At 43.6% G+C, this 288,358-nt stretch overlaps 1 protein-coding gene across 1 annotated transcript; it reads left to right on the forward strand.

Moving 5' to 3' along the window:
* Positions 1 to 104,825: 104,825 nt before the first annotated feature.
* Positions 104,826 to 222,954, forward strand: NMUR1 (neuromedin U receptor 1). Its single transcript, XM_063441100.1, has 3 exons — positions 104,826 to 104,894; positions 153,577 to 154,523; positions 222,184 to 222,954. The coding sequence occupies exons 2-3, from the start codon at positions 153,608 to 153,610 to the stop codon at positions 222,573 to 222,575; spliced, it is 1,308 nt and encodes a 435-aa protein (XP_063297170.1). The 5' UTR covers positions 104,826 to 104,894; positions 153,577 to 153,607; the 3' UTR covers positions 222,576 to 222,954.
* Positions 222,955 to 288,358: the final 65,404 nt, after the last annotated feature.

The raw sequence follows: 288,358 nt of genomic DNA on the forward strand, positions 1-288,358 counted from the left end.
GAGGCGGTTCAGCGTCAGATAATGGACCAAAAGTCAGTTTGGATTCCGGAAGCTGGGCTTCGCTGGGGGGGGGGGGGGGGAGGGCAGAGGGGGCCATGCCCCCCCCCCCTCCCCACATCATGCAGTGCCCCACCCCAATTGAAAGTGAAATCGGGAGTCTCCCTTCACAAGCTGCAGCATCACTGTTATTGTGGAACTATGTTCCACCTTTTTCTCAACATGCGGCCAAAGGGGTAACTGTGCTGGAAGAACTCCCTCCTGGGTTACAGAGAGCAGCTCTGCACAGAGGCATCTAAGCAGCTGCTGGTAAGTGTGAGTCAGTCAGTGTCTGTATGGTTCAGACTGTGTGTGTGTGTGGTGTGGGGGGGTTAAGTCTGTGTGTTTGGGGCTCAGTCTGTGTGTGGGTCAGTCTGTGTTTTTCGGGGGGCTCAGTCTGTGTGGGGTGGGTCAGTCTGTGTGTGGGGGGGTCAGTCTGTGTGTGTATGGGTCAGTCTGTGTGTGGGGGGGTTAGTCTGTGTATGTGTATGGGTGGTGGCATGCACACAATCTATGGGGTCCTGGTGCGAAATTGATCCATGCCCGCCCCCCTCCTTCGCCCGCTCCCCTCTCCCCCTTTCCTCCCCCTCCTTTCCCCCCTTCTCGCCCCCAACAGACACACACACATACATACAGACACACATACAGAGACACATACATACAGAGACACATACATACACACAGACAGACACATACAGACATACAGACACATACAGACACATGCAAACAGACAGACAGACACACATACACATACAGACAGGCAAACGTACATACAGACAGACAGACACACACACATACAGACACACACAGACTCCCTCCTCTGTTTCCTCCCGCGTGGGCTCTGTGTATGCTGGGAGGAGTGATCAGGACAGTCACTTCCTCCCAGCGTGTGATGTCATCACAGGGGGCCCGGCCGCGCTGTTAAGGTGCTGCGGCGCTGACCAGGCCCCCTGAAAATCCGTAGCCATCGGGTGGCCCTAACAGCATGGGCGGCTGGCACCCGGTCACAGGGGTCCACAGGGTGGCCGGGTCCCCTGGAGTGACGGGCCCGGTCGCAGCTGTGACCCCTGCGACCCCTATATGTATGACACTGTGTATGGGTCAGTCTGTGTGCGTGTATGGGTCAGTCTTTGTGTGGGGGCAATCTGTGTGTGTGTGTGTATGGGTTTGTATGTGTATGTGTATGGGTCAGTCTTTGGGTTTGTATGGGTCAGTCTGTGCTTGAGTGCTTGAGCTCCAAGAGAGATAGCTCTCATCTCGTGACCTACACTGTGCCCGAAGGATAGGCAGCCTTCTCAACCACCACGGATCTGATGGTGCCACCCCCACCCTGCAAGATAAGATCAGGGAAAGGGGAATTTTTTTTTAATTGTAAAGCTCTTCCATATCCCACTCTCTACACCCCCCTGAACACAGTACACCCTAAAAGACAGTGAACCTCCCACATACAGTACACTCCCACCAGTACAACTTTGCATACACACATAGTGCACCCCTCACACACATCATCTCTTCACACACATACACACTTCTTTCCCACATACCTACACCCCCACAAACACATACATACTTCATCCCATTACACACCAAAACTCTCTCTCTCTCTCTCTCTCTATATATATATATATATATATATATACACACTACAGCTCCTTGATAAACACACAATGCAACCCCAATATACATACACTCACACTGTAGTCCCTAGATGCACATGCACACACTTCACAGGCCCTCTCAGCACACACACAATCTCAAAGGCTCCTATACGTGAGCATGTGCTCACACTACAGCCCCTAGTTACACATAGTACACCATAAACAGACTCCTATATACACACACTTCACCACAGCACCTTCTAAACACCATGGAAAATACATGCCGACCCCCACATATAGACTCTACGTATATATTTATGTAATATTTTTACAGAATTAAGTAATTTTTTATTTGACAACTCAGGCAGAAAGTCCAGAGAAGTTAATTTGCTAGCACTATATTTAACCATAAAACCTGTACATGGGGAGTACAGTTTTACTCTGGAGACTTCGCTGAATACAAATATTAGTGTTTCAAAACAATAAAATGTATTACAACAATGATATCAGTTAAAATGCAGTTTCTTTGCATTTTTCACACACAAACGGCACTTACACTAATGATATAAATGTTGTGATACGTTTTTTGTTGTGATACACTAATATTCGTGTTCAGCGAAGTCTTCAAAGTATAACAGTACCCCTCATGTATGTTTTATGACGTTTTCAAATGTTACAGAGTCAAATATAAGGCTTGCTTTTCATTTTTTTCACATTGAAATTTGGCAGATTGGTTAAGTTGCCTTTGTGATCATATGGTTATATATCTAATTATATTGTCCATGTAAATGCCATTTGTGTGTGAAAAATGCAAAAATTTCACTTTTACTGACAATATCGTCATTGTAATACATTTTACGGTTTTGAAACACTAATATTTGTGTTCAGCGAAGTCTTCTGAGTAAAACAGTACCCCCCATGTACAGGTTTTGGGGTGTCTTGGAAAGTTACAGGGTTAAATATAGTGTCTGGCTGACCCCGGGTGCCGATGCATGCTGTCTGACTGTGCCACTAGCTCCTTGCGACGACCACCTCCTGCTTCCAACTCGTCTCCTCCTCCTCTCTGTCTCCCCATCTGAACTTCCCCCTGTTCTTCTTCTCTTCTAGCGGGCACCCATGTGACATCCACGGACGCATCGTTGTCATCAACCACTTCACTTGTATCTGACAACTCAACAAAGGAAGCAGCAGCGGGTACAACATCATCATCATCACACCGTACGTCCATGTGTGTAATGCTGCCTGACTGAGACATATCCCTGTTATCTACATCCTCTGGCAATAATGGTTGTGCATCACTCATTTCTTCCAACTGATGTGTAAATAACTCCTCTGACAGATCAAGTGAAGCGGCTGTGGTGCTAGTGTTGGTGGTGGCGGCAGGCGGGCGAGTGGTAACTTGAGAGGTGCCCGAAGCTAAGCTGGAGGAGGATGGTGCGTCAAGGTTCCGAGCGGAAGCTGTAGAAGATTGGGTGTCCTGTGTTAGCCAGTCAACTATGTCCTCAGAACTTTTCGAGTTCCGGGTACGTGGCCTCTGAACACTGGGCATTATTCTAGGGCCAAAGGGAATCACAGCACCACGACCACGACGGCCCCTGCGGGGTGGCATTTTTTTTTCGATTAGTGGTACTATGCGTGCATGCTACTCTGACAACAGATATGAATGGCACTGTGCACTGGCAGAAGTTGGAAGAGTAGACGCTGTAGGCCTGACACACACGCTTGCAGACAACTAACTGCTATTCAATCTCTTACAGTCAAAATTTTTTTTTATTTTAAATGTACACTACTGTTACACCAGATATGAGTTGCACTGGTGTGACACTGTGCCCTGGCAGGCCCTGAAATGCACACGTGTGAAGGAAACTGACTGCTATTATATTACAGTCAAAAAAGTTTTTTGTTTTTTTTAAATGCAAGCTATTGTGACACCAGATATGAGTGGTGGCACTGGGCAAGTGGGCACAGTATACGCTGTGAGCCTGACACACACGCTGGCAGGCAGGCAGGCAACTGCAATTAGATTACACAAAACAAAAAAAGCAGACTGATGTTCTAGCCCTAAAAAGGGCTTTTTGGGGTGCTGTCCTTACAGCAGAGATCAGATGAGTCCTTCAGGACTGTAGTGGGCACTGAATACACAAGCCTAGCTATCAATTTCCCTATTAAATCGGCAGCAGCTACACTGTCCCTCCTCTCACTAAGAATGCAGCTTCCGGGGGGCGGGGCCTAGCTGTCATGGAGGAAAGACACACTTTGTGTGAGCTCCCTCAATATCTCACTTTAAGCAGCTATCAACAAGCAAATTTCACCCCAGAAGGGGATGACCCAGCAATGTTGCTCCTACCTGACCGACCCAACATGCTTAATAGCGGTCAGCAACTCGACAGAGTCTTACTTACCTCCGCGTGGCAAGTGTGGCCTGGTGCTCACCGGGCGGGAGAGGTGGCCGATCTCCCGATCCTGGGATGCCCAGGAGCAGCTACTTCCCGGCAGGAGCTCCGTTACCCCCGCCCTCGGACCGGTGGGGGTTATCCCGGTCCACCCCTGAGAGGCTGTCTGAAGCTAATGGACGCACAGAGCACAGCCGCCAAGTCTGACATACTCATCTGCGACTCTCCCAATATGGCGGCAGCCGCGTATCCTCCTGGTACCAGCAAAGCATGGCAGGATATTGAGTCTAAGCTGGACAGACTCTTTAATCAATTTTGGAAGCAAATAACAAGCAGGAAGCCCCAACAAGCTCCACCACAGCCCCAACAAGCTCCACCACAGCTAAGCGAAGCAGTCCCCATTAAAATCCACCAACGCAAAAGGCGTCGAAGACGGGACCGGAGGCACAAACAGAAATGCAGAGCCTGCCCCACGTCAAGCACTCGCCTCCACCTTAAGCCACCACAATCCCGCACCAGACGTGAAGCACCACCGGGAAAGATCCGACCACCCGACAAAACAAGCTTCCACCACCTCAAGCCGCGAACCCGGCACTCAGCCAGAGACTTGCCTTTGTTGTTCCAGGTATCAGGGACTCCCAGGGTCTGCACCTGGTGCCCAGAAGGGATCGGATGAGCACAAGCAGTAAACAGCAGCCTGCCAAGCATGTCCCACTATAGCTGATCCTCCACACCATGCCTTTGATCACATGAACTGCTCTCTGCACATTAACTAATCGTAAAGTAGCAAGAGTTTAAACATGTCATTATTTCACCTCCTAAAGAGTTTATTGTCGTAGTTCCTTACATGCCTTTACCTTAACCGTTCATGTATTATGTTATTCACTAGTCTCATCTCATGGGGCGACTCACACTTGATTTATAACTAGTGGTGGAGCTGCTGATATAAATACACAGTTGATAACGTGCAAGCGACACCCTAAACATGACAGCCATCTTTCACAACAATGTACTGCTATATACTCATACCCTCAGTGCAACTAGCCATGATATACGCACGTTCAGCCTAGCATGCTCAAATATAACACACTTATGTCTTAAAAAAAAAATAATAATAAAAAAAAAGATTGCAGCTTCCGAATGAATCTAAAATGGATGCTGTCCAGGAGGTGGGAGGGTCTGGGAGGGAGGGTCTGCTGCTGATTGACTGGAATGTGTCTGCTGACTGTGAGGTTCAGGGTCAAAGTTTACTCAATAATGACGAATAGGGGCGGACCGAACATCACATATGTTCGCCATCCGCGGCGAACGTGAACAAGCTATGTTCGCCAGGAACTATTCGCCAGCGAACTATTCGGGACATCTCTAATGGTATTACAATTTGAATATGTAATACAGATGTAACTGTTGTAATATAAAAGTAGTTTCATTTCCAATCACATGTTAATTTGTTTTATAATGTGTTATCTCCTGCTCTGTAAATTGAACTTTAATCCCACACAGGAGGCTCTCGCAAGGTCTAGCAAGATAAAAACAGTGCAAGAAATAAGAAATTCTAAATTAAACATAATTTGCAATAAGGGAAGTGTAAACATTAGATGTCCTTACTGTAAGTGTTTAGGAATCTGTGTACATTAGTTGCAGGGAGGTTTGACTAGAACTGCATAAACAGAGTGATTTAACTGCTAAATGGCAGAGAATTCAGCAATGAGACTACAGAGGGATGATCTATACAACAAAACTGTTTCATTAAGCTAAAGTTGCTTTGTTGACAATAGTGTCCCTTTTAATAAAACAGTCTCATAAAGAAACAAGAATATGGCCTTGCTTTTTCACAAAAGACCAGTAATTAGGTATGCATTGATTATACCATAAATTGTACGATCATTATACCTCCCTAACACTTTCATCTAGTTTTCATTAGTTATCAAAAATGTTATTCATTTTCATTATAGTTTTTAATAAACACTTTGTTTTTATTTAGTTATGGTATAGTTTCTGTCACTGAAAACATGGCTGTGACAAAAACAATAACTTTTTTGTCAAGCAAATTAACACATGGAATGTGAGTGAACAAGCATTTCTGAATATGAACAAACATCAATGTATCAGTGAAAATGGGAGCAAGCCATCGTCAGAGAGAGAGCTTAGCCACCGTTCTTAGCTCCATGTTATATGTTCTAGAGCAGTGGTTCCCAAACCAGTCCTCATGGCCCACCAAAATTCCAGGATATTTGAATTTCCTTGTTTTATTCCAATGGAGACACTGACAAAACCTGGACTGTTGGTGGCTCTTGAAGACTGGTTTGGGAAACACTATTCTGGAGCTGTATCTGTCCAATGTCCTGAGTACATGTCATGACGCAGATTGATATTGACCCTGTTAATACAGCATGCACCCTATAAACTATTCACATGCAAGACCTCTGCTTGTGGGCATTTGTCCTGACTGGTTAAAAATATATTTTAATAGGTATGTCTTAAAACTCTTGCCTGTATACGTAATGACAGAAACACTCTCCAGAACAGTGCACTCATAAATCTACACACAAAGAATTTATATAGATATATATATTGAGAGAGAACAGAAATATAAATACAAATCGTACAATATGTGTTTATGGTGTATATACATTTATATACTATCATATAGGGCATTGTTTGTAAAATGCAATTATATTGTACCACCTTTAAATTGACAACCAAAACTTTAAGGTAATTAAAGAATTAAAAAAATGTTTTCACAAGGAATGCAACCTTTTTTAAATTATTTTTTTCTCATTCCTTTTTGGTAACCCATCTACTTGGATTCTTCGGTGTGTAACAGTAATTTAAAAAGCACAGTGAAGTCTCAGTAAAGTAGTTATGGTTCCAGCATTCCTGTTAACTCATCGTAACTGATATATTTTGCTTTCTTCCCGAATCTGTTTTTTATATATATATTTTCAATATTTTTTTTTTACTGTATTATCTTTTATTAGCCCATTTCCAGAACACTTTCACATAATTTCATGATGCCTTCTAAATTGACCAGAAAAGCAAAATGCATTTTTTTTTCCAGTGCTAGGAGACTGAACCATTTAAACAGATTTTGTGATGTAGGTATGAAAATAATATTTAGTTTTTTCTCCCCTTTCTTGTTTTCTTTAAACCAACTGTCCCTTTCTGGGCAATTGTCATTCTCTGGAAATTACATTGGATAAAATACTGAAAATCATATATGACTTGTGTTAACCTTTTTTCATGTAATTTTTTTCATGTAATTTTTGTTTAAATTTATATTAAAATTAATTGTGTATATGTTTACTCTCATCTCAGTTAACAACCACAGGATTCTCTATGGACGTGCATACTAGTTCACCGTGTATTCAGTTTGTTAATCACACTGTCTTCCTTATTACAATGTTTTTTGCATTCACCATTTTAGCACCACTTTACAGAGATCTCCTTTGGACAGTTCTGGCTACCACCACGACAACACTTAAAATCGTATTCACACACATCTACATAGTAGAATTCATGAGACAGGTATTACAATCAGTCAAGGAATATGTTAGGCCATTAAAGTTGCCTATGAAAATCACTATTTAGATTCAGTTGACAGGTGGCATTTCCTTGACATGTGCACAGTCGTCCTTGTCGGCATATGCACAAAACCCCCCACCACATACTTAATTATAATAATGACACTGACACCTGGGTTTTGGCAAAAGTATATCACAGCTTTTATTTATTATTAACATAGAATTATAAAGGTCATTGTCACACAACAGGCCCACGTTGGCCTGCACAGTTTACCACATTATTTTACAATTTAACCCCTTGACAATGACCCACCCCAACGTAACATCATAACATAATACACCAACATTGTAACATATTAGCTTAACCTGAAACATGACCATTGCCACCGAAGGGCATCAACCATTGCCACCAAGGGCACCATCCATTGCCACCAAAGGGCACCACCAGTGTAGGGGCATACCGAGACACCCCTACACACCCTGGTTCGGAGCTACCTACGAGATCGAACCTACCAAACCAGTCCAAAGGCCTACCTATTAGCCCTGAACTCCGAACTGTCCCCCCTCTCACTCTTTTCTCCCCCCAACTTTACTCTCCATCCCCCGCCACAGCTCAGAGCTCGACTCCTCGAGTTCCTGAGCGACACCCCCCCCCCCAGGGAAAAGATTGCCCGCTGGAGGCCCTCCTGGAAACCTAGCAGGAGAAAATCTAAGCCCACGTCTGAGAGGTGAACCCCATCCCGCCTGAAATAGCCTGGCAGCATATCCTCCAACTCTCTGTGCCTAATTACAACCCCCCCCACTCGCCTCACATACGCCGCCATGATTTTGTTGACCTTACCCTTAATTTTCGCCACCGCGGAGGGGTTCCGCGCGTGCCGCCAATAAAACCTCGGAACCATTTCCGACCACACCATTATAACCCCTGGCACTAACTCCTGCAACTTGTCCACATCCCTCTTCATACTTTCGATCAAAACCTTCTGCGGCAATGACCCCACATCATTGCCTCCTGCATGCAGCACCACAATGTCCGGGACCTGGCCCAACAAAATTTTACGAAATACCTCCCCACAAATAGCATTCCAACCCCAACCCCGGTATCCAAACCACCGAAGCTGCACCACGGAACTTGGAAAGCCCAGCTGTAGACCCCGATGTCGACCTGCAGCTCTCCGATGCGCCCAGTAAATATATGAGTGGCCAACCACCCATGCCGTCCAACCTGTAAAACATAAAACACAATTCCAACCATGACACAACAGTAACATAACAAACCCCTCTGAACCACCCATAGGCCTCACACCAACTTGTCTGGCCTAACGTACGACCTGAACCGCAGGGACTCCCACCTGCCGATCCTTTTCACCCGATCATCACCCAACCCCAACCTCTCCGCTTCCGTAGCCGCACCAATCCTGAAGGAATGGGTCCCAAACTGCCTTGGGTCCACTCCCAACTTGTCCAAAACCTTCCGCATCACCTTGAGGAACTGGAACTTCGACAGTGAAGAACCATCCTCGTGTCGAAAATATGAACCTCCGGCCGCCGCCCGGACTCCGTGGAAGGCCGTGGCGCACTTGACCGGGCACGTGCCCCCACCTGGGAGCTCCCTCAGCGTAACCAAGGTCCCCTTCCCCATCATGTCCATTTTGGACCGCCTCAAATTGATCACCACCTTGTCACTCCACACCTCCACATCCGCTGCCTGAAGCCCCCCCGCCCCTTGGCGGTTGCTGCTGACCAGCTCGCTGATCCGAAACGCCCCGAAAAAGGCGAAACTAAAAACCACAGAGAACAACTGAACTTCGTAACTCGAAAAACACACACCGGGCAAGGCCCCCACAATCCGTTGCAGCAACTCAAACGACACCGGCCTCCTGGAGTCCACCGACACTTTCCCCCTCCTTAGCCCTTTCAGCGCCTGCCTCACCAGAAAGTGTTTCGTGGCGTCCTCCCAACCATTGAATTTAAACAAGAAAGCTAGCGCTGCCAGCTTTCGCCCTATCACCGCTGCTGAAGACCCTTTGGTAACCTATCTACACACGAGCCACAACAGCGTGTCCAACCGGCCCTCCTGCGAGGGCTGGCCCCCCGACTGTTGCACTAATTCCTCCCATTCCCCCCACACCTTACTGTAAGCCGTCCATGTAGCGGGGGCCAGGGAGTCCCTTATCAGTCCACCAAGCATGATGTCCCGAGCCGCCACATCTCTTCCGGGCAAGACATCCCCTCCTCCTGCGCGCCCGGTGCCGCCTGCCGAAACCTCTCCCACTGCGAACGAGATAACGCATCGGCAATCACATTCAACAGACCAGGCACATGCCGGGCCCTAAAAACAATATTAAAACGCATACACAACAATACAAAACGGCGGAGAAGCCGAACCACCGGGATAGAGGACGCTGACAGCCCATTCACTGCGTCAACCACTGCCATATTGTCCGAAAAGAAAACAACCTTCTTGTCCCTCAACTGCGGACCCCACAGTGACAGTGCTACGACTAGCGGGAATAACTCGAGGAACGCCAAGTTGCGGATCAGCGGGCTGACCCTCCACTCCGTTGGCCAAATCCCCGCGCACCATTGCCCGGAGAAGTAGGCCCCAAACCCAACGCTACCTGAAGCGTCCGTGAAAAGCTCCAGTTCCTGAGACGAAGCCACCGGCTCCCGAAAAAACACCTTCCCATTAAACTCCCGCAAGAATTCTCCCCAGACCTCCAGGTCGGCCTTCATGGCCGCCGAGACCCGAATAAGGTGGTGCGGGAACCCCATCCCCGCTGTCGCCCGGGCTAGGAACCTGTTAAATACCCTGCCGACTGGGATCACCCGACAGGCGAAGTTAAGCCGGCCTAGCAGCGACTGGAGCACCCGGAGCGTGACCTTCTTCGCTCCTCGTACCTCCGCCACTGCCTGCCGCAGCGCCACCAACTTATCCTGCGGCAGCCTACACTCCCCTTTGATCGAGTCGATCTCCAAGCCCAAGAAGCTCAAGCACGTCGTAGGACCCACCGTCTTGTCACCCGCCAGGGGGACTCCAATAACATGCGCCACCCATTCCAAAGTCCTCAATCCCCTCCTGCACTCCTCCGAACCGGGAGGCCCGACGCGCAGGAAGTCATCCAGGTAATGGACTACCATCCTAGTGCCCGCTTCCAACTTCACCACCCATTCCAGGAACGTGCTAAACTTCTCAAAGTATGCGCACGATATCGAGCACCCCATGGGTAAACATAAGTCCACATAGTATGCCCCCTCAAAATGACAACCCAGCAGGTGATGGCACTGCGGATGGATTGGTAAAAGGCGAAAAGCCGCCTCAATGTCCGCCTTAGCCAACAACGCCCCCCGTCCCGCTCGCTGCACCAGACTCACCGCCTGGTCGAACGAAGCATACGAAACCGAACAGAGGGCCTTGTCGATGTCGTCGTTGACCGACGACCCCTTGGGGTAGGACAGGTGATGTATCAAGCGGTACTTGCCGGGCTCCTTCTTAGGAACCACCCCCAACGGTGAAACCCTCAGGTTAGGTAAGGGGGGCTCACTGAACGGCCCCGCTACCCTGCCCAACTGCACCTCCTTAAGCAACTTTTCCCTAACCACCCGCGGAAATTCCCCGGCCGACTTCAGATTGCGAAGCCGCGACACCCCGACCCGGTCCCGGAACGGTATTACAAACCCCTTGGAAAACCCCTCTTCCAACAACCCAGCATCCGCCCTGTTAGCGTATTGCGTTAGCCAGGGCAGCATCGCGCCGACTTTCACTGGCGTTGCTCCCAGTGGCAGGGGACGCGGCCGAACCTCCGCCCGCTGCGGGGGCTGACTTCCCCTTCTTAAAGCATCTGTGGAGGCCGTGAGTTCCTCCGCACACTGAGCACTCGTGCTTAAAGCGACAGGTGGCCCCCCACTTGCACTGCCCCTCATTGAATGACCAACAGTAGCCCCGTTTCTGGTTGGCCGACACGGCGGTAGAAGCGCCCGTGCCGGCCCTGGACTGAAAGGGGGACGCTTTTTGCGCCATCATCAATTTTATCCAGAGCGGTAGGTCCATCTGGTCCCACCGCATCCCCGGATTAGCGGCCAGACGCTGACGAAATTGCTCGTCGTACCGCCACCATGCTAGGCCCCCGTACGTCCTATATGCTTCCCAAACCCCGTCCAGGTAACAGAAGAGCTGCGAACAGCGCTCCGCCGCCTTCTCGCCCATCACGCTGGCCAAGATGCAAAAAGCTCTGAGCCAGTTCCCAAACGTTTTGGGAATCTTCCTGTACCTCCGTTTCTTTTCCTCCTCCTCCTTTTTTGCGTCTTTTTTATCCTCCTCCTTGAGGTCAATGTATTCCTCAAGGGGGAGAAGCGAAAAGAGCTCCACAAATTCACCTTTCCAGATCCTCTCCTTCACCTCGGGCTTGAGGTGACAGCCTAAAGGTCCTGCAAACGAAACGTGGACGTTCTGTCTCGCCGCCTCCGGGACCCCCCCAAGCAAATTCTCACCCTCGGTCCCTACACCGGAAGCCTCCGCCGCGGGAGTCGCGCCCCCGCCTCCGTCTACACCGCCCCCGGCCCCGAAAACCCCCACTGGACTAGACCCGATGACCTTCCCTTGCGGAGCCCAAACCTGACTACAATCCCCTTCCTTCCTTTTCCCCTCACCCCAGGAATCAATCAACTGTCTAATGCCCGCTAACAGCTCCCCCGACTGCTGAAATGACAGTGCCTCACCTTCCGAACCCCTTGCCGCCGAAGGCCGTGGAGTTGTCATCCGGCTCTGTGCGACCTGCCCCAAGCGTTCAGCTGCTCCGGGCCGTGGGCCTGTGGCACTGGGTCTCACCCGGTCCGCGGGCGACCTTGACGACTCCTGTCCCGCTGCCCGGTCCGCCTCGCCCGCCGGCGACCGTCTGGAAGTCCTCGCCGCGGGTGACCGTCTGCGAGACCTGCAAGGAGAAGAAGACATCTTGGGTAGGCTGGTCGTAGAAACCCTGCCCTGTCCTCCCTCCTCCTGGGACCAGTCACCCAACTCCCTTTTATTCGTCTGCCTGCGAGGGGTAAGAGCCTGCGCCGCAGTCCGCAATCCCTCCGAGGAACTCCCACTCCTGGAACTATCGTCCCGCAGCGTCCGTCCCCTATGCCTGGCGGGGGGCAACCTACGCCACCCCCGGGTGTGGACCTCCCCGCAGGGGCCCCTGCCGTCCGACTCCGTTCCCCTCCGGTGATCGCTCCGCGACCTGTGTCTCCTATCTGCTTGCGCTCCAGCCCCGCGGGCCTGCCCCTTAGCGGGCGCCGATCTCCAGCGCTGTCCCTCGCTGGCGCTACCGTCAGACAAGTCTCTGACTTCCCGACCAGCCTGTCTACGCCCCCGGCCTAGCCGCACGGGAGACCCTGGTGAAGCGCTGCGCTCCCGCCCGCTGACTGGGGACCCTCCATGGCGTCTCGCAGTGCTGAATCTGTCCTGTTCCCTCCGAGCCCTAGCAGTCCCCTGCTTACCACCTGCCACCCTACCGTCACCAACCATGCCAGTACCGGGACCCACCCCCGGGGTAGCCCGTGGGCTAGCAACTGAGGGGGCAGTAGCGTTGGAGGGCGACTCACCCGGGCGATTCGCAACCGTGGCTCCTGCTCCTCCAACAGCACTTCCAGCACACCCAGAACCTGCTGCCAAGCCTGCCGTACCGCTCCTCTTCCGTCCGCTGGCCTGCGCCTGCAATGGCCACTTCCTCGAACTCCTGGCACCATCAGAAACTTCTCCTTCCCTTCCTGTAAAAGAGGACACAAAAACCGAACGTTCGGCAGTTTTGCTGCTTCCACATTCGGCAGCCGAACGGCCGGCAGTAGAGCTACCTCCACGCTCAACTCCCGAACGTTCGTCAGTAGTCTTGCCTCCCCGTTCGGGAAACGAATGTTCGGCAGTAGTAGCACCTCCACCTTCGTCTCCCGAACGTTCGGCAGTTTCGGCCCATTCGCCAGATCTCCTACCTCCACGTTCATCTCCCGAACGTTCGGCAGTTTCCGTCCGAACAGCGATACTCCTACCTCCACGTTCGCTCCCTGAACGTTCGGCAGTTTCCGACTCGGTTCCTGAACCCGCGGCCTGCGACTCCGGCCTCGCCTGACGGCCGTTTCGTGCGGCCACACCGCGACGACGCCCGCGGCCAGTTCCACCTGCGGCCTGCCCGCCAACAGCCTCACTGCCGCCCCGACGACCTCTGGAGGGGCTCCTCGGACGCCGGGAAGCTGGAACCACGCTGGGGCTCAGTCTCTGCAGGGGCCTCGTCCTCCTCACCGGCCTCTGACCCTGGGAGCTTCCAGATCCAGACGGCAGAGCATCTCCAAGACGGTCCCTCAGCCACTCGAGACCCCTCTCCTGCACAGCAGCCCTGACTCCTTCCAGCCAATCTTCCATCTTCCTGACAACCTGCAGAGGAGACAAAAGAAAACAAAGCCACACAAATCCTGCTACAACGAACAGGTAAGTGTAACTTTGAATTAAAAGTGCTGTTAGACCTAAGATGGCCGCTACTTATACCCCCCTAGTAACTCCTCCCTACTCCATGTCCTTAAACCAGCCCCCAACTACTGACAACTAGCTGCCTGCCTCCTGGCAATGTCAAGGCCCATTCCCCTTAGCTGCGCTGCTCCATGGGCTTCATTTTGCCTTTCAGCAGGCCAACCTTTTGTCAGTTTTGGCAGACCACAACCTATTTGCATTTAATAATAACAAAGTATTTAACCAAGAAAGGTACATTCAGATTACTCTGGTTTTCAAGTACATCCTGGGGACGTTACTTAGTCTAACATTCAGGGGTTGTTACTATTACCCAATTTAATAGTACTCAATGGTATACATGTATTTCTCAAACCATATTACTTATATATGACTTTGTTCTGAGACCACAAACATAATACAGAAAATAAGCAATCACAATATTAAAAATCCTGGTTATTATATTTTCCCTTTAATGAATGTGACTTTTTTGACTTACTGGACCAGTAGAAATCTTAGCCTGTTGTCTGCACATTAACTTTAGAGTTTAAAGGGACACTATAGTCACCAGAACAACTACAGCTTATTGCATTTGTTCTGGTGAGTAGAATCATTACCTTCAGGCTTTTTGCTGTAAACACTGTCTTTTCATAGAAAATGCAGTGTTTACATTACAGCCTAGTGATAACTTCACTGGCCACTCCTCAGATGGCTTTTAGAGATCCTTCCTGGGTCATTGCTGCCTAAAATGCATCTAAACATTCAGTGTCTCCTCCATCTGCAGGCAGACACTGAACTTTCCTCATAGAGATTCATTGATTCACTTCATCTCTATGAGGAGATGCTGATTGGCCAGGGCTGTATTTGAATCATGCTGGCTCTGCTCCTGACCTGCCACTTTGTCAATCTCAGCCAATCCTATGGGGAAGCATTGTGATTGGATCAGGCTACCACCTCTGATGATGTCAGCAGGCGGTGGGCAGGTCAAAAGGAAACAGTGACAAAGCAAGCAGCTGCAGACTTGAATACAAGTAAGAATTTACTATATTTAGGGAGGCATGAGGGGACCAGGGTGGCTAGATGGTGGTTTTAACCCTATAGGGTCAGGAATACATGTTTGTGTTCCTGACCATATGGTGCTCCTTAAAACTCTGAAACAATACTTCCTAATTTAAAAAAGGTGTTTTAAAAAAAAGTGTTTATCTCTTAATTCTGAGAATAACCTATTAATGATAATATGCATTGAGTGCTTTACAAGCCAGGCATTTGTAGCATGGGATGAATTAATTGCTGGAAACCTGGATCAAATAAACAATTTGCACTACATAAGTAATGTGTTAAAGTTGGATAACAATAAGACAGACAACAAAATGCCAACAGTGCAACAGTAGTACAACTTTGTGTGTTATTGCTTTTATAAAAATGTGCGTAGATTTAATATTTGAGAAATTTGTCTCTGGGCTATACCAGACAGAGACAGAACCCATTCTAAAAGGAACACTTTAAACACATCAAGTGACAAACTCAGCGTATACAAAAATAGCATACTTTTATAGCCTGATTAATCTTTAGAAATTCTTGGCGAACTCTGTTAATCCACAGTTTCATCACTCCTAGCAACGCTAAGAAGGTGTCAGCTTGTGAAAAGGCATTGCTGCATCTGTCGTTCTAGATACCCTTACTCATTTGCTGCTGACGAATTCAGTAAATACATTTATAATTGTTGATTGGTTGATGTCATTAACTATGTTCATCAAAATCCACTGATCTGAAAACTTATAAATAAAAATTGTGGTTACCAAAACTATTTTGTGTTTTTAATCTCTTAGCGGTCATTCTAAAAATGTTTTTAAAAGGTATATATGATAAAAACTCAGTCTATCTTAAATTGAACCTGTAATGACACATTCACTTTAACCCCTTCACTACCAAGCACTTTTTTTTATTGAAAAATTATTAGCATACCAATTATTTGAAGCAAGGGATGCATAGCTACCATATAAATACATCATAACACAGCAATTATGTGTATAGATTGCTCTCCAGACAAACTGAAAAATATGTAAATTTTACACCATTTTTATTTTTCAATCCTTTGGAAAAAATATTTGAGAAATGAAAAGCTTTGTCAATGATTGTGTAATATTTCACACAGGGCCTGAAATGTTAGGACAAAATAAAAAAATCAATTTTTCTTTATTTATGTATTTAAATAAAAATGGTTGAAAACCTTGCTTATAAGTATATGTAAGAATCCTGAAAACATTATTAGCAGTATAGCTTAGTAAACTTTGCAACAGAATGTAAAAATAATGTCTACATGTCTAAAATAAAGGTACTTTAAACTGCTATAGCAATCTTTATTAATTTTAGGAATGCTAATGTAATGCTGGCAGTGAAATGGTAAAAAAAAAAAATACAGTTGAAGGAACAGTGCATACACATAAACAAAATATACAGTTTGAAATTTTACAAGGCTACTTAAAATCTTAGCAAACAAATATGGGGATTCAATTACACCATATGGCCATATTGTGTTAAGCCCACCACTAGATCACAGTACCCCAATATCGATGGATCATACACTAACTTTAACATGGGAGATTTACATGTAACTTGCAATACTTACTTGCAACTTCTAGAGACTCCTTAATTTATGCTTTCCTGTGGACAGTGAAATAGTTGTAGCGGTACTTACCTTATCCGGGGGTCGGCCGCGGTCCTCTCTTCAAGCCGCGCGCGGTCCTGCGGCTGCACGAGCCGCGCGCGGCTCATCCGACTGCTCAAACAGGAAGGCGGGCAGTGACCGCGAGAAGCGGTCACGTGTCCCGCCTGCAGCTAAGAGCGCGCCGCGAATCTCGGGCGCGCTCTTAAAGAGACAGTGGGAGCCTAAATTGCAAAAAGGCTCCCATTGGCTCCTGTCACGCCAATCACCCCATACACTTACCTGTTGGGGGAGTGGAAGAGACAGGAGCCAATCACGTTAGTTTGAAGGCTACTTATACTTACCCTTTTCCCTTAGTTCCTTGCCCTATCGTGGTTTCTGCTACAGTTCCCTTTAGTGCTTGTTGTATTCAGTTGTGTTTCTCCGTATTTGACCTTGGCTTTGTATTCTGACTTCGTTTTCGCTTTATCCTTGTCTGTACTGTTTGCCGGCTTGCTGATTCCTGTGTACCAGACCCCGGCTAGTTCTCGTTTACGCTGTCTCTTTGTGCCCTTGACCTCGGATCGCTCCTGACTCTGTACTTCTCCTTTACGTCGAGTCCGGCCACTCTAAGGTCCGGTAGACGTATCTCTCCTCTGTGCTGTCTTCTGTTTTGCTGGATCCTGCGTGTAGGGGTATATACACGTTACATTACGATAGGGCCATGGACCCCGCAGATTTAGCTCAACAGATGGCGACCCATGAGGCTAGATTTGTAGAGCAGGATCACCGTATGGATCAAATAGCTCAGGCTCTCCAGACGCTCTTAGCTAGAACCATTCCAGCAACCGCACCTAACCCTCCTGCACCCCTGCTTCCTGAAGTATCGACTATGCCTAACGCTACAGCACATTTAACGCCTCCTCCTAGGTATGGAGGGGATTCTAAGACATGCAGAGGGTTCATTAACCAAATAGAGTTTCATTTTGAAATGTATCCACGTTCATTTCCCACAGAGAGGTCTAAAGTTGGGTTCTTTATGCACCAACTTACCGACAAAGCACTTGAATGGGCAAACCCTATTTGGGAGGCTAATGGACCTATGGTGCATAACTTTCACAGTTTCCTAACAGCTTTTCGTAGAACTTTTGATACTATGAAAAGGTCTAAGAATGCCGCTAGAGCATTAATGAGGGTTAAACAGGGTTCTAGGTCTGTGGCTGATTACGCTATACAGTTTCGTACCCTTGCCTCACAGGTCGATTGGACCAATAATGGGTTAACTACGGCCTTCATGGAAGGTTTATCAGACTCTATATTGGATGAGGTAGCAGCTAAGGAGCTTCCTATTGCCTTAGAGGACCTTATTGACTACCTCATCGATATAGATAATAGGATTCGTGACAGGCTCTATACTAAGAACAGGAATAGACGTTTTGTTACACCTATTCAACCCAGAGTTAATATACCGGAGAGTGTTAAAGTACCTGAAGAGGAACCTATGCAATTAGGGGTTGCCAAACTCTCAGATACTGAGAAATTACATAGGAGAAGGGAGGGACTCTGCCTATATTGTGGTAAGAGAGACCATATGGTAAAGGAGTGTCCTCTGCTCCCGGAAAACTCTCGCACCTAAGACCTTATAGGGGACTGGCCTTGGGTGTGATTTCTAAGTCTCCTACTTTGCCTCCTAACCGACTGCTTCTCCCTGTTTCTTTACATATGGGAGAGAGTTGTATAGTTGAAAACATAGACGCCCTGGTTGATTCTGGGGCAGCTGAGAATTTTATAGACTCTGGTTTTGTAAAGAAAAACAATATTCCCATCAGGGAGAAGGAGATACCCTTGGCCGTTGAGGCCATAGATGGTAGACCATTGATATCTCCAGTTGTTACTCACGAGACTGCACCGCTACACATGTACACAGGGGTTCTACACTATGAAACCATTCGGTTCCAGGTCATCACCTCTCCCTCTTCACAGTTGGTATTAGGGTATCCATGGTTACGTGCCCACAATCCCATTTTTGACTGGGAGACAGGGCAGATAAAATCATGGAGTGAAGCCTGCCATGAGTCATGTACTATTGAAGTCACGCCTGTGAATTCTATTAACGTTCCTACTGTTCCTCCTTTATCTACGGCTATACCCTCTCAGTATTTAACTTTAAAGACTGTCTTTGATAAAAGAGAGGCTGACAAATTACCGCCTCACAGACCCTACGATTGTGCTATTGATTTGTTGCCTGGTACTATACCTCCCAAGGGCAGGGTGTACCCCCTATCGGTTCAAGAAAACCGTGTCATGGAGGAGTACATTAAAGAATCATTAGAAAAGGGATTTATTAGGAGATCCTCTTCTCCGGCTGGAGCGGGGTTCTTCTTTGTATCGAAGAAAGAAGGTGATTTAAGACCTTGCATTGATTATAGAGGTCTTAATAAAATCACCATCAAAAATGCTTACCCTATACCGTTAATAACAGAATTGTTTGACAGGCTCAAACATGCTACGGTATTCACCAAATTAGATCTTAGAGGAGCATACAATTTGATACGTATAAAAAAGGACCACGAATGGAAAACAGCCTTTAACACTCGGTCAGGTCATTATGAGTATACCGTCATGCCATTTGGGCTTTGCAATGCCCCAGCAGTGTTCCAAGAATTTATTAATGATGTCTTAAGGGACTTTATTCACTCATTTGTTATTGTGTACTTGGATGACATTTTAATATATTCTACAGACATTCACACTCATCACAGACATGTTACGACAGTTCTGAAGACCCTTCTTGCTAATGGTCTTTATTGCAAATTAGAAAAATGTCTATTCGACCAATCCGAGGTCCAGTTTTTAGGGTATTTGATTTCCGCTGAGGGTTTTCGGATGGATCCCCAGAAGCTCGCTGCGGTCATAGAATGGCCTCTGCCACAAGGTCTGAAAGCCATCCAGCGTTTTCTGGGTTTCTCTAATTATTATAGACGTTTTATCAAAGGTTTTTCGTCTATAGTAGCGCCTATTACTCGTATGACTAAAAAGGATGGCAATACACGTGTCTGGTCTACTGAGGCACTTCAGGCTTTTGACTTTCTTAAGACTACGTTCGCCTCTGCCCCTATTTTACAGCATCCTGTCCCCTCATTGCCATATATACTTGAGGTTGATGCTTCCGATATAGGGGTAGGTGCTGTCTTATCCCAAAGAGAGTCTCCTGACAAGCCATTGCATCCTTGTGGCTTCTTTTCTAAACAAATGTCCAAAGCAGAAAGGAATTATGATGTGGGTAATCGCGAACTCCTTGCTATCATTTTAGCACTTAAAGAATGGAGACATTTGTTAGAAGGCACTAAGGATCCCATCCTCATATTTACGGATCATAAGAACCTGTCCTACCTTAGCGAAGCTAAAAGATTGTCTTCCAGGCAGGCTAGGTGGTCACTGTTCTTGTCTCATTTTAATTATATAATAACCTATAGGCCAGGCGACCGGAACACTAAAGCGGACGCTCTGTCCAGACAATTCGAGACTATTGACAAACAGGAGATTGATGTCACTCCTGTCATTCCCCCAGACAGGATAATAGCAACTACTATATTGTCTATTTCCTCGTCCCTCTTGCAGGCCATACAAGCGAAACAGAGCATGGCACCTGGCGAGAGGCCTAATGATAAATTGTTCGTTGACGTTCCCGAGAGACGGGATATTCTGTCACTGTATCACGATACTAAGACTGCTGGACATCCTGGTATTTCCAAAACAGTGTCAGCCGTTTCTCGGTATTTCTGGTGGGATACCTTACGTAAGGATGTTACTGACTATATAAGTGCTTGTTCTACTTGTGCATGTATGAAAACCTCTCGTAGAGTTCCTTGTGGGCTGTTGCATCCGTTACCCGTTCCCGAGAGACCTTGGTCTAATCTATCAATGGATTTTATTGTTGAATTACCCCCTTCGAATGGTAACACAGTCATCCTAATGATAGTAGATCGGTTTTCCAAAATGGCTCACTTTGTGTCTCTTCGCAAGTTGCCCACTTCCAAGGAACTGGCTCTTATCTTCGCTAAAGAAGTGTTTCGATTACATGGTATTCCCTTATCTATTGTATCCGATAGGGGTAGCCAATTTATTTCCAGGTTCTGGAAAGCCTTTTGTTCGGAGATGGGTATTTCCCTCTCATTTTCTTCCGCTTACCATCCCCAGTCTAATGGAGCTGCTGAACGTGCCAACCAGTCTCTGGAGCAGTACCTCCGTTGTTTTGTGTCTCACCATCAGGACAATTGGTCTGACCTGCTTCCTTGGGCTGAATTTGCTCGGAATAACGCCACTCATGATTCTTCCGGCAAAAGCCCTTTTTACGTTGTCTATGGCCAGCATCCCGTTGTTCTTCCGGCTGCATTCTCCTCACAGGGCATGCCAGTTCTGGATGAGCATTTGGCTGGTTTGCGTAATACTTGGGAGCAGGTTCAGCGTTCTTTGGTGGACTCTGCTGCCCGCCAGAAGGCTCAGGCTGACAAGCATCGCAGAGCGGCTCCTTCCTATGTTGTGGGGGACAGGGTTTTGCTTTCCACACGGAATATTCGCCTCCGGGTGCCTTCTATGAAATTGGCTCCCCGCTTCATTGGTCCTTATCGCATTATACATAAGGTTAATCCCGTTTCTTATGCCTTGGGTCTGCCTAAAAATCTGCGTATACCCAATGTATTTCACACCTCGTTGTTGAAGCCTTACGTACGCAACCGCTATACCCGGAGTACACCCCCTCCCCCTCCTGTCTCTGTGGAGGGTCATGAGGAGTTCGAAGTGTCTGCTGTTATTGACTCTCGTTTCCTCAGGGGTCGGCTTCAGTACTTGGTACATTGGAAGGGTTATGGGCCTGAGGAGCGCAGTTGGATTTCTGCGGATGCTGTTCATGCTCCCCGCCTTGTACGTTCTTTCCATTCGCGTTTTCCTGCCAGACCTGGTCCTGCCCGCCCGGAGGGCGTGTCCTCAGGGGGGGGTACTGTAGCGGTACTTACCTTATCCGGGGGTCGGCCGCGGTCCTCTCTTCAAGCCGCGCGCGGTCCTGCGGCTGCACGAGCCGCGCGCGGCTCATCCGACTGCTCAAACAGGAAGGCGGGCAGTGACCGCGAGAAGCGGTCACGTGTCCCGCCTGCAGCTAAGAGCGCGCCGCGAATCTCGGGCGCGCTCTTAAAGAGACAGTGGGAGCCTAAATTGCAAAAAGGCTCCCATTGGCTCCTGTCACGCCAATCACCCCATACACTTACCTGTTGGGGGAGTGGAAGAGACAGGAGCCAATCACGTTAGTTTGAAGGCTACTTATACTTACCCTTTTCCCTTAGTTCCTTGCCCTATCGTGGTTTCTGCTACAGTTCCCTTTAGTGCTTGTTGTATTCAGTTGTGTTTCTCCGTATTTGACCTTGGCTTTGTATTCTGACTTCGTTTTCGCTTTATCCTTGTCTGTACTGTTTGCCGGCTTGCTGATTCCTGTGTACCAGACCCCGGCTAGTTCTCGTTTACGCTGTCTCTTTGTGCCCTTGACCTCGGATCGCTCCTGACTCTGTACTTCTCCTTTACGTCGAGTCCGGCCACTCTAAGGTCCGGTAGACGTATCTCTCCTCTGTGCTGTCTTCTGTTTTGCTGGATCCTGCGTGTAGGGGTATATACACGTTACAATAGTACAGTCTATTCACTCATCCCTCTCCCTGACTAGAAGAATGCTATTACCCATTAAAACTGTATTATTTGAATGCAGAAATGAGTTACATTTTCAACAAATTTACTTTGTCATCTCAGTGACTGGTTGCTTGTGGCACAGACATGTATTCCTCTACCGGCTGGTAATCATGACAGGCGCACAGTCGGATTTGCCGGCATATGCGCTAACCTTATCCAACCCCCATAAAGACACGGACACAAGTTATACTGTTGGAGATATTAGTCCACAGCTTTATTGAATTATAAATAAATAAATTAAAGGACACTCTAGTGCCAGGAAAACATACTTGTTTTCCTGGCACTAGAGTGCCCTGAGGGTGCCCCCTCTTCCGCCCGGCTCTGGAAAGGGGAAAAGGGTTAAAACTTACCTTTTTCCAGCGCTGGGCGGGGAGCTCTCCTCCTCCTCTCCGCCTCCGTTCTGCCCCGTCGGCTGAATGCGCACGCGCGGCAAGAGCTGCGCGCGCATTTAGCCGGTCGCATAGGAAAGCATTTTCAATGCTTTCCTATGGACCCTTGCGTGCTCTCACTGTGATTTTCACAGTGAGAATCACGCAAGCGCCTCTAGCGGCTGTCGGTGAGACAGCCACTAGAGGATTAGGGGGAAGGCTTAACCCATTAATAAACATAGCAGTTTCTCTGAAACTGATATGTTTATAAAAAAAATGGGTTAACCCTAGCTGGACCTGGCACCCAGACCACTTCATTAAGCTGAAGTGGTCTGGGTGCCTAGAGTGGTCCTTTAAGGAATAACAAATGGGGTCATTGCCAACAGAACTTATTATAATTAACATCCACCAAGTACATAACATCTCCCTAGCAATGACCCCCCAATAATAACAATAGATAACAATCCAAATAACATGTTAATACAGAAACTGGCCGCCCAATATGGCCACGTTTCCACCAGGTTAAATTGTAGGAGTGTACAGAGACACCGCTACCCAACTTATCGATTGTAGGGGTGTACCAAGACACCTCTACCCACCATATCAATTGTAGGGGTGTACCAAGACACCACTCTCCACCAGTTCCAGTGTAGTGTGTACCAAGACACTGCTACACCCGCAGGTTCGGAGCCACTGACGAGCTCGAACCTACCAACCACGTGCAACACTGCCCAATCCACAGGATGGCCACTTTCTCCTCCATCTGCCCTCCGGTTTAACCAGGCCATTCCCCGCCACAGCTCAGGACTTGACACCTAAAGCTCCTGAGCGACCCCCACCACCGGAATAAGGCTTGTGGAATGCCTTATTGAAGGCCCAATTTAACTGATCATCCCATACATCTGAAACGTACCCCATCCACCATGGAGTACCCAGGGAACTTGCCTCCCCCTCTGTTGTGTCTCTCTGTTACACCGCCCCCACTTCCAATAAAAAACGCCACCAATTGTAACCGAGGAACCACTCGGGCCATACCACCTCCACCTGTGGCCAACTTCCGTAGCTGATCTACCACCCTCAGCCACCTCCTGACCAATTCCTTTTCGGGACCATGCCCTATCCTTTCCGCCCATGCGGAATACCCAAATGCCTAGAACCATACCCGATGTTACGTTTTTCCACCAGAAACCCCCGAAAAAACCAACCACTCCAGCTCTCCCACTTTCAGAGGATAGCCCCTTTGCGCATCAAGACCCGTGCCGCGGCTCCTTCTGCGCCAGATGTGCGAGTGGGCCATCTCCCATGCCACCGGAACGAAAGTAATTAGCGATCAAGCATAACACAAAACAACCCTTACGTTCCGACCATGAACCCAATAGTAAACAAGCAGTAAACAGGAATTAACCATACTGTCTTCCACCCGCCTGAACGGATCCTGATATCCTCACTTAAAACCCAGACGGGACGCCTCTGTCACCGCCAATATCCGAGAAGAATCTTCCCCAGAGTGCCCGGGATCCAAACCCAATGCCGTCAGACCCATTCGAACAAACCCCTGCCGAATCGGAATCGTGACAGCGCCGATCTGTCCCCTCTTACCCATAAGCCACCCGGGATGTCCGGGTGAATCTCCACTTAGTGTGATGCGTTTGAGAAAACCGGGCATACCTTGGACCCCGGCAGGGAATATAGCGTCACCAAACCTCCTTTCCCAGACACATCCATTCTTGTACAACCCCACCGAATCCTTACCCCAACCGACTGAAGTTCGACCACCACGTGAGGAACCCCCCAACACCAGCCCGAAAGGCACTCACCGGCTCCCCTAACTGAATTGTCCCAAGCCCACGGGAAGGCCCCCAAAACAAACTCACCTCAAAATTAGAGTAACACACCACTGTCCGCACGCCTACCCGGCGTTGCGTTATCCAAGGAAACCAGTCACCTGGCACCGACATAACCATAATCCTTCGCAAGACCCGCGATGCCTGACGTTCGTAACAACGTTCCAACACTTCTCCCCAATCGCTCCGTTCGAACCTTAACACCGAAGTCCATGCACCTGCCTGTCGCCCATGTAGCCAACGCTGAATGTATCAAAGTCTAAGGAACCACCGCAAGGTAACCCTTCGCCCCACTTTTAAATGGGACCCACCCGTGAAAGCAACCGCCTCGTCTCACATAGACCAAGCCTTCCCATAGCAATCCCCGTGCCCGGTGCCATACGATCCAGTATCAATCCTCCAAGCGTGGAGACCCGAGTTGCCACATGTTCCTCAAACCGGCCTGCCCTTCCTCCTGTGCCCCCGGGGCCGCCATATGCAGCTTGTAACCCTGTACACGAACCCCGGAATCAGCCCCCACCATCCGCCAACAAGGCATGTGCCGTGCCCACACCCGATATTAAAATGACCTGCACCGTGATAGAAATCGCCGCAATCGTCATACTTCCAGCCCGAGGACCCAGCTTGATGGACAACCACATTACCCCCGTATTGTCCATGCTTTACGACTTTCCGTCCCTTACTCTTACACCAATACCACAAAAGATGCCAACTTCGAATGAGAGGACTTACCTGTCATGCATCCCGCCACCGATCCGTGCACCACCTGTCCTCCCGGTATGCCCCGGAACCCATGTTCCCAGCAACCGTGACCAACTCCATGCCACCCGCAAAGGCTCCACAAGTAGCCTCCCCCACGTGACGGCAAAAGACCCACCCCCGTGACTCACCCGACATGCGGATTAGATCCTGCCATATGCACCACCGCAATTTCTCAGCGTGACCGTTTTGGACCTGCAAAAACTTCGCCCTGCCTCCCCCGCGCCTTCGACTGCCCCTGGGCAATCGCCACTCTCTTACCACCGAAAGAGTTACCCACCCCCGCAACCGAAATGTAAGTCCACAACGGCCCGGCCCAACTGAGCCCACTCAGCCAGCTCCCCTCCAGATACTGTACTACTGAACCCTTTTCTGAATCCCTTTTCACCACCCACAGCCATACAAACCAACCTCTAACGTAGGAACATGACCTGGAATCGCCCCTTGGCAAGCAGAGTTTACCATCAGGCACCTGCAAACATGCTACCCTAACGATGGAAGGGTCGCCAATAACCGAACGCGTCCCGCTCCCCTGAACCAACTCGACAGCAAGGCCGAATGATGCCTGAGATACAGAACCGGGCTGCGTTGATGCCTCAGTTACCGATGCCCCCTTTCGGGCGTGATAAGTTTTTTGTAGCTACAGAATTTGCCCGCCTCTTTCTCGCGGTCCACCTCCTACGGTGACACCCACCGACCCGCTACTGGCGGGGCGACACGAGCCCGCCATCCCCCCAATTGAGTTTCCCTGCGTGACTCCTCACCACCAATCCCAGCTGTTTCCCCACGCACTCGATACTCGCCTACCACCGTTCCCAGTCCCTCAACTTGGAATGGAATAGGAGAAACCCCCCCAACAATCCCAGCCATAAAATCAGTGCCTGTCTATGAGGCGTACCACCTTAGCCACGGCATCAACGCACTGAGCGTCACCGGTGCCACCCCGATCGGCAAACGCGGTGCTGAAGCCCCAGCGAGTACCCTTTCTGCCTTAGGTGTTCCTTTTTTGCCGCGTCAATTGACACCGTGACCCTCCCACATCCAGAACACTCGTATCCAGGCCTACCCGACCGTCCCCAGTTGCATCAACCCTCCTAATGAATCCAGCAAAACCTTTCTACTGGACGGCCAGCACCTCGCCACCCAGGATCAAGCCGCCCGCCCCTGGAAAGAGCGCTTTTCCTGCACCTTCATGAGGAACTGGGCACCAATCCAAATTTTCTTTTACCCCCTTTCTCCAAATGATCCCCCAAAAGGCCCCGCACAGGACATGCGCACGTTTTGCCGCGCCAGGACAGTAACTCGCCACTCACTACTGACTGCTCCCCTGCCCCGTCCGCCGTCTCCGTCACCAGCGTCACTTCCTTCGGCTCACCGCCTCTCACCCTGCGCGTGGACGCCTCCCCTGACCCATACTCTAACTCCCTACCCCCTGTGGGGACAAAACCCTTCTGAACCGCTGCGATGAAACCCCTTCTCCCGACCATGACTCTAAATTGAAGTTAATGAACCCAGTAAATTCCAAGTGTGTGGTGCAATTCTTGACTCACCGCCGGGTCCCCATCTGCTGCAGTCGCAGGGGGTGCTGTCCTACCGTCCGTCTTGTCAGGCTCCGGAGACTCCTGTGGACGCAGCTGCAACACTCCTCGACCTCTTCGCCGACCTCTTGAACTCCTGTTGGATGAAACTGAAGCGCTGCGTTGTTACCTCTTCTTCCTGTCTCTGGAGCTGGACCTGTGCCTCCACCACCGGCTCCTAGCTAGGTTCCTACCCCTGCTTCACCACCTCTCTGCTGCCTCCTTGGATGCTGCACCGCTCACCACTCTCATCCCGCCTCCTGCCACTGTTCCAGTCCTGCAGACCCTGGAAGCAACCCCTAGGGGCCTCCCGCTCTCCTCCATCTCCCAGCCATGCTCCCCCCTCCATGGTCCCTATAGCTGTTTGCCCGCTGACTCATAAACATCCTGGCCACCTTGTCTGTTCCTGTGACACTAGATCCTCACATCAGCCGCGACTCTGCCTTCCTTCCCGGCCGCCGTCCTGTTAAACCGGATCCAGCCGCTTGCCGTGCCTTCCTGCCCGTGGCCATGTGGCTGGGCGCATTCTTTGTGCTGGGCCTCCGCGCCCGACCTGCGCCGGCCGTACTCCCACATCCAAGGCCCGTCCTTCTGCCTGGGCCACAGTTCCTCTGCCGCTCCTGTGACACTAGATCCCTCCTGGGGGCCCAGATTCACCTCCCCCGCTGTTCTGCCTAGGCCTGTAAAAACACTGCGCCTGCAGCGCCCTCCGTCCTCTTCCCCGCCTCTGCTCTGGGCCTATGCCCCTCCAGGGGTAGACCCATATTCTACCCGCCGTCCTGACCCCCCACCCCCTGTCAGCAGAGGGGTCGCTTGTGCCGAGCTGCTCCCTTCTACTCAACCCCCCTGTCCCTCCGTATCGCCACCAGTGGCGGACTCACCGGGACGCCACATCAGCCGCGACTGGTTAAGCTAAAGTTGTTCAGGTGACTAGTGTCCCTTTAATATGTCAATGTAGTGGAACTGAAACATTAGTTATATGCAAATGCATGTCTAGTTAAAATAAAGTCGCTCTTTTATTTACTTCTAAGCTCTATGAGCCTGAGGACGTCCAGTGTCAGTTAGGCAACTTTTGTTATACTGTACTTTTTTTTAAACTGAATTTTTTTTATTTTTTTTTTGCACCCACATAAACTTAAACCTTGTTTATTTGGCCTGTGTTAGCTTTTGAGTTTGACATACTTGCTCTACAGCACTCACCCAGTAAGCACCTCTAGTGGCAATCTGAGGCGTGGCCACTAGAGGTGTTCCTAGACTGTAATGTAAACACTGCCTTGTCTCAGAAAATGCATTGTTTACATTAAAAAGTCTGCAGGGACAGGTGATAGACATCAGAAGAACAATATTAAGCTGTAGTTGTTCTGGTGACTATAGTGTTCCTTTAAGGTAAAATGTGGGAAGGCTTATCAAGAATATTGTTGGGCTGAAGCCTTTGGTCCTATGAACTCCTAAATCAGAGTAAAATGTTAGGGCGACTCTCTTCTAACATATGAAGGTAGCAATTTGAATATTCAAAGGAACTATTCACTTTTAATCATGTATCCATGTTTTAAACATTGATGAAAATCAGCCAGCCCTGGCAGAATTTTTTGGCATTTTGTTCCTTGTGTAGAAATGTGCCAATCCATACAGAAAATATGGAACAATCTAGTTCAATATGAGGTCATAGAGGGGCCAGTACCATGGATCCACTGCTGCATTTTCCAGCTGCACCAAAGGCATTTGAAAAAATCTGAGTGTTTGTGTGAGTGGGAAAAACGCCAAAGATTGTGGCTTCAATAAATGCAGGGACATTGGTTTGCGACTCTGCCTTCCTTCCCGGCCGCCGTCCAGTTAAACCGGATCCAGCCGCTTGCCGTGCCTTCCTGCCCGCGGCCATTTGGCTTTGCGCATTCCGTGTGCTGGGCCTCCGCGCCCGACCTGCGCCGGCCGTACTCCCACATCCAAGGCCCGTCCTTCTGCCTGGGCCACAGTTCCTCTGCCGCTAGTCGCCGTACTCCACTGCCTCCTTCCCGCCGACGCCGCTCCCAAGCTGATACGTTGGGGCAGTCGCGCCCGTCTCCTTGGCCTCCGTTCCCTCACCGAGGGGGGGGAGCAGACGTGCTCGAACCCCCAGCTGGTCCTGCCGCCATGCCATCCTCTTCTCCTTCCTGTCAGTCACAAGTCTGCCCGGATTACTTCAGCTGACGCCATACCAGCAAGAAGAAAGGTACAAAACACGCCGACCTGTACAACTGACAGGTAAGCTTAATTTCATTTACAAGGGCCACTTCATAAAATGGCTGGTATAAATACACCCCTTATGGCTCCGCCCCACCCAGCATGCTAGCTGACACTAACTTCCTGTGGCTGCTATGCCTACCTCCTGGCTCTGTCAAGGCCTATTCCTCTTAGCTGCGCTGATCCATGGGCTACATAACTAAAGTATAAATAAGGGTGAGTAGACTTTATAGGCTAGTTTTCATACTGTAAAATATATGAAAATAAAAAAGTGCATACTCGATTTCTATATTGAAGTGGTTAATTTACTTTTCAAAATAAATATATTATTTTTACTTTCAAACAATTTTCATTGAGGTATTTGCAGTACACAGGGTAATGGCATTAAAGCGGCACTATCATGGTAAACCTACCTTTCCCTAATCACTTCCTCCTCTCTCAGGATCTGTTCTTTTTTTCCTATCTAATCTAGTTTTCTTTAAAACATAAGACAAAGTAGGGACTACTTTGTCTTATCTATATTTCCTACGCTTGACCAGCTCTGACTCACTTCCTGTGGGTCAAATACATTTCCCCACAATACTTATCCTTTCCTCAGTGATCTTGCGATGCCTGCTTTCAGTATTCCAGAACGTCCTGTCATATAGACAGGACGCCGGCGAAAATACAGAATTACGTTCTAATAGAATGAGAACAGTTTGTCTATTCGTGTTAGGATGACATTCGGTAGTTTTAGGTTGTTTAGAAATTTCATTGGAATGAATGAAATTCTGATCCGTGATGCCGCTGCCGCTCATGGGTGGGGGCCGGGGAGACAATAGGCCCCCCCCCATTGTCTTTTAGGGCCCCCACTTGCCGCTCATTGGAGGGGGCAGGGGATGACAATAGGTCCTCCACCCCATTATCTTTTAGGGCCAGCACCCGCCGCTCATGGGCTTACCTTGAAAGGTGATTTACTCACCTTTTACTAAGCAAATCACAATGCTTTCCAATAGGAAAGCATTAGATTGGCTGAAATTGTCAATTCTGATGATCTCAGCCAAGGATGCAGGACGGGGGCGGAGGCAAATGCCACCGTTTCCAATCAGTATCTCCTCAATGCATCTGTATGGGGAAAGTTCAGTGTCTCCATGCAGAGCGTGGAGACGCTAATCATTAGTGCTGCACACTGTACAGCAAGCATGTCAAACTTGCGCCCCACAATTAATATATTTGCGTCTCACTTGCCTTGGGGCCGCTTTGTGATGTGGCTGTGACCAGCCGCAAAACAGGAAAGATCTTTCATGTCTGATTCTTGTCTTCCCTCCCATGGGCAATAGCGTGTTCCTGCAGCCCAATGGCGCAGAGTGTCTCTCTGTTTGCAGAGCAGGCCAGCCACTCCCCCTTCCCTCCTGCTCGCAGTGCCAGAGGAGTGTCTGGCCTGCTTGCAGAAAAGAGGTGGAACGGGATGACAGGCGGCTCATCTAAAGGTAGGAGAAGAGGGGCTTAAGGGACCTTCCTGAGAGGGAGGGGGCTAGTGTATTAAATTGGGGGAGGGCTGGGGCAGTGTATTAGAGTGGTGGAAGGGGGGCAGTGTGTTAAACTGGGGGGAGGGCAATGTATTCATTTGAGGAGGGAGGAAATCAGTGTATTAAATTGGGGGAGAGAGTGGGCAGAGCATTAATTTGAGGGATGGAGGGGGCACTGTATTAATTTGGATGAGAGAGGGGGCCAGTGTATTAAATTGGGGAGGGGATGCAATGTATTAATTTGAGAGAGGGAGGGGCAGTTATTTAATTTAGGCGAGGGAGGGGCCAGTGTATTAAATTGGGGAGGCAGTGTATTAATTTAAGGGAGGGGGCAGTGTATTAAATTGAGGGTGGCACTGGGGCAGTGTATTAGAGTGATGGGAGGGGCTGTGTATTAAATTGGAAGAGGGAGTGGGCAGTGAATTAATTTGAGGGATGGAGGGGGCACTGTATTAATTTGGATTAGGGAGGGAGCCAGTGTATTAGATTTGGTGAAGGGGGCAGTGTATATGAGTGGAGGGAGTGGGGTCAGTGTATTGGATTTTGGGGCATGCAATGGATTTAGGGGCAGTGTATTAGATGGGGGGCTGTGTGTTTGATTGGGTCTACATGGAGGCACTGAATGCTCCCCATGGAGATGCTGATTGGCCGCTCAGCTTTTTGACACACATGCACAATAGCCTCCCAATGCTTTCCTATGGGAAAGCATTGGATTGGCTGAGATCATCAAGTTTGATGATCTAAGTCAAAGTAAAGAACACACAAATAGGACTTAAAAATCAACAAGATAACATAATTTGTTTTTTTACAGCTGTACAACAGCATACATTCACCATTTCAGTCCCATTACCAAACGTTTCTTAAAGGAACACTATTGTCACCTAAATTACTTTAGCTAAATAAAGCAGTTTTAGTGTATAGATCATTCCCCTGCAATTTCACTGCTCAATTCACTGTCATTTAGGAGTTAAATCACTTTTTTTGTTTATGCAGCCCTAGCCACACCTCCCCTGGCTATGATTGACAGAGCCTGCATGAAAAAAAAAGCTGATTTCACTTTCAAACAGATGTAATTTACCTTAAATAATTGTATCTCAATCTCTAAATTGAACTTTAATCACATACAGGAGGCTCTTGCAGGGTCTAGCAAGCTTTTAACATAGCAGAAAATCTGAATTAAACAGAACTTGCATTAAAGAAAGCCTAAATAGGGCTCTCTTTACAGGAAGCGTTTATGGAAGGCTGTGCAAGTCACATGCAGGGAGGTGTGACTAGGGTTCATAAACATAGTGATTTAACTCCTAAATGGCAGAGGATTGAGCAGTGAGGCTGCAGAGGCATGTTCTATACACCAAAACTGCTTCATTAAGCTAAAGTTGTTCAGGTGACTATAGTGTCCCTTTAATATGTCAATGTAGTTGGACTGAAACATTAGTTATATGCAAATGCTAGTTAAAATAAAGTTGCTCTTTTATTTACGTCTAAGCTCTATGAGCCTGAGGACGTCCAGTGTCAGTTAGGCAACTTTTGTTATACTGTACTTTTCAAATTAAACCTACATTTCTATGAAAACTGAATTTTTTTTATTTTTTTTTGCACCCACATAAACTTAAACCTTGTTTATTTGGCCTGTGTTAGCTTTTGAGTTTGACATACTTGCTCTACAGCACTCACCCAGTAAGCACCTCTAGTGGCAATCTGAGGCGTGGCCACTAGAGGTGTTCCTAGACTGTAATGTAAACACTGCCTTGTCTCAGAAAATGCATTGTTTACATTAAAAAGTCTGCAGGGACAGGTGATAGACATCAGAAGAACAATATTAAGCTGTAGTTGTTCTGGTGACTATAGTGTTCCTTTAAGGTAAAATGTGGGAAGGCTTATCAAGAATATTGTTGGGCTGAAGCCTTTGGTCCTATGAACTCCTAAATCAGAGTAAAATGTTAGGGCGACTCTCTTCTAACATATGAAGGTAGCAATTTGAATATTCAAAGGAACTATTCACTTTTAATCATGTATCCATGTTTTGAGCATTGATGAAAATCAGCCAGCCCTGGCAGAATTTTTTGGCATTTTGTTCCTTGTGTAGAAATGTGCCAATCCATACAGAAAATATGGAACAATCTAGTTCAATATGAGGTCATAGAGGGGCCAGTACCATGGATCCACTGCTGCATTTTCCAGCTGCACCAAAGGCATTTGAAAAAATCTGAGTGTTTGTGTGAGTGGGAAAAACGCCAAAGATTGTGGCTTCAATAAATGCAGGGACATTGGTTTGCGACTCTGCCTTCCTTCCCGGCCGCCGTCCAGTTAAACCGGATCCAGCCGCTTGCCGTGCCTTCCTGCCCGCGGCCATTTGGCTTTGCGCATTCCGTGTGCTGGGCCTCCGCGCCCGACCTGCGCCGGCCGTACTCCCACATCCAAGGCCCGTCCTTCTGCCTGGGCCACAGTTCCTCTGCCGCTAGTCGCCGTACTCCACTGCCTCCTTCCCGCCGACGCCGCTCCCAAGCTGATACGTTGGGGCAGTCGCGCCCGTCTCCTTGGCCTCCGTTCCCTCACCGAGGGGGGGAGCAGACGTGCTCGAACCCCCAGCTGGTCCTGCCGCCATGCCATCCTCTTCTCCTTCCTGTCAGTCACAAGTCTGCCCGGATTACTTCAGCTGACGCCATACCAGCAAGAAAAAAGGTACAAAACACGCCGACCTGTACAACTGACAGGTAAGCTTAATTTCATTTACAATGGCCACTTCATAAAATGGCTGGTATAAATACACCCCTTATGGCTCCGCCCCACCCAGCATGCTAGCTGACACTAACTTCCTGTGGCTGCTATGCCTACCTCCTGGCTCTGTCAAGGCCTATTCCTCTTAGCTGCGCTGATCCATGGGCTACATAACTAAAGTATAAATAAGGGTGAGTAGACTTTATAGGCTAGTTTTCATACTGCAAAATATATGAAAATAAAAAAGTGCATACTCGATTTCTATATTGAAGTGGTTAATTTACTTTTCAAAATAAATATATTATTTTTACTTTCAAACAATTTTCATTGAGGTATTTGCAGTACACAGGGGAATGGCATTAAAGCAGCACTATCATGGTAAACCTACCTTTCCCTAATCACTTCCTCCTCTCTCAGGATCTGTTCTTTTTTTCCTATCTAATCTAGTTTTCTTTAAAACATAAGACAAAGTAGGGACTACTTTGTCTTATCTATATTTCCTACGCTTGACCAGCTCTGACTCACTTCCTGTGGGTCAAATACATTTCCCCACAATACTTATCCATACCTCAGTAATCTTGCGATGCCTGCTTTCAGTATTCCAGAACGTCCTGTCATATAGTCAGGACGCCGATGAAAATACAGAATTACGTTCTAATAGAATGAGAACAGTTTGTCCATTCGTGTTAGGATGACATTCGGTAGTTTTAGGTTGTTTAGAAATTTCATTGGAATGAATGAAATTCTGATCCGTGATGCTGCTGCCGCTCATGGGTGGGGGCCGGGGAGACAATAGGCCCCCCTATTGTCTTTTAGGGCCCCCACTTGCCGCTCATTGGAGGGGGCAGGGGATGACAATAGGTCCTCCACCCCATTATCTTTTAGGGCCAGCACCCGCCGCTCATGGGCTTACCTTGAAAGGTGATTTACTCACCTTTTACTCAGCAAATCACAATGCTTTCCAATAGGAAAGCATTAGATTGGCTGAAATCGTCAATTCTGATGATCTCAGCCAAGGATGCAGGACGGGGGCGGAGGCAAATGCCACCGTTGCCAATCAGTATCTGTCAGGATCGGGACAGGGATCCAACACGCAGAGTACAAACAGTAGCCAGATACGTATACCGGACCTTAGAATGGCCGGACTAACGTAAGTAGTACAGTATAGAATGGTCAAAGACAAGCCGAGGTCGAGGGTAACAGAAGACAGGTAAGCGAGAGACAAGCCGAATCAAGGGTAACAGAGATAAGCAGAGTAAGGTAAACAAGCCAGGTCAAAACCAAAAGGGATAATAGAATACACAAGCACTGAGTGACTAGAACAAGCTAGAACCACGACAGGGCAATGAGCTAATGAAAGAAGCTCTGTTAAATACCCTGTTCAGAGCAGTAACCACGCCTCCGAGGCGTCCTGATTGGTCCTGCAGCAATTGAGTGACAGGTCGTTCCGGAGGAGTGTCCTGATGACAACTTCCTGCCTAGATGCTGTAAAAGGCAGTCACTCCCTCGCGGCCGGCCTTGCATGCCCGGATAGACCGTGGGAAAGGGAGCCATCAGGCCGTCTGGATGGAGGAACAGCTAAGTCTCTACCTCTTTCGGAGGTAGAGACCGCAGGTACCCTGACAGTATCTCCTCAATGCATCTGTATGGGGAAAGTTCAGTGTCTCCATGCAGAGCGTGGAGACGCTAAGCATTAGTGCTGCACACTGTACAGCAAGCATGTCAAACTTGCGGCCCACAATTAATATATTTGCGTCTCACTTGCCTTGGGGCCGCTTTGTGATGTGGCTGTGACCAGCCGCAAAACAGGAAAGATCTTTCATGTCTGATTCTTGTCTTCCCTCCCATGGGCAATAGCGTGTTCCTGCAGCCCAATGGCGCAGAGTGTCTCTCTGTTTGCAGAGCAGGCCAGCCACTCCCCCTTCCCTCCTGCTCGCAGTGCCAGAGGAGTGTCTGGCCTGCTTGCAGAAAAGAGGTGGAACGGGATGACAGGCGGCTCATCTAAAGGTAGGAGAAGAGGGGCTTAAGGGACCTTCCTGAGAGGGAGGGGGCTAGTGTATTAAATTGGGGGAGGGCTGGGGCAGTGTATTAGAGTGGTGGAAGGGGGGCAGTGTGTTAAACTGGGGGGAGGGCAATGTATTCATTTGAGGAGGGAGGAAATCAGTGTATTAAATTGGGGGAGAGAGTGGGCAGAGCATTAATTTGAGGGATGGAGGGGGCACTGTATTAATTTGGATGAGAGAGGGGGCCAGTGTATTAAATTGGGGAGGGGATGCAATGTATTAATTTGAGAGAGGGAGGGGCAGTTATTTAATTTAGGCGAGGGAGGGGCCAGTGTATTAAATTGGGGAGGCAGTGTATTAATTTAAGGGAGGGGGCAGTGTATTAAATTGAGGGTGGCACTGGGGCAGTGTATTAGAGTGATGGGAGGGGCTGTGTATTAAATTGGAAGAGGGAGTGGGCAGTGAATTAATTTGAGGGATGGAGGGGGCACTGTATTAATTTGGATTAGGGAGGGAGCCAGTGTATTAGATTTGGTGAAGGGGGCAGTGTATATGAGTGGAGGGAGTGGGGTCAGTGTATTGGATTTTGGGGCATGCAATGGATTTAGGGGCAGTGTATTAGATGGGGGGCTGTGTGTTTGATTGGGTCTACATGGAGGCACTGAATGCTCCCCATGGAGATGCTGATTGGCCGCTCAGCTTTTTGACACACATGCACAATAGCCTCCCAATGCTTTCCTATGGGAAAGCATTGGATTGGCTGAGATCATCAAGTTTGATGATCTAAGTCAAAGTAAAGAACACACAAATAGGACTTAAAAATCAACAAGATAACATAATTTGTTTTTTTACAGCTGTACAACAGCATACATTCACCATTTCAGTCCCATTACCAAACGTTTCTTAAAGGAACACTATTGTCACCTAAATTACTTTAGCTAAATAAAGCAGTTTTAGTGTATAGATCATTCCCCTGCAATTTCACTGCTCAATTCACTGTCATTTAGGAGTTAAATCACTTTGTTTCTGTTTATGCAGCCCTAGCCACACCTCCCCTGGCTATGATTGACAGAGCCTGCATGAAAAAAAAAGCTGATTTCACTTTCAAACAGATGTAATTTACCTTAAATAATTGTATCTCAATCTCTAAATTGAACTTTAATCACATACAGGAGGCTCTTGCAGGGTCTAGCAAGCTTTTAACATAGCAGAAAATCTGAATTAAACAGAACTTGCATTAAAGAAAGCCTAAATAGGGCTCTCTTTACAGGAAGCGTTTATGGAAGGCTGTGCAAGTCACATGCAGGGAGGTGTGACTAGGGTTCATAAACATAGTGATTTAACTCCTAAATGGCAGAGGATTGAGCAGTGAGGCTGCAGAGGCATGTTCTATACACCAAAACTGCTTCATTAAGCTAAAGTTGTTCAGGTGACTATAGTGTCCCTTTAATATGTCAATGTAGTTGGACTGAAACATTAGTTATATGCAAATGCTAGTTAAAATAAAGTTGCTCTTTTATTTACGTCTAAGCTCTATGAGCCTGAGGACGTCCAGTGTCAGTTAGACAACTTTTGTTATACTGTACTTTTCAAATTAAACCTACGTTTCTATGAAAACTGAAGTTTTTTTTTTTTTTTTTTTTGCACCCACATAAACTTAAATCTTGTTTATTTGGCCTGTGTTAGCTTTTGAGTTTGACATACTTGCTCTACAGCACTCACCCAGTAAGCACCTCTAGAGGCAATCTGAGGCGTGGCCACTAGAGGTTTTCCTAGACTGTAATGTAAACACTGCCTTGTCTCAGAAAATGCATTGTTTACATTAAAAAGTCTGCAGGGACAGGTGATAGACATCAGAAGAACAATATTAAGCTGTAGTTGTTCTGGTGACTATAGTGTTCCTTTAAGGTAAAATGTGGGAAGGCTTATCAAGAATATTGTTGGGCTGAAGCCTTTGGTCCTATGAACTCCTAAATCAGAGTAAAATGTTAGGGCGACTCTCTTCTAACATATGAAGGTAGCAATTTGAATATTCAAAGGAACTATTCACTTTTAATCATGTATCCATGTTTTGAGCATTGATGAAAATCAGCCAGCCCTGGCAGAATTTTTTGGCATTTTGTTCCTTGTGTAGAAATGTGCCAATCCATACAGAAAATATGGAACAATCTAGTTCAATATGAGGTCATAGAGGGGCCAGTACCATGGATCCACTGCTGCATTTTCCAGCTGCACCAAAGGCATTTGAAAAAATCTGAGTGTTTGTGTGAGTGGGAAAAACGCCAAAGATTGTGGCTTCAATAAATGCAGGGACATTGGTTTGCGCTAACAACATAAAGAAGCACAAATCAGCAGTTAAAAATTAACCTTTAGCAGAATGATTAAAACCAATAATAAAAAGTGGGTGTACCATGAACCTACCACACAGAGAGTGAAAGACATCAAAGACGTGTAATGAAATCTCCTTTTTAACAAACAGCTAAAATGTAGAATAGACAGATAGTGTGTATCCTAATTAGGAAATATAATTGAGAAATTAGTCAACTCAGTAATAGCCCTTGAGCAAAATCCAAGAGGTACAGGCTCTTATTAGCAGAGTAAGTCTATCTGGTTTTGGTTTCGCTCCCGCCTGTGCTGTGATTTGAATTGCCCTGCTTGGGGACACTACAAGAATGCTAGATTAAATATAACCCCAACTAATAAATGCATGAACACACTTAAGCCTAAGTGTGTACACTGCATCATAGGATGATGATATTGCCTTGAAGACTAACATGTTCCAGAGGTTTCTTTTATAATTACCCCTGCTGCCCTACTTATACCAGTAAAAACTTCAATAGTGTTGACCGGGGTAAAGGGACACTTCATGCACCATAACAACTGTAATTACGTTGTTATGGTGCAAGTAGGTCCTGGGCCAGACCTTTGATAGTCCAACGATCCAATAAGAAAGCCTGTGACAGGGCACTGCTGATAACAAGCTCTGCCTCTCTGATCAGTCGCTCACCATTCCATAAATCGAGTGAAAAAGATAGGTACCGTTTTCTAAATGGGGTGCTAGTGATAGGTTGAAGGCGTCAGTCGATGTCTGTTAAAGAATTCTTGATTAAAGCCTTGCATCATCAGAGGAAGTGGAGAGGCACAGGGCTCGGACGTCGTCCAAAGTTTTGGGGTTATCCTTGCACCCTAACAATTTCATTACAATGAAGTTCATATGGTGCCAGGAGTGGTCCTTTAAGGATTGGGTAACTCTCACTTTCAGAGATGTGTCCATATTAATCCCACAGATATTTCTTCTTTATCTATGGCTATGTCAAATACATTTATTTTCCCAAATGTCAAAGGGTTGACTCATATCTGGCAAAATTAAGGTCGGAAGCAGAAGCAATGGATTGGCTTATAAGGTAATTAGGATGGACAATTACCTGCTATCATTTCTTCTATTAGTTTAGCAAGATACAGCCTTATCCCTGACAATATCCCGCCCTGCTCCCCCCTCCCCCCCAACACACATTGTTCTTTCTGTCATCTTCTTATACATTACCTCTTGTAGTGTGTAAGCCGGTTTAAGCAGAGCTCTCATTAACCCCTTGTTTCGGTGATCATTTGTGACATATGGTCTCCACTATGCCAATTTTTGTTTTTTGTAAAATTGTAAAGTGCTGCTGAATATGTTGGAACTAAAAACATAATAATGATAGTAATAATAATAATAATAATAAATTAAACATATCCGTTTTTGTCTACACAGATGCAGTATCTATTCATATTCTGAAGTTAGGAATCCAAACAGTATGCAGAAGACAATCAATCTGTATAAATGCAGGCACAATTATTTCATAGAGGGTAAATGAGGGGTTAAAGGTTACATGCATTTAAAGCAGAGATATCTATCTACTGCCAAATGCAGTACCAAACAATCAATCAGTAATACTAATGTCGAAAAGCAGAAACAAGCAGTCACTCAAAGTCACAGGCAGACTTATGTAACTTGTCTACTAAGGTATCAGTGGATGCAGCTATTAATTCCTTGGAGTAGAGACAGTTCATGAAGCATAAGCATAAGATGCCATTTAATCAGCCACTGAGATTTATAGTGGATATGTTCTAGTAATAAAATAAATAGTAATCAATATTACACACTAAAGTGATAGTAGTAATGGTGTTGTGTTAACAAATAGAATAGAAACAAAAAAAAGGAACAAATCAATAGTGCAAGGGTAATTACTGCAAACATTTAGCATGCTAAGGACCCTTCCTGAGTCATGATTTAACAAATTAAGTTGGAATAACATGGTAATTATATACACAGCAAAAGACATACATTTTAGGAAAATGTCTGAACAAAAAAAAAAAGCATGTGAAGGGAGAGATTGACCGGGGTAATAATTATTAAATATTAAACTTGCCTTTTTTTCAGTAAACCAATCAATGGTATTTATCGAAGTTTCACTGACACTTTTGGGTCTAATTTTCAGTGGAATTAACTATATCTGTTGAAGTTTTGGCACAATTTATTATATCTGTTGGATTTTTTCATCTGTTGCTTTTTTTTTGCACCCTAGCCTTCATTTTCACGGACACAATAGTTTTATGAATTTTTCAGACAATTTTTCCAACAGAATATTGGTGGAACTTTGACCTTCATCGTTAATTGCATGGTCTTTTGAATTAGAAAATTCTATTTAAACTGTCCAAATTACCTTAAAGAAAGTCCCGTTATAATAAAGACGATCACAGTTTGATAAATATGCCCCACTTTCTAAGGAGTTTTACATGCATCAGTATCATGCCACACTCCAGCCACAGCTAGAGTTCCACCAATGGAGAAACAAAAATACACTTTATAAATAGTAAAGGAAAAGATTAGTGGGCTACCGCAGGTGATGCAATGTAAAATTGAATTATTAGGATGCACATGGCCCCCAAAACACTGTTTTTAGTTTCTCAGGAAACATGATATATATAGGCTTGGGTTCTCTTGTGCTAAAAACTTCAATATTGTTTACAGCAGGCTTCCCCAAACTCCAGCCCTCCAGATGTTGCTGAACTACATAGTTACATAGTTACATAGTTACATAGCTGAAAAGAGACTTGCGTCCATCAAGTTCAGCCTTCCTCACATATGCTTTTGCTGTTGATCCAAAAGAAGGCAAAAAACCCAGTCTGAAGCGTTCCAATTTTGCAACAAACTAGGAAAAAATTTCTTCTTGACCCCAAAATAGCAGTCAGATGTCTCCTTGGATCAAGCAGCTATTACCCCACTAATTAGAAATTATATCCCTGTACGTTATGTTTTTGCAAGTATTTATCCAATTGCAGTTTAAACATCTGTATAGACTCTGACAAAACCACCTCTTCAAGCAATGAATTCCGTTTCCTTATTGCTCTTACTGTAAAAAAAAACTTTTCTTTGCCTTAGATGAAATCTCCTTTCTTCAAGCCTAAATGTGTGACCTCGTGTCCTATGTATAGCTCTGTTTATGAATAGATTTCCAGATAATGGTTTGTACTGGCCCGAATATATTTGTATAATGCCATCATATCCCCTCTCAGGCGCCGTTTTTCCAAACTGAAGAGATTTAAATTTTTTAACCTTTCTTCATAACTAAAATGTTCCATTCCTTTTATCAATTTTGTAGCTCGTCTCTGCACTTTTTCTAGTGCCATGATATCTTTCTTTAGAACAGGTGCCCAAAATTGCACAGCATTTTCAAGGTGTGGTCTTACCAGCGATTTATAAAGAGGCAAAATTATATTTTCATCTCGAGAATTTATGCCCCTATTTATACATGACAAAACCTTACTGGCCTTAGCAACGGCAGATTGACATTGCATATTGCTACCCAATTTGTTGTCTATAACAATTCCCAAATCCTTCTCGTGTGTGGTTATCCCTAGTTCACTACCATTTAGGGTGTAAATTGCTTGTGCATTCTTAACCCCAAAGTGCATAACTGCATTTTTCTACGTTAAATTTCATCTGCCATTTTAGTGCCCAGTCCCCCAATCTATCCAAATCCCTCTGCAGCAAGGCAATATCCTGCTCACATTTTATTACTTTACAAAGTTTTGTGTCATCTGCAAACACTGATACATGGCTTTCAATGCCCATTTCAAGATCATTTATAAATATGTTAAATAGAAGCGGTCCCAAAACAGAACCCTGAGGGACACCACTTACCACTTTTGTCCAGCTTGAAAATTTACCATTTATGACAACTCGCTGTACTCTATCCTTAAGCCAATGTTCTACCCAAGAACAAGAATATTCATCTAGACCAATTTCTTTTAGTTTGAAGACTAACCTATTGTGAGGAACCGTATCAAATGCCTTGGCAAAATCCAAGTAGATCACATCCACTGCAACACCCTGATCTATATTTCTACTTACTACGTAGAATGCAATTAGGTTAGTTTGACATGACCTATGTTTCATAAAACCATGCTGATTATTGCTAATAACACAGTTCTTCCCAATGAATTCCTGAATATTATCCCTTAATAGCCGTTCAAATAATTTCCCAGTCACAGAAGTTAAGCTCACAGGTCTATAATTTCCAGGCAAGGATTTTGAACCCTTTTTAAATATAGGAACAACATCTGCCTTCCTCCAATACTCCGGTACAATACCTGAAACAAAAGAATCTTGAAAAATTAAATACAGAGGTTCACTTATTTCCCAACTTAGCTCCTTAAGTGGGGAAATAAGCGAACCTCTGTATTTAATCTTTCAAGATTTTTTTTCAAGATTTTTTCAAGATTCATTTGTTTCAGGTACAACTCCAATGATTCTGTGAATAAAATAGATAGGCTGAGAATCATGGGAGTTGTAGTTCAGAGGCCTGGAGTTTGGGGAAGCCTGTTTTACAGCAATGTAAAATGCATATGAATACAGAGAGCATGTGCTTGCTACATATACCTTATACCTTATCACATAGCATAGCACTTACTATATTTGCAATGTTTTTAGATTGAACTGTATGAGCACAGAAATACGTTTCTCATCATTTTGATCTAAATTGTCTTTTACAGGGTTTGGTATATTTACAGGTTTTCCCTTTTATGTTTTTCCTCTTGCACCCTCCTCCTCTTCGCAGTCCCTCCTTCTCCTTATCGGGTGTGAGTGATTTAGAAAGTGACTACAGGCATACCCCGCTTTACATACACTCACTTTAAGTACACTCTTGTATCTGCGAGTGAACAAAATATGGAAGGTTCTATTCTCACCCGGAGCAGTTCAGTTCAGTGTCATTGGGGCAAGAACTTTTCACACTTTCTGACAAGGCACAGGTCAATCATCTCAAATTTATAATGTTTACTCCTAGCTGAACATATATTTTTTTTGTGCCCATACATTGTCCATATTCTGCAATCGGCTGCCATCCAGTGAAAGGGTTTACCCTGCCATTTTCTATAACTATGACTTAGCAGCTTAGCTGCATTAGCCACAATTCAGGCCCTGGGGAGATAGCGCAGCTAAGCGGACAAGGGCACATGTAGGAGTGTGGGGATAGATTCATGGGATTAGTTGGGAAAGAGTGTGTGGGTGGGATTAAGTTCTGTGTAAGTTAGTGTGGGGGAGGTCTTACCTCAGTGCCACTTGGGACGAGGGCCAGCAAACAGCTTCCCTCCCGCCCACCCTATTGGTATATTTAGTCACAGCTAGCCGGGGGTATGTCCTTGCCAATTGAGTTTGAGGGGTTACGTTTAAGTATATGGAATGAGATGAACAAGTTTTTTAAGGTTTCAACCTCCCCCATTAGGTTGCCTGAGGTCTTGTGCCCAACGAGCCCAATGGCGGGCATTGGAGATATGATTTTTATGACGAGGGGGGAGGTGAGAGGAAGTGGTGATTAGGAACCACTCTATGTTTATTGGCAAGGGCGGTTGGGTCACTGTATAACATTATGTGTGGAGTTATATATGTATATATGTTAATTTATGCTTATTTATGTCTAATGTTTTGGTTACAGAAAAAGAAGAGATTTAATAAATAAAGTTATGGATGTCTTATGCAGTAATTTAGTTTGTGATAATAAATGCTGTGGCTTGTTTCATCCATACTAAGTGGTCTGTCGTTATTGGGGGGTTGAATGGGGTTAGATTTTGTTCTAGGCTCAGGGGCGGACTGACCACTCGGGCACATCGGTCATGGACCGAGGGCCCGAGACAGCCAGGGGCCCGGCCGCACAGCCATGCTCTAGCTGGAGAGATCAGAGATCTCTCCAACTGGAACGGCAAGAAATAAAATAAAAAATAATTTCCTTTAATAGGTTGCTGGGGCCCCTGATGCAGCGCAGGGCCCCAGCAACCTACCGCTCTTAAAATCCCCCCCCCTTACCCTCACATGAGACCTGGCAGCTTCACCAGCTCTCTGCCAGGTCTCCTTCTCCGTGTCCCGTGCGGCTCTGTATGATGAGGAGAGGCGGGGCCAGGAAGTGACCTCACTTCCTGTATTCTCCTCTCACACAGAGCCCGATCAGCAGGGGAAGGAGCAGCAGCCAGGGAGACCAGAGGGAGCAGAAAGAAAGGTAGGCACTACATACCCCCCTTACCTCCCCCCCACTGTGTCACTACTCACCCTCCCTCTCTCTGTCAATGTGTCACCCCCCTCCCACTGTCACCCCCTCCCACTGTCACCCCCTCCCACTGTCACCCCCTCCCATTGTCACTGTCACCCCCTCCCACTGTCACCCCCCTCTCTCTGTCAATGTGTCACCCCCTCCCCCTGTCACTGTCAGCCCCCTCCCACTGTCACCACCTCCCACTGCCACCCCCCTCCCTCTGTCACTGTCACCCCCTCCCACTGTCACCCCCCTCCCTCTCTCTGTCACTGTCACCACCCTCCCCCTGTCACTGCAACCCCCCTCCCTCTGTCACTGTCACCCCCTCCCTCTGTCACTGTCACCCCCTCCTTCTGTTACTGTCACCACCCTCTTTCTGTCACTGTCACCACCCTCCCTCTGTCACTGTCACCCCCTCCCTCTGTCACTGTCACCCCCTCCCTCTGTCACTGTCACCACCCTCTCTCTGTCACTGTCACCCCCCTCCCTCTGTCACTGTCACCCCCCTCCCTCTGTCACTGTCACCAACTCCCTCTGTCACTGTCAACCCCTCCCTCTGTCACTGTCACCCCCTCCCTCTGTCACTGTCACCACCCTCCCTCTGTCACTGTCACCCCCTCCCTCTGTCACTGTCACCACCCTCCCTCTGTCACTGTCACCACCCTCCCTCTGTCACTGTCACCACCCTCCCTCTGTCACTGTCACCACCCTCCCTCTGTCACTGTCACCCCCTCCCTCTGTCACTGTCACCACCCTCTCTCTGTCACTGTCACCCCCTCCCTCTGTCACTGTCACCACCCTCCCTCTGTCACTGTCACCCCCATCCCTCTGTCACTGTCACCCCCTCCCACTGTCACCACCCTCTCTTTGTCACTGTCACCACCCTCCCTCTGTCACTAGTCACCCCCTCCCTCTGTCACTAGTCACCCCCACCCTCTGTCAATGTGTCACCCCCTGTCACTGTCACACCCTCCCTCTGTCAATGTGTCTGTCACCCCCTCCCTCTGCCACTAGTCACCACCTCCCTCTGCCACTAGTCACACCCTCCCTCTGTCAATGTGTCACCCCTCCCTCTGTCACTGTCACCCCCTCTCTCTGTCACTGTCACCCCTCCCTCCCTCTGTCACTAGTCACCCCCCCACTCTGTCACTACTCACCCCCTTTCTCTGTCACTAGTCAACCCCTCCCTCTGTCACTAGTCACCCCTCCCTCTGTCACTAGTCACCCCTCCCTCCCTCTGTCACTGTGTCACCCCCTCCCTCTGTCACTAGTCACCCCCTCCCTCTGTCACCCCCTCCCTCTGTCACTGTCACCAACCTCTCTTTGTCACTGTCACCCCCTCCCTCTGTCAATGTGTCACCCCCTCCCTCTGTCACCCCCTCCCTCTGCAACTAGTCACCCCCTCCCTCTGCCACTAGTCACCCCCCTCCCTCTGTAAATGTGTCACCCCCTCCCTCTGTCAATGTGTCACCACCTCCCTCTGTCAATGTGTCACCCCCTGTCACTGTCACCCCCCTCCCTCTGTCAATGTGTCTGTCACCCCCTCCCTCTGCCACTAGTCACCCCCTCCCTCTGCCACTAGTCACCCCCTCCCTCTGTCAATGTGTCACCCCCTCCCTCTGTCACTGTCACCCCCTCTCTCTGTCACTGTCACCCCTCCCTCCCTCTGTCACTAGTCACCCCCCACTCTGTCAGTACTCACCCCCTTTATCTGTCACTAGTCACCCCCTCCCTCTGTCACTAGTCACCCCTCCCTCTGTCACTAGTCACCCCTCCCTCCCTCTGTCACTGTGTCACCCCCTCCCTCTGTCACTAGTCACCCCCTCCCTCTGCCGCCCCCTCCCTCTGTCACTGTCACCAACCTCTCTTTGTCACTGTCACCCCCCTCCCTCTGTCAATGTGTCACCCCCTCCCTCTGTCACCCCTCCCTCTATCAATGTCTGTCACCCCCTCCCTCTGCCACTAGTCACCCCCTCCCTCTGCCACTAGTCACCCCCCTCCCTCTGTAAATGTGTCACCCCCCTCCCTCTGTCAATGTGTCACCACCTCCCTCTGTCAATGTGTCACCCCCTCCCTCTGTCACTGTCACCCCCTCCCTCTGTCACTGTCACCCCCTCCCTCTGTCACTAGTCAACCCCTCTCTCTGTCACTGTCACCCCTCCCTCCCTCTGTCACTAGTCACGCCCCCACTGTGTCACTACTCACCCCCTTTCTCTATCACTAGTCACCCCTACCTCTGTCACTGTGTCACCCCCTCCCTCTGTCACTGTGTCACCCCCTCCCTCTGTCACTAATCATCCCCTCCTTCCCTCTGTCACTGTGTCACTAGTCACCCCTCCTTGTGTCACTAGTCACCCCCTCCCTGTGTCACTAGTCACCCCCTCCCTCTGTCACTGTGTCACCCCCACCCTCCCTCTCTCACTAGTCACTGTCACTAGTCAGCCCTCCCTCCCTCTGTCACTAGTCACCCCCTCTCTCTGTCACTGTCACCCCTCCCTCCCTCTGTCACTAGTCACCCCCTCCCTCTGTCACCCCTCCCTCTGTCACTGTGTCACCCCCTCCCTCTGTCACTAGTCACCCCCTCCCTCTGTAACTAGTCACCCCTTCTCTCTGTCACCCCTCCCTCCCTCTGTCACTAGTCACCCCTCCCTCCCTCTGTCACTAGTCACCCCCTCCCTCTGTCACTAGTCACCCGTCACTGTGTCACCCCCTCCCTCACTGCCACTAGTCACCCCTCCCTCTGTCACTAGTCAACCCCTCCCTCCGTCACTGTGTCACTAATCACTCACTGTGTCACTGTGTCACCCCCACCCTCCCTCTGTCACTGTGTCACTAGTCACCCTTCCCTGTGTCACCCCCTCCCTCCCTCTGTCATTGTGTCAACCCCTCCCTCTGTAATTGTGTTACCCCCTCCCTCTGTCATTAGTCACCCCTCCCTCCCTCTGTCACTAGTCACCCCATCCCTCCCTCTGTCACTAGTCACCCCATCCCTCCCTCTGTCACTGTGCCACCCCCTCCCTCACTCTGTCACTAGTCACCCCCTCACTCTAGTGACAGAGTGAGGGAGGGGGTGACTAGTGACAGAGAGAGGGAGGATGTGACTAGCCACAGGAGGGGGACCCTGAGGGTGGGGGCACCCTTAGGGCACTATAGTGTCAGGAAAACCGCTTTGTTTTCCTGCCACTATAGTGATCCTTTAACATTTATTTAATGCACATATATTTGTGCATTCAAAGGGTCTGGGATCTAATTTTGCCCGGGGGCCCCAAAGGCTCTCAGTCCGCCCCTGTCTAGGCTGCATTGCGATTCCCCACTACGTACATACATGATGATTCAAAGTTAAACCATAAATGCTTAAAGTGATGAAGAGGTGTTTCTAAACAAAGTGTACAACTAAGCTGCTAACAAATACAAAGGTTGTTTAAGGTTGTCAGATGAGTAAAACATTAAAGAGAAATGGTACAATCTGGAATTAGATTTTTTTTTTTTTACTGTTTGTTTTAACTGAATAAAAGCCCACTGGAAATCACTAAATAAATCACTGGAAATAAAATCACTGGAAATCCGCAGTTGCAGTATCAGTTATGCCTATAAATTACTATTGCAATGCAGTACATGCATTGGGAAGTGGAAAAAAGGTATTGCTTCACTTTAAGTACATTTTTGTTTTACATACATGCTCTGGTCCCATTGTGTACTTATAAACATACCAATTAAGTGGAGACTACTCCTGCGATAATTAAAGAGACAAAAGCCGGATATAACCTTTATTCAAAAAAACGCACTTACAAAAATTGTCTAACATTAAAATTATGGATGGAATATTATGGATGAGATAGGGATGAAATAGTGCTGCATTAGAAATGTCTACTCCAGCCAACGAGCTTCCAGGGTGACACAGAGAGAAGAGTCATAGTAGTCTCTGGGACAATCTAGAGTAAGTTGTATCATCTAAACAATGTTTACGCCCCAAGCACTCCAGAGTGGGTATCCTGGCACGACCTGGAGGCTCTTGTTACTTCCCTACATTGGGAATACTACAGTTACAGCTCGGGCAGCACACAAGCTTCAAAAGGCTCTTCGTAAAGATAAGATGCAGCATAAGTCGAACCCCATCCCCAGTAGGTTGGAAAAACTCTAGCACTATAGCATTTAATGATAGGGGAGCTTTAGACAAGGTAGCCAGAAAAATTAAAAACGTATTTTTTAGGAGAAGTCCAAAATCTAAAATGGACTTGCTCCTTGCAAGAGCATTAAAAAAACATAGATTTATTCTCTAGTTCTTCTCTAATGACTTTACAATAATTCCTGTCAAGCACAAACTTATCATACCACCGGAATGCTAAAAAGAGGATTGGTCTTTTTCACTTAGATTTTCATTATTTAGCCACTCAATTAACCCAGGTAATGATGTGGAATTTCCCCCTTGATATGCATAGGTGGGTAGACCTAGAATCCCTACTAATGGGCTTTGACTTACCTCAGTTTTGGATCTGGGTCCCTTAATTGGATAGACCACTTATTCGCAACCAATGCCCTGCAATATTAATATTTAAAATTATAACAAACATGCCCAGCCACCTTTCCTGTTTTTTCTATCCTTCGTAAATAATGTGTAACCATTTAAGTTAACTGCCCAGTCATGTGTCTTATCCCACCATGTTTCTATTATGCATATTCTGTCATATTGCATAGTGTATGCTATTGCCTCTAGTTCCCTCATTGTGTTATTTAGGCTCCTTCATTAGTAAGAATACATTTAATATTATCATATGTCACTGTTACTTTATGTGAATTGTTATTATTATTATTACTTACTGTATGGATGGCCTGATTGTAGCAGAGCCCTAGTCCTGGCAGGGACTTTCCTCCGCTGGATCACCAAGAGTAGAATCAGGAACAAGAAAATACCAAGTAAATAGCTCACCTCCTCCCCAGCAACTGGACGACACAGAGTTCTGGGAGTACAACTGATTTTATTTCTGCCACACACAGCTTTAATGCATTGCCCCTAGCATGGGGTTTCCACGTCATGAATACAAGGTTTACTTTCCCAAGAGCCTCTCTGTTTGAGAGCTAATTGAGCTCCAATCAGTATAACTCAATTACCTCTCAAATACAGAAACTTAAAGATATTTTTAATATACCCCAAAAATAAATGAAAACATGAAAGGAACCCCACTGAGCGCACAACATATCTAAAAAGCGCTCAGATCGATTTGGTAGAATGAAAGTTATCGTCGAACACAGTTTTGACCGACCGGGCACGAGGTGATAGCCCAAAATGGTTCCAGGGAATTTGGCAGGGTAGCCAAACGGCTTTCGGGGGTTCCTGTGCAAACACCGATGAACGCTCACCCTGGCTGCTATGGAGCAAATGCTAGTGGTTGGGAAGTGGGATGGGCAGCGGTACCATCTTTGCCCGGGTTCGCGGAAACATGAGGCCGAAAACAGTTCCAGGCATTCAACGACCAAGTACTGCTGCCTGTGTTCGGGAGACAAAATGCACTCAAAAAGCACTCAAGCAAAGGTGTTAAGTTGTTAATCTGTGGTCAACAGCCATGGGAGGTCAGTGTTCACTGGGGCATAACAAGGGACCACACACAAGTCTTTTGGGAGACAATCAAGGGAATGGAGTCTGCTACACTGATCCCCCTGATTTGTTTTGTGCGAGCTGCAAGTTCTCAGTGCCATTTTGGTGCTACCTCATGGTGTTTTGTCTGGCTGAGAGAATGGATGCTATGAGATACTGTTTGCAATGTATTTTGTAGGTTAATTAAGTTAAATTCTGTATTGTAAATGACTACCTGATGTTGGAGCCAACAAACCTACACTTGTAATTGCACGTTATCTACTTCAGCAAAGGGCTCTGTTAATGCAATCAGAGATTGCTCTGAATCAACAGTTGTTCCAGGTATCTATCTGGCCAATCAAGCTAGCCTTTTTTGTCAGGACGGACTTGCATGGGTGGGGGGGGGGGGGGGGGGGAGCGGGGGTGAACTAATGTAATGAATCACTTTGAAACCAGTTATTTACTTTGTGTTCTATTTGCACAGTCCTTTATTCCCATTGGTGTAAATATATGTACAATATATGAAAAGAAATAGGAGTGGCCAATCGATAATACGGACAGAGCAGGGGGTAACCCTAATAGTAAATTGGAACAAAAAAGAGAGAAATCTGTCCTATAGGATATAGATCGCAGCGTATGCAATAGGTAATGAACAGTTAAAATACCCTTTAATAGAATGGGGTAAATATAGTGAAAACTAATATAACGAAAAAGGTAAAGAGGAGAGTGCAGAGACACACACGGAAAGGAAAGATTAGTGTGTCAAAAAAACAACTAAATAATACATGTAACTACTATAGGTGCCCTAAGTTTGCCTAGTTTTATGACATTAGGGCACCTATAGTAGTTACATGTATTATTTAGTTGTTTTTTGACACACTAATCTTTCCTTTCCGTGTGTGTCTCTGCACTCTCCTCTTTACCTTTTTCGTTATATTAGTTTTCACTATATTTACCCCATTCTATTAAAGGGTATTTTAACTGTTCATTACCTATTGCATACGCTGCGATCTATATCCTATAGGACAGATTTCTCTCTTTTTTGTTCCTATATGTACAATATGTTTTACTGTATGCTATTATCTATATATGCTGGCTGTTTCTACAATAAACTGTCTATCCATCTATCCTTTTTTTATCCTTCATAAATAACGTGTATCTATTTAAGTTAACTGCCCAATAATCTGTCTCATTCCACCATGTTTCTGTTATGTCTATTATGCCATATTGCTTATTGTATGCTATTACCGATAGTTCCCCCATGAGTGCCTTTGAATAGCCAAGAAGATGCTTGTTTGTCTCTTCCTTGAGGTCTCACAGGTATATTGCTATTTATTGTCCTCTATATACTAGTTACTCATAGAGTATTGCCAGAGGACAAGATATTATATCCTATAGTAACCAGATACAAGTGCAGTATATCCTGCATCGACAGTGGATACACTACCAAAGCTGAGTCCTAGCATTTAGTGGAGCAGTTACTGGTGCAGTTTAGGTAAATGAAATCCACGGAGGATAGCATGCCTGAGCTGGTACACCTTCAGTGCCAGAGACGCCGGGGCCCTATTGTCACACATACATGCTCTGTTCTAATCTTGCCCCTCTCCCCATCTTCTGTTTCCCTCCCCCTCTACCACAAGTTTAAAATCTCAAGCAACCTGCTAGCCATACTGTTTCCCCGCCCAGCAGACCCTCTTCCGTTTACTTGCAATCCATCACGTCTATAAATTGTACTCGAGGGCAAATTCAGTCCATTGCTTTAAAAAGCCAAAACCCTCCTTCCTACACCATTACTTTAGCCATGCATTAACCTCCCTAAACCACCCGCTGCCTTTCTTCACAGCACTGGTAGTATTTCTGAAAATACTATCTTGGAGGTTCTTTTTTCAGTTTACTTCCAAATTCCATCAACTCATTTTTTAGGACTTTCCATTTTCCTCTGACTTTGTCATTGGTACTAATTTGGATCATGAAAGCTGGGTCATCCCCCACCCCACACAATAATCCATCCACTCCCGGGTGGCAGCAAACTGTTCTGTTGAGACGATCAGAGTGGCAGATTAACTTATCTACTCTCATATTTAGGTGGTATATCACTCCTGTCAAACAGTTCCATAAAACAGTTCCATACACTTCAGATATATGTTGGAGGGGCAGCAGGTTAACGAGAACCATGTCCACATGTTAAATATTGGGAGTTGGTTAAAGACCTCCTGGTAGAGATATTTCATAGGCCTATAGACATGGATCCTTGGTCCTTTTTATTAGCGTGGTCAATTAATTGAGAGGTTTTACATCTCACATGCAAAAACTATTTAATAAAATTACCCTAACTGCAAGGAGGATACTGGCATAGGTGTGACTGTGTATGGTTATTTCTAATAAAGACAAAGTTGCACTTAAAATCAAGACCCCAGGGAGAGTGCGCAGCTTAGCGGACAGGGGCACATGTATGAGTGTGGGATGGATAAAGCATGATTGGCTATATGCTACATGTGGGAGTGTGAGATGTGAGGAAGTGGGTGGTGACAGATTAGACTGACCTCAGTGCCACTTAGGAGCCGGGCCAGCAACAAGTTTCCTGCCTCCTCCTGTTGCTGGGCCTGCTAGATTTTCTGCCTGGGGCCCTGGATGCTGGATCCTGTTTTTACAGCCATCCTGTCTGCTCTCAGGGCTGGAACTGCTGCTGCAGATGGTGGTCTCCTCCTTCCCCAGCAGCCTGGCGGTGAGGTTCCCCTCCCTAGCGGTCTGGCTCCTCATGGGCACCCTCCATGGGCACCCTGGGCTCCCTGCCTGTGTCTCCCCTCCCAGTGGCTCCCTCCATGGGCATACACCCTGGGCACCCTCCCTGTGTCTCCCCTCCCTGTGTCTCCCTCCCTGTGTCTCCCTCCCTGGGCTCCATTGGCACCCTCCCTGTGTCTCCCTCCCTAGGCTCCATGGGCACCCTGCCTGTGTCTCCCTCCCTGGACTCCTTACCAGTGGCTCCCTCTCTGGGCTCCCTCCATGGGCTCTGTGTGCCCCAACTCTCCTCCTCGGGCAGAATCTGCAGCCCGAGTCTTCAACTGGGCCACACGGCGCGCGGCCTGCTCCGCGCCCGGTCCTTCCGCCGCCCATGCTGTCCGGGCGGCGGCATCTGATGGGGTCCGCGCCCCCCCTGGAGGTAATGGGGGGGCAGAAGCTCGGCAATCGACCGGGGCGGCGTGTGGGATGCCGCCCGGGGTCCTCCCCTCTCGGCCGGCAGTGGTGAGTAGGGCCCCCTGTGGGGCACACGGGGTGGCTCTCAGCCACTGCCGCTGGGTGGTTAGGGGTCCTGTATCCCCCTCAGGGGCTCTGCTTGCTCCCTGCCCCTCCCCTCCCTCGGGGTCTGCGGGCGGTGTGTGCTCCCTGCCCCTCCATCCCCCTCCCCTCTATTACTGTGCCCCCTCCCCTCTATTCTTACTGTCCTCCCCTTTATTATTAGTGTGTCCCCCTCCCCCTCTATTACTATGTCCCTCTCCCCTCTATTACTGTGTCCCTCTCCCCTCTATTACTGTGTCCCTCTCCCCTCTATTACTGTGTCCCCCTCTATTACTGTGCCCCCTCCCCTTTATTATTAGTGTGTCCCCCTCCCCTCTTCTTTATTGCCTCCCCCATTTTTTCGTTGTTGTTCCCCCCCCTATTATTGTCCCCCCTCCTCCTTGCTGACCTTCTTCCCCCACCCCTCTCTGCACCCCCACCCCTCTCTGCACCCCCACCCCCCTCTCCTTACCTGTCTCGGCAGCCTCCTGTCCTGGAGCGTTGGCTCTCCATCTCTCCACTGCTGCTTCAGGCTTTGGGTGCAGTTGCCGATCCGTCCAGCAGGTGGCGTCTGAAGCTCCAGTTGCCATGGGAACTGCGCTGTAGGTGATGGACTCTTCTTTTCAAGTTGCTGTCTCTTCTATGGTGCCGCCAGCGGTTCCTGGGGTGCCGTCACGTGAGTAATGTTTTCCTGCGCTGGCTGGGGCGCCTGCGCTAGGCGGGTTCGTGTTGGGTTTATTTATAAAAATAAATAAATAATAATAATTTTCTAAAACCTAAACCCCCCAATAAAAAAAAAAAAAAAAAAATTATCAGCGAGTAACGGTCAGCCACGCTCAGTGTAGTACTCTCCTGGTGCGACGGTGCGTCCACCGGTGGGTTGGGGAGCAGTGCGCTCGGTCCTCAGTGCGGCTATTGGGGGGGATTTGGGCCTCTTCCTCATTGGGGGCTGCGCCCCCTCCCCTGCGCACTCGTGCATGATATTTCTCTTGGGCGGGATGCTCTTCCCTTGGGGCACAAGGGGGGTTTGGACTCGGGCGGCGATGATGTATAGTTCCGTTATGGGAAATTCCTAATTCATTGGGAATTGGGTTTGGGGTTCGCTATTTTGGGGAGCGGGCTGCGCGGCGTGGCGCTGTTTTGTTACCAGGACACCACTTGGGCTGCATGTCATACTTATGGTGGCCTGGGTTGGTGGCGCTATGAAAAACATTTCATCAGCGCCTCGCAGTTTTGACCTCTGTGGCGTGGGATCAGATGGACTTCGGCCCCTGGCTCTCCATCGTAACCCGCCCGGCAGTGCGTAAAGGGGGTTTGTCCTCCTTTCCTGGGGGGCGGCTCCGCCCCAGCTGCCTTGCAGCAACGGCCAGGTTGTTGCAGGGAGTTGAACGTCGGCCGATGTAAGTGGGGTGGGTCATGCTGTTTTAAGCTCAAATTCTCCCATCGTGGTGGGGGCTCACTCTGCCTCCTGCTGTTTCAAGAGGGGTAAGTACGAAAAAAAAAAAAAAAAGAGACGTGGGGGCGCAGGGCGACGACGCCAGTGCTCGTAAGCGCGATGCGCCCATGGCTCAACCGCTGCTGGAATTGGCAGGCCATGGAGCTCCTGCTGGAGGGGGTCACTCGAGGCTTCAGGATCCCTTTCTCAGAGCGCCCAGCTTCGGGGCGGTGTGGACCTTGACGGAAAGGTTAAATGAACTTTGTAAGTATAGATTGGTGAAAGTTGGGACAGGGGATATATGTTAGACGATTTAAATACTTAAAGGGAATCATTACAGTAGGGAGGAGTCTATGTTTAACAGAAGTAAAACTTCCGCAATAAGAATACATAGTCTTAAATTAGAGGGGCGAAGGTTTCACAATCATACCCGGATGTTTTACGTTAACCGAAGGGTAGTGAATGCGTGGACTAGCCTTTCGGCTGAAGTAGTAGGGGAGTCTAAGTGGGTGTGGGAAATGCGTAGGGAGGCAGGGGATTTTCTTCTGTTCATTGTTTGCCCTGCCCTCATGGGGTATTGGTGATAGATGTCGGGCGTCCTAGGCATCCTTCGATGCTGTGGTACGCATGGTCGGGGCAGTGGGCCCTTGCTAACGAAGGCCAATGTCGGGGCCGCGTTTTGCTTGTTGACAGTTCATATGGTGGGTTTGTGGTCGGTATTATGTGGATACGTGCTTCCTGATGGGTTGTTCATATCCTGCTTTTATGATGAGTGGGTGGTGCGGCAGGAGGCAAGGATTGGCTCGTTGCTGCGTTACCTTGATGGCTTTTGTCTGTGGGCCTTCGCTGACTTGTCGACTCTTGCTCGACTCGGTGGAACGTGGCGGTCCTCTTGGAGCATGATAAGACAGTGGGGCCCAGTGATGTGCCTTAGCTCCTTTCGACATTGACTCTGTGGCCATGGAGTTCTGGCTGCTGCGGGATGAGGTTGAGAGGGTGTGGCGATGGCCAGCGGTCTTAGGAGGATGCAGCGGTGCAAGCTGCAGTCTCTGTTAGGGAGGTTGATCTTCCACTGCCGGTCAGGCCCATGGGGCAATTGTCCCGCAGGCGCCTGGTGGCCGCTACTACTGGGACCGCAGTATTTTACAAACTTAACAAACTACAAACTTAACTAAGCTTCCTCTACAATATCGGGATTTTGCAGATGTCTGTGAAGAATGCTGATCAGCTTCCACCTCACAGGCCTTATGATTGCCCCATAGAGCTGCTACCTGGAGCTGCTATCCCATTTGGCCATATATACTCCCTTTCTGAGCCTGAATTGAAAGCACTTCGTGAATACATACAAGAAAATCTTGCCAAAGGCTTTATTCGACCATCTACTTCTCCAGCAGGAGCTCCTATATTCTTTGTAGAAAAGAAAGATGGCAATCTACAGCCATGTGTCGATTACAGGGACATTAATAAAATCACTGTTAAAAACCGCTATTCCTTGCCTCTCATTCCTGAACTTCTGGAGAGATTTCGCTCAGCTAAAATATTTACGAAGCTTGATCTACGGGGGGCATATAATCTGGTTCGCATAAGACCAAATGATGAATGGAAAACAGCTTTCAGAACCAGGTACGGACATTACGAATATCTAGTAATGCCATTTGGGCTTTGTAATGCCCCTGCAACTTTTCAGCAGCTAATCAATGATGTACTACAGGATCTCCTGGATCAGTTTGTTGTGGCATATTTGGATGATATCCTGATATTTTCTGATAATCTTGAAAATCACAGAAAACAGGTCTGCATTGTTCTTGAGCGCCTTCGTACCCACCACCTATACATTAAACTGGAAAAATGTGAGTTTGAACAAACAGAAATTAAATTCCTGGGATATGTAATAACTCCTAAAGGTTTAAGTATGGACGCAAGTAAAATTAAAGCTGTGCTGGACTGGCCCATCCCCAAGAATGAAAAAGATATTCAGAGATTTGTGGGGTTTGCCAATTTTTACAGGCGTTTCATTAAGAATTTCTCTGCCGTTATTACACCGATCACTGAACTTACACGTAAAGGGACTCCTTTTCAGTGGTCCAATAAGGCTGACACTGCATTTTCCAGATTAAAGACTCTGTTTACATCTGCCCCTATCCTGGTACATCCTCAGCCAGAATTGCCATTTACTGTAGAGGTAGATGCTTCTGATTCAGCTGTTGGGGCTATACTGTCTCAAAGGACTGGACCTAAGATGTTGTTACATCCATGTGCCTTCTATTCCCGCCAGATGTTACCAGCAGAAAGAAATTATGACATCGGGAATAAAGAACTTTTGGCTATAAAAGCTGCCTTTGCCGAATGGAGACATCTCTTGAAGGGAGCCACCCATCCAATTACTGTCCTCACAGATCACAAAAATCTGGAATGTATTCAATCAGCTAAGAGACTGTCACGCTGAGCACGCTGGTCCCTATTTTTCTCAAGGTTTAATTAATTGATTTCATACCGCCCTGGTTCCAGAAATGGCAAGGCAGATGCCTTGTCTAGGATAGCTGACCCCCTTCATACTTCAATAACCAAAGCCACCATCTTGCCTGAGAGTAGATTTTTAGGAGTTACCTTTCCTTCTGATCTAATGTCTCACATTAAAAAGGGCTACGCTGATGATCCAGTTTTCCGTGATCCTCCTCGTGATCTTTATATGACCATGCTTAATGGGTTTTGGATTTTTCAACAACGTCTGTTTGTTCCAGACTCAGTGCGACTGGACATTTTACGTCTCTACCATGACTCAAAACCAGCAGGTCATCCAGGAATCCAAAAGACCCAAGAACTACTTACCCGATCCTTTTGGTGGCCTAAACATTATGAGGATGTTAAGAAGTATGTGTCCTCTTGTGATGTATGTGCCAGACATAAGACTCCTCGCTCATCCCCTGTTGGCATGCTTCAGCCTCTTCCTATTCCTCATCGTCCCTGGGGATCTATATCCATGGACTTTATTGTGGAACTACCTCCCTCTAAGGAACACACTACCATTCTTGTTGTTGTGGACCGGTTAACTAAGATGAGTCATTTCATACCAGCTCGTGGTCTCCCTTCAGCTAAACAGACTGCTGACCTAGTTATTCGGGAAATATTTCGCTTGCATGGAGTGCCTGATGAAGTAATTTCTGACAGGGGAGTGCAGTTTACATCTCATTTTTGGAAATATTTTTGTTCTATTCTAGGTATTAATGTAAATCTGTCGTCAGCTTTTCATCCACAAAGTAATGGACAGACTGAGCGAACCAACCAGACTTTAGAACAATATTTGCGGTGCTATATTAGTTACCTGCAGGATAATTGGCTGGATTTTCTACCCACGGCGGAATTTGCCTATAACAATGCCCAACACTGCTCCACTTCTCTGAGCCCATTTTTTGCTAATTATGGTTACCATCCAACCTTTCTAGTGAGTCTCCCAATTACTACTTCCATTCCTGCAGTCACTGATCGGCTAACCGCCTTACGAGATTCCCAAGAACTGTTGAAGAAGACTCTTTCGGAGGCTCAGGAATGTTACAAAAGAGCTGCTGAGAGGCATAGAAAGGAGGCCCCAGTTTATTGTGTTGGTGACAAGGTTTGGCTGTCAACAAAGAATCTTAAGCTTAGTATTCCTTCTCATAAATTGGGTCAAAAGTTCATGGGACCTTTTGAGATCATCGCTCAGATCAATGCTGTCACCTTCCGTCTGCAACTTCCAGATTCCATGAAAATACATCCGGTGTTTCACGTTGCACTGCTTAAACCTTTTCATGAAAATACTTTCCCTGGTCGAGCCCTGCCTGCCCCACCACCAGTCCTCGTGGATGGTGAAGATGAATACGAGGTGGAAAAAAATCTTGACTCCAGGATATTCCGCAACAAACTTCAATATTTGGTTCATTGGAAAGGCTATGGTGAAGAGGATAGATCGTGGGAACCAGTGGACAATATTCATGCTCCTGATCTTCTTCAGTCTTTCCATGCACAGTACCCTGCTAAACCAGGAAGTAGGGCATCCAGAGGCTGCGCCTGTAGAGGTGGGAGTAATGTGAGGAACTGACTCTGCTGGGTTTCAAACCCTGGTTTACATGCTGCTAAACCTCTTCCTTACCAGTACACCAGCCTGCCTTTTGCAAATGTACCTGAGATCTGGTAACCTTGACTCTACAAGCATTGGTATCAGTGACAAGTCTCTTCAGCTGTGTCTGGTCATGTGTCTGGTTCTTGGCCTATAAAGCCACTTCCTGTCTCTGTACCTTTGCCAGATTATGTTGGTTCCTGTACTCTCTAATCAAGCTTGTTCCTGTTTCTCCTACCTGTTGCTGATTTTGGACCGTTTTGACTTTGCTGCTTCTCCTTCCCACTGACCTCGGCTTGCCTCACTACGATTATCATCTCTCTGTTCCAGTCTCCCATCTCTGCTTAAGACCAGAAGGCCACTCAAGGCTCAGGGGCTCAACCACCTGGGTAACAAGTGGCTACCTCTGGCAGAAAACATTGTTGATCTGGCTACTGGACTCCAAAACTTTGTAACATCAATATCATTACACATGGTCGGCGGTGTGGTCCGCCTTTGACTTGACCAGGAACCTTGCCTTCCTGGAGCTTATCCATTGTGGTGGTATTGGATTTGTGGGGTCGGGAGCTGCAGGACCGTCGGGTCGTTATTCACCATGCCAACCTCGGGGTTGTCCAGGTGATTAGCCAGCTCTCGGCCCCCCCTTTTCTCTTTTGGCACTTACCCAGCTCCAGCGTCTGGTGCTCCGGTGCCCGTGTCTTCATGTGTCGTGTAGTTCTGGTTCCTCTTGGGCCGCAGTACTCCAAGGTATGGGTGGAATGGCAGGAGCGTTGGGTTTCGGCGGATATGTCGTCCTCTGGGGTGTCCTTGCGCATGTCCAGTTTGGTTTTCTGGTTAAGTCCCAGGGATGGGTGGCTGTCGCCACGGGGTTTCTGGTATGGCATGCGGTGTAGGGCCCGTGCAGGGGTCGGTTTCTGTGGATCGAAAGAGGCCGGTTTTGGGGGCCCTATGGGCACATTTGTGCCAGGTGCTCCCGGAGGTATGCCTCGTCGTTCTTTATTTCTTTGGGGCCATGAGGATTGGGGTATTGGTGGGTCCGAACTGGTCAGCCGGTAGGGGAGGATTCTGTTTGCGGATGTCCGGGATGGTCAGGACCTGGTGTCCTTCAAGACTCGTCCATACAAGACCGACATCCTTTGCAGGGGCAGGTGGGTCCCGCTGGCAGCGGTCCCGGGATTGGACGCCTGTCTCGTCTGGGTGCTCAGGGAGTCCGTGGTGCGGCCGTACCTGGCTGGCCCAATCGTGGTATACGAGGAGGGGAACTTCCTCTCCCATTTCAATTTGTTTGGCGGTCATTTTTTCTGCATTGGCGCTGCGACGGAGGCCTCTCGGCTGGGTATGCTGAATCGGGATGTGCGGAGGATAGGAAGGTGGGACTCTAGGACATTTGTTCCGGTGTGCGGGGCGCTGTTTTGCTCCGTTGATAGTTTTTTCCTTCTCGGGCGGATGATTGAGCACTCGACGAGGAACTATTGGTGGCAAGCATACATCTGGAGTGCGTTGGAGTGCTGCCGTGAAGGGTTCATCCGTTGGGTTTCACGGTTCGTTATAGGGGTTTTGGGAGATGCCCATTTCATCAGGTTTTGAGAAGGAGGCGGCAGATTGGTTACGGCTGGATGGGGTTCATTTGTCTGGGGTCGGGCTCGACCGTTTTAATCTGGCCATTCGAGAACAGGCCATGGATGGTTTGTTTGGGGTCCGCCGCTGATTTTAGGCTTAAAACAGTGGGATTGTGGCGGGGGTGTGTCCTTGCCAAATAAGGGATGGTTTGGTAGATTAGATGAAAAGGGGGGATAATGGCCGGGTCTCATCCTCCCCCTGTCTCTTATGGTGAACCTGGAGGAGGTACCAGGTTGGACATGTCCCCACTGGGTTGTAAGTCGACCAGTGGGGAGCATTATGGTTGGGCCCCACCGAGTGGGTGGGGAGCCCTGAAAAGGAAGATGTTTTTATTATGCCGAGGGGGAGAGGTGAGAGCCTTGGCGAAGTTAGATTGGCAAGGACGGTTTCTTTGGTTACTGTATGACTATATGCAAATTGTTTATGTTAATTTATGATTATTATTTTGTTATATGTTAAAAGGAGTTATACAGTATTTGGTTGTGTTAATAAATGCTGTGGCCTGTTTTCTCCAAGAAGTTGTCTGTCGTTATTTGAAGGGGTAAATTATGGTTTTATGGGGGATGAAGGGAATGCTATCCAATGCCCACTACGTACATACAAGGCCCCAGGGAGAGTGCGCAGCTTAGCGGACAGGGGCACATGTATGCGTGTGGGATGGATAAAGCATCATTGGCTATATGCTACATGTGGGAGTGTGAGATTTGAGAAAGTGGGTGGTGACAGATTAGACTGACCTCAGTGCCACTTAGGAGCCGGGCCAGCAACAAGTTTCCCGCCCACCCTCCCTTTGCTGCTTTGGGCCTGGGGTGTTGTCACAGCGAGGCGGGGGGGGGGGGGGGGGGGTCCTTGCAAATAAGGGATGGTTTGGTAGATTAGATGAAAAAGGGGGATAATGGCCGGGTCTCATCCTCCCCCTGTCTCTTATGGTGAACCTGGAGGAGGTACCAGGTTGGACGTGTCCCCACTGGGTTGTAAGTCGACCAGTGGGGAGCATTACGGTTGGGCCCCAACAAGTGGGTGGGGAGCCCTGAAAAGGAAGATGTTTTTATTATGCCGAGGGGGGGAGGTGAGAGCCTTGGGGAAGTTAGATGGGCAAGGACGGTTTCTTTGGTTACTGTATGACTAAATGCAAATTGTTTGTTAATTTATGATAATTATTATTTCGTTATATGTTAAAAGCAGTTATACAGTATTTGGTTGTGTTAATAAATGCTGTGGCCTGTTTTCTCCAAGAAGTTGTCTGTCGTTATTTGAAGGGGTAAATTATGGTTTTATGGGGGTCGAAGGGAATGCTATCCAATGTCCACTACGTACATACAAGGATAACTTCCTGAATGAATATGTGCTCATGACTCACAACACAATGGCAGCTTTTAAAAAAGTGTGGCAACCATAGGAAGAATACAGTTCCCCCTCACACTTCCCCCTCCTTTTCCCACTTTCTTTTTGTTTTGTTTGCACTCTTCATGGTTGTAGATACAATAAACAGTGATGGGATATTTAAATGTTAAAACTTAGATGAAGGAAGAAGATGAAAAGAAAAATTGCCTTTATTGCAATTTCATTGTATTGATCTGCTTCTGACATGACTTTTAGGCTGTACCATGACAATTCACATTATACTGTCTGTATGCTAACTATCTTCCTGTTCTTTTAAGTAATTAAATAAATAAAGTGTCTGAAATGTTGACATTAATGTACTGGGATACCTTAACGTGAATATGAGGAAATAATGCTAATAGGACTGTGCGTATATATCTACAAATATTTGTATTTAAGATCATTGTCTAGCACCCAGCACAGTTATTTAAAATTTGGCAAGATTTGTTTATATATATGATCCTAGTGTACATAGTTATATGTATATCTAAATCTTTAATAAAGTTATTAAAAATAAAATTAGCAATTAGACTTTTTGTGTCCTGCTATTATTCATATGAGTGTTAAATAAATATTCCTTATGGAATCCAATGACATCTAATATTGCTCACCAACAATACCAACACAATCTATCACTGCAGGAAGCTTCATCAAGGAGGATCATGGGTAGACCACATTTCCCTAGGATAATAGACACATAGGGGATATCTTTCCCTCTTGGACTTGTTGATTTTTAATAATTTAAGTGTTCTTTCCCTTTTGAATTTTTTAAAGGACTGCAGAATATGTTGGTGATATATAAATGGTAATCAATAAAATCCAAGATTTGATTGTCCCTTACCTGTATTTTATATATATTGTGGTCCTTATAGCAGCCCCAATTAGTGCCCCTAATTCCCATTTTTTTATTTTTATTTTTTTTAGCAATGGTAGGTACAGCAGGTGCATTACAGGTTCATAACCTGTCAAAAAGGCACAGTAATTCTGCTGGGTCAGTCTATGCCATCAGGCCATTAATCTGAACTTTTGTCTTCCATTGCTTGAGAAGGGTATGTAAAGGGAATGCAGATTGTGGTAGGCTAAGAAGACACCTCTGACACGACAAGGGGTTTTACAAATATTTGACAAACTGGCAGTCCATCCACTGTATCGAGAGCCTAATCTTCGGATGGAGAAGAAAGATCATACATCTCCTGTGCCATATTGGGATGATGCTCCTTCATTGCCTGTTGAACAAGGGACCAATATCAAAGTTATCAAATTCCTCTGCTTCTTATATCTTTAGCCCAAGCAACACAAGATAAACCAGTTGACAATGAAATGGTGAAACGGTGAGGTAGACACACAATAAAGGAACACTAAACTGTTAAAAATGCACATTTAAAAAAAGGGTAAAACACATTTTTCCAGCACAGAGATTCACTCAGTGCCATCTCCTGCTCTTATCATTCTTACTGTCTAGCTAGTGGTGGTATTTCCAGCCTATTTTAAGCTACTTTCTCTCTAACGTGTAATCCAGGAAATGGGAGTAGGGAATGTTCAACCAGCTTTGACATTTAATCAATTAATTACAAGGATAAAGTTGACAGTTTCTCTGAATATTTTGCCCACAGGGAAATTTGTTTCTTCATGTTTCAGAACCAAGAATTAGAGATGTCCCAATAGTTCGCTGGCGAATAGTTCCTGGAGAACATAGCTTGTTCGCGTTCGCCTTGGACGGCGAACATATGCAATGTTCGGTCCGCCCCCTATTCGTCATCATTGAGTAAACTTTGACCCTGTACCTCACAGTCAGCAGACACATTCCAGCCAATCAGCAGCAGACCCTCCCTACTAGACCCTCCCACCTCCTCGACAGCATCCATTTTAGATTCATTCGGAAGCTGCATTCTTTTTTTTTTATTTTTTTTAGAAGTGTGTTATATTTGAGCATGCTAGGCTGAACGTGCGTATATCATGGCTAGTTGCACTGAGGATATGAGTATATAGCAGTACATTGTTGTGAAAGATGGCTGTCATGTTTAGGGTGTAGCTTGCACGTTATCAACTGTGTATTTATATCAGCAGTTCCACCACTAGTAATAAATCAAGTGTGAGTCGCCCCATGAGATGAGACTAGTGAATAACATAATACATGAACGGTTAAGGTAAAGGCATGTAAGGAACTACGACAATAAACTCTTTAGGAGATGAAATAATGACATGTTTAAACGCTTGCTACTTTACGATTAGTTAATGTGCAGAGAGCAGTTCATGTGATCAAAGGCATGGTGTGGAGGATCGGCTATAGTGGGACATGCTTGGCAGGCTGCTGTTTACTGCTTGTGCTCATCCGATCCCTTCTGGGCGCCAGGTGCAGACCCTGTGAGTCCCTGATACCTGGAACAACAAAGGCAAGTGTAACGGAGCTCCGTGTACTCCGACCGAGTACCCTCCGTTGATGGATGCTCCTAGCGCTTCCAGAGGACTCCAAGCACTGCAGTCGACACCACAACCACCGCAGGCTCCACAACCGCCGTAGCTTAACTGGAACCTCGCCGTCTTCCTTCCACCCTGGATCAGATTCTGTCCTCCAGGACCGTGTGGAGAAGACCTCTCCTCCAGGAGAGCGTATCTGGAACAGGCTCTTAGAAGAGCTAAGTGATTAAGCTCAGGGGAATATGCAGAGCATAGCAATCCCCAGTGTGATATAGCAGTTCGCTCCAATAACGAGACAAGGCTACGTTTTGAGGGTCAGAAGAGGTCTGAGGTCTGGAACACCCAGCCTGCTTTTTATTACAGTTGTGCACATACAGGACACACCCAGGGCGAGGCATAAAACAACCAATCAAGTAACAGTACAACCCACACATCCCCTCCCCTCAGATAATTAACATAATTATTACATACAGTAAAAATACAGTTTCCACACATACTCTGTAACTTTAAAACCATACATCACATTCACATAAAAATACATATCCACAATCAATCCATTCAGGGGAACAACATATTAAAAAAATCAGACATGGCATGAATCAGACCAGGGGTTTAAAAGTTAGTAAAGTATCTTTTAAAACCCCTGTCAGCATGGCTTTCCAGTTTAGACCGGTTTTACAGAGTCTTCTCTCCTGGAGACACAATGGAGAAGTAATCCAATTACCTCCCAGTACAGAGACAGACTCCATTGAGCACATGGGGAAACAAAGACAGTAAAACACTTTAAAATACATAAAGTCCCCTTTTACACATAACACACAGACATTTCACATATCCCCAGATAGCTGGGATCGGAGCGCACAAAACTACCGAATAGCGCGCAGATCCTATTCACACAGTTCAATTGCCATGGAGCCGAAGTCTTTAACTACACGAATGGGCTCCATGGCATAGCTATCTGCGTTAACACATTCCCATAAAGTCTGGTCCATAGTCCAAAGGCAGCCCCCTCCAAGGACACGTGGCGAGGTCGGTTTCGCCACACCCAAATGTAAGTTTTACAGGGCAATACAGTCCAGGGCCATAGTCACAGGGGAGGAGGCAGGCAAGCAGGCCTCTTAAGGACAAAGTGGCGAAGGGCACTTCGTCACACATCTCCCCTTTGGGGGGAAGACTAACCAGGCACGTGACCTTCTGACGGTCAGTGCCTCCGTTAGTCGATCCACCAACCCACAATAAACAGATGCAAGAGTAGCCCCCCCACAACAACAAAGTACAAGAGCAGCCCACCCACAACAAACAGTTACTGCACCTGGGTATTTTGCTGTGGTGATGGGGCAACACGCTGAGGGGACTGGAAGGGCAGAGGCCAGCGGCGCTCTGCCCTGATGCCAGCTCTTCTGCTGGGATAGCCTGCAGGACATCAGGATCTGGACCAGGGACAAAGGTAGGACAGAGGCCAACTGCACTCTGCCCAGCTGCCAGCTGCCAATGATGTTTTTAATGAACTAGAAGAAATGAATACCAATGAGCCCTTAATTGTCTTCGATAACCTACCAGAATTACTAAAAGAATTAGAATTTTCTTTGACAAAAGAAATGAAATTAAGGTGGGAGATTGCAACACTAACTAAATATGTAGAGGAAAAAATAACCCCTAGAGGTCTCAGGTTGTTTAAAATGCCCACCTCAGATACTGAAAACGAAACATTTATGGAAGAATGGTATAACCATTTAGAATATTGTACATTTGGACTAATGAAAAGTCTCATCAAAGTTAAAAATGAGAAGTTATCAGTAATAGATAAAAAAATGAACACATTGCGAGAACAACTAATTCCTTTTGGAGACACCGAAGAGTACTATAATGCATCCCAAAAAATCAAAAAAACTGTAGAAAAAATTGAAATTGATACAAAAAAGATAAAAATTCAGAAATATAACCGAGATAAATACGATTACGCCCAAAAACAGGTTCGTACATACAACATAAAAAAACCCAATATTCAGAATCGATGGAGAAATGGGGTAACTCACTATAACTCAAACACACAAGGAGGTCATCAGTTTAGACATAAAAGGTTACAAAGTAAAGAATTTCACGAAAAGAGACACTTTCACAATAATCGTCAAAAATCACCGGATAGATCTCCAAGGTACAACACAAGAAATGAGAGACACAACAAAGGATATGACAAATTTAATATTAGACATCAACAAAATACTCACTATTCAAACACTCGCTTCCACAACAAACCCTCCAACTCACATTATTTAGAAAAAACTGAAGATCACAATAAACACAAATATCACACACATCACGGTGCTCAAGAATCACCCCTTGTCGTAAGACCTAAAACTCACAGATACACATTTATGCCAGACTCCCCCAAACACAAACAAAGAAACAGAAAGTACTCTTGGGAAATCCCAAAGAAAACTTATAAGAGACTAGATGAAAACAAACCACCATCACCACAAGATCTAACCAAGAACAATAAATACCATGTCTTATCTTTTTGCGACCAATTCGATGAGACATCTTTTTTAGAGATCCCTTCCAACAGAGAGAGACAAACTCACCAACTCAACATTTCACCTATAAAAAGCCGCAAGAGATGCCTAGAGGGAGGAGATCAGGTAGAAGATATCAAAAAAGGAAGGCTAGAGAGCTTTTAGACCATAAAACACAGGAGACACCTACTGGTATATTCAACCTATCTGATAAAATTCTGAGTACAACAGAAACAAATATTTTAAAACGAGGCTTAAAATTTGCTCCTACAAAGTCATATAATTCTTTCTTAGCTTACATAGACGTGAATAAATTTGTTAGAAATGCAACCTTAAAACGCTTTTTTGTTGACAAAGGGAATGCTAATCAAACAGCTAATACAGCGAATACGAATACTAAAGCTTATAAAAATAGTGAATTAATAAATAGATCCACTTTTTACCCTGCACATTTCAAATCAAGTGCTTTAGATATATTCGAAAAGAAAGTTTGCAAGGATTTAAAAACCCTAGACACTAAAAAAATAAAAGACAGACCAAATATGAACAGAAAAGAAATAAAAATATTAAAAGAGTTATATGACGACACCTCAATGGTAATCAAACCAGCCGATAAAGGCGGAGGCCTCGTCATCTTATCTAAAGAAAAATACGAAACAGAAGCTTATAGACAGCTCAATGATCACAACACTTACATTAAATTGGACAGTGACCCAATAGGAGATATAAAATCTAAGTTTTACGACTATTTAAATAGAGGAAAATAAATTGGAATTTTAAATGAGAAGGAGTATAACTATATAAAAATTCAATTCCCCAAAACCCCAGTGATATACTTTCTACCAAAAATTCATAAAAGCTTAAATAATCCACCGGGACGTCCTATTGTGTCGGGAATAGGATCCCTTCTCTCCAATCTATCTGAGTACATCGATATAATGCTGCAACCATACGTTAAACAAACAAGATCTTACTTAAAAGACACAATAGATCTTTTTAAAAAATTGGAAACTATAGCCTGGAAAAATTATTACATACTTATTACTTGTGATGTGCAGTCATTATACACGATTATTCAGCATAATAAAGGATGCCAAGCAATAAGATCTGTTTTAGAACGAGATGACTCTATGCCCCAAGAACACACTGATTTTATTATTGAAGGCATAGATCTAATTTTAAAATATAATTATTTCTGGTTCAAAGACAGCTTTTTTATGCAAAAAACTGGAACAGCTATGGGTACCAGGTTTGCACCCAGTTATGCCAACCTCTATATGGCGGAGTGGGAGGGCCGGGCCGTTTGGAGGGGGCATGACTGGGTGGAAAGCCTGGTATCCTATTCCCGATATATAGATGACCTCCTGTTCATCTGGAGGGGCTCTGTTAGTTCGGCCAAGGATTTTATCTCATTTTTAAACGAAAACGAAGAAGGAATAGTTTTAACAGCGGATTTTAGTAGTACCATGGTGACCTATCTAGATTTAAATATATACATTAAAGACAATCAAATACAAACAAAAACACACTTCAAAGAGGTAAATGTGAATAACTATATAAGCACTGAAAGTTGTCACAATAAAATATGGCTGGACAATATACCCAAAAGCCAAATGATGCGTTTAAAAAGAAATTGTTCAGATAAATCCGTGTTTTTAGAGCAAGCAAATACATTGAAGAGAAGTTTTATACAAAAAGGTTATAACGGTAATCACATTGATTCAACTATCAATCAAATTGCTACAACCAACAGGAATCAACTTATACATAAGGTTAAAACTCCAGTGAATCAGAACAATCGAGATTTTACTCTACCAATCGTATTAGATTATAACAATAAAAACAGACAATTAAAGAAAATTTTAATAAAACATTGGCACTTATTGAAGGAAGACGAGATTTTAGGTAAATTAATCCCTGACAAACCAAAAATAATATTCAGAGGAGCTCCTAACCTTAAAATGCACTTAACAAAAAATTTCACAAAAAATAGCCCCAATAAGATAAATAATTTTATGGACAAAAAAGGTTTTTACAAATGTAACTGCTGCATGGCATGTAAGAAAACAAAAATTACTAAAAGAAATATCACTGAGTTTAAATCAAATAATACAAATAAAATATATAACATAAAAGAAGTTATTTCATGCAATAGCAAAAACTTTATCTATCTACTAGAATGTTCGTGCGGCCTTCAATATGTGGGCAGAACGATTAGACCATTAAAAACCAGAATTGCAGAACATTGCAGGAATATAGAAAAGGGCGTACAAAACCACTCAATACCAACACACTTCTGCATGCATAATAATGACCCTAAACATCTTACTTTTATTGGAATTAAAATAGTGAAAAACCACTGGAGAGGGGGGGATATTATAAGAAAGATTGGACAAACTGAAATGCAATGGGTATACCAACTAGATACCCTACACCCCCAAAGGGCTGAATGTTGACTTCGATCTGTTTAATTTTTTATAAAATCTTTTTACAATTTCTTATTATTCTATTCTTAATAAATATTTTTATTTATCATTTTTTACCAGATATAGTGTTTTATTCTGATATCTTCACATCTCCCTATTTTTTAAAATATATCTTTTTATATATTTTTAATATATATTTTTTATACTATTTTTTATACTATATTTTTTATCTATAAGATTATATTATATATTTTTTTGAACTCCATTCAACCATTCTTGTCCATCCTTTCTCAAAATATGCCCTAATATCCATAAATTGGGTGCACTTATTCTTAATATCTATATTCAGAGAACTGTGTATGATTATCAGTCTTATCTCTATAAGCTATTGTCACTAATCCATCTCTGAGATATTCACTATTTAGTGATGCTGCCCCTTTATTTCAGTTTTGAATTTTGGCTGCTATAATATGATCTTTATATTTATTACTGTTATTGTATATTATTATATTGTTATTATACAGTTCACCTTCCCTGTATATAATGTTTGTATCACAATTATCACCTAACACTGTGTTTTTTTATTTTCACGGACTATTGCCCTTATCAAATATGGCCGCCACGCCATATTCCCATTACAATAGCCCATACTCTTTTTAGACTGGACTTTGTGGCGAGCGACGTCTGGAACACTACGCACACCATTTCCTGGTAATGCGTGCGTCCCAAAAGCGTCACGATATCACACTCCCCCTATGTAAACGCTGCGGCCATTCCCGGCCTGAATGAGAGCATCGCGTCACTTCCGGTGCGACGCGGATGCCGCGTCATTTCCGGTTTGACGCATGCGTGTCATCACCAAGCCGAAACCCGGAAGTTATCTCACCAGGAAATCATCTACTCATCAAGGAAGATATATAAACGGACTTTTTGAACATCACACCACACTTCTGAAGAAGCTATTAGGCGAAACGCGTTAAGTGGGACTATATTTTATATCTATATTTTATATTTCATTGTTTAGTTTGTTTATATTAAAGTATACTTTTAAGTTACTTTTTAGACTTATAATCTTCATTTCCTGGTATCCTGTATATCCTTGGTGGGGATCATACCACCTAAGCTGTTTACACTAGAGCAGGTTACATGCTCTGGAAAGTGTAAGTACATTACTATTTATTATCTATTTTTCCATTTGGACTTACTTCACCATATTGCTGCTATCTTTTCTTTTATACCAACTACACACATGGCACCTTGAAAACATCTACGGCAACTACTACTAATCCAAAGACGGGGATTGTACCGTCCAAGCGCTGCACAGTAGAGCTCTGTTATAGCTCATTTTCATGTGAGTGGACTGTACATAGTTATTAACCACCTATTTTCAAGACAAAATTTGCTGTATTGCGCTATTACCGTATATACTCGAGTATAAGCCGAGTTTTTCAGCACATTTTTTGTGCTGAAAACCCCCAACTCGGCTTATACTCGAGTCAATTGTCTGTATTATGGCAATTTACATTGCCATAATACAGACAGGGGCTGTGGGGGCTGTGAGAGATCGTTACTTACCTCTCCTGCAGCTCCTGTCAGCTCTCTCCTCCTCTGCGCCGTCCGTTCAGCACCTCGGTCAGCTCCCAGTGTAAGTCTCGCGAGAGCCGCGGCTCTCGCGAGACTTACAGTGTGAGCTGACAGAAGAGCTGACCGGACGGCGCGGAGGAGGAGAGAGCTGACAGGAGCTGCAGGAGAGGTAAGTAACATCTCTCACAGCCCCCACAGCCCCCACTGAACTGCCAATGCTGGACCACCAGGTGTCAGGGTACCTGAGGCCTCTACCTCTAAGGGAGGTGGAGACTTGGTGGTGTATCCGTCCAGGCGAGCTGTCTCCTCCGTTCCTCGCGGTTCATCCAGTCACTTAAACACCGGCCGCGAGGAATCCACGTCCTTTTCTAGCAGGACGCTCAATACGTGACGTCATGACGCTAGCACGAGCAATCTGTCACTCAAGTGTCCGATATCCAATCGGCACTTGTCAGAGGCGTGATTTCCATCCAGAACCAGGGTATTTAAGCTTACTCCTTACTTCAGCTCATTGCCCTGTCGTGGTTCTAGCTTGTCTAGTCACTCAGTGCTCTGGTATTCTAGTTTGCTCTATTGGTTTTGACTCGGCTCGTTGTACTACCCTGTTTCTCTGTTATCCCTTTACCCGGCTTGTCTCTCGCTTATCTGTCTTCTCGTTCCCTCGACCTCGGCTTGCCTCTGACTATTCTTTACTCTCGGTACGTTAGTCCGGCCATTCTAAGGCCCGGTATACGTACCTTTCCACTCTTTGTACTCTGCGTGTTGGATCCCTGTCCCGATCCTGACATTACGACAGGGCCAATGGATCCTGCAGGTACAAACAGTCTGCTTGGTTCTTCGGATCCCAGGTTTGACGCCATGGAACATAGGATGGATCAGATGGCTTTGGCACTACAGGCACTTTTGTCTCGTGCTAGTAATCCACCTGAGGAGACACGTACTCCTTCTATCTCTCCTGCAGTCTCAGGTCTAGAGGTAGCCACTGTAGGTGCTTCTTCCCGTATTACCCCACCAGTACGTTATGGCGGGTCACCGGAGAAGTGTCGTGGCTTTCTAAACCAGATTAGCATCCATTTCGAACTACAACCCCGCTCTTATCCTACAGATAGAGCAAAGGTTGGATTTATTATTACTCTGCTCATTGAAAAAGCTTTGAGATGGGCCAATCCTTTATGGGAGAATGATAATCCACTCGTCTATAATTATAATGCCTTTGTAGCTGCGTTTAGAAGAACTTTTGACCCTCCTGGCAGAAAGGTCAATGCAGCTAGATTAATGTTGCGCCTTAAACAGGACAATCGAACACTTGTGGATTATGCACTAGAGTTCAGATCCTTGGCGGCAGAAGTTAAGTGGAACGAACAGGCTTATATAGATGTGTTTCTGAATGGGTTATCAGATGTAATTCTTGACGAGGTCGCTACTAGAGAACTCCCTGAAAATTTGGAGGATTTAATTTCTTTTATATCTCGTATTGATGAACGCTTAAGAGAGAGGCAGAACACTCGAGATAGGACCCGTAGACCCTCCTTTAAACTAGCGCCTACCTTTCAAATCTCTGAGTTCGAAGACTTACGTATTCCTGAACCTATGCAGATAGGCAGTACTCATCTCACTGAAAGGGAGAGACAGTACAGGAGAAGGGAGGGTTTATGTATGTATTGTGGAGTCAGGGGTCATTTACGCCTAAATTGTCCCAATCGTTCGGGAAACGCTCGCACCTAAGTTCCTCTAGAGGACAGGCCTTGGGTGTTTCTACTTTGTCCTCTATTCACAACTACAAGGAGCTCAGGCTTGTGTTACCCGTTTCTTTAAAGTGGGAGAAGGGAGTAGTTAAGACTATGGCACTAATCGATTCTGGAGCTGCTGAGAGCTTTATAGATCAGGGTTTTGCTGCCAAGCATGCTATTCCATCCCAGTTAAAAGAGACACCTCTGGCTGTTGAGGCCATCGATGGTAGACCGTTACTTGAGCCTGTTATTTTTCATGAGACCATACCGATTAACTTGACTGTTGGCATCCTGCATAAAGAGGATATATCCTTGATGCTCATTTCTTCTCCGTCTATTCCCATAGTTCTGGGGTACTCCTGGCTGAGGAGACACAACCCTATTATTAATTGGGAATCAGGGGAGATAGTTTCGTGGGGAGAGAATTGTCAAGAAAAATGCTTGCGGAAGGTCTTACCTCTTGGATTAACTAATACATCGAATACCTCTGACAATCCTACAGAGACACAAATTCCGCCTCAGTATCTAGATTTAAAGGCAGTATTTGACAAAAAGAAAGCCGATACCTTACCCCCACACAGGTCCTTTGATTGCAAAATTAACCTACTCCCTGGTACCATGCCTCCCAGAGGTCATGTATACCCATTATCTATAAAGGAGAACTCAGTCCTAGAGGAATATATTCACGAGAATTTAGACAAGGGATTCATCAGGAGGTCCTCCTCTCCTGCCGGGGCTGGATTTTTTTTTGTTAAAAAGAAAGATGGTTCTTTGAGACCTTGTATTGATTATCGAGGCTTGAATAAGATAACCATTAAAAATGCCTACCCGATTCCCTTGATCACCGAACTCTTCGATCGTTTGAAGGGCTCTACAATTTTCACCAAGTTAGACCTCAGAGGGGCATATAACTTGGTGAGAATCCAGCAGGGACATGAGTGGATGACGGCATTCAATACTCGATATGGCCACTATGAATATACTGTCATGCCTTTTGGGTTATGCAATGCACCAGCAGTATTCCAAGATCTGATTAATGAGGTTCTTAGGGAATTTCAGCAAGAGTGCGTCATTGTATACCTAGATGATATACTCATTCATTCTAGTGACATTGAGATTCATCACAAACAAGTCAGGAGGGTTTTGCACAAGCTTCTCCAGCATGGCTTGTACTGCAAGTTGGAGAAATGTAGCTTTGATCAAACCCAGGTAACCTTTCTCGGCTATGTGATCTCTGGGGAGGGATTTAAGATGGATCCGGATAAGCTCCAATCCATTCTAGAGTGGCCTTTACCCACAGGTCTTAAAGCCATACAGAGATTTATTGGTTTTTCCAATTATTATAGGCGCTTTATTAAGGGCTATTCTTCCATTATTGCACCTATCACTAACATGACCAAACAGGGGGCTGACACTAAGAATTGGACTACTGAAGCTCTCCTTGCGTTCAAGACTCTCAAGGAGCTTTTCGCTTCCGCTCCAATTTTAGTTCACCCTGACACTTCTCTGCCATTTTTGCTCGAGGTAGACGCATCAGAGACTGGTTTAGGTGCTGTTCTATCTCAAAGGTTGGGTGTTGATAAACCATTACATCCATGTGGATTTTTCTCTAAAAAATTGACCGGTACTGAAAGCAGGTATGACATTGGTGACAGAGAATTACTAGCGGTTATCAAGGCTTTGAAAGAATGGAGACATTTATTGGAAGGTACATTACATCCTGTTACCATCCTGACAGACCACAAAAACTTGTCTTATATCGGAGAGGCCAAGCGTCTGTCCTCCAGGCAGGCTCGTTGGTCGTTGTTTCTTACCCATTTCAATTACGTTCTGACTTACAGACCTGGGTCAAAGAATTCTAAAGCCGATGCACTATCTCGCCAATATGAACCCTCTGCTTCAGTTGAACCACTTTTGTCTTCCATTGTACCCAAATGCAATATTATTGCTAATACCAGTCTCAAAATTCATTCCCCGCTACTTGACCAGATCTTGAAGTCACAACATCTAGCTCCCGGAAACACTCCTGAGGGAAGAAACTTTGTTCCTCCTGAACTTCAACTGGAGCTCTTACAATGTTTTCATGAAAGTAAAATAGCTGGTCATCCTGGTATTCGCAAGACGTACTCTCTGATATCCAAGGATTTCTGGTGGCCTTCACTTCGTAAGGATATTGAGGAGTTCGTCGCAGCTTGTGAGACTTGTGCCAAGACTAAACTATCTCATGCATCCCCATGTGGCCTGTTACACCCCTTGGACATTCCTGAGAAACCTTGGTCCTGTTTGTCCATTGACTTTATCGTTGATTTGCCTGCTTCCAAAAGACAGACTGTTATTCTCACGGTGGTGGATAGATTTACCAAGATGGCCCATTTCGTGCCATTACCTAAACTTCCGACTTCCCCTGAATTGGCGGAGATTTTTGCGAGAGAAGTTTTTCGCCTACATGGGATCCCTTCAGAGATTGTTTCTGATAGAGGTTCTCAATTTGTCTCACGTTTCTGGAGATCCTTTTGTTCTCAAATGGGCATCAAATTGAACTTTTCCTCTGCCTATCACCCTCAGTCTAACGGAGCTGCTGAACGTACTAATCAAAAGATCGAACAGTATCTGCGTTGCTTTGTTTCCGAACACCAGGACGATTGGGTCGGTCTGATTCCTTGGGCGGAGTTCGCACACAATAACCTTGTTTGCGATTCAACTCGCTCTAGCCCTTTCTTCATGAACTATGGCTTTCATCCTTCGATTTTTCCTTCGGTTTCCTCTTCTCAGGGGATACCGTCGGTTGATGATCATGTCGCCAACCTGAAGAAATTATGGGATCAGACTCGACAAATTCTATTACATAGTTCCTCGCTGTTCAAGAAACACGCTGACAAACATAGAAGAGCGGCTCCTGTTTTTGTTCCTGGGGATAGGGTATGGTTGAGTACTAAGAATATTCGCCTAAAAGTTCCGTCCATGAAATTTGCTCCTCGTTACATAGGTCCTTACAGGGTTCTCACTCGTATCAATCCGGTTGCGTATCGCCTTGCTCTGCCACCTGCCTTACGCATTCCTAACTCTTTTCATGTCTCCTTGTTGAAACCCCTCATTTGCAACAAATTCTCCTCTAAGGTCTCCTCGCCTCGTCCTGTTCAGGTGGAGGGTCGGGAGGAGTACGAGGTCAGCTCCATCATTGACTCCAGAATTTCAAGGGGAAAATTGCAATATCTGGTCAACTGGAGGGGATATGGTCCTGAGGAGAGGAGTTGGGTACCTCAGGAGGACGTCCATGCTTCTCGCCTTCGCAGAGCATTTCACCTTCGCTTCCCATCTCGCCCCGGTTCATTCCGCCCGGTGGGCGTATCTGAGAGGGGGGGTACTGTCAGGGTACCTGAGGCCTCTACCTCTAAGGGAGGTGGAGACTTGGTGGTGTATCCGTCCAGGCGAGCTGTCTCCTCCGTTCCTCGCGGTTCATCCAGTCACTTAAACACCGGCCGCGAGGAATCCACGTCCTTTTCTAGCAGGACGCTCAATACGTGACGTCATGACGCTAGCACGAGCAATCTGTCACTCAAGTGTCCGATATCCAATCGGCACTTGTCAGAGGCGTGATTTCCATCCAGAACCAGGGTATTTAAGCTTACTCCTTACTTCAGCTCATTGCCCTGTCGTGGTTCTAGCTTGTCTAGTCACTCAGTGCTCTGGTATTCTAGTTTGCTCTATTGGTTTTGACTCGGCTCGTTGTACTACCCTGTTTCTCTGTTATCCCTTTACCCGGCTTGTCTCTCGCTTATCTGTCTTCTCGTTCCCTCGACCTCGGCTTGCCTCTGACTATTCTTTACTCTCGGTACGTTAGTCCGGCCATTCTAAGGCCCGGTATACGTACCTTTCCACTCTTTGTACTCTGCGTGTTGGATCCCTGTCCCGATCCTGACACCAGGGAAGGAGAGCCCCCCTCCCTGCCATATATCAAGCAGGGAGGGGGGACGAAAAATATATATATTATTAATAATAATAATAATAATAATTGCATTAAATAATAATACAAAATAATAATAATGAAATTAAATAAAAATAATAATAAATAATAATAAAAAAATTGCCCACCCCCCACCAAGGCTCTGCACACACACACACACACACACACTGCACTCATACACACACACACTGCACTCATACACACACACACTGCACTCATACACACACACACTGCACTCATACACACACACACTGCCCTCATACACACACACTGCACTCATACACACACACACTGCACTCATACACACACACACTGCATTCACACACACACTGCATTCATACACACACACTGCATTCATACACACACACACTGCACTCATACACACACGCGACACTCATACACTCACACTGCATTCATACACTCACACTGCATTCATACACTCACACTGCATTCATACACACACACTGTATTCATTATACACACACTGTAAATAAATATTCAATTAATATATTTTTTTAGGATCTAATTTTATTTAGAAATTTACCAGTAGCTGCTGCATTTCCCACCCTAGTCTTATACTCGAGTCAATAAGTTTTCCCAGTTTTTGGGGGTAAAATTAGGGGCCTCGGCTTATATTCGGGTCGGCTTATACTCGAGTATATACGGTATCTTTTTTATTTTATTTCTCTTTGAGGTCACGATTAATTGGAATATCCAAGAACATATGTATGTATTTTTTGTATATTTTACATTTAAATCAATAAGCGCGGTATACGCCCTCTCTCTTTCTGCTTGTCTCTGCTCTCTGTAGGACACACTGCTGCTGGGGGGGAAGGGCGACACCTTCGGCCCCCTGTAACTTACACTGCCGCTGGGGAGGAAGGACGACACCTCCAGCTCCCTGTAACACACACTGCCGCTGGGGAGGAAGGACGACACCTTCAACTCCCTGGGGTTCACACTGCCGCTGGGGGGGAAGGACGACACCTTCGGCTCCCTGTAACACACACTGCCACTGGGGAGGAAGGACGACACCTTCAGCTCCCTGGGGTTCACACTGCCGCTGGGGGGGAAGGACGACACCTTTGGCCCCCTGGGGTTCACACTGCCGCTGGGGGGGGAAGGACGACCCCTTCGGCCCCCTGGGACTCCCACTGCCCTGCCGGTACCTCCAAAGTATACTGGGACTGACTGGAACTGAGTAGGTATTGGTACTCCTGCTCCAGTTCCTATTCCTGGATGGTCAATTCAAACAGGTCTGGCACTAGGTCTTCATCCATAGGGAGATCTAGTATGGGGGCTCTGGATTCATATTTGTCCCATAGTCGTGACTCTGCAGTGTCCCCGAAACTTGGTCCGGCACAGGCGTCCCATAATAGACTAGGGCCACTGTAATTCTCGCCCTCTGGTCTGTCGCACTTAGTCATCCCGGGAACACGCTGAACTGCATACCAATGTAGCGCCTGGTATGCGTCGTCGAGCCCCAGTTCCCTCCATGCCAGAGAATTAAGCTGCATTACCAACTCCCACCTGGGCTGTTCTCCCATCATAGGCATCCATAGGGTCACTCTGACCTGTAGTCGCTGCTCCTCGCTGGGGAGACGCTCACCTCGCCCGCGCTGGACACCCTCCAGGGGTTCGTCCCACATCTCTTTCCTGGCACTCTCTCTGCAGTCCAACTTGGTTGCCTCTGATACTGACCCACCCAATGGGGCCAAGAGGCTCTGTAACCTCCAGTTGAACTCATCCTCCACTTCCAGTGCTGTCCAGGGACTTGCTGGCTCCATGCTGCCGTAGGTAGGGACGCTGCACAATGGCTAGCGATGCCCTCAATTTGTAACTCCAAATGTTACCAGTGTCTCTGAGCTGCTTCTCCTCGCACTAGGACGCCATTCCACCGCTGCCACCACTGTAACGGAGCTCCGTGTACTCCGACCGAGTACCCTCCGTTGATGGATGCTCCTAGCGCTTCCAGAGGACTCCAAGCACTGCAAACGACACCACAACCACCGCAGGCTCCACAACCGCCGTAGCTTAACTGGAGCCTCGCCGTCTTCCTTCCACCCTGGATCAGATTCTGTCCTCCAGGACCGTGTGGAGAAGACCTCTCCTCTAGGAGAGCGTATCCGGAACAGGCTCTTAAAATAGCTAAGTGATTAAGCTCAGGGGAATATGCAGAGCATAGCAATCCCCAGTGTGATATAGCAGTTCCCTCCAATAATGAGACGAGGCTACGTATTGAGGGTCAGAAGAGGTCTGAGGTCTGGAACACCCAGCCTGCTTTTTATTACAGTTGTGCACATACAGGACACACCCAGGGGGAGGCATAAAACAATCAAGTAACAGTACAACCCACACATCCCCTCCCCTGAGATAAGCAATTAACATAATTATTACATACAGTAAAAATACAGTTTCCACACATACTCTGTAACTTTAAAACCATACATCACATTCACATAAAAATACATATCCACAATCAATCCATTCAGGGGAACAACATATTAAAAAAATGGCATGAATCAGACCAGGGGTTCAAAAGTTAGTAAAGTATCTTTTAAAACCCCTGTCAGCATGGCTTTCCAGTTTAGACCGGTTTAACAAAGTCTTCTCTCCTGGAGACACAATGGAGAAGTAATCCAATTACCTCCCAGTACAGAGACAGACTCCATTGAGCACATGGGGAAACAAAGACAGTAAAACACTTTAAAATACATAAAGTCCCCTTTTACACACAACACACATACATTTCACATATCCCCAGATAGCTGGGATCGGAGCGCACAAAACTACCGAATAGCGCGCAGATCCTATTCACACAGTTCAATTGCCATGGAGCCGAAGTCTTTAACTACCCGAATGGGCTCCATGGCATAGCTATCTGCGTTAACACATTCCCATAAAGTCTGGTCCATAGTCCAAAGGCAAGAGGCGGGCAATCAGCCCCCTCCAAGGACACGTGGCGAGGTCGGTTTCGCCACACCCAAATATAAGTTTTACAGGGCAATACAGTCCAAGGCCATAGTCACAGGGGAGGAGGCAGGCAAGCAGGCCTCTTAAGGACAAAGTGGCGAAGGGCACTTCGTCACAGCAAGTCTCTGGCTGAGTGCCGGGTTCGCGGCTTGAGGTGGTGGAAGCTTGTTTTGTCGGGTGGTCGGATCTGTCCCGGTGGTGCTTCACGTCCGGTGCGGGATTGTGGTGGCTTGAGGTGGAGGCAAGTGCTTGACGTGGGGCAGGCTCTGCATTTCTGTTTGTGCCTCCGGTCCCGTCTTCGACGCCTTTTGCGTTGGTGGATTTTAATAGGGACTGCTTCACTTAGTTGTGGTGGAGCTTGTTGGGGCTGTGGTGGAGCTTGTTGGGGCTTCCTGCTTGTTATTTGCTTCCAAAATTGATTAAAGAGTCTGTTCAGCTTAGACTCAATATCCTGGTACCTTTGCTTTGCTGGTACCAGGAGGACACGCGGCTGACGCCATATTGGGAGAGTCGTAGATGAGTATGTCAGCCTGGGCGGCTGTGCTCTGTGCGTCCATTAGCTCCAGACAGCCTCTCAGGGGTGGACCGGGATAACCGACACCGGTCCGAGGGGGGGGGGGTAATGGAGCTTCTGCCGGGAAGTAGCTGCTCCTGGGCATCCCAGGATCGGGAGATCGGCCGCCTCACCAGGCCACACTTGCCACGCGGACGTAAGTAAGACTCAGTTGAGTTGCTGACCGCTATTAAGCATGTCGGGTTGGTCAGGTAGGAGCAACATTGCTGGGTCATCCCCTTCTGGGGTGAAATACAATTTTGACTGTAATAGATTAAATAGCAGTTAGTTGTCTGCAAGCGTGTGTGTCAGGCCTACAGCGTGTACTCTGCCAACGTCTGCCAGTGCACAGTGCCACTCATATCTGTTGTCACAGTAGCTTCCACGCATAGTACCACTAATCGAAAAAAAATGACAGGCAGAGGCAGGCCACCCCGCAGGGGTCGTTGTGGTGCTGTGATTCCCTTTGGCCCTAAAATAATGCCCAGTGTTCAGAGGCCACGTACCCTGAACTCGAAAAGTTCTGAGGACATAGTTGACTGGCTAACACAGGACACCCAATCTTCTACAGCTTCCGCTCGGAACCTTGATGCACCATCCTCCTCCAGCTTAGCTTCGGGCACCTCTCAAGTTACCACTCGCCCGCCTGCCGCCACCACCAACACTAGCACCACAGCCGCTTCACTTGATCTGTCAGAGGAGTTATTTACACATCAGTTGGAAGAAATGATGCTCAACCATTATTGCCAGAGGATGTAGATAACAGGGTTATGTCTCAGTCAGGCAGCATTACACACATGGACGTACGGTGTGATGATGAAGATGCTGTACCCGCTGCTGCTTCCTTTGCTGAGTTGCAGATACAAGTGAAGCGGTTGATGATGACGATGCGTCCGTGGATGTCACGTGGGTGCCCGCTAGAAGAGAAGAAGAACAGGGGGAAAGTTCAGATGGGGAGACAGAGAGGAGGAGGAGGAGACGAGTTGGAAGCAGGGGGAGGTCATCGCAAGGAGCTAGTGGCACAGTCAGACAGCATGCATCGGCACCCGGGGTCAGCCAGACAGCACGCCAATCAACGCATGCTGTTGCCACCACCAGAATGCCGTCAGTGCAGAGCTCAGCAGTGTGGCATTTTTTTGGTGTGTCTGCCTCTGACAACAGCGATGCCATTTGCAACCTGTGCCAAAAGAAACTGAGTCGTGGGTGAAAGGCAACTTCTATCCTAAGTGACTCGGTCCAACTTAGGCGTTCTCTGGTCTCCGTTGCCGGCTGAATTCAGGGAAGAACGATGGAGCAAATAATGACACGTGCACACAGTTTGCTTTCCAAGGATCTTCAAATGTATTATGGAATGCTTGTCATATTTATACAGTATTGATTATGAACTTTGACATACAAAATATGCAATAAATGGTTACACAGGATACAGGTTTATGCTAAAAGCAGAAATAACTGATCTTGCACAAGAACTACATCTGCCTCGTGGTCAATCATGCTTTATCTTGCGTGATTCTTTCATAGGAATCAGCAAGTCAAACTTAGTTTGTGGATGTGTCTGTTAGGTCAAAAGCAGAATTTGTTAGGTCAAAAGCAGAAGTTATAAATCAAAAATAACCTGTGGTTAGTCTGGTTTTTAGCTCTTGTGTAAATCATAAGAAAGAGATTGTTTTATCTGAATTTGATAGATGAGATTATAGATGAGGTTCATTAACTCTTTCTATCCCTTCAGTGGGAAGTCCAACACCTACCTAGGTACAACTGCTTTGCGAAGGCACATGATCGCACATCACAAACACCTATGGGATCAACACATGAGTACAAGCAGCACACAAACTCAAAGCTGCCATCCTCCTCCTGGTCCAGCATCTTCAGCCACGTCAACCACTGCTGTCCTCCTTGCCCCCTCTCAACCATCCGCCACTCTGTCTCTCACCTTGAGCAGTTCCTGCTCATCTGCCCACAGTCAGGTGTCTGTCAAGGACATGTTTGAGCGTAAGAAGCCAATGTCACAAAGTCACCCCCTTGCCCGGCATCTGACAGCTGGCTTGTCTGAACTCTTAGCCCACCAGCTTTTACCATACAAGCTGGTGGAGTCTGAGGCGTTCCAAAAATTTGTAGCTATTGGGACACCGCAGTGGAAGGTACCCGGCCGAAATTTCTTTGCACAAAAGGCAATCCGCAACCTGTACTCGATTGTGCAAAAGGAAGTAATGGCATGTCTGGCACACAATGTTGGGGCAAGGGTCCATCTGACCACTGATACCTGGTCTGCAAAGCATGGTCAGGGCAGGTATATCACCTTCACTGCACATTGGGTAAACCTGCTGACGGCTGCCAAGCATGGAATGCGTGGCTCTGCAGAGGAGTTGGTGACACAACTTGCACAACTTGAAGGCAGGCCTGCTGCCACCTCCTCTACTCCTCCTACTCCATCCTCTTCCATAACCTCCTCGGCTGAGTCCTCTTCTGCTGCTGCATCTTGCTCCACATCAACGGCATCCCCCAGCTCCCCAGGTACTATTCCACATCCCGGATACGGCAGTGTCACGCTGTCAACCCTTGCCTGAAAGCAGAGAGTCACACCGGACCAGCACTCCTGTCCGCCCTGAACGCACAGGTGGATCAGTGGCTGACTCCGCACCAACTGGAGATTGGCAAAGTGGTTTGTGAAAACGGAAGAAATTTGTTGGCGGCATTGAATTTGGGCAAGTTGACACATGTGCCGTGCATGGCACATGTGTGTAATCTGATCGTACAACGCTTTTTCTGCATAAGTACCCAGGCTTACAGGACGTCCTGAAGCAGGCCAGGAAGGTGTGTGGCCATTTCAGGCGTTCCTACACGGCCATGGCGCACTTTTCAGATATCCAGCGGCGAAACAACATGCCAGTGAGGCGCTTGATTTGCGACAGCCCGACACGTTGGAATTCAACACTCCTAATGTTCGACCGCCTGCTCCAACAAGAAAAAGCCGTTAACGACTATTTGTATGACCGGGGTGCTGGGACAGTCTCTACGGAGCTGGGAATTTTTTTGCCACGTTACTGGACGCTCATGCGCAATGCCTGTAGGCTCATGCGTCCTTTTGAGGAGGTGACAAACCTAGTCAGTCGCACCAAAGGCACCATCAGCAACATCATACCATTTGTTTTCTTCCTGGAGTGTGCCCTGCGAAGAGTGCTGGATCAGGCCGTAAATGAGCGTGAAGAGGAAGAGGAAGAGTTGTGGTCACCATCATCACCAGAAACAGCCTTATCAGCATTGCTTGCTGGACCTGCGGCAACGCTGGAAGAGGATTGTGAGGAAGAGGAGTCAGAGGAGGAATGTGGCTTCGAGGAGGAGGAGGAAGACCAACCACATCAGGCATCCCAGGGTGCTCGTTGTCACCTATCTGGTACCCGTGGTGTTGTACGTGGCTGGGGGGAAGAACATACCTTCAGTGAGATCACTGAGGACGAGGAACGGGACATAAGTAGCTCCGCATTCAACCTTGTGCAAATGGGGTCTTTCATGCTGTCGTGCCTGTTGAGGGACCCTCGTATAAAAAGGCTGAAGGAGAACGACCTGTACTAGACCCCCGGTATAAGCAGAAAGTGCCTGAAATGTTTCCGAATTACCGCAAGTCGGAAAGGATGCAGCAGTTCCAAAATAAATTAAAAAGTATGCTTTACAAAGCGTATAAGGGTGATGTCACAGCACAACGGGAATCTAACAGGGGAAGAGGTGAAAGTAATCCTCCTCTTCCCACGACCACACCGGCAAGGACAAGATGCTTTACAGATGTGATGTTGATGGAGGACATGCGGAGCTTTTTAAGTCCTACGCATCGCCAGAGCCCTTCGGGGTCCACCCTCAGAGAACGACTCGACCGACAGGTAGCAGACTACATCGCCTTAACTGCAGATATCGACACTCTGAGGAGCGATAACCCCTTGACTACTGGGTGTGCAGGCTTGACCTGTGACCTGAGCTATCCCAATTTGCGATAGAACTTCTGGCCTGCCCCGCTTCAAGTGTCCTGTCAGAAAGGACCTTCGGTGCAGCAGGAGGAATTGTCACTGAGAAGAGAAGTCGCCTAGGTCAAAAAAGTCTAGATTACCTCACCTTTATTAAGATGAATGAGGGATGGATCCCGAAGGGACTGACACTGGGCGATACATTCGACTAAAAAAGGCCCGATGAGGGGGACGTAACAGGGATTACACTGATAAGAATAGTACTACTTAACACACCACTCCTATCTGGTGGCACATTAGATTGCACGCGCAGTGCCCCAAATTTGAAGTAGGAGGACCGACCAAGCATCTTTTTCCATCTCCCGGTTCCTAAAATCGATGCCATATACATGTCCCCTGATAGGGGACGTAACAGGGATTAAACTGGTAAGAATAGTACTACTTAACTCACCACTCCTATCTGGTGGCACATTAGATTACACACGCAGTGCCCCAAATTTGAAGTAGGAGGACCAACCAAGCATCTTTTTCCATCTCCCGGTTCCTAAAATTGATGCCATATACACGTCCCCTGATAGGGGACGTAACAGGGATTAAACTGATAAGAATAGTACTACTTAACACACCACTCCTATCTGGTGGCTTATTAGATTACACGCGCAGTGCCCCAAATTTGAAGTAGGAGGACCAACCAAGCATCTTTTTCCATCTCCCGGTTCCTAAAATCGATGCCATATACACGTCCCCTGATAGGGGACGTAACAGGGATTCAATTGATAAGAATAGTACTACTTAACACACTACTCCTATCTGGTGGCACATTAGATTGCATGCGCAGTGCCCCAAATTTGAAGTAGGAGGACCGACCAAGCATCTTTTTCCATCTCCCGCTTCCTAAAATCTATGCCATATACACGTCCCCTGATAGGGGACGTAACAGGGATTAAACTGATAGGAATAGTACTACTTAACATACCTTATAATAACGCAGAGAGAGGCAACGCAGAGAGAGGAGTCTGAAGAAGAGAAGTCAGGAGGAAGGTGGCTTTGAGGAGGTGGAAGACCAAACACATCAGTCATCCCAGGGGGCTTGTTGTCACCTTTCGGGGACCCTTGGTGTTGTACGTGGCCTTCAATGACATCAGTGAGGACAAGGAACGTGACATGGCTAGCTTGGTATCCAACCTTGTGCAAATGGACTGTTTGTGGTTGTTTGCGGTGCGCTAAACGAGGAGTTTGGTCTGTCACTGTGAAGCGGGCGTAACCCTTACACTACCTGATCGATACAACATCATACCTGATGTTTTAAAGCACGTTATTCCAAACAATTTAGGAATGTTAGGTGATTTATGCCCTTTATGGATTAAAACCAGACTCTGCATCAACTATGTAATTTTCCATGGGAGTTTTGCCATGGATCCCCCTCCGGCATGCCACAGTCCAGGTGTTAGTCCCCTTGAAACAACTTTTCCATCACTATTGTGGCCAGAAAGAGTCCCTGGGGTTTTTAAAATTCGCCTGCCTATTGAAGTCTATGGCGGTTCGCCGGTTCGCCCGCTCGCGAACATTTGCGGAAATTCACGTTCGCTGTTCGCGAATGGAAAATTTTATGTTCGCGACATCTCTACCAAGAATTATAAAGTTGTAGTACAGTATAAATACATTTGTAGAAAAAAAAAGCACAAATAAACATTACTATAATAAATTATATTGTAATGTGTTAACTAAATAAAGGATTATTTGTTATTATTTGGAGTTTCCAACCTCGAGCTACAAAGGTATTGATGTCACCCCAAGTGGGGTGTATTTTGGTTCAGAATAAGGTGAGCAAATTTCTGCTCAATTGATGTTCCTTTTTACTTGGAGTAACCAAAAGAGTATATGGAAGAGGGTAATGAACCACGTTAAGGGTACAGATGCAAATTACATTAGAGACAATGTCTTAAGGGCTCTGATGAATGTGAGTGTGAATATTGGTATTTATATTGAATTGTTTTTCATTTAAAAAAAAAATTGGGGGGGGGAAGTGGGTCAAGAGAACATTTGACACTCCTCATATGCAAGGGTACGTGCATATGTTATTGATTTTATGCTAGCGCTCCACTTTAATTATTAGAGCTATGCTTGTGGGATCTGTTTAGATCCCACAAGCCTAGATTCTGTTAATCTCATTTAACAATCGATACTGTAATTGTCCTAAATTGCGAAAATCCGTCACCTAATTTTAACTATTTCAATGCTACTGCATTGTAAGTAGTAACTGTTACACAATAGTCCACTGTTTTTTTTTTCATTGCACTTATGTTTAGTTAACATGTCCATATTAGTTACATTTAAGCACACTGATATACACATGTTGAAATATGCACTGTTGTCCTCTATATTTTGTCATATCGCCATAGTTACTCCCTTATGTCATGTTCTCAAATCATATCCTTATGTCAACACAATCATAAAATTTGTTTTGAGGCATAGCCTTGACAACCCTACTTTGTATGTAATGATACCTCTGGGTATATGCCCCTGTTCTACTAGCAGTGGATTTGCCAATAAAAACAACAGGGAATTAGATATTTATTTAGTGTGAACATTTAAATTGTCCATACTATGGGAATCTTCGAAGAAATGCCTAATATAACTGTAACATATGCAAATGTTCTGATTCCCACAGTGCAGCTAACCAATGAGGTTAATGATTGCCCAGTGTGTCATCTAAAATACCCATGCATCCCTTTGTCTGTTAATCAGGGTCTTCTTTATAATTATGATGTTCTTCACAACATTTTGATTTGGGCATCTAGTTGATCAAATCAGGTTATAGTGGTTAGTTTTGATTTAAAATTACATGAAGCATTTGTACTGAACAATTGAGGTCGGCTGAATAGTTGAATATGTATGGAAATAAGTGAAAGGGACACAGGTTTGGACCTTATACTTTTTTATTTATATGGTACTACAATTCACAAAATGGGTATGTGCACAGACATGAGAAAGGGTTAAGACTATTTGGGTGTGTATAATTTGAATAAACATTACATTATCTTATACAGCTATAGCTTTGCTTTTTTCGCTTTGTTATGTGTGCACGAATTACATATGTTAAATAGGACTTAACTCAATAAGTTACTAAGTAATAAAAACTAAGTCAATAATTTATGTGACCCAACATTTTGGTTATGTGCCGAAGTAAAATGTTGAATATTTCAAATCTGGGTTATTTTTCAATAAAACAATGAGGTACATGTAATAAAGTTTTGCCTACACCTTTACGTCTAATTTTCAGCAGTTTTATCTATTACATTTATTCTATCTGTCAAATTTATCAATTTGATACTTTTTTTGCACCTTAACCATCATTTTGCAATACACACAATTTTTTTTGACGGCGCAATAGTTTTATGAATTTTACATCACTTTTTTTTCCAACTGAAAAGTGTTCTGTTTCAGTTATCTTTCTCCCACAGCTCTAACTTTGGCAGTCTTATGAAATGAAAATTTCTGAGAAAACTAATGGAATTTGTTAAAAAGAAAACGGTCACCTTTTAGCACACTTTAATAAATACAAGCAAAAAATGATGGACTTTCACCATCTTTTTTCAAAACATTGATAAATATACCCCTATATGTCTATCTTATAAAATATATGTAGCAAAGAATTATGTTATTATTTACAACTAGATTGTTATGGGTTAAACTGTCAGTTAGAAGGCCTGAGAACAGTTAAGAATTAAATTGAAAGGAACACAGGTTTTTAGCAGTGCAATCTGGTGTGTGTGTGTGAGTATTGGCTGAGTGTTGTGTATTTGTAGGAGAGCTGTATGTGAGGGTAGGCTGAGTGTGGCTGAGTGTTGTGTCAGGTTTTAGTGTGTGTATAGCTGCCATAGTGTCTGCCTAGGGGATGTAGCAAATGTGTGTGTTTTATAGGGGCTGGATAATGCTATAAATAAATACATGTATTTATAATTTGAGAGTGTTCTTTTAATTTTTTTTTGCTTTAGATAATATATATATATTTAAGGCTGGGCCTGTAGTTGTGGGATGGGGCTTGGTTCCCATTTATAAGGGCATCCAATCCTCTCCCACTTCACTATGGTTGGTCTGTCGAGTTGCAGGCTGATGAGACTGTCTGATTCAGTACATAACCATCTACTTCCAGTTCAAAGGTCATCAACACAAACTGCCTCAACTCCAAACAAGTTGGTCTTGGCCAAGTGTAGCCCATGCAAGTATTTGTTTGCCTTACTCTAGTGAACAGCCGTCTCACTAGAAGCTCAGAGGGCACTGCCTACGTCCAGCCCAGCCTCGGCTTTTATAACTGTTGTTTTTACGACAAAACCGTACGTTTATTTGTTCAACCTTTTATATATAGGGTCCGTCCCGGGTGCCAAATGCTCCAGGTACACCCCTGTGTCCTGGGTATTTATGAACTTTTTGAGCCTTCATTGTTTAGTAATTATATGGCTGGGTGTTGCAACTGACTGTCTAAATTTATGTCAGGCCCAAACCTGGACCTATACATGTGGTAAAGGAAATAAAATATAAACTTGTATATACATTCGTTGTACAACTAAATGTAAAATTCCTTAATTTCTGTACAGTGGAATATCTTCTATTAAACAATGTAGTTTTATATCTGATGCTAATATTACTGAGAGATTCTAGCTTTATTCTAGCATTTCCTGTTGCTTTCAACTCAAACCTTCTATGCCAGCAGTGTATGCACAATTAGTTATCATCCTCCTAAGCATTCCAGGTGTAGGTCTTTCTAATGTATGCCTTATATCTCCTGTCTTTTCCTATGTGTTATGTACGACCTTTAGCCTGTTCAGCCACTGTGGCATTCTAGAGGCCTCTGTTCCCGTTTTGGTTCCATCTTCCAACACCTCGTTTTATTGGGCTCAGTGCATGTGTATTATGATGTTTTATAAATGTTTATATTCAGTTTCTGTTCTTTTCACTCACTTACCTGTATCCTCGTGGTCCAGTCTCCTGGCTTGCTGCCCGCTTTTCTTCACGTTTGCTGACCGCTGACCTTCTCCTCCCACATGGTTTCCCTGTACCCAGGCCTCACAGAGGTCCTACCGCTGCCGAGCACCTGTCTGTTCCACGAGGACTGCTCTGTATTTAGTGTGTTTGCCTGCTGGGTGCTTTTCGGCATGCCATCTGATCCAGGGGCCCAGGTCCCTTCAGCTCGCCTGGTACCTCTGTTCTTGGCTGCGCCTCTTTCCTGCAGCTGTGACTCTCCACACACCGGCGGTAAGTACCCACCGATTTGCTGAGCATGGCATGCCGGCTACTGTCGCCCGTGGCTCCTTGGGTCCACTACCTGCCTTGGCTGACCTCTGGCACCCTTGCTGGGATGTCTACCTCTCTCCTGGTGCTCTGCCTGCTGGTATGGTGTCTGCCACTCTCATGGTGCTCGGCCTGCTGGTATGGTGTCTGCCACTAGCATGGAACTCAGCTGGTATGCTGCTGGTAGGTTTGCCATCACCAGTCTGTTTATTGGTCGGACCTCTGGGGTGTTTGTTAAGTCATGCAGCCTGGGAATGGTATATACTTTAGTTCTGTGTATGTGATGTATTCTCATATGGTGTGTAATTGTTATTCCCTCATGATTTGTCTTCCGTTTTGATACAGGAATTGTGTATGAAGAAGAGGGGAAAAAAAAATGTTTGAAAATGTTTGAAAAAAAAAAAAAAAGGGCTGTTTGGTTTTGCTTGTTGTTTTTTTGTTTTTTTCCGGGGGCATTAGGTTTTCCCGTTTCACAATCCGGTTGTATCATGGGTGCTTAGTTCTTGCACATATTACATATATATCACTTACTGTACTGATAGCTGGTTGTCATTGTATTGCGGGAATGTGTGACTCGGCTGCGTGTATTTTGTTATTTCTAGTGACTTTCTGTAGGGTGTGATTGCCTGTTATGATTCTGCGTTTAGTTTTACTTTCTGGTGCGCCGCTGCTCGCTCGTCTGGTGTATGCCTGTCCCTTTCACTTATTTGGTGTTTTCGGCATTGAGGTTCGCTCTCTTGCGCCTCTAACGTGCTGGCTGGTATGCTCTTGTTACTGGGTCTCTGTCCCGCAAGGCCAACACCCATCCTCATATTCGGAAGTACCCCTCATACTCGGAGGGCGACGGCATCGGCCCAACGCATAGTTATTCGCCTCACATTGTTGCATAGGGAGGGCCTCACCTGTCACTCCCATTCTATCTTATGCTTTAGTAGTCACCGAGAGGCCATCACCCCGCCACTTACTTTTCGGTGGCCTCTACCTCCCCTCGGGCCAACACATAGACAGAGCCTCTCATGCCGCTTGGCAACTAGCAAGGCCTCACTTGTCACCCTCATTAGTTGAATTCTTGCCACTTGGCAATAGCTAGCCTGCCGGTACATTACAAGGATCATACTAATGGTTGCTTTGTATAAATCGTATGTCTCGAGTTCCCAAATCACTGGGGTACCATCTCTACCCAACACCTCTGCAGGTCTGGGCTCTATCTCGCCGAGTATACACAGATAGTCCAGCATCCCTTAGAGCCGGGACTACTTCACGAATCACAGCCGGGCATCATCCTCTTATACATTATTTATACCTGAACCGATTAGGGATTCATCAGGCATCTCGTGTCTTATCCAAGTAATATTGAGGTATTGTAGAATATGTATATATTTGTATAGTACACTTCTTTTTGCCCTCTTTTTTACAGGCGTACTGCATTGTCGGTTCCGGCACACCACAACCGACCGGTGCTATTGACTAAGATGTGTATTGCTAATTATGTGTTATCGAACCATTACAGCAATATTGCCCCGCTCACAAATTTAGGGGCTTGGTTCCCCTTTATAAGAGCATCCAATCCTCTCCCACTTCACTATGGTTGGTCTGGCGAGTTACCCCTCCCACCACTCCCTTTATTCACATCACCCTCTAAGGTGGGCCCTCTTTATTACAGGCCTACTGCATTGTCGGTTCCGGCACACCAAAACCGGCTGGTGCTATTGACTAAGATTTGTATTGCTAATTATGTGTTATCTAACCATAACGGCAATATTGCCCTGACCACATATATATATATCTTGTTATTATTTATAATGCGCCAACAAATTCCGTAGCACTGTACATTAGGTGGACTAACATGTTATGTAACAGACATATAATTGTAACAAGACGTCTTGGATGCACAGGAACAGAGCATAGAGTGTCCTGCTCTTTACATTCTAGAGGGAGTGGGGTACAGTGGCCAGGGCCGGCCTTAGGCCTTTGGGCGCCCTGTGCGAAAAATCTTCACAGCGCCCCCCACTTCCCACACACCCTGACACACACACACACACACACGCAGACAGCCACACAGACATAGAAACATAGAATGTGACAGCAGATAAGAACCATTCGGCCCAGCTAGTCTGCCCAGACAGTCACACATAGGCAGCCACACACACAGAGGCAGATCGCCACACACAGACAGCCACACACAAACACACGCAGCCAGCCACACACACACACGCACACACAGGCAGCCAGCCACACACACACACACACACAAACACATACGCAGACAGCCACACACACACACACACACACACACACACAAAGGCAGACATAGAAACATAGAATGTAATGGCAGATAAGAACCATTCGGCCCATCTAGTCTGCCCAGTCAGTCACACATAGGCAGTCACACACACACAGGCAGTCACACACACACACAGGCAGACAGTCAAACACAGACAGTCACACACACAGGCAGACAGTCACACAAACACACACACAAAAAAGGGCAGACAGTCACACACACACACACACACACACACAGACAGACAATCACAGATAGTTACCTCTGTTCCTTGTGGAGGCAGACAGGCAGTGCAGCTCCTGGATTCTGGTTGTTGGGGGAAGCATTGACTCCTTCCTGCTTCCCCTGCAGCAGTTACACGGCACTTTTAGCTCCGCCGCACGGTAAGCCCCGCCCCTGCCGCAAGGTAAGCCCCGCCCAGATTTTTTTTATCCTGGCCAGCATGTGTGAGCTGTGTTGGCCGCACGGCGTCTCCTGCTTCATGGCGCCTTGTGTGGCCGCACACCTCGCACACCCCTAAGGCCGGCCCTGACAGTGGCACAATTGGCACAAGGGTAGAATGCATTTTATGTAGGAAAAAAGTAAGTTACTGGAATAGATTAGAAGGGCTAGTTTTTTGGATGACATAGTTGCAGGAGAGGAAGCAAGGTGGGTTACCAAGGTGCAGGGAGGGAAAGCTGTTAACAGATTACTTGATATGCTTTCTTAGAGAAGTGAATTTTTCATATGCTTTTGAAGGAACTGAGACTGGGTGAGAGTCTAACGGAACAGGGTTTGATGAAGAGAATACTCCAGGTAAAAAATCCAGGTGAACCATGCAAGAAGCAGCAGAAAATATAACATATAATAAGGGGCAGGGCCGGCGCTACCTGTAAGGCAGACTAGGCAGCCGCCTAGGGTGCCTCTTGGGAAGGGGCGCCGGCCCCCCTCATGCTGCAGCAGCCCGAGCGCTCTGCAGAGAGCTTCAGGCGGCTGCAGCTTTGCCCGGGCTGGTGCGTCCATGTGGGCGCACCGCCCGGGAGCAGCATGAGGAGAGGGGCAGGAGGTAAGCACTCAGCGCTCCCTCCTGTCCCTCCCTCACTGTAGCGTGGCCGAGCCCTGTATGGTCCGCGGGTACAGGGAACATCTGTCTCCTGTACCCGGCCGGACTAACAGGAAGTGAACACTGAGTGTGCACTTCCTTTTAGTCCGGCCGGGTACAGGAAACAAAAGCTCCCTGTACCCGCGGACCATACAGGGCTCGGCCACGCTACAACATAGGTAGGGGAGGGTGGGGGGGAATAAATGGAAAGGGGGGTAATAAATGGACAGGGGGGGGTAATAAATGGACAGGGGGGTAATAAATGGACAGGGAGGGGGGTAATAAATTGACAGGGAGGGAGGGGGAATAAATGGATGGGGGGTAATGAATGGACAGGGAGGGGGGGAATAAATAGACAGGGAGGGGGGATAAGTTGACAGGGAGGGTGGGGGGAATAAATTGACAGGGAGGGAGGGGGAAGTAATAAATTGACAGGGAGGGAGGGGGAATAAATGGACAGGGGGGTAATAAATGTACGGGAGAGGGGGTAATAAATGGACAGGGAGGGGGTTAATAAATTGACAGGGGGGGTAATAAATTGACAGGGAGGGGGGTAATAAATGGACGGGGGGGGATAAATTGACAGGCAGGGTGGGGGGATAAATTGACAGGGAGGGTGGGGGGAATAAATTGACAGGGAGGGTGGTGGGAATAAATTGAAAGGGGGGGGAATAAATTGAAAGGGAGGGGAAAGAAATTGACAGGGAGGGGAATTGACGGGGTTGGGAGGGGAGAAGAGAGTGACAACGGGGGAGACGAGAGTGACAAGGGAGGGGGGAGAAGAGAGTGACAAGGGAGGGAGAGGGGGAGAATAGAGTGACAAGGGATGGGGGAGAGATTGACATCCATCACACACACACAATGCACCCCTTGCACACAGAAAAACACAATGCATTACACACACTCAATGCACCCCTTACAGACGCACACACTGCATCCCGTACATTCACAGAAACACACCTTGCAGCCCTTACACATACAAACACAGATTCACACAATGCATTCCTTACACACATCAGGACATCCCCTACTCCACCTCCTGTGAACAAACTAGTTGGTGGAACATGAAGGTGGACCCTGGGACCCAGACCTTGAGCTGTGTAAAGGGCGTTAAAAAAATTGAGCTGCTTCCCATTCTCCCAGAACATTGATTTTTGTGACCACAGTTACAAACAGCCTCCAGAGAGCCTGTTCTACACCAGACCAGTGGTGCCAGACTGCAGCTAGAGCCCATCATCATCCTCATCTGGTTGTAATTAGGCAATCTAATATATTATTCGTGGCACTAATCTTTAATTTACCTCACATTAACCCCTTCAGGACGGAGTCAATAGTGCACGTTCTGATCAAAACAAAACGTAAACAAAAACTGGAATTTGCGCTATATGTCTGTTCAACCGTAATTCACCTCTTTCATATTAAATGCACCCACACTTATTATATATCATTTTGTTCAGGAGAAACAGGGCTTTCATTTCATATAAAATATTTATATATGAAACAATTTATTATGAATAAAATAAAAAAAAACTGTAAGAAATTAGAAATTTTTTTTTTAATTTGTAGTTCCGCCTCACATTTTAGCTGTAAATGTCATAATACTGTTAGCTTTTACTGCAACAAAATGCACATATTTGTAATCAGCGATGTCTCACGAGTACAACAGTACCCCCCATTAACAGGTTTTATGGTGTTTTGGAAAGTTACAGGGTCAAATATAGAACGTTCCATTTTCAAATTGAAATTTGCCAGATTAGTAATGTTACCTTTGAGACGGTGTGGTAGCCCAGGAATGAGAATTACCCCCATAATGGCATACCATTTGAAAAAGTAGACAACCCAAGGTATTGAACGTGGGGTATGTTTAGTCTTTTTTAGTAGCCACTTAGTCACAAACACTGGCCAAAGTTAGCGTTCATATTTGTTTCTGTGTGAAAAAAGCAAAAAACTAATATTTGGCCAGTGTTTGTGACTAAGTGGCTACTAAAAATGACTGGACATACCCCATTTGCAATACCTTGGGTTGTCTACTTTTGCAAATGGTATGCCATCATGGGGGTAATTCTTATTCCTGGGCTACCATACGGTCTCAAAGGCAACATAACCAATCTGGCAAATTTCAATGTCAAAAAAATGAAATGCAAGCCTTATATGTGACTCCCTAACTTTCCAAAACACCATAAAACCTGTACATGGGGGGTACTGTTATTCTTGGGAGACTTCACTAAACACAAATATTAGTGTTTTAAAACAGTAAAACATATTACAACAATAATATAGTCCATAAAAGTGCCGTTTGTTTGTAAAAAATGCAAAAAACGTCACTTTTACTTAAAATATCATCGTTGTAATACAATTTACCAGTTTGAAACACTAATATTTGAGTTCAGCGAAGTCTCCCGAGTAAAACAGTACCCCTCATGTACAGGTTTTATGGTGTCTTGGAGAGTTACAGGGTCAAATATAGTGCTTGCGAATTAAATTCTCTGCACTTTCTCCCTGTGTTGTCAGGCATGTCAATCAAATTTTAATTAATTAAATGACATAATTATGTTAAAAAATTACTTAAATATACACGTAGAATTTTAATATATATGCATTTATAGGTATTTAAATTCTACGTGTATACTAATGTAATCTTTCATGTAATTATATGTATTTATCTATCTATATATATTTGCGGTTATTTGTATTTTATATATAGATAGATATATATAGAATGTCATTCTAAGTGTATTCTGTTTCCAATATATATATATTAATAACAAAATACAGTTAGAATGAAATTACATATGAATATATAATTTATTTTAAATTTTGTTTCAATATTTTATTTATTTATTTTATTATTTTATTTATTTATTATTGTAATTATACGTATATATATATATAATATATATATGTAGATCTATTATATATATAATATATATACATATTATATATGTAACATCATTCTAAGTGTATTTTAATACTAATATATATACTAATATTAGTATTAAAATACATTACGTATGACGTTACATATATATAATATGTATATATATTATATATATAATATATATACATATATTATATATATATAAATACTTGTATTTTATTTTAACATGTGTATTTAATTTTTTTTTTACACTACCTACCAGCAGGGGGACTCTCTAATATTTTAGACAGTCCCCCTGCTGGCATATCCATAGCCAGCTATAGGGGGCCATGTGATCGCTCTTTGAGAGCGATCACATGGCCCCCGGGGGCCTCATTTGCTGGAGGGGGGCTGCCTGGGCTCTCAGGCAGACCCCCAGAAGAGGATCGCGGCGGAGGTAAGTATAGCTTACCTCCTGGGGGCTTCAGCCGTTACGGCGTTCTATGCCGCCGCAACGGCTTTAAAGCCCTTTAAAGCCGCGACGGCATAGAACGCCGTAACGGCGTTAAGGGGTTAAAGAAACACTATAGTCCCCAGAACCACTTCAGCTCAATGTAGTGGTTCTGGTGTCTATAGCCTGTCCCTGCAGGCCTTTTAATGTAAACACGGCGGCACTGCAGCACTTGCGTTAGTTAACATGGCAGATCATATGGGTGGGGCATTGTGATGTCATTTGGGGGGGGGGGGAGCGTAAACTTTACTTTTGCCTAGGGCGGCAAAAATCCTTGCACCGGCCCTGATAAGGGGAGGGCTGGCAAGAGGACAGTTGGGCATTTGCTCCTCAGGTCCCTTGTGTAGAGAGGTTTTTGCGTGGTTGCCTTATATCATCAAAGCAAATAGATTATATAAGTACGTTCTTTTATTGTTACTGTATTCCAGTTATTGCAGTATTACCATCAAACATGTAATATAAAATTAAAAATGGAAGTAAAGTGTGATGTGACAATGTCCTCCACTTCCTCAGATCAAATGTAGCTAGATCTCCCTTGCATAAAATATTGGGCATCAATGTTGTAAAAATATAGCAAAATGCATTACATATTACATGCCCTCAGATATAGAAAATGCTGAAAGTGCGTAACTACACATTGACAGAGCACAATACATACAATAATGCTGGTCACATGGTATAATTAAAATATGTACATACCAGGTAGATAAGAAGCTCACAAGGGTGAGCAAAGTTCACCTATATCAAGGTGCACCTCCTATTGGATGTGCCTTAAAGCAAATATTCAATTAAAATATAAACGTCAACTTATATTTTTTCATTAAAGTGGCAGCGTTAGCACTACAACTACTAAAGCACACTGTAGTGGTTTTAATTCCAGGAATCTCTTGGCGCATTCCCACTGATTTCCTTCTGATTTTCTGTGACTTTTCTAAAGCAAACATCCCTATTCTGCTTTAATAATATAAATTTTGTCCCTATAAGTTATTATTAAATTATTTGCTGATTGCATCAGCTGACAATTGCAGTTAACTTACTAAGTCCAAATAAAGAAAAAAAATGATATTGTTAAATATAGATAACTTATGCTTTAGTAATATCACAGAATAATAGAAGGACCTCAGGCACCAGGGAACACAGGTACGTTCAAACAGTTTAAAACGGAATGCTGTATTGGTTATGGCACTTCTACTGCTCATTTAAAAAAACTTTCCTGTTTCTTATATTTAAGTTATATTTACAGGGGAATTATTACAGCTCTGAAAAATATCTCACTGAATTAAAAATGGAAAGTCCCCTATAACTTGCGTTATCTTTTTCATTTGAAGCTCTGTTTTCTTTTAAATATGTATTAAACATTTAGAAAGTGACGCCAGACCCAACTCAGTCAAGGCACAGCCAAGGTACACAATTTAAATAAAGAGGAGAAAAGAAGCATTGGCTTTGTTCCTCCTCTAACATTAACTATGTTCAGTAGAAAAAAAGACTACATTTATAATGATGATTTATTAAGAAACAAAAGATGGGGGCGTCGAGTTACAGGGTAGATGTAAATACAGCTGTGTGATTTTCAATTTTTTTTGCATCACAAATACATATTTTCTATAGTCTGGGGTTGCTGTATTGCGTGTGCAGAGTCTCCTTGGCGGCATTTTGGTTCTGGATTGTTCTTATGGGTGGGATTTGTCTGATATGTCTTGGAACTGGCGCTCTCTGTAATGGCACAAGTGAGCAAAAAATATTTTGTGATCTAAGAACTTGAGAGGGTATTTGGCGAAGGGAAAGCTACAGAGTTCTTCTAAGCTTTTGTCCGTTTTCATAGTTCTTATCATGGTCTCTGTTTTTGTTAACAATACCAGCCTGAGGAGGGTGCAATCGCACAAGGTGAACACTCGAATCAGAGGGAGGGCAGCAATGAGAGTACCGCTGTCACAGATTAACAGCTGATTCACCCTCATACACTGATGCTCAGTGTGTTGTACCATCACATGTGCATAAGGAATAAGTCTAAGAAGTGTAGGCATGGCATAAAAAGGCTATTTAAAAAGGCTATTTAATGTCATAACGTTAACGGGATGTGTATGTTAGTGATTGAGTAGTCACAGCTGCCCAATTTCTAGTCAATATATCCTCACACCCCCTCCAAATGCTAGGCACTATAAGGTTAAGTGGACCAGAAAAAGGTCCTTCCTTATTGTAATAATTATAATACCCCATTTGCTCAGGGGATGGGGTATTAACAATTGAGCAGCCACTTCCTACTCCCCTTTGAATGGAAATGCACCCATCTGCAATATATTTTTATCCTTCTAATAGTTATATTGGGATCATACACATGTTGTTTCACTTTTTACTGTGGTATCTGGCTAGCTGGTGCTGGGTAGCCACCATATAGTTACACTCAAAGGTTTTTAATGCTAGTGGACAAATATAGATTTTACCAGATTCTGTTCTGGATTTTCATAATCGGGTCCTGGATTTCTATCATTCGGTTCCAGGATTTAGTCTTTTGGTTGCATCTCGAGAAGTTGTAATCTATGCTTTATTCAACCTTATCCCAGGTTTGCTTTGCACAATGTGGACATTGACGAATCTTGTGAACAATGTTGGGAAATTGCAGTCAGAACGCCTCTGGACAGATCCAGTTTCCTTTTGCCAATACATATGGAACAGTCAGACTTTAGTGAATGACCCTGTCTGTATTAAACATTGAATTAGTATGGAGAGCTGGAATGTGAGAAGAGCCTTGTACATAGACTTGGTATGTGTGAGATAGCACATGACTGAGAAAGATGTGTGTGAGATAACTGTGTATATAACAGGAATTGTAATGTAGGGGATAGCTATGTATATTCGGAGAGACACTTTTAGGGATATGCTGTGTATCATCTTAAAGCGGTACTATCAGTTTGCAAAGACCCCCGATGGTGACATTGCCTCTCAGCCCTGGAGGCATTGTTTAAATGCATCTACCTGCTGTCACTCAGACAACCACTAGGTGTTTCCGCCAAAATAGCAGAATAAAACTCAACTATTTCAATTAAATGTGTCATACAGAGCATCTAATTGACACAACAAGGCGTATTGTCACACATGCGCACTAGCCTCCTAAGGCTTCCTTATAGCAAAGCATTGGTTTGGACACTGCGAGGAAGAAAACTGTTTTTTTCTCTCCACATTTGGGGGCCAGGGACCCAAATTGCCACCAGAACACTATACAATAAGGAATACACATTGATATTCCTAACGCTATAGTGTTCCTTTAAGTCCATCAGCTTATTCTTGATTCCAAAATGGATGACAAAAAAAATTATGTATAGCCCCCAAAATCTCATAATTTAAACCTCTACAATGAGCTGCTGGGATTATAGTGCGTCGAGTGCTTCTTTAATATACGTAATGGGAGTAGATCAGGTTTTGCAGGAACAACAACAACAACAACAACGACAAACAAAACAGTTTTAGAAAAAAATTCTTCAGATATTAATTTATCTTTCCTCCATCCATAGCCAACAGGAAACAAGCTGCTGAAAACAAGACAAATATGCTAGAGTTAAATTGAATAGTTACAGAACGTCATAAATTATATAAAACAAGTCTCTGAGGAAGTGCCTCGGATGGCATGAATGCGTTAGCATTTCCCTTCTTTGTGCCCCCCCTCCTACCCCACGAACACATTATGTCCAAATACTAGTTTGTTTTTCAATAAAGAACAATTTTAATCCATTTGATGGAGCATTTTTCCAAATACCTTTCACCATTACTTGGTCATACAGCAGCACTAGATGGCATATAAACGTTTTTTTTTTTTTTTAATTCTTTATTTATTGCGTGCAGGGAATTACAGAACATGCCCGGTGTGCCACAACAGCATATACCGGCTATTAAGATAGTTACAGTTTGTACATTTTCATGGCATTTGAAGAATACTGCACATTTTATATTTTATAGTAAGAGTAAACACGTTAAACCAAGCATTTTTCAGTTTTAAGTTATACCAATGCTAATACTGGGTCTGTCAGTTGGTTATGAGTTGGTCTGTAACTAAGTCAAATTAACAAGCTGTAAGTATGCTCATTCGTATTCTACACGTATACACATAGTTAGATAAAGATCAATAATGCTTTTAAGAATACAGTGAATGGCAGTTAGAAAAAAAAAAAAAAAAACAGAAACAGCGGATTCAAGATTTAGAACTAAAGTCACTTCGCTGGAAGGGGCGTAATGGCGCCCGGTGTGGTGAAATTGTCTAGTGTGGATTTGTCGGCCCCCATGGTGGTATTTCTTCAGGCTTCCCCCTGGTATGGCCTCACCATGGTTATTGCAGGGCAAGTATGCACATGGTAAGTCAGCTGCGCCCCTCTGGGTCTCCCCGGTTCCCCCGGTTGCGACAGGCCCTCTCCCTTTCCCACCCAAGGCATGCTTCTGGGTCTATTAGGGAGTACTACCTCGCTGTGGGCACTCAGAGACCGGAGCTGTCCGGCGGTCTCCCCCCCGTAGAGTCCGCGTGGTCCCCGTCTCCTGCACCTCCCCAGCCTCAGCAGGGCCTCCCTGGAGCTCCGGCCCAGTCTTGCCTCTCCCGCCTCCGGCCACTGACATGACGCCGGCACGTGCCCCCCGGCCACCGGTCCGCCAGAGGGCCTGCGCTTCTCAGCCCCACTGGGCTCACAGAATTGGGGGCATTTTCTTCCGGACCCCCTCCTAATCCGGGAATCTGGGCTGGCTCCTTACTGACCATTCCGCCGCCCGGGAGGATCCAGTTGTGGGTCCAGCCATCCCAGGGGTCTTGGTGCCCCAGCGTGGGTCTCTGCAGTGTGTGATAGTGTTTCTGTGCGGGTGTGGTTTGATTGTCGGCCATTTTAGCTCTGTACATAGAGGCGCCATGTTCCGGGCGCGCTTCCACCTCCAGCTTCTGAAGTTCTGACTTTTGGGCCGGGATCACCCCCCCCCGGCCGGGTGGGGGGGGAGCGGGGCCACCCCCTGTCTCCTGTGCCTTCTGTGTGCGCTGTGGATCCGCTCATGTTGCAGGTCTCAGGCCTCCGGGGTTCACCGTGTTCAATGTGTGCCGTGGGCTCAGCATGTGTCTCTACGCTTTTCTCCCCGGTTCCTCACTACCTGATCTTGCCTCTGGTTGCCGTTGTCAGCTTAAATCGTTGGTATTTTCTCATTTTTTCCCCGTTTTCTGCGGTTCGTAGCCGGAGCCGGCGTGGATAGCAGCCGCTCGGCTCGGCGGCCCGGCCCCGCCCCCCATATAAACGTTTTTTTTTTTTTTTTTTTACTTTTTAATACATACAGTCATGAGAAAAAGAAAGTACACCCCTAAATTCTATAGATTTACATATCAGGCCATGATAATAATCATCTCTTTCTTTGCAGATCTTAAAATTATGTAAATGCAACATCAAATGAACAACACATGACATAATACACTGTGTCATGAGTCATTTAACAAAAATAAACACAGAATGGAGAATCATTATGTAAAAAAGTAAACCTTATCATTCAAAAGCTACACCTTATCATTAAGTCTCTCACATCGTTGTGGAGGAATTTTGACCCACTCTTCTTTACAATATTGTTACAGTTCATAGAGGTTCGCTGGCATTTGTTTATGCACAGCTCTCTTAAGGTTCCACGGAGGACCGGAGCAGAGCAGAAACCTCCTTCCGTTGTAGTAGGTGCGAATGAGCAAAGAACAGTGGAGTGAGTGGGGTTGAGTGATGTATTGTAAGGGGAGGGAGAGAGGTTAGATATCTCTTCCCTGATTGTAGAAATCTTCTTAGTGAAGTACGTTGCAAAGTTTGAGGCGGACAGAGTGGTAGGAGGAGGGGGAGCAACAGGGTGAAGGAGAGCATTAAAATTGTGAAATAGGCATTTGGATTGGCAGGACAGGGTGCTTATGAGGGTGTTGAAGTAACTTACTATTGCAGAGGAAAGAGCCAGACTGTAGGAGCGCAGCATAAATTTATAGTGGAGGAAGTCAGGTGCAGAGTTAGACTTTCTCCAACAGCGTTCAGCAGTTCTGGAACATTTTGAGATATCGGGTCAGCTTGGTGTGCCAGGGTTGTAATTAGGAACGCTTGCTGTGTTTAAATGTAAGAGGTGCCATGATGTTTAGTTGAGAATAGAGAGTGGAGTTGTAGAGTGAGAATGCAGAGTTAGGGCAGGTGAGATTTGAAATGGGTAAAAAGGAGAGTTTGGAGTTGGGTGGAGAAATGCTAGAGAACAAGGCAGTGGAGGTTTCTGCAAGATTGGAGAGTTGAGGGTGGTGAAATTTGGGTACGGGGTATGCCGATGTCAAAGGTCAGCAGATGGTGGTTAGATAGAGGAAATTGAACATTGGAGAGATTAGAGGTAGTTCAGAGATTGGTGAAGATGAGGTCAAGAGTGTTTCCTGTTGCTGAAGTAGACCACTGTGTGAGGCCGAAGGAGGAGGTTACAGAGAGCAAACGGGAGGCATCAGGGCAGTTCAGGTTGTTGACTGGGATGTTAAAGTCCCCAAGTATGAGGGAAGGCGTGCTAGAGGAGAGAAAGGGGGGTAGCCAGGAAGAAAAGTGTTCAATGAGAGAGCTTTTCTCACTCTCTCACTGTACAATGATGGACTTTAAATAGTTTTGAATGACCTTATAACCCTTCCCAGTTTGAGGGGCAGCAACAATTGCTTCTCTAAGATTGCTGATGTCTTTCCTCCGCTAAATTTCAACACACCCTGCATTTTCTGGGATAATAAATGCCTTTTTGCACTTGTTTTTTAATTTCTGCACAATTTCCATATTGGTTTTAACAATAAACTAAGTTACTTAAGGGTTAACTGGTAGACTGGAATGGAATAATGGAAACTGTGCATTTGACTTCTTTTCCATGTCAACTTCCCCTTTCTGGGACTCGTCCTCTGTGGGATTTCACTTTATCACCCATGCAGGGAATGCCTCTTGGGTCTCCTTTCGCAGTACAGGAACATATTTTGGTACTCCTTCTTCTCTGCTAGTTCCTTTTAGCACAAACTTAACTGGCGAAAGTCAAAAAAGTCTGCTATCCAAGGTGCCTTAACAATTCCAGAAAGTATTTCATTCTTCTGCATTTGTTGCATGAAATCCTGTCTGTGTGCCATTAACCAACTTTCTTCTGACGTAATACTTCAGCAGCACAATAACTCCATTGTGTTCTTCAGAATCTCCAATAATGTTTATTTTGAGGCATAAGACATTTCTGTACAGCAAACAATAAAGATGGAATATAGCCTTTCTTGGCCAAATTACAATATTCTACAATAGGTGAAAGATAACATCAACATCAGCATATTTTATGTATTTTAACTAAACTAATTAACTTTGCATAATTTGTAATGCATTAAAATGTTGAGAGATAACAATAGCCAGGGGGCAATTAACTCTTTACTATTTTTGCATGAGTTGTAGCAAATTCATTGCTTGCAGGTTCCTTAAAGTCATGCAGTGTACCCTGCATGGAGATTAGGACAAACTGGGGAACTCAGCAGGCAGTAGATTTGTGCACGGCAAGAATATATGGCTCAGCCAAACTAATTTCCCCCCAAAAATAAACATTTTCAAATATTGGCTGAATATCAGTACGGCAGAATTTTGGTACTGAAAAGCTGATTTGGGAACCAGCTCAGACAAAGCAAAATAGCTCGAAAATAGGCCAATCAGTGTAATGCAAAATATATACATATGGTAATATACTAAGTTTGCCTTTTGCAGTAGATTGATTGGAGCATTTTCCTGCCATTTGGTTCACAGATCAGGTGATAAAAAGTAACCAATAAAGGAAAAAAGAGGAGAAGCAGTAAAAACAAAAAAATATACATTTATATATTATATATTATACATTTATTAAATATAGAATATTTAAATGAAGATTTTTTTTACAGCTCCTTTATATTTCCCTCTGTTACTCACTTCTTGCTTGATCTGTGAATAAAATCAGCATTTAGTGACTGACCCCTACCCATCAATGATGCCTTTTCTTGGCGCCAGGAGTGGTGATTTGGGTACATTTCGGCTCAGTGTTAAGGGATTTGACCGATCACACGATTGGCCCAAATGTGGACAAATTTCCAAGTCTAGGAAGCAATTGCAAATGAGACTTAGCTCATTTGAGCAGAGCTCTTATCTCCTCCTCTCATGAATGCCCAGTGTGCCTGCATTCATTTTTTTTCTCATTCACGATTCATTGTGCTTTATAAATTAAATAGTCAACCTGCATTTTATTTCCTGTTCTGCTATTTTAACCCAAATGTTCAAGGCACTTTTCATTTTAGTTATGTTTATTTACCAGGATCAAATTGTGCAGGGAATTTTTTTGCCAGCAATTATACATCCATCATCAGTAATAGCAGGATGACATGTACATTTCTGGGTGCACTATGGTCCCACCCTTGTACACCACACATTTATTCTTTTTAGGGTTATTTTGTACCATTCATTGCTAGCTGTGTTTTGTGCTTAATTTATTTACTATCTGACTGAGATCAGAAGAAACATATTTAACCCCTTAAGGACACATGACGTGTGACATGTCATGATTCCCTTTTATTCCAGAAGTTTGGTCCTTAAGGGGTTAAAGAGAAAGTGAATTAGGGTGTAAACACATCCCCTGTGCCAGCAATAAACAGCGTGTCATAACCCAGTCCTGTAGGAAAAAAGAAAATGGATCTTTTATTTTAATCTTTTCAGTGATATTGGATAGGAAAGTCAATGGAATATAATTAATCAAAACACCTACAGTTTTTCTTTTACTTCAGGTATTTGAAATGAAACATATACAAATCTTAATAAATAAAAGTGTGTATGTGTGTGTGTGTTTATAACTTTAAAATGGACAAAAATGGCGTGACATAAACTATCTCAATAATTCAGCAATATTAATAACAACCACTCACTAATATGGCTATTGTCATTTTGTGCCAAGATTACTTTTTCCTATTTGAGGCAAACTGAAGATCGTTTTTTTTTTTTTTTTTTTTCGTTCTTTTGGATCAATTGTAGCAACTGGTTGTTTAAAACAGTAAACTAGTTTTAAGAGTTGTCTTTTTTTTTTTTTCCAGCCTGTTTTACATTGTTTCCATGCAAAAGTTATTAATGTTGTCTTCGTCACTGAACAAAAGCCAACGCCTCTGCATATGGCAGTGCTTCAGGTGTGTGACTACTACCACAGGGATACAAGGTGCTCCGTGCGAGAACGCTGGGCTGGTCTCGCCTTAACATAAACGCCCCCTGGTGGAGCTTTATAAACGATGCAACCAGTGCATTCTTCTCGCAGTCAAATATGAACTGAAACGGAGCAGGTTTGTTCCATTCTGGTATATAGGCGACACTGATTGCAAACTGCCTGCAGCATGCTGTGGAACCTGGAGGAATATTTCCTATAACCACAGGACCAGGTATGTCTCCCCGGTAACAGATGAACCTATTGCAATGTTCTGGACATAGTGAAGACACAGGTCAGGCTGACTTAGACTGAGATTACTTTTTAAATACAGCTGTGAGATTTGGGGTTATTAGGCATTCTTAATGTACATTAATAAGTTTAAATGAAATTAAAGTGTATGCAGTTAGACATTAGATACACTCTTAACACAACACAAACAAATTCATCTCAAGACAGAGTTTCATTCCGTGTCTGAAATTAAACTTTGAATTCTGTATACCCTTTTACCTAGAGGGTTAATATGTATTTGGAAGAGGAAGTAATAATATTGTACAGATACCCCCCAGCTATGTTGAAATAACTTTTCCCAATATGAATATACATTGCAAACACTTAATTACATCCTCTGCACATAGTTATTAAGAACTCCTGTTTGAACACTGAATGATACACTTTTTTATATAGTATTATAGAGAATCATACTCCATACATGTTTTCAAGGAGAGCCTATATGACATTATTTTGGTTTTAAGTCGCTGAACACTGTGATCCTGCATTTTTCAGTTCCTTAGCAAGCGAAAGGCTTGGGTGTAAGATCTAATCTAGAGAGAATTGAGAATTCTATGCTTTACCAGGTCTTTTAGTAACTTCATGATGAGAGAAGAATATTTTACAGAGTGAAGAAGAAATAGATGGTTCATTGATCCCAAACAGTGAATGGAAAATTAGAAACGGAGTTCTAAATTATATCGAGCTGTGAAAAGAATTGGGAACTGACAATTTAGAAAAGCTCGCATTTGATCATAGATAGGATGTACTTCAATACAAGTAAAAAAATCAGTGTATTCATCCTAGCAAAAAAAAAAATCACCCGAACTTTATAAATATATAATAGAATGTTATCTGTCTGCAGTTTCATCCACTTCATGCATTTAAGGCAAGCTGTGTCCCATGTGAATACACCTGTGAGCTTTATATATCTCTGTAGGTAGAACTGGCAGCAAATCTTAGATTGCACTAATAGCTTATTTTCTCTAAGAATTTGAGGTTAGACAGCTGAGCACAGTCTTGAGAGGGTGGAGGGGGATCATGTATTTGCTATTTATATACACTCTTTTGTCCCTACCTAATTTTTTGTAAGACGAAGGTGCCTCTCTTTAATATATTTTACATTTTAAAGGTTCATAAGGTGGCTCACTGGACTATATGATATCATTATTATATTTCTTTTTATGTATTCATAATATAGATGACAGATATTTTCATACACGAAACATATGCCCGAATGAGTTTGCAATAACAAGTTAGAGTTAGAGTTATATTTAATGTGCCAAGCTACCTGCATATCATGCAATGCACAGAGCTATTTGCCATGCACATGGCTATGGCTATGCAATATCATACATAAAGTCCACATCCTATATTTAATATGCATAGTTTTATTTCATGTGTCTAATGAGCATTGCTATTTCCAGATTTTGGCTTCTATCTATCTATCTATCTATCTATCTATCTATCTATCTATCTATCTATCTATCTATCTATGTGTCTATTCATCCATCTATATATCATCTATTTGTCTGCCTGTCTATTCATCCGTCCATACATCCATCCATCCACCCACCCACCATCTGCCTGTCTATTCATCCGTCCACCCATCCATCCATCCATCCATCCATCCATCCATCCACCCACCATCTATCTGTCTGCCTGTCTATTCATCCATCCACCATCTATATGTCTGCCTGTCTATTCATCTGTCCATCCATCCATCCACCATCTATCTGTCTGCCTGTCTATTCATCCGTCCACCCATCCATCCACCATCTGTCTGTCTGCCTGTCTATTCATCTGTCCGTCTCCCCATCCATCCATCCATGTGTCTATCAATCCATCTATATATCATCTATTTGTCTGCCTGTCTATTCATCTGTCTATCTATCTATCTATCTATCTATCTATCTGTCTATTCATCCATCTGTCTGCCTGTCTATTCTTCCATCCATCCACCCACCCACCATCTATCTGTCTGCCTGTCTATTCAACCGTCTGCCCAACCATCCAGCCAACCATTCATCCATCTCCACCATTATATTAGCCTGCATAGCTATCACCTTTCAGAGTGCAATATTATATTTATTTTCCAAATCTCCATGGAGAGGATGATGGTCATGTTTAGTTCATAGATAGCATTAAGTATCTCGGCTTTTCCTATAATGCACATAGCTGTTTGTCTTCTATATAACCAAATATTTAGTTTATTTTGCTCTAAAGTCTTTTCTCTTTGTGAAATGTACCCATATAAACAACCTTCCCCATGTAATGAATGCCATCACCTATCTGCCCTTTGCATGAGATTATCGTCACAACTATCAGCCTGCTCTCCAGAGGGTAGAACTAACTCTCCAATATTTGCCTGTTCCACGGAATAAACAAGCCCTCTGTATGAAATATGCAATAATCCGTCTCCCTTGTGTAATGAACTATCTATATTTCATATTACCACAATACACAGAATATAATGTACAGGGATAAATGTAAAGTGCCTATAAAAAAATGTCTCAATGTCAATGATATACTAAAATCAACAACTAATAATTTAAATAATTAACCCATTATTGTTAATACTATTTTGAGCCAAACAAAAACAACCCCCAAAAAAGAAGTCTGGTTTTCTTGAAATTTATCAGACAGTTACAAAGGAAATGCAATATAATATGTCTGTTTGAACAGGAACCTACAAAGCACTATGATAATCTAGATAAAGATTTGTGGTTTATAATGGCCAATGTTATACTGTACTCTAGAGTGCAGGGGGCGATGGTAAACAGAACATATTTGAGCAAGCTACAAATCAGCTTCCAAGAGGCTGGGTGCTCCAAACTTCACTCCCATGTGTCAGCCCTCACTGGGCAATAACTGCTGGAGGATGCAAATTGAGTGGCTTTATTTATTGCAAATAGTAGAGTATGAAACAGTGGTTATTTCTTGCCTGGGCGAGTAGCTGGAAAAAAACTCCTTTAGTTAGTTTAAAAAGAATAAAATATATAAAATACAGTGAAAGTAAAGGAAACACATTTAAATCTGTGTCTAAACCATTCTCTCAGACCAGAGTGAGAGTCCAATTTTCCTTATTGTATTCTGGGTTTGAGTAAAACAGATTATTGGGGGCACAGGCGGAACATGCATTTTTATTTTTTGTAGTTTGGGTAGTCAGATCCTTTATAGTCTTATCCCTGCCCTGCACTCTCTTCTGCATGGATATATATATATATATATATATATATATATATATATATATATATATATATATATATATATATATATACACTCCATATACTACTTTATTTGGGGAAATACATTATAAAAATAATTTTTTTCTCCAAAAAAGAAAAGAAAAAGGTTTTACTACTCTTCTGTACTGTCTGTTGAGTTTTGGAAGAGCATTCTTGTAATGTTGTCCAGCATTTTACAGACAATACAAGCAGCAAGTGCGCACAGAACTCACACCAAGCAATGTAAAACATCTCACAAATACTCACGAACGTCATATATTATGCACTCCTTCATGCACATAAGTGGAATTTCAAGTCATTTTTTTTCCTAGAGTCTTTGAGAAGCAGGACAATGAGGGAATACATTGTAAAAGCCGACCTTTCCTGCTGGATACAGGACATTAAACTCATATGTATTATTTACAAAGGAGATAACTGTTTGCAACCCATAAATGATTGCTGAATGCATTATACATCAGGATGCATGATAAAACCTGTAAAATGTGTAAACACAGAAACACCCAAACTGTCCCAGTCCGGACACATTTAAATTCATGCTTCATATGGGGGCAATTACCAAGAACCAAAATAGTATCCTTTTACATAGGGAATCCAATGCAAGTACACAAGATTGCAATAAAGCCTGATAATTTAATAAAATAATATAAAAACAACCTACCTCTCAAGTATACCTCTTTAGTATAGTCATTAGCCAGTCCATTTTTTGGCACCCAAATTGGCTGACCCCTCTTTTCTACAATGCATTCTTTGTTTTTTTCAGTGAAGTCAGAATGGCTCATCTAAGTGTGATTATCATGGAGGAACAGTGCGTTAAAACTTAAAGTAATATCTGTTTAAATTGCAGCACATATGGTACAAAACATAATAGTGACTTATAATTTTCATGCTGCGTAAAAGGCTATCAGTAGTTTATGAAATTACCTAGCCATTGCCCTGAGTCCTGCAGGCTCACACTCTAAAGTACGTATCCATCTTTGGCTGTCTGAAATGTTGGGATATATACCTGTTCTGTATGCAGAGAGAAATGTGCATCTAACATATGTGTTTGTCAGCTGTGCTCTGTGAGGGTCACCAGCGCTCGTGCTGGCTGTGAAACAAGGATAGATTGTCTGCGTGTGCTGTTCTGATCCTGTAATTGCCTAAAACCAATAACTACAGGAATGAATGCTCATTCAATGCAATACCCACAACTTATGACTGTGCCTCAGTGTATGTATTGTAAACCATACGCATTAATCCTAAATAGGCTTGTTTTTCTTTACTTTTTTTATAATCAGTATGTTTTTATTAACAATGCCTATTACATTCAGTACAGAGATTTCAAGCCAGAATAATGCTTGCTATTATTAGTAATTTTGTCTAGGGTTAAGAAAGCCCCTTAGTAGATCAAAACAGACCTATTGACGTAAGATTTAACATATTGACATATTTCACATTTTATTTTAACTTTGCTTTTTGAAATGCACTAGCTGATTTGTGGACCTATTATAATTAGCATTTAATAAGTTACTGATGACATGCTGTAGCGTACACAACACACCCACCATTGTATCCAAACCAGCACTGTACCCTAAGACCTTAAGTAAGGAGCCAATAAAGCTGATTTGTATGCATAAGGAAAAAGCCACAGATTGTGTCTATTTTTGAATAAATAATTAATATTCAGAATAACAAAAATGTAAATACATAAACGAATAACAGTCAAACCAAAAAGTTGCAGAAAATCACAATATACAGTTGCAAGAAAAAGTATGTGAACCCTTTGGAATGATATGGATTTCTGCACAAATTAGTCATAAAATGTGATCTGATCATCATCTAAGTCACAACAATAGACAATCACAGTCTGCTTAAACTAATAACACACAAAGAATGAAATGTTGCCATGTTTTTATTGAACACACCATGAAAATATTCACAGTGCAGATGGAAAAAGTATGTGAACCCTTGGATTTAATAACTGGTTGAACCTCCTTTGGCAGCAATAACTTCAACCAAACGTTTCCTGTAGTTGCAGATCAGACGTGCACAACGGTCAGGAGTAATTCTTGACCATTCCTCTTTACAGAACTGTTTCAGTTCAGCAATATTCTTGGGATGTCTGGTGTGAATCGCTTTCTTGAGGTCATGCCACAGCATCTCAATTGGGTTGAGGTCAGGACTCTGACTGGGCCACTTCAGAAGGCGTATTTTCTTCTGTTTAAGCCATTCTGTTGTTGATTTACTTCTATGCTTTGGGTCATTGTCCTGTTGCAACACCCATCTTCTGTTGAGCTTCAGCTGGTAGACAGATGGCCTTAAGTTCTCCTGCAAAATGTTTTGATAAACTTGGGAATTAATTTTTCCTTCGATGATAGCAATCCGTCCAGGCCCTGATGCAGCAAAGTAGCCCCAAACCATGATGCCCCCACCACCACACTTCACAGTTGGGATGAGGTTTTGATGTTGGTGTGCTGTGCCTCTTTTTCGCCACACATAGTGTTGTGTGTTTCTTCCAAACAACTCAACTTTGGTTTCATCTGTCCACAGAATATTTTGCCAGTACTGCTGTGGAACATCCAGGTGCTCTTGTGCAAACTGTAAACATACAGCAATGTTTTGTTTGGACAGCAGTGGCTTCCTCTGTGGTATCCTCCCATGAAATCCATTCTTGTTTAGTGTTTTACGTATTGTAGATTCGCTAACAGGGATGTTAGCATTTGCAAGTGACTTTTGTAAGTCTTTAGCTGACACTCTAGGATTCTTCTTCACCTCATTGAGAAGTCTGCGCTGTGCTCTTGCAGTCATCTTTACAGGACGGCCACTCCTAGGGAGAGTAGCAGCAGTGCTAAACTTTCTCCATTTATAGACAATTTGTCTTACTGTGGACTGATGAACAGCAAGGCTTTTGGTTTGGAGATACTTTTAGAACCCTTTCCAGCTTTATGCAAGTCAACAATTCTTAATCATAGGTCTTCTGAGAGCTCTTTTGTGCGGGGACACATAATGTCAGCGCTCAAAGGCAAGACGCCATTCAAATTTGAAGAGTCCCTATTGACTTTCTACCAAGACCTAACAAAAGCTACTCTCCAATGGAGAAAAACCCTCAGCGATTTCACCGGCCAGTTACGCTCAGTGGGAATAACATATCGCTGGGGAAACCCACGCCACCTACTGGTCACGCATCAAGGGAACACATACAAAATAACCTCTGGCACAGACGCCACTACGATACTACCAAAGCTAGGTCTACCAACCACGGACAACCAGCCTGGGACCCAGCGACGATAGAGCCATTCACTCCGAGGACCCAGAGAATGGACACTCAGGCCACATGATGGGTAAGGGGGGAGAAGTCTCCCATCCCAACCTGTTCAAAGGCTAAAATCTGATAATTGTCTCAAGTTAATGTTTTACTAAATTTGAAGACACACAAATTAAGTCTGGCCCAAATGCCCCTCAAAGTGCTTACCAGAGAAGGCACAGGCAGCCTGGCACACTAAACATACGCACGACACAGAACGCTACTCCCCCCCCCCCGCCAGCCCCTAGGTTAGGGTCACTACCCTTCAAAAGCAGCTCCCACAGACCACGGAACAGACCTCCCCGTTGAGAGGAAACACTCACTGCTACACGTACAAACCGACGGCCCAATCTATTGGTAACCATTACAGATCCATGAAGGGGACCAACCGCACACACAACAACCACTCTATTACTATAAACACGAATACCCACGACAGATCGCACCACCAACATCCCCCCACGACCTAGGTTACGACAAGCACAACCACTTGACATACCCACAACAGATGCCACATAACCCACAGCCTAGGATTCCATAACCGTTTCACAAATATAAAAATTGTGCCTAACACAACATGTGTATTAACAATCTGATGTTGATTTCCACTCGAATGTTCGATTTTGCACATGGCCACTGTACTTCTTGTTACTCGGCACACAAAAATAAAGAATAAAAAAAAAAAAAAAGCAAGTTCTTTTATTGGAAAAGATAAAAATACAGCAAATATCGGCAGAAATTAGGGACAGAGATAAAATGTATTTCATGTTATCAAAGCGCTTTCTTAACAGTTTACACAAACTGACTAGTGCCAGCTGCCAAACACGAACAACCAAAACAATATTACCATAATAACATGTCATCAATCCCACTCATATTTGGATGGAAAACACTCAGACATTGAATTCTGCCCAAATAGGGCTACAATTTATATTTCTCATGTTGAAAGGGATTTTTTTTTTCTACCTGTATGTTTGTCTATCTAGTTACTGTATCCCATTAAAACCGTTAGTATAATGATGGATAAATACTGCTTAAAGCTCATTACTAACTTTTATAGACTTTATTTTGTGTGGTTGGGTGATAGTAGCACCATACGTAATTTTGAACCTTTTGTATATCTATTGTTTTATTACTATTTATAGTCACTAATTTAAAAGGTTATTTGAAGGTTGTTTAAATATGTCAATTGTTAATATGAGAAAAGTTTGGCAAAAGGATATGGAAAAAAGATTTGAAGTTAAGACTGGAAATCAAGAAAGGGGATTCTTTATAAGTGATAATCTCGATGTAATGTGCCAGCAATTAGAAATACGTCTGATACAGTACATATATTAAGTATTTCATAGTGTGCGGCTGGGACGGGGTGTAGGGAGGCAATCGCCCCCAATTTTAAAAACCGCTGCCTGCAGAGTCGACTCTCTAATTAAGCAGTTTAGGCGGCTGCCTAAGGCCTCGCAGCTGCTTAAACCGCCTTAGGGCAGACTGTGTCAGGTCCTCGGTCAGACCAAGGACCGCACCCTTGGCCGCTGGTCTGCAGTTCCGCAGTGTGCAGAGCTGCAGACCATGTGTCCCCACCTGACCACAAGGGAGCCCACTGGATTACCAGGGAAACCACACTGGACCACCAGGGAATGACAAGTATTTAGCCCCCCCTCCCTCACACCATCACCCACCTCCCAAACATTATTAACCCCCCTCACTCACACCAACACCCCCCTCCTTCACACTATCAACCCCCTCCCTCTCACCATCACCCCTCTCCCTCTCACCATCAGCCACCCCCCTCACTATCACCCCCCTTCCTCACATCAACACCCCTCCTCCTTCACATCATCACCCTCCTCCCTCACATCACCTCCCTCTCACCATCACCCCCATTCACACCATCACCCCCCTCCCTCACACCATCACCCCCTCCCTCACACCAACACCCCTTCATACTATCATCCCCCTCCTTCACGCCATAACACGCCTCCCTCTTACCATTCCCTCCTCCCTCTCACCATCATCCCCCTCCCTCTCACCATCACCCCCTTGCTCTCATCATCACCCCCCTCCTTCACACCAACACCCCCCGCACACCATCACCCCCCTCACACCATCACCCCTTTCAAACCATCACCCCCATCTCACATCACCCCCCTCCCTCTCACCGTCACCCCCCCTCTCAAATCACACCTACTTCACACTAATACCCCCTCCCTCTGACCTTAACCCCCCCTCCCTCACACCATAATCCTCCCTCCCTCACTCCATTATCCCACTCCATCACATCATCGCCCCCCTACCTCTCACCATCACCCCCACATAAACCCCACATAAACCACATTGTAACCACATTGTAACATATTTGTCTTGCTTCATAACATCCATATCCGTTATAAAAGCAGGAAGAGGTGGGTATGGATGGTGAGCTGATTCGGTGGTGCAATGGGCCACTTGACTGGATTTTACCCCCAGGCCTTGACTGGCGTACATATAGCGGTCACAGGGTTCGCAGTTGTGACCAGGCCTGTCACTGCAGGGGGCCCGGCCGCTCTGCAGACCTGTGACCCTGTGATGATATCATATGCTGGGAGGAAGTGACTCCCCGGTCACTCCTCCCAGCTATTACTGAGAGCCCACGCGGGAGGAAGCAGAGGGAGTCAGAGTGGGAACTCTGACTCCCATCAACCTGAGCCAACACTGGACCTCAGGGAAAGTCACCCTCCTGCACCTAAAAGGTAGGAAACAGGAGGGTGACTTAAATATTATGTGTGTGTGTGTGTTTGTTTGTATGTATGTGTGTCTTTGTATGTTTGTGTGTCTGTATATATGTGTGCCCATCTGTTTTTATGTATGTGTGTATGTCTGTCTGTCTGTATGTATGTGTGCCTGTCTGTCTGTTCGTATGTGTGTCTATCTGTCTGTATTTATGTATGTGTCTTTGTATGTATGTTTGTTGTGTGTGTCTGTATGTATGTATGTGTGCCTGTCTGTTTGTATGTATGTGTCTTTGTATGTATGTGTCGTGTATGTATCTGTCTGTGTGTGTCTGTCTGTCGAGGGGGGAAGAGGTAGGGAGCCCCATGGATCAATTTCGCACCGGGGCCCCATGGGTTGTGTGTACGCCACTGGCTGCCAGCTCTCCTCTAGTGTGCTCTCACCTTTTATTCTACTAACTTTTATACGCTTAAAGCTCATTGCCTACTAGATATCAGTGCAAATCTTTTGATCAGTATTGTCTGTATAATATCAGTTGAACAAATTGTAAACCATAGCAGGTGAGGATGAAATTGAAGTAAACCTGTTAAGAGAAAATCAATGTACCTGAAATCGCTACCATATACATTGAATACAAAATATTAAATGAAGATGGTGTATTCAATGTAAAATATAAAGATTTACTCGCTTTTCCAGCGCCATTTGGTGGGTGTTATTTTTTTGTGTAACACCCACCTTCTGGCTATCCACCATTCGGCCTCAGCACCTCCTGGTCTGTTCTTTAATTTACCTTGCTTGGGATGCACTCCAAGTAGGGCAAACCTCGACAGTAAAATTTGCTCGCTGGCTACATTGCAGCGTGCAGGTTTTTGAAAAGAGTGAAAAGAGTGACATCATGTCACTCCTTTTCCAGCTCTAGAAGCACCGGCTCGGGAGTTTCCAAAGCAACTGCAGCGCATGCTATGGTTGCTATGGTAGGAGAGCAAATGGACCTCTTTTCAGGCACATCAAGGCATTGACTGACAGCTGGGAGAATCTTTTTTTTAAACATTCTTTATTAATTGAATTTTGTATTTATAATTGACAGTATCGTCAAGAAAATAATGTGACGGAGTGTCTTGCACTCCGACCGAGTGCCTCCGCCAATCGATGCTCCTAGTGCTCACCGAGGATTCCAGCACTCCACCAGACACCATAAGAACTGCAGATCCCACTTCCAGCGATGCAGCTGCGCTGGGGTCTCGCCGTCCTTCACCCTCCCTGGACCCATGACCGGGTTTTCAGCTTCCTGTGGGCAGACCTCACCTACTACCAGAGAGCGTAGCAGGAACAGCTCTTATAAGAGCTAGTGATAATAATTCCTGGGGAGTATAGTGATATAGCAATCCCCAGAATAGATACAGCCATTTCCCCCCACACATGAGATGACACTCTATGTTGAGGGTAAGCAGGAACTCAATTTTAATGTTGGCACACTGGCCTTTTATGCAAGTTTCCCAACAAGGGCGACACCCAGGTGGACCTTGTTGGGCACAGGGACACAGAGGGAAACAGAGTTATACAGTGAGACACTCCCATACACAAACAATAGAATCCCTCCTCTGTGCTTGGAATAGAATTGAATCAGGAACTGTACTAATCTAACACAGTTATCTCCAAGCAGAGAAAACCCCAAAATGTACCTTAAAAACACATAAAACCCCATAAGTTACATCCCCTGATAGCCCCAATCTGGGTGAACAACATATCCAAAAATCACCCAGGTCGGTTCAGGGGTTCAGGAATTTCCTGGAAGTCATAGTTTTGACCGACCGTGCACATGGTCCTATGCCCAAAACAGTTTCAGGGCCCATAGTCTGTGGGCAGGAGGCTGGAAAGCAGGCCCCTCCAAGTACAAGTGGCGAGGTTACTTTTGCCACAAATAAGAATAGGAACATTTAGAACAAGTTGGCATTTCCATGAGGCATTTTGCGTTCAAGGCAGTCATTATACCAACAAAATAAAGTAAGAAAGGTACATAACAGAAACAATTTAACACAGTAGTTGTTCAGGTCGTTAGAGGTGGGTTGTTACAATTGGCTCCTATATGTCGTGCGAACAGTGATTGTTGGGTTTGGACTTTTAGAACGCGGCCCCGTTCAGTGTGTCCCAGGAGGGTTGGGTTATGTAGATAGTCTGGTGCATGTGGGCATGGTCCTTTTGGGGTGCCATTACTAAAATGCATGTTTATCACATTCACCTCGTAGTAGCTTGGCTCAGGTCATTGTCCAGAGTGGGAGGCACGGTGGAGACTGAGCCAACGAGGGGTGATCCTTGATCAGAAGTAGTAGAGGATGAGGGGATTAGAGGTGGGGGGAGAAGAAAAGAAAAGGAGACGAGGAAGGTGTGAAAAGACAACAAAAATAAGAGAACAGCCTCTCCCTCCTTTAAAGAGCGGGGCAGGTGTAAACGGGGGGAAGGTGGGTAGGAAGGGTTGGGTATGAGTAGGAACAGGGTAGAATATACCTAAACATATACAAAATAAAAGAAAACGCTCATAGGGGATTAACGTAAAACACACGGATGCCCCTTATATTTATGTCACACTCACGAGATATATGTGGTTTTCAGGTACATCAAATAGATGAATATTCTTAAGTCCCTCAGGGTCAAAGTAGTAGTTTGGACATGTAAAGAATAATAAAAATCGACATAGTTTAACGTTGTTATGTAAATAAAAATCACAGCTTTAATGGTAGCACTTACAGTGTAACACTTGTAAAAAGGCCCATCAGAACAAGTTTTTTTCTCCCATCAAAAGTGGAGCAAAACGTCCTTGTTGAAATTCTCAGGCAGGCAGTACACAATAGTAAAATAATAAAATAACAAATAGCAAACACTATTAGTCTCTACGCGTTTCGTCCGGTTCGCCGGACTTCCTCAGGAGTAGTGGAGTGCTTCAATCCTTCTGGGGCTTCCAATTCCTTTTAAATCTTCCCACCGACATTTTGATCCAAATTTTCAATTTCGAACAGCTGATCGTCAATCCGTTCATACGCTCCATATATGGAGTTCCGGCTCTCCTTCGTGGAACGCACGTGCGTTCCACAGACCCGGAAATACCCGCGTCGCTCTGGACTGAGCGGATGTGTGTCACTGGAACGCACGTGCGTTCCACTTCGTCCGGTCGTCAACGGCATTGGAAAAAACCCATACAAGGAAACAAGATAAAGAAATAAAACGACAATTAAGACATATTAGATATCCAATGTATCATGAAACACCAAAAGTGAATACAATGCGGATCAAATCTAAAATAAAACACCATTACACTTATAGGTCTAACAAGACCTTCCTAGCTATCTGTCAGCACTTTACTGTGTATAAAAAACACAAATCCAGACATATCTTACATAACCAATGTTACACAAAATGTTATAAAATCCAAACACATCTTACATATGTGACAATAAGTGGAGTTGTGAAGGAATATGTGGAATAAAGGGGAGGATTCTGGAGCCATCCGGCCAAAAATAAAATAAAATAGAATAGAATATAATAGAATGTAAACAAATCAGATAAAATTATAAAGAATGTATAATATTGTAATAAAATGTAAAAGATGTTAAAAATGTTGTAAAAATAAAAATAAAAATAAAAATAAAAATGAACGATAGTTATAAAAAACAAACTAAATCAAAATCCACATTCAGTCCTAGTGGATGTAATGTCTTTAGCCTATGGATCCAGAATCCTTCCCTTTGTCTGAGTTTGGTGATGATATCCCCTCCCCTTGCATCCAAATTCACCTGTTCAATAACAATCCAAGACAGGTTGGAGATTCTAAAGTCTGGGCACTTATTGCAGTGTGTGGGAACTGAGTGGTTCTGGACCCCCTTCCTTATGTTGTTCAAATGCTCCAGGAAGCGTATTTTAGCTTTCCGCCCTGTTCTTCCCACATACTGTGCCCCGCAACCACACATGAGTAAGTAGACTACATTATTGGATAGACAGGTTACATTTTTTAGAGAGGGTGCAAGACCAAATGGTCAGAAAAAAGGGTATAACCCAATACTTTGCTCCAAAGTCCCACAAGATAGACCTAACCAATCGTTTCACTCCATTAATGGATCAAGAAACCCCAGGGAAAAGGAGGAGGTTAAGCTCAGGGAAGGAAACATAGAAATAACACAACAGGAGAAGGAGGAAGCAATGGGTATATTTAACATTTCAAAAATTAAACTAACTGAAGAGGAATGCCTAATTTTGAAAAAAGGCCTTAAATATACACCAAATATTCCTCCGGATCCATTTCAGGTTTATATAGACCTCCAGAAGTTCATTAGAAAGTTGAGTATTAAGAGATTTTTTATCAAAAAAGAACTAGAAGACCCTTTGGGACAAAAAGAGGAATCCCAATATGGGACAGATGCCCTTATGAAATTTAGACCTAGGTCTACCTTTAATCCTCAAGAAAAAGGTAGTCAAATAGAGGTTTTCAACAAGATGGTCACTAAACATCTGGAAAAACTAACCAACAGAAAAGAGTTTTGTAATAATATGACTCAAAAAGAGATGAAAACTTTGGAGGATATGAGAAAAAGGGATGACATAGTCATTAAACATTCGGACAAAGGGGGAGGCATAGTGGTTATGTCAACAGACTTTTATCTGGGAGAGGCTGATAGACTGTTGGGAGATACCACTACTTACATTAGACTTCCGAATAACCCCAATATATTTTTTAGGGGCGAACTTAAATCTCTATTAGAAAAAGCACTTAATGATAACATAATCGACACCAACATTTATAGGTTTCTTTTTCAAGAACATCCCAGAATTCCCACCTTTTACTTTCTCCCGAAAGTCCATAAGTCCAAAACCCACCCGCCCGGAAGACCGATAATAAGCGGGATTGACTCGCTTACATCCAAATTGTCCCAATTTATAGACCATTCACTACAAAAATATGCCCAAGCAGCGAAATCCTATCTAAAAGATACAAAACATCTATTACAAGAGTTGGATTCAATTGAATGGAGTAAAGACTACATTTGGATTACACTGGATGTTAGTTCTTTATATTCAGTGATAGATCACAAGCAAGGACTAGAAGCTGTAAGAGAGAATCTTGAGGGAGATCAGACTGTGGACCCCAAGTTTAGGTTGTTCCTGCTTGAATCCATAGAGTTTATCTTGACGCATAATTTTTTTGTGTTCAATGATGATTTCTTTCTACAGGTCAAGGGTACGGCTATGGGCACCAGGTTTGCCCCCAGTTACGCAAACATCTTTATGGACTGTTGGGAGCGTTCATTCATTTGGTCAGACAGTCCTTTTGGGGCAAACCTGGTGCTCTGGCGTCGGTACATTGATGACATTCTTGTTATCTGGAAAGGGTCTGATGAACAACTTGATGACTTCTTCTCATATCTCAATGACAACAAGTTTTCGCTGGTGTTTACACCAGTCTTTAATCCTACCAGTATAGATTTTTTGGATCTAACGATTTACATCGAAGATTCAAAAATTAAAACAAAAACCTTCTTCAAGCCCACAGATGTAAATAGTTTTATCCAATCGGACAGTGGGCACCATCCCAAATGGCTCTCAGGGGTTCCCAAAAGCCAATTTACGAGGCTGAGGAGGAATTGCACTGATGAGAAGTCATATACAGAACAAGCAGATCTTCTTATTAAAAAATTCGTAGAGAAGGGATATAAAAAAGATCAACTACAGATGGAGGCAGTGAAAATTAGGAACACCAGTAGGGGGGACCTTTTGACGAATAGAGTTAAATCATCAACTAATATGAAAAATCCCTTTGAGTTTTCATTCAACACACAGTTTAACTCAAAGGCTTTTCATATTAATAAGATCTTTAAAAAACATTGGTCAATTCTCCAGCTTGATGAATTCCTGGGACGTAAATTGCCAGATATCCCTAAGGTCATATATAGAAAAGGGAGAAATCTCTCAACACATCTTACACCGAGTTTCTTTAAACCTATAAATACAACTGGAAGAAAAAAATGTAGAACAGGCTTTTATACATGTGGGCAATGTAAAGCCTGCAAACATAGACCAGGTCTTACACATACCTTTAGAAGCACAACTACGGGAGAAGAATTTAAAATTAAGGGAAATGTAACCTGTCTATCCAATAATGTAGTCTACTTACTCATGTGTGGTTGCGGGGCACAGTATGTGGGAAGAACAGGGCGGAAAGCTAAAATACGCTTCCTGGAGCATTTGAACAACACTCAGTTCCCACACACTGCAATAAGTGCCCAGACTTTAGAATCTCCAACCTGTCTTGGATTGTTATTGAACAGGTGAATTTGGATGCAAGGGGAGGGGATATCATCACCAAACTCAGACAAAGGGAAGGATTCTGGATCCATAGGCTAAAGACATTACATCCACTAGGACTGAATGTGGATTTTGATTTAGTTTGTTTTTTATAACTATCGTTCATTTTTATTTTTATTTTTATTTTTACAACATTTTTAACATCTTTTACATTTTTTACAATATTATACATTCTTTATAATTTTATCTGATTTGTTTACATTCTATTATATTCTATTCTATTTTATTTTATTTTTGGCCGGATGGCTCCAGAATCCTCCCCTTTATTCCACATATTCCTTCACAACTCCACTTATTGTCACATATGTAAGATGTGTTTGGATTTTTATAACATTTTGTGTAACATTGGTTATGTAAGATATGTCTGGATTTGTGTTTTTAATACACAGTAAAGTGCTAACAGATAGCTAGGAAGGTCTTGTTAGACCTATAAGTGTAATGGTGTTTTATTTTTGATTTGATCAGCATTGTATTCACTTTTGGTGTTTCATGATACATTGGATATCTAATATGTCTTAATTGTCGTTTTATTTCTTTATCTTGTTTCCTTGTATGGGTTTTTTCCAATGCCGTTGACGACCGGACGAAGTGGAACGCACGTGCGTTCCAGTGACACACATCCGCTCAGTCCAGAGCGACGCGGGTATTTCCGGGTCTGTGGAACGCACGTGCGTTCCACGAAGGAGAGCCGGAACTCCATATATGGAGCGTATGAACGGATTGACGATCAGCTGTTCGAAATTGAAAATTTGGATCAAAATGTCGGTGGGAAGATTTAAAAGGGATTGGAAGCCCCAGAAGGATTGAAGCACTCCACTACTCCTGAGGAAGTCCGGCGAACCGGACGAAACGCGTAGAGACTAATAGTGTTTGCTATTTGTTATTTTATTATTTTACTATTGTGTACTGCCTGCCTGAGAATTTCAACAAGGACGTTTTGCTCCACTTTTGATGGGAGAAAAAAACTTGTTCTGATGGGCCTTTTTACAAGTGTTACACTGTAAGTGCTACCATTAAAGCTGGGATTTTTATTTACATAACAACGTTACACTATGTCGATTTTTATTATTCTTTACATGTCCAAACTACTACTTTGACCCTGAGGGACTTAAGAATATTCATCTATTTGATGTGCCTGAAAACCACATATATCTCGTGAGTGTGACATAAATATAAGGGGCATCCGTGTGTTTTACGTTAATCCCCTATGAGCGTTTTCTTTTATTTTGTATATGTTTAGGTATATTCTACCCTGTTTCTATATTTGTGAGGATTAAGATCCTCTTGTTTTACCTGATTAAGAAAAGGGAAGTAACTATCCTTTTTTATTTATTTATTTTTTCACTGCACCTGGGTGGTCTGAATTTGTATTTGTGTATTGGGTATGAGTAGGGTCTGGCAGTCCTTATCTCCCATTGCTTTGGGTATTTAAGTGGGGAGGTTATATTCCAGAATCTATGGGTCCCAGATTTTACAAAAGTGTTTTGTGGTGTAGTGTACAATAGCTGAGAGTTTGTCCATATCTACTGCGTCTTCAATCTTGCCCTTTACCACCTCTAGTACAGGAATGCTAGGGTTTCCCCATCATTCTCCTAAGGCATTTTTAGATACCATTTTGTTTTGTGCTCTGGTAATGTCACTTTAGGGTTTGTAGAGTAGCCACACCCATGGGTCTAGAGGTATGTCAGTGTGTGGGAGCTGCAAGGTTAATTGGGATATTTCTCGCCATAACAGAGTTAACAATTTGTACTCCCACCATAGGTGGAGATAGGTTCCCTTTTGGCCACACCCTTTCCAGCATAGGTCTGAGTCTGAGTGACCGATTTGTTTGAGTCTAAGTGGGGTGAGGTACCAACGCAGCAGAGTTTTATAGGCCTGTTCCTTGTGATTTACACATATGGAGACTGAAGCCATTGCTTCTAATACGTATTTCCAGTCAGTGGGGTCCTCCGGGGGGCCCAGGTCCCTCTTCCAAGCCGACACGCCGGACAGTGCCCCAGGGACCACACCCATGGTGAGGTGCGAGTATATCATGCATATCTGTCCTTTTTGTATAGGGCATTGCATGCCGGATTTTTTGAAAGTTGTGAGGGCTGTTGGGCCTGCTTTGGTGTTGGAGGGGTTCTCCAGGAAGCTGCAGATTTGGAGGTAGCGGAAGTTGTCATAGGTGGTGAGGGGGGTGGCTTGGTGAAGTTCAGAGAATGGTAACAAAGTATTGTTTTTTAAAAAAATTATAAATTCTATTGAGGTTGTTGTGGTCGAATCGATGGAAGTCCTGAGGTGTCGGGTACATGCCGGGTACAAATGAAGTGTTCCTTAACACTGGTGTGATAGGGGAGGGGTCAGAGTTCAGGGAGTGCTTCAATGCCATTTTGTCCCATATTTTTATGGATGTTTTAAGGGCTGTGGTTGCTGGGGGCATGAAGGGTCTGTCGATTTTTGATAAATGGAGCCCTCTGTTTTCCCAGTGGTTATGGTGTTTCTCCTTTTCTGCAGTGGTTATAGTATTTCTCTTTTCTGTGTAATAATGGCCACTCTGCCCCTGGGTTATGGAGCCACTCTTTTACCTTGGAACTATGTCCCCTGTGACTTATTTGGTTCTAGGACATTATTTCTGCCTGCTGGGACTTTTACCAATACCACTTCGACTTGTCGAAGTAATTTGAAGTGGTACTTCGAACCAACGAACAGCCGAAGTACCGGACCACCCATAAAGTATGCTGCTTGTTAACCAGTTAAACCACTGGGTGATCGCCGTTCGTATAGCCGAACATGTGGCGGCGGCCATCTTGTTTAGTCGAACACAGCCAGCGGTGTTTTGTCGTCGAGTGCGTGGAACTAAAATCAGACACTCAACGGCATGAACACCGCTAGCTAGCTTCGACTAAATCCCCACGAACACAGTGCCGTTCGGTAAAAGTAATCTACCGAACACACTTCAACTCTGACTTTGTGCACTAACAGTCCCGTTCAAATATTCAAAGGGCATTTTAATCATTGGAAATAGACCGACCGCACAGCCTAATTCTCTGGAACTATTTTGGGCATGAAACCATGCGTGTGGTCGGTCAAAAGGGACTTTCAGGAATTTTCTGAACCCCTGCTCTGATCTGGGTGATTTTTGGATATGTTGGTCACCCAGATCAGGGCTATCAGGTTATATAACATTGGGGATATGTGATGTTTTGGGGTGTTTTCTGTACTTTGTGAATAATGTGTTTTTTTCTGTTTGGGGATAATTTAGTTAATTACAGTATCTTGTTCAATTATCTCCCAAGCAGAGGGGAGGGATTGTGTGCTGTATGTGGGAGTGTCAGACATTGTACATTGTTTTTATTGGTTTGTACATCTTGTAATTCGGTGCTCCATCAGATCCAGGGGGTGTTCCCCTGGCCTGAGGAATTGTATAAAAATCCAACCTGTGCCATTAAACTCTCAGATCTTCTTACCCTCAACTCGCAGCCTCATCTCGTGTTGTAGGGAAATGCTATACCTACTGTAATCACTAGCTCTTCTCAGAGCTCTAAGGAATCATATCATAGCAGTACACTAGGATGTCATATTGGGACTCCACAGCGCCCTTTCAGATTGGGGGAAAGGACATCTAGGCGGTAAATACCCCAACTACTCAGGGGTGACCGTCACAGTAACCATATGTACAAGAAAGGAAAGTTTTTGCCGAAGAGATCATGTTCCAGGTCTACCCATCTCTTAACCCCCGTGTGGGCGTGTTGGTTTTGGACCTGTACCAGTTGAGCAACATAGAAGGAAAAAAAATTATATATTTTTAAATACGTTTTTCTCCTAATCTATACATGCGCTAGCAAAACTGGTAACACAATGTATACATAAAATCTTATGCTCATCAGATTGAGCATTATTGGGGCTTGACAGGTGCCCCTTAGTTATTTGCCCAGTTTGATTAGAAATCTCTGACTATAGAAATCTTTACATTTGTATATAAAGTTGTAGAGGGTTGTGTATTTGTTTAGAGGGCTGTCACATCATCAGTGGTGGGAGTTGTTGGCCAATACAGCCTAAGCTCCTCAAGTCCCTTCCTCCAGTACACAGTAATCTCAGGAATATTAAAAACTCCTTTTGTATATAAATTCTCAAATAGCTTTTTCTGCATGGGGTAGCATCATATGGGTGAAGGAAATATGTGTTTCGTTACTTCTTTTTGGCAGTAGAAACAGCAATTCAAGTTTCACTTGTAGTAGTATTACACAACTGATGAGAGTCCAGGCAGATGAAGCAGACAGGAGCTGATCTTCCATGGCAGCAGCGATGATATCAGCACAGATGAAGAATAACTTTAGGTATGTATATCTCCTATCTTCTAATGTGCTAAAATGGAGTATTTCCAGAGGAAGATGAGTACAAGTTAATTGTTTTTTTTTCTAGATTTAGCAGCAAGTGGGAATTCTGGCACTTGTTCCTTATGTGTGCAGCAGCTAAAACTTTCCCAAACCAGAGTCTCTTCTTTCTGGTCGTTGATGCAAGTAAAACGGGGGATGTAGGGAAGCAGCGCTTAACATTTTGTTTTCTCCTTTATATTGGCTCCATTGGACCCCACACAAGGAATTCAATTGCTAAGCGCTACTTCCCTACATCCCCCGTTCTAATTGAATTTTTCTGCTCAAAGCACACAGATCTCTATGCATTATCCTACTTAAGTTGGACCATGCCGATGGAGGATGCTGGAGTTTCAAGTTATGACATCAAGTATTCTTGCAACCCCATTGTTATGACCTGCACACCATTACAGAGCATTCACTAAGGCAGATTCATACTCTGTACCAGCATGTGTTATGGAATGTCATGAGCACTGCCACGTGTAAACACCCCCGGGGGATGATCAGCCCCAGATACTGCTGTCCACGGGGTAATATCCCATTGTACCACCCAGGGCCGGACTGGGATAAAAATTCGGCCCGGGCATTTTTTTATCACAGCGGCCCACTAAGAAGGGGCGGTGCAGAGAGGACGTGTTTTGTCGTCACTAACGACAAACACGCCCCCTTCTCAAAGTGCAGGCCAGGGCAGACCATGCGCAGAGCTCTGCTAAAGAGCTCTAGCATGAGAAAAAAGCCCTGTATTTGTTCTGCACAGTGCAAGCAAATTTAATAACATGCTTGCACTGTGTTTCCTTGCAACTTGTCTCTGGTGTCTCTATAAATGGATACCAGGAGACAAAAATGCCAGGAAAGAGTATTGTGCTGTGTTTGGAGCCTGCTTGTGGGATTGTGTGTGTGTGTGTATAGAGTGAGCTGATTGTGGTGTGGTATTGTGTAATAAGGTCGGTTTTAGTCGTGTTGTGTTTGTGGTGTAATGTAATGCATATGTGGCTAGGGTCTGTAAAGAATGTGTGTATAGGGGATGTAGCAAGTGTGTGCATACAGGCTATAGTGTGTGTGTGTGTATATGTGATGTAGTGTTTGTAGAGAGTGTGTGTTTAGGGGTGTAGTATGTGTTTGCTTACAAGGAATCTAGTGTGTGTATAGGGTATCCAGAGTGTGTATGTCAGGAATGTAGTGTGTGTGTGTGCGTGTGTGTGTATATATATATATAATATATATATATATATTTGGAAGTATTGTGTATGTGTGTGTTGGGGAGGTTCGGTGTGTATGTGAGGGGTGCAGTATGTGTGTATGATGGATGCTGTGTGTGATGTGTGTGAGGGTGCTGTGTATGAGGCTGCTGTGTGTGATGTGTTTTGTGATAGTGCTGAGTGTGATGTGTGTGTGAGTCCTGAGTGTGATGTGTGTGAGAGTGCTGAGTGTGATAGTGCTGAGGGTGATGTGTGTGAGTGCTGAGGGTGATGTGTGTGAGAGTGCTGTGTGTGAGAGTGCCGAGTGTGATAGTGCTGTGGATGATGTGCGTGAGTGCTGAGTGTGATGTGTGTGAGAGTGCTGTGTATGATGTGTTTTGTGATAGTGCTGAGTGTGATGTGTGTGTGAGTCCTAAATGTGATGAGTGTGATAGTGCTGTGGATGATGTGTGTGAGTGCTGAGTGTGATGTGTGTGAGAGTTCTGTGTGTGATGGGTGTGAGAGTGCTGTGTGTGAAAGTGCTGTGATGGGTGTGAGAGTGTTGTGTGTGAAAGTGCTGTGATGGGTGTGAGACTGCTGTGTGTGATGGGTGTGAGAGTGATGGGTGTGAGAGTGCTGTGTGTGAAAGTGCTGTGATGGGTGTGAGAGTGCTGTGTGTGATGGGTGTGAGAGTGCTGTGTGTGATGGGAGTGAGAGTGCTGTGTGTGATGGGTGTGAGAGTGCTGTGTGTGATAGTGATGTGTGTGCTGTGTGTGATAGTGATGTGTGTGCTGTGTGTGATGGGAGTGAGAGTGCTGTGTATGATAGTGATGTGTGTGCTGTGTGTGAATGTTAGAAGGGATTGAGTGTTGGGGGGTAAAATAAATAAAAAAGTATGCATTATGTCCCCCCCTCCCTTCTTACCTTTAGCCTGGGAGGGGGGGACCGGCATGCTGGTGAGTGGGTGGGGGGGACCGGCACTCCGACACCATCCCTGGTGGTCCAGTGGTGAGTGAACTCTAGCCTGAGGGCTAGAGTTCACTCTCGCGAGATCCGGTCGTTGCCATGGCAACGCGCCGGATCTCGCGAGAGGAACCCGGCGGAGCTGCAAGATAGAGCTCCGCCGGGTCCTCTACCTCCCTCCCCAGCCGCAGGTCTCTCCAAGGGGGCCGGTGAGGGAGATCTATGATCTCCTCACCGGCCCTTCATTGAAAACAGCGGGGCCGGCGCTCGGATAGTGCCGGCCCTGCATAGACCGGCAGGGGAGATCCTGGGACCTTCCCCTGCCGGCCTCGGCCCATGGCCACCGCGGCCCACCGGGCATTTGCCCGGTGTGCCCGATGGCCAGTCCGGGCCTGGTACCACCCCAGGTCTGGAAAACATTAAGACTGTGACATTAAGACAAGTACAAACCCATACAAAGCGCTTGGAGCCTGGATCAATTTCTGCCTCCTGCTTAACTCCTGCAGTACTCTGCTAAAGACATCCCAGAACCCCTCCCCGTGCTTTATTCCACAGAAGAATAGTATTAGGCTGCAACACACAATTCCTGAATACTGGCATCCCAGGGGAAATTATATTTTTGTAAATTATATTTTTAATATCCATGAATAATCTGTTTTGCTAAAACGAAGCATCTTGTCTTTTGTACAGCACTGTTATTAAACATTTCCCTATAGACCATTTGGTAGAGGATGTGTACACATTTATATAAGGTTATCATGAAGTTGAGATGTTAAGAAACAATAATAGGATGTATCAGAAATATGACCAAAAATTAAACATGGAGGGGCGTGGCTTGGCCGAAACCGCTGATGGCCGCATAAGCCGAGAGCTACGATCGGGCACCCAACCTAAAGCACGCATAAACGCACCAGCACAACTACAAACCATACCTGGTAGCCCACTAACAGCCTGAAACCATGATGCACAGTCTAAAAAAAAGCACGGGAGACTGCTCTCACAACTTTCTTCTCGGCCAGTCAGAAACACGCTGAGACAAAAGATGGCGCCTCCAGCGGCACGCGCCAGATGCGGGAAGATAGGGAGGATGCAGCCTCAGATCCCTCAGCCTCTTGCTCAGAGGAAACGGCTCGCATACTCGCCCAGATGAAGGCAACCGGGACTTCCTTGCGGGGGAGATGGAGCGCAACTCCAGAGAGGTGAGACAGGTGAGATCTCTATCTCTCAACTTCTGTCCTTTGCCGCGGCCCGTGACCACCTCCACACGCTCAAGCGCACTCCCTTACCGCGACTACACCTCATGTATACCACCGCTACCTCTCATGAGACAACATGGGTACTAAAATAATTTCACTAAATGTCAAGGGATTAAATTCCCCCCAACAACGCAGACTATTGTTTAAAGAACTTAAGAGCCTCTGAGCTGACATAGCATTTATCCAGGAGACCCACCTTAACCACGTTCATTCCACCTTACTTAGAGATAAACACTATTGCAACGTATACCAACCCCCAGCCCAATGCAAACATAACAGGGTCACCATATTAATCCACACCCGCTGTCAATACACTGTCACAAACACGCTCTGCGACAACAAGGGGAGATACATTCTTGCCTCCGGTTCCATAGGCTCTTGTACCCTCCACCTCCTCAACATCTATGCTCCTAACACCGCTGACACCGGCTTCTGGGAGAAGCTGGGCGACATTATAGCCCCGCCTAAGATCTGACTTACTCTTACTGGGGGGGCGACTGTAATGCGGTCTCATGCCCGGCAGTGGACAGGAGTGCCATACCGGGCGGACAAAAATCACAGGGCAGGGGGAGACAAGACAAACGATTTAAAGCATTCATAGACTCTCATAGATTGATCGATGTGTGGAGAACGCACCACCCAAGCGAACAGGACTATACCTTCTATTCCACCCCAAATGGTTCTTACTCCAGGATAGACACGTTCTTAACTAACTTGAGGTTGCTCCCAAGTCTGTGCACAACCGCAATTAAAAATATCACCTGGTCCGACCACGTGGACATAGCAATATACCTTAGAGGCTTACTCCCCATGTCACCATGGTCCTGAAGACTGAACTCGTCTCTACTAAAGGAGAGGTAGCAATTGCCTTGACCCACTATTTTTCAGAAAATTCTACGCCTGATATAGACAATGTCACATTATGGGCCGCGCATAAACCAGTCAAAGGGTGCACTCTAATCCGGATGGCCTCATACCAGAAAAAGCTAAAAAACAAACCGCTTTTCTCCCTACAAAAATCCCTCAGGAAGTCCAGACACAAGGCCATCCCCTCGGAGGCAACATTGACTGTCATTCAAGACACTCAACACCACATTAAAAGAATACTGCTAGATGACGTCACCTGGCAAATGAAATGCTCCAGGAGCTACTATGAAAGAGCGAACAAAATAGACACCCCGCTGGCCCGATGCCTACGCCCAAGGCAATGCTCCAAACCCATTTCAGCCATCTGGACATCATCCGGGGCCGTCGTATCCTCCCCACCACACCTGAGGCAGGACAATACGGGGGAAGATAGCAAATTGAAGGACTTCCTTAGTGCACTTAAACTACCCCCCATCTCGCTGGAAATGAAGGCAGCATTAGCAGCAGAATATACAGAGGATGAGATTCGGGCGGCGGTGGCAAGCACCAGGGGGCTAAAGGCATTCGACAGAGTAAGCTGGCCATAACTATTTAACCTGATGCAGCATTGGTGATTTTCCCCAGCCATTGTGACCACGATTTGAGCTTTATACTCCAACCTCCAAGCACAGTTGGGACTACCGGGGGCCTGTGACCCCCCCCTTCCCTATCCGCAATGGCACACGACAGGGGTGCCCACTTTCGCCGACCCTTTTTGCCATCTCAATAGAACCACTCCAACATCTGATTCACAATCATAATCTATCCATGGCATAGACATAGGTTCAGAATGTTACAAAATGGCTGCCTATGCAGATGACTTTCTTATATCGATGCAAAACCCCTTGCTCTTGCTACCGCCCCTGCTCCGCCTATTACATGAATTCGGGGAGATATCGGGTTTTAAGGTCTACACTAAATCCTGCGCTATGGCATCCCACATACAAGACTCGGAAGCAGCCCAACTTACACTGATACATAGCATACCTCTAAAACAGTCCTTCAAATACCTAGGGATCACCTTAGGACAGACAAACTCCCAGCTATTTACATCCAACTACAAACCTCTCTTACGGATGCTGAAACTAGAGATAGAGAGCTGGCAGGAAAAGCCCATATTATGGATAGGGCGTATACACTGCATAAAGATAAACGTCCTGCCTAGGCTGCTGTTTCTATTCCAGGCACTACCCATTAAGATAACCAAAGAAGACCTAACTACCCTACAGTCTACAATAGACAACTTTATCTGGCAACGGAAATGACATAGAATAGCAAGACGCCTACTGTACCGCCCAAGAGACGGGGGTGGGGGAGCTGGGCCTACTGAATCTCCTACTGTACTACTGCGCTGCACAGCTGTCACAGTTCGTAATGTGGCATGCCCCTCTAGGTGAACATAGGTGGGCAGTAGTGATGTCGCGAACACAAATTTTTCGGTTCGCGAACGGCGAACGGGAACTAACGCAAACGTTCGCGAACCGGGCGAACCGCCATTGACTTCAATGGGCAGGCGAATTTTAAAACCCACAGGGACTCTTTCTGGCCACAAAAGTTATGGAAAGGTTGTTTCAAGGGGACTAACACCTGTACTGTGGCATGCCGGAGGGGGATCCATGGCAAAACTCCCATGGAAAATTACACAGTTGATGCAGAGTCTGGTTTTAATCCATAAAGGGCAGAAATCACCTAACGTTCCTAAATCACAATGAATATGGATTGACACCTGACATATGACATATTGACACCTTGACATATGGATTGACACCTGTCCTCAGAGCCCCTGATACACACTGACACAGAGCAGAATAGGAACTGTTCCCCCTACATAGGGTCACTTGGCAGATATGGATTGACACCTATCCTAAGGATCCCTGATACACACTGACACAGAGCAGAATAGGGACTGTTCCCCCTACATAGGGTCACTTGGCAGATATGGCATGGTCGTGGGAAGAGGAGGATGACATCACCCTTATACGCTGTGTAAAGCATACTTTTTAATTTATTTTGCAGATGCTGCATCCTTTCCGACTTGTAATTCGGTAACATTTCCGCCACTGTCTGCTTATACCGGGGGTCTAATAGCGTGGACACCCAGTACAGGTCGTTCTCCTTCAGCCTTTTTATACGAGGGTCCCTCAACAGGCACGACAGCATGAAAGACCCCATTTGCACAAGGATGGATGCCGAGCTACTCATTTCCCGTTCCTCCTCCTCACACAGAGCAGAATAGGGACTGTTCCCCCTACATAGGGTCACTTGGCAGATATGGATTGACACCTGTCCTCAGGGACCCTGAAACACACTGACACAGAGCAGAATAGAGACTGTTCCCCCTACATAGGGTCACTTGGCAGATATGGATTGACACCTATCCTAAGGATCCCTGATACACACTGACATAGAGCAGAATAGAGACTGTTCCCCCTACATAGGGTCACTTGGCAGATATGGATTGACACCTATCCTAAGGATCCCTGATACACACTGACACAGAGCAGAATAGAGACTGTTCCCCCTACATAGGGTCACTTGGCAGATATGGATTGACACCTATCCTAAGGATCCCTGATACACACTGACACAGAGCAGAATAGAGACTGTTCCCCCTACATAGGGTCACTTGGCAGATATTGATTGACACCTGTCGTCAGAGACCCTGATACACACTGACACAGAGCAGAATAGGGACTGTTCCTCCTACATAGGGTCACTTGGCAGATATGGATTGACACCTGTCCTCAGGGACCCTGATACACACTGACACAGAGCAGAATAGGGACTGTTCCTCCTACATAGGGTCACTTGGCAGATATGGATTGACACCTATCCTACGGATCCCTGATACACACTGACACAGAGCAGAATAGATACTGTTCCCCCTACATAGGGTCACTTGGCAGATATGGATTGACACCTATCCTAAGGATCCCTGAAACACACTGACACAGAGCAGAATAGAGACTGTTCCCCCTACATAGGGTCACTTGGCAGATATGGATTGACACCTATCCTAAGGATCCCTGATACACACTGACATAGAGCAGAATAGAGACTGTTCCCCCTACATAGGGTCACTTGGCAGATATGGATTGACACCTATCCTAAGGATCCCTGATACACACTGACACAGAGCAGAATATAGACTGTTCCCCCTACATAGGGTCACTTGGCAGATATGGATTGACACCTATCCTAAGGATCCCTGATACACACTGACACAGAGCAGATTAGAGACTGTTCCCCCTACATAGGGTCACTTGGCAGATATTGATTGACACCTGTCCTCAGAGACCATGATACACACTGACACAGAGCAGAATAGAGACTGTTCCCCCTACATAGGGTCACTTGGCAGATATGTTTTGACACATATCCTAAGGATCCATGAAACACACTGACATAGAGCAGAATAGAGACTGTTCCCCCTACATAGGGTCACTAGGCAGATATGGATTGACACCTATCCTAATGATCCCTGATACACACTGACACAGAGCAGAATAGGGACTGTTCCCCCTACATAGGGTCACTATGTGCCTTTTTTTTTGTTTGGTTTTTGAAGCCACAGTGCAGCACCAGAGGGCCGAAAAATTAGGCATGTACACATGCCTGAAAAATGAGGTATTGTTGCAGCCGCTGCTGTAGCAGCGGCCATAAAAGTTGTATGTTTGTTTTCAGGCAGAGAGTGCCCTAAAACATTGCGGCTTGAACCCTAGTTGGTGGCGGATAAGTCACGCAAGTCAACCGGCATTGAGCTAAAATACAGCAGCGTGTGGACCATTTTTAGCCCAAGGCAGCTCATCTCATCTGGCCTTTTTTAGTCGAATGTATCGCCCAGTGTCAGTCCCTTCGGGATCCATCCCTCATTCATCTTAATAAAGGTGAGGTAATCGAGACTTTTTTGACCTAGGCGACTTCTCTTCTCAGTGACAATACCTCCTGCTGCACTGAAGGTCCTTTCTGACAGGACACTTGAAGCGGGGCAGGCCAGAAGTTCTATCGCAAATTGGGATAGCTCAGGCCACTGGTCAAGCCTGCACACTCAGTAGTCAAGGGGTTCATCGCTCCTCAGAGTGTCGATATCTGCAGTTAAGGCGAGGTAGTCTGCTACCTGTCGGTCGAGTCGTTCTCTGAGGGTGGATCCCGAAGGGCTTTGGCGATGCGTAGGACTTAAAAAGCTCTGCATGTCCTCCATCAACAACACGTCTTTAAAGCGTCCTGTCCTTGCCAGCGTGGTCGTGGGAGGAGGAGGATGACTTCCACCTCTTCCCCTGTTGGATTCCCGTTGTGCTGTGACATCACCCTTATACGCTGTGTAAAGCATACTTTTTAATTTATTTTGCAAATGCTGCATCCTTTCCGACTTATTGTAATTCGGTAACATTTCCGCCACTTTCTGCTTATTCCGGGGGTCTAGTAGCATGGACACCCAGTATAGGTCGTTCTCCTTCAGCCTTTTTATACTGCCTGTCATTTTTTTTTTGGATTAGTGGTACTATGCGTGCAAGCTACTGTGAGACCAGATATGAGTGACACTGTGCAGTGGCAGAGGATGGCAGAGTACACGCTGTAGGCCTGACACCCGCTTGAAGACAACTAACTGCTATTCAATCTATAACAGTGAAAAACTTTTTTCTTTTTAAATGCACGCTATTGTGACACCAGATATGAGTGGCAATGTGCACTGGCAGAGGTTGGCAGAGTACACGCTGAAGGCCTGACACCCAGACGCTTGCAGACAACTAACTGCTATTAGCTTACAGTGAAAACGTTTTTTTTTTTTTTTTTTTTTAAAGGCACGCTATAGTCAACCCAGATATGAGTGGCAAAGTGGACTGGAAGAGGTTGGCAGAGTACACGCTGAACGTCTGACACCCAGACGCTTGCAGACCACTAACTGCTATTAGCTTACAGTGAAAAACATTTTTTGTTTTTAAAGGCACGCTATAGTCACACCAGATATGAATGGCAAAGTCGACTGGCAGAGGTTTGCAGAGTACACGCTGAAGGTCTGACACCCGCTTTAAGGACACTGACTGCTATTAGCTTACAGTGAAAAACTTTTTGTATTTTTAAAGGCACGCTATAGTCAACCCAGATATGAGTGGCAAAGTGCACTTGCAGAGGTTGGCAGAGTACACACTCAAGGCCTGACACCCAGACGCTTGCAGACAACTAACTGCTATTAGCTTACAGTGAAAAACTTTTTTTGTTTTTAAAGGCACGCTATAGTCACACCAGATATGAGTGTCAAAGTGCACTTGCTGAGGTTGGCAGAGTACACGCTGAAGGCCTGACACCCAGACGCTTGCAGACAACTAACTGCTATTAGCTTACAGTGAAAAACATTTTTTTGTTTTTAAAGGCACGCTATAGTCACACCAGATATGAGTGGCAAAGTGCACTTGCTGAGGTTGGCAGAGTACACGCTGAAGGCCTGACACCCGCTTGAAGACAACTAACTGCTATTCAATCTATAACAGTGAAAAACTTTTTTGTTTTTAAAGGCACGCTATAGTCACACCAGATATGAGTGGCAAATGCACTTGCTGAGGTTGGCAGAGTACACGCTGAAGGCCTGACACCCGCTTGAAGACAACTAACTGCTATTCAATCTATAACAGTGAAAAAAGTTTTTTGTTTTTAAATGTCAAGCTTAAGCTATTGTGACACCAGATATGAGTGGTGGCACTGGGCAAGTGGGCACAGTATCCACTGTGAGCCTGACACAGAAGCTGGCAGACAACTAATTGCTAGTGAATTTCTAGTGAAAAAAATATTTTTAAATGTCAAGCTTAAGCTGTTGTGACACCAGATATGAGTGGTGGCACTGGGCAAGTGGGCACAGTATCCACTGTGAGCCTGACACAGAAGCTGGCAGGCAGGCAACTGCAATTACATTACACAGAAAAAAAAAAAAAAAGCAGACTGATGTTCTAGCCCTAAAAAGGGCTTTTTGGGGTGCTGTTCTTACAGCAGAGATCAGATGAGTCCTTCAGGACTGTAGTGGACACTGAATACACTAGCCTAGCTATCAATTTCCCTATCTAAAGAGCAGCAGCTACACTTTCCCTCCTCTATCTAAGAATGCAGCTTCAGAATGAATCTAAAATGGATGCTGTACAGGAGGTGGGAGGGTCTGGAAGGGAGGGTCTGCTGCTAATTTGCTGGAATGTGTCTGCTGACCGTGAGGCACATGGTCAAAGTTTGCTCAATGATGACAAATAGGGGGCGGATTGAGCCGCGCATGTGTTCGCCTGCCGTGGCGAACGCGAACACGATATGTTCGCCCGGAACTATTCGCCAGCGAACAGTTCGGTAAATCACTAGTGGGCAGACATAGAGGCGCGATTAATGAAATGTGATATTACAGACCTATACATGTGACTGGACAGGCCCTCTCGATCTCTATTACGGACAGCATGCCCATCAATTCTCAATTCCCTAGACCTATGACCACATGAGGGAGAAATTTAATCTAGCAAACAATCCTTTCCCCATGACACCTGTATACCGCAATAGACAGTTTCTGCCGGGCATGAGACCACAGGAATTTTAAAATTTAGAAAGAGCAGGACTCCAGAGATACCACAACCTGTGGCAAGGGAACACTATACTAAGCTTCGAACGCTTAGGACAGGAGACCCCACTCACTTCCTCGGCAACAAGGACCCCTACCACTTTTGAACACCTTTGCAATGATGGAAAATACCGCAAAGGTCTTATCTCCCTTATATACATCCATCTCAGCGAACAATCCTCAGTCTGGGGAGACATGACCTATATAGACAAATGGGAAGCGGATATAGGAGAAACCCTAAAGGGCATATAATGGCAAGAAATCTGGGAAACCACATCCAAGGTCTCTGTATGCGTCCTATCACAAGAACAAATGTATAAGATGCTGTTCTGGTGGCATGTCACCCCAGTTTTCTTACACAGAGTAGGTCAAAACCCAACAGATTTATGCTGGAGAATGTGCAGCCAAAAGGGAGCTACTTCCACATGTGGTGGGACTGCCACATGCTGCACAGTTTCTGGAAGGGAATTAGGGACCTAACCTCCAAGGTCTTACAGATACCTATAACCTTGTCCACATGGACTTTCCTACTGTCGTGCCCCATTGAGGGTATCCCCAGACACACAAATAAACAACTGGCTATGAAAGCTCTGGCAGCACGGAGAGCACTAGCAGGGGCGTGGCTCAAAATTGAAGTGCCCTCCATACAAGAGATATCTGGGCGGGCATGGAAGTAGGAGAGAGAGAGACATAGATGGGGGAGGGGAGAAAGAGAAATGGAAGGGAGGGTAATAGACATTGACATGGGGGAGTGAGAGATATGGAAGGAGGGGGACATGAGAGACATGGAAGGAAGGAGGAGAGAAACATTAAAGCGGCACTGTCATGCCGAATCCCGTTTTTTTTAACCCCCCTCCCGCCTCCACTACATCCAATTGACCCCTAGTCACCCCCAAATGCCCCTTAGCCCCCCACATTACCTATTTATTATTCTTTATTTTCTGCCCCGATCTTTATTCAGGGCGCCGCCATCTTTGAGTAGGTAGATGAAGTCCCTGTGGGACACGTCATCTGCCCACACTAGATAGACTGTGAGATTCTCGTACATGCCCAGTGAAACACCTGGACATGCGAACGGGAATTTCACCTATTCATTCATTCATCAGACAGACGAATAAAGGAATAGAAAAAATCAAACGAACAAACAAACACTGAATTTCAGTGTTCGCTTGCTCGTTCGGTTTATTACAAGGAGGGAGCTACCGGCGTGCAGCTCCCTCCTTGTAATATGTAAAGACAGAAGCGGCAGGGAGCTGTGCTCCCCACCACTTCATAAGCCCCCCAGGTCCCCCCTCACTCTATGGGGGTCAATATGACCCCCATAATAGCATAAGGGAGATTAAAATCTCCCCAATGCCCCTACTCGCTATACCTTTAGTAGGGGCATGTCCACTAAACAGTGGTAATAAGGGGGGGGACCTACTGTCCTCCCCCCCGGTCCCCACCCCTGGGCGGTGGGTGGGGCCATAATAGTAATGAGGGGGGGGACCTACTGTCCTCCCCCCGGCCCCCACCCCTGGGCGGTGGGTGGGGGCCATAATGGTAATGAGGGGGGACCTACTGTCCTCCCCCCCCGGACCCACCCCTGGGCGGCGGGTGGGGGCCATAATGGTAATGGGGGGGGGGACCTACTGTCCTCCCCCCCCACCCCCACCCCTGGGCGGCGGGTGGGGGCCATAATGGTAATGAGGGGGGGACCTACTGTCCTCCCCCTGGCCCCCACCCCTGGGCGGCGGGTGGGGGTCATAATGGTAATGAGGGGGGGACCTACTGTCCTCCCCCCGGCCCCCACCCCTGGGCGGCGGGTGGGGGTCATAATGGTAATGAGGGGGGGGGACCTACTGTCCTCCCCCCCCGCCCCCACCCCTGGGCGGCGGGTGGGGGCCATAATGGTAATGAGGGGGGACCTACTGTCCTCTCCCCCGGCCCCCACCCCTGGGCGGCGGGTGGGGGTCATAATGGTAATGAGGGGGGGGACCTACTGTCCTCCCCCCCGGCCCCCACCCCTGGGCGGCGGGTGGGGGCCATAATGGTAATAAGGGGGGGCCTACTGTCCCCCCCCCCCGGCCCCCACGCTTGTAAAATGACACAGAGCACTGTGATTGGATGGTTTTCAAGCCATCCAATCACAGTGCTCTGTGTCATTTTACACAGCGTGGAAAAATTACAAAGAACTTTCCCACGCTGTGTAAAATGACACAGAGCACTGTGATTGGATGGATTTCAAGCCATCCAATCACAGTGCTCTGTGTCATTTTACAAGCGTGGGAAAATTCCAAAGAACTTTCCCACGCTTGTAAAATGACACAGAGCACTGTGATTGGATGGCTTGAAATCCATCCAATCACAGTGCTCTGTGTCATTTTACACAGCGTGGGAAAATTCAAAAGAACGTTCCCACGCTGTGTAAAATGACACAGAGCACTGTGATTGGATGGATTTCAGACAACTAGCCATCTGCCATGGTATATTCAGGATTGCTAGCCAATCCTGCATGTCTTTCATTATGTCTTCGGCCACTATTCCCATAGCATAGGACTAGGCATCTGACCAGTACCATAAACTTATAGATATGTATCAGCATGTTTACCATTGCTTTGGTTATGTGTATACATTTGGAGATACTCATCATAGCAAGCTGGGGATTTTACAGGAACAGTGTTGCGTGTATGTTTGTAAATGCAGAATACAATAATCTTGAAAATAGCATAAACAAGTAGAGCAAGGACCAGAACCATAACAATAATTATTGCAATATTCTTTAGCCAGTCTAGGATACTGTCAAACTTAAACATATCTGCCCATGGGTGATCAATACCTGAATTCCTCTTCATTTCTATGGACAGGTCTTCCAATTTCTTTATAGCTAGGGTTACTTTACCATTAGGGCCAGTGTTCTCTGGAATATAGGTACAACAAACACCGGAGTCAAGTAATTTACAGACTCCTCCCTTTTCTGCTAAAATCATATCAAGGGCCATTCTATTCTGGAAAGTCATTGGTGAGGTAGCCTGTAATTGTTCAGCAAGACCTTGTAATGCATCTCGTGTATAATTTACAAATCTTTGCTGATTATAATATATATAATTAATCCAGTTAACATTCTTGTTAGCTGTTATAATGGGAAAAATGTATTCAAATCCTGCTGCCACCTCGTCTCTAGCTTTAAATTCATTAGGGACCCCTCTTGGAATACCAATGGCATCTATATATAGATATATATATATATATATATATATATATATATATATATGGGTCGAAACTACCTTGTGGGGATTCCCCTTTCCTTCTTGTGTAATAAGTTACAACCTTAATTTCAGGGAGAGAGTCGCCAAATATATGGAGGGGCATGATTATTTTAGCTGGGGCACATTCTCTTCTCCAGGGGGTGGGGAGTCTAGAACGTATTGTCATATCTCCACATATCCAATAAACATCTCCCACAGATTGTGTTTGATTCACTAAGGTAATATTACTGTAGGCGGAGCAGAATCCTGAAGAGAAGTTATCAAATGGTTTACCTTACCATCATTATTTCCCTGAAAACAAGTATAATTACCAGGGTATTACCAGGGTATATTGAGACAGCATAATTTAATTTAAACTTGGGTTCACCAATAGGGTGATCCCTCTTCCATTCTCCACATCCTGTAGTATTAACAGTAGTACCTGTAAACAAGCTTAGGAAACATGCCCAGTACTCATCAGGGACATGTAAGGGTACGGTTCCTAGATGAGGTCTGGCACTACCACATACATAACAGTTTGACCTGTTATTGGAGTGGGCATTATATCTCATCCATTCTAGCCATAAGTTTGTATCTGTATACCCTGTTTCTAGCGCTATGGTATCTTCAAACGTGGGATCTGCTATGGCCATCATATCACCAAGGGTTTGAATGTGGGGCTTTAGAGGATTAACAAGGCTTTGTCTAGAGGTGAGGCTTTTCCATTCTGAGGAGTTCCATATATCTTTTAACTGGAATTTTCCTCGATTACCTCCAATACCTCCTCTTAGAAAGGTACTGAGAATATAAATACCTTGATCTCCAGGACTGGGGTGTTCAATATTTAAGGTAAATTTCATGGAGTGCCCAGTTTGCCCTATAGGGGTACATGTACCTGGCTTTGTTAGGGTCCGTCTAGTCAAGAGGGACTTCCCATTCTTATCTTTTTTATCTAATACATTGTGTGGCTTATAACCCCAATCTGTCCCGGTGTTCCATCTAACTGAGCCCCAATAATCACAATTGTTACCCCTCTTTGAGCAATATATTGCTCATATTATCGGTTAACATTCTCCCAAGACAGAAAAATTTCCACATTATGGCATTCCCAAGCAATCATGTGGTCTACAAGAAACAGAAACTCCGCAGGAAAAAAAAAGACACAATACTTTTGCAGACAGATATATAGAAAATGGATGTTTAAGACAGAATGGAACTTGGGCTTATAGCAAATATATTATTGCACAACCAGGACCTTGCGTCCTATATCTTTTAACCATTTCCCTTTTCCAAAAGTCCAGTCAAAACCAGTCATATCCTCACGCAGTTCCTCAAAACATGGGAATCCATCCTTGGCACACTCAACATATATCAAAAACACACATAGTACATCCATCCCTGGGTCAGGTAACACGTCCTCTCTCTCTGGCTAACTCTACAAAAATAAAAATAAAAATAGTTCAATAGTTCAGCATAGTTCAGAAAAATAGAATAAGTCTTTCACAAAGTATAAAGAAATCAGTTTAGACACCAGACATTTTGTTCCATAAAAATGGCTAAGGTTAGCAATATGGCTGACAACAAGACAATGTCAGCTTCCACATAGTTCTTCTTTTGTTTGCTGGATTTTCACCACAATGCTCTGTGCAACACCCCAATGGTTGAAAGTGTTATTACAGAACCAGCAGTATTAGACAGCACTGCACCTTCAAGACTTTCCATGTTCTTGACCAAACAGATGTAATTGCAAAATACTTATTGCATGGTCAGCCAGAGAGTTTGGTGTGTAGTCCCAGAAATCCGGCGGCACAAACACTCCAGGATGATCTCTACAATCATACAAATACAAGGATCAATACAACATTAATTCATTAATCACCTAGGCTAAAACTTAAATTAGAGATTAAGGTTAAACCCTTAATTTGTGTAACATGTACTTCTCTTATATTTGCTTATATTTTATGCAATCTGTCTTCTAGGAAGTTCCACATAATACCCCTTTGTACGGATGAGAGAAGCATTCACTCTATAGAAATGCTTGTTAGGATGAATATTAAAACACTAACATATACATATGGGGATAATTCCCAATAAAACTATGTTCCTAAACTGGAACCTTGATTTGATACTCAAAATTAATTACTTTAATAATCCTGAATAATTCAATACTCTTGGATTAACACCTAAAACTATATAAAATATTAAAAACATGAACCATCTGTGTATTAGGCTGGGGTTGTTGGGTGTGGGTATAGGTTGGAAGGTATGGTTGGTATTGAGGAATCTGTGGGGGTAGGTTTTTTCCAGTGACCCTGCTATCCACAATTAGAACAGTGTGTTCCACCAATGCTGAAGTTGTTACCTCTACAAAAGTTAGACCCTTTGACCAAATCCTCTACCTCTGCCTTTATTCCATATGCAGGATGGGATTACCTAACTCACACCCCCCTCTTTGTGTACCACACAGATATAATATTAATAAGCTTTTAAAGGTTTAATGGATAGTTAAATTGTGTATAAAGCCAGGTTGTCTAGGGGTATATACATCGACAATGAAAGCATAGCCTTCATATAGGGCTTGCAATACTGACAGTCTGTGTCATGAGTGTAATGCAGACATGCAGTTAGGTACTTTTCCATTGTTATAATATATTGAAAACACTAAGACCTTGCCAATTTTTAAAACGCATATTGCTTCCTATACCTGGTGCCGTGCAAGGATGTAGTTGGGACATATTTCAAATTGAGTTTAAAAAGTCTAACCACAAAACTAAATGTTATACGCTTATCAAGAAAACAAGTTTTAACCCGTTAGTGCATACTTTGGATAGCCTTTTTGCATAATTTGGCACCTAGTGAGATTATTATATTATTTATTAATCATCTTCTGGATCTGCAAAATGCTTTCAATTTACCCATACAAATATAATACAGTAGTTTAGGAGATTAAAATAACCTCACTTATACATTTCATAAATTGTCTAATCTCTATTAAAAATACCATGTTATTATTATCCCATAATCAATGAATCTTACTTTGACACAAACAATGCAATATACTTTAAAAGTAGAGTTAACTCTGAGCTGGACAATACTCCCCTATTAGAACTCCTTTATGAGGGAGAGACATCTTGTCCATTCAATCCTTTTTATCAGTAAAATAATGACTTTCAGGATTAATCAATTTGCAAATGGAAACGTGGACCCACGATTTGAACAGCAGAAGTTTGCAAGGCCCCTTTCACGTGGGATGTAACAAGCGCTTTTCTTGCTCCAGGAGCGATAGCATACAATTGTTTCATTCTAGCCGGCTGGACAGCATTTCACCTTTTGTAAAAACACTAAATGCTTACATTAATGATATGCAAATCACTCTGCTAGTTAAACTCCTACACAATGGATAATAAAATACATATAACACATAACACACCAATTAATTTCAAACCATATAACTCATACTCAGCATCCAATGTAATATTACATGTCATCTCACAAAACAGACATCTCACAAAACAGACATCTCACAAAGCAGACGTAGTAGAAACACATAATGGATACCCAGCAGATATGCCAATACAGAAAACACATTCATTGCACGCAACTAGACACTCTGTGTCCCTCCTAGGAAACACGGGTAGACACAATATGAAAGCAGTCTTAAACTAACACCTCCAAATCTCCATTCCCATATAGCTATATCAGACCACAACACAGAGCCTCTCTGAGCTGATAGAACTACTCCAACTCCAACTACTCTTGGCCAAACACTAGTATTCAACAGCTAATAAAACCGTTATTTGCTAGGTTATTTGGCTGGCATTCTTATCAGTATCACTAGACTGAGACAAACTGATTCAAATTATAATTTAAAACAATACAGCAACATATAAATTAAACCACTTTCCAGTTGAGCTGCACACTTCACACATTATCACAATCACCATTTACACAGAATAAACAGTTAACAGCTATATTCAGAACATATTATTGTAAGGTATACCAATTGTTTTTTTCTTAATTAACTTCATTACTTTAATCTACTATAGTATTGTATATAAAGAAAGGATCCATTTATATAGCGCGCTCATAACTAAAATATTTGTATGAAACTTCCATTAACTAATCTGAGATGATACTGCATCAACTTAAATCTAGAAATTGAGCAAACATCTGGACCAGATTATACAGACATGGTTTCACCCGAATCTTTCAGAACTCTCAGAGACTTAAAAATGTATACTAAACCATGTTTAAAAGGCATGGCAAACCTTAGACCGGTCAGTCTCCAAGACCCTTAGTAACACAGGTAGAAACCTTTGTCCATGATCTCTGATTCAGGCTATAAACCACAATTTAAAACAACACATATAATGTGAGACACAGAAGACACAAAACATATGCAGTAAGCATCTGTAGCAATAAAAAGGTTAGCTTACAGCACAAAATGAAGCATGTGTTGGACCACTGAAAATGTAAATGTTGCTCTCAAACAAAAATTGAAGATTATATTAGCTTTAGTGTACTAATAATCTTAATTTTAGTAATGACAGGAGGCGAATATTTGCATATCTTTCTTTACTGAAAACTCCAGCAGCATAGAAACAGTAACAACCAATCAGAGAAAAGATATGCTGCCCATAAAAGGGCCTGTCTATGACATCATTTCCTCTTTCTTTGAGGCGAAATAAAAAGTAACATTCATTATTTAAAAAACATAAATACAGATTAACAATTCAATCACATATAAGGATAATAAACTTCGGTAGATCCATGATGTGACGGAGTGGAAGACGATTCTTCGTCCCATAAAATGGATGTTCACGCTGAAAGAAAGAGAAAAAGGTGAAAGGTTTCTGGCGTGGCAACATGTCCGCATATCATAACCATAGTATATCTGAACAGTAATGTATAGTAAGATGCGTAGTCTCATACCTAAATATAGGGCATCAAAATCAGAACGTGAGAAACATAACAACCAAAATCAAAGGAAACTGATAATTATATAATCCATACATAATAACAAACAACGTATCAAAAAGCCAACGTATACAGCAAGAACCTGCATGCTTACCTGAGCACTAGGACTTACTCCTGAAAAACTAAATAACCTGGGGGGGAAGAAAACTCTAGGGCGGGAAATATTCGCCTCCTGTCATTACTAAAATTAAGATTATTAGTACACTAAAGCTAATATAATCTTCAATTTTACCACATGACAGGAGGCTTCATATTTGCATTTTTAAAGCTTAGGCCTAACCAGTGTGAAGGAAGCATGCGAAACCTGGCGGAAGTAGAAAGTCCGAAAAGTACTTTCCCTAGACCAGTCCGCACAACGCATAATGTCGGTTAGGGAGGCGCCTGCCAAGAACGCTTGGGATGCCGCCGCCCCTCTGACCGAATGCGCTCCAAAGCTAGATTCGATTCCTGCCAGCTGTAGTAACCAGCGAACCCATCTGGCCAAGGTGGTCGTAGACACTGGGCCGTGAGGCTTCATGTAGGAAATCAGCAGCAGACCCGTCGGGGAGCGCCGGAGGGTGGCTGTGATTTCTACGTATCTCCTAAGTGTCTTGACAACACATAGCTTTGAGTCTGATTCGAAATATGGGTAGGACACAGAGGACGTATCTGACTTAGTCCGTCTTGCAATGGAAAAATTGACTCCCTCTGGAGTGAGAGGGAAACCGTCCACGTCAAAGGCCCTAATGTCAGACACCCGTCGGAAAGAGACGAGGCATAGCAAAAGGGCCAGTTTTGCTGAGAGTTGCTTCAGAGATAGAAACGGGTTGTCCGGCCAACCTCGCAGGAAATCCAGCACTCCATTCACTTGCCAGAGGTTGGAGTATTTGGGTGCTGGGGTCTCGTCAGTCTGGCACCTCGCAGTAGACGACATACCAGTGGGTCTTGACCCACCGGTCTGCCTTGTACTGGGATGTGTGCCGCTGAGATGGCCGATCTGATCACGTTAAGGGATCTATACGATCTACCTGTCGAGAAGAGATGAGCAAGGTAATTGAGTATCAGCGGGACAGGGGCAGTAAAGGGATCGGAATCCCTTTCCACGCACCAATCACCGCAGGCTGACCATGCGGAGATGTAACATCTCCTGGTGCCCGGAGCCCATGAATCCCATAGGAGGTCTTTAGTAGATTGCGATAGGCCGTGGACCGACCAGGAACCCCTGAAATCGTCCAGGCCACTAGGTCCAGTTGTCCTTCCAGGACGAGAGGGTGAGGTTCCCCTCAAGGTCCCGACAGGAGGAGTGGGAAATTCGGAAGCAGAACGGGATTGTCGTGGGACATCTCCAGGAGGTCCGGGAACCACGCTTGACTCTGCCAGAGGGGCGTTATGAGCAGGAGCGAAGTCCTGTGGGTGCGTAAGTACCGTAGTACTCGTGGAATCATCGAGAATGGAGGGAAGGCGTAGGCTCCGTGTGAGGGCCAGTCCTGAAGGAATGCGTCCGCCGCTTCGCCCATCGGGTCCGGAAGCCATGGTTGGTCCTTGAGGCGAACAGATCTGTTGATAGCGCACCCATCCGTTGTCGTAGTGTCTGAAATACCTCCCTGTGGAGTGTCCAATCGCTGGTGTCTCTCCAGTGCCGGGAGAACCAGTCCGCCGTCAGGTTGGAGACCCTTGGGAGATATTCCGCCTGTATCGTGACCTGCAATAAACTTTGGGACATTGGTATGTACGGAAGGACTCACCATTATTGAAGCGGCCGCGTCCACGGCCTCTGAAACCTCTGGTCCTCTCTGCACCTCGGAACGTAGAGGGCCTTTGTGATGAGGACGGGAAGAAGGTTGAAGTCTGTGGAAACGACCTGGAACCTGAGGTCCAAAATCGGCTGGCGGCACGGTTCCGCTGTCGGCCAGCCCTTCCAAAAACACCTCTTGTGGGAGGAGTGTGGAACACCTGTCTGAGGGAGGTCTGAGCCTTGTTTAAGGTTGTGGACAAGTTCACATGTCGCTTTAGCTCTGTGATGAAGGCATCACCAAATAGTAGACCCTGGGCCTTCGGTCCAAATTCTTTGGCTCCCAGTTCCAGGAGCTTGCTGTCAATCCTGATCAGCGCCGATCTGCGTCTCTTGACGCAAAGTGCGGCGTTAGCGTTGCCCAGTAGACATATTGCGCGTTGGGCCCATTCGCGTATGACATGAGGGTCCAGTTGCGAGTCTTGGCTGAGGGCCAGGTCAGCGAAATACAGCATCATAGCTATGGGGCCCAGCAGATCCAGCACTTTGTCTTGTGCCGCCTTCATGCCCTTTTCCACCCCTTTGCGTGGGTCTCTGCCCGAGCGCGACATAAACACCATCATTGTGCAACTTTGTCGGGGTCAGCGGCCTGGGGCATTCGGCCCGGAGGCGCGTCCATACCTCTTTTTCCAATGGCTTGCGCAGCCAGATATGTATGAATTTCGCCAGATGCTCTGGCAGTGTCCATTCAGAGGAGCGAGGGTGTCGGGCGGTACGCGGGTCAAATAACAGCATCCCCTGGTCATCCATAAAGACACCATCTCCGGACGGACCGGTGGGGCGGTCGTCGTCGGCTTCTTTGCCTAAGAAGGTCTCCTTGACATAAGCCGAAGAAGTGGGTGGTAGGTCTTGCCACTCCTCGTCGTCCGAGGGTGAGCCGTCCCTTTGCCCTTCGTCCACCACATTCGGGGGGTGTGGGCCATAGGCTTCGTCCTCGTCCGAGGATAGGGGTGCGAAGGATGCGGGTTGTCGGTCCGCGCTCTTGACCCGTTTGACGGGCACCTTGCCCTTTGCCTTAGCGGAGGGGGGCTCGAAGCCTTTCTGAGCCTCTTGGCCTTGGACACCTCTGAGCCCGATGCCTCCATGCGTTCTGGAGGGCTAGTGATCAGAGGTATCGTTTGACCTTTGGGGCGAGAACAAGGTTCAGTGGAGAAAAACCGTGGTGGTTTATCGTATGCAAATAGACAATATATGTCGGGTCCCGCTACGACCGGGGTTACCCGGCGTAGGGGCTGTATGTATAGAAGGCTTTATGCACGTAATCTTATCCAGAGGGGCTAAATATTTCTAGAATTAGGTAAGCCCTCGTGCATATTCTCGGGGTTCACCCCGGGTGGTGTGCCGTGGAAACCAGAGGACACCCACATCAACCAAAAAAGTGGGCCGTATCGCCCTGCATGCGTATCTGGGGGGTCACCCCAGGTGGTGTGCCATGAAAAAATACCCAGAGGACACCCACATAGATTTCACCCTTGGGTGCAGTAGAGAGGTATGACCCTGTAAAGGGTAACCATAGAATATACCCTGGATGGGTAGAGTAATATCACGCAATCCCCTGAGGGAGGGAATATAAGGATATGTCCCTTTATAATGCTTGTATAATATCCAGTGATAACATGTATAATATTAAGCCTTCAAATACAAATGTAAATCTATATATATATGCATGCACTCCTCTTGCCTCACTGAGGCAGATATACATAAACGGAAGTATAAAACTTTTTTCACCCTTAGGGGTAGACTGCCAAAAATATATCTTTCCCCTGCACCAGAACGTAAGTGGTTAGGGGAGAGAGCGGGGAGTCACCCTGAGGGTAATCCCCGGTATCGTGGCGGCGGTCGGGTGATTACCGAGCCGCCGTGAAGGAAGATAGACGGCCGCCGCGGATCTCGCGATAACCGCGAGATCCAAGATGGCCGCCGGCCGCGTGGGGAAGGGGTTCCCGCTCGCGGCCACTAGCGAGGTGCAGATCGCGGCAAAACAAAGTAAGGCAGAAGTAAAATAACCCCGGCTACCCTCCACCCGTCCCCACCAGCCCCAGTGAAATAGCAGACAGGTTCGCGCGGTGAGCGAGGCACGGGAAGCCACGCCGCCCGCGGATCGTCTGGAAAGAGTGTGATATAAAACTCAGTGCACAGGGACAGTTAGAGAGGGGAAACAAACGGGTGCAAGTAGACAGGGTATAAAGAGTGTAAAATCAAAATAAAAGCAGTACACAATAAAGAATAACAGTAGATAATCAAGGGTATAAAGAGTGTAAAATCAGAATTAAAGCAGTACACAATAAAAAATAACAGTAGATAATCAAGGGTATAAAGAGTGTAAAATCAGAATTAAAGCAGTACACAATAAAGAATAACAGTAGATAATCAAGGGTATAAAGAGTGTAAAATCAGAATTAAAGCAGTACACAATAAAGAATAACAGTACATAATCAATATGAAGCACCAGGTAAAAAATACTCTGACCTGTTGATGGCTGGAGCAGCAAAGAAAGAGGAAATTATGTCATAGACAGGCCCTTTTATGGGCAGCATATCTTTTCTCTGATTGGTTGTTACTGTTTCTATGCTGCTGGAGTTTTCAGTAAAGAAAGATATGCAAATATGAAGCCTCCTGTCATGTGGTAAAATCATATTTACAGTATGGATCCTTTGCAACAAACACACAGGGCAGAGACGATGTGCTGATTGGTGTTCTATACAATTAATCCCATATGGTGAATTAACTTTCAAATACTAATGAAATGACTTTTTGTCTCAGTATAAAATACTGAGCTCATCATGCAAATACACTATCCCACTCTCATAGAAAATGTAGTGGGCTTATGGTATTAAAGTAACAATCCAGGGGTCAAGTCCTGGGTCAAAAAGGGCAGGAACTCACCCAAGATCCACTCCACGCTCCCTCCCCCCCTCCCCCCCTCACCCCAAAAAAAGATACGCTTGTATGCAGGGGCTGAGTAAGGGCACGGGGCTGAGGAGGGGACAGGAGCTGAGGAAGAGGGACAGGAGATTGGGGGGGGGGGGGGGGGGGGGCATGGGCTAAGGAAGGGGACATGGTCTGAGGTAAGGGACAGGAACTGAGGAAAGGGACAGGAACTGAGGGGCTGAGGAAAGGGACAGGAACTGAGGGGCTGAGGAGGGGGACAGGGGCTGAGGAAGGGGGCAGGGGCTGAGGAAGGGGGTCAGGGGCTGAGGAAGGGGGGCAGGGGCTGAGGAAGGGGGGCAGGGGCTGAGGAAGGGGGGCAGGGGCTGAGGAAGGGGGGGCAGGGGCTGAGTAAGGGGGGGCAGGGGCAGGGGCTGAGGAAGGGGGGCAGGGGCAGGGGCTGAGGAAGGGGGCAGGGGCTGAGGAAGGGGGGGCAGGGGTTGAGGAAGGGGGGGCAGGGGCTGAGGAAGGGGGCAGGGGCTGAGGAAGGGGGGCAGGGGCTGAGGAAGGGGGGGCAGGGGCTAAGGAAGGGGGGGCAGGGGCTGAGGAAGGGGGGGCAGGGGCAGGGGCTGAGGAAGGGGGGGCAGGGGCAGGGGCTGAGGAAGGGGGGCAGGGGCAGGGGCTGAGGAAGGGGGGCAGGGGCTGAGGAAGAGGGACAGGGGCTGAGGAAGAGGGACAGGGGCTGAGGAGTGGGACAGGGGCTGATGCTCGTATGCAGGGGCTGAGTAAGAGCACTGGGCTGAGTAAGGTGGACAGGGGCTGAGGAGGGGGACAGGGGCTAAGGAGGGGGACAGGGGCTGAGGAAGTGGGGCAGGGGCTGAGGAAGGGGGGGCAGGGGCTGAGTAAGGGGGGGCAGGGGCAGGGGCTGAGGAAGGGGGGGGTAGGGGCAGGGGCTGAGGAAGGGGGCAGGGGCTGAGGAAGGGGGGGCAGGGGTTGAGGAAGGGGGGGCAGGGGCAGGGGCTGAGGAAGGGGGGGCAGGGGCAGGGGCTGAGGAAGGGGGGCAGGGGCTGAGGAAGAGGGACAGGGGCTGAGGAAGAGGGACAGGGGCTGAGGAGTGGGACAGGGGCTGATGCTCGTATGCAGGGGCTGAGTAAGAGCACTGGGCTGAGTAAGGTGGACAGGGGCTGAGGAGGGGGACAGGGGCTAAGGAGGGGGACAGGGGCTAAGTAAGGTGACAGTGCTGTGGAAAAGGGACAGGAGCTTAGGAGGAGGGGGGGGCATGGGTTGAGGAAGGGGCCATGGGCTGAGTAAGGTGGCAGGGCTGAGGAAGGGGCCATGGGCTGAGGAGGGGAGCAGGGGCTGAGGAGGGGAGCAGGGGCTGAGGAGGGGAGCAGGGGCTGAGTAAGAAGACAGGGACTGAGGAGGGAGACAGGGACTGAGGAGGGAGACAGGGACTGAGTAAGGGGACAGGGCTTGAGGAGGGGGACAGAGACTGAGGAAAGGGACAGAGACTGAGGAAAGGGACAGAGACTGAGGAAAGGGACAGGGACTGAGGAGGGAGTCAGGGCTTGAGGAGGGAGGCAGGGACTGAGGAGGGGGGCAGGGACTGAGGAGGGGGGCAGGGACTGAGGAGGGGGGCAGGGCTTGAGGAGGGGGGCAGGGACTGAGGAAAGGGACAGGGACTGAGGAGGGAGACAGGGACTGAGTAACGGGACAGGGCCTTAAATAGGGGGACAGGGACTCGGGAAAGGGACTTAGGAGGGGGGCAGGAACTGAGGAGGGGGACAGGGACTGAGGAGGGGGGACAGGGACTGAGGAGGGGGGACAGGGACTGAGGAGGGGGACAGGGACTGAGGAGGGGGCAGGGACTGAGTAAGGGGACAGGGCTTGAGGAGGGAGACAGGGACTGAGGAGGGAGACAGGGACTGAGGAGGGAGACAGGGACTGAGGAGGGGGCAGGGACTGAGTAAGGGGACAGGGCTTGAGGAGGGAGACAGGGACTGAGGAGGGAGACAGGGACTGAGGAGGGAGACAGGGACTGAGGAGGGGGACAGGGACTGAGGAGGGGGCAGGGACTGAGTAAGGGGACAGGGCTTGAGGAGGGAGACAGGGACTGAGGAGGGAGACAGGGACTGAGGAGGGAGACAGGGACTGAGGAGGGAGACAGGGACTGAGGAGGGAGACAGGGACTGAGGAAAGGGACAGGGACTGAGGAAAGGGACAGGGACTGAGGAAGGGGGACAGGGACTGAGGAAGGGGGACAGGGACTGATGAAGGGGGGCAGGAACTGAGGAAGGGGAACAGGGCCTTAAATAGGGGGACAGGGACTCATGAAAGGGACAGGCCTGAGGATGGGGGCAGGGACTGAGGATGGGGGCAGGGACTGAGGAGGGGGACAGGGACTGAGTAAGGGGATAGGGCTTGAGGAGGGGGGACAGGGCCTTAAATAGGGGGACAAGGACTGAGGAGGGGGGCAGGAACTGAGGAGGGGGGACAGGGCCTTAAATAGGGGGACAGGGACTGAGGAGGGGGGGCAGGGTCTTAAATAGGGGGACAGGGAGTGAGGAGGGGGGCAGGAACTGAGGAGGGGGAACAGGGCCTTAAATAGGGGGACAGGGACTCTGGAAGGGGACAGGGACTCTGGAAAGGGACAGGCCTGAGGAGGGGGACAGGGACTGAGTAAGGGGATAGGGCTTGAGGAGGGGGACAGGGACTGGGGAAAGGGACTAAGGGGATAGGGCTTGAGGAGGGGGACAGGGACTGGGGAAAGGGAGCAGGAACTGAGGAGGGGGGACAGGGCCTTAAATAGGGGGACAGGGACTGAGGAGGGGGGACAGGGCCTTAAATAGGGGGACAGGGACTGAGGGAAGGGATAAAAAAAAAAAATAAACTAAAGTGCCTTCCCCCCTCCCTGAGGCTTACCTTGGGCCAGGAGGGCTGGGACAGGATGTGGAGCCTGCAGCCTGCAGTCAGTGGAGTAAGCCGGCCTCTCCTGATGATGTCAGGAGGAGGGGGCGTGACTTCCTCTGCTCCCCAGCGGTCCTGTGAGAAGAGCAGAGAAAGTCACGCCCCCTCCTACTGACATCATCAGGAGTGTCAGGAAGACTCCACTGACTGCAGGGGGAGAGGTGAGTTTAAAAATCCGAGTCCCCAGTCAGAGGCAGGGGATTCGGATTTGTCCTCCCCCCTGCTCTGGCAGCCGCTTGTGCCAGCCCTGGGTCCTGCAGGACTAGTAATGGGAACGGCGTTCCTGCTGTGGAAAAAGTGCAGGAACGCCGTTCCCACGCGTTCCTGCAGGACTCGAGCCCTGTAACAATCATACCAGGCACACAGATCCCATGTGGGATAACTTACAATAAAACAGAGTAATACGCTTATACTTCTATGTGACATAAAGAATAAAGCAAAAAGAGTTTAACTATTTCATATCCTTACAGTCAGCACTAATGATTATAAACCTTATCTAAGCATAAAATACATATGAACAAGAAAAGTTAACTACTTCATATTCTTACATGGTTATTTCCCATTCCTAGGACAAATCTTTCAAACACTTAGTCACACACACAATCACCACCAGACTTAACTAATGACAATTAGAGGGTGGACAAGGTGAAACTATTTATCTGTGTACACTTTTTCTTTATCCTAGTATATTCACTTATATACTACATCCTGTATCTATATCACTCATAGATACTTTAATCTAATCCTGTCTAGTTCCCTTACTAGACTTATCTAAATATATATATCCTGTCTAGTTCCCTTACTAGACTATTTACCGGGACCTTAGTCACATAAAACACATATACTAAATAACCTTTCCTAAAATGTTGTAGACTTACAAAACCATGGGGATCATAGATTCAGGGCGTCAAGATAGACACAAGGAATTACTACTCACCGCAATGGCTTGGCTACAATCCCACTTCTGACACCAAGCTGAAAGGTAAATCTGCTACTCTGGTGACTCGGTCCCTCTGGTCACTATTTTCCAACCCTCGATTGTCAGCTGAATATTCAGGGAAGATTTATGGAAGCGTATTAACCAGACACACACTCTTTGCTTTCCAAAATCTTCTAATCATTTATTCAAGATGCTCTATATTTATACTATACTTGTCACGAACATTGGTTACAAAAGGTTACAAAAAGGTTACACGAGATACATAAAAGAGGAAATAGTTTCTGCTGTTATGTTCAATATTCAATAATCTATTCTTACAAAATATCACATGTACATTGTGGTTAAGCATATTCTGTTACATAAAAACTGTTATAGCTTGTGACTTCCTTTCAGTTATGTTTTGTAAGCGGTTCTGCAAAAAGAGCTTGCTAATACATTTACAAAATAATTCAATTTATACAATACTGACAGATTAATGTTTAATATTCCTTCAGGTAGTACTAATGCGAGTGCGCCACGTGCAGAGCCTGACCCAGCGCCGAGGGACATCGTTAGTGACAAAAGGATTATTAACCCTTTACATGCGGGGGATGGGTGGAGGCGCAAGTGAGGGGCCATTTTAGGTCACTAAAGTGCTAAGAAAACAGCTTTGTTTTCCTAGCACTATAGTTTCCCTTTAAGAGTATACAACTGAATACTTTCCTCTCTTTTTACATCAACTCTTCTACAGCTCTTCAAAAGCCTTGCACACAGAATATCATATAAATAATTTGCTAATTTCTTTCATATTCTTCCTTAAATTTACATGTATGAAATCAGAATTGGAATCTGCATGGTATACAATATACATATAACGTGTGCTGTCCAAGTCCGTCTAATGTCACTAATACATTTTAAAGTCTTTTCTCTTAAATCACATTTTCTTACTTAAATGATCATATTGTTTTGGGTGGTTTAGGTGGGACTTCTGCCATGGATGAAAAATAACAATAATAATTTAATCTCCTAGTAACTGATTGTGAGTCCCATCTACCATAACAATCTAACTGGTGCTTTTCCTTATAGGTATTCGAACTTCATATCAACAGCGAAAGTGATGTCTATATTCCAAGAAAACTACTCAAGTCTGGAACTGTCTCAGTTTCAAAGGGATCTCCCTCACAATTTAGACCATGGAGAAACAAACAACCAAAACCATACCAACCATAACTTGACATTCTGTGATATTAACCCCATGGATTGCAACCTGACTTCAGAGGAGCTTCTGTTCAAGTACCTGGGCCCCCGTAGGTCTAATTATTTCATCCCTATTTGTGTGGTGTATCTGCTGATCTTTACAGTTGGTGTAGTAGGGAATACTCTGACTTGTATTGTGATTCTCAAACACAAGATCATGAGAACTCCTACCAACTACTATCTGTTTAGCCTTGCCATCTCCGACTTGCTTGTACTCCTCCTGGGAATGCCATTGGAGCTTTATGAGCTCTGGAGTAACTACCCATTCCTGTTTGGGAAAGGTGGCTGCTCCTTCAAGACATTACTGTTTGAAACGGTGTGCTTTGCGTCCATCTTGAATGTTACGGCTCTTAGTGTGGAGAGATTTATCGCTGTAGTGCATCCTCTTCGAGCAAAGTATGTGGTGACCAGGAATCATGCCAAGAGAGTAATAATAACTGTGTGGGTTATGTCTGTTTTATGCTCAATTCCAAACACCAGCCTTAATGGTATCACGCACCTGAATGTGGTGGGCCTTGGCACAATACCTGGCACTGCTGTCTGTACTGTGGTGCTGCCTCGATGGATTTACAACCTCGTCATCCAGATTACTACTATTGTCTTCTTCTTCCTGCCAATGGGGACTATTAGTGTTCTCTATCTTCTCATTGGCCTCCGGCTCAAAAGGGAAAAAATGCTCCAAGTTTTAGAGGCTAAATCTGGGGATGGAGATACTTACCAAAACGTGCGACTGCAGCAGGAAAAGATTCGGAGGAGACAGGTGACTAAAATGCTGTGTAAGTTTCACGCTAATAAGATTAAAATGTTACCAGATTTATAGAGCGTCACAAAGTACTTAAAAGGAAAATACACAATATTTTGCTAGAGAGGTAAATATATTACTCTGTTGATAGTTGGAGTAAGGTTCTTACAAAGTCTTCATGGCTTAAAAAAGAATAATTAACATAACCGTGTTATCCTTTTGGTAATAGAGCAGTTTTAGAACAAAGGCTTTTCCTTCATATTACAGGTAACAGTCTTTAGTAGTAAAATCAATAATGGAAGCAGGGTGCATGAAATGTTTAACCTAAAGTATAGAATTGAAACACTGACCTTTTTTATTTGAGTTTGTGAGTAGATTTCTACAAATGTATCCAAAGCTGCTTTCATCACCAATATTAGCGCAATCTCAAATTTTAATCTCTAATATAAATATATATAAAAGAAGAATTGGTGTGTTAAATATTTTCACTCAGGGGAAGAAGGTAGCTTATGTATGCAGTAATAGAACAACACCCCCAACCAAATTATAAAATGGGGTGATCTTTAACCAAAATATGATTATTATTTACATATTTTATTTATATAAAGAGGGAATTATGGAAGGAATTGAACTATATGCCGATATTTTACACAGTTTGTTTGGAATGTTAGTTTACATTGTGAAGGTATAGCATTCCTATGGGATTCACAATTGTTGTTCCAGTGACTAAAAGTATATTTATTTTACCACTAGGTTAACTCAGTAAACTAGGAATTATGGAGAATAGCACATATTACACCAAAATAGCCGAGCACAAAAAGTAACTGGAATCTACATGGGGAATCTAAGTCTGATGGCCAGAAATTACTTATCAAAAATCAATCAATAAATAAATCCGATAAAAATGGCAATTTACTGGTGTTGTCCAGGCCAGCTATTTGGCTCCTAATGTTTTTTTGATAGTAAAACTTGCAGCTGCATTTTACTATTTACTACTATTTACTGTTTGACAGGGGAAACACTGTAGCTGCTAAAACGAGTTACGCTTGGAAGTCATTGAAAACATCCGTGATATTTACTATCACAGCAAGAAGACATGCATGACATTTACTGTCACAGCTTGCAAACTCATTTATAAGCGTAATCCTAGTATAATAATTGGCATTATCCTTTAAATTATAGCTGCAAAGAGTGACAGTTTGGTGCTGTTTGCAGTTATTATTGTCTCGAAACAATAAAAACAATAACATAAAGGGACAAAGGACCAGGTTGTCCCAAATACTTTAAGCCTTTTTAATCTTATAGCCAGTGGAACCCCAATCACCTGTGTCTGTTTCCAATTCAGCTGGGAATCATCTGATCCTAAAAAAAGACTCTCTACCTCAGTGGTTACGGGTACCAAAGGAGTCCCTTCAAATGCCTAAAGGACATCTTACTGGCTGAAATTGAAGGCAACAGAGGCTTTTATATAAGCCCCTGCCATCTGGAATCGCGTCAGATTATAGTGATTGTTTGGTTTTGAAAACAGTACTACTCAAAGTACACTGAGGTACACTTTGCCTCATGTGAGTCTGGCTTGGCAAATTTAAAAAAAATAAAAACAGTTTTTTATCAACCATAAAAATATCAGATTTAAATATCATTGGCTGCATTTCAAGTGCAATTCTACCATATTGATTCCACCATCACCCAACAAACATTAGTATTATAGACCCTGGTGGATTTAACCCATTCACTACCTTTAATTTAATTTCACAGAAATATATCAAGTACAGGCAATTGTGGTGCCTTTTTTTTTTTTTTAGGAATTAGCAGTATAGGGCTCTGTTGTTTACTTTAATTACTTTCTCTACTATTTCTCTTTAAGATTTTCAAGAATCAATGTACAGAGTCATAAGACTATATTGTATATCAACAGCAACAAAACCAATGTTGATTATGCAAGCTTTAGTGTATCTATAATCTTAATTTGAATAACAAGGAGGTGAATGTTTTACTTTACATCGTTTGCTGTACTCCCAGCAACAAAGTATTTACTCAGTAACAAGAGAACAAATCAAAAAACAGTAAATCCCAACAAATAGGCATGCCCGCTGAAACTCCTCGTTTTTCTTTGTAGTGATGAGAACGAACTGTCCAAGTAAATAACCAAAGAAAATGATAACTTAATTGAAAACCAACTGACACATATAGCCTTGTAGAATAATAATCAGCCACACATATATACCAAAGCCATACCAAAAAAGATCTCACTGAAAAAGAAGAACAGAATCTGTGGAAAAGGATTAATAAATTGTTCTTTAAGGGCAATGTAAAACAAAACATAAACTGGTTTTAGAATAAATTCAAATATAGCATAAAGAACATATCAATAAAATAGCTAGTGTTGTGAAATAATAGAAAATTATATCACAGCAAACAGTCGCATATTATCTAGTATGAAACCTACGATAAAATAAGGGAAGGCTACGTGACAGGAGGCTTCATATTTTGCTTTGTTAATGCTTTGATAACAAAGAATAAGAAGCGTGAAAAACTAGATGAAAATAAAATGTCAGAGAAGTGTCTTCCCTGGACCAGAGCACAGACCTAAGAGTATCGTAAAGAGAGGCTCCTGAAATAAAGGCAGATGAAGGCCCCCCCCACAGCGCCCTAAGTGAGTGAAGAATCCATGCCGACTAAGAATAAAAGCCATGGAATCCAGCATGCTAGAGTTGTTGTAGAGACAGGTTTGACACAGGAAACGAGAAGTAAACAGGAGTTAGAAGGGCGGAGAAGTGCCGTAACCGAAGCATAAACGAGAGCCATAACAACGCAAATTTTAGGTTATCCCGAAAGAAAAAATGGTCAAGGAATCAGATTTAGTGCAACAAGAAATCCGAAATGCGCCTTTGGAGAGAAATGCATCAACATCTCTCAAAAGTCGGAGATCCAATGAAAGAGACTTAGCAAACAGAAGACATTTTATCAATAATTGTCATAGAGAAAGAGAATTGTGTCAGGCAAATTTCTCAGAAAACATAAGACTAGGTCATATTTGGAAATACTTAGGTAGTGGAGGACATGCTTAGCGGAAATCCCACATGAGTGTACAGCTGTTGAGATCACGGAGAGCATGACATTAATAGAAATGGTAAAGAAATGGTAAAGAGGAAAGAAAATTCTAAATGGACAGTATAGGAGCTGTAAAAAGATTTAGGTCCCATTCCAAACACACGATAGCCCAGGAATGGCAAGCTGAAAGGCAACATCATCTCGTACCTGGGACCCAGGAGTCCCACAATAATTCTCAATCTGGCTCAGATAGTTTGTCAACATTCCAGGATCGCTTTGAAAGTGTCCAAGCCACCAGATGTAGATTGTTAAGAAAGAGAATTGTGTCAGGCAAATTTATCAAAAAACATAGGACTAGGTCATATTTGGAAATATTTAGGTAGCGGAGGACATGCTTAGCGGACATCCCACATGAGTGTACAAACCAGAGAGCCATACCGAAAGGGATCCCAGAAATCAGAACATGAGCTGTTGAGATCACAGAGAGCATGACATTAATAGAACGGTAAGGACTATCCAAAGCAAATAAAGAGAAAAGAAAATTCTAAATGGACGGTATAGGAGCTGTAAAAAGATTTAGGTCCCATTCCAAACACACGTTAGCCCAGGAATGGCAAGCTGAAATGCAACATTGCCTGGTACCTGGGGTCCAACAATAATTCTCAAGCTGGCTCAGATAGTTTGTCAACATTCCAGGATCGCTTTAAAAGTGTCCCAGCCACCAGATGTAGATGGTCTTGGAGGCTAAGAGGGTGTGGATTCGTGAAGTTGATCCGAATCTAGGCAGGAGAAACCCACAATCATGCAGTAAGGCCCTCATGCGACCAGCAGGATGCCTGAGGGGAGATTCTAGAGTATTAAAAAAACATAAAATAAAAAAATTAATGGGCATAGAAATACAAAAGTATAGGGACATAATTAACCAAAACATGAATGGATGTATAAGAAACTAAAAATATTAATTTGTAACAGTAACTATAAAGTAATACATACAAGGATATTCTGATCTGTGTAGCTGTCTAGGAGCAGCATTGAAAGAGGAGGAGTTTCAGTGGGATTACTGATTTTTGACTGACTCTCTTGTTACTGAGTAAATACTTTGCTGCTCGGAGTACAATAAAGGAAGGAAAGAAAAATATGAAGCCTCCTGTAATGTAATCAAATTCAGCAATTCATTCCATAACTGAATAACACACGTGTAAGGTTGTACACAATAACATATTTGATTGAACATTTATTAATAAGATTCTGTACCATTAATTTATGATTATGTGGAATTAACATATTCAGGGTAGATGTTTTACATATTTTTGTGCAACTTTTCACCTAACCTAGCGTTCTTTGCTTGAGATATTACAAGATTGACAGACATCTTTTTACAACAAACAGTATCTGTCATTCAGGATTTGCACAACCTGACATGAGTAGATACAATGTGGTTTAAGATGCAGTATTGTACTGGGAAACCATGAACCCACCAACTAGAGAAGAGTAGCGTGACAAATGCCAAGTATGACTTTCCTTGTGTTGCAATTTACTAACCAGTTATAATCTAGATCCCGTAGAAGCAGCATCTGGCTAAGCAGGCTAGCAAATAAATTTTCACTTGAGATAGATATTTTCTATATATAAATGATTTGTAACTCCCCTGTCTTTGTCCTTCGCCCCAAACATTGTATATTTTACCACAAAAAACTTTCTTCTCGCTCTTCTCGACAAGCCAAGCACTTTTATTTCATGTCTCATCAGTTATAGACCAAGGTAAGGCAGTATAGTTATCAAATATATTTGCTTTCTTTGAGGCTCACATGTGAGCCTTTAACAGAAGCATTTAGCATGTAGAAAAAATATGTGTTACAGGAAAACTTGTAACAGTCATAGAGCTGAATTTGTACATACATAGAGATATACTGACAAACTGACAACAGAAACAGCTGGTCATATTCCGATTGTGGATTATATAAAAGCTAACTTATGCAATATCTGCCTCTATACTCAGATTTTTGTACATAAGTGGGATAAAACCTTTTCTTATACAGCTTTGATAGGAGTTATTTCCTGATGAGGAAGAGCCACTAATCAGGGAATTGAGGGAAACTTTGCAGGCGAGTAACTTTTTTGTTTTTTTACTTATTTATTTTTGTTTGGTTTTTTTGCATGATTTTCTAATTTTTCACAGTAGCCAACCATGCAATTCATGCAGGTGAGTGGGGATAGGGAACTCCAGTTTCAAGCAATATGTATGTAGCTGGAAGCTTGGCATTTTGTTCAGCTGTAGCCTTCCATAAGAAAGTATTTACAGAAAAAAATGGTTGGAGTACGAGAAACGATTTGCATTTCATACGGTATTCAGAACTGGAGACGGAATTAAAGTGTACTTGCCTTGGCGCCTGTAGCAGAGATCTCTGTGTAATGAATACTGGATCCGAACCTGCCACCTACCACAAAGGAAGAACTCTGTTACCGTATCTCTCAGAGGGGGTCCTAGTGACCACAATGCCTGAATAGCCCTGTTTTATATTTCCAGAGCTTTACAATTGTAAGCGTATTCTATCTGTATACTCACTTCTATCTTGTGTCATTTTTCACTATGGATTCTTTTTTTTTTAAACTTTTTTGAAGCCCATAAAGGTACCTGAAGATTATATCAAATAATATCACAGATTATATTACAGCTGTTCTCACTGGGTATTTTACCAATATCTTTATTACGTTCTGAGTACTATTCACAAACTGTTAATATATAAAAATTACCCAGCATATATTTTAGCTACAACACACCATTCTGTTGTTGTTATTATTGTATATATAACAGACTTTTCCAGAGTTAGCCTGGGTAATTGGCAAAGGCATTATTCTGGATTTAGTTTATTGCAATGCTTAGTGGCATTCTTTTTGATCTATCATCAACCAGAAAATAAGCTAAAACATACAAGCAAACAAACAAACATATAAAAACAAGTTTCACCACTGGGAGTCCTACTGCAACGTAAATGGTAATTCTATATAAAATAAACTTTTGGCAGTATCAGAATCCTCATTATGTGGGTTGTTTCCTCTTCACCTTCAAGAAAGCTTATGCCTTTGAACCAAAACTTTTCATATCAGCCAAGCTTTGGGAGTTGAATGAATTATTTAGTACTTGTCAATGAAGCAATAAACATCCCAGTGTGATGTTCCTGGCTTACCCGTATTTGATTTTAGTTAAAAGTACTAAACTTTGAAGCAGAGCATTTTTTGGTATTCATATCCTATATCCATTCACCTATAGCAGTGATAATAAACAAAGGGGTCAATTCTGCTGCTATTGAATACATGGAAAAAAATAAACTATTCAGTTTCCAATTAAAACTTGAAAATTAGCATGTGAGAAAATCTGCTTGGATGAAATTTATTGCACAGTAAATCTACTATAGAATTAAATAGAACCTGCGAGTATATTCACCATCCAAATGCCAAAAAAGCTATTAAACAAAAAATATTGCTGGTTCTTAGGGCAAATACATTACAGTTAGATGGCTAAGATAAATACTCAACTCTAAACCATGTATTACATGAGATAATCCTCGAAAAAAATGAGTCAACATGTGCCAAGTGAGTAGTAAATGGATTAGGATTACAATTAACCCTCTCACTGCACTGGGGAAAAAAAATAAGTATAATAAAAAATATAAAGCAACATAAACACTAATGCTAAATACCAGTTATATTCCAAGATACACAATTCAAGTTAAACATGCTAAATGATCGAAAGTGGCAAATCTTCCCTATAAGTAGTACTTGGACAGATATTGCGGTTTTAAAATAGAACACACAATTCAAGGATACCAACACACATGGCACCATGGTTGTCAGAGGCAATAAGCACATATGACATATGGTAGCTAAGATTGGCAACAAACATTATTAGCCTTGCACTTCCCACATGGCAGGGAGACCACACAAGGCTTCACTGCTGCTTTTGCCAGTTATCCCTTCTCCCAGAGCTATAAGCCATTTCCCGCGCTGACAGGTAAGGATTATGTGCAAAGACATAGGCCATTATCAATTTTACAGACAACATCAGACTTGACACCTTGAACAAGCAAGTTGTCCCTGCTTCCTGATGGGGTTCAGTACTCATCCATTTTCTCTAAACCATTTATTTTTTCTAAACTAGAATATACTTATCTACTCTACAAACTTCATATCTAATGCATTTCTTAATACACAGATAAGACTATATCAACTAAATGTGTACTAAAATGTGAAAGATAATCACTACTATAAGCTCTCACCTGCACTGACACATATCACACAAAGATGCTTATGTTTCCGGTGTATTACATTTGATTCTTCGTATTTTTTTTTTACTTTTTTTAATGTCATGTATAGTTTTGAGTGTCACTTCAAGTCTTAGGCTTGGGGGATTCAGTGACATGTTACTGTCAATTTAATGCAATAAACAGCTCATTTGGTTGGAGACTGTAATGATACTGTAAGTAGATTACCCCCCACTCCTTTTACGCTAAAGTGAAGCAAATCATTTATAAGGGCCTGAAATTAGTAATTGTAGAACACCAGCTACTCCAGTGTTTGCAATAATTCCTTTGATGGAAGCATTTTAGTGAAACAAACATAGCAGTAAGCAAGCACCAAGCAGGGCTAATGAAAGAAAAAAAAATTAAAGTCAGAATTTGCATATGTTTCATCCTGCAGGGACTTTATTTAACTCCCCTACGTGAAAAACAGTACCTTACAATAACATTTGGCATCATCACACACAGCAGGATCACGCCAAACGCTGTTAGTATTTCTCACAGAGAAGCATTGGATTTGATGCATCTCATTGAGAAGTTGTTGTTTGTTTGTTTTTGGCAGAATGCTGTGATTGACATGCATGCAGCATAGGTCTTCACAGCTTTTTTATGAGAAGAATTAAACTGGAACAAGTTCATCACAATTGATGATCTCAGAAGAGGCCGAACTGCTGCTGACAGAAGAGGACATAAAAGGAACACTCCACTGAAATTAATGTTTTTTTTTTTTCCTTTTAAAGTTTAGTAGATATATTTTTGTCTGCATGTTTTCTTTGGGGGTATATGAAAACACAGCTTGTAAATGCTGCACGCCTGTTGTCTGCATCCTTTCCAAACACTCCCTTTTTCCCTGGCACAGACTTTCAAGGACCAGTTTGGGCACCATAAAAACTCATGGTATAATATTATGGGGCCTGGCGCTGGCTCACCTTAAGGATATAAACTGTTCTCGAATTGCATAACTCCAAAGTCTGTGTTCCAGCTCCGAATCTCACTGCCCCTCTGTCCTTCCATGGAGAATAGAAGGACAATATAGTTAATCCAGAAGGCTCTTTCAGAATAGGGCAGCCACGCCTCTGAAAATATTTGTTCCTTTTCAAGCCAGTTTTATTAATGAGAAGTTACTGCTTGGCTGAGATTGTCAGTGCGCTGTGCTCCTGGCACCATAATAACTTAATTTAAATTATTTTTATGATACCCATAATCCCCAGTCTGTGCTGGGGATTACTCCAATCGGAGACTTTTCAGTGAGATCGAGGCTTTCTAATGCTTCTCAAGGAACTATAGTTCAGCTCTGTGGAGCTAAGGGAAGAGTAAGAAAATCTCCCTGGCTGAATGATTCTACTCCCTATTATAAAAGTAATGATTTCTTCAGAAATCAGCACTTTTAAAAACTGCCAAGAAAGAGGGCAGGCTGCAGACACATATAGCACTTCAAGAAACTGACGTGTGGAGTGTATACGTGTGGAGTGATACTTTAATGTAGTTGTTTTGGTGTGGAGATGCTGTGCTTTTTTCGAGCAATTGCAAAATTTACATTCGGCTGAAAACCCGCCTCTTGTAACTGTCCGACAGCAAAAATCAGTAAACTGAACTAGAGATCATGAAGCACAATGTTCTCAGGAAGGGAGGATCAGACTGCTGAGCAGAGACTTTGATGACGGTGGATTACAGGCAACTTTAATGTTTTTAAAACTTTAGAAAGAAGGGGTAGCCTAAATCTAAAAAAGAACTTCTATAACTTAAATATATTTATTATTAACGCTAGAGTGTTCCTTTAAAATAAAACTGGCAAAACTGTCATAAAAAGATAATTTAAGGGAAAAATCCACAGGCATATACTTCAAATGTTACATAAATTCCATATGACTCTCAGTATAACATGGAAATTTCATAAAGAAAACAAAAGTGTCATGTTTTTGTTGGAATTTATGCAATAAAATGTGGTGGTGAAAATGACCACAAATGTATCAGGAGTAGGCATCCATCTGCACTCCAGATGTTGCGGACTACATCTCCCATAATGCTCTTACAGCCATAATGCTGGCAAAGCATCAGGGGAAATGTAGTTAAAAACATCTGGAGTGCCAAAGGTTCCTTACCCATGTTAATGTTGTAGATCATACAAATTTATTTAAGAAGTATTTTCTCCAAAAGGCATTCACAAGTTATTGGTATTGCCTCCATTTAATAGCTTCACCTGAGATTGTTAGTATGTTCCACTGAGCATATTCTAATCATATTTGACATATGACACTGGTTTAAAAACAAGTGTCATGACATTACGTTAGATATATTATATCCGGGAATCTTTTACATTTCTCTCATTCAACATTCAAAATGTAAAGGACATTGCAGGTTTACAACTTTCAATAGCTTCTTGTGACATCTAAAGAAACATTCAACAAGTTACTTTTAAGGTTTGCAAACCCTTTATGCTGATATTTAAAATTTAAGAGCGATGATATGTAAAGAAATCTTTATAGACAATCAAGGCTTGGTTTCGGAGATAAAACAAATAGCAAAGAATGTGTCTTAATTGTGATGGTCTCCTGAAAATTCTCTGGTCACCTTGAATGTCAATTGCAGATTTTTCAAAGGCAATCAAATCTTGAGTCACAATTTTGGTTAAAGCCGCACTAAATGACTTCATAACTCTACAGGCTTGATCAATCCATTATAACAAGAGCACATGAGAATTCCTACATTCCTTCCCTAGATTATCTATATAAACACACATAAAGGAGTATTCACATAAACAAACAGTAGAGACACAGACAGAATAGACATTCCAAGTGGTAAGAAGTAATAAGACACATACCAGTGTTAAAAGCCTATAAACAGCAATTATGTGCATATTTTAGCCACAACTTACTATAAGCGATGAAACCAATACTATCATATAGTAAAATAATGTAAATGATTTAGAGAACGCATTTGTAGGACATTTATTGACTGTACAGATGAAGTTAAAATTAAGGAATTAGAGGAACAGAATACATTTTATAGCTATATGAAATAAAATAAGAATACAAGAAAATGGAAAGAAGAGATAGAAAGAAGTAATACACATAAACATGAATTTTAGAGACAGCAGTTTTTGCTGCTGAGAATATAACTGAGAAGTTAAGTTTAGCACAATTAACTTAAAATTGAAATTGTATTGCATTTGTTTTCATTTTTACTGCAGTTAGAATTTTAATGTTAAGGCACAAAATAACATTATGTTCATATACATATCTGAAAAAAATAAGAGACCACTCTTTTCTTAAATCAGCATCTCTACATGTATGGAAGTCATCAAGGGAGGGCTGGCAGCCTTAGGCCAGGGGGGCAAATCCAGTCAAGCGGCCCATTACACCAAGAGGAGAGTAAAAACACCTTTCCCATTGAAAGGGGGGGCAGTCACCTAAACAGACACTCTCACTGACACTGCACACGCACACACTCACGGACAGACAGACACATACTCACGGACACACGCACACACACAGACAGGGGCGTTTTAGCCGCAAGGCAAACAAGGCATTTGCCTTGGGCGGCATTTTCCAGGGGGCGGCAAAAAACGCCGCCCCCAAATGCCCAGGGCAAGTGCCTTGTTAGCCTTGCGGGGGGGGTGTCGCGGGGGGGGGGGGGGGAGTTGGGAGAGGGGCGCCTGAGTTTTGACGTCATCTTCCGGCTCCCAGACTCACTCTGCGGCGCGCGAGGGAGCTGAGCAGAGAGCTCAGAGGAAGAGCTCCCTCGCCAGCCGCCCGCCCAGCAACCAGCCCAGCAGCCCCACTAGACCCCAGGGAGATAGAGAAACCCCCCCCCCAGCATTCCCAAAGGTAAGGAGGCTGGGGGGTAGGTTAAATTAATTATATATATATATAATATATATATATATATATATATAAAATATATATATATTATATATATTATATATATTTATTATATATATTATTATATTATATATTAATTATATATATTATATATATTAAATATATATAATATAATAATATATAATATATATAATATAATATATCATATAATATAATAATATAATATATATATTAAATAAATATATATAATATATATAATAAATATTATATTATATATTATTATATTATATATATTATTATATTATATATAATATAATAATATATAATATAATATAATAATATATATAATATAATAATATATAATATAATATAATAATATATATAATATAATAATATATAATATATATAATAAATATATATAATATATATAATTATTATATTATATATATTATATATTATTATATTATATATTATATTATAATTATATATTATTATATCTTATATATTATATTATAATTATTATATTATATATATTATATATTATTATATTATATATATATTATATATATTATATATTATATTATAATTATATATTTTTATATATTATAACATATTATATATTATATTATATATTATAATATATTATATATTATATTATATATTATAATATATTATTATATTATAATATATTATTATATTATATATTATATTATATATTATTATATTATATATTATTATATTATATATTATTATATTATATATATTGTATTATATATTATATTATATATATTATATTACATTATATTATATATTTTATTATATATTATATTATAATATATTATATATCAGAGAGTGTGTGTGTCTGACAGTGAGTGTGTGTCTGTTAGTGAGGTGTGTGTCTGCTAGTGAGTGTGTGTGTCTGCTAGTGAGTGTGTGTGTGTCTGCTAGTGAGTGTGTGTGTGTGTGTCTGTTAGCTAGTGTATGCGTATCTGTCAGTGAATTTGTGTGTGTGTGTGTGTATTTAGAAGGCGGGACGGGGGGGGGGGAAGGGTTGGGTGGGGGTGTCGCGGGGGGGGGGGGGAGTTGGGAGAGGGGCGCCTGAGTTTTGTCCTGCCTAGGGCAGCAGAAAACCAGGATACACCACTGCACACAGATACATTGTTACAGGCATACTGACTCACACAGACAGACATACTGACACACACAGGCATGCTGGCTGGCACACACACACACACAGACATACTTGCACACACATAGACAGACATACTGGCCCACACACACACACACACACACACACACAGACACACTGGCACACAGAAAGTCACACTGGCACACACACAGACAGACGTACTGACACACAGACATACTGGCACACACACAGACATACTGACACACACACACACACACACATACAGACATACTGACACACACAGAGATATACTGACACACACATACATACTCATACACACACACACACACACACACACACACACACATTACACTTTTAAAGCCAGTAGACAGGGGCTGAGTAAGGGGACAGGGCTGTAGTAGGGGGCTAGGGGCTATAGTAGGGGGTATGACCTGTAATTGGAGGTTAGGAAATGTAGTGGAGGGACAGGGGCTGAAGTAGGTTGATGGCTACAATTTAGGAAAGGAGCTGCGGTGTGGGTGATATGGGTTGCAATTGGGGGAGAGGAGCTGTAGTGGGGATGTTACAGAAGCTGAGGGGGGGGGGCAGGAGCTGAGGGGGGGCTGGGTATGAGAGGGAGGGGACAGGTGCTGAGAGGGGGGACAGGAGCTGAGGGGGCAGAAGCTGAGAGTGGTGACAGGAGCTGAGAGTGGGGGACAGAAGCTGAGGGGGGGGGCAGAGGCTGAGGAGGGGAATAAAAAAACGAAAAAGAAAAACTAAAGTGTATTCCCTCCCTGAGCCTTACCTTAAGCCAGGGATGGGTGGGTAGGAGCAGGAGTAGGAGCCAGGAGCAAGAGCAGGAGTAGGAGCCAGCAGGTTTGCAAGAGCAGCAGTCAGTGGAGTCGGCCGGCCTCTCCTGATGATGTCAGTAGGAAGGGCCGTGACTTCCTCTGTTCTTCTCCCAGATTCCCCAGCGGTCCTGGGAGAAGAGCAGTGAAAATCACACCCCCTCCTCCTGACATCATCAGGAGAGGCCGGCCGACTCCACTGGCTGCAGGCTGCAGGGAGAGAGGTAAGTTGAAAAATCCAAGTCCCCAGCCAGAGGCAGGGGATTCTGATTTTTCTTTATTTTTGCTTGATGCGGACGGCCCTGGATTTAGGGTGGCCTGGGGGGTACTGCCTGCCTGCCCCCCTGTGACAAACTCCCCTTTTCAAGTGAGTTTGCCACAAGTTCTTGGAGGGGACTACTTGCTAGCCTTTTACCCTGTGACTATGGCCCCTGCAAAATATTGGTTAATATACTTCAAACAGGCTCTGTTCAGGCAATTGGGACTATATGGTTCGTATACCGAACAACCGCACGAACACTTGGACCACTTGGAACGTTTCTCACCGCAGTGTTCTAATTGTTCGTATGGGTGGCCACTATTCCTATGAACAACCAAGAACTGGCGGCCATCTTGTTCGCATGAATGCAGGCAGCGGTGTTTGGGCATGAAGCTCATGGAACTGAAATCGGATACAGAAACTCCTGAACACTGCTGAACTTTCATCATCGCCTGCATTCGTTTCTATTCAGCTTAGAAGGGCACTGTTTGGTGAGATCATTCGTCTGCATGAAGGGAACAAGCTCCAGGGTAAGACTATTGACTCAGTTCGGTAGTTTGTTCGTTTGTTTGCTCGTTTGCAAACTACCGAACTAGACCGGCCGCAAGCCCTGATTCTCTGGAACTGTTTTGGGCATGAAATCATGCGTGCGGTCGGTCAAAAGAGACTTCCAGGAATTTCCTGAACCCCTGCTCTGATCTGGGTGATTTTTGGATATGTTGTTCACCCAGATCAGGGCAATCAGGGGATGTAATATATATATATATGGGGATATGTTATGTTTATATGTGGATATGTTATGCTCCACTCATGGTCATCTAATGGTGGAGGTCTACAAACACAGTGTCTATCACCCACTATGAAATTTGGTGGATGATCGGTGATGATTTGGGGTGTTTCCGCATGGCTTGGCTAGCAAGGGTAGAATGATATTTGTGAAGTACACATGAATCAAGCCATACTCAAGGTTATCTTGGAAGAAAACATGCTCCTTTCTGCTTTGACAATGTTCCCCAACTTTGATGATTGTTTCTTACTGCATGACAATGCTCCATGCCACACAGCCAAATCAATCAAGGTGTGAATGGAGGACCTTCAGATGAAAACCCTGTCATGGCCAGCCCAATCTCCAGTACTGAACACCATTGAAAACCTCTGGAAGTTGATCAAGAGGAAGATAGATGGTCACAAGCCATCAAACAAAGCCAAGCTGCTTGAATTTTTGTACCAGGAGTACCCAACAGCAATGTAAAAGACTGGTGGGGAGTATGCCAAGATGCATGAAAGCTGTGATTAAAAATTTGCATTGCGTTTTTAAAAAATTAATATGAACATTCTTCCTTTGCATTATTAAAGGTCTGAAAACACTGCATCTTTTTTGTTAATTTGACCAGTTCTCATTTTCTGCAAAGAAATGCTCAAAATGACAATGTTTGTATTTGGAATTTCGGAGAAATGCTGACAGTAGTTTATAGAACAAAACAGAAATGTTCATTTTACTCAAACATATACCTATAAATAGTAAAACCAGAGAAACTAATCATTTTGCGGAGCTGTGTGTCTGCAAACATAGGTCTCATTCCATGCTCATCACATTGTGGTCATTACACTTGTTCATCATGAAATGTACAGCGCTACGGAATCTGATGGCGCATATAAATAATAAAAAAATAATAATGAAATCCATGAGTTAGAGAAACTCTCCAGTTTATAGTGACACCCTCCCATGTTGACAGCATTGTTTGGTAAATGATGACTCATGTTAATTTGGCCACATAGAAGAACAGCAGAACATGCATACTTACTCATATCATCTGCTGCAGTTGTAGCCACGTCACAGAGGGCTCCTTGCCCTTTTGTGGTTTTTGCAGACCGTAAGTGCATTTGATTATGGTTTTCTGATATTTAGATTTTCATTGATATCCACAATCTTGAGCCTATTAATTAGTACTTCTAATATTTTTGAAACCCTGACCCTGGCCAGTTATCTGATTCTGTGTATTTCTGGATCTCTGATCATGGCTGGCATTAGATTTATGTATTATGTTAACGCCAGCCTTTTTAATGTTCAGTAATGTGTATTTCTGTCTTTATTGTTGCAAACCTGTCCAGCTCGAGTAGAGTCTGCTCTACACCATATAAATTAGGGTCATTCCACATCTAACACTGAATATAAATGCAGTGTGTATCCCGGTTTGAGACCACCTTTTTAAAAGATTTAACAGCCAAGTGGTGTGTAATATAGAGCGACATAACTAATATATCAATATTTTTATAGGGTGTTAATGTAATCTTTCAGAACAATAGGTTCTGTCTTGAAGATCTTAAAATATTTTTTTTTTCCCATGGGCGGTATAACAAGTAATTGCTTGACTATGTCATGTAATAAAGTTGTGCAAGAGGTCAGAAGCCTCGTCCACTAATTATGTATTATCTGCCCACTTTTTTCACTTTCATCCCATCAACTGGACACTAACAAAATGTAGTCTGTGTCCCCTTCTTGAACCCATATAAACTAAGGTGAAACAGAGAGAGGTGCAGAAAGAAGCTATATGAAGCAGTCAAGTTAATCGAATTAGTTGATATGTTGTGATGCGATGAGATGCGTAGTGGCTTTATAGAGCTCTGGGGAATGTTGTTATGTATTGTATTATATGGAGTAATACAATGTGTCAGGTTGAGATGTATTACTAGTTAAAGTGACTATTTGCTTATCAGAGAGCTTGATATTAATGCATTATATATTTTTGATAAACTCTTTACAAGCTTGTTACACTCCTTATGGTGTATTACCTTTAACTGTGTCATGTAAGCTTTGTTTCTATAAAATGTGTATTATCTGTTGAGAAGAGGCATTCACTACCCAATCTCCCTGCAATAAATAAAAAAGTGAAATAGTACCTGTGGGGAATTTAGGAAGTGAGATCAAGTGGCAAATGCGTATTTTATCTTTAGTCTTGTCTTCTGTAGGGTGCAACAAGGTCACTGGATAACTGGATATTATACTGTCATACATAAATGCCAGATGCATTGTTATGGTGGAAAACTATAACGTATGACAGGATTAGTTTCATAGTTTTTGTTTTGTTATTATACTGACTCCTACTCCTATAAAAGAGATAATATATAAAACCTGGAGGTATTCTGCATGTAACAACATGTGAAAAAGAAGAAAGCATGCTACATTAATAGGAGGCATTTCAAAGACAAATCAAAATACATACCATATAAGGTGTTTCTGGAAGCTACGAGTAGAAATAGCTATATTAATTGGAATATCAAGAAAAGAACAAAACAGAAAAGTAAAGTTTAATGGAATGATTGCAATAATAGAGTTTCTAAAAGGCATATACCTATTCTTGACTTACGCATGTGTTTCCCTGTAAGGCTACTTATTAGTTTTTTTTTTTGTTTTTTTTTAATTCTTTATTTTGGTAGTGCGCATATGTATAACAAATAGGCATGAGGTGCCCCGTAAGCAATCCCCAAGCATTTTCCACGCTAAACATGCGGGATCAGTGATTAACAGGCACATTTTTTTGTTATAGTCAGCCTAAGGTCAGCTTTTACAACAGGTTCATACAGGCTACTTATTAGTTGATCAATGATCAAATTGAGTCAAATGGAACTATTACCTTTTGCACTTTTATGCAATCTAGTAAAGACTACTGAAAAAATATACTGGGGTGAGCTATGCAGTGGAGGTGAGTAAAAGTACTTTCTGAGATACCCCTCTTTTATGTGTTCACTAATCAGTTGCAGGTAATCGTAGGAACATTTGCATTGGATGCCAAACTCTGCCAGAACATCTATTCATTTTGTGCAAATGCCAATAAAATGCAGATATTTCTAAAAAATATAGCACACATTTATTTATTATATAGTTATCTCATAGGAGAGAAGTACTATTATAGACTCCTGCAACCATTCGTCTTGTCTAGGCCAAATGTAAGTCTACCTTCCTATAATGCCTGCAATGGAGTGTGCAGCAATCCAAAAGGTTCACATTCATATATTTAGTGAAAGCACCCTCCCCCCCCCCCCCCCCCCAATATAACAGATCGTCCATGGGCATGTAGAGCTTTATTCCAGTAATGCAGCTGGTTAATGTTGCATCAGCTTTAAATCCCCTCTGAGATGTGCCAAATCATCCACTGAAGTAGGTATTGTGGGTAGAGTGCATAATGTATAATGTCATAAATGTAACATGTCCATCCATGCCACATTGCCCACATTTTATTATACCCATCCATGCCGCAATACCCACATCATCATGCCACATTGACCACATTTTCTCTGGTAAGGCAGTGTTTACATTGAAATGCCTGCAGCAACGATGTGTATTGACTGAGATTGTCAATTCTGATGATCTCAGCAAAGGAGGTGGGGTGGGGGCGGAGGCAAACACAGAGCTGGCCAATCAGCATCTCCTCATAGACATGTATTAAATCAATGCATTTCTATGGGGAAAGTTCAGCGTCTGAATGACTGCCACTGGTGATGTCCCTAGGCAGCAATGTGAACACTCCGAAATAAAAGATAAAATAGGTTTCTAGTGCTTACAAAGTCCAAATGTGAATGGCAGCTGTTACCCCCAAACCAGAGTCTCTCTTGTCTAGTCGTTGATGTATAGTGGAGGAGATGAAAAATTGGGAGAAGCACCTTGGAGGGGTAGTTAAATTCCACTTGGAATTTGACGATCCCTCCAAGGCACTTCTCACAATTTTTCATCTCCCCTACTCCACAGCAACGTGAGCACTGTGTTTTATCTGACATTACATTGTTTATTTGAACATTATTGCAGGGACTGACTATACTCACCAGAACAACTACATTAAGCTGTAGTTTGTTGGATGACTATAGTGTCCCTTTAACCCCTTAAGGACCAAACTTCTGGAATAAAAGGGAATCATGACATGTCTCACACGTCATGTGTCCTTAAGGGGTTAAGCTTATTACTTTGCTCCTGCTCCTGTTTTTTTATTAATTTATTTGACTTTGATTTTTCCAGTATTCCCGGTGTATCAAACCCCGGGTATGATTGAACACAATTGTTCCTATTTCGTGTACTGGACCCAGGCGACGTTTGACATTGATTTTGTTCCTCTTGCTGTATGCCTTTTAGTCCTGGTTACTCTAAGGTCTGGTAATATGCCGAACTTTGCATTCTCACTTTGCTTTGTTAGGATTACTGCCTTGTATCTTGCCGAGGATTCCAACATATCGTGACCTACTGCATTATCTGGTCTCCACACTCTTGGCAGTGATCAGTGATGATGACTGGCAGTGGCTGGCTGTTTGCAGCACCGAGACTCTTGGCTAAGGTTGAGTCCTGTGGTGCAGTTTGATGATGACCTCCACTACATGCACCGTGAGGCTCTGTGACAGGGAAATCTTGCGGGAGAGTGGCCAGGTTACTGAGTTATGCAGCACTTAATGTACCAATGTAGGGTACTGTGCAGGTCCATCTAAGTATTTTTGTCGCCAAAATTGTTTAAGTTGTAAAAAATAATCCATAGCTTGCCCTCAAATCGAAAAATTTGTCCCTAAGACTGGTCCAACATCTATGGTTCTGATGAGCTCAGAAACTTTCTCAGATATGGAGTTAAGTGTAATTAAAATATATTTTAAGTAGAGTAATAAGTACAATGTGGTACAATTCAAGTTTTAACACCAAATAAGAGAACAAGGTATGCCATGCCCAGTGAGTATGGCTAATTAGAGCACTGGGCGGGTGAATTTGGTTGTATGGGAATGTACCATTCGAATTACAGGAAAAATTTGCCAAGTAAATTCTTCATTTGAAGCCAGGCAGCCAACTGTGTCCCTCTGCCCAGATGTGAAACTTTACCCCCAGAGGACATTTGTGTATTCCTCTTCCCAGACTGGGTGGCTACATACATATGTGCTTTTTGCTTAGCAGACCTTAGAACCTTTTGCTATGCTAAATGACAGTTAACAGTCAGGAAACAATTTCTGCTAAGTGTCATAACCAAAAAACATTTATAATAATTCAGATGTTGTTGATCGATATTATGCAAATATTATTAGACACATATATACCCTTCAAGACCCCAAACAGGCCTTTAAACCATGGTTTAAAATCGAATCGGATGTAGCTCACATCGATAAATTACAATATTCTATGTGGACAGTCACTAGGGATTCTCTTATTAATTCCTCCTTAACAAATCCAATGACTTTGACACAAACCCTGAAGGACTGGTTAGAAATTAAGTAAAAATTAGGGTTTAACAATCTTATCCCAAAGACTTGTAGACTGGATATAGTGGAAACCCTTATTCAAGACTTATCTTTAAAAAAACTGGCCCAATGTTGATAAATTAACAATTGCTGACATCATGCAGGGCGATAATATAGTGTCTTTTCAATACATCGCAGATAATTTTCATATTCCACGCAGATACATTTTTACCTATCTGCGGTTAAAAAATTGTATTCATAAAAATTTTATTAAATCTACTGCCTCATATGCAAAAGAAATGGAACTTATTTTTGGTTACCACTCTATTAATAAGGTTATATCTGCCGCTTCCTCTCTCTTAGATTGTTTTAAACCGCCTCCCTTTAGATTGATTAGGACTTGGAAACATGAATTGGAACTTGAAATTTCAGTAGACGACTGGCATTCTTCTCTAATTCAATTAAACAAGCATGTACATTGTGTAAATTTGATTGAATGCCACTTCAAGGTTCTGCATCAATGGTATTACACTCCAACCAGATTAGCTAAAATGTATGATTCCCATGATCCTACTTGCTGGAGATGTGGCAGTTATCAGGGTACATATATTCATATTTGGTGGTCATGCCCTGTAGTTAGACCATTGTGGACATGGGCATTTAACATCTTTACCACTATGACAGATCATCAAATTAACAAAATTGTTGTTTCTGCTCTTCTACACCTAAATTGGAACCTTAAATCACATAGAGATATTTGTTTTGCCACACATTGCCTAGTCGCTGTTAAAATTGTCATTGCGTGTCAGTGGAAATCCTCTATTCCGTTTCAAAAACGGTTATTGATTAATCAAATTATGTTTCAAATCAATATGGAATATTAACTCATAAATAATTTGACAATTTTGTCAAAAAAAAAAGTCTGGTTTTCCGATTGACTACAAAGACACCAACATATTTTTGGCTAGACTCAGCTTTAGACAATATCTCTGTTAATAATATATAATAAATCTTTAGTTTTTAATATACAAAATTGCTGCGGATGCCTATGACAAAATGTAAACTTTATTATAGTTAATACAATAGAGGTGGGAATGATTGTGTTAATTCAGAAACAGAAATACTGAAAATAATGTATTATTGTCAATTGTCATTTTTCTTTTTTTTTACGTTTATTTGCTTGCTCTGAATGGGGGTTGGTTTTCTCTTTTGTTTTCTTTGTCTTTGAATGTTGTATTTTATCTTTGTTATTGTTTGTTATTCTAGCCTTATGCCTCAAGTATATGCCATCTTAATGCAATATGTTATGATATGTAATTAATTATGTGATTATGCATATAACTTGAACCTGTGCATAGGCTATGGATTATTGTTATATATAAAATTATGTTTCAATAAAAATTGATTTAAAAAAAATAATAATAATAATAATTCAGAGGTGAATATTATTATTATTATGTTATTTATATAGCACCAATTCCGCATCGCTCTACAATGGGTGGACGAACAGACATGTAGTTGTAACCAGACAAGTTGGACACACAGGAACAGAGGGGTTGAGGGCCCTGCTCAGTGAGCTTACATGCTAGAGGGAGTGGGGTAAAGTGAGACAAAAAGGTAAGGATAGTATTAGACTAATGACAGTTGCAGAAGAGGAATCAGTCGGGAGCTATTAACAGTTTAATTGATACGCTTTTATCAAGAAGTGGGTTTTTAACAATTTTTTGAAGGAGTGGAGACTGGGTGAGCATCTAACGGAGGAGGGAATAATCATGCCTCTTAATATAGATATTCAGAACAGCGAGAGCATGCCCTGCAAAAGAAGTCCAAACCGGACTAGTGAACCTTGCACCATTTGGGGGAACTGGGGAAGTCCACTATATTAAATCATAGATGAGATTTGTAAGATGTCTGTGCAACTGCTAAATAGCAACAAATTCACATATGTAAGAATTTTATCTGCCCCAGACGTACAAAAATAAATACTTTTTTCTGTGTAGTTTGTTATTTAAAACCTCTAAAAAGGGGGGGCGGGGCCTGACAGCCAAGATGGCCGGTCGCACACTTCGAGAGCTCTCTCACTATGGAGCATAACCACGCTGATTTTGACCGACACGGTAACCACAGCGGCCCACGGTGCTCGAAAACGGACCCAGCGCAACCTCACGAACAAAACGATACCGGTCCGGCACCGGAGGGACACTGAAATGCCTACAACGGCCATGTGGCCTAAACAGGTGCGGAGCCTGAGGCCCGGGGGAGGCGGCCGATCCCCTGGCGCAGAATGCGCTCACGATCCAGACTTCACCTCAGCCCTGCTACCCCCCCCCCCTTTGGACCGGCGGGGGTCATCCCGGTCCTCGCAGGGGACGATCATCCCCACACAGCGGTCAGACCAAGCGACACCACCCACAACTAAGCGAGACCGACTAGGCCTCACTAGCCTGGAGGCACAGACGCAACCCAAGACCAAACACACACTCATTGAGCCACCCAGGGATGCCCTGGAGTTCCTCCACCAGCTAAGCACACGCCTGTGGAGGGGGCACAACACCCAGAGGCAGCCCTACAAGCGAGAGATAAGAGAGCTGGCGGCCTGGATCCGCCCAGCTACACGGCGCCGTATGTGGGTGATCCCCCCACGGAAAGCAAAGGCGGCCTCCCAACGGAAACATTGCCAAGCATTGTCTGGGCCCACGAGTTCACCGGAACCCGGCACTCACGTCCCCACACCCAAGAATAACCCCCGCCAGACTGTCCGACATGTCTGCCACCCGGCGGCACCAGCAGACCCTGGCAGAGTTCTACAGCTGGGTCCCACGTGGAGCCAAAGTGAGGCCTCACCAAGCCAGGTCGGAGAAAACGGGGCGGAGGCAGGACCCGACCCAAGCAAGCTCCGGAGCAGATCCCGGACAACCCGCCAAACGCACCTAGTCACCGAAGGGGCCACACGCTCTTCTTCCGAGCTGGGGGTTCGTCAAGAGGTAACCCTCCCTCGCCACCCATACACCCGAGGGGACAGCCGAGCACTGGCAACTCCTTGGGCCCATGACCCTGTTGATGGGGTCAATGGACATGTGGCTAGAACCCCTACTAAGGCCTCGGGCCGAAGACACACGGTCCCCAGACACCAAACACCCAGAAAAGGCTGGCGGAGAGTAGGGAATCAGGAGAATCCGGGCAGACACGATGCTGAGAGCACCGCGCCGGGCCACGGGGTGGCTTGCCTCCAGAAGGACCCTAGCGGTATCGGGTGAGGTGTCTCAACAACCCACACCCCAGCCACCAGCCTAGTCACCGAACTGGACTTGGAATGATTTAACGCTGTTGTACTTGTGTGGCCACCTAGAGTCTACTCTCCGCCAGCCTTTTCTGGGTGTTTGGTGTCTGGGGACCGTGTGTCTTCGGCCCGAGGCCTTAGTAGGGGTTCTAGTCACATGTCCATTGACCCCATCAACAGGGTCGTGGGCCCAAGGAGTTACCTTTAATCTGACTCAGTTTAATTCCTTACTTTGGTTTATGCCTATATTGTTTAGCTTGATTAGCTTGTCTAGCCTGTCATAATGGTACTACTGGGAACAATGTTGCTAGGGGTGAAACTACTGTTATTTCAGTGTGGTCCCACTCAACTGGGTTAAACGACCCTTCCCTGTTTAGCTTGCTTAGCTAGTTTAGACTGTGATAATAGTGTTCCTGGTAACGATGCTGCTAGTGCTCTAGTTCTACCGCCATGGCCACATTTAACTTACTCACACAAACCTTTATTGATTGGCTTGCCTAGCTGTCTGGCCTGTAATACTAATGCTACTGGTAATGAAAAGGCTTGTCATATTCTTACTGTTATATCAGCGAGGTCACATTTAACCTAGGCCAACATGCCTGTCTTGTTTAGCTGGTCTGACCTGTAATAATAACTCTCCTGGTAATGATGTTGCTAGGGATAACACTACTGACCTACCAGCGAATACTGCCAGCTCAGTTAATATCCATTTTTTACTGACCGTTTAACTTGTTATTATAATTGTACTTCACTCTATTAATATAAAATGAGACCGACGCTCGTAGGAGATGTTTTCTTATGATTTCTTGCTCCCACTCTGTACAAAACGCATTCTCCCTTCTTTATTCTGTACCCGGTAATCTTAATGTCTCAATAAAAGAAAGATTGACAAAAAAAAAAACCTCTAAAAAGTACAAAAAGTGAGAAGGGAGGTGTAGGCAGCCTAGAGTTCCTACAGTTACACCTACATTCTCACCTGTACTTCCTCAGAGGTAGCTCAGAAACTTGAGATGATGCAAAGAGTGTAACGTCCATTGAAGGCAAATGAGCTGCTCACTGGGATTCATATCTAATTTGATTAAGTAGTCAGTTTCTCTGTCGATACTAACCCGGACAGAAAATATAATTACTGTAACAGCAAAGGGAGTAATAAGGATTTTCTGTTAATTTTTCCTTTTAATTTTTAACTGCTGGTGTAAATAATTTGTTTGCCATCTATTGTTTGTGTATGCACTGTGACTATTTTTTGTACGTTATCAATATTCCTTTTTTAAGTTCTGCATTTGCCTGGTAAAGAATCATGCTACCTGACGAGACCTATTTAAAAGTATTTTCAATTGCATATACAGATATTGTGCTAGCTTGTGTTTGTGGGTTTTAATTTAATTTCCTCGTAGGAACCAAAAGCACCTAATTTATAAACTGCCTTGGTGGTGGCAGCTTTTGATACTAGAGTTAAGGGTGGATGGTGTTAAGGGGCATTATTTTCAGTCTAGTGCAGACAAATAGTAATTTGTAACCCTTCCACTTACAGAAACAAATTGCAGTCATGCTTGGAGTAGTGTGAGCTATGACAAGGTATATTGAAAAAAGAAGAGTTATAGGAGGCAAAAGAATGAAACCAGATAATCAGTAGACAAACAGAAGAAGAGCAGGAAGCATCATAGAACCAGAAGACTAGATTAATGAATCAACTGCATGGAAACATCTGTGGTGTTACACAGGGCAACATTAAGCAGTGCACATTGTGGGCCAACATCCAAAGTATGAGGTTTGAGGAGGAGGGGTTTGAGGAGTCGATAACTTTTTTAATAATGAACCAATTTCAATGATTTTACACAAAATTAATGCTTAACGCATGGAGACTGTTTGACTATGTACAGAAGTTACCATCTTTTGAATAAGCGCCATTTGCCAACTTGCAAAGTCAGGCTTTTCCGATTGCATTGTTAATAACATAAATGAATGTTTCAATCTCTAGCACAAAAAATTCTACACAGCTTTTCTCCTTGAGCTGCTTAAGTGTATGTGGTTTATTCATGTACACCTGCTCCTTCAGATGTCCCCACAGGATGTAATCAGGAGATGAAAGGTCAGGTGAACATGGTGGCCAATTAATCTGGGAATTTTTTGAAATTATACACTTGCCAAGCAGTTGTCCCAGAAGGTCCATTGTGGCCCTTGCTATATGGGCGGCAGCCACATCCTGTTCCAGGACAATTTTCCACTACAGGACGTAAAACTTTTTCAATCATATCCCGATATCTCACAACAATAATATTCCACAATTTGTACTTGTTCCTTTGTGAAATTACCCATGATGAATCTTCCAGGGCTCGTGTTATAATATATACCTGCAACAACAAAAAAATTTAACTACTAATAAATATGTTATTTACTTGTTAAATCCTACTCTGAATTTTGGCCCACCCTGTATACCCTAGTTTCTTGGGCCAGTATGATGGATATTTAAGAAATACAAGGGCTTTGACACATTAAAAGGTAACACTGATTATACACAAAAGGGAAGGCATAAGTAGGTTTACTAAGTACAGTTGTGTGTCTGTGTTTTAACACTTATTACTACCATAAATATATATAATGGTCACTGTTTGTTGTGCTAATTTATCAGCTAACTCAATCGATGCTTCTGGTACAGAGAGGGGGATTACTTAGTCCATGACAGACATACTACAAGGCTAAGGAAGGATGCATTAGAACATCAGTGTGACTTAATAAACTAGCAAGGAACATGGCAATAGTCAGTCAATTTGAACTTTGTACAGGTACATAGACACAATGGATGACAACATGGAATAGAAGAATATCGAACAGGTAGTTTAAAAAGGTTTGAACATGATGATGTGAAACCTGATTATAATAACATTAGGTTGTCTATGTGTCTTTTGTGGCCTTCCTGTAATGAAGAACATTACCATAACCCATCCTGGACAATCATTTTAGACTGAATCTTATGATATATTTCTCATGCACTTAGGCTTCTAATGTCTACATAGAAAAATCCATCTCCTAATAAATGGTTCCTGGGTTACTGTTAATAAATACAGGGCAGATTTAGCTCTGTTAATGGAAGCATCAATATGTCAATGGGAGTTCTTCCTGTGACATCTGTTTGCCTGGCTCTCTTTATCATTGAAAACCAATTGCTTTATTCATGACCATTCCTAGCCTCTGCAACAGCAATAAATCTACAGACAGCAAAGAAAATCGTAACTTTTTTTTTCTAATATGCACTTTGTCCCCCAGCCCCCCACTCCATCCCACCCCACCTGCTGTTTCTGTTAAATATCTATTTTGCACTGGAAGCCGTATAGATGTCTATCTGTATCTAAAATTAGTTTGCAATGACCCTTTTAATGTTGTTTCAAGGGCTGCATCAATTGCTCGTGATTTGTAAATGAGTGATTTACAGTCTGTGATTTATAATATTGGTAATATCTTATAATGATGCAGTACTATTTGTAGAAATAATAGTAAAACATAAAATAATAATAATAATAATAATAATAATAATAATAATAATAAAAACCTACCTGTCTAATAAGGTGCCCTTTAGGATTTCTTTATTCTATTCTTATTTTATGTGATTTATTACATGATCTAAAAGCTACTAGTGTAGTCCAGAATGCAGTTAGTGATTTTCATAGTTTCTTTACTTTATGAGACAGCATGCAAGGAAGATCTTTCTCACATCAGTGATTTCTAATGTTTACATGCATGAGTTTAAGACATGTGTTAATATGTAATAAATGTACTCTACTAATATGCTGCTCTGTCTGTTTTCACTAAGGAATATTTTTGTGCTTGAATTATTTTTTCATATTTTGACCATTGAGAATTATTATCTAGGTGGAGGAAACCAAAATCGCAATGGTGAGTGTAGGGATGGACACTAAACTCATTCAAGCCATCAGTGGTTATAATATACAGTGTGGTGTCTGTTTGGTTTGATTAAAAAAAACACAAAGCATAGTCTTTAAGTAACTATTTAGTAACGATAGTTTTGTACACTGAAATGTTTATATTTTCCACTTGTGGCACTAAAATAAAGGGACACTGATACCTGAGGATGGATATTTTTTTATGGGTGGACTAACAAACACGTAATTGTAACCAGACAAGTTGGACGGACAGGAACAGAGGGGGTGAGCACCCTGCTCAATGAGCTTACATGCTAGAAGGAGTAAAGTTCTGTCTGAAATTGCATTGTTCGCATATTGTCCAGTCGCCAAAAAAGAAAAACAATAGAGTATATATATATATATACTCAGGGCTGCCACCAGAAATTTTGGGGGCCCTGACAAAGCACAAGGTTTGAGAGTGTGTGTCAGTGTAATGAATGCAGAGTGTGTCAGCGTAGTGAGTGCAGAGTGTGTGTCAGTGTAGTGGATGCGGAGTGTGTGTCAGTGTAATTGATGCGGAGTGTGTGTCAGTGTAGTGGATGCAGAGTGTGTCAGTGTAGTGGATGCAGAGTGTGTGTCAGTGCAATGAATGCAGAGTGTGTGTCAGTGTAGTGAATGCAGAGTGTTTTTCAGTGTAGTGCATGCAGAGTGCGTGTCAGTGTAGTGGATGTGGAGCATGTGTCAGTGTAGTGGATGCAGAGCGTGTGTCAGTGTAGTGAATGCGGAGCATGTGTCAGTGTTGTGGATGCAGAGCGTGTGTCAGTGTAGTGAATGCGGAGCATGTGTCAGTGTTGTGGATGCGGAGTGTAGTTAGTGTAGTGAATGGAGAGTGTGTGTTAGTGTAGTGGATGCGGAGTGTGTGTCAGTAAAGTGAATGCAGAGTGTGTGTCAGTGTAGTGAATGCAGAGTGTGTGTTAGTGTAGTGGATGCAAAGTGTGTGTCAGTGCAGTGAATGCAGTGTGTGTTAGTGTAGTGAATGCAGAGTGTGTGTCAGTGTAGTGGATGCAGAGTGTGTGTCAGTGTAGTGAATGCAGAGTGTGTGTTAGTGTAGTGGATGCAGAGTGTGTGTCAGTATAATGAATGCAGAGTGTGTGTCAGTGTAGTGGATGCAGAGTGTGTGTTAGTGTAGTGAATGCAGAATGTGTGTCAGTAGTGAATGCGGAGTGTGTGTTAGTGTAGTGGATGCGGAGTGTGTGTCAGTGTAATGAATGCAGAGTGTGTGTCAGTGTATTGGATGCAGAGTGTGTGTTAGTGTAGTAAATGCAGAGAATGTGTCAGTGTAGTGGATGCAGAGTATGTGTCAGTGTAGTGAATGCAGAGTGTGTTAGTGTAGTGAATGCAGAGTGTGTGTTAGTGTAATGAATGCGGAGTGTGTGTTAGTGTAGTGGATGCAGAGTGTGTGTCAGTGTAGTGAATGCAGAGTGTGTGTTAGTGTAGTGGATGCAGAGTGTGTGTCAGTGTAATGAATTCAGAGTGTGTGTTAGTGTAGTGGATGCAGAGTGTGTGTTAGTGTAGTGAATGCAGAGTGTGTGTCAGTGTAGTGGATGCATAGTGTGTGTCAGTGTAGTGAATGCAGAGTGTGTGTTAGTGTAGTGGAGTCAGAGTGTGTGTCAGTGTAGTGAATGCATAGTGTGTGTCAGTGTAGTGGATGCAGAGTGTGTGTCAGTGTAGTGAATGCAGAGTGTGTGTCAGTATAGTGGATGCAGAGTGTGTGTTAGTGTAGTGAATGCAGAGTGTGTGTGTGTTTACTAGTGTATGCATGTAATGTAATAATGTAAATGTAATACACGTTACTCCCCCCTCCCTGCATCTTACCTGGTCCAGGAAGGGGGGAGATTCCATTGCTCGTGGTCCGTTGGCATTGTGGGGCCCCCCGGCTCCCTGTATTTGCAGAGTGGGCCCAGCAAACTGCATCTGTATGTTATAGCTTTTCCCTCTCTCCAACTCCCGCGAGCGTGGTGTGTGTGCCACGCAGAGCGTTGCCATGGTAACCCGTGGCAACACTCTGACGGCTGCACATCGCGGGAGTTAGAGAGAGGGGAGATCTGTACTGTGCTCCTGCAGTCTGCTGGGCCCCGTCTACAAATACAGGGAGACGGGGCCCGCGGCTGCACATATATATAGCGATCATCGCTATATATATATGCAGAGAGGGAATGGTTGTCACCCCCTGATGGCGGCCCTGTGTATACTATAGAGATGGATTAGTTCAAGTACCATTTTTAAGTATTATTTTTTAAGTGTCCAATAAAATAGTGCTTTACTGTGTAAAGCTATTGTGGATGAAGTTGATTGCAGTTATATTCAACATTAACTGTTTAGCAAGCAGTTAACTCATTATCCCATTACACTAGATTTATATTATATATATAACTCACACCATCCTCAGCCAGTATCTTACTGGGCAAGATAGGAGTCAGAGACCACAGTGGCAGTACCTAAATTCTAGCTCTCAGACTGATGGTACATCAGTTCCCAGTGAATCAGATCAGGGAAGTAGATAGTTAATTGCCTGGCTGCCAACAGCAGGAGCTTTGACACTGTGTGTGTAACTCTCCCAGCCATATGCAGCCTGTCAAATGTGTCTAGGATTAGCATGATGTATGTGCTAACACCCGAAGCAAAATATGTGCAAAATTGAGATTGCCAGCCAACAAGATCGAATTCCAGCTGTCTGATTGACAGCACAGGGAGGCTGCCTTAACCACAAAAAAAAGAATATATATATATATATATATATATATATATATATATATATTTGTGTTAGGTGCTTATGATAGTACAGTGTGAAATACCACAATTAAATGTAGGATAGTAAAAAGAGCAAGTCGGTTGCGGTGTGCCAGAACCGACGATGAGGTAGGCATGAGAAAGAAGAGGGCCTACCCAGGAAAAGAAATAGAAAGGAAATAAATGTTAAAATGTGGTGTGGTGGGAGGGTCATTCAACGCTGACCTTGGACGGTAAGGAGCAAGGTAAGGGGAGTGCCTTAAGTAGGCTAGGAGTGGAAACCAGCACCTCCCACAAATCGAGGCAAAATTGCCTTAATACTTGTGTTAGGTGCTTATGATAGTACAGTGTGAAATACCACAATTAAATGTAGGATAGTAAAAAGAGCAAGTCGGTTGTGGTGTGCCGGAACCGACGATGAGGTAGGCCTGAGAAAGAAGAGGGCAAAAATTAAGTAATCAACATTTATTACAGACAACCAATACAGATACATTTATCAACCAGACATGTTTTTGAAAGCATCCCTTAATTCTTGTACTGGGTTTTGTATATATCGTGAATAAGCGGGTGACTTCCAGCACCCCAGTGTTTTTATAACATGACTTGGAATGTTGAAACTGGAGGCTGTGGACGCTGCTCCTATACGAAAGGAGTGCCCTAAGTAGTTAGTTGTGTTGAGGCCCAGTTGAGTGAGCAAGGACCTTACGTAGGTCATGAAGGTTGTAGTGGTGAGTACTGAACCTTGTAACTGTAGTAATGGTTGTGAGGGTAGTAAGTTATGATGCTGTATGTATGCATCAAGAACCCTGATGGGACAGCATCTGTTGTGTGTGGGATAGTATGGAATGTTTACTGGTATGTGCTGACTGGTTTTGAAGTGAGGTAAAGTCAGGATGTAATGATCCATGTGTTTTGTTAAGTGGGAATAGAGGAGGATAGGAGTAGATGGGGTTGTGGTGGTTGTAGTGAACTCTCTAGGTCTTAGAAATCCATAGAAAGCTATGTATATTGCTGTTTTGATGATAGAATTTGTATTGGTGTCAAACGGTTTTAAATCAAGCAGGTTAGACAATGCTTGGAAGATATGGTTATCTATGGGTAGCCTCTGCGCTGTATGTGTGGGTTCTGATTTCTGAATGCCTCTGAGTATGGTCTTAATCTGGTGAGAGGCCATGAAACTATTGTTATTTGGGTGTAAGATTAGCATATGGTGTTGAATGCCAGTGAGATAGAGTTTGATGGTGTTATATGACATTTTAAGTTTAAGGTGGCAAAAAGAAGCAAAACCCCAAAAATAATCTTTTGAATAGTGTAAAAGCCTTGTTGTATGTTTTGTGTGTATTTTTTGATAGTGCTAATTGGGACAATGTCCTGCTATGCTGCATGATGGTTTCTAGTCCAGTATGAGTTTTTGAAATGTTGGAGTGGTGGTGGCTGTGGGCAGTGGTGTATCTTGGTTTTGTGCTGCCCTAGGCAGGACAAAACTCAGACACCCCCCTCCCCCGCGCGCGCGCCACCCCACCCAACCCTTCCCCCCTGCCCCGCCTTCTAAATACACACACATTCACTGACAGATACGCATACACTAGCTAACAGACACACACAGTCAGACACACACAGTCGGACACACACACACACTAACAAACACACACAGTCGGACACACACACTAACAAACACACACAGTCGGACACACACACACTAACAGACACACACAGTGAGACACACACACTAACAAACACACACAGTCGGACACACACACTAACAAACACACACAGTCGGACACACACACACTAACAAACACACACAGTCAGACACACACAGTCGGACACACACACACTAACAGACACACACAGTGAGACACACACACTAACAAACACACACATTCTGACACACACACTAACAAACACACACAGTCGGACACACACACACACTAACAGACACACACAGTGAGACACACACACTAACAAACACACACAGTTGGACACACACACACTAACAGACACACACACACACACTAACAGACACACACTGTCGGACACACAGTCAGACACACACAGTCAGACACACACACTAACAGACACACACACACTAACAGACACACACACACACTAACACACACAGTCACAGACACACACTAACACACACAGTCACAGACACACACTATCAGACACACACAGTCAGAGACACACACACACACACTCACATTAACACATTTTTTTTTAATTTACTCCCCCCCCCCTCCTCCCTACCTTTGGGAATGCTGGGGGTGGGGGGTTCTCCCATTCCCTGGTGGTCCAGTGGCTGCAGGACGGCACTGGCGGGCAGGCTGGGCGGCCGGCGAGGGAGCTCTTCCCCTGAGCTCTCTGCTCAGCTCGCTCGCGCGCCGCCCGCAGAGTGAGGCTGGGAGGCGGAGCCGGAATATGACGTCATATTCCGGCTCCCAGTCTCACTCTGCGGGCGGCGTGCGAGGTAGCTGAGCAAAGAGCTCAGGGGAAGAGCTCCCTCGCCGGCCGCCCAGCAACCAGCAACCAGCAACCAGCCCAGCATGTCTGTTAGCCGCAAGGCTAACAAGACATTTGCCTTGGGCATTTGGGGGCGGCGTTTTTTGCCGCCCCCTGGAAAATGCCGCCCAAGGCAAATGCCTTGTTTGCCTCGCGGCTAATACGCCCCTGGCTGTGGGCGCAGCTGACAGGAGTGCTTGATGAAAAGCCTGAAATTTAAAGCGAGACAAATTGTCAGCAGCTGTGTTACATATACCTGGAACATGGAAACAACATAGAAAGAAATTATTACAAGCTGCCAACCAAGTAAGTTTCCTCAGAAATCTCATGATCGTAAGGGATTTGGAACGACCTTTGTTGATGATGTGACAGGTTGCCTGGTTGTCTGAGTAACAACGAACTGGCATATTAGCCCATAAATGACCCCATGCTACGGCAGCCGCCACGATGGGATAGATCTCAAAAAGAGCTGAGGTAGTGGAAAAACCTTCCAAATCCTGAACTGCTGAAGGCCAGCTGCCTCAAAGCCATTCGTTCCCAAATTGCTGCAAAACCTGTGGTAGATGCCGCATCTGACCAAATGATAGGAGATGAGTCAGTCAATTGAGGGAGGAACATACTTTTACCATTCCAAGTGGTTAAAAATCTCTTCCACATGTTTAGATCTGCCGTAGCTTGGGTATCTAAGGACAACCTGTGTGTGTCATGTAGGAAAAGTGGAAAAAGATGCAATAGTCGTGATATAAAGAAGCGGCCTTGAGGTATGATGCGCATAGCAAAATTTAGTGATCCCAGCAGGGACTGTAGCTCTTTGCGGTTGCAAGTACCGAGCTGAAGGTATCTGTTGATGTAAGTAAGAATGTTCTCTATCTTGTCATTTGGTAGGCTCGCTTGCATTGTGGCTGAGTCTAATTGAATACCCAGAAAAGTGATAATCGTATCTGGCCCCTCTGTTTTCTTAGGGGAGATAGGTACACCTAGTTGCTCAAATAGCTTGGTGGTAGCTTTGAAACTACTTGGAGGGGAAGTATTCTCCTCGAACAGTAGGAAATCGTCCAGGTAATATAATACCGTAGGGCATCTGGCTATGTTCAATAGTAACCAGCACAATGCTTCGGCAAATGTGTTGAAAATAGCTGGGCTACTTTTGGACCCAAAAGTTAAACAGGAGAAAAAATAGTAGTACCCGGACCACTTGATGCCATGCAGGTGCCACAGTGTGGAATGGATTGGCAGTAATTTAAAGGCGTTAGTAATGTCGGTCTTACTAAGCCAGGCTCCATCCCCTGCTTGTATGATAGCGGTAATGGCGTGATCTATGGTGGTGTATTGCTCAAACTCAGGGATAGTCAGTTTTCTGTTTCTGTTCTGTTTATTTAATACTGCTTGTATCACACAAAAGAGCACAATTCAGAATTGTCTTAATAATATCCTAGTTAGCTAAGATGCAATAAGACTGATAATCAGTCTCGGCATATTAAGCCTAAGGGGGGTTGTGTTGTTGACTGTCTATACGAAAAATCTTTGCTAGAGGATTATGACAGTTTAATCCAGCCGCAGGGAGGTCTTAAATGATTGACAGCGGCGTCATCATATGACGCGATCAAACCACTCACCCATATGTGCCGTTTGCCCCCATGTGTGCACTCACCTAAAAGGGGAGGGCATATGGGAGGTCTTATTCTGATCGACAGTCGTGTTACCACATGACATGATCAGACCACTCCCCTACTGGCTCCCACGTGTGCACCCATTACTCTCCGGTCATATGGTCTGCAGAGCACTCCAATCAAAACCTCGACTGGTATCCTCTGACCAATCAACGGACGGTGGGATGCACACGTATGAGTGATACACAACGGTAAACTGTTTCAAGTTGATTGCTACAATCCCTATATAAACGAGCACAAAGCCATGCAGTGGCTTATCACTCCTGACGACGGCGTGTTAGCACGCTGAAACGCGCGTCGAGTTTTCATTTATTTAATTCTTTCTTTTTTGTGTTCACTTGGGTAGCACTTATGGATTAGTTTAAATTTAATTTAATTCGTTTTTAGCTACTTAGCCAGGAAGGTAGTAGGGTAAAAGGTAACAACCCTTCAGTTTGGAGGTGGTTGACCTTACTATATTAGGTTTAGAATCTCTCTGTTTAAGTGGTTGATTGGATCTGTATGTGTTTTTGACACAGCTAGTCCCTCTGCCCTATATTTCCTTCCTGTCTTTTTTTACTTACCTGTACCCTTAGGATTATTAAAGGTAGGGACTCCCTTTACATTCATAACTCTTCCACATAGGAACCTTTGGTTCCATACTTCTCTTCTTTTTTCTATGTGTTATCCGTGGGTTATTCCCCAATAGGGAAGAGTTATTAGGGCTTTTGCACTTCTTTATTTTTATCTATACAGGTGTTATGCACCATTTCTAGCCCTACACGTCTTTTTTCATAGAGAGTCAAGCTATTTGATTAACAAACCCCATTTTTTATCTATGGCGGGATTTCTTACAAATAAAGTAGATCATAAACAATGGTGCTTAGATGCAGAATCCGTTTTTTCCACTAGCTCTCCACCTAAAACATTACCCCCAGTTGACATACAGAGTGGCTTTAACAAATTAACCAAAGTCTTCAAACAGCAAATTAAAACCAGCTGGGAAATCTCTACCCTGGAGACATATATTGCTAAGAATATTATACCTAGAGGATTGAGGGTTCTTGTCCCACCCTCTAGGAATATCGAAATAGAGGGTTTCAACCAAGAATGGGAGAACGCAGCAGCTAAATGCTCAAACACTTTTATGTCGATTATATGTAAATATGAGACTTTACACCTAGCTAAAATTAAAAAAAATCTAGATGATGAAATTGAGAACATTCAAAGGTTTAAAGATGAACCCCAGTTCCAAAATCTAGAAGTTAAGTTGAAATCTAACTTGGATAAGTTCTCTTATCAAATTAAAATTAAAAAACATCATAAATTTGTAAGAGACACTTCAGATTTTGAAACAGGTAAAGTCTATCGTCAGACGAAAAGGAGAACTAGAATTGACTCAGTTCATTTCAGTACATCGGAATATGAGTCAACGGATAATGAAGGGGAAGGTGTAATTAGTAGTTCCCTACCAGCCGCACCAAAAAGCATACTAAGAAAAGGGGTTGATTTTTTAGGATTGAGACAGGCGGACGAAGTCCAACGCCCGAGAACGAGACAATCACAGAGAGGCAGGGGCCAGAGACAATACCGACGTTAGTGGGTGGCGACCTAAGGGTTATAAATTTATCTTCACTCACCCTAACAGACGTACAAACCAAAATACTCTCTAAAGGTTTATCTTTTGTACCGACCCCACTCTTTAATAAATTCACGTGGACGAAGGACTTGCATTTGTTTGCCCGCAAGTTAGCTCTACATAAGTATCATACACATAAAAAAGAAGTGCAAGCACAAAACCTAGGACTTACAATCACAGACATGGATTGCTTAGATACTTTGATTGAACTACTTGATTCTAATGACCCCATAAATAATATTCCAACCACGCATCTCGCACCCAAGAGCCGATTCACCCCCCATCTGAAAGACTACAAAAATATTGAAGTCTTTTTGGAGATGGTATGTAGAGATATCGAAAAGGCAGACTTGGGTGATCAGAATATCAAAATCTGTGGTAACCTCACTAGAATGGAAAAATTGGCATGCAAACAACTGAATGAGAATGTCGACTTGGTAATTAAACCATCCGATAAGGGTGGGAATATAGTGCTTATGGATCGTTCCAACTATATTCAAATGGCACAGTGTCTACTGGGTGATAGGGAAACCTATCAGATTCTTAGTCACGACCCCACTCCACAATACTCCGTTGAAATTAAAACTTTGCTGAACCAAGCCTTAGTAGACAAACTCATTACTAAGAATGAGTTTGACTTTATGCTGGTTAAACAGCCAGTACTGTCTACGTTCTATAGTTTACCTAAAGTTCACAAGTCTTTGGTTAATCCATCAGGTAGACCAATCGTGTCAGGATGTGGCAACCTGACTCAGAACTTGAGCATATACCTAGACAAAATTTTGTCCCCCATCGTGTCAAGATTACCCTCCCACATAAGGGATACCAAGCAAATGTTAAATTTTCTGAAGAACATATCCATACCAGAGCAAGCAGTGCTATGTAGTCTGGACGTGGAATCGCTGTATAGCTCTATACCACACTTGAAGGGCATTGATAATATCAAAGCAATTCTACAACAAGAGCTTCAGTCCTCAAACCTCTACATCAATTTCGTCTCGGATGTACTCAGAATGGTACTGACTAAATATGTTTTTCTGTTTAATGGCACCATCTACCAACGAATTAAAGGGACAGCCATGGGGACTTTGTGCGCCCCATCTTACGCTAACCTTTATTTGGGAACTTGGGAGAACCAAATCCTAAAGGCGCCACATCTACAGAAATATTCAGAGTCAATAGCATTCTGGAAAAGGTACATCGACGATGTCCTAATTGTGTGGACAGGGTCTACTAAGGATTTCGATGACTTTGTTAAAATCCTGAATACAAATGATTTCGACCTAAGATTTACTAGCGAGTTAGGTGGTAATCAAATTAACTTCCTAGATATTACTATCACGATTAAGGAAGGGGGACTGGTACAAACAACTCTGTTCAAAAAACAAACTGCTACGAACAGTTTCCTTAACTGGAATAGTTACCACCCAAAACCACTGGCATTCCAATCGGCCAGTACCTTCGATTAAGACGCAATTGCTCATCCACGGAAGACTTTAAGATTAAAGCTTGGGAATTAAGGCAAGCCTTTAAGAACAAGGGGTACCCAAATAGGGTCCTACGTAGAGCTTACGCTAGAGCCATCAAGACTGACAGAGATACACTTCTCATTGATGAGAAGGTACAACCAGTAGATGACAAGAAATTGATTAGATGTATCGCCACATTTGACGCTGGGTGGGATTATATGATGGATACACTCAAGCGTTACTGGCCGATCCTTAAGTCTGACCCACATCTGAAACATGTAATTGCCCCCTTCCCCTCAGTTACGGCAAGGAGGGGGAGAAATTTTAGAGACACCCTGGTACAGAGTCATCTGGCACCTAGGAAAAGGAGCCGTAGTAACTATCTACCGAAGGGGTCGTACAAATGCGGGCATTGCAGCGCATGTGAATTTATGGAAAGGAATTCCAAAGAATTCACTGACAGCAACAATACAGATGTGTTCCCTGTTCGGACATTCTTCAACTGCAGAACAGAAGGGGTAATTTACTTACTCACCTGTTCGTGCGGTATAAAGTATGTGGGGAAAACATTCAGACCTTTTAAAATGCAGATCAGGGAACACGTTAACTCAGTTAGGAGACCCTTAGAAACACCTATATCCCGTCACCTAAGAATACACCATTCAAATTCCTCTAAAAAACTGAGGTTCATGGGAATTGAGCACATCCCTCAGACTCAAAGGAAAGGTGATTGGGATACGAAATTGAGACAACGTGAGTCCTACTGGATCTACAGACTGAAGACTCTCTCTCCCGCTGGATTGAATGAGGGTTTTTCATTCACAGCTTTCTTGTGACTACTCTCTCCTTTAGATGTATATATAATTAAGGACATCTCTTACAAGTCCTATGTACATATAGGTTGGACACTTGTATATAGTCACTGTTTATTTAAATGTATGTTTTATCACTGAGGACTCTGGTGTGGGATTGAGTATAGGGAACCAGTAAATCTGACAGTCCCTTGTACCTACTTTATTAGGACTTTACCCATTAGTCTGTAAGGCAAGGAGACAAATAAAGTTGGTTCCTTACTATTAATATATTATATATTTTTTTCACCAGTTTCCCTCCTTATATTCTCTTGTTCGTATTAGGGTGCAATCTAATACTGCTTGTGTCACACAAAAGAGCACAATTCAGAATTGTCTTAATAATATCCTAGTTAGCTAAGATGCAATAAGACTGATAATCAGTCTCGGCATATTAAGCCTAAGGGGGGTTGTGTTGTTGACTGTCTATACGAAAAATCTTTGCTAGAGGATTATGACAGTTTAATCCAGCCGCAGGGAGGTCTTAAACGATTGACCATGGCGTCATCATATGACGCGATCAAACCACTCCCCCATATGTGCCGTTTGCCCCCATGTGTGCACTCACCTAAAAGGGGAGGGCATATGGGAGGTCTTATTCTGATCGACAGTCGTGTTACCACATGACATGATCAGACCACTCCCCTACTGGCTCCCACGTGTGCACCCATTACTCTCCGGTCATATGGTCTGCAGAGCACTCCAATCAAAACCTCGACTGGTATCCTCTGACCAATCAACGGACGGTGGGATGCACACGTATGAGTGATACACAACGTAAACTGTTTCAAGTTGTTTGCTACAATCCCTATATAAACGAGCACAAAGCCATGCAGTGGCTTATCACTCCTGACGACGGCGTGTTAGCACGCTGAAACGCGCGTTGAGTTTTCATTTATTTAATTCTTTCTTTTTTGTGTTCACTTGGGTAGCACTTATGGATTAGTTTAAATGTAATTTAATTCCTTTTTAGCTACTTAGCCAGGAAGGTAGTAGGGTAAAAGGTAACAACCCTTCAGTTTGGAGGTGGTTGACCTTACTATATTAGGTTTAGTATCTCTCTGTTTAAGTGGTTGATTGGATCTGTATGTGTTTTTGACACAGCTAGTCCCTCTGCCCTATATTTCCTTCCTGTCTTTTTTTACTTACCTGTACCCTTAGGATTATTAAAGGTAGGGACTCCCTTTACATTCATAACTCTTCCACATAGGAACCTTTGGTTCCATACTTCTCTACTTTTTTCTATGTGTTATCCGTGGGTTATTCCCCAATAGGGAAGAGTTATTAGGGCTTTTGCACTTCTTCAGTTTTCTGTTTAGGCGGGCATCCCTAGATCTGACAACAACTAAGCATAAGTCTTATTTTCCACAATATCCTGGGAGGCAATCAACAGGGAAGCCAGGTTGACGTCTTTACCTTCCAGGATATCTCTGTTTATGTGCTCAGGGATCATATGAGCAGGGCTAATTTCCTGGTCATCCAGGGTGATGGCTGGAGCAACTAATGTCAAGTCGGCTGGTGCTTGTGAAGCAGCAGCGGGTGGCCCTGCTAGCGTCAGGGCCGTGGTGACCGACTCAAGTTTCTCCAGCCTGGAGTTGACCTTGCTCATGGATGCCATGAGTGAAGACAACATAGAATGTATGTCTCCTGGGTTGGACTGGCTAGGTCCTTCCCCGGCATCCATGTTGTTAGTTGATGTACGTGGCAGTTTGAAAAGTTCTGCTTTCCTTGCTGTAGCGGGGTAGGGGGTTTGCCGTCTCCTCAATCCCGTGGTTATACGAAGAATCGTGCAGGATCTGATCGATGCTGGACTAGCCAGCTCTCCTCCTTGTGTGGGAGTGACAGCTCTAGCCGGGGTGCTAGGCAGGAAGAAATCCTCTACCCCTTCCTGAGACATACTACAAACAAAATAATTTATTAGTGTATGAAAACCACCAAACTGTACTGGCAGGCTAGCTAAGCCGGATGGTGAAACATTATACTTGTTTGGTGACAGGTGAGGCCTTACTAATTGCCAAGCGGCTAGAGAGGCTCTATCTATGCGTTGGCACGAGGGGATTTGAGGCCACTCGTCGTAGTGGCAGGAGTTTTAGGCCTCTCGGTGACTGTAAGACAGAAAAACAGGGGAAGGGAGTGACAGGTGAGGCCCTCTCTATGCAACATGCGAGGCGGCTAGCTAACGGGTGGCCCGATGGGTGTTTGCCTCTGAAACGTTGAGGCAGGGTGTTGGCCTCGCGGGACCACTAACTGATGGCGCCTGCCAAGAAGGGGTAAATACCTATTGGGAAGCCTATGACCCTATTGCCAGTACTCTAACCTAGGGGGGAAGAAATAAAATGTATGGTAGAATACCATATGAGCAGGTGTACGTACCTGGTAGTATGACAAATCTCACAGGAAAAAACGTGTGGTGCAAATATATTTAAGCTTGACAGCCTGAAACGGGTAAAAGAGAGTAATATGATGAGTGTGGATTGTTGGAAAGAAATGTGTGTTATAATAACAGTGTGTAAGGGAAACATAAAATTGATGTAAGTTATATATATATATATATATATATATACATATTACTGTGCAGTAAAAAGACGTATGATTGGTTGGATCAGTACGTGTGATTCAACCCGAGCATGCATGAAAAAGGAAACTATATCCGTATGTATGTGTCATAGTTAACCACAAAGAAATGAGGCCTGTAACGTAGGCTGAGTCAATTTTAATTGAAATGGATAACTTATGGAAAACTCCTGGAAGCGTGGGAGTCAAAATGATCCATACAGAAATGTTAGCTGGTTTCATGCACTTTGATAGCATAAGTGATACCTTTAAATAGAAATGAAAATAGTCTGTCTATTAAAACAAGCAACTATTTAACCGAATGTATATACATGAAATGATGAAATGTAACTCACGAAAAAGATCTATGCGTAATATATAGCAGAATAACCAAACCCAATATGAAGGGAACCAGAAGCTAGGACGAATAGTTTAAACGTATGCCTTTTTTATGCGAACAGCAAGCGTGCTTAAATATAACATAAATAAAGTGCCGAATGGAAAACACAACCGAAATGATAATTATTCATTGTAGCAAGGGAACAGTTTGTGCAAAATTATCACTTCACTTAATACGCCTGATTTGGCCGAACAACCGCACGAAATGAAGCCGCAAAACGGCTTGTGTAATTGCGACATAGCAGAGAAAAAAACGTAAAGCGAGGATCCGTGCTGTACCGTGCGCCGTGGGAACTGATCCTGGCGTGACAGGTAGGTCTGACTTACGGTTTAGGAGTCCCTGGGACGCGATCTACGACGAAGACCGGGGTAAGAAGCTGGACGGACGGAAAAGGCCTGCAACAGGATTCCTGGACACAGCTTGCCGCGGAGAAACTCATGGGTAAGAAAACCAAGATGGCGTCTGAGAGAACCCGGAAGTGGATCCTCATTCAACGCTGACCTCGAACGGTAAGGAGCAAGGTAAGGGGAGTGCCTTAAGTAGGCTAGGAGTAGAAACCAGCACCTCCCACAAATCCAGGCAAAATTGCCTTAATACATATATATATATCTGAAATGAAACATTTGTAAAAAGAAAGGCTGCAGGGACTGAATATTTACTCAATAATCACTTCAGTAAGATGAAGAGGTTATGGTGCTTAGTGTTACAATTTAAAAGATTGGTTCTCTTCTCATAAGTCTGTTTCCTTAAAAAATAGAGAAGTATACAAGTGAGTGACTGAGAATTTTTTTCTTTTTTTTTCTTTTATTGAGACAATGTGAGGTACGTTACAGAAAGAAAAAGACAAAATGGAAATAAAGCATGAAGTGATATGACAATGACAAAGGAAATATAAGAAAATCCGATTCATCTGTCTTTGCTGACCTAACGTGCTGACCTAACATTTCAGAGAAAACTTTACTATTACTCAATCTAAGTCTAGACATATCAATGTGCAGATCGGTAGTGATGAGGTTAAAACAACAATAAGATTAATAACCAATGCAATCTTACGCAAACTATGTTCAATTGAGGTGTGTTTTGTATGGGGGACACATAGTAGGGAAGAAACTTCCTCATATGATCCCATAATTATGATGAAAAACATGCATTATGAATGTATCTACACCTAGTGGGGAATACTCCCTTCTTCAGACTAGTTTCCCTTTTTCGATGGTGTGAAAGTCAGATGAAATATTTAAGAGTATGGATATCGTCTAATCCAAGAGAGCTTTATCAGCTAAAGTTACCCGTTCATCTCCTGGCAGGGTAGAGTGGCAGTTGTGAAAATGAATATTCTTCCCAGACTTTTGTTTTTATTTCAAACCATCCCTATAGTGGTTTTGATTACCCTTTTCTTTACTTTACGAACTATAATATTACGTTATGTTTGGAAAGGTGAAAGGCCCAGGCTGCAATATGTCATTTTGTCCCTACCAAAATCATGGGGATGCTTAGCACTTCCAGACTGCCGAAAGTATTACCAAGCTGCAGCTCTTCAAAGAATTAGCGACTGGCATAAGAAAACAACCCAAAAACTCTGGATCTTGCTGGATAAAACCAGTGAGGTAGCATCTTGACAGACAATAATCTCGCATTCTAGGACACACACAACTACCACTTTAAGTAGAGACTTACTGATCACTCAGACATTAGGTATCTGGGAGACAATATGCAATGCTGATCATATTTCATTCAAAACCAAGCCGTTTGATATCTCTGACATTCAATAGAGGTCTGGGGGCGGTATTCCTCTGAAAGCTTGGCTCTTCGCTGAAGCTGAGGAATTTATTCCAATTTTAAGGGTACTAGGCAAGGCAAGATTGAAAATTTTGAAAGAAATGGTAAGTGATGCCCTAAATCGACTATGCAGATTTTAAGAGATTCCCAGCTGCAATATTTCTATTTAAATCTCCCAAGTCGGTCAAAGATACATCAGGAACTAACAAGGTTTGAGGAACTCTGCATAGGTGTTCCAAGGATGGAGGGGACGATATCTGCAATATACAAGCATCTTGTTGTGGGATATTTGAAAGAAAAAAATGTATTCAGACGACAGTGGACAGAACTAAGGGGCAAAACATTTACTGATTCACACTGGGAAAAAAACATTTATTTTATGCCATAAAAGTTATGTCAGTTCTAGATATCAAAAACTAAATGATAAATTTCTCTCATTCTGATACAGAACACTGGTATTATTGCATAGAATATATCCCTCGGTATCGGATATGTGCTAGAGATGCAGTAAAGAAGTTGGTTCAGTAAGACACTTATGGTGGGATTGCCATCTTATCACACCATTTTGGGATGCGATTAGGGCTAAATTAGCTCATATCCTTGGAGAGCCACCCCCGTTCGAGATAAACTATGTCCTTTTACATGCAACACCATTATCGCTCTCCAAATACAAGAAGTCGATACTCCGGCATTTGATTAATGCAGAGAAATTCTTGATACCTGCCCTTTGGAAGCAAACAGCCACCCCGTGAATAGAACAATGTCTATCAAATGTGGAAGAGATCCAAGCCACTGAGGCACTACAGGCTGAACTATTGGGAGATAGAGATAAACATATTGAGATTTGGTACCCCTGGATGGTTTATTTGTCAAATAGGGATGTTAGAGCAGATCATTGAGTAAGGGCACAGAGATCAGACACGTGTGTCCAGATATGCAAATGTACACATTTTTTTTTTTTATATATATATTTTTTTTCTCTTCTTCTTTCTCTCTTTCTCTTTTTTTCCTTTTTCTCTACTTTTCTTTCTTTTTCTTTAATGTTTTTTATGATAGTCTTGTAAATAATAGATTAATGATTTATATTAGGATATCAAAAAATCTTTCATAATGCATTTAGTTTATGTTGGGATGGAGGGGAATGATAAATATATCGCCAAATTCTGGGTGAGGATTAGGGCGGCCTCTCGAGGCTATAAATTTAAATATTAAATATTTAATGGATCCGAGGATAGGATTTTATTAAAAAAAATTTTAAATGTTCTTTTTGTTTATAGTTATCTATATGTTTATTGTTTTGCTGGTTTTTGGACGTGGTGTAAGAGGGTGAAGATAAATGCTGGTATAGAAAAAAGGAAGCAAAATACTAAGGCTTGATACATATTTGAAATAATAGCCTACAAGGCTATATTTGCTTTTATTACACTTTTTCTTTTTTTCCTTTGGGTTTATTATTTTTACGATGTCCTGTCTACATATTGGGTCCTGTGCGACCATCAGATTCCTATGTTTATCTAGACCCTCGAACATTATCCTGTCTATTTTCGTAACATTTTTTTCTAATAAAATATTTACACTTAATAAAGTTCCATGAGAAAGCTGTAATCACCAAAATACCATCAAATACCATCAATGCCATATCATAAGACATGATATATAAGAAATATCTGAATAATGTATAGATTTGTAAATATGGTATAAGTGACATTAACCCATCAAATAGTATAACAAAAGGCAGGTTTATTAGCATGGGCATGCGCAGGAATTTTTCCAAGGGGCGGCAGGGGGAGCATAATTGTAATGTCATCCATGCTCGGTCCCTGCTGCAGGGCTGGACTGGGGATACAAAGCAGCCCTGGAAAAAAATTTATGCCAGCACCAGAAGTTATTGTGCCATGTAGTATGTGTGTGTGTATATATATTGTGAGAGAAAATGTGAAATGGTTGTTGAGGGAAAATATATTAGGCATGCTTTAATAAACAGCAGCCTGTGGTTTCTCAATTAAATGCCCCAGGGAGAGATGTTAGATTTGCAAAACTATTGCTCGTACTCTGCAACCCATGGTAAGGGTCCCAGCTGCGGAGCATTTGGAGAGCAGGGTGGGCCAGTGCTCCAATAGCACTAATTGCTATGTAACAGCCAGACCAGGACTTGTATTTACCTTAGAAGTTCCAGAGATGAGAACTAATTGATACTCACCTGTAGCTGGTCAATTAGCAAGCAGGCATTTAAAAGAAGGGATCAGCCTGCTGCAGAGTGAGGGAAAAGAACCAGAGGAATGGTGTGTCTTGCATGTCTATTTTTGTTATTGTAAATTGGTAAGTGGTAAGTGGGAAAGCTACTTGTTTAGTTTATTTTTATTTTGAAGCACCTGTATATTTTGCACCAAATAAATCCGGTTTATTACGGTTTACTGTAAGATCTGTGACAAAATCCTACCTGTAAGAGGTGGTTTGTTGCAGTATATATTGTTGGTATGTGGTATGTTTATTTATCTAATTCAAAATATTGGTATTGTCAGTGTAAAAAATGAAATTATAAAGTAAGCATACACACATGTAGACACAGCTCACTGACACAAGCTCATTGACACAAGCTGAGAGACAAACAAACAATCTCATTGATACACATAAGCTCATTGACAGACAAACTCACTAACACACACACAGACAAGCTTACTGGTACACACACACAAACTTAGTTTTTACTCTGACACTCACACAAGGTTACTTTAGACAAACTCATTGGTATACAAACACAAACTTACTACAGACAAGCGTACTGTCACATGCATGCTCCCTACAGACAAGCTCAGACACTCACACGCTCACTACAGAAAATCTCACAGACACACACAAGCTCACTGACAGACTAGCTCACTGACAGATATACACATGCTCACTACAGAAAAGCTAGCTGACACACACAAGCTTGCTTAGAAACATAGAAACATAGAATGTGATGGCAGATAAGAACCATTTGGCCCATCTAGTCTGCCCAGTTTTCTAAATACTTTCATTAGTCCCTGGCCTTATCTTATAGTTAGGATCGCCTTATGCCTATCCCACGCATGCTTAAACTTCTTTACTGTGTTAACCTCTACCACTTCAGCTGGAAAGCTATTCCATGCATCCACTACCCTCTCAGTAAAGTAATACTTCCTGATGTTATTTTTAAACCTTTGTCCCTCTAATTTAAGACTATGTCCTCTTGTTGTGGTAGTTTTTCTTCCTTTAAATATAGTCTCCTCCTTTACTGTGTTGATTCCCTTTATGTATTTAAATGTTTCTATTAAATCCCCCCTGTCTCGTCTTTCCTCCAAGCTATACATGTTAAGATCCTTTAACCTTTCCTGGTAAGTTTTATCCTGCAATCCATGAACCAGTTTGGCAGCCCTTCTCTGAACTCTCTCTAAGGTATCAATATCCTTCTGAAGATACGGTCTCCAGTACTGCGTACAATACTCCAAGTGAGGTCTCACCAGTGTTCTGTACAATGGCAATACCTCTCCCTATGCAACCAAGCATTCTGCTGCTCTATTACATTGTCTGCCTACCTTTAAGTCATCAGAAATAATCAGCCCTAAATCCCTTTCCTCAGATGTTGAGGTTAGGACTCTATCAAATATTCTGTACTCTGCCCTTGGGTTTTTACGTCCAAGATGCATTATCTTGCACTTATCCACATTAAATGTCAATTGCCACAACTCTGACCATTTTTCTAGTTTACCTAAATCATTTGCCATTTGGCTTATCCCTCCTGGAACATCAACCCTGTTACATATCTTAGTATCATCAGCAAAAAGACACACCTTACCATCAAGACCTTCTGCAATATCACTAATAAAATATTAAAGAGAATGGGTCCAAGTACAGATCCCTGAGGTACCCCACAGGTGACAAGCCCAAGCTTCGAATATACTCCATTGACTACAACCCTCTGTTGCCTGTCACTCAGCCACTGCCTTACCCATTTAACAATATTGGAATGCAAACTTAAAGATTGCAGTTTATTGATAAGCCTTCTATGTGCAACAGTGTCAAATGCCTTACTGAAATCTAGGTAAGCAATGTCTACTGCACCACCCTAATCTATAATTTTAGTTACCCAATCAAAAAAATCAATAAGATTAGTTTGGCATGATCTCCCTGAAGTAAACCCATGTTGTCTCTGATCTTGAAATCCATGTGTTTTTAGATGTTCAACAATCCTATCCTTTAACATTGTTTCCATCACTTTCCCCACTACTGAAGTAAGGCTTACTGGCCTATAGTTGCCCGACTGCTCCCTATTACCTTTCTTGTGAATGGGCACAACATTCGCCAACTTCCAATCTCCCGGGACTACTCCTGTTATCAATGATTGGTTAAATAAATCTGTTAATGGTTTTGCTAGTACACCACTAAGCTCTTTTAATAGCTTTGGGTGTATTCCATCAGGTCCCATTGACTTATTTGTCTTTACTTTTGACAGTTGAAATAGAACCTCTTCCTCTGTAAACTCACGTGTAATAAATGACTCATTTATCCTTTTTCTTAACTGAGGTCCCTTTCCTTCATTTTCATCTGTAAATACCGAACAAAAATATTCATTCATTTTCTCATTATACCATGTCTCGGTAACAGCGACTAAATCTACACTATCAGTTGCCATTATTGCCACAAGTTCATGGATCTTATTCCCTAAACTGCGAGCATTTGTAGACATGACTCTAAGCTCATCATTTCTTAACACACTTGCTACAGTCACCTTCTGTCCTTGTTTTGGGGGACAATTGGATTGATGTTTTATCACCCTTTTGCCCCCCCTCCTAGTTTAAATACATTCTAGCAAAACCTCTGAACTGCTCACTGAGAACATTTGTTCCCTTTTGAGAAAGATGCAAACCATCTTTTTTGTACAGTTTATTTCCATTCCAAACAGAGCTACCATGAGAAATAAAGCCAAATCCTTGCTCCCGACACCATTCACCAAGCCACAAGTTAAAGTCCCTAATACGCATCCGCCTGTCGTTCTGAGTGTTATGCACAGGCAGAACTTTAGAGAATGACAGTGTGGAAGCAACCTGCCGTATATCATTGGCAAAAAAAATTGGCTTACACATAAGGTCATTGACACACACACATACAAGCTCACTGACACACATACACATGCTCACTACAGACAACCTTACTGACACACACATGTTCACTACAGACAAGCTTACTGACACACACATGGTAACTACAAACTCATTGACACACACATGCTCACTATAGAAAAGCTTGTTGACACATGGTCACTACAAGCTCACTGACACACACACGCACAAGCTCGCTCACTAGCAGGCACACATACACACTGTCATGGGCTAAAGCTGGTCTCCATGTTCTGTCCCCTTCCTTAGTCAGCAGCGTGAGTGTGGGAGTCGGTGCTTGTGATGGGGCAGGGCTTGCATGTGGGACGTGGGGCCTGACTGCAGGGGCCGAGCATGGAGGCACGAACATGGTGGGGATTCGGAAGGGAGCCTTACAGTGCTCCCTCCGCGCCCCTGGCTGCCTAAATACGGCCCCCAGCTCCTTCCTCCAGCACCCAGCACCTCCCTCCTTTTTTCCCTTGAGCTGAAATGTTACCGTTGAAGGGAAAATTGCCTGTGGGGAGGGGGCATAATGAAAAACCTTGCCTCCCCCCCGCTTGCCCCTCTATGTGGACGCCCATGTTTATTGGAGAGACACAAGCAAGCATTCTTTATCCAGCTACCACCCTAGTGCATTAAAACATTATTTATGAGTTTTACAATTAACTTGAATTAATAACATAAATTAACAACAACAAGTATAATTAAGACTTACTTAATTTTCCACTTAGTCAATATTGGGACTCTGAAATACCCAGAGCTAAAAAGCACCAGAAGGCGCTATGACATCAGAGGCACCGATACGCAACTTCAAGATGCACTCAAAGAAGTGATGACATCAAGTACAAAAGGACGTGATTAGAAGAAACTGAAAAAAGAGCCAATTAAAGCAAACCTGCTAAATGTTAATGCACCTAACCGCGCCACGGCTAAATATGAGAAAAGCAAAAATAGAAAATTAAAGAGGCGTCATAATATCCAATCATGTATGACGTGGGCACGTGACTACATGCAGTCACGGGAGCATGTAAAAATTATTGAGTGGAAAATTAAGTAAATCTTAAGTAGACTTGTTTTAAGCTAGTGTTATAAATTCAAGTTAATTGTATGCTTTCTAAATATTGTTACAATGCACTACAGTAGTTGCTTGATAAAGACCTCGGTTGAAGTTGAAACGTTGCTGTGTTTCTCTAATGAACCTGTTTGTTATCATACCTCAAGTGCCTGGACCATCCTTCTTTGTTTGCTTAAATGTTAGGGACATACCAATTCTTGTGCACCTTGGATTTCTAAGGAAGTAGTGAGGTTCTCCCTCAATTTGTTCAACTTGTATAGACCTACCATAGAGACAAATGTTATGTCTTGAAGCTGTAGATCTTTATTTCTTTGCTGAATATTTGTGAGGGTCTGTGTTTCTACACTTTTATTCTGCATTCAATTTGTTCTCCTTTCTATCTATTGTGCTAAATCCAAATTGAAGTTTGCACCCATGTCATTTCCAACTGACATGTCCAATCTGTCAGGAATTAAGCTAAAACTTCTCTTGACTGCAAATTAGTTTGAAAAGGAGATAGGATTACAAGTTTTGTAACAGATATTTCATGGATGAGTTCCCCCAACATAATGCATTTTATACATTATACATATTTATAGACGCAGACTCCTGAAAGCCATGCTGTCACATTAAGCTAGAGTAGAGGTGAGACAAATTGTCATTAAGAAGCAAATACCTGTCACTTTCCCTGATTGATAAGTTATTCTTGGGGATTATGTGTCTCTACGCTGCATCCAGGTGAAGTTTGTATCTCACTGGTAGAGACTCTGGGCTCTTTCACACTGACAGCTCAAAGCAGCTCTCATCCTTTTATCCATAGTTTCTTGTTTTGTCTGATTTTATCCTTAATAGGAAGTTTGCTTTGTGCGTGAGATATTGAAAAAGCATCTCTGTAGGACATAATAGAGCATTTGTTGGTAGAAATAGATGCATGTTGGAAAGAGGTTTTCTCCCCCATTTCCCTTAGGGAGGGTTACCAGTGACTATAAATAATTTATCAATGTAGCCAGCACATCAAGTAAAAAATACAATCTATGCTGTTCTCTTTCTGTTATTTACCCTGTTTGTGTACATTTAAGGGATGCTATAGGCATCAGAAACACTACAGCTTAACCCCTTAAGGACACATGACGGAACTATTCCGTCATGTGTCCTTTTATTCCAGAAGTTGAGTCCTTAAGGGGTTAAAGGGACACATTCGTTTTTAATCATGCTCCTGCAGTCACGATGAGCCATAGGTCTTGACTAGTGTTGTTGCGAACCCGAAATTTTCGGTTCGCGAACGGCAAACGCGAACTTCCGCAAATGTTCGCGAACCGGCGAACCGCGCGAACCGCCATTGACTTCAATGGGCAGGCGAATTTTAAAACCAACAGGGACTCTTTCTGGCCACAATAGTGATGGAAAAGTTGTTTCAAGGGGACTAACACCTGGACTGTGGCATGCCAGAGGGGGATCCATGGCAAAACTCCCATGGAAAATTGCACAGTTGATGCAGAGTCTGCTTTTAATCCATAAAGGGCAGAAATCACCTAACATTGACACCTGTCCTCAAAGCCCAGCCCTGATACACACTGACACAGAGCAGAATAGAGACTGTTCCCCCTACATAGGGTCACTTGGCAGATATGGATTGACACCTGTCCTCAAAACCCCTGATACACACTGACACAGAGCAGAATAGGTACTGTTCCCCCTACATAGGGTCACTTGGCAGATATGGATTGACACCTGTCCTCAAAACCCCTGATACACACTGACACAGAGCAGAATAGAGACTGTTCCCCCTACATAGGGTCACTTGGCAGATATGGATTGACACCTGTCCTCAAAACCCCTGATACACACTGACACAGAGCAGAATAGAGACTGTTCCCCCTACATAGGGTCACTTGGCAGATATGGATTGACACCTGTCCTCAAAACCCCTGATACACACTGACACAGAGCAGAATAGAGACTGTTCCCCCTACATAGGGTCACTTGGCAGATATGGATTGACACCTGTCCTCAAAACCCCTGATACACACTGACACAGAGCAGAATAGGGACTGTTCCCCCTACATAGGGTCACTTGGCAGATATGGATTGACACCTATCCTAATGATCCCTGATACACACTGACACAGAGCAGAATAGAGACTGTCCCCCCTACATAGGGTCACTTGGCAGATATGGATTGACACCTGTCCTCAAAACCCCTGATACACACTGACACAGAGCAGAATAGGGACTGTTCCCCCTACATAGGGTCACTTGGCAGATATGGATTGACACCTATCCTAATGATCCCTGATACACACTGACACAGAGCAGAATAGAGACTGTTCCCCCTACATAGGGTCACTTGGCAGATATGGATTGACACCTATCCTAATGATCCCTGATACACACTGACACAGAGCAGAATAGGGACTGTTCCCCCTACATAGGGTCACTTGGCAGATATGGATTGACACCTGTCCTCAAAACCCCTGATACACACTGACACAGAGCAGAATAGGGACTGTTCCCCCTACATAGGGTCCCTTGGCAGATATGGATTGACACCTATCCTAATGATCCCTGATACACACTGACACAGAGCAGAATAGAGACTGTTCCCCCTACATAGGGTCACTTGGCAGATATGGATTGACACCTGTCCTCAAAACCCCTGATACACACTGACACAGAGCAGAATAGAGACTGTTCACCGTCCACAGAGACCATGATACACACTGACACAGAGCAGAATAGAGACTGTTCCCCCTACATAGGGTCACTTGGCAGATATGGATTGACACCTGTCCTCAAAACCCCTGATACACACTGACACAGAGCAGAATAGAGACTGTTCCCCCTACATAGGGTCACTTGGCAGATATGGATTGACACCTGTCCTCCAAACCCCTGATACACACTGACACAGAGCAGAATAGGGACTGTTCCCCCTACATAGGGTCACTTGGCAGGTATGGATTGACACCTGTCCTCAAAACCCCTGATACACACTGACACAGAGCAGAATAGAGACTGTTCCCCCTACATAGGGTCACTTGGCAGATATGGATTGACACCTATCCTAATGATCCCTGATACACACTGACACAGAGCAGAATAGAGACTGTTCCCCCTACATAGGGTCACTTGGCAGATATGGATTGACACCTGTCCTCAAAACCCCTGATACACACTGACACAGAGCAGAATAGAGACTGTTCACCGTCCACAGAGACCATGATACACACTGACACAGAGCAGAAAAGAGACTGTTCCCCCTACATAGGGTCACTTGGCAGATATGGATTGACACCTGTCCTCAAAACCCCTGATACACACTGACACAGAGCAGAATAGAGACTGTTCCCCCTACATAGGGTCACTTGGCAGATATGGATTGACACCTGTCCTCCAAACCCCTGATACACACTGACACAGAGCAGAATAGGGACTGTTCCCCCTACATAGGGTCACTTGGCAGGTATGGATTGACACCTGTCCTCAAAACCCCTGATACACACTGACACAGAGCAGAATAGGGACTGTTCCCCCTACATAGGGTCACTTGGCAGGTATGGATTGACACCTGTCCTCAAAGCCCCTGATACACACTGGGGGGAGCTACTGTCCTCCCCAACCCCTGCGCGGTGGGTGGGGGCCATAAATCACAATGAGGTGACCTACTGTCCTCCCCCCCTCGGCCCCCACCCCTGCGCGGTGGGTGGGGGGCATAAATCACAATGGGGGGGCCTACTTTCCTCCCCCCCGGCCCCCATCCCTGCGCGGTGGGTGGGGGGCATAAATCACAATGGGACGGACCTACTGATAGGAGTGGAGTATTGTTCATATCAGTTTAATACCTTCCGCGTCTCCTATCAGTGGACGTGTAAATGGCAGAGATTTTTAATTGTTGAATCACCTCCCCCTTTTAGGCCAAGGTGGGAAGATGCTTAGACCACTGGTATATTGGTGCCATCTTGGAGGATTTTAATTTTTGGTTTGGTTTTTGAAGCCACAGTGCTGCACCAGTGGGCCTAAAAATTAGGCATGTACACATGCCTGAAAAATTTGGTATTGTTGCAGCCGCTGCTGTAGCAGCGGCCAGAAAAATTTATGTTTGTTTCACAGGCAGAAAGTGCCCTAAAACATGGCGGCTTGAACCCTAGTTGGTGGCGGATAAGTCACGCAAGTCAAACGTCATTCAGAGCTAAAATACAGCAGTGTTTGGACCATTTTTAGCCCAAGGCAGCTCATCTCATCAGGCCTTTTTTAATCGAATGTATCGCCCAGTGTCAGTCCCTTCGGGATCCATCCCTCATTCATCTTAATAAAGGTGAGGTAATCTAGACTTTTTTGACCTAGGCGACTTCTCTTCTCAGTGACAATACCTCCTGCTGCACTGAAGGTCCTTTCTGACAGGACACTTGAAGCGGGGCAGGCCAGAAGTTCTATCGCAAATTGGGATAGCTCAGGCCACAGGTCAAGCCTGCACACCCAGTAGTCAAGTGGTTCATCGCTCCTCAGAGTGTCGATATCTGCTGTTAATGCGAGGTAGTCTGCTCTCAGTCGCTCTCTGAGGGTGGATCCCGAAGGGCTGTGGCGATGCATAGGACTTAAAAAGGTCCGCATGTCCTCCATCAACAACACGTCTTTAAAGCGTCCTGTCCTTGCCGGCGTGGTCGTGGGAGGAGGAGGAGGAGGATGACTTCCACCTCTCCCCCTGTTAGATTCACGTTGTGCTGTGACATCACCCTTATACGCTGTGTAAAGCATACTTTTTAATTTATTTTGCAAATGCTGCATCCTTTCCGACTTGTTGTAATTGGGTAACATTTCCGCCACTTTCTGCTTATACCGGGGGTCTAGTAGCGTGGACACCCAGTACAGGTCGTTCTCCTTCAGCCTTTTTATACAAGGGTCCCTCAACAGGCAGGACAGCATGAAAGACCCCATTTGCACAAGGTTGGATGCCGAGCTACTCATTTCCCGTTCCTCCTCCTCACTGATGTCATTGAAGGTATGTTCTTCCCCCCAGCCACGTACAACACCACGGGTACCAGATAGGTGACAACGAGCACCCTGGGATGCCTGTTGTGTTTGGTCTTGCTCCTCCTCCTCCTCCTCAAAGCTACAATCCTCCTCTGACTCCTCTTCCTCACAATCCTCTTCCAGCGTTGCCGCAGGTCCAGCAAGCGATGCTGATAAGGCTGTTTCTGGTGGTGATGGTGACCACAACTCTTCCTCTTCCTCTTCACGCTCATCTACAGCCTGATCCAGCACTCTTCGCAGGGCACGCTCCATGAAGAAAACAAATGATATGATGTTGCTGATGGTGCCTTTGGTGCGACTGACTAGGTTTGTCACCTCCTCAAAAGGACGCATGAGCCTACAGGCATTGCGCATGAGCGTCCAGTAACGTGGCAAAAAAATTCCCAGCTCCCCAGAGGCTGTCCTAGCACCCCGGTCATACAAATATTCATTAACAGCTTTTTCTTGTTGGAGCAGGCGGTCGAACATTAGGAGTGTTGAATTCCAACGTGTAGGGCTGTCGCAAATCAAGCGCCTCACTGGCATGTTGTTTCGCCGCTGGATATCGGCAAAGTGAGCCATGGCCGTGTAGGAACGCCTGAAATGGCCACACACCTTCCTGGCCTGCTTCAGGACGTCCTGTAAGCCTGTGTACTTATGCACAAAGCGTTGTACGATCAGATTACACACATGTGCCATGCACGGCACATGTGTCAACTTGCCCAACTTCAATGCCGCTATCAAATTTTTTCCGTTGTCACACACCACTTTGCCGATATCCAGTTGCTGCGGAGTCAGCCACTTTTCCACCTGTGCGTTCAGGGCGGACAGGAGTGCTTGTCCGGTTTTACTCTCTGCTTTCAAGCAAGTCAAACCCAAGACGGCGTGACACTGCCGTATCCGGGATGTGGAATAGTACCTGGGGAGCTGGGGGGGTGCCGTTGATGTGGAGCAAGAAGCAGCGGCACAAGAGGACTCAGCCGAGGAGGTTATGGAAGAGGATGGAGTAGGAGGAGTAGAGGAGGTGGCAGCAGGACTGCCTGCAATTCGTGGCGGTGTCACCAACTCCTCTGCAATGCCACGCATTCCTTGCTTGTCAGCCGTCAGCAGGTTTACCCAATGCGCAGTGTAGGTGATATACCTGCCCGGACCATGCTTTGCAGACCAGGTATCAGTGGTCAGATGGACCCTTGCCCCAACACTGTGTGCCAGACATGCCATGACTTCCTTTTGCACAATCGAGTACAAGTTGGGGATTGCCTTTTGTGAAAAGAAATTCCGGCCGGGTACCTTCCACTGCGGTGTCCCAATAGCTACAAATTTTTTGAACGCCTCAGACTCAACCAGATTGTATGGTAAAAGCTGGCAGGCTAATAGTTCGGACAAGCCAGCTGTCAGACGCTGGGCAAGGGGGTGACTTGGTGACATTGGCTTCTTACGCTCAAACATGTCCTTGACAGACACATGACTGTGGGCAGATGAGCGGGAACTGCTCAAGGCGGGAGACGGAGTGGCGGATGGTTGAGAGGGGGCAAGAAGGACAGCAGTGGTTGACGTGGCTGAAGATGCTGGACCAGGAGGAGGATGGCGGCTTAGAGTAGGCGTGCTGCTTGTACTCATGTGTTGATCCCATAGGCGTTTGTGATGTGAGATCATGTGCCTACGCAAAGCAGTTGTACCTAGGTGGGTGTTGGACCTCCCACGACTCAGTTTCCTTTGGCACAGGTTGCAAATGGCATCGCTGTTGTCCGAGGCAGACACACAAAAAAAATGCCACACTGCTGAGCTCTGCAATGACGGCATTCTGGTTATGGACACAGCATGCGTTGATTGGCGTGCTGTCGGGCTGACCCCGGGTGCCGATGCATGCTGTCTGACTGTGCCACTAGCTCCTTGCGACGAACCCCCCTGCTTCCAACTCGTCTCCTCCTCCTCCTCTCTGTCTCCCCATCTGAACTTTCGCCCTGTTCTTCTTCTTGCCGAGTGGGCACCCACGTGACATCCATGGACGCATCATCATCATCAACCGCTTCGCTTGTATCTGACAACTCAGAAAAGGAAGCAGCAGCGGGTACAACATCATCATCATCACACCGTACCTCCATGTGTTTAATGCTGCCTGCCTGAGACATATCCCTGTTATCTACATCCTCTAGCAATAATGGTTGCGCATCACTCATTTCTTCAAACGGGTGTGTGAATAACTCCTCTGACATACCAAGTAAAGCCGCTGTGGTGCTAGTTTTGGTGGTGGCGGCAGGCGGGTGAGTGCTATCTTGAGAGGTGCCTGAAGCTAAGCTGGAGGAGGATGGTGCGTCAAGGTTCCGAGCGGAGGCTGTACAAGATTGGGTGTCCTGTGTTAGCCAGTCAACTAAGTCCTCAGAACTTTTCAAGTTCAGGGTACGTGGCTTCTGAAAACTGGGCATTATTCTAGGGCAAAAGGGAATCACAGCACCACGACCACGACGGCTCCTGCGGGGTGGCCTGCCTCTGCCTATCATTTTTTGGGGGATTAGTGGTACTATGCGTGCAAGCTACTGTGAGACCAGATATGATTGGCAATGTGCACTGGAACAGTTCTGCAGAGCACACGCTGAAGGAAGGACTGACAGAGCCGCTTGAAGACAAGTAACTGCTATTCAATCTATAACAGTGAAAAACAAATTTTGGTTTTAAAAGCACGCTATAGAGACACCAGATATGATTGGCAATGTGCACTGGAACAGTTCTGCAGAGCACACACTGTAGGCCTGAGCAGGGGCGTATTAGCCGCGAGGCAAACAAGGCATTTGCCTTGGGCGGCATTTTTCAGGGGGCGGCAAAAAAGCCGCCCCCAAATGCCCAAGGCAAATGTCTTGTTAGCCTTGCGGCTAACAAGGCATGCTGGGCGGCCGGCGGGCTGCTGGGCAGTGCGGGTGGGTGGGCGGGCAGCGAGGGAGCACTTCCTCTGAGCTGTCTGCTCAGCTCCCTCGCGCGCCGCAGAGTGAGGCTGGGAGCCGGAATATGACGTCATATTCCGGCTCCGCCTCCCAGCATCACTCTGCGGCGCGCGAGGGAGCTGAGCAGACAGCTCAGAGGAAGTGCTCCCTCGCCGCCCGCCCACCCACCCGCACTGCCCAGCAGCCACTGGACCACCAGGGAGACAGATACCCCCCCAGCATTCCCAAAGGTAAGGAGGCTGGGGGGGGTTAAATTTAAAAAAAAAAAATGTATTAAATATGTGAGTGAGTGAGTGTGTTTGTATGTCTGTGTATGTCTGTTAGTGTGTCTGTGTGTGTGTATGTCTGTAAGTGTGTGTCTGTTAGTGTGTGTGTATGTCTGTAAGTGTGTGTGTGTCTGTTAGTGTGTGCGTATGTCTGTTAGTGTGTGTGTGTGTGTGTGTATGTCTGTTAGTGTGTGTTTGTTAGTGTGTGTATGTCTGTAAGTGTGTGTGTGTCTGTTAGTGTGTCTGTGTGTGTCTGTTAGTGTGTGGGTCTGTGTGTGTGTGTGTCAGTGTGTGTGTTAGTGTGTGTGTGTCTGTAAGTGTGTGTGTGTGTATGTTAGTGTGTTTGTCTGTTAGACTGTGTGTGTGTGTGTATCTGCTAGTGAGTGTGTGTGTTAGTGTGTGTGTGTGTGTGTTTCTGTTACCTAGTGTATGCGTATTTGTCAGTGAATGTGTGTGTGTGTATTTAGAAGGCGGGACGGGGGAAGGGTTGGGTGGGGGTGGCGCGGGCGGGGGGGGAGGGTTGGGTGGGGGTGGCGTGGGCGGGAGGGGGGCGCCTGAGTTTTGTCCTGCCTAGGGCAGCACAAAACCAGGATACACCACTGGGCCTGAGACACCCGCTTGAAGACAAGTAACTGCTATTCAATCTATAACAGTGAAAAACAAATTTTGGTTTTAAAAGCACGCTATAGAGACACCAAATATGATTGGCAACTGTCAAAGCACGCTGGAACAGGTCTACAGAGCACACGCTGAAGTAGGCCTGAAACACAGACGCTTGCAGACAACTAACTGCTCTTCTATTACAGTGAAAAAAAAATATTTATTTTAAATGTAAAGCTTAACCAATTGTTAAAACAGATATGAGTGGTGGCACTGGGCAAGTAGGCACAGTATCCAATGTGAACCTCACACAGAAGCTGGCAGGCAGGCAACTGCTCTTCTATTACAGTGGAAACAAAATTTTGGTTGTAAAAGCACGCTATAGAGACACAAGATATGAGTGGCAACTGTCAAAGCACGCTGGCAGGGTTGTGCAGGGCACACGCTGAAGGAAGGCCTGACAGAGCCGCTTGAAGGACACTGACTGTCTGCTATTAGCTTACACTGGAAACCTTTTTTCTTTGTAAAAGCACGCTAAAGAGACACCAGATATGAGTGGCAACTGTCAAAGCACGCTGGCACAGGTCTGCAGAGCACACGCTGAAGTAGGCCTGAAACACAGACGCTTGCAGACAACTAACTGCTCTTCTATTACAGTAAAAAAAAAATATTTATTTTAAATCTAAAGCTTAACCAATTGTTAAAACAGATATGAGTGGTGGCACTGGGCTAGTAGGCACAGTATCCAATGTGAACCTCACACAGAAGCTGGCAGGCAGGCAACTGCTCTTCTATTACAGTGGAAACAAAATTTTGGTTGTAAAAGCACGCTATAGAGACACAAGATATGAGTGGCAACTGTCAAAGCACGCTGGCAGGGTTGTGCAGGGCACACGCTGAAGGAAGGCCTGACAGAGCCGCTTGAAGGACACTGACTGTCTGCTATTAGCTTACACTGGAAACCTTTTTTCTTTGTAAAAGCACACTAAAGAGACACCGGATATGAGTGGCAACTGTCAAAGCACGCTGGCACAGGTCTGCAGAGCACACGCTGAAGTAGGCCTGAAACACAGACGCTTGCAGACAACTAACTGCTCTTCTATTACAGTGAAAAAAAATATTTTAAATCTAAAGCTTAACCAATTCTTAAAACAGATATGAGTGGTGGCACTGGGCTAGTGGGCACAGTATCCAATGTGAACCTCACACAGAAGCTGGCAGGCAGGCAACTGCTCTTCTATTACAGTGGAAACAAAATTTTGGTTGTAAAAGCACGCTATAGAGACACAAGATATGAGTGGCAACTGTCAAAGCACGCTGGCAGGGTTGTGCAGGGCACACGCTGAAGGAAGGCCTGACAGAGCCGCTTGAAGGACACTGACTGTCTGCTATTAGCTTACACTGGAAACCTTTTTTCTTTGTAAAAGCACGCTAAAGAGACACCAGATATGAGTGGCAACTGTCAAAGCACGCTGGCACAGGTCTGCAGAGCACACGCTGAAGTAGGCCTGAAACACAGACGCTTGCAGACAACTAACTGCTCTTCTATTACAGTGAAAAAAAATATTTATTTTAAATCTAAAGCTTAACCAATTGTTAAAACAGATATGAGTGGTGGCACTGGGCTAGTGGGCACAGTATCCAATGTGAACCTCACACAAAAGCTGGCAGGCAGGCAACTGCTCTTCTATTACAGTAGAAACAAAATTTTGGTTGTAAAAGCACGCTATAGAGACACAAGATATGAGTGGCAACTGTCAAAGCACGCTGGCAGGGTTGTGCAGGGCACATGCTGAAGGAAGGCCTGACAGAGCCGCTTGAAGGTCACTGACTGTCTGCTATTAGCTTACACTGGAAACCTTTTTTCTTTGTAAAAGCACGCTAAAGAGACACCAGATATGAGTGGCAACTGTCAAAGCACGCTGGCACAGGTCTGCAGAGCACACGCTGAAGTAGGCCTGACACCCAGACGCTTGCAGACAACTAACTGATCTTCTATTACAGTGAAAAAAAATAATTTCTTTAAAATATAAAGCTTAAGCTATTGTTAAAACAGATATGAGTGGTGGCACTGACTGTGCAAATGGGCAAGGCATCCAACCTGACACAGAAGCTGGCAGGCAGGCAACTGCACTTCTATTACAGTAAAAAAAAAATATTTATTTTAAATCTAAAGCTTAACCAATTGTTAAAACAGATATGAGTGGTGGCACTAGGCTAGTGGGCACAGTATCCAATGTGAACCTCACACAGAAGCTGGCAGGCAGGCAACTGCTCTTCTATTACAGTGAAAAAAATGATTTATTTAAAATCTAAAGCTTAACCAATTGTTAAAACAGATATGAGTTGTGGCACTGACTGTGCAAATGGGCAAGGCATCCAACCTGACACAGAAGCTGGCAGGCAGGCAACTGCTCTTCTATTACAGTGAAAAAAAATTATTTATTTTAAATCTAAAGCTTAACCAATTGTTAAAACAGATATGAGTGGTGGCACTGACTGTGCAAATGGGCAAGGCATCCAACCTCACACAGAAGCTGGCAGGCAGGCAACTGCTCTTCTATTACAGTGAAAAAAACATATTTATTTTAAATGTAAAGCTTAACCAATTGTTAAAACAGATATGAGTGGTGGCACGGGGCAAATAGGCACAGTATCCAATGTGAACCTCACACAGAAGCTGGCAGGCAGGTACCTGCAATTACATTACACAGGAAAAAAAAAAAAAAAAAAAAGCAGCCTGATGTTATAGCCCTAAAAAGGGCTTTTTGGGGTGCTGTCCTTACAGCAGAGATCAGATGAGTCCTTCCGGATTGTAGTGGACACTGAATACCCTAGCCTAGCTATCAATTTCCCTATCTAATCAGCAGCAGCTAAACTTTCCCTCCTCTCACTAAGCATGCATCTTCCGAATGAATCGAAAATGGATGCTGGGAGGGAGGTTGGAGGGTGTGGAAGGGAGGGAGTGCTGCTGATTGGCTGGAATGTGTCTGCTGACCGAGAGGCACAGGGTCAAAGTTTGCCCAATGATGACGAATAGGGGGCGGATCGAACTGCGCATGTGTCCGTCCGCCGCGGTGAACGCGAACACGCTAAGTTCGCCGTGAACTGTTCGCCGGCGGACAGTTCGGTACATCACTAGTCTTGACAATGGCCATAAGTAGTCTAGTTTAATGGAGTGCTTTTGGTGTATAGATCATGCTCCTGCAGTCTTATTGCTCAATTATCTGCTATTTAGGAGTAAAGTCAAATTGTGTCACATTGTGTATAAAGCCCTAGACACACCTCCCTGCATGTGACTTACACAGCCTTCCTAAACACTTCCTGTAAAGAGTATTTTAATCTTTACACTTCCTTTACTGCAAATTTGGTTAAATTTAACATTTCTTATCTTCTGCTCTATTAATAGCTTGCTAGACCCTACATGAGCCTCCTGTATGTAATTAAAGTTCAAACCACAGAGCAGTCACAAACACTGGCCAAAGTTAGCGTTCATATTTGTTTTTGTGTGAAAAAAGCAAAAAACTAATATTTAACAGTGTTTGTGACTAAGTGGCTACTAAGAAAGACTGGACATACCCCACTTGCAATACCTTGGGTTGTCTACTTTTGCAAATGGTATGCCATCATGGGGGTAATTCTCATTCCTGGGCTACCATATGCTCTCAAAGTCAACATAACCAATCTGGCAAATTTCAAAGTCAAAAAAATGAAATGCAAGCCTTATATGAGACTCTCTAACTTTCAAAAACACCATAAAACCTGTACATGAGGGGTACTGTTATTCTCGGGAGACTTCACTAAACACAACTATTAGTGTTTTAAACCTGTAAAACATATTACAACAATAATATAGTCCATAAAAGTGCCGTTCGTTTGTAAAAAAAATGCAAAAAACTTCACTTTTACTTAAAATATCATCGTTGTAATACAGTTTGAAACACTAATATTTGAGTTCAACGAAGTCTCCCGAGTAAAACAGTACTCCCTATGTACAGGTTTTATGGTGTCTTGGAGAGTTACAGGGTCAAATATAGTGCTTGCGAATTAAATTCTCTGCACTTTCTCCCTGTGTTATCAGGCATGCCAATCAAATTGTAATTAATCAAATCACATAATTATGTTAAAAGATTACTTAAATATACATGTAGAATTTTAATATATATGCATTTATAGGTATTTAAATTCTACGTGTATACTAATGTAATCTTTTATGTAATTATATGTATTTGTCTATATATATATATTTGCGGTTATTTGTATTTTATATATAGATAGATATATCTATATATATATCTATCTATATCCCTGCTACCTCTTGTCTCAAATCCCCATGGTTTCCTTTAGATTGTAAGCTCACGGGCCATCTAGCCAAGCACTTTGTATAAAAGTGCTCCAATGGCTAGATATCAGCTTACGGGCAGGGCTCTCTTACCTCTTGTATTTGTATGTGTATATTGTACGTTTCTCCACTAATTGTACAGCGCTGCGGAATCTGTGTGCGCTTTATACATAGCAATAATAAATAAATAAATAAATATATAGAATGTCATTCTAAGTTTTTTTTGTTACCAATATATATTTATATATATATATATATATATATATATATATATATATATATATATTAATAAAAAAATACAGTTAGAATGAAATTACATATGAATATATAAAATGTATATAAAATTTAGTTTCAATATATTTTATTATTTTATTATTTTATTTATTTATTATTTTAATTATACATGTATATCTCAATTAAAACCGAATACAGGGTGGTCGTCGTTCGTATGTCGACCACGAGGCGGCGGCCATTTTAAACCATGCGAAAGACCAGCAGTGTTCGGCATTGATTTCATGGAACTGAAAACGGACACTTTTCAACCGAATACCGCTGAAGCCATCAACCTCCCTTCTCGATCGACAGAAGTGCACGAACACCGGCCGTTCGGGAGGTTTAAAGGCACGAATGGACTTACCCCAGATAGCCTTCCCATGGAGTCAATCGCATACCGAAGAACTGTAATAGACTTTGACTCCATGGCGATTGAACTATGCGTATGGGATCTGAGCGCTATTCGCCAATTATATACACTCAGATCCAGGCTATCTGGGGATATGTGATACGTATGGATAGCGTTCGACAAATGCAAAGTTATATATTTTATTGTGTTTTTATGTGTTGAATGTAAAATGGCGATTTGCCTCTGTCCTGGGGATAATTGAATTACTTCTTGATTATCTCCAGGGCAGAGGGGAGGAAACCGGGATGCATTGTGGGAATATTTTGTGCCTGTATGTCCAAAAGTGCCATATGTCTGTCTGCCATTACAGTCTCCCATTTGGTCGCCTAGGGGAGTGTCCACCAAGTGGGAGACCTGCATAAATATGGGCGGGTAGCCCACAGTAAAGCCAGTTTTTGTTTTACCCTCAATGCGGAGCTTGGTCTCGTTATTGGAGGGGGGGGATTTATTACTGACGACTAGAGACTGCTGGATGGAATTATTAGACGCTTGGGAGTTATTTGCGTGCTGTTGCTATTAACGATTCGGGAGTTTGGAGTTTGTGAAGTGGACTGTCCGTACGGACCCCGTTCGGGAGTTTACAGCGTTCCCTTGCTTGCGGTTCGTATGGTTATACTGGATATACATGCAGCCTGGGTTATGACGGACGGGGAGTATTCACTAAACGGTGATTTGTACAGTTCATGCTGAGGGTACCGTAACAATATACATATATTATATATATATATATATATATATATATATATATATAGAAGGTAGAATTGACAGCACTCCAAGGACTTCTTCATAAAAAATAACTTTTATTGTTCCAAAATAAAATATCAACGTTTCAGTCTAGCGATTCTAGACTTTCATCAGGACATATTACACATGCATACAGCTCCTCCTTAAGTACCCTCACTAAGCAATCAATAAACTCACCCCTCCTGGGTCTGGACCTCCCCTCCGAGCATCCCGGATCATTTTCGCGCCGAAAATGTCGGGCGCTATCTGATGATGTCATCGTGCGTCTTTACGCATGCGTCATGACGCTTGCGTCACGGCGCTCGCGTTACTGCGCATGTGTCATTTCTGGAGCCAGTCGTTTACACTGGGTTACCATGGGGATCAGATACCAACAAACAACTAAGGGCATAAGTTACACTCAAACCTCAAACAACTCCATAGATTCTGACAATTCGTATCTATGTTACTTACTGCATTCAAATTAAAAACAAATTTATACTAATGGCCAGAGATTTAAACAGTCCAAGCCTAATGTATCCAAACCAGATTTGCTTAAAGGGACTATGGCATATATTATGACTATTGGACCGCATCAATTGAACAGAGCTGTCCCAGTTGACTGCTCAAAACCAACCAACTCCTTTCTTAGGTCCACCTAAACGTCCTATCTGCAGTACATATCCCGTACCACTCTATAGCCACAATATATTACAAATTTACATATTTACATATTTACAGAATCACAGATTTCCAAGTTTCATATTTCATATAACCACATAAATCTCGGCTAGTCATGCCTATTGTCTTAGTCTCCAAGGATCACCTCTCCATAAGCTGATCAAGAATCCTAACAAATATGTCAGTTGGAAACTATTGTTGAGCCTCCATCAAGTTACTCATGCCTCCGAAATACGAACCCCGGGGTTACACTTAATGAATGAAAAAATCTTAGGGTCATCCTATATCAAGCAACCGTAGAAGAACAACACCTTTCTATCTAGACGGTGAAACCCAGAGCCATTCCCTCTGATGCATTCTGTATTCCAACATACATTTCCTATGTGGACCTACATCTTCTAGGAACAAACTCATATTCAAGGGTATATCAAAAATAAGGGTACCATGCATGTGGTTCTCAGTCACCCACCCAAGACCATCTACATTTTCTATGTACGGTCCATGGGTCCTTCATCGATAGCTTGCGGGACTCGCAACATTAGACCCCCAACACATGTTTTACTCGTCCATCATCGGGGTGTTACTCAGTCGGCCTGTCCCCAAGGGTGGGCCTATGGGTATGTTAGCCCCCCATCTGGAGTCAGTGCAAAACTGTCAAAACTCAGATGTCTGTGGAGACCACCAGGTTGGTCAGAGAAAGACTGATAGCGAGTATTTCTCATTAAGACCTTTGGGTGTAGTTGTTTCCAAAGTCCTAATCCAATATATTTCTCTCTGTAGGAGCATCTTCTTTCTATCGCCTCCTCGTCTTGGTGGTGGTACTTGGTCAATCGCCATCAGTTTAAGGGTTGTAAGGGCATGTCCAGCTTCCAAGAAATGTTTCGCCACGGGCAGTTCGGAGCCATTGTCCCGGTATGCTACCCTGATGCTTGACCGGTGGTTTCTAATGCGTTCCCTTTCTATATATACACACACACACATTTATTTTATTTCTTAACATGTTGAATGATTTTTTTTTATTCTTCCCACCAGAAGGGGGACTGTCTGACATTTCAGACAGTCCCCCTGCTGGCAGGTCAACAGCCAGCTATAGGGGGCCATGTGATCGCTCTTTGAGAGCGATCACAGGGCCCTCGGGGGCCTCATTTGCCGGGGGAGAGCTGCCTGGGCTGTCAGGCAGCCCTCCAGAAGAGGATTGCGGCGGAGGTGAGTACGCCGGACCTCCTGGGGCTTAAGCCGTTACGGCGTTCTATGCCGCCGCAACGGCTTTAAAGCCCTTTTAATGCGGGACGACATAGAATGCCGTAACGGCGTTAAGGGGTTAATGTAGTGGTTCTGGGCAAACAGAGTCTGTCCCTGCAGCCTGAGCAGTGTAGGTGCTGCCTAAGCCACCTCTAGTGTTTTTCACTTGGACAGTCACTGGATGGGCTTTCTGGGTTTGGTTCTGCAAAGATTGCAGGATCAACATTAAGCATTTGCATGCTCTACATGGAGATGCTGAACACTCCCCATAGAAATGCAATGAATCAATGGATCTCTATGAGGAGATTCTGTTTGGCGCAGTGAAGCAATTTGTGCTCATGCACACTAGCCTCATGAAGCTCCCCTTTAATCAACTCACACACACACTGCACTATAGTGTGACTTTCACATTACCAATACTGTGAGGGGGCAGGGCTGCTGGCATCTGATGGGTCCCTCTATGTGTACCAATCCTCTTGAAATTGGTTTGACACAGATCCAGGAGATGACATCAGAACCATAATGACTTTACTGGACTGTAGTAGTTATGGTACTTACTCTGCTCATTTAAATAGATTGATTTTAAAAAGAGTTTTATTCACATATGAAAGTTTAACGCTTTTCAAATTTATTCTGTTTACAAAGTATTAGAGTAAGCATGTTAATCTATTGGTATTAAGGATACTACCAACAACAAATTGGCATTTCTTAACTATGAAGGGATTTGTGTCATAGATTCTATGTATAAGTTAACGTATTCCCCTTTACCACTGCCTTTCCCTTCTCCTTCTTGATTGCTGAGATTCCTTCTTAATAATTTCAGTCATTTTCCAATCCCAGTTGTATTCCTTTCTGTCATTGATCATTTTCTCTCCAACTCCAGCCTTTACTTATAGCTTAATTTCCTTTTTCCTATCAGCTCCTCAATGCTATTAAATTCTGTCAATACTGTTTAAAGTATCATTAGGAGTATCTAAGCATCTTTGTGCTATGATCAGAAAACACATTTACCGTCATTTAGATAAGTGTTTTCACTGCACCAGTTACATATTCCTTTAACCCCTTTCCAACACAACATATACTGCATTTAAAAAAAAAAAATTGTCATTATGTAATGATGTATGTAATAAGCATTTACAAAAAGGCTTATGGCAATTTATGTCCCCCCATCCTCCCCAGCAGTGTAAGGGTTAAGATATCCCTACTGTACTACCCGATTCGAGGGCTGATCTCCCATGGTGTGGTGCCTATAGTGTTGAATTGAATCAATGCATCTTTATGGGGAAAGTTCAGTGTGTCCATTCAGAGCGTGGAGGCGCTGACCATCTGATCTAGGAAGCACCTCTAGTGGCAATTTAAGGAGTGACTTCTAGAAGTGTTTCCAGGCTGTAATATAAATACGGCTGTTTCTCTGAAATGGCAGTATTTACATTAAAAAGCCTGCAGGAACAGGCTATACTCACCAGAACAGCTACAATAAGCTGTAGTTGTTCTGGTGACTATAGTGTCCTTTTAAGTTGTTATGTAGGTGGGTATGTTCCCCTAAGGAGGGAATTTTAAATCATCCAAAAAGAAATCTGACTATGTATCTTAAGAGGATGCTTGAAAATAATATAAGCCATACAGATTTCACATAGAATACATGGCTGGATATAATGAAGTTTGTTAACTTGAGTTGGTAAAGTGAATCAAGGTCATTTTGAGCAAGCCAAGGTAAGAAGATATTTAGAATTCTGGGAAACTCTGAAATGACAATCAAAGCTGGTGATGTTCTGGAAATGTCAATAAATCAAGCAGACATCATATCTGCTAAAATTAGGATGCAGGTATCATATAGCTTACAGCAGACGTAGGGACCATTGCAAAGGCCATGACCCATAGGATGTACTGGCTATGCAAAGCCTGGAGAGATACAAGAATACTAGATTGCTGATTGATATTATTTTCAGATATTCTCTCCACAGTCAATAGCTCACAGGAGCAACACTCAGAGAAAAAGGATAAAATAATATAAATTTTTTGACTTGTTATTAACGTGTATGTGTCTAGCTAGCCAAATTTATGAGAATTCTTTGTGTTCCATTTTTTCTCTTTTTTAAGAAATTGTATTATTTTACTACATATGTCACAATTTACATATATTTGTAAATATAGTGAATGTGAAAATTCTGCTTCTTTTGAGGACTATTTGTATGCTTAACCACCACTACTGCACTCTGTTCGACACAGAGTACTGTGTCATGTGGTGTAGCATGGAAGTCTGTGACTTAATAGTACCTTTTATTAAACTCATTTACGCAGGAGTTTACAAGAATCATGTTTTATTTACTTTATAGGTTTTTCTAATGGTGTTTTCAAGGTTTCCCTCCACCCCCGATTTTTCTATACATAATCTATAACAGGCTTCCCCAAACTCCGGCCCTCCAGTTGTTGCTGAACTACAACTCCCATGATTCTCAGCCTATCTAGTTCATTCATGGAATCATGGGAATTTTAGTTCAGCAACATCTGGAGGGCCAGAGTTTGGGGAAGTCTGATCTATTATATGATTATTTTGTGCCTGTGTTATATCTAAATGTTAAACCGTTTGACACTTTGTATGAGATGTCTGCATGTTCTATCTTCATAAACTCTCTTTTTGTTCCTGCAGTTATCCTGGTGGTGGTTTTCGGAATCTGCTGGGCCCCCTTTCACACAGAGCGGCTATTCTGGAGCTTTATTGAAAACTGGACAAGCTATATGCATCAGGTATTCTCTTTTGTGCATGTGATCTCTGGGGTGTTATTTTACCTCAGCTCTGCCGTTAACCCCATCCTCTACAACCTCTTATCTACACGATTCCGCGAGATGTTCAAAGAAGTCATGTGCCACGGAAGAGCAAAGAGGCTGGGTTCTAGACGATCTTCTCCTAGCGTCACACGTGTGACGACACGAAGCACAGTCTCTGAGCATATACCCGAAAATGGGCTTCCTTTCAATGATGTGGATGAATCTGATGTTTATCTGGAGTGCAATAATGTGACAAAAACGTCTTTTCACTGAACGCCTTTGGAATATTATCCTACATGCAGCAATTCCTTCCGGCTGCACCAGACCACAATCTTCATTCCACTAGATACTCTGATCAAGGCCAAACTTTGTGCTTTCCCATGCTTCCATTAGTTGACAAGTACTATGGCTAAGGATACCAGGTCCACCATGTTTCCCCCGGACCATTTAGAATTTACATGGTAAATGGCAACACATTAAAAATGCTACCATGTAAGACGTAACATTCATAAGCTATAGGAGGGCTTTGGTAAATTAAACAACCATTTGGTTTGGAATTCCTCTTTGATTGCAGCATTGAAATCCTTCATGTCCAAAATTAACTCTACATACTGAACGTAGTAGGTCTTTCCATGTGCTCACTGCAAGTATACAGATGGACTACATGATGAGTTACAGATGTTGAATCTGACAACTCCACCTTCAGCTGCTGTTAGATTGTGCTCCCATAATGCTCAGCGACACAAAATAACCACTGCAGGTGCACAAAATAAGTACTATCACTTTCATTATGGAGCCAGCAGTGTAGAAGATGCTTGACGGTCCTATTTTGTCATGTTGAGACCTCTAATAAGCTCATTTAATTGGCAGATAAACATCATATTTTAAAGCTGCAGAGACTTGTTTTTGCAAACTATTTCGCAAGCAGAGTAAACAAAATTCATTATTTTTAAAAGGCAGTTTCTTCCTTCCTGAATATTAAAATGCAGGTAAAAGAACAGAACCAGCCATGCACATAAAACAAGATTGTCCTTCAAGCATCGCATAACAGTCGTATTCATTTGGCGATGTTATATATAGAAACGGTGGAATGAGGGAGGCCGTGTTAACACAAAGATTTACTGCCAATTCTTCCAAACTTCTTTTCTTGGAAGTGTTCAGTTCTGTATTATTTCTTGCTGCATTATGTCAGGAGAAGAAAATAAAGCCAGGTTGTACATTCCAGAAAGAAAGTAAAAAGGATAATTTACATGTTAAAATAATGTGGGTACCTCATTTTTATTTGCTATTCTTCTAAACACACTATATATATTCAAAGAAAATAATCTACCGCGAACCTGTACGTTCCTGAACAGTACACAAACCATTTCAAGACGCTGCATATATATGATTCAAGGTTATTTACAACATTAAATGTTAGCTAATTAAATCTGAATTGTAAAATGCAGGCTAAAATATCCAAGTGGTAACTAGAGATGACTGAATTTTTTTTCAGATCAGCTAGTTTTAGCAAAAATGTGCATTTTGGATGGTAACATTTAGAAGTTTACTGACCAGACCTGCTACAACCAAAACTATACAATTATCATGATCCAAAGCACAGGATACAATATGAATAATTGTCCCAGGTTGCTGGTGGTCGGAAATATCACAGGCAATTTATCATGGATCACTCAAGGCAGAACTAAGTTAACGGCATACTGTAGTGTTAGGAATACAAAGTTGTATTTGTAGCACTATGGCACCCCTGATCCACCCCTACCCCCCTTGCAGTCCCCCAGCACATAAAGGGTTAAAAAAAACAACCTTTATTTACTCACCTGATTTCAGCGCCTATTCCTCCTCCTCCCACGTCAGCTGATCAATGCTTTCCTATGGGGATTTTACTGACTGGATGTCCTCATGCAGAGCGTGAGGATGTCCAAGCGTCATTTAAGGTAAACTCCCTGAAATGCCTCTAGTGGCTGGCTTAATCCTGCAATGTAAACATGGCAGTTTCTCAAAAGCTGTAATGCATTATATTGCAGGACAAAGATGGATAGGGACACTGCACCCAGACCAGTTTAATGGGATGAAGTGGTCTGGGTGCCTATAGTGTCCCTTTAAGAAAGTTATACCAAGCAGTTCTTTTTCCGTTTGGGTGAAATAAAACATTGACTCATCACTGATGAGAAGAACTGTGCTGTTTAATAATTGAAACATAAGAGGATTCTCAAAAGTATTTTTTTTAAATGTATTTCATTTAACAGTTCTTATATAGTGCTCTTATCCTGAGCACTTTACAATTCAATTAAAAAATAATACTGGTAATCATACAAACCAGGGATAAAAAAAATTAGAGAAACAATATGAGAGCAGAAATTGCCTGTGAGCTTAATGTTATCTAAATTAGTATGGTTTTTGTACTTTTCAGACACTTACATGAATTCATGCTTTTGCACTTTTTTTAGAATGTAATTAAATATTGTTATTCCAAACAGGTCATATAAGGATCATATTTACTTCTCTTGAAGATTTTATTTCTGTGGGACTCATGCTTACAGACTTGTCTTTTTTCTGTGAAGGCCACCCCTCTTTTCACCACACTTGTCCAGCCTGGGGATATTCCTTGTTCAGATGAGCATATGATTTCAACTGCCGAAATCACTGAATCAGTCACAAATTAAGCAGCTAAGCTCTGGAGTTATTTTATGGTAGAGCAATGATGAGAGAAAAAAAATCAGTGATTATCAGGCTGGGAAATTAGCACTGACCAGCTTTGCCAAGCTGAAAGCCATAGCATGTAATTACACTTGGATTTTCAGCAGAACATGTTGATTTGCACTTAATGTTAAATATTTTTCTATTTAACTTGCCAATATTTTCACTCCTGAGAGATGCTGCCAAGTTCACTTTTAAAACTCCAAAAAAAGACATATTTAGTGTATGCTCCAGTTGGTAATTGTTTGATCATCTACAAGATGTCTAAGTCTTCTATTTACCAGCTTGGGGCGAATTTTGCAGCCAATGGTGAATAGACAAAAACACTCAGTGGTCTCAGCAGAATACTGTACCTTTTACAAACAGCAGGGAAATTGACTCTAGATAATAATCTAGCTACAGATCTGCTATTTATATATATATATATATATATATATATATATATATATATATATATAGAGAGAGAGAGAGAGAGAGAGAGAGAGAGAGAGAGAGAGAGAGAGAGAAGAATTTAGTCAGTTTATCCAATTAAGACATTTTGTCAATTTCCTTCAGATTTCTTGAGAACCCAAAAATAGTAAATATAAATTTAACTTCAAATAGACAATTGTATTTTTTTTTTTTTTTAGACAGACTGGATACTCTACGCAGCTTTAACAGTGTAAGTGTTTTAGTGTTACTGTGTCAGATAACATTCCGAATCAGTTCAATAAAATGTGGAAACAGGCTAATTTGCAGCTGCAAGCATTGGCATACTTTGGTAGTGGTGATCTGAGGTTAGCTGGAAAATACAAAAATAACAAATTAGCCATCTGGATTATTCACTAACGTGCGGGTATAAAGTGAATTCCAAAAGAATATTAAATTTAAGGCCAGAGTAGCCAAATTGAAAGCATACCTGACTTAGAGAATTTTTCCAGTTTGGCTAAATTGACCTTAAATTTGAAATTCCCTTTGAATTCTCACTTGAGTTATCCCTGTAAGTGTTTTTCAAACTTTTGTAAGTATATGGTGAAGTATATCATGTTACTTGTAATAGCACCTGTAATACACTAAGGATGTATTAATGAAAAATACATCTCACGCTTTGTACTTGTTCTAGGCACTTTAAAAAAAAGTGATGCTAAAAATAAATGGCGCAATTGCCCATTCATATTCATCATCATTGCAAAGACCACAGTACCATGGGGCAGTTCAGATGTCAGTGTGGGTTATTTCTCTGTCCGGTACTCAACATTTGAAAGATGGCATGAATTTATATTCCAATTCATTCACAGCTCCTTGACTAATATCAATGTAATGTATCAATATCAACCATCAATTTAGAACATAGTTATTAGAACAAGTGTCAAAGTTCTTTATTTATAGGAAACAGGATCTGCAAAACTGATATACATCAGGTTGCAGACAGGTGTATAGATGTATAATCTTTGTACATTAAACACATAATATTTGAAAAGCAGACATAATTATCTAATTACAATGTTGTTTTCGCAACCAGACAAGAGAAAGCAAAAGGAGACACAAACAGGAAAATAAAAGGAAAATTTATTATAGGGATAAAAATATTACACTCCAAGGAATATTAACGTTAAAAGCCCATACCATTTAAATTGTAATTTGAAATCATTTTGTTCGGTATTACTGTCAACATGGCTTTGTGTGTATATTGGCATGAAGATGTACTATAATATTAATTTTCATACGCAGAAACTGTATGGTGCCAACATATCTCTTGGCAAGATCTAGTGGGGCAGATAATGTCTCTACTAGTCACAATGTAAATAAACGTTATTCTCTTGATTGTTTTGTGGTTTCCTGTACATAAATAAAATAGTTTGAAATGCAGTTCTAAAGTAAAGTAGCTTTTAAAATCCACTAAAAGACAAATTCATCTGGTCATAAGGAGGCTTCTGGTCCCTTGTGGTGTCATCTCCATTTTCATTAAATGGTATGTATAAGAATGTTTTTTTACCATAAGACCAAACAATTTTAGAGGAACGACCTGAAAAATCTCAAACGTTTTTTGTCTAGAAATGGATTTGATGTTTTATTTGACATCCTTGGATTATTTATACTATTCTGTGTAAAGTGTATAATTGTTGTGATTATCAATTATTATGTACTAAAAAGCTTCCTTTCTTATTAACACATTACGACCTTCAACAGGTTGTTAATGACAGTGTGTAAAAATGTAAAATATAGTGATAGTATAACTAGAAATTCATATCTGCAGTACTGCATGTATTTTAATGCTGGCAGATAAATCTGTGTCTATACCATTCACAAATATGTACTATAATTCAGTTGGGTAACTGGCTATCTCCAAGCAGTTGTTGATGTTTTACGGGGTCTTGTAGTCTAGGTTTGCCCCGTGCTCACTTCTCATGGTAGCTTATACGTGTGAGGTTGATTTAACATTGAGTTATGTTAAGAAAGTTACTGTCAAAGACCTCTCTTACAAGTAGTGTGTGTGAAATCCAGATATTTTGGATCAATGCTAAATGGTTGAACACAGTCATCCTGAAATCCAATGACATTTATGTATTACCTTATTTGTGACTTGATAAAGAAAGCTTCTCCTAAAACGAAATATAGCCACCTATTGTAGAGGTGGACTGTCCCTTTTGATTAGTCCTATCCCCATCCTTCCACTAGAGACAAGAAGACCATAGAAGTTTCCAGGTGTGTGCAAGTATGATTGAACTCATAGACATTTGGGTGTGCTGGGTGTGACTTGGCTAAATAGCTTGGTCATTCACAATTATGTGAAGGAGGTCTGGCCAGCCATGTTTCCAGTATTCTCAGTCCATTCCTGACACGATAGCCATAATTGAAGTTAAGGACCAGACACTATGTTGATTTTGTCATACAGACTTGACCAATCAAACCAAGAGAGAGGGTGTTTATAAAAAAATAATTTACGAGGGTTAGCAGAAACCATCACAAATCAAGGTAGCGTCAATATTTTAAGCAGATTATAAAACAGCAGTATAAACCCTATATTTCGTGTGGTTTTGAATGCCATATATTAGATTACGTTTTGAACATTCTTGATATATGCTTCTAAACTACATATCATTTATCAAAATGTAAATGTTTACTGTGAATACAAATATCTGTAATTTCCTTCTCTATATGCAAGCGTTATGCACTTGCTATATGCATGCTCTTATTCCTGGCCACCTCTAAAGAAACAGGTGAGTGAGTCACAAATTGCACCACTCACTCACTAACATTTTTAGCCCTTCTCTTTTCTCTTATCTTTTCCCTACATGTTTTATCTGAACACTGCCATCTGCCTTTCCACCTGGAAAATATTAAGGCACTTCTTTACACACTGAAGGACTGAAGGTGTGGAATTTGTGTGTGAAACATTTGAGTAGGTGGCTAGCTGCACATTCAGGCTTTTAAACAAACAAAAAAAAAATTGCCATGGTTGATGGGCTAGAGTTCCCTTCTGGTGTGTTTCATGTGTCTATAGGTGCTATAGAAGTGGACTGTCTGCTCTGGGTTGAGAGCCAGTGGGCCATCAATTGCCCAATCTTTCTCTGATGTTTGTTTTCCTCAAGGCAATTTAAAATGGCACAGTGGCAACTACTGCAATAATCCATTGCTGTAACCATAAAAATTCAAGGGTAATGCTGTCCCACACTGGAGGATAGGTTCTGGTTGTGGGCTGAAGGTGTATAATGACATTACATTCCAGGTGAAAGAGGTCAGTAGGTCACCAATCCCCCCTCATCACTTTTTTATTAACAAAAAAGCTAACAATTTAAATTTACATTCTGCTTCGAGTGTGTGTTGTAAAAACTCCACTATATATGCACATATTACACGGCGCACATCTACTCATCCAGCCATTGTAAATCCGCTCCTACCAGTCAACAGTTAACCACAAACTAAAACAAAATCACACATAAACACATGCCATGCACAACTAAATCGGAGAGATCGATATTCAATACTATTATTCACTCAAACATACACAAAATTAAAAAAAAACTCTGAACACAAGTCAAACAGAAACAGCCTACACTTGCAGACAAAAGAATAGAACAGAGTGACTTGACCAGCTATCTGATAACCAACTTTATTCCACTAGAAAAAAAACATTCATCAGGATCTCAGGAAGAAGAAAAATACCGAAGATAATGATGAGTTGATGACGAGTTGAGAAGGCCTGACCAATGTACTGACCCAAGTCTACATTTGCTGCTGCTTCTGTGGCTGCTGCTGCTCAATAGCATGTATTTATCTTCCTGTGTCTTCTGTCCTTTTAAAAAACATGTGTTAATTTATTTATTTATTTATTTATTTTTTTATTTTAGCTGTTACTTCATTAGAAGCAGAATGGGAGTTAACCCCTTAAGGACCAAACTTCTGGAATAAAAGGGAATCATGACATGTCACACATGTCATGTGTCCTTAAGGGGTTAAAGGGACACTATAGTCACCTGAACAACTTTAGCTTAATATAGCAGTTTTGGTGTATAGAACATGCGCCTTCAGCCTCACTGCTCAATCCTCTGCCATTTAGGAGGTAAATCCATTTGTTTATGAACCCTAGTCACACCTCCCTGCATGTGACTTGCACAGCCTTCCATAAACACTTCCTGTAAAGAGAGCCCTATTTAGGCTTTCTTTATTTCAAGTTCTGTTTAATTAAGATTTTCTTATCCCCTGCTATGTTAATAGCTTGCTAGACCCTGCAAGAGCCTTCTGTATGTGATTAAAGTTCTATTTAGAGATGGAGATAAAATTATCTAAGGTAAATTACATCTGTGTGAAAGTGAAACCATTTTTTTTTTCATGCAGGCTCTGTCAATCATAGCCAGTGGAGGTGTGGATAGGGCTGCATAAACAGGAACAAAGTGATTTAACTCCTAAATGACAGTGAATTGAGCAGTGAAATTGCAGGGGAATGATCTATACACTAAAACTGCTTTATTTAGCTAAAGTAATTTAGGTGACTATAGTGTTCCTTTAATGTATTGGACTGCAGCATATAGGCTAGGCCAGTGATGGTGAACATATTTGAGCCTGAGTACCCAAACCGCAATACAAACCAACTCTTTTTCCCTCAAAGTGCCAACACGGCAATTAAACACGCCAATTAAGCACACTGACACTCACAGATACACAGACACTCACAGATACACACATACTCACAGATACACAGACACTCACAGATACACAGACACCCTTAGTGCTATCCCTTCCCCTTCTGTCCTTAGTTCTCTCCCTTCCCCTCCTGTCCTTAAGAAAGGCGCAACGACAGCGCAGAAACGCCATTGAGTTTTTACCGTGACCACATGGTCATTATTTAGTTTAGGCATCCTGTTTGCTGTATTCAATAGTAGGAGAGGTTCTGGCTGTATATTAGGATTTAGGATCTCTAGTTTGCTCCTCTTTAGGCTCTCCCTTTCGCTATCTTAGCCTTTATAGTATCTTTGGTTATACTTAGAAATTGGGTTTACTAATTAGGGCAGTGACTATTTCACAAAACTTTTAGCATCCTAAACTATCGAGCCTCCCTGGCGATTTCTATAGTAGTCCTCCTATTACTTTCAGTTTCCACTTGACATCATTTGATCATAGGATGATGATTCTCCTGTACTTATACCCCATTATTTTTAATAAGGGCGATATAGATTATACCCAATAGATCTTTCATTACCAACATACATTCACTGAGGGGTCTCTCTGGGATTTATAGCATTACGGACTATTTTTCCGACGAATTTGGCCGCAGACAAATGCATACTACCGTTCTTGATTCTGGCTATACCCCCATTCTACTATTGATCTCGATAGCTATTTACTTATTTAGTTATCTATTCTAATGGGTTATATCTATTTATATTCACCATTAACTCTTGAGGTGACTTTAGTACAGTGATTCAGCTCCTCTCCTCTTTACACTAACAGCTACTTTGGTTACTGAGACATTGTTACAAATTATATGACTACATTTTTACATTGTCTGTCCCAGAAACCTACTTAGTAGCTATATTGAAAGGGTGTACTCAGTGGCGTACTAAGGGGGGGTAGGGGGGTGCGGTCCGCCCCGGGTGCCACCAGTTAGGGGGGAGCCACCAGGTAAGGGGGTGCCTCCAGGCCTTGTTACTCTGTGAGCTGTGTGGCTGCACAGGGCGCCGGGAGCCACACAGCTCACACACGCAGGGGCTGGGAATTCAGCAGTACAGTGTACTGCATGGAGAATTGGGGCTACAGCCAGCCTCCATTTGCTGCCTTTCTCTGCAGCACACTGAGAGGAAGCAGGAAGGAGGCCCTGCTTCCCCAACTCCAACACATCAGGGACTCACTGACTCCACTCCTCCACCAGTAAGTAAGTAAGAGAGAGAGAGAGAGAGTGTGTGTGTGAAACTGCTTGTGACTGTCTGTGTGTGTGAATCCCTGCCTTTGACTGCCTGTGACTGTGTGTGTGAATGTCTGCCTGTGACTGTGTCTGTGAATGTCTGCCTGTGACTATCTGTGACTGTGTGTGAATGTCTGCCTGTGGCTATCTGTGACTGTGTGTGAATGTCTGCCTGTGGCTATCTGTGACTCTGTGTGTGAATGTCTGCCTGTGGCTGTCTACCTGTGACTGCGTCTGTGACTGTCTGCCTGTGCCTGTGTGTGTGAATGTCTGCCTGTGACAGTTTACCTGGGACTGAGTGTGACTGTCTGCCTGTGACTGTGCATGAGACTGACTTTTGGTGACTGTGTGTGTGACTGTCTGCCTGTGCCTGTATGTATGAATGTCTGCCTGTGATTGTCTACCTGGGACTGTCTGCATGTCACTGAGTGTGTGTGACTGTGTGCTGCCTGTAACTATGTTACAGTCTGCCTGTAATTGTGTGACTGTGTGTGTGTGACTGTCTGCCTGTAGCTGTGTGTGTGTGACTGTCGGTCTGTAACTGTGTGTGTTACTGTCTGCCTGCAGCTGTGCGTTTGACAGTGTGCAAGTGACTATGTGTTTGGTACGGTGTGCATGTGGCTGTATTTGACAGTATATGCGTATAACTGTGTACATCTGACTGTATCTGACTGTCTTCGCCCTGCAGTGAGTCGGCACATAACATCATCCAAGCATCGGCGTCATATTACAGGATGTGCAAGGGACGTGTGCATGAAGAGCGCAGAGATCCCAGAAGCAACCACTGACTACCAGGGACTGAGATACAGATATACACACACAGACATACACCTATTGTGTTATTGTGTGTGTATATAAATGTGTATGTGTTTGGTACATAACTCCCTTATTTGGTGTCCTTAAATATTGCAATCCCACATAAGGATAACAAATAAGGGCGTTATCTACTAAACAACTGAAATTAGGAAAAGGTTTTTTTTTTTAAATTGATCTTTTAGCTGTTTAGTTGATAATTCTCTAAATTGGTGTCCTTATGTGAGATTTCCATATTTAAAGATATCAAATTAGGGTTCTGTTTAGCAGATAGCTTCCTTATCCTTATTTGGTGTCCCTAAATATGGCAATCCCACATAAGCAGAGCAAATAAGGGAGTTATCTGATAAACAAAGATCGACGTTAAGAGGTGTCAGCTAGCCCACGAACAAGAAATCTGGGTGGCTAATGTGAATTATATTCAAATTTGTTGACTGATGCCAACGTGCACTGCATGCTGCCAATGGCAGCACATTACCCCATCCCTTAGTGAAATGTTTTAGTGCCCCCCCCCCAGTTTGGATTGTGGTATCTTACCCCCTATATATTGTTCCTATGTGTCTATGTATCTGCATGTGTGTCAGTGTGTATTTAGGTGTGTGTATGTGTATATGTGCATACATCTCAGAATCTCGCCAACACTACACACAAATACAGCAATGCATTTCAACGTCACCATTATATATAACCACACCACTGCCTTCAAAAACCACACTACATAAAAATGCATGCCTGCATTCAAACGCCAACACCACATACAGACACACATCCTACATCCTACATACATTCAAAAAATGTGTAGCTATTGGGACACCGCAGTGGAAGGTACCCGGACGGAATTTCTTTTCACAAAAGGCAATCCCCAACTTGTACTCGATTGTGCAAAAGGAAGTCATGGCATGTCTGGCACACAGTGTTGGGGCAAGGGTCCATCTGACCACTGATACCTGGTCTGCAAAGCATGGTCAGGGCAGGTATATCACCTACACTGCGCATTGGGTAAACCTGCTGACGGCTGACAAGCAAGGAATGCGTGGCATTGCAGAGGAGTTGGTGACACCGCCACGAATTGCAGGCAGTCCTGCTGCCACCTCCTCTACTCCTCCTACTCCATCCTCTTCCATAACCTCCTCGGCTGAGTCCTCTTGTGCCGCTGCTTCTTGCTCCACATCAACGGCACCCCCCCAGCTCCCCAGGTACTATTCCACATCCCGGATACGGCAGTGTCACGCCATCTTGGGTTTGACTTGCTTGAAAGCAGAGAGTCACACCGGACAAGCACTCCTGTTCGCCCTGAACGCACAGGTGGAAAAGTGGCTGACTCCGCAGCAACTGGATATCGGCAAAGTGGTGTGTGACAACGGAAAAAATTTGATAGCGGCATTGAAGTTGGGCAAGTTGACACATGTGCCGTGCATGGCACATGTGTGTAATCTGATCGTACAACGCTTTGTGCATAAGTACACAGGCTTACAGGATGTCCTGAAGCAGGCCAGGAAGGTGTGTGGCCATTTCAGGCGTTCCTACACGGCCATGGCTCACTTTGCCGATATCCAGCGGCGAAACAACATGCCAGTGAGGCGCTTGATTTGCGACAGCCCTACACGTTGGAATTCAACACTCCTAATGTTCGACCGCCTGCTCCAACAAGAAAAAGCTGTTAATGAATATTTGTATGACCGGGGTGCTAGGACAGCCTCTGGGGAGCTGGGAATTTTTTTGCCACGTTACTGGACGCTCATGCGCAATGCCTGTAGGCTCATGCGTCCTTTTGAGGAGGTGACAAACCTAGTCAGTCGCAACGAAGGCACCATCAGCGACATCATACCATTTGTTTTCTTCATGGAGCGTGCCCTGCGAAGAGTGCTGGATCAGGCTGCATCGCTTGCTGGACCTGCGGCAACGCTGGAAGAGGATTGTGAGGAAGAGGAGTCAGAGGAGGATTGTAGCTTTGAGGAGGAGGAGGAGGAGCAAGACCAAACACAACAGGCATCCCAGGGTGCTCGTTGTCACCTATCTGGTACCCGTGGTGTTGTACGTGGCTGGGGGGAAGAACATACCTTCAATGACATCAGTGAGGAGGAGGAACGGGAAATGAGTAGCTCGGCATCCAACCTTGTGCAAATGGGGTCTTTCATGCTGTCCTGCCTGTTGAGGGACCCTCGTATAAAAAGGCTGAAGGAGAACGACCTGTACTGGGTGTCCACGCTACTAGACCCCCGGTATAAGCAGAAAGTGGCGGAAATGTTACCGAATTACAACAAGTCGGAAAGGATGCAGCATTTGCAAAATAAATTAAAAAGTATGCTTTACACAGCGTATAAGGGTGATGTCACAGCGCAACGGGAATCTAACAGGGGGAGAGGTGGAAGTCATCCTCCTCCTCCCACGACCACGCCGGCAAGGACAGGACGCTTTAAAGACGTGCTGTTGATGGAGGACATGCGGACCTTTTTAAGTCCTATGCATCGCCACAGCCCTTCGGGATCCACCCTCAGAGAGCGACTCGACCGACAGGTAGCAGACTACCTCGCCTTAACTGCAGATATCGACATTCTGAGGAGCGATGAACCCCTTGACTACTGGGTGTGCAGGCTTGACCTGTGGCCTGAGCTATCCCAATTTGCGATAGAACTTCTGGCCTGCCCCGCTTCAAGTGTCCTGTCAGAAAGGACCTTCAGTGCAGCAGGAGGTATTGTCACTGAGAAGAGAAGTCGCCTAGGTCAAAAAAGTCTAGATTACCTCACCTTTATTAAGATGAATGAGGGATGGATCCCGAAGGGACTGACACTGGGCGATACATTCGCTTAAAAAAGGCCTGATGAGATGAGCTGCCTTGGGCTAAAAATGGTCCACTGCTGTATTTTAGCTCTGAATGACGTTTGACTTGCGTGACTTATCCGCCACCAACTAGGGTTCAAGCCGCCATGTTTTAGGGCACTTTCTGCCTGTGAAACAAACATCAATTTTTCTGGCCGCTGCTACAGCAGCGGCTGCAACAATACCAAATTTTTCAGGCATGTGTACATGCCTAATTTTTAGCCCCACTGGTGCAAGTGGACTGATTACAATTACAGGGCCTCTAAAGAGTCCTGTATTGTTATTTGTCGTCACTACCTTCCCGCGTCGGGAAGATTTCTTGCACAGGGCGCCCAAAGGCCTAAGGCTGGCCCTGCGCATGGGTCAGTGGCTCTGCACCAGACTTCCCTCCAATTGATCAAAGTTAAAGGATTTCAAGTGGACTGATTACAATTACAGGGCCTCTAAAGAGTCCTGTATTGTTATTTGTCGTCACTACCTTCCCGTGTCGGGAAGATTTCTTGCACAGGGCGCCCAAAGGCCTAAGGCTGGCCCTGCGCATGGGTCAGTGGCTCTGCACCAGACTTCCCTCCAATTGATCAAAGTTAAAGGATTTCAAGTGGACTGATTACAATTACAGGGCCTCTAAAGAGTCCTGTATTGTTATTTGTCGTCACTACCTTCCCGCGTCGGGAGTGGGTCATTTGCGCCCCTGCTGCCTTCCTTGCATGTGGTAGCTGTTTGTCAGGGATTTGTCAATCCATATCTGCCAAGTGACCCTATGTAGGGGTAACAGTCCCTATTCTGCTCTGTGTCAGTGTGTATCATGGTCTCTGTGGACAGGGAACAGTCTCTATTCTGCTCTGTGTCAGTGTGTATCAGGGGTTTTGAGGACAGGTGTCAATCCATATCTGCCAAGTGACCCTATGTATATCTGCTGTCAGTACACAGGAAAAGTTTAAATATTTCTTGTTCTACGTTCTCTGCAACTCCACGCACCGACTCATCCAATACGTGAAGATCTGGGGTTTCTCTGACTCTCCTCAGTAGTGTATCAAACAGAGTCTGCTCTGTGGTAACACGGACATCTTCAGGACATAACTCAACTATTTGCAGATAGGCAGTCTGCAGCTTCTCTTTTTCACCTGTTCTCTTCTTTCTCTTATGCGTATTCTTGTCTATATGCAGGTGGTCTCTTGCCTTTCTTTTAACCAATTCGTTCCTTCCATATGGTTTCAAAAGATCTCTGGCATCATTACTTTCAACGCAAATAACGTCATCATAGTTAGTCTCCTCATTATTCACCGGGAAGAGAGTGTTTGCACTGACTACCCACAGCATGCTCTTGCCATTGCCTACTCCACCTTCAACGACAGGGTGCAAGTCCCAAGGAGAAGGATCATTCACTTTATTATCTGTCTTTATTTCACAAGTAGTGCCTGGAACATCCTCATGGGTCACAAGATGTAAATCTGGACTAATGTCAACCCCAGGGTCTGGAAAATCTAAAGAGTCCTGTATTGTTATTTGTCGTCACTACCTTCCCGCGTCGGGAGTGGGTCATTTGCGCCCCTGCTGCCTTCCTTGCATGTGGTAGCTGTTTGTCAGGGATTTGTCAATCCATATCTGCCAAGTGACCCTATGTAGGGGGAACAGTCTCTATTCTGCTCTGTGTCAGTGTGTATCAGGGATCATTAGGATAGGTGTCAATCCATATCTGCCAAGTGACCCTATGTAGGGGGAACAGTCTCTATTCTGCTCTGTGTCAGTGTGTATCATGGTCTCTGTGGACGGTGAACAGTCTCTATTCTGCTCTGTGTCAGTGTGTATCATGGTCTCTGTGGACAGGGAACAGTCTCTATTCTGCTCTGTGTCAGTGTGTATCAGGGGTTTTGAGGACAGGTGTCAATCCATATCTGCCAAGTGACCCTATGTAGGGGGAACAGTCTCTATTCTGCTCTGTGTCAGTGTGTATCAGGGATCATTAGGATAGGTGTCAATCCATATCTGCCAAGTGACCCTATGTAGGGGGAACAGTCCCTATTCTGCTCTGTGTCAGTGTGTATCAGGGGTTTTGAGGACAGGTGTCAATCCATATCTGCCAAGTGACCCTATGTAGGGGGAACAGTCTCTATTCTGCTCTGTGTCAGTGTGTATCAGGGGTTTTGAGGACAGGTGTCAATCCATATCTGCCAAGTGACCCTATGTAGGGGGAACAGTCCCTATTCTGCTCTGTGTCAGTGTGTATCAGGGGTTTTGAAGACAGGTGTCAATCCATATCTGCCAAGTGACCCTATGTAGGGGGAACAGTCTCTATTCTGCTCTGTGTCAGTGTGTATCAGGGCTGGGCTTTGAGGACAGGTGTCAATGTTAGGTGATTTCTGCCCTTTATGGATTAAAAGCAGACTCTGCATCAACTGTGCAATTTTCCATGGTAGATTTGCCATGGATCCCCCTCTGGCATGCCACAGTCCAGGTGTTAGTCCCCTTGAAACAACTTTTCCATCACTATTGTGGCCAGAAAGAGTCCCTGTTGTTTTTAAAATTCGCCTGCCCATTGAAGTCAATGGCGGTTCGCGAACATTTGCGGAAGTTCGCGTTCGCCGTTCGCGAACCGAAAATTCCGGGTTCGCGACAACACTACACGTAATGTGTCCCCTAATTTTAAAACTTTGGCCTGTCACTGTACTATTAAAATTCAGAGTCTTCTTCGAGACTTTTTCACAACTTTTACAAGCACCACATGTAAAAAAGCCCTAATTTTGTTGGATCGGTTGGGCATGGTTCTTAAAAGTGCTAGGTGCTAAGATGTTCTTAAAATTCCTGCCTTTTTTAAAGATGACTTGTGGGGCTCGAGGAAGTTCGGTCTTTAAAAATTCAACTTCCAATAACAGAGGCCAATGTTTATTTAAAATATTTTTAATTTTCTTCGCATGGGTGTTATACTGAGTATTAAAAGAAGAGCGAGCAGGTTTATTAGATAAAAAGTCATCCCTTTTGGAATTATGCGCCTTCGTAATTTCCTTATTGATAAAATTTTCGGTATAACCTTTTTCTAAAAATTTATCTTTAAGGATTTGCGCTTGATCTAAAAAATTGTGCTGGTCTGTGCAATTCCTCCGCAGTCGAGAAAATTGGTCTGCGGGGAACGCTTTTTAGCCAAGAAGGGTGGTGACCACTTTCTGTATTGATAAAACCGTTGGCATCTGTAGGTTTAAAAAAGGTTTTGGTTTTGATCCTGAGATCCTCAATAAAAATAGTAAGATCTAAAAAATTGATCTCTTTTCGACTCATGGTGGGAGTAAAAATCAGAGAAAATTGATTGGTATTAATATAAGTGAAAAAGTTTTCCAAAGATAAAACATCGCCTCTCCAAATGATTAAAATGTCATCTATATATCTTCTCCACAGCACCAAGCTCGCGCCGAATGGGTTGTTGTTCCAAATAAAAAGATTTTCCCCAAAATCTAAAAAAATATTCGCATAACTCGGCGCGAACTTGGTGCCCATGGCTGTTCCTTTAAGTTGCAAATAAAAATCCTCATTAAAAAGAAAAAAATTATGAGTAAGGATAAAATTGATACTTTCAAGTAAAAATTGACATAATTCAGCTGAGAGTTCTGAATCGGTTCCAAGAGCTTGTTTGACTGCTAGTAGACCCAACTGATGTTCGATTATGGTGTAAAGGGACGTAACATCCACCGTCGCCCAAATATAGCCGTCTTTCCACTCCAGACTTTCTAATTCTTGAATCAAGCTTTTGGTGTCCTTTACATAAGACTTTGCCCTTTGGGCATATTTTTGTAAATGAAAGTCTATGAACTCTGATAGCTTTGACGTTACTGAATTGATCCCACTAATAATGGGTCTCCCTGGAGGGTGGGTGGCTGATTTGTGGACTTTAGGGAGAAAATAAAACGTGGGGATTCTGGGAGCCTTTAGAAGCAAATATGAAATTTTTTTATTATCAATAATCTCTTTCTCTTTGCCAGAATTTAACAAATTCTCTAGTTCTTTGTTAAAAAGAGAATTAGGATTATAATTCAGTTTCTGGTAGGTAGAAATGTCGTTTAAGATTCTATTGGATTCGTCCAGATAAAAATTAATTGGCATCACCACAATACCCCCTCCCTTATCAGCACTTTTGATAATAATGTCTTTGCGATTCTTGATGTATTTTAAGATAGCGTTTTCTTGTTTGGTCAAATTAAATTCCTTCAATTTGTAGTCTAATCCTTTCAAATCTTTAAGGACCATTTTATTAAAAGCCTCTAACTGATGACCCTTTTCATTGGGGAAGAAATAAGATTTGGGTTTAAATCTCGAATATTTATTCAATATTTATTCAAGATAGAAATGTGTCAGAACACACAGTGCATTGCAGTTTGCTACGTATAGGGCTGTGTAGCTGCATACTAGTAAGAGTGCCTACCACTGAAAGTGCCTTCAATAGGGACATGAACCTCAGAAGTGGACCATTTAACAATGGAAGAAGGTTTTCTGGTCTGATGAATCACATTTTCTTTTAGGTCAGGTGGATGGCCAGGTGCGTGTGCATCATTTACCTTGGGAATAGATGGCTGAGGGATACACTATAGGAAGAACTCAGGCCCGCAGAGTCAGAGTAAAGCTCTGGTCAATGTTCTGGTGTAAATCGTTGGGACCTGGCATTTGTGTGCATCTTACTTTGACATGTACCACCTACCTAGAGATTGCTGCAGACCACATACACACCTTCATGGCAGTGGTGTTCCCTGATGGTAGTTGTCAAAAACGCACTCTACTTCAAGAGTGTGTGACGTAGTTGTGGTAGTTAAAGGGTTAATGTTCACTATTTGTCTGCACTAGACCGGAAATAATGATAAAATCCCCCTTAAAACCACCCACACTTAAGCATAAATATTACTATCTTAACGCTGCCACCACCAAGACAATTTATAAATGGGGTGCCTTGGTCCCCCAGGTAACTTAATTAAAATAAGAAATTAAATAAGAAAAACCCACCAAATATAACTTAGCACTATATTTAAGCAATTTCAAAACACTCATTAACCCCTTAAGGAGCAAACTTCTGGAATAAAAGGGAATCATGACGTGTCACACACGTCATGTGTCCTTAAGGGGTTAATAAGTCTCTTCAGGTATCGTGATATTTTACCAGACAAAGGCAGAACTTAAAAAAGGAATATTTATTAATATTACAGTGCATACAAAAATATAGATGAAAATTGCATTAGTTACACCAACAACAGATAAAAACAAAAGTGATAAAATAACAGTTTTAATCACTTACTCAGGTTTCCAAAGTAAAACTTTTGGTAAGAAAGGTGGTGACTCACTTAGAATTAGATTCTGGCCCCCAAGCAAGTACAATACACATTTCAGTATCATTGAATATATACCCTGTGGATTACCAATCCTGGTCTAGAGGTGGAGTTAAGGTGTATCTATAGAGAAAATAAGTGACCACCCCCTTGTGTTCCAGACTCACATCAATCCAAATATAAACTTTTATTTCTAGATCCTCTTTTGTACTTGCCACAGAAATAATAACTGCATCTATGAATATGTTATCATTTCTCAATTCCATAGATATGTCACACTTCTTACTTGTGACCCAATATGGTGGACATCCCAATCCCTTTTTATTTGGTTAAGTTATGCTAATCATGTTTAGGCTTGTTTAGAAGATGGTGCTGGTCCCATGCTAAATATAATTAAAATGTGGCTTAATTATTATTCTATGGGTAAATATTAATGTTTCTTTTGGATATGATACTTGAAAACAAGGCTAATGATCATTAACATATCAAATAAATTAACTAATCAATTAAGAGGCTGAAGTCAGCTAGTTTACATCGGAACTAGACATTCAAGTGTAAAATGTCACACCCTGCAGAGCTTGGAACTAGATATCCAGGCATCTCCAGTGTAGAATCACACACCCTGCAGAGCCTTTGATTAATCAAAGGATTCAGCCATATAGTAAACCATATGAACCCTTTCACATTCTTGTGCACATTATCCCTTCTGTCATCTCACCTTGCAACCAAGTGACCAATTCATATATGCACTACACAAATTATATTAAATGGCAATATTCTATTGTGCAACAATGAATTATGCACCCTTGGTGTGACACCTCCCCCAAATAAGAGAGGCAGTGGGAAGAGGCCTAGAGGTATATCCTCTTTTGTACTTGCCACAGAAATAATAACTGCATCTATGAATTTTTTACAATTTCTCAATTCCATAGATATGTTACACTTCTTACTTGTGACCCAATATAGCGGACATCCTAATCCGATCAGAGCTGTTTTGGCAACATAAGGGTGACCTACAAAATATTAGGCAAGTGGTTTTAATGCGGCTTTTTAGTGGATATCTGATACATAATACATCCCCTGACACTTTTCTGTCTCCCCAAGTTTTTTTTCAATAATCCAAACATGAAAGGTTCACAGTCTGGTTGTCCAGGATTACTAATCTACCTCTAGGAAATGGATAAGAGATACCCAGTCTTCTAGTTCCAAATCCTCCATCAACAATAGATCAGATGATGTCCAGTGTTGAGGTCCAGTAGCTTTCACAATAAACATAGCAGGTAATAACCAGCTGTTGTTCTACCACTTTGTCAAGATATAACAGAACCAGGGCATGTCCAGCTAATACTCTCCATAGTAAATGTTAAAAAAACATAAAAAAATTAACATTGTCTACTTTGCTATAAGCCTAAACGCATGAAGACATCTGATGTCCTTCGATATGCTGATGATGGAAAAAAAAAACTTTGATTTGCAATGTTGTAATCTATTTGTTTATGATGAATTGTATCTGAGATCATAGTAAAGTTTTACAATTGTATAACATAACACATAATACAAACAGTAAATATGACAGTTATTGGTGTGAAACTGAATCACTGTTAACAGTTCTTTAACACAACCATTTATATTCACCATTTAATGCCTGCTCCTTGTTCACTAAATAAATGCATGAGATTTCTCCTTCCAACATCACAATGACCTGAAATCTTCCCTTCTGTTCTTTAAGTGTTTCTATTTTAATATGATGAGTTATATGTGTAATAAAACTGTGATCCTCTGTGATTGTCTACAATAAAATGTCCAACATGAGTTACATTTGTAACAAAGGTAATCTGTTTCAAGTGCAAAACAAATACATCCTTGGGATCCCTTGCTGCTAATACAGTCTATGTACTTTTATTCTGGACTGACTGTTCTAACAGAGGGGCAGAAGCCAGTGGGATAATGGCCATTCAGACAGTGCAGGTAAGTAAAACAATATGCTGAGTGTATTATTGTAAGAACAGAGGATTATTGGTAGCAAGAATATTGAAATAGACATCAGTCTGCACTTTTCTGTTTCCCACATATATCAACAGATATCCCACAGATATTAACAGATATCTAGGTACACTAGCATAATCCCTAAATATCCTATCGTTCACACATTAACAGATATCTGCCTGGAAGAGAAAGGTTTATATCTTTAGTTTTTTGTTTTTTTATTGGAGTTGGATAACGAAAAAAAAAAATAAGTTTTAATAGCCCATTGTACGTGCCCATAAAGTAGTTAAAATATATATAATCATGTCTTAACCCCTTCAGGACGGAGTCAATAGTACACGTTCTGATCAAAACAAAACGTAAACAAAAACTGGAATTTGCGCTATATGTCTGTTCACCCGTAGTTCCCCTCTTTCATATTAAATGCACCCACACTTATTATATATAATTTTGTTCAGGAGAAACAGGGCTTTCATTTCATATAAAATATTTGTATATGAAACAATTTATTATGAATAAAATTAAAAAAAACTGAGAAATTTTAATTTTTTTTTAAAATTTGTAGTTCCGCCTCACATTTTAGCTGTAAATGTCATAATACTGTTAGGTTTTACGGCAAGGAAAATGCACATATTTGTAATCAGCGATGTCTCACGAGTACAACAGTACCCCCCATTAACAGGTTTTATGGTGTTTTGGAAAGTTGCAGGGTCAAATATAGAACGTTCCATTTTCAAATTGAAATTTGACAGATTAGTAATGTTACCTTTGAGACGGTGTGGTAGCCCAGGAATGAGAATTACCCCCATAATGGCATACCATTTGAAAAAGTAGACAACCCAAGGTATTGAACGTGGGGTATGTTTAGTTTTTTTTAGTAGCCACTTAGTCACAAACACTGGCCAAAGTTAGCGTTCATATTTGTTTTTGTGTGAAAAAAGCAAAAAACTAATATTTGGCCAGTGTTTGTGACTAAGTGGCTACTAAAAATGACTGGACATACCCCATTTGCAATACCTTGGGTTGTCTACTTTTGCAAATGGTATGCCATCATGGGGGTAATTCTTATTCCTGGGCTACCATACGGTCTCAAAGGCAACATAACTAATCTGGCAAATTTCAATGTCAAAAAAATGAAATGCAAGCCTTATATGTGACTCTCTAACTTTCCAAAACACCATAAAACCTGTACATGTGGGGTACTGTTATTCTCGGGAGATTTCACTAAACACAAATATTAGTGTTTTAAAACAGTAAAACATATTACAACAATAAAATAATCCATAAAAGTGCCGTTTGTTTGTAAAAAATGCAAAAAACGTCACTTTTACTTAAAATATCATCGTTGTAATACAATTTACCAGTTTTAAACACTAATATTTGAGTTCAGCAAAGTCTCCCGAGTAAAACAGTTCCCCCTATGTACAGGTTTTATGGTGTCTTGGAGAGTTACAGGGTTTAATATAGTGCTTGCGAATTAAATTCTCTGCACTTTCTCCCTGTGTTGTCAGGCATGTCAATCAAATTTTAATTAATCAAATGACATAATTATGTTAAAAAATTACTTAAATATACACGTAGAATTTTAATATATATGCATTTATAGGTATATAAATTCTACGTGTATACTAATGTAATCTTTTATGTAATTATATGTATTTATCTCTATATATATATTTGCGGTTATTTGTATTTTATATATAGATAGATATATATAGAATGTCATTCTAAGTGTATTCTGTTTCCAATATATATATATATTAATAACAAAATACAGTTAGAATGAAATTACATATGAATATATAATTTATTTTATATTTTGTTTCAATATTTAATTTATTTATTCTATTTATTATTGTAATTGTGCGTATACCGTATATACTCGAGTATAAGCCGAGTTTTTCAGCACATTTTTTGTGCTGAAAAACCCCAACTCGGCTTATACTCGAGTCAGAGTCTGTATTATGGCAATTTGCATTGCCATAATACAGACTGGGGGGAGAGGGGGGCTGGCAGAGCTGTACTTACCTTTCCTGCAGCTCCTGTCAGCTCTCTCCTCCTCCGCGCCGTCCGTTCAGCACCTCGGTCAGCTCCCAGTGTAAATCTCGCGAGAGCCGCGGCTCTCGCGAGACTTACACTGGGAGCTGACAGAGGGAGCTGCACAGACCGCGCGGAGGAGGAGGGAGCTGACAGGAGCTGCAGGAAAGGTAAGTACAGCTCTGCCAGCACCCCTCTCCCCCCACTGAACTACCAATGACACTGGACCACCAGGGAAGGAGCCCCCCTCCCTGGCCAGCTAGCAAGCAGGGAGGGGGGACGAAAAAAAAAAAAATAAAATAAAAAAAAAATAATAATATTTAAATAATAAATAATAATACAAAAAAAATAATAATAATTAAAAAAAAAATAATAATATATCAAATGCCCACCCCCACCAACACATACACAAACACACACTGCATCACACACTCACACTTCATTCATATACACACACTGCACTCACACACTGCACTCATACACACACACTGCACTCATACACACACACTGCACTCATACACACACACTGCATTCATTATATACATACACTGGAAAGAAATATTCAATTAATATATATGCACACACACACTGCACTCATACACGCACTGCACTCATACACGCACTGCACTCATACACGCACTGCACACACACACTGCATTCATACACGCACTGCACACACACGCGCACTGCACTCATACGCACACACTGCATTCATACGCACACACTGCATTCATTATACACACACTGTAAATAAATATTCAATTAATATAATTTTTTTAGGATCTAATTTTATTTAAAAATTTACCAGTAGCTGCTGCATTTCCCACCCTAGTCTTATACTCGAGTCAATACGTTTTCCCAGTTTTTTGGGGTAAAATTAGGGGCCTCGGCTTATATTCGGGTCGGCTTATACTCGAGTATATACGGTATATATATAATATATATATATGTAGATTATATATATAATATATATATACATATTATATATATGTAACGTCATTCTAAGTGTATTTTAATATTAATATATATACTAATATTAATATTAAAATACATTACGTATGACGTTACATATATATAATATGTATATATATATATATATATACATATTTATATATATATATATATATATATATATATATATATATATATATATATATATATATATATATATATATATATATATATATATATATATATATATAAAAAGGCATTTAATTTATTTTATAACATTTTAATATTTTTTTTTTACACTACCTACCAGCAGGGGGACTGTCTAATATTTTAGACAGTCCCCCTGCTGGCAGATCCATAGCCAGCTATAGGGGGCCATGTGATCGTTCTTTGAGAGCGATCACATGGCCCCCGGGGGCCTCATTTGCCGGAGGGGGGCTGCCTGGGCTCTCAGACAGCCCCCCAGAAGAGGATCGCGGCGGAGGTGAGTACACCTCTGCTCCTGGGGCTGCAAGCCGTTACGGCGTTCTATGCCGCCGCAACGGCTTTAAAGCCCTTTAAAGCCGCGACGGCATAGAACGCCGTAACGGCGTTATGGGGTTAAAGGAACACTATAGGCACCCAGACCACTTCAGCTCATTAAAGTGGTCTGGGTGCAGTGTCCCTATTGCTCTTACTGCTGAAATATTGAAAATGTCTGGTCCTTGAGAAACTGCAATGTTTACATTGCCGCACGAAGTCTGCCTCAAGATTTTGATTTCACTAGTCAGCCACTGGAGGCGCTTTCTGCATCCAAATGGATCTTTGATCCCGCTCTGCATAAGGGCATCCAGCGTCCTATTTTAACCCATAGGATATCATTGATTCAATGGTTTCCTATAAAGAGATCTAATGTACGGGTGGCATTTGCAGCACATGCACAGTAGCGCTCGCATGTCGCAGGACGGAGAAGGAGGCGGAGTCACGAGCAAGTGCCAAGAAACATTGGCACTGGGATCAGGTAAGTAAATAAAGGGTTTTTTACCATTTTTTTTTACCGTGGTGCAGGGATCCAGGGAGGGGGAGGCAGAGGGAGCTATAGTTCCAGGAATACATTTTTGTATTCCTGGTACTTATAGTATCCCTTTAAAGAGTTGTCAGAAAGCACACATTGATTTTCTAGCACATTGTAATCTTTAGTGTATCATGATCACAATATAAATTATTATTAAATGTGATAATGCTTCTTTTAAAATATTGTTTACAAAGGGATTTAAGTAATATCAGTTACGAATTTCCAAGTCTAATGACAGCATGAGCTCATTAGGAACACATGAAATGTTGATGAATTCCTCAGATATATGAATTATTTTACATAAAACGCACATTATCTTCATTGTTAATAAATACTGGAAATGTTGGCAATAGGATGGCTGAGTGATGCCTCACTCAAGAAGGCTGCTGCCAGCACCGTTTCCTATGCCATGCCCCATTGGTATTGGTAATTCTCTTATTTACCCCTGAAGGATCTGGGTATGACAGGTAAAATATGGGTCTCTTGGACATCATTCAAAAGCTTGAGGAATGCTGTTCAGGCTTCCCTCCACCTTGCCCATGTATGGCAAACCATTCACAAGTAATCAATATCTGCCAACTCACTGGTTTATTCAGTTGAATGTAGCTGTTAGAAAATCTGCTGCAATTTCAAGGCTTTGGTAATGATGCATACTGTTTTACTACCTATTAGACTGCATTTCAATTACAGAATAAAATGAGAAACATATTTCAATAGCTTTTTTGTTATACTACTTATCCCCTTTGTTTGACAACTGAGTTTTGGGCCTCAGGGACAGTAGAACAACAAGCGTACCTTTCAAACAGCACGACAGTCAGATCCGACACGTTCTAAGGGAAGGAGATTAGAAGAACAAATCAAAATAACCTTCAATATGACATTAGTGGAACAGGAAACTGGACATAAAAGCCCTGCCCCCACCTCAGTAAAGCTTCAACCCATAATCATGTGCATCAAGCATGACATATAACATGCTATAAAGAACCCAGTTAATGATATTACCTTTAGATGGAGCGTTTGCAATCATGTTTAGTAATGAAATGTTTTTTAAATATTGCATAGCTGCCACAAATGGGTTTGCAAGACTGTATCGGAATGAAAGATGTCTATAAATATGTATACTTAAGGGTTGTTTTTTTTTTCAAATTCGGGTCTGAACTATTTAATTTATTCAAATACAGTTTTGAACTATGTAATATTTCCATAGTCAGTCATTGAAATTGAGAAACAGATACCAACATGTCTTGTTTTAAAATGTAAAAAAAAACACATGAAAACAGTGGTAACTTGTGATGTTCTCCATTGAATTTTAATGGAGCACTGTATGAAGACCATACCTAAATAATAACACCATATCTGCTGCATCTCTCTTCCCTTCACTGGCTCCCTATCACAGCAGAATTATTTCACCCTTACCTACAAAGCCCTTACTAATGATATACTCCCTACCTGCCCTCACTAACTGTAATAAATCCAGTTCTTCTGTGTGTTTTCCAGTTGATTGAAACAAGTCTTTTATATATATCTTCTTGGGTAAAAGGCTCGGCATGTTAATATACATCTATATTAACCAAAAATACTAATATGCAATCTCACTTACGGTTTCTTCAGGTTTATTCTAACAGTTACTGATATATATTAAAATAACAAAGGATATTACAAGATAATGGATGTTCAACAGCAGATGGTAATTGCTGGACTCCTGAAGGGAGAGTTTGAGTCTACATAGTTAGACAAGAAGAACAACTTTGTGCAGCAAGCAGCAAGCAACAGCAAGACCTCGTGGTCCTTTGTCCCCTATTCTATATAGATATGACCATTATGACGTCAGCGTATAACCCTAGCCATAAACGGACAAGACCCCCAATCCACATTCCAGAGTTCTCAGACAAAGAAAACCTTGTGTCTGTGAAACTGTTACTTATGTCAATCCAGACTTCCATACGTAATCAATAGAAACATAGAATATGCAATATTCTACACTAACCAACAAATATACTCCAGTTCACCCCCTAAGATATAACAATGACCTACTCCTTGCTTCTTCTGTTATCATCTCTTCCCATGCTAGACTGCAGGAATTCTCTTGTGTTGCACCAACCCTCCAGAATGCACATCCTGGCATGTCAGGCTTTTCACTAGTCTTCCTTCCTTTAACCCCTTAAGGACCAAACTTCTGGAATAAAAGGGAATCATGACATGTCACACATGTCATGTGTGCTTAAGGGGTTAAACACTCCCTAAAGACATTGTTTTTCATGGAAGCCTACCACACAACTAAGGGAAGCCTACCACTCAACTCAGTATCTAACACATTCCACCAAAGAAATATCTAATCTCACTCTGTAAAAAACATCATTCTCACCTCCTGTATTTGTTTGTTAAATGTCGTATTGTCTCTTAGAAGTATTGTACCTTTGTATTTTTTTACTTGTACCAATTGTACCCATGGAAAGTTATGTGTGCATTAGTTTAAACAAAGACAAACAAAACAATGCATTCTATGGACAGAATTTTCTAAAGGATGAAAAAAAAATGCTTTCTTGAACTTCAGATCCAATAAGACTTTTCAACAGTATAATCTTTGTAAATTCGTGAATGTATGTAACATGTATGCATGTATGCTTTGTGACAACCCTGGTAACCTAAGTATGAATATATTTTACAAGATATTTTTTTTTATGTGAAATATTTTATGTTCTCCTTTTCCATAATTTATTATAGGCAGAAAGGGCATAAACTTATTTTTTCCAATACATATTGCCCAGTGATGGGGTAGTTAATGCTATTAGTATGGAGGAGCCTGGGCATTCACCCACGATTGAATGTCATAAGCAACAGATTTTGTCGTGGGGTCAATGTGCAGCACATGAGCAAGAGAGCAGGGCAGCAACAGTCTGCCTCACTCCCAGCCCAAGTAGGCCGCAAGTCCAGAAACCTTGAATTGTCCAGAAGAGAGCCAACATTCCCAGTCTTGAGTGCAGGAACAACACCAGCAGTTGGTTGGGTGCTTTGCCTTAGATTTCTGGCACATGAGAAGTGGATAGCGCAAGCGTGTCAGGGGGAGGCGGAGTGAGCGCACATGTGCACGGGGGTGGCGTAGTAACTTGTGAGGCCACCTCCCTGAAATGCATTTTTGCATGTTGGGTTGTCTGTAATACATACATTTTACATGAAATATATACTTTATAGCTCTGATAATATTATCATTCATTTGGTGGGATTTTATTTATAATATTGTGGGATGTTGTGGGATTTAATTTATAGTAATGGGTTTGCATTAATTAATGTTACAGTGAACCTGTCTGACAGGTTCACTGTAAGAAACATTTTTTTCATTATAATCTCTAAAATGTATTATGGATATAATTGGTCACATGGTCACTCACAGTCTTCAGTAAGCACACAATGTCACTTACACACTCTAACACACACTCTGCTGAAGTATACACTAACACACACTTGTTAAAGCGGGACTGTCATGCCGAATCCCATTTTTTTTAACCCCCCCCCCCTCCACTACATCCAATCGACCCCCTAGTCACCCCCAAATGCCCCTAAGCCCCCCACATTACCTATTTTTTATTCTTTATCTTCTGCCCCGATCTTTATTCAGGGCGCCGCCATCTTTGTGTGGGTAGGTGAAGTCCCTGTGGGACACGTCATCTACCCACACTACACAGACTGTGAGATTCCCGCACATGCCCAGTGAAACACCTGGACATGCGAACGGGAATTTCACCTATTCATTCATTCATTCATTCATTCATCAGACAGACGAATATCAGTGTTCGTTTGTTTGTTCGGTTTATTACAAGGAGGGAGCTACCGGCGTGCAGCTCCCTCCTTGTAATATGTAAAGACAGAAGCGGCAGGGAGCTGTGCTCCCCACCACTTCATAAGCCCCCCAGGTCCCCCCCTCACTATATGGGGGTCAATATGACCCCCATAATAGCATAAGGGAGCATTAAAATAGCATAAGGGAGATTAAAATCTCCCCAATGCCCCTACTCGCTATACCGTGTCCACTAAACAGTGAGCAGCCTGTGGCTGCTCACTGTAAAAAAAAAATGGTAATAAGGGGGGGGGGACCTACTGTCCTCCCCCGCCGGCCCACACCCCTGGGCGGCGGGTGGGGGCCATAATGGTAATAAGGGGGGGGAGACCTACTGTCCCCCCCCGGCTCCCACCCCCGGGCGGCGGGTGGGGGCCATAATGGTAATAAGGGGGGGGGACCTACTGTCCTCACCCCCCGGCCCCCACCCCTGGGCGGCGGGTGGAGGCCATAATGATAATGGGGGGGACCTACTGTCCTCCCCCCGCCCCCACCCCTGGGCGGCGGGTGGGGCCACTAAGTCAATTCCCCCCCACCCCCCCATCAAGGTGACTAGGGGTCCCCAAGCCCCTAGTCACCCACCCCCCACCCAAATAAAAATGCCCCTACCTATCCCCCTCACCCTAAAAAATAGTGAGGGGGGAATAAAATTGCTAACCTGTAAAGTAAAATTAAACTTACCATTCAACATCTTCTTTTTTCTCAAATCTTTATTTTTCAGCCCCAAAAAAGGGCAAATAAAAAACCATCATACCCATCGAACTAAAAATAAAATAAAAAACCCCAGCGCAAAAAAAAAAACCCGACGGAAAAGAAAAAACCCGAGCGCAAACAAAATAATCCATCTTCACCCATGGAGGGCTCCGCGCAGACTGAGCTCCGCAGGGCGGGGGAAGGCTTATAAAGCCTTGCCCCGCCCTGCAATTAGGCTAAGAACACTGATTGGTGGGTTTAAGCTTTGTAATTTTCCCACGCTTGTAAAATGACACAGAGCACTGTGATAGGATGGATTTCAAGCCATCCAATCACAGTGCTCTGTGTCATTTTACAAGCTTGGGAAAGTTCTTTGGAATTTTCCCACGCTTGTAAAATGACACAGAGCACTGTGATTGGATGGATTTCAAGCCATCCAATCACAGTGCTCTGTGTCATTTTACAAGCTTTATAAGCCTACCCCCGCACTGCGGAGCTCAGTCTGCGCGGAGCCCTCCATGGGTTGAGATGGATTATTTTTTTTGCGCTCGGGTTTTTTTTTTTTTCGACAGGTTTTTTTTGGGCGCTCGGGTTTTTTATTTTATTTTTAGTTCGACGGGTATGATGTTTTTTTATTTGGCCTTTTTTGGGGCTGAAAAATGAAGATTTTAGAAAAAATAAGACGTCGAATGGTAAGTTTAATTTTACTTTACAGGCTAGGAATTTTATTCCCCCCTCACTATTTTATCGGGTGAGGGGGGTAGATAGGCATTTTTATTTGGGTGGGGGGTGGGTGACTAGGGGCTTGGGGACCCCTAGTCACCTTGATGGGGGGCGTGGGGGGGAATTGACTTAGTGCCCCCACCCGCCGCTCAGGGGTGGGGGCGGGGGAAGGACAGTAGGTCCCCCCATTATCATTATGGCCCCCACCCACCGCCCAGGGGTGGGGGCTGGGGGGGGAGGACAGTAGGTCCCCCCCCTTATTACCAGTATGGCCCCCACCCGCTGCCCAGGGGTGGGGGCCGGGGGGGAGGACATTAGGTGTCCCCCCATTGTAATTTATGGTCCCCACCCACCGCGCAGGGGTGGGGGCCGGGGGGGAGGACAGTAGGTCCCCCCCATTGTAATTTATGGCCCCCACCCACCGCTCAGGGGTGGGAGCCGGGGGGGACAATAGGTCTCCCTCCCTTATTTTACTTTAGGGCCCCCACCCGTCGTTTAGGGGTGTGGGCCAATAGTTTTTTTGTTTTATTTTACAGTGAGCAGCCACAGGCTGCTCATTGCTTACTAGACATGCCCCTACTCGCGGTATAGCGAGTAGGGGCATATTATTTACTACTACTAAGTCATTTTTTTTTTTTAGTAGATAGCTCCCTAATACCGTGGGAATTAGGGAGTTATCTACTTAGCGGCTGCAAGATGCAGCCACAGCAATGAATAGGACCGGAGTTTCATTCATTAGAATGAAATTGCGATTGGAACAAAGTACCGAATTGCGTTCTAAAACAAACGAACATACTGTTCTCATTCAGTTAGAACGCAATTCGGCAGTTTGGTCTGAGCTGGTCAAGCGGAGAAATCCTCCATAAGACAAAGAGTCCCTACTTTGTCTTATGATTTTAAAGAAAACTAAAGAAGACAGGAAGAAAAGAATAACAGATCCTGAGAGAGGGGGAGAAGAGGAAGAGATCGAGGAAAGGTAAGTTCGGCATGACAGTGCCGCTTTAAGTATATACACGTCACTGACACACTCTCACTAACACTCACTATTATTAAGTATACACACAATGTCATACACTCTCATTAACACACACTCTTACTGAACTATACACACACACAATGTCACTCACACCAGTTTAGTCACACTTTATACATACACACACACACACACAAACATACACAAAATCAGCCCCCTTGAGCTCCATGTGGGCCATACCTGTGCTTGTGCTGTGGAGGAGGATCCATTCTGTACTTACTGCTCGCTGGGCTCCCTCCAGGTTACTGAGAGCCCAGCCCCTGAGCAGATGGATCCTGCAGGCAGAAATCCCCCTACCTGTAAACACGACCAGACATTGGAGGGAGGAGGGAGGAAGGAGGAGGGAGGAGGGAGCAGGGAGCAGGAAGCAGGAAGCAGGCTGTGCTCTCTGTGCACTGCTCTCCTGCTCCCCCAGCAGAAACAAAGGGGAGACTTCCTGCAACCTGGAGTATGGTTCCTCCTCCACAGCACTAGAAGTCTCCCCTTCAGCCTGCTTCTTGCTCCCTCCTCCCTCCAGTGTCGTGTTTACAGGTAGGGGGATTCCCCTTCCTGCACGATCCATCTGCTAATGGGTTGGGCTCTCAGTAACATGGAGGGAGCCCAGCGAGCAGTAACTTCACTTTCTATTGGGGGGGCACAGCCTGATCTAGGGGGGGCAATGGCCCCCTCTGCCCCCCCCCCCAGTGACGCCACTGGCTAGCTTGTACCAGGTGTAGTGGTAATAAGCGTTTTTTCTGCCTTTTTGACACATGACTGCAGACCACTTACATTCCCGTTGCCCCCCAATAACGACAAGACACCTGAGTATTGGATAAGGGCAACGGCCACAGCTTAATTATTCCAACATATCAACTCAGCCAGCTTTATCACCACCTGTCGGCTGTTGGGGTGACTACCCAACAGACTGATATACCAGATAATTCCAAGAGTCCGTACAGTCTGCCTTCTGCCATCAGCCCTGGCAGCTGCGACTCCCCAAAGCCTTGTCTTGCATTACTTGCGCTGGCCAGGACCTCCACCATAGCTGTGACAAAAAGAAAAGAGAAACAACAAACACCGCAAAACACAGAACCACATACATAATCATCCTAAAGGGAGGGAGGGAAGGAGGGAAGGGAAAAACCTGTTCCAGCCTTCTTTCTAGGAATGGTGAGTACCCTCCCCTTGCACACATACTTATACGGTCCACCATATTGCCACAATTGTATCCCATAAGTCCACACCCCTTACTGTGTGGCAGCAGTAATGCCTCCCCTTCCTTACAGTCCAGGGAATCCCTTGACTGCAGACCACTTACATTCCCGTTGCCCCCCAATAACGACAAGACACCTGAGTATTGGATAAGGGCAACGGCCACAGCTTTATTATTCCAACATATCAACTCAGCCAGCTTTATCACCCCCTGTCGGCTGTTGGGGGTGACTACCCAACATACAGATATACCGGATAATTCCAAGAGTCCGTACAGTCTGCCTTCTGCCATCAGCCCTGGCAGCTGCGACTCCCCAAAGCCTTGTCTTGCATTACTTGCGCTGGCCAGGACCTCTGCCACCGCGGTGCCAACCCTGATCTCCATTTGTCGGCATCGCGCCCCCCCCCCCGACAGCGCCGTTTCAATCCCACCTTGGATACCCACGTTATGTATATCCAGCCCAATCGGATTCAGATGAACCCAATCAGCCCTCATTAAACTCCGATTGTCCCCTTCCAACTCCATGTGTCGACACACCGCCAAGGCAGCGAACAAACCTCGAAATTGCAACGTTAAATTTTTGCCTAGCCCTCTCTAACCCTTTAGCATGCGACAAGGCTTGCCAGCACGGGCGGGGGACAATCTCTGACCACACCAAACAACATTCTGCAAATAATGTCATGCACCGAGCCAAGTCCCGCCGTACATCGTGTATTAAATCCACCGTCCTTACCCTCCCTAGGTCATTTCCCCCTGCATGGATTACAATGACCACTGACCCAGACACAAACCTGCTGAGAGAAATGCACTCCGGGTAGATTTAGCACCATGACAGACCCCGGATACCCCTCCAACTAACCCTTGCTAACTCGGCTGGGATCCCCAAATTTCGACCATATGAACGAGACTCTGCCCGGCGAGCAGCCCAATAGATGAAAGAGTGTCCTACAATCCAAACATACCGGGAAGAACACCCTAAAACAAAGGACAAGTTACAGTAAATGAGGCCGCACGTACAGCTGATACCTACGAGATGACCATCTACCCAATCGCTGCACCTGCGACCCCGAATATCCTAACACACTAGCCTGAGTGGCTGCTCCAATCCTAAATGAATGAGGAGAGAAACCGGTTGGATCCCGACCAAAATACTGCAACGCCTTAACCAGCATTGATGCAGACTGAAAACGCGTCAATGGAGACCCATCCGCATGAACTAGCAAGGCCACAGACGACGGCCGAATGGCCAGATACTGCCCAAACAGCCGCACCAGGCACAACATCCCACCAGTACGCCCCACTCGCAACCACATGCCTCTTGCCGACTGATCCGTCTTAGACCTACGGATATGCAAGTCCACAAACATATCAGACCAGCGGACATCCGACAGCAGTAAAGGGGGGGTCGCCCGCCGGGAAGGGGCCACCAGCTCCCCCACTCTAAGCGCGCCAAAGAAGCAAAAGGAGAATGCCACCTGAAACAGCAGACACTCACCTGGTGATACACAGACGGCCTGAAGAGCCACCAACAATTGGCCCAGCAAATCGAAGGAGATCGGCCGACGTCGGTCCGGACCTCTCCGACTCCTCCAACCTCGCATAACCCTCTGTAAGCAAAACTCTCTGGTGATGTCCCTCCATCCCAGAAACCGGAACAGGAAAGACAGGGCCTTGTCTGCCACCGAACAAGACCTACCAGCAGCGATTAACGCATCCAGATACCTTAAAGTGATCTCCACCCGGGCTGCCTCAGAGGACAGCCTCACTGACCCATCCACTAAATCCAACCAATCCACCCATACCGACCTGTATGCCTTCCAAGTAGGGGCTGACAAGGAGTCTGACACCAAGGACATCAAGCCTCCAAAATTAGGTCCCATAAGTAGGAAGGGCAGTGAAGACCCTCTCGATCCGCCTCTGGAGCCGACTCCCGAAACCGGTCCCACTGAAACCGAGAAAGAGAGTCAGCTACCACCAAACCTGTGCGCCACTGCACGGAACGCCGACAATAACTGGGCACACTCCACCCCCTCCCGAGGACCCACAAACAAAAAATCATCGATATAATGCATAACTGACGCAATACCTGAGAACTGAACAACTACCCATTCCAAAAACGAAGCAAACATTTCGAAATAGGAACAGGAAATGGCACAACCCATGCGAAGGCACATGTCATAAGAATATGACCATTGAAACTGACAACCCAGAAGGTGAAAACATTCCGGGTGAACCGGCAATAACCGGAATGCCGATTCAATATCAGATTTTGCCATGAGTGCCCCTACTCCCGCTTTTCTAACCAACGACAGCGCCCGATCAAAAGAGGCATACCGGACCCTGCTGAACTCTCTGTCAATGTCATCATTCACTGAACTTCTAGCCGGGTAGGACAAGTGATGAATCATCCGAAAAGAGCCAGCCTCCTTTTTTGGGACAAGTCCCAAAGGGGAGACCCGTAAGTTAGAAAAAGGGAGAAAATCGAATGGCCCAGCCATGCGACCCATCGCTGTCTCCTTAGCCAACTTTGCGCCCAACAGGGGCTCCCTGCCCTTGACTGACCGGAGATTGTCAGCCCTGGTGGCTCTGGGAAAAAAACAAAGGGGATCCAAAAACCCATGGAAAACCCTTCCCCCAGCACCACCGCGTCGTGGCGTCTAGGGTAAAGCCGTTTCAGGAACAGCCGGGGCTCCGTCAGGGGTACACTGCAGGTGGTACTCTTCCTGCCGGTTTAGGCATGAGTGCTCGCATTGTGGAGGGGCTCACCCCGCTATGCAGTGCTTTAAGAAGGCGAGGCAGCCCTTTGCCCCGTTGTCTCGCCCACGCCACCTTAGGCACAGGCTGCCTCGCCTTCTTAAAGCACTGCACAGCGGGGTGAGCACCTCCACAATGCGAGTACTCATGCCTAAACGGCAGGAGGAGTACCACCTGCTGTGGCTCTCGTTAAAGAGCCAGCACACTCCTTTCTTTGGACCAGCCGGTGCCCCTGAAGGAGCCCCGGCTGCTCCTAAAAAGGGGGAAGGATGACTGGGAGTCATTATCAGCAGCCATAGGCTACCATCCTGGGTACTAAAATCTAACCCGGGACACGCCGCCATCTTTTGGCGGAACTGCTGGTCATACCGGTACCAGCTCTGACCGCCATAAACCTTATATGCACCCCAAATAAGGTCTAGGTAGCCGAACAAGGCAGGCGCCCGCTCCGGAAAACTCCTGGTTAGGATAGTAGCGAACATGGCAAAACCTTGCAACCAATTCCCAAATGTCCGTGGGAGTTGCTTGCTCTTCTCCGTGTCCTGGGGATCGCCACGACGTGGCCTATCCACGGAATCCTTCTCAGGAGGGACCAGTGAGAGGAAATCTACAAACTCTCCCTTTAAAATCTTATCACATGTCTCTACTGGGACATGCATGCCCAAAGGAGACAATTCACAGCTGGGTAGCGGAGGGCGGAACACCCCTCCCCATGCCGGCGTTGCTGGGGCCTGCACCCCCAGGCCCCTATGTGTCTTGCTGTGCGCAGTGGGTGGCAACCTAGGTACAACCTCCCTATGGGTCTCACTGTGCGCAGCGAGTGGCAACCTGTCTACTACCTCCCTAAGCAGGCGCAGCAGTTCCCCTTGATTCTGATGTGACCCCCCAGCTAGGCTACCCCAAGCGCTAGCGCAGGCCAACTCACCGCTGACAGGAGCTGCCACGTGAGCCCGCTCTCCAGGGCAGTCGCCACAATCTCCTTGTTGGTCCTGGTCATCTGAGTCGTGGGATCCTGACTCCGACTCCTGTGGGTCAGCTGTCATCCGGCCGGTCCGCCAGTTGCTGGGTCCACTACCAGATGGGTTGCTGGTAGTGACCATTCTGCTTCTTCCTCCATGGCCTTCAGCAGCCAGGGGCCGACCCCCTGCCACATTGCCTCTCCGGTGCCTCCCTTCGCTTGTTGTGGCTCTCTCCTGGCTCTCCCGATGTCAGGACATGAAGGGGTGCTGCCCTGCAACAGCACTGTCCCTTTAAGTGTGGGAACCAACTTAGCAGAGAAATAATTCTAGGACACGATAAATGGAGTAATAAAGAAAATGTATTAAGGCAAACCAAAAGGATATAGATATATATAATATATACAAAACAAAATATGACAATGCCACAAATATATAAATATATACAATAACCCAATATATACACACAATAGAGCAGGCAGAGTCCACGATAGTCCTAGGCAAAGGTAAAGGCTTAGTCAGGTTAGTGCAGCCACCAAGTACAAAATGAACATCAAGGGGCAAAGTCCTAAGCAGGTCACACAGAAATAATGCAGCAAGGTCAGAATCACTGGAGAAGGAGTCTAGACAGGAACACTGCCGGCGAACACTGGAACAGGAGGCACAGGACACAGGACCATAAGGACATCGGAACACCGGATCAGGAAACACAAGATACTCAGGAAACAAGACACAGGAGACAGGAGACAGGAGACAGGAGCCAGAATCACGGGAGCCAGGAAACAGCAGGTACAGGGTCAAGAATAGAGGATAATGATCTGACAGGGAGTGAGGGGAGAAACCAGAATATATAGGTGCTAAACAAGGGCCAGGTGTAGTGCCTAACGAAAGGAAATGAGAAACAGTGCCAAACAGAAAGAGTGGTGAGTGCGAGTACTGCACGAGGGCATGTCGACTAAGGAGTGTCGTGACAGTACCCCCCCCTTAAGGAGCGACTCCCGGCGCTCCAAAACCCAAAGATCCCCCACGGGTGACAGAAGAAAATCAGGGCCACCCAACCAGTAGAGGAAAACAAGGAGGAATGAGAGGTGGACAATCCCATGGGAGAAACCAACGAGGCAGAATAGAAACATACAAAAGCAAGGACTGTAGAGTAACATTTAGCAATAGAAGGGCAGACACAGAAACAGAAGGTAAAGGCACATAAGATAAGAAACACTCCATACTAGTGACCGACAAATGTGTTAACTCACTAGATCTGGGACTATTGCTAGTAACAGGTTCATCACTCAGAAGTCCTGGGTCTGACTTGGTTTCTGGCTTGTGGGATCCTCGGAACAAAGACTGCGATGCAACTTCAGTCGAAGGGAGAACAGTCTCTGCGTAATCTTGGGTAGGCACCACTGGAACCAAACAAGGAGAATCCCCTAAATTAATAGGTACAGGATCAAGAACATTCTGCGAGCCTTCCTCCACAGACTGCAGATATGCATCAAGGAAGGGTTCCCCAAATTTCTCCGAGCACGGGGCTAACCGAAGCAGAGACGACTCTCTCTCAAATTGACATTTTTCTGTAGCGGCTAGAGATACCTGGTTAATGAAATCATTCTCTTCTTCCCTTGTGAACTCAGCTCGAGGTAGTTCTTTATTTGTCGTAGATAGACTTTCAACTGAAGGCAAGTCTTCATTTAATACTTGCTGGAGTTTAGGTGGAGTGATAGACATCATGGTAACTGAAATGTCATAGAAGGAGCTTCCTTCATTATGGGAACAGGTACCCCCTTGTTCGGTTACACTCCTTTCCTTTGGCGTTTGGTTAAGCGGCTGATTAGAATAATCTTCGGCGCTTGGTTCAGGTACAAGCTTGGTAGTTGGGGTTTCCTCTTGCAGCAGAGAAATTGTTCTACCAGAGCATGTAACTCGAAGAACTGTAGAGTCTTCTTCAGGCTGTGGGTTTAGAACAAGCCTGGTCTCATTTAGATTCTTCTCTTGGGCTTGATCCATCACGGGTTTGTCACGTTGCACCCAGTCTGAGTCTTTGTCTTCTATTTGAAGATAACTGTCTTTTTTACTTGGCGACAACTCATTTTCCACAGTTGCGGTTGTGAGAGGGGTGCCAATCTTCAAACCCCCAGAGGTAGAAGGGTTAAAATTGGAATCATCAAGCCTCCCCACATCAACGTCATGAGCTGCCTTTGGCACAATAGCCTCTTCTTCTACTGGTTGTTCTGAAGTTTTCACCTTTGGTTCTTCAGCCTTCTCAGCCAGTGTCTTGAAAGAAGTAGGTCGTTTACCACGTCTCCTACGTGGTGACTTTTTGACAGGAGATTCACCTTCAACGAGATTGGTCCCCAATTTCAATGGTCCAACCTTGTCGTCACTTGCATCACCCGGAGCACATTTTATAGGTGACTCTTCTAGTTCGGATGCATTGTCCTTTGTGGGACAGGCCTTCAGATCAGATCCCGTTACCTGGTTCAGGTCACTGGTGGTCTCCTCTATTGGCACGGTGAGGTAGGAATTTGTATCTCTAGTTGCAGACTCAGGGGAGTCTGTTTCTGCTTCGTGGTTGGGCAGAGTTTGCTTGAGACTTTCTCTGACCAGACATGTACCCTCTTGAACGGTGTTGAGATCGTTCATCTTGGTAGCCGGTAGCTTCACCTTGGGAATAGGCGAGTGGATCTTGCAGAAAAGAGAGGGTAATATATGGGTACTATGTGTCTCTGGTACTGAGACAACATTAGGAAACTGCGTACTGGTACTACCTTCCCATTCAGACTGCTCGTCCTCTAAAGCTGCTATGCAACGAGCACCCAGTTCATCAAAGACTTGGTCCATGAGGGGATCGCCAGTGCTGTATAACCCCTCAACATCTTCGTCTTTTGTTTGGGCAGGAAGGCATTCAGCTTTAATTTCCAGAGGGACTTCGGTTTTGCAGTCGGGAGGACCAACAAGCCATTTTCCCAAGTCAGAGTCAGGAGGATTTGTTATGCTATGTACATCAGAAAAGGGAATACCATCATTATTATCAGGCATAAAGACAGTCATTCTTTCTTGTACAAGATCAATAATAAATTGCACTTCAGGTAACAAGGCAACAAGATTATTGTGCATTACTCTCACTTGTCTCTGCAAATATGATAAAGATTTTTTATGTGATATCTCTTTAAGAGACATACGGATAAGTGTATACACCCTACTTATCACAGGAGGCTCTCTCAACCATATATCGCAATTAGGTAACTGAAAAAGCAATGAATCACATATGTTTTTGTGAAAAGTTTGAAGTTCATAGATAAATCCACATAATACAGATTTCTGGATTTGACAGGAGACATCTATAATAGATAAGCATAAATTAGAGGCCTTTCCAATCTGCCGCTGAATTTTACCTAACTGATTACAACAAGTCTCAATGAGAGCACACTCTTGCTGTGAATCAGCGTGAATACCAACAAGGTTCTTCATTGTGATCCTAGACATTATACTCTGCCGGTTCCAAGTGGTCAGATCATTCTGTCAGGACATGAAGGGGTGCTGCCCTGCAACAGCACTGTCCCTTTAAGTGTGGGAACCAACTTAGCAGAGAAATAATTCTAGGACACGATAAATGGAGTAATAAAGAAAATGTATTAAGGCAAACCAAAAGGATATAGATATATATAATATATACAAAACAAAATATGACAATGCCACAAATATATAAATATATACAATAACCCAATATATACACAATAGAGCAGGCAGAGTCCACGATAGTCCTAGGCAAAGGTAAAGGCTTAGTCAGGTTAGTGCAGCCACCAAGTACAAAATGAACATCAAGGGGCAAAGTCCTAAGCAGGTCACACAGAAATAATGCAGCAAGGTCAGAATCACTGGAGAAGGAGTCTAGACAGGAACACTGCCGGCGAACACTGGAACAGGAGGCACAGGACACAGGACCATAAGGACATCGGAACACCGGATCAGGAAACACAAGATACTCAGGATACTCAGGAAACAAGACACAGGAGACAGGAGACAGGAGACAGGAGACAGGAGACAGGAGACAGGAGACAGGAGACAGGAGCCAGGAGCCAGGAGCCAGGAGCCAGAATCACGGGAGCCAGGAAACAGCAGGTACAGGGTCAAGAATAGAGGATAATGATCTGACAGGGAGTGAGGGGAGAAACCAGAATATATAGGTGCTAAACAAGGGCCAGGTGTAGTGCCTAACGAAAGGAAATGAGAAACAGTGCCAAACAGAAAGAGTGGTGAGTGCGAGTACTGCACGAGGGCATGTCGACTAAGGAGTGTCGTGACACCCGAGCCTCTCCGCGATGAATTTGCCCCACTTCCGGGTTCCTCTGCCCCACTTCCGGGTTTCGCGGCATTTGCGCACGTGACGTCATCACGTGCGCGCCGCCCGTCACTGCCGGCGCGACCACGCTCTTTCCCGCAGTCCTGCGTGCGCCCGGAAGAGAAGGAGGACTCCTCGAGCGCTCTTCCCGCGCTCCGCCCGACTCACCGACATCCTCGCAGCCCGCGGCCGCCTCCTGGCAGCCCGGGATCCACCGCTCACCACGCCATCAACGATCCTGGTGCTTCTCTCGACCGGAACAGCCACCTCACCGCCACCTCATCTCACTGGGCTTGGAGAAAGACGAGTAGGAGGCCTAGACCGCCTAGGCCTCCTACCACTCGCCAGCGATGGGCTCTCAGCATCCAGCAGGTCCTCTCCTCTCACCTCCTGGGGTAAACCGGCCATCACTTCAGCCAGAGAGCCAGCTCCATGAGAAGAATGGTAAGCCTGCAGCATCCCAATCAGGGCATCCTTAGACACTGCAGCCATCTTAAGAATCAGCAATCAGGTAAGGCAATAAACTCCTCAAATCTCCTGACATTTTCTTTTTTTTTTTTTTAGTATATGGAAAGAAGGGAAACAAAAGGGAAAACCCTGTTCCAGCCTTCTTTCTAGGAATGGTGAGTACCCTCCCCTTGCACACATACTTATACGGCCCCCCATATTGCCACAATTGTATGCCATAAGTCCACACCCCTTACTGTGTGGCAGCAGTCATGCCTCCCCTTCCTTACATTCCAGGGGATCCCTCAAAGTGAGTTTGCACAGTATATTTTGCAAACCTTATGTGTACTACCACTGTATAATACTTCATATGTTGCTCAGCTATGTCTGCTGAGTACAAAAATAACCCCGTATGTACCTTTGCCAGGTATATGTGGACATCGGAGGGGCACATTTGGGACACAGCCATTCCATTTTTTTCAAACTTTAAATTTTTACGCTGTGCCCATATCCCATTTTAGAGTATTTTACCAGGCTATATAATCCAAATACCCCATAAAGCCATACCATTTCTTAAAGAAGACATGCCAGGGTATTTCAAAAGGCATATTTTGAACCTTAGCGTGGGATCATTTTTCCGCTAGCTTGTACCAGGTGTAGTGGTAATAAGCGTTTTTTCTGCCTTTTTGACACACAAAGTGGGTTTGCACAGTATATTTTGCAAACCTTATGTGTGCTACCACTGTATAATACTTCAGATGTTGCTCAGCTATGTGGTCTGAGTACAGCAATACCAACGTATGTACCTTTGCCAGGTATATGTCGATGTTGAAGGGGCACATTTGAGACGCAGCCATTCAGTTTTTTTCTAACCTTGAAGTTTTACGCTTTGTCCATGTTCCAATTTGGAGTAGTTTAGATGGTTGGTTATTGAAACTTCCCCACAAACACATACTATTTATTGAAGAATACACCCTGGGGTAATTCAAAAGGCATATTTTGAACCTTGGCATGGGATAATTTTTTCTCTAGTTTGTTCCAGGTGTAGTGGTAATGAGCGTTTTTAAATGTATTTTTTTTACTTTTTAAAACTTTTTTTACTTTTTATTTTTTAAACTTTTGTTTTGTTTCCTAAACTTTCTTAAAACTTTTTTTTACAGATTTAACATTTTTCTAAGCTTTTTTTTTACCGTTAACCCATAACTAGCAGTAAGCAGCACTAACAGTAAATTCCCCATTTTCCCATAACTCCCACCCACCCACCCAGCTATCAAAATATTTAATTATACGATATTTAAATTAGTTAATTAAATAAATTGAACCCCTGAGGGTTCAAAAATAAATAAAAGTTAATCGTCAGGGGTTAAAAAAAATTAGATCGCAGTATAATACTGTGATCTGTATTTTGATCACTGTAGGCAGTGATCGACTGGCAGGGAAGGGGTTAATTTTTATTTGGACTGGGTAAAGGTTTTTAATTTTTTACTTAAACGTTATTAAAACTTTTTTAACTTAATTTTGTAACTTTTTAAAACTTATTTTAAAACTTTTTTTAACGTGAACCCCTAGTTAGCCTAACACTAAATCCCTCAATTCCCCACTAACTTCCACCCTCCCCAGCTAGCTAAAATTATCATTTTAAAATATTTAAATTAATTAATAAAATAAATTTAACCCCTGAGGGGTTAAAAAAAAATCAGATCATAGTAAAATGTAATCCCTGCCAATTGATCACTGTAGTCAGTGATCAATTGACAGGGAAGGGGTTAATTTTTTATTAAACTAGGTAAAGGGCGGTGGGATTTTAATTTAACTTTATTTTTTTTTTTTACAGGGGGCAGGATCAGTGAAGATCCGTCTCCCTGCACTTCACAGTGAACCCGGAAGTGCAGGGAGGCGGAAGGTAAGTATACACAGCACATGTGCTCGCTCTGACATGCTGTCAGAGCGGGCACATGTGCTGGGACAGCGCAAGTCTGTGCTCCCGGTCTGCCTCAGAGGCAGACCGGAGCACTATTACACTAATACAGAGGCAGACCGAAGCACCATTATCCCCGCGATCGCCGCAATTGCGGCGATCTGGGGTTAATTTTAACGGGTGACGGACGAGGTCCGTCACTCGTCGTTAAGGGTTTCCCCTGAGTGACGGACCTCGTCCGTCACTCGTCGTTAAGGGGTTAAGGACTGAGGCAATTGTACAAGTTGTGATCAAAACAAAACGAGTTTGTTTTCCTGGCACTACAGTGGTCCTTTAAATGCACCCACACTTACATATAATTTTGTTCAGGAGAAACAGGGCTTTCATTTCATATCATATATTTAAATATGAAACATGATTTTATATGAATAAAATGTAAAACATTTTTAGAAATTAAGAAATATTATTTTGTTAGTTCTGCATGGCATTTTAACTGTGAATGTCATAATGCTGTTAGCTGTTACTGCAATAAAGTACAAATATTTGTATTCAGTGATGTCTCACATGTAAAATAGTACCCCCCATGAATAGGTTTTATGGTGTTTTGGAAAGTTACAGGGTCAAATAAAGCACATTACATTTTTCAGTTTATACACATTGAAATTTGCCATAGTACTAATGTTACCTTTGAGACCAAATGGTAGCCCAGGAATGAAAATTACCCCATGATAGCATACCATTTCCAAAAGTAGACAACCCAAGGTATTACAAATGTATGTCCAGTCGTTTTTAGTAGCCACTTAGTCACAAACACTGGCCAAAGTTAGTGTTTATATCTGATTGTGTGTGAAAAATGCAAAAATGTCAGGGCCGGTGCAAGGATTTTTGCCGCCCTAGGCAAAAGGAAAATATGCTGTCCTCCCTTGTGACATCACAATGCCCCACCCATATGATCTGCCATATGAACCAACACATTAAGCTGCAGTGGTTCTGGGGACTATAGTGTTCCTTTAATGTGAGGTTAATTAGAGATTAGTGCCATGACAAATATACTAGTTTGCCTACTTACAACTAGATGAGGATGGTGATGGGCTCTGGTGGCAGTCTGGCTCCACTAGTCTGGTGTAGAACAGGCTCTCTGGTGGCTGTTTATAACTGTGGTCACAAAAATCAATGTCCTGGGGGAATGGTAAGCAGCTCAAGGTCTGGGCCACAGGGCCTGAAGGTGAGTATGCCCATAAGGCCCACCCATAAGTCCACCTACAAGTTCCACCCATCAGTTCACTCACAGGGAGTGGAGTGTGTAGGGGATATGTTAAGTTTTATTGTAGAGGATCTAAAGTGTGTGATTATGGAATGTAGTGTATAGGTATACCAGTTTGTGTAGGTGATGCAGTGAGTTTTTGTGTAAGGGATAGAATTCAGTGTGTGTTTGTGTGTAAGGGATGTATTGTGTTTTTCTGGTTGTGTATAAGGGATGCAGTGTGTGAATCTGTGTTTGTATATGTAAGGGATGCAAGGTGGGTTTCTGTGTATGTAAGGGGTTCATTGAATGTGTGTAAGGGGTGCATTGAGTGTGAAAGGGATACAGTGTATGTTTTTGTGTATGTGTGCAAGTGATGCATTGTCTTTGTATGTATGGGTTGCAGTGTGTGTGTGTGTGTGTGTCATGAATTGCATTGTGTGTTTCTCTTTATGTAAGGGAAGCATGGTGCGTTTCTATGTTTGTAAGGATGCATTGTGTATTTTTGTGTATGTATAGGGAAGCATTGTGTGTGTAGTGTGAAAGAGAGAGTTTGTGGGGTAGGATAGGGGCTGAGTCCTACCAGCCCCTTTGTGCTTCTCTTCCCCCCCTCCTCAGCCTCTCTTCCCGATTGTCCTTTACTGCTCTCCCCTCTTGTCCCTTAGAGCTCTCCCCTCCTGTCCCTTAGTGCTCTCCCCTCCTGTCCCTGAGTGCTCACCCCTGCCCCACTGTCCTTGATCTCCATGCCCCCTTTCCTGTAGTGTGCTCCCCTCCTGTCTCTTAGGGCTCTCCCCTCCTGTCCCTTAGTGCTCTCCCCTCCTGTCCCTTAGGCCTCTCCCCTCTTGTCTCCTAGTGCTCTCTCCTACCCCCCGTTCCTTGGTGCTCCCCACATCCCTTAGTACTCTCCCCTTCCCTCTCCCCCTTAGAGCTCTCCCCTGCCCCCTGTCCTTTAGCATTCACCCCTGCCACTTAGTGGTCTCTCCTCTCCTCCTCTGTCCCTTAGTGGTCTCTCCTCTCCCCTACCCCATTATTGGTGTCTCCTCTCCCTTCCCCATCCCTTAGTGGTCTCTACTCTCCTCACCCACCTCCCTTAGTGATCTCTCCTTTGACCCCTCCCCCTCAGTGGTCGTTGCTCTCCTCTGCCCCTCTAACCCCCAGTGGTCTCTTATCCCCCCTTTCATTAGTTGTCTCTTTCCTCCTCCCCCCCTTTCCATTAGTGGTCTCTTCTCTCCCCCCTTGTTTTCTCTCCTTCCTCCCACTCTTAGTGGTCTCTCCTCTCCCCCATACCCCTTAGTGGCCTCTCCTACACCCCTCCTCCCTCCCTTAGTGAACTCTCTCCCTCCTCTACCTCTATTGTAGCGTGGCTGAGCTCCGGTCCGGTCTGTGGTTCCTGTACTCAGCTGGACTGACAGGAAGTGCTCACAACCCGGGCAGTGCTGCCTAAGTCGTCTATAGGATGCGCCAGCCCTGTTTAATGCTAATTTTGGCTAGTGTTTGTGACCAAGTGGCTACTAAAAAGACTGGACATACCCCATTTGCAATACCTTGAGTTGCCTACTTTTGTAAATGGCATGCCATCATGGGGGTAAATCTCATTCCTGGGCTACCATATGGTCTCAAAGGCAACGTAGCCAAATTGGCAAATTTTAATGTGAAAAAACTGAAATGCAAGCCTTATATTTGACTCTATACTTTTGAAAACACCATAAAACCAGTACATGGGGGGTACTGTAATCCTCGGGAGACTTTGCTGAACAGAAATATTAGTGTTTAAAAACAGTAAAAATTATCATAACAATGATATCATCAGTGAAAGTGCCATTTCTGTGTGAACAATGCAAATAATGGCACTTTCACGGACGATATCATCGTTGTGATACGTTTTACTGTTTTGAAACACTAATATGTGTGTTCATTGAAATCTCCTAAGTAAAACAGTACCCCCCCATGTACAGATTTTATGGTGTTTTGGAAAGTTACAGGGTTAAATATAGGGCCTGCGAACCAAATTCTGTGGACTTTCTGGCTGGGTTGTCAGACTGGTCCCTTAAACCGTAATTAATAAAATTACTTAATTATGTCAAAATATTACATAAATATATACATAGAATTTAAATATGTGTGTGTATATACATATATATATATATATATATATATGTGTAATTTTTAAATGTATATATATATATATATGTAGAAATATCTATCTATCTATCTATCTATATATATATATATATATATATATATATATATATATATGTAATTTTGTTCTAACTGTATGTTGATATCAATATATATATATATATATATATATATATATATATATATATATATATAGCAATATCAAAATACAGTTTGAATGAAATTACACATGGATATATAATTTTTAATTATTTTTTTATTTTATTTTGTAATTTTGTAATTTTTCATATTTTTTTCTTTTATATAATATATATATATATATATATATATATAATTATAACTATATCTATATATATGTAAAATTAATATCATTCTAAGTGTATTTTAATATTAATATAAATAATGTATATTAATATTAAAATACACTTAGAGATATAGTGTATGTGTATGTATGTGTGTATATATATGCTTAGATCATATATACAATACACACACATATATATATATATATATTTGATATAAGTATATATAATGTATTTGAAACTGTTTCAAACTTTTGGTAAACTTTATTACAGGCCCCAGGCAGGCACAGCTTTGGACGGTTATTCCGTCCATGTCATGACATCATTGCGGTCACATGGGCCAGGAAGGCCAGAACAGCCACAGGGATGGTAAGTACGACCACCGTCCTTAAGGGGTTAATCAATTAAACCTAAACACTCACCAGAACAAAATAAATTCCAGTTCACCAACCTTTAAACATGTATAGGTAACCCTAAATGCCTACTTTCTTTTATTCCTCTTAACTATAAATAGGTGTCATTTCCAATACCTTGCAATGATGATGTATACAACACAACTCATTTCTTAGTTATCTTCTAAGTATGTACAGTGAGCATACTGCTGGGAGAGTCAATATATTGGAACCAATGATCAGTATCTATGAACATCACAATGCTCCTCTCTCCATAGTGAGTGTGTTTTTTGGATGCAGTAGGTTGGGATTGCAGCACAGGTGGCTACGGGCTGGTGTTGGGGAGTTGGGTAACTTACTGTCACTCTGTCTACACAGATTTATATTTACTGCCCTTAAGTTTCCATAAACTGAACAATAATCCACTGTGGTATTTTCAAAACACAGTTTATAGACAATAATAGGACAATGAACTGTAGTGGTTAAAATGTTTATATTGTACCTTTTAATTCTAGTCAAATTAGAACAATCAAAAAACTGGATGGGTTAAGTGGTATATAAAAGATAATCAACAGTAAACAAAAATGCTAAATGAAAAGAATATATATAAAGCTAAAACATGAATAGAATCATCATAGGACTGATTCTATAAAGTGTATACAATAATTTGTCTGACTTTCTGCCCTCCACAGGCTTAGCATAAGCTTTACAGTGAATTTCTCCATTATTTCTGCATTTCTGTTGTGGCACACACAGCAAGAGATCCTGATCATTAGAAAAGGTCACAATAAAAGCTACCAGTAATCTTTTATCTAAATTCCAAGCGTCAAAGGCAAGCCACGGAGAGTGCATGGGGTGTTCTGAACCTCGGAACCTCATTTTGGATGGTGAGTGAATACCTAATGATTGTAATGGTCATAGGTTATACACCTCTAAAATATTTCATGGTAGCAACTGCTGGTGGATGTTTTTCCTTCCAGCCTGGACATGGACAGTTTTGTGGGCTGTTGCGTTAGTAAGAAAAAATATTAAAACAGAAAAAAAAACAGAAAAAGGACTAATTTAGTTCACACATTTGAGGTTTTTAACGAGGAACAGTAATGTGTGCAAGTTTATATGACAACTTTTTTTAATCAATTTGCTCACTAGTCAAGGTGAAAAAAATAACTAACTCAAAAAAATATTAATGAATATTTGGGCTTATTCACTATGGGCTTATTCACTATAAAGTGTAGTAAAATAAAAACCAAATTGTAAAATTCAGACTAAAACAGTCAATTTATGACTATAGAGGGGAAGAATGCGTTGGGCGCAGGTATGTTGGCCTAAATTTCACTATCCAGTTTTCAATTTACTACAATTTAGTGTTTACTGTTTGCTATTTTTAGAATTTATTTATTTATTTTTTTCAGAATAATGTTTTATTGACTTTTTTTTTTTAAGTGGGCGATAAGTAGTAATAAAACCATATGACATCACCATAGATACAGTATAGAGTAAATTCTCAAAAAAAAAGAGCAACACACTATAGTTATGGCTGTGTGCCAGGTATAATCCTATTACCGGACTCCTGAACAAGGTCTCTACTCAAGTGAGCCATGAAAAATGCTTCTGCTGGAAACCTGCTAAAATATCCAACTTTAAACTATTCCTTTTAAAACTCTAAATATTTGTTAATCAGTTTACAGTATAGAAATAAGCAAGCTATTATTCTGTAACTATCATATAAAACCTTTAATAATTTTTTTTTTTTTAAATAATACATTGCACATAACCTTTATTACAATAAATGATGCACATAGGTAATATTGCAGAAGGAAATAAACAGAACAAAAAATTCAGATGTGGAATTTCAGAGAAAATAATATTTACATGCATTTCATAATTTTTTTAATTTTTTTTTTTTTTTTTATAATTATACTCAGTTCATGATTCCTGGAACCAGGTGACAAAAATAACTGAAAAGAAAAAATACTCTAAGTCAGCTATTGTTCCAGCTTTGAACTTACTTTGAATTAAGAACAGTTCTCACTTTAGTGAATAATCCTGGAAGTCTGGTGGTCCGGTTGTAGAAATCCCAAAAAGAATGTGACGCAGACTAAAGGGGCATATATTAATCAGCCACAGGTGAAAAAGATAAGTGTTGAAAAAAAAAAGCTGCAATAATAATTGCTCTATCAACTTTTTCTAATTTGGATTTAACCACTAGCAATCAATATAGAGAATATACATGCTATTTAATGATATTTAGACCTCTGGCATGGTTTGGCACCCCTCCTCATGATCTGCTCTGAGATGCTACTTTTCTTCCCCAATTAAACCTGACCTTCACTAGGTTTTGTTTTCTTGTGTGTTTTCTTTTGTGTGTTTCTTTTCTTAAAGGACCACTATAGTGCCAGGAAAACATACTCGTTTTCCTGGCACTATAGTGCCCTGAGGGACCCCCTCCCGCCGGGCGCTGGGGAGAGTAAAGGGTTAAAACGTACCTTTATTCCAGCGCCGGGCGGGGAGCTCTCCTCCTCCTCTCCGCCTCCGATCCTCCCTTTCGGCTGAATGCGCATGCACAGCAAGAGCTGCGCGCGCATTCAGCCGGTCTCATAGGAAAGCATTTACAATGCTTTCCTATGGACGCTTGCGTGCTCTCACTGTGATTTTCACAGTGAGAATCACGCAAGCGCCTCTAGCGGATGTCAGTGAGACAGCCACTACAGGATTTGGAGGCTGGATTAACCCTATTATAAACATAGCAGTTTCTCTGAAACTGCTATGTTTATAAAAAAAAAGGGTTAATCCTAGAGGGACCTGGCACCCAGACCACCTCATTAAGCTGAAGTGATCTGGGTGCCTAGAGTGGTCCTTTAATCTGGATCCCCTGAATTCTATTGGATTCTACTGGCGATTGTGTGCTCATAGCCATGTGCAACACGGTTCCTCCTTCTGTTTTAGAAATGTTTCATACCTTTTACTGTTATGATACATTACCATTTCTTTGTTTACAAAAATGCCTTTTCTTGTATTTTATGTTAGCTCGGCCAGCAAAATACAATAGTTCTCATCTGTGAATTTATTTGTGCAGTTATCACATTTACAAACTGGTAATAAATTACTACTAGTGCTAAGCTAAGTGCAAACATTTAGTAATTATATTTGTAATGTAATGTGTACATATATTTTCCTTTGCACTCTATTAGTATATGCTTTCTTAAATGGGCATTCTGCTGGAGTGGTTATGATGCCAGGACTTCCTTGGCTCTGTCCAAGAAGTTAAATAGTTTTGAATGGTTTGGCACTTACCTGTGTCCCCTGAGTGCTTTTGGTCCAGCTTTCTTATGTGACAACACTAATGCAATTAATTCCTAGTGTGGTGTCAGCTGGCACTATCAGGCAATAAAATGTGTCTATATATGGATGAAATTGATATATCTACTGAGGAAGGGGACTGTCTGCTTTACATATATCACAAATAGAGGCCAGATTGAAGGATCCCAAGTAAACCATGTAAGTGCAAACTGTTCGAAAATGGTCTGACATCTGGGGCGGAGCACAGGGGAACTTACTGACACCATAGCCACTGCAACTGGCTGTAGTTGCTATAGCACCTTGCTTGCCCTTTAAGTAGCCTAAGGTAGGTCTTGTTTAAATATTTTTTGACAAGCTTTTCCAATGATTAAATATTTTTTGGATAGACTATTAATATTAAAATATAAGCAATATATAAATACAAAAATTATATCAATATGTCAAAATATATCCAAATAATTTTTTCAAAATATTAAATCATTTTTAAATGTACCCAAAAATATTGAATTAAGGGGGGTGTGTGTGCTTACTGACAGCTCCGGTACCTACAACCAATTACTGTACTGTTGAACTGCTGTACTGCTGAACCTCTTACCACGGTGCAGCTGAGATTGACATTTCTTCTTCTAGGCTTGGAGTCGATTTGCATCTATGTCCATCTACCCGAGGGTGCATCTGAAATTCGGGGTTCTCTGCATATAGCTTGTGGACACTTGGAGAGAGCGCAGTGGCTCCCAGCTCAGCCCGGGCTAGAGGATATGTATGGCTGCAGCACTGCGACTTGAAACACACTTGTCGTCTAGATGACTGGCATTTCTTAATGGGTCCTGATGGGGCCAGAGGATGCACAGGACGCGGCACTGAGATGAACTCTCATTTTTATGTGGTGTTAAATGATTGAAAGTTGGAGATGTCTTCTGTCTCTCAGCTCAATATCTGCATCCTGACAAATATACAACAAAATCAGAAACATACAAAACCTGCAGGCACAAAATGAATCCAGGCAGGTGATACATAAATGCATGACTTTATGATATTTTGGTAGCAGTCATAACTAAAAGCAAAGATAAAAAATATTTCCTCCAAACCACAAGAGCCTAAGAAGTAGCTGCATATTTATAGACGAGGTAAAACCACTGTCTATACCTGAGGACACAGACAGCGGAAACAGAACACTGTCATCCAAATGCATATATATATAATTTTATATAAGAACACCTTTTGATTTTTAAAACAGACAACTGGTTTTAAAATAAATATAAATCCAATTTCATAACAGAAAGTACTGCATCATGTAGGCATGTTTGGAAGCTTCGCAATAAAGTAATATGAGGGTATAGCATGCGACTGGAATATGATTTAAATATGACTTGCAAGGAATTACGGGTCTCCGCTGAAAGCCTTTGGTGAACAGAAGTTCTATGGTAAGCAATTGCATTCTGTAAAAAAAAGCTGACTTGGCTTCTTATGCTTGTAACATAATAAACTATATTTTAAAGGTACACTATAGTCACCTGAACAACTTCAGCTTAATGAGGTTGTTCAGGTGAGAACTATAGCTCCCTGCAGCCTTTCTCATGTAAACACTGCATTTTCTGAGAAAATACAGTGTTTGCATTGAAAGCTAGGAACAACTCCAGTTGCAGTCACTCAGAGTGAACCAGAGAGACTTCTGAGTTGTTGGAGACATACACTCAGATCTGCTGTGCACAAGCATCCTGTGATTCAGTATCTCTTCCCACTGCATGCAGACACTGAACTTTCCTCATAGAGATTCATTGATTCATTTAATCTCTATGAGTAGACGCTGATTGGCCAGGGCTGTGTTTGAATCATGCTGGCTCTGCCCCTGATCTGCCTCCTTGTCAGTCTCAGCCAATCCTATAGGGAAGCACTGTGATTGGATCAGGCTATCACATGTCAGAAGACTGCTCGTTTTTCCTGAGTCTAACTGCATGCAAATTTGCTGCTTCTGATTTGAATACAGCAAGATGTTTACTATGTTTATGGAGGCATGAGGGGCCCAGGGGGGGGGGTAGATGGTCGTGTTAACACTATAGGGTCAGGAATACGTGTAGTTGCACTGGTGACTATAGTGTCCCTTTAAAGATAAAAATAATTGTAACATTACTTTTTTGATATAGCTGTTGACAATTTACAAGTAATGGCAGACATAACTAACAGTTTATTGCAAGAAGACTAACAGCATGGTGGGAAGTCCCACAGCTCATCAAATCTCTAAAGAAATTTGCTCAATTAAAATGCCACTGGTATATTTTAAGTGTTTACCAAAGATAGAATTTGTATGTAAACTGTAGCCAAACATACAATAAGCATGATTCAATTGTCTAATGAAAAAGTTCAATGTTTGCATAATGACATTTTCCATTAGGAGAACTTCCAAAGACCCTGTCATGTACCCTTGGGCACGTGTGAGTGTTCAACTGTAACGTGAGCTTCTGGCTGTTGCGGCGGTCAGGAACTGAAGATGGACCAAGAGGAACGTGGCAGCTCTGAAATGGGACATGCCACTTTTATGTGATTTACAGAAACTGTATCAGTAAAAGCTGATTTTTCAGATAACAGTATTGCATTGATACCAGCCTACCAATGTTCAATTAAACACACTCAGATGTTGTGAATGGTACATCACAAATGATAGAGTGTTGGTGAGGAATAATACTTTTGAGATGCATCAAAGTCAATTGGAGGAGTCATAGCTTTTTCACCCAGACTACCATGCCCTCAGTTACCTGTCACGTGGATGCCCTGCCACAGTCACCAAAACGGCTGTACAATATCTACCAAGGTTAAAAAAAAATCATTAGAATATATTTCACTAGTATGTGTGTTAATATGTGTTTTATCTATGCCTTATCTATCAATGGAGATATATACATACAGAAATACAGCTAGAAACACATTGTTTTTTTTTTTTTAATGTATGCGTGTGTGTATATATATAAAAAAAAAACATTGCGTTTCTAGCTGTATTTCTGTCTGTATGTCCCTGATTGTTTTTATATATCTTACTAGATTAACATATCCCTAAAGAAACAGAATATAATAAGGCTTATTTTAATAACATACACAGGAACCCTCTGTTACAGAGGTACAGATATAATAAGAGAAGAAGCAGCTTCTATGAGATTAACATATCTTTTTGAAGGAGCAAACAGGATATTATTAGTATGATGCTGCCTTTTAGCTAGCAGATAAAAGCTCTCTTATTTCTCCACTACAAAAACAAACAAACAAACAAACTCTGTTAGGTGGTAACTTAGAAATATAAGAACACTTTACTGTTCAAACCAAAATGTAATTACTAATAATTGTTGAGTGCCAGGTTCAAACAATATAATATTTAATATCAGTTTATAACCGTAACTAAACGAGCATTAGCCCTAGACTTGTACATAAAATGGCATGAAGTCTCTAAACTAATAAACCAAACCAGAATGCAAGAGAATACTAAGAACAAAATACTGACATTACTTATCCTTTGCTGGGTGCCCGTGCACTACTCAAGCTAACTGTAGCTCAATTTGTGCCTTTATACTGAGAATCAAAACATTTGCATATTAGACTGCCCCAACACAAAAGGACATGAGCTGGCTAGATTTCAATTCTGGATTGCCCTTCAGGAAGGCATATCATATAAACTGTTAACAGTTTTTCCCCCACACCTTAATAACCAATCTTGCTTCCTCTCCTGCAACTGTGTCAGAAACAAATGTATACACTCTTTGTTAGGCTGAAAAACACGTCAGGGTATCCGAACCCAGGTAACTGCCATGGACTTTTGCTACAACCACATGTATTTTCTGCATTCTTTCTCAGGTCCCTATTCAGCGCTGGGAATACTCAATGAAGTCACACCACACAGATATAGCATCAATAAGGTTTACTGCACAGTACATCGTGTATATAAGGCACAGTTGTTTAGGAGTGTACACAACAATGGCAATATTAACCAATAATGGGAGTCTCAGAAGCAAAAGTATAGTTTTTTTATTAAACATTTCGGAATGATGTTTGTTTCCCGTTAACGATGCAAGTAACGTATGAGATTAGGAAACTAAAAATTGCCGGTGTTGGAAAGAATGCAATGTTTTGCAAATGCAGGATGTTACAAAAAGAAAGCAGGAGTATCTTGTATTATAATCAGGCCTATTGATCTTTTCGCCCATACAACCCCCTCTTTGTTCACAGCATGAACATAAAATTAAGCATACAAAATAGGGTTAATGGGAAGGTGTGTGGGAATAGGGTCATCAGGATACGACCAAAAAGGCCAAACACACCTTGGAGGTGTGCCCATTAGTGGGCTCTTCATGTGGCCTCTTCCCATGAGTTGGCTCAAAACCAGCTGTAGGACGTAGTGCAACCTGGAGCTGGATAGGTTAAGATATAGTGGGTAAATACTAAGACCACAAACAGACTACAGGGGTTCCCTATTATGTCCACCCAGTACATCTGGGACTAGAACCAAGCACAGCCGGACTCGATTCGGAGCGTGACATGGTTCCAAGGACTTCCTCGACTGTGCAGATGAGGCCAGTCCCATTGCTAGGGTATAGTTTAAGGATGTAGTGGTCTGAAGCCTTAAGTGGGTAAGCTGTGTCAAAACTCCAGCTACAGTCACCCCACCCTTGATGCACATACCTTGAAATAGGGCGGGGCCAAACAGGGAGCCCTGGACTCCAGGGTTCTAGCGTCAGATGTTCAAATAAGTCTAAGGGATTGCAGTAAGCACTTAACTAGTATGAGTTACATACGCCATGAACACAGAGGAAAAAGTATTTACCAAGTGTGCAAACATTTTCTTTAAATGTTTCCTAGTCAAATATCTATATTATTTCTTGCAGGATCTCATTAATAGAAAAAGAATAATTTCATTCATTGTACAAAGGCAAAAATTAGTGACAAAAAGTAGAACAAGAAGAAGAATTCCCCATAGGACCTTATTTGCTATTCCTTCAAACTAACTGACTAATCTAAATGTTAAAATGATGCAACCCGATGGGAGGTAAAACAATATCGGCTGCATATTAAATGCTTCCTGTCTACACTCAGGGGAGGTAAAAATATTATTCACTTCTCTATGCAAGTAGGTTCTTGTAAATTCGAAACCAGTGGAATCCATCCTTGACATACTCAACATACATCAAAAACACACATTCTACATCTGTACCCGGGTCAGCTAACACTTCCCCTCTCTCAGGCTAACTCTACAACAAAAAAACAAAAACAACAAAAAAACAAAAACAGAAAAAAACAATAACAACAAAATAGTGCAATAGTTCAGCTTCAGTAGTTCTGCATAGTTCAGAAAAAAAGAAAAAATAAATATGAGGAAATCAGTTTAAACACCATAAATTGTGTTCCATAAAATGGCTAAGAGAAGCAAGATGGCTAACAACAAGACAATGTCAGCTTCCACATAGTTTTTAGTACTTCTTTTCTTTGCTGGATGTTCACCAAAATGCTCTGTGTTTGAAAGGGTTATTACAGAACTTGCGACATTAGACAGCACTTCACTTTTAGGGCATTTCCAGGTACTTGCGTACAAAGATTATGTCCTCATAAGTAAGCATCTCAGTTTCTTCGGCCTGCATGGGTTTTGGCCAAACAGACGCAATTGCAAAATAGTTAGTAGAGGGTTAGCCTGAGGAGATTGGTGAGCAGTTCCCAAGAATCTGGCGGCACAAACACTCCAAGATGGTCTCTACAATCATACAAACACAAGGATCAATACAACATGAACAATTCCTAAAATGATACATTTATAATTATCAATTAATCTATTACCTAGGCTAAAAGTAAAATCAAGCCTAAACTTAAACCCTTAACTAGTGTATCATGTACTTCTCTCAGCTTTGCTTTTTTTTAATTCTTTATTTTTGCTGTGCAGATGATTACAAATTGATTCAATGATGCCATAACAGCGTAAACTTTGACATTGTATTAATAACAGTGGCATAAAAGACGTTGCACATTTTTATATTGTTAACAAGCTTAAACTAGCCAATACGTTACAAGGTGAAATCACGGGTAGTAAGATGTGGTGAGTATGCGTGCGTGTTATGTGAGTATGCTCAGGTTACATGTGTTGTTCGGGTGTAGACCTTGTTCGTTTTATGCGTGTATGAAATAACGGTTAAGTCTTCTGCACCACAATAGCGATGTGAGACCATACATTAACAATTGCCAACGTGGCCTAAGCAACACTGTGTGCGTTTTTGTTTAGAAAAAATAAATAAAAAAAATAAAATAAAAAAGGAACATGCAGGTTGGAACAAGATGCGTCGGTAACTATGGACGCGGGAGGTCAGATGAAGCTTCGCCCTGTAGTATGACACTGAGTAGTTAAACATACGAAGGGAGCGGGCTATGATATTGGGAAAGACTTGACTAGGTCAGTGGGTGCAGGTCTGTACATTTATCTGAATGACAGGCATGTGTAAGCTCTGCGTGTGCCTGTAGTGGGCTAGTGGGGAGCCGGGCGTGTCTGAGCATTAGGGATTGTGTCGCTTGGCAGCTCGGTGGGATGTCTGAACCCGCCACTTGTCTATGGTTAGTGAGACATGTTGTGTTATATCTGGATGCTCAATATATAAACCTGCCACGGCTATACAGTGGTCCAATCGTTAGATGAGGACATATCAGAAAGGCACAGAAGTGAGTACAGACATTGCGATTATAATACATTACGGGGTATAAACTGTCCAGCCATACCATGCGTTATCACAACATAGGAGCCTACAGGATTGTAGTCCGCTTCTGGATAAAATAAGATTACAGCGTAATTCGGAGGTGGTTAGTAATTTTAGTGCCTTGTGCCCTTCCAGTGTACTCCTCCATTTGCTAAAACTAATTACAGTGCCAGATTGTAAGGCCAGCAGGAATATAAGAGAAACCAGAGTTCCAACACATTGTATGTTAGCTGAGGTTACGTCAGAAGACTGAGTGGCAGTAACCATCCCTGAAATTATGGTACAAGTGTGAGAGTCCTTAACTGGATGGCTAGATTGTGCTAGAGTCCCCTAGTAGTCGTTGTGATGCCCAGTAGGTAGTGTGTCGTTATTCCAGACATTGGTTAGGTAAGTCCTTGGGGTTATAGGTTGCTCTGAGAGGGCGGATGTTTTAGTCCGGTATAGCCAGGTAATGGTGGCGCTGGGGTTGGAGCGCAAGTTCCTCAGCTCCGTTTAGGTAGTAACCGTAGCATAGGTGACTGGTGTGAGGTTTCGGGGTACGAACGTGGCGCCGTTCGCCGGATCCCAGCTCCGATTCGGTGTGGTGGGGGCTCGAAGGCCCGTTTGGAGGAGTGAGTCCCAGGTTTGGCCCAAGGCCTGTAGCAACTCCGTTGCGTCCTGTGGGTCCTGGATTTGATAGGTTGTCTCACCTCGTTGCACAAATAGTATGTGAGGGGACCGCCAGCGATATTGAATTTCGCGTTGTTGGAGTATGGCGGTGAGGGGTCGGAGCGATCTACGCCACTCCAGGGATCCCTTTGACAGGTCGCTGTAAAAGGTTAACTGCGCGTTTTCAAATTGTAAGGGTTTTTTTCAGTGTAGGGCGGTGAGGACCGTTGTTTTGTCTGGTCCATTTTTAAAAGTTAGAATAGTGTCCCTTGTGGCTGTGTCTGGGGCCCTAGCGGGTTTCGGGATCCGGAAAAGGTCTGTGGGTGTGATAGGTTTAGTTGGACCTGGGGACAGTATGTGTGTTAGGAGGCGTTTGATTGTGTGCGGGAGTTCTGTCTCCGCCAGCTCCTCCGGGATCCCACTAACCTTAATGTTGTGTCTCCTTCTCGCGTCCTACTGGGCGTCCAGGCGCCGTTCCAGCATCGCGTTTTTGCGGCTCAGATCCCGCATGTCGCTCTGCAGTGTAGCGTTAGTGCGTTGTTGGTCTTGAGAGGAGGCCTCCAGCTCAGTAATGCGGCCTGTCAAGCCCTGCAGCTCTCCCCTCAGTGCTGTGACATCCGCGAGAATGTTTTTCTGCAGGTCTGCGAGGAGGGCTTTCAGCACCCTGGTGGTCACTAGATCGGCATCAGGGTCAGTCCTTATCTTGCTTGGTTTTTCTTTTGGTTTTAGGGCTGGTGCTCGGAGGTATTCCTCATCATCTTCCTCTGAGTAGCCATCCGAGAAATCCGTGCAGCCTCCGTGGAGCGCAGCCATATTGGCTTCACTTGGGCCGCATGCTTGCCTCCACATTTCCCCTATTGTGAGCCCAGGGTCTGGGTGGTCTGGCGTCTTTTTCTTATTTTTATGGCCCATGGAGCTCGTGGGGTGTCTACTTGTGGTCGGTGTTTCGTGGGGATAGTTTTTGCTGTAATTAGGCTTGATTTCTCAGCGCTTAGTACGGAGCTCAGCGGTTGTTCGGCTCCGCCCCCCAGCTTTGCTTATTTTTTAATGCAATTTCTCTAGTTCAAAAAAATGTTTACATCATTTCCCTTTGGAACACATTTGTATTGATGAGAGAAGCATTCACTCTACATAAATGCTTGATTGGACAGTATGAGTACTAAAACACTTTCTCAAGCAAGTGACTAACAGACTAATTCTATACATAATTTTAACATATACGTATGGGGATAATTCCCAATAAAACTAGGTCCCTCAACTTAAACCTTGATTTGATAATCCTAATTAATTAATTTAATACTCTTGGATTAACTTCTAAAATTATAACTTTTCAAAACACTCATATATCAAATGTTAAAAACATAAAAACATCTAAATATAAAGAAATTAAAACACTTTCAACAGTATCAAATCACTTAATAGTTCACTCAAAACTACCAGATCAGTCCTTAATAACTTGGAACCCTCAGTGCTGTGTTTTCAACTGCTATCAATCTCTTACTAAAAAAAAAGCCTACCCTCTTGGCCTTTGCTCACAGTAGCAAATAGTGCTAGAGTAGATTTACCTAAACAACACACTCTGTCCTTGTTAAATTAAGTATTTTATTAGAATATATTTACAATCGGTGTGGAATAAGTGGCGCTGAATAATAGTTGTGGACAATAAGTTGTAGCTGCTGTATACACTCTATGGGTACTCCTCACAACCCACCATACAAAGATAATCACCAAGATAAAAGAAAAAAGATTTCAGGCCCAATCGGTGTTGCCACTCCTTGGGTCTTCTATCTTTAAGAGTGCAGCGCTGTATTGAGTGTGAGAACACAGTGGATTACCTGTGATTCAAAAACAATTATCCTTTGTATTCTCCAATGCAGTGTACATAAAAAGGAAAACAGAAATATATACAGATAATTGTGTAGTATATTAGATACTGTAGTGAAGATTTTAGTGAGTAACAGATATATCTACATTCACATTTTTTAGAGCCTTTTCAAGTGAATTAGGCTCTAAACTTCTGCACGTCTGTGTCTTTAAAGGTAGACCACACGACCCCTCTCTCCAAGGTAAAGTGTGTATTTTCTCTCCTCAGCGTATATAAAAGACACAGAATTATCGAACTAAGTGTAGCATCCTTTGTAATATCTCCATATATTTAGATGATAGGTTAAAGTGCTCACCTTGTTTAGAGCCTTTTGGTAACTGGCTCTAAATATGTAGGCCTAGTGTCAATTTGTGGGGTGACACTGCCCCTTCCCTGGATTCACTGGTGCTGGATACAGTGGATTGTATATAATAATAAATTTATTACAGAATATATAAAATCAGTATAAAAATATATTTCTAGAAAATAAAAAATTAAATAGGAACAAAGTATTTTCAAGTATTAGTGGTTTTAAGAAAAATGATGAGTCCACTTTAAAAGCCAGTAAGTATTTTATTTATTTATTTATATGCTCTTCTGGGTAATTTTGCTGAAATATCTTCTAATAAGGTACTCCAGCAAAATGCTTTCAATTTACTAATACAAATATAGTACATTAGTTCAGAATTGCCAGTTTAGAATTGCCTCAATTTACTGTTTAAACTCATAGACAATGGGCATTAATACATAACCAACCAATTCATTACAAAACATAGAATTCATACTCAACAATCTTTGCAATATGATTCAAGTTGTCATCCCACAAAACAGAAAACAAAAGATGTAGTAGATAGCACACTATGGATACCCAGCAGAGGTGACAATACAAAAAGCACATTCATGGACACACAAATAAACCATAACAAATGCAAAATAAGTTAATAAAATAGGTAAATACATTTCACTCTCTGTGACCCTCAGAGGAAACACAGAAAGACAACGTTTTGGTTACTATGTTTAGGGCATATTCATTTTTACAAAGACTAGTTAACATGTGACAAAGGTGATCAATTACAAATGCAATCTTAAACGGACACCTCCAATTAAATATTATACTCCATTCTCTATTTTAGGCAAAGCATAGTCATTAGTGGGATTATAGTTTTATACAATTTAAAGAGATACACTTGAACAGACTTGCATATTTAGATTTACAGCTATTTCACATTTACAGAGACAGTAATGCTTAAGATATAACATCACTCAAAAGAAACTATTTAACAGCTACAAATTATTATTATCCATCAAATATAAAGTAATTGTACTGACAAACCACAAACTTTTACAGATTAACAGGAAACCTGATATTATAGGAAGTCTTATAACGCAATTGCTGCACTGTAAAGATTAGAATGTGGTTTTCAAATCTTATTTGGAGTTAAATTTGACTTGTAATAACCAATAAACATGCTCATATACATATTCCATATATATATATATACACACCAAAATCAAACTTATTGAATGTTGCTACTTACATTACTCAATTCCATACAATGGTTATCTGCAAAATATGATTCTCCATTCACTAAACATCAATGCCGATTCTGTCAGGACTGCTAAAACAGACTATAATAACCATAGCATTCCATCACCAACTATTCCAAATAACATTCTTTAACCTTCACAAACATCTAGTTTCTAGAGTTGAGCGGACACCTGGATGTTCAGGTTCGCTGGGTTCGGCCGAACTTCAGCAAAAAGTTCGAACTTGACCCAAACTTGACCCCGAACCCGAACCCCAAGTCAATGGGGACCTGAACTTTTGGGCACTAAAATGGCTCTAAAAAAGTCCTGGAAAGAGCTAGAGGGCTGCAAAAGGAAGTAAAATGTATTGCCTAAGTACTAATATATTTACCCAGTGGAAGAAGAAGAATGTTACACTGTATACAATTTTAAATAAAAAGTATGCAAACATAGCCAGGATTCAACTGTAAGCATTTGCAACACTTACAACAATCAAGTAACACACATTCATGTAAAATGTAAGTTACTTGGCCAGTCAATGTAGGGGCATGTCCATTACTTGGCCGTGAGTAGGGGCATGTCTATTAAACAGTAAGCAGCCTATGGCTTCTCACTGTTAAAAAAATAAAAAATAAAGGCTTCCCCCTCCTGAGCCCCCACCCCTGAACGGCGGGTGGAGGCCCTAAAGTAAAATAAGGGGGGGACCTATTGTCCTTCCCTGGCCCCCACCCATGAGCAGTGGGTGGGGGCCTTAAATTCGAATAAGGGGGGGACCTATTGTCCTCACCCCCCGGCCCCCACCTCCGAGCGGCGGGTGGGGGCTCTACAGTAAAATAATGGGGGGGGGGACCTATTGTCCTCCCCCTGACCTCCACCCCTGAGCAGCGGGTGGGGGCCCTTAATACCAATTAGGGGGGACCTAATGTCCTCCCCCTGGCCCCCACCCCTGAGCGGTGGGTGGGGGCCCTTAATAGCAATTAGGGTGGGACCTAATGTCCTCCCCACTGGCCCCCTCCATTAAAAAATTAACCCTCCCTCCCCCCAGTTGACTAGGGGTCCCCAAACCCCTAGTCACTCCCCTCCCCAAAAAAACTAACCCCTACGTACCCCCCCACCCTAAAAATAATGAGGGGGAACCATTAGCTAAGTACCTGTAAAAAAAAACCACAACATTTTTTTACCATTTGATGTTTTCTTTCTTCTAAAATCTTATTTTTTCAGCCCCCAAAAAGGCAAAATAAAAATCCATAATAACCGAAGCACTTTAAAAAAAAAAAGAGCGCAAAAAAATAATAATCCATCTTCACCCATAGAGGGCTCCGCGCAGACTGAGCTCTGCAGGGCATGGGAAGGCTTATAAAGCCTTGCCCCACCCTGCAATTAGGCTCAGAGCACTCTGATTGGTGGGTTTAAGCCATCCAATCAGAGTGTTCTGACAGGTAAATGAAGAGACTGACAGGTAAGTCTCTACATTTACTTGTCACAGCACTCTGATTGGTTGGCTTGAAATCCACCAATCAGAGTGCTCTGTGTCATTTTACACAGCGTGGGAAAGTTCTTTGGAATTTTCCCACGCTGTGTAATTTGACTCATAACACTCTGATTGGTTACTTAATCCACCAATCAGAGTGTTATGAGTGGGGGTCGGGGGAGGACATTAGGTCCCCCACCCTAATTGGTATTTTGGGCCCCCACCCACCGCTCAGGAGTGGAGGCCAGGGGGAGGTTATTAGGTCCCCCCCAAAATTTTTTATTTAGGGCCCCCATCCACCGCTCAGGGGTGGGGGCCAGAGGGGAGCACATTAGGTCCTCCCCCCAATTTTTATTTAGGGCCCCCACCCACCGCTCAGGGGTGGGGGCCAGCGGGGAGGACAATAGGCCCCCCCCTAATTGCTATTTAGGGCCCCCACCCACCGCTCAGGGGTGGCGGCCGGGGGGAGGACAATAGGCCCACCCCCTCATTATTTTACTTTAGGGCCCCCATCCGTCGCTTGGGGGTGGTGGCTGGGGGGGAGGACAATAGGCCCTCCCCCCTTTTTTTACTTTAGGGCCCCCACCCGCCGCACAGGGGTGGGGGCCAGGGGAGGGCAATAGGTCCCCCCTTTAGATGAAAAGCACCCACTCACACGTCACGAGTGGGGGCTCGGGAGGGGGGACCTGTTTAAAAAAAAAATGTTAACAGGCTGCTCACTTTTTAATAGACATGCCCCTACTAGCCTTTATAGAGGCTGGGTCACATGCTGCACTGGCCAATCACAGCCATGCCATTAGTAGATAGCTTCTAAGGGCACACGAGTCAAACGCTTGCTGATTGGCTGCCATGCAGCTTTTCAAAACGCGCCATTAAATTGCTGAACACCGAACTCGAACCCGAACTGTTACTGAAATGTCCGGGCTCGAGTTCGGGGTAAAAAAATCTTAATGTTCGGTACGAACCCGAACTTTACAGTTTGGGTTCGCTCAACTCTACTAGTTTATCTTCTAGCAACTTAAAAACTCAATCTTTTATAAACCATGCCTCAAACATATTCTCCTATGAATGCTGCACAATTAAACAAAACAGATAAGAACTGAATGTAAAACATGACACATTTGCACAGTATGGAACTGAGAAATGTAAAACTCCTTGATACAATATGTTATTACACATAGAATGACATAGAATGAAGCTCTCTACTCCAGCTCTCACTAATCTTTAGCTGCAACAATGGCTTAGTATTCAACAGCCAAATACATAGAACATTTTAATGCTGGTATCTTTCCATATTACAGATTGCAATAATGTGAGTCATTGAATGCTTTAAAACAGCACGCTGACAGCATTCCTCCATATCAACTATTTTACTTGCCACACTTAATTTCACGTTTTTTTTTTTGTTTTTTTAAATGTCTTCTGCTTTAACAATGGGTATCCAACCACATATTGACACATTCACCTTTACAAGCAGAATTAATTTTTACCAACTGCAGTATTCATTAGATTATTAAATATTTTAGTAAGGTATACTATTATATCAATATTTTATATCTAAGTTCTACTTATGTTTACTTGTATTCTCCTAATCACCTTATACTTAATGCACCTTAGAAAGAAGTGGTCCCCTTATATAGCGCGCTTTTTCTTAGATTTTTACTTTAACTTTTAGTTACCAATTGGCCACTCTGGCCACACAAGGTCTGTACCCTGTCAATAACTTTTATCTCTCAGATGATGCTGCATCAACCTAATAGACATGGAGCAAATATATGGACCAGGTGACACAGAACTGGTGTCATCTGCATTTTTCTGGACTCTCCGAGATTCCACAGATTTACGCAAGACCATGTTAAAAAGGTATGGCAAAACTTTGAGTTGACCGGTCAAGTTGAGTTTTCAAGGGCCATAGAAATGCAGAATCTAATGTTGTCTGTGATTTTCAGATCCAGACTACAAGCCTGACCAAAACCCAACAGACATGGAGTCTACAGTTGTAGTCACAAGGGATAAAACCTCAACATCCCCTTTAACAAATTTACTCCACTTTCACAATTTAAAAGAACACATTTAATCAGAGACATATTAGAGCTAAGCTTTTTTTCAACCCAAGAGGGTGTATTCCTTAAAGGTTAAACTACTGAGAATTTGGGGGCCTTAACAACCACCCTAATTTCTAGTAACATATATGGCATTTTCTGTACATAGTCACCAGAAGTGAAAAGGGGAGTTAGTATTGTGCCACTTCTTAATTTCATACCCTCAAGAAAAAAAATCATCATGTTTTATCCTCTTTTTGGGGGGGGATCTGTCTTCCTCCCGCTGCCCCAAGAAGGGAGGGTGGTGACATATCAAAAGTTGTATTATACATTATGCTTTTGGGAGAATACGGTTAATAAAGTCAGATCAGGACTCGTAGTGATGTCCCGAACTGTTCGTTGGCGAATAGTTCATGGCGAACATCGCTTGTTCGCGTTCACCACGGATGGCGAACACATGCGCTGTTCGTTCCGCTCCCCTATTCGTCATCATTGAGTAAACCCTGGCCTGTACCTCACAGTCAGCAGACACATTCCAGCCATTCAGCAGCAGACCCTCCCTCCCAGACCCTCCCACCTCCTGGACAGCATCCATTTTACATTCATTGTGAAGCTGCATTCTTAGTGAGAGTAGGGACAGTGTAGCTGCTGCTGATTTGATAGGGAAATTGATAGCTAGGCTAGTGTATTCAGTGTCCACTACAGTCTTGAAGGACTCATCTGATCTCTGCTGTAAGGACAGCACCCCCAAAAAAGCCCTTTTTAGGGCAAGAACATCAGTCTGCTTTTTTTTTCTGTGTAATGTAATTGCAGTTGCCTGCCTGCCAGTCAGCCTGTGTGTAAGGCTCACAGCATATACTGTGCCCACTTTCCCAGTGCCACCACTCACTCACTGGTGTCCCAATAGCTTGCATTTAAAAAAAAAAAAAAAACTTTTTGGACTGTAATATAATAGCAGTCAGTTTCTTTCACGAGTGTGCATTTCAGGGCCTGCCAGGGCACAGTGTCACACCAGTGCAACTCATATCTGGTGTAACAGTAGTGTACATTTTAAAAAATATATACAATTTTGACTGTAATAGATTGAATAGCAGTTAGTTGTCTGCCAGCGTGTATGTCAGGCTCACAGCGTATACTGTGCCCACTTGCCCAGTGCCACCACTCATATCTGGTGTCACAATAGCTTGCAATTAACAAAAAAAAAACTTTTTGGGCTGCAATATAACAGCAGTCAGTTTCCTTCACTAGTGTGCGTTTCAGGGCCTGCCAGGGCACAGTGTTACACCAGCGCAACTCATATCTGGTGTAATAGTAGTGTACATTTAAAAAAAAAAAAAATAATACAATTTTGACTGTAATAGATTGAATAGCAGTTAGTTGTCTGCCAGCGTGTGTGTCAGGCTCACAGCATATACTGTGCCCACTTGCCCAGTGCCACCACTCACTCACTTGTGTCCCAATAGCTTGCATTTAACAAAAACAAAAGTTTTTTGACTGTAATATAATAGCAGTCAGTTTCCTTCACTAGTGTGCGTTTCAGGGCCTGCCCAGTGCCACCACTGACTCACTGGTGTCCCAATAGCTTGCATTTAAACAAAAAAACACTTTTTTAAGGAGTATAATGGCAGTCAGTTTCCTTCACTAGTGTACGTTTCAGGGCCTGCCCAGTGCCACCACTCACTCACTGGTGTCCCAATAGCTTGCATTTAACAAAAACAAAACTTTTTTGACTGTAATATAATAGAAGTCAGTTTACTTCACTAGTGTGCATTTCAGGGCCGGCCCAGTGCCACCACTCACTCACTGGTGTCCCAATAGCTTGCATTTAAAAAAACTAAACTTTTTTGACTGTAATATAATAGCAGTCAGTTTCCTTCACTAGTGTGCGTTTCAGGGCCTGCCTAGTGCCACCACTCACTCACTGGTGTCACAATAGCTTGCATTTAAAAAAAAAAAAAACTTTTTGGACTATAATATAATAGCAGTCAGTTTCCTTCACGAGTGTGCGTTTCAGGGCCTGCCAGGGCACAGTGTCACACCAGTGCAACTCATATCTGGTGTAACAGTAGTGTACATTTTAAAAAAAAAATACAATTTTGACTGTAATAGATTGAATAGCAGTTAGTTGTCTGCCAGCGTGTGTGTCAGACTCGCAGCGTATACTGTGCCCACTTGCCCAGTGCCACCACTCATATCTGGTGTTACAATAGCTTGCATTTAACAAAAAAATACTTTGGGGGCTGTAATATAATAGCAGTCAGTTTCCTTCACTAGTGTGCATTTCAGGGCCTGCCAGGGCACAGTGTCACACCAGTGCAACTTATATCTGGTGTAACAGTAGTGTACATTTAAAAAAAAAAAAAAAAAAATACACTTTTGACTGTAATAGATTGAATAGCAGTTAGTTGTCTGCCAGCGTGTGTGTCAGGCTCACAGCGTATACTGTGCCCACTTGCCCAGTGCCACCACTCACTCA

Source organism: Pelobates fuscus, chromosome 2 (genome assembly GCF_036172605.1).
Source record: "Pelobates fuscus isolate aPelFus1 chromosome 2, aPelFus1.pri, whole genome shotgun sequence".
Taxonomy (NCBI): Eukaryota; Metazoa; Chordata; class Amphibia; order Anura; family Pelobatidae; genus Pelobates; species Pelobates fuscus.

Excerpts from the sequence above, each read along its gene's own strand:
- NMUR1 (XM_063441100.1), top strand. The coding sequence starts at position 153,608 with ATGTCTATATTCCAAGAAAACTACTCAAGTCTGGAACTGTCTCAGTTT. Across the intron at positions 154,524-222,183 it reads ACAGGTGACTAAAATGCTGT|TTATCCTGGTGGTGGTTTTC; the intron begins GTAAGTTTCACG and ends TTGTTCCTGCAG.